This window comes from Astatotilapia calliptera, chromosome 23 (genome assembly GCF_900246225.1).
Source record: "Astatotilapia calliptera chromosome 23, fAstCal1.2, whole genome shotgun sequence".
Lineage (NCBI taxonomy): Eukaryota > Metazoa > Chordata > Actinopteri > Cichliformes > Cichlidae > Astatotilapia > Astatotilapia calliptera.
In genome coordinates, this window is record NC_039323.1 from 19,958,229 (window position 1) to 20,246,586 (window position 288,358).

The following is a 288,358-nucleotide window of genomic DNA, read 5'->3' on the forward strand; positions in this document are numbered from 1 at the left end:
ATGGAAAACAGGACTGATACACCTCCTGCTGTCAGACCTGCAGGGTTTAGGCCTGTGGTGTTCTCCTCTGTTTTATACTGAACACAAACTAGTTTTTTGGACTCGCACAAATAATTTGTGTGCCTTCTCATCTGATGCAGCACACATGATTGTTCTGTAAATAGATTTAAATGGTTATATAAAAAACGCCTGAGGCCTTGGCTGCATTTTTAGGTAAAAAGTACCATATAACTTTGTTGTTTGCAAAACTTGTGCATATTTTTTAGAAATGTACAATTTCTATTTGCATTTCAAGTTATGAAAATGATTCGTTAAACATGTTTGTGGGTTTTACAGTAAAAAATATAACTTTTTTCTACTCAGATAATTTTTTTTGTCTGAATTTAGATCAATTGTGCTAATATAGTATGCCAAAATGAAAAAATAACTCAAATTTCAAATATTTGAGGTTGTGCTGAAAATAATGATACAAAATAAGGCAAGATAAACAGTTTTTAAAGGTGAAATATAGAGGTAAAATCAAAAGTAGTCAAAAACGGCCAGTTATACCCTGGACCCCAGAGGGCTAATATTATTGTAATAAAAATGAAGTATAAAGTATAAAATGACCATAAATACGTCACTGCGATTTAGTCGGATGTTAAAAAATATAAATTTTATTTTGTACAAATAATGCACAAAGTGTATAAATAATAAAATGTCTTAAGGATATTTGGAATAGACCAGCAAGGATTTAGCATGTGCACAGTTAATAATCAGTATAGACTGCACATTTTAACGTTTTTTTGTTTGTTTGTTTGTTTGTTTGTTTATTTTGGTTTGTGTGTTTGTTTGGGTTTTTTTACCTCTTGTTGTCTCAACAGACTAAGTGGTTGTAACCTCTCGGACAGAATCTGTGACACTCTATCCTCAGTTCTCAGCTCCCACTCCTCTAGTCTGATAGAGCTGGACCTGAATAATAATGACCTGAAGGACTCGGGAGTGAAAACACTGTGTGGTGGACTAGAGAGTCCATACTGTAAACTGGAAATATTCAGGTCAGGATTCTTCAAACTTTTCATATAAAGTCCATTTAAATCATATTCAATGCTAACCTATGTGGCTAACCATGGCTAACCAGGACTATTGTTGATTTATTCTGCTATATTCTGCTATATTATTAAAACTTTATCTAATAACAGGATTTCTTTTCACACAGACTGTGTAGCGTCGATTTGTTGTTTGTAATTTGATGTAATTTATTACAGATGTTCACATTTTCCTCAGAATCAACTAGTAATTCACACCAGGCTTTTTCATTGAGAGTAATTATCTGGTCAACTTTTTAAGTAGTGCTTAAATCCCTACAAAACTAATGACACTCATATGAGCATCAGTTCTACTTTGTGTAGGGCTTGTCCTAATTCTTACTTTAATAGTTTCATTAATTGAACAAATAAACTTTTAGCTCAAAATATCTCTGTTAAAGCTAACTCTGCGCTTCAATCGATCACATATTTGTTAAATGGAGGTATTGTTTCTCGCTATTTGACTGCGTCACTGTTCTCTTATAGTATCTGTCACATGTGCTGTCTGCAGATTGTCAGGCTGCTTGATCACAGAAGAAGGTTGTACTGTTCTTATCTCAGTGCTGAACTCCAACCATTCCACCCTGAGAGAGCTCGACCTGAGCTACAATGATCCAGGAGAGGCAGGGGTGAAGCTGCTGAAACAGCTCCAACTGGACATACTCAGGTATGAAGTGGCCTTTGGCAGCCAAAGTGCCTGGCAATGGAGAAAGAGACACTCGAGGAAATAGGAGAAATTTCTTCACTCATCAAGGAGCTTTTTTTTTTTTATATATATAAATTTTTGCTCCAAGCCATATAAAAGAAAAACAAGTCTTACATTTGTGTGAATGTTAAATAAATGAACACTGGTTTGTTTGTTTGTTTGTTTGTTTGTTTTGTTTTTTTACTTTTAGTACCACACACTGCTGTGCTTGAGGCTAGAGTGGTTTATTTAATATCACATTAGGATTTTTATTTGATTGTTTTGCACAAACAAGGATTGAAAGTTCTCTGTGTAGCTTTTTTTTATAATGGCAATATTTTTTTTTTCTATTACTTTATGATTAAGTAGACCAATATCGATATAATATTTATAATTCATTTGTCACAGTGAGCCGAAGCAGACTGTTTGAATTTATGAAGAGTGGACCCAAAATGCAGACACAAAGGAACGTGGAACCAAAACCTGAGTATTAAGAAAAAGTGAGCCGTTTAATGTGGCTGATGAAGAAATGAAGAAAGTAATGCATAAGGCAAACAAAGACGAGAATAAACAATAACCTAAACCGAGGAAACTAAAGATAAACATAAAAAACAAAAACATGAAAAAAAACATGAAACTTGGCATGGATACAAAGATACCTGGAACATAGAAATATGGCACAAAAGACAAAAGATGGCCTGACACTGAACAAAGGAAGACAGAAGGCTAGTACACAATCAGATAATGGGGGGATGGGGAATAGGTGGGAACACAGCTGGAACAAATCAGACCTAACAAGACAAGGGGAAGCAAAACACAATAAAACAGGAAACGGCATGGAACGCAGACATGACAACATGGACAAGAAGACAAGAAACATGACAGACTAATAAGGAAGACATACGTGAAACATAACTAAACTTAAGGCAACCAAATGATAATCTTATTACACAACATACACTAAACAAAAATATAAACGCAACACTTTTATTTTTGCTCCCATTTTTCATGAGCTGAACTTAAAGATCTGAAACATTTTCTACATACACAAAGGACCCATTATTATCAAATATTGTTCACAAATCTGTCTAAATCTGTGTTAGTGAGAACTTCTCATTTGCAGAGATAATCCATCACACCTCACAGGTGTGGCATGTCAAGGTGCTGATTAGAAAGCATGAATATTGCACAGGTGTGCCTTAGACTGCCCACAATAAAAGGCCACTCTGAAATATGCAGGAAGTGTTGTTTTCAATAAATTGCATGATCAAAAAATTTTTTCTTCTTAACATCCAACCATGCAACATATAATTTGCATATTTTTGGTGCAGCGTGTTTTGGGGTTTGAAAATGTTGAAACGTTTCTCCCACTGAAAACGCTACATCCAGATGAACAAAATAAACTTTTGGAGGTTTTGATCAGGAACTTTTTAAATTTGGTGTTAGTCAGTATAATGAGGCTTTAATTATCTTTCCAGAGACTGATCTAACTCAGGGTCTCTCATCCAGTGTCCTGAGCTTTCAATGTAAGCTTTCACTTTCTGTCATACAGACTTCATCAGTGTCTAACAGTATGTGTATGAGAGCGATGTAATGTCCATGTGTGCGTGCTGAAAGAGACTGTGCTGGTCTGACCCCCCTCCTCCTTTCAGGGTGGAGCCTGCTGGAGGCCGATGGTTGAGACCAGGTCTGAGGAAGTGTAAGTGTGTTTTTAATGTGATTCATGAAAACATTCAACCATCTTCAAACTGTCACATCACTCATTCACATCTCTGATGTCAAGAGTCATTATCAAAGTGTCAATCAATGAACGGATGATGGATCAATAACTGCAGCTGGACTGTGTTTGTTCTCTCCATCAGATTCCTGTCAACTCACATTCGACACAAACACAGTGAACACAAAACTGAAACTGTCTGACAACAACAGGAAGGTGGCACGTGTGGAGGAGGATCAGTCATATCCTGATCATCCAGACAGATTTGACTTCCATCCTCAACTATTGTGTAGAGATGGTCTGACTGGTCGCTGTTACTGGGAGGTCGAGTGGAGAGGAAACGTTTATATATCAGTGAGTTACAGAAGAATCAGAAGGAAAGAAAATGCTAAACATTGTTTGTTTGGATGGAATGATCAGTCCTGGAGTTTGTATTGTACAGATGATGGTCCTCATTCTGTCAGGCACAACAACAGACAAACATCCATCTCCTCCTCCTCCTCCTCCTCTGTCTCTAACAGAGTAGCAGTGTATGTGGACTGTCCTTCTGGCACTCTGTCCTTCTACAGAGTCTCCTCTGAAACTCTGATCCACCTCCACACTTTCAGCACAACATTCACTGAACTGCTTTATCCTGGATTCAGAGTCTTGTTTGGGGCCTCTTTGAGTCTGTGTGGCATTTGATAAGAATCTTCACCTGTTTGAGATGCACAGAAGAAGAATTTAGAAAATACTCAGACATTCACAAGTTTAGTGAGCAGCCAGGCTTCAGCCTGATGTCTGATTGGGTGCGTAGCCTCCAGCTTACTTCCACATGGATGGCGGTCGTAGCTCAGGAGTAAGCAACATTTTATTTATATGGCACCTTTCAAGACAAGGATAACGAAGTGCTTCACAATAAAATTTAAAAAACGGAGCACTAAAAAAAAGACTTAACAAAAGCAAGTCTAAGATGATGAGTTTTTAGTTGTTTCTTAAAACAACTCACAGACGCTGTTTCTGGAAGTGTTCCTGAGCCCATGCACTGATATTTTATTGCAGCGCTAATGAAGGTAATAGCAATCTCACTGATCTGAAAATGCCACCAAAAACGCAAACTCGTGAGTTGAAGAGGAGTCGGAGGAGATCATGAAATCGCCAAATTTCATTTTGGACGAACTGAGCAAAGTGGCTAAACAGCAAGGTATGCTACATGTCCTAATAAATGAGATTAAACAACTAAAAAAACCTGATAAAGGAGAAGGACAAGAAAATAGACGGCTTGGAACAGCGGATCGAGGGCCTTGAACAATACACAAGAATGAGTATTTAATCATAAGTGGACTAGAGATGTAACACTGAACCTACACCAGATCAACAGCTGGCAGAGGTAGAGACGGTGAAGATGCCCCAGCAGAGGAGCTGCAAACACTTGAACAGCAAGTGATAAATTTCTCCAAATGAAGAATGTGAGTATTCAGAGACATCATATCACAACATGTCACATGCTCTGTATAGATAGTAAAACAAAGCCCATTTTGAAGAAGCTAAAGAGGACTGGTGTGTATTTCCAATGAACATTTAATGAAAAAAACTGCTGAAATTGCAAAACAGGCACGTAGCCTGAAAAACAAAACAAGATATAAGCACCATGACCGAGGAACTGCAAAGTAATGATAAGACTCCTAAAGAAGTGAAAGTTCTGATAATAAGAGAACTCAGCGACTTAGAACAATACAAACGATCAGGAGTCTGCTCTTTACTGGAAATGTGATGACTGGATATTATGAATAATGGATGTGGAAACATAAATGACAAGGTTGGATTATATGTTTCCATGAAGAGGAAGACTTTGATTATGAAAAGGACTATCAAGGTGGTTATAATTTCTAATAAATACATTACTTTTAATATCGCTGTGTGGTTTTCATCTGTAAAGCTGAATAAGATCAGAACAAATGTCAAAAGAACAAAAGTGAGGGCAGAGGTAAAAAATGACATGATATTTAGAATCTGCATATATGATTCCCTATATACTTTAATGTTGTTACAAGCCTGCAGTAAGAACTGCAAAAACTGTTTTAAATAGTTGTATATAGGATTATTATTATTATTATTAGGATGATTATTACTTTGACCTTCAGCTCAATCATTGACCTTGAAAAAGAGGTCAGAGGTCAAATGTTGCATGATATTGTAAATCTTTCTATGGGACTTTCTATATGGTGACATTTCACACCACACTTGTAAGAATCACAGGTTCTGAGTTATGAGGCTTTTTTGTCAATTCTCAAACAATAACTCACTAAGCTGACCATGAAGACCTCAGTGGATGTAAACCAAATTTTAATGGATTGTTAACACCACCCCAATCTCCAAAGTTTTATCAGAATTCATTCAAAACCTTTTGAGCTGTCAGTGGCCACTGGAGGGTGCTCTAACACTGCAGATAAACTGGAGGAAGACCTCGTTAGCTCATTTGGTTATAACTAGAACAGATATAACAGTTGTGTTTCATAAAGATGCTGAAAGTACACTTCACACGTCTGATGACATGAAGCTGTTTTTCAGACTTCCTTAAACTCCTCCTGAAACACGAACACACCGATATGCATATGTGTAGATTTCAGAGGGCACACGGGGGACACTCAAACATGTGCACATCCTAGTGTACATTTTAAGTAAACCACACAGAGATGTATTAAAATGAATGAATCTATGAGTGATGTGACTTGGTGACACATTTAATCAAAGTTAAATAAAATCAGCTCGTTTTCTGGCTCAGGATGAATTTGATTTTAGGTGTTTGGACCTCCTCGCTGTCAGCAGGTGTTGCTGAGTGTCTGTAAATCCTTGTTGTCTCTAAACTATGCTGCAGTTAGTGATGAGTGTGCGTTCATCCATACACACCGAGCTTCCTGCCTGTGTCAAGGAGCTGCTAATTAGCCTGTGTGTAATTTTCATTGTTGCCAATTACAGCCAGAGGGGCTCTGTGCGTGCGTGCGTGCGTGTGTGTGTGTGTGTGTGTGTGTGTGTGTGTGTGTGTGTGTGTGTGTGTGTGTGTTTACATTCAATGCTAACGAGCCGGCATGCCTTGCCAAGCGGTTGACCCACTTCCCAAAAGGAGGTCCCAAAGGACTAACACACATGCGCACACACATACACACACAAAACCACAAAGTAGTGGGCATGTCCATCAGGTCACATGATCACATCTCTCAGCCTCATCTTGAATCTTAGGGTTGAAGGACTAGTTTTGCTTAGGAAGCTGACTGAGGTGGCTTCAATGTTTCCTTTATTATCTCCCTTAGCAGAGAAAACACTGGAGCTTCTCTGAAAAGAAAGGACATAATTCCATCCCATAATTCACAGTGACACTGTCCTTTTCATTTCCTTGTGATGTAGACCATGTAAATGTGAACTATTAGTGCATTTTCCATTTCATTGCAAAACCCACTGATTTGTTTTGAAAGTTAGACTGTTAAACACTCACATTACGCTGCTGTGATAAAATCCTCTGTGATTGCATGAAAAACATACGTTTATATATGAACAGTTCCTTTAGTCAAGATTAAGAGCTATATTTGCATGATTAAAGTTCACTCCATCCATCCATCCATCCATTATCTGCTGCTTGTCCATGTCTGGGTCATGGGAGGAGCAGTCTCAGCAGAGAGACCCACACCTCTCTCTAACAACGAGGCATTCCCAAACCAGCTGAGAGGAATAATCTCTCCATCTTGTCCTGGTTCCATCCTGCAGCCTCCTCTCAGTTGGAAATGCCGAAAATACCTCACCTCGGAGGCATCTTGGTCAGGAGACGAGGCTTTACTGTCATCTCCCTGTCTGAGAAGAACGCTCATTTCTGTTTTCAGGATTATCATGACTAAATTTTTACTTTGAAGGAGCCAGGACCTTACCTGGGACCTTAAATGGGGGGGGGGGGGGGGGGGGGGGGGAATGGGTAAGTATCAGTTAGGAGCACTTAAACTTTCAAAAAAAGAGTGTCTGCACCAGTAGAGCAAGATGGACATAGTAGTATCTGTATACTGCATGCAGTGCACTACAGCAAAAAGTAAATGCCTGTGAGGCATGCAAACCAATCAGCACTCAAAGGCACCAACATAACCAACTGTAAGTGAACTAACCACAGTTTAAATGCACTTCACAAAGTCTAATTTCAAGTGAAGCCATACTTTAATACATATAGTTTATAAGATTTAAAGCTAAAGCCAAAATACCACAGCAGAACCTTAAATCACCAAAGTTTAAAAACGAGGCTCATCTCAAAGGCAAACCTCAGGACTGATTTACATTTTTTTAAAACAACAACAGAAAGATAATGTCAGCATATTTATTCACATATGTAAAACACTTCAACTACAACAAATTCATTACATGAAAAATTCATGAAATTCATTGAATATGCATTATAATATTATAATAACAATAAAAAGAAGAGCTGCTGTTTCCTAACTCCAACTGAGGTCTTTATCATGTCTTAAAATGATCACAGTGAAACTCCACTGAAGCTCCAAACATTTGGCTTTTGACACTTAAGCTTTAAAAAAGCCACATGGGGAAATGAAGTGCAGTGCAGGTTTTTGCATTTGGTTCCTTGTTCTCCACGACACTGATTTGTCAGAATAAGATTTGTTGCCTCTTTTTCCAGGTGGGCTCACTGAGCGGAATAAACTCCGTCACCTTTTCTGCTCCTCGCTGTTAATCCAATTATCTGCAAAGTGTCCGGACCACCGCCTTCCTCACCTAAGAAAGAAGCCGCGAGCAGGAAGACGCCGCGAGCAGGAAGACGCCGCTCTGTTTGCTCCAGTTTTGGTCCCACAGGAGAACACACACACATATGCACACACACAAACACATTTATCCATATGAAGTGATAATCAGCAACTGCAGACACATCAGGGTCGCTCATCAGTTCACAGCCCTCTGAACTCTTTGTTTTCTCCACTGGCCTTAGCATACATGTGTGTATGTGTGTCATATTCAAATAAAGCTTTATTGAGCCCTGAAGACGAACTCTAGTTCCTCTATTAAGAGGTCAGAACACACACTGAGCATCGTACTGGCGGACAAAGAGTCACAGTTTTTACCTTTTAAGTCTCTTATCCAGCATGTTTGACTGGGTATCAGCCCAAAGATTCAGAACCTGCTGCCACCATGAGTCAGCTTCAGATGAAGAAGAGGAAATGGATGCATGTTCTTTGCTTTTCTTTCTGAAAACTATTCATCCACTCCATTTTTCATTTATCAGGTGTATCACTAGAAACCTGAGGAAAGGCTCTGTCAAATTTAATTTGTTTGGATGAACAGTTCTCACATTTTGGCTAAAATTTGCTTGGCTTTCACAACAACATCACAAATGTGGCCTCATTAGTAGGTGCGTTCAACAAAATCTGCATTAATACTCTGATTATACATTCAGCCTTGTTGCCTTTGGACTCCTTTATTGTCTTTATCTCGCAGTCTGTGGGGGTTTGTTGGAGTTGCATGTTGGTGCAACGCCTCTGCCCTCATCTTAGTCTCTGACAACCTCATTTACAAAGCGAGGATCTTCTTGGTCCACTTGGGGGTTCACAGTGACATCAAATTCCAGGATAAATGCTCTGAGGGATCTCCTGCTCTCTTACAGTCACACTGAACACAGTGACATGTTAAATATTCCCTCATAAACATGCAGCTATAAGGACCTGCTATAAATGTCTTGTGAATTGCATCTGGATTTCTCCTCATTTACTGTAAATGTAAGCTGGAGAACATAGATTGATCGGGTGTGTAGAAACCATGAAACACAGCGGCCTTCCGTTCAGGGGCATTCCCTCCCACTGCATCATAACCAGCTTGAAGAGGCTCTGACAGACAGCAGGAGAGTCATTTCCTTCTTGGGCCTGTTTTTGGTCTGGATTTATTCACCTTTAGTCAGACCATGGTGCCATTATCAGCAGAACTATCAGCTTCTGTTTCTGACGTTGTCTTTGATAGCAAACAGGGTTTCTGTGTACCCCTAAAAAGTCTAAAAAAAGTATCTATTTTGACTTAAAAGGAGCTTTATGTTAGCCAAGAAAACTGAACTACAGTGATCATTCTGCTGACTGTGTTTCCACACAGCTCATGCTTGTACTCTATATTGGCTAAAACTGATGAAATACGCCATCATGCCGTCTCTTTCATTTACTATTTACATTTTATTTTGATTTTTAAAGAGAGTTTTATGCTAATGGACAGAATCATTAATATGAATTCTAATCGATCTCATTGAACTGAAGGAAAGTTATTTTTGTCTCTTGCTAAAATTTGGGGGTTTATTAAGAATTTCTCTTGCAATAAAACATGATGAACTTCATAAACTGTCTTTGGAAATTTTGATGTATCATATCAGTGATTACTAACTCCAAAACCCCAAAAAACTTCCCAGCTGTTAGTAAAATAACCAAAGAACCAGAGTAAATTTGGTCCATAGAGACCAAATGGAGATGTGGAGCTCAATGCTTCTTTTTTTTTTTAATTTAAAAAAAAGTGTGGAGCCAGTTCTGCCTTTGCAGCTTTTGAGAACTGGACTAGATTTCAAAATTTGAGAACTGAGTATTCAGTGAGAAAATGGATAAAAGTACTCAGCCACCAACATATTACTGCTCTGCCATGGAAAACCATGCCTGGCACACAGTTATTGTGTTAAAGTTAATGCCAGAGAAGGTTTCACACACTATGTCCCTCTGCACTTGGTGGCCCCACTTTAAATTTTGTGGTTCTTAAATTCTTCCAATTTGTAATAACACCACCAAGAGTTTACCTGGGAATATCTGGGAGGGAATAAATTTCATAAACTGACTTGTTGGAACGGAGGCATCCTAAGGTCCCACACTCAAATTCAGTGAGGTCTCTAAAACAACCCATCCTTTCACAAATGTTGTAAAGGCAACATGGCCAGGTGATTGAGTTTATATATCCGTGTCACCAAATACACCCGAATTCAGAGTTTGAGGCCAATACCTTTGTCCATAAAGTGTAATTATGGTATGGAATCAATGAAACCAGTTCTAGAATGGGCACTGGCACCACATTAAAGATTTTATATTTACATGATTTTATATCATTGGAGCTCCAGTTTATTTCTTAGGTCACCACATGTCAAATATAATCAAAATTTTAAATAATAATTATTAAAATATTTCACTCAACAAAACCACAACCATATATCTTGTGGCAGCACAGATGGTAAATGGCCTGTATTTATATAGCGCTTTACTAGTCCCTAAGGACCCCAAAGCACTTTACATATCCAGTCATCCACCCATTCACACACACATTCACACACTGGTGATGGCAAGCTACATTGTAGCCACAGCCACTCTGGGGCGCACTGACAGAGGCGAGGCTGCCGGACACTGGCGCCACCGGGCCCTCTGACCACCACCAGTAGGCAACGGGTGAAGTGTCTTGCCCAAGGACACAACGATCGAGACTGTCCAAGCCGGGGCTCGAACCGGCAACCTTCCAATTACAAGGCGAACTCCCAAATCTTGAGCCACGATCGCCCAGAGGAATAGTGGGTCATCAAGTTGTATTTTAGTCTGAACAAAATTGGACAAACTGAATGGCTACAAATGTCCTGATAGACTCAAATTTCTTTGTAGTTGCACAACTCAAACAAAACGCACAAAAGAATAAGATTTAAGACCCACAGATTTATGAAATCTATTCTGTTTGTTATCAGCCTCAGTTACATTTCCTGGATCTCAGATAAAGACATGAATAAAGGCTGGCTGTGGGCTGTCAGGTCTTGTTTGTGCGCGTGAAGGCAGCTATGTGAGCAATGACTTGGGCTTCTGTTTTTAGTGAAGGCCATAAATGCACACGTTGTCAACTTAAAATCTCAAACCTTTCTCTGCCCACTGAGGTCTGTGATTAGCCCCCAGCTGCCCTGACCTTCACTTGCTGGGACACCAATTACCTCAAATGCTCCACGCTGTAATTGAGGGGGCAACAGCTGCCTTTTAATGGCACCTTCACCTGTTTTCAGCAGGATTGGTTCTGCAGACTAGTTTCATCTGAAGCAAAGGGTACTTTCTAGCTTTTATGCTTTCTCCACACCAATGCTCGTGATTCTGAAAATTCAGTATTTTTCTCATTGGCACCAACTGGGTAAAAAAGAGTTAGACTTATAAGGTTTACTACTATCTACTACATTATGTTCATCCTAAAGTTGTCATTTGACATAATTGCTTTTGGACTCCACATTTTGAAGAGTGCCATGCTGATTCGTCCATAAAGTGTACAGATGCATCACAAAGACACATATCTCTCAATCACTCATATGTAAAATTCCTAGAACTCAACAAAACATGGCACCACGGTCTTTTTACACACAGCAATCCAAACTACTTATCGCAAAATTGCATAAAAGAAAAAGAGAGACCAACACCCCAAACATTGTTCAGAGTTTTAATTCAGACTACAGTTAGCAGAAGTCTTGCAGAAACACAGCAGAATATTCAAAAGTGAATACTTTAAGCCAGATTATTGTAATTTTATGAACTATGGAAAGAATATAATAGCATTTTATGTCTGACAATTAAAAGTCCATTCATAAGTCAAAGTGGCTTGCAAACAGTCATATCCAGGAAAAATGTAGTTTCACTATAACCTGACCAGTACTATAAAAGAAATACCAATTGTTGTGAATTGTGGAAGGACTGAGGTATAGATGCCAATTAATAAGACTGTTGGTCCTTCTGACACGTGACATAAAATTTATGCTTTTATGTGTTTTAAATTAAACAAACTATGCAAGCTATGTTTATATCAGTCACCTTGAATTAAAAGAATTAAATGCATCAAATAAAAACTGTTCTATATAGTGCTGAAATTTGAGATTGGAGACTTTTTTTCTAAATACAAATAAAATTGTTGTTTTTAAACTAGCCATATAATGCTCATGAACTCTGTCATTAAATATTTAATTTTTTTTTTTTACATGGTAACATGTTTTTAAATGTTGGTTTTCAAATTTTTAAACCAGCTTTAATCTTATCATATCCATATCCTCTCAAAGCACCACTGTGATTCTGGAGCTTCCAACAGCATCTCTTCCTGGTTTGATGAGGAGTGGGATGGAGGAGGAGGAGGATCCGCCCCTGCAGGAGCTTCACCTGTCAGATCACCATGTCGTTTAGAGGGAGGGTGGAAGAGAAGGAGTACTCCTCATCTGAATTTCAACACCAAGCTCAGCTAATCCCCAGAGGGGAGCAACATTAGCACATTTACTGGGACAGTAACCTAAGTCGACAATAATAAAGATACAGTGGTTTACATTAAAGACATTATGGCTTAAAATACAAATATGTCTGTTGATGTTTAGTTGCAGCTACTGTGGGACAAATGTTGTTTTTAATACATTGGATTTGATATCTTCACATAAAAAAAGAAAAAAATCCTGCAACATGTTAATGTTTCTTTTACTGCTAGCATGATTACATTTACTGTTTATCAATATATTCAGCTTTTCCCTCCTCCATCAGCCAGCAGGTTAAAAGCTCATATTTACACCCAATGAATACAAATCCCTAATTTCTGCATTATCGCACGTCCTATAATAGGCTACGGTGTAATTAAACTGAATTACATGTAGTCCAGATGTTGATGTCTCAGCAGCAGCAGTAGCAGCAGCAGCAGCTCAGAGGAGTTTGTTAAAGCTCCAGATCTGTCCGATTAATCACTCATTACCCGATGCACTAAAGAGTCGTCAACGTAATTAGCGAATGATTAGAGAATGATCTGGAATTGCTGGAAATCTGACTTATTAGCGTAACATTAATTGCTTTGTTTCATAAAAGCCAGCTGGCTAATTGTTCTCTGCTCCCCCGAACGCTAATTGATCCAGAATGAAGGTGTGTGTGTGTGTGTGTGTGTGTGTGTGTGTGTGTGTGTGTGTGTGTGTGTGTGTGTGTGTGTGTAGGACTATACCGTAAAAACACAAGTCATATGTATACAGAAAACACAAATTAAAGCATATATGCAGCAAGAAACACATACACCAAACTAATTCTTAATATATCCTGTACTACTAAAATATAAATGAAGGATTTTTAGATTGTTTAAATTACAGAATATGCATTTAATAAATAACAGTAATATAGGTGCATTTTTTGAAGTCCATAAATTCTCAACAAGTTGTGAGAAATGTCTTTAACGCCTGAATTTACTCAAATTCTATCCAGTCAGTTCAGTATTTCATTGATTATGATTTTATAGGAGAAACAACTAATTAAATCTAGTAGATATTCTATTATTCCTATTCATATTACTGCTACTAAAGGTTAAGCTGTTATGGAGGCCTGGTCCTGCCTCCTGTCGTCAGCTCTGGCCTTGACCCCGCCTTCCTTCTCCTGCCTGCTTGATAAGGCGACCAATCGCCTCCCTGACCTTGCCACCTGCGACCATTACATGTCTCCGCCCCCCTGTCACTCAGGTGACACCCATGAGCACATCAAACACACTGACAGCATCCCTGTGTCATTTTTAACACACAAAATCGAGGTGCTGTGGCTTTGACCTTTGACCTTTCTGAGGATCATCTGGGGGACAAAACGTTCACGTGATATTTGCTCATCTTACACAAAAAAAAAATCTATTTTTGTTTTGTTTCCTTAATGAACCTCACCAGCCCGATAACAGCTGGTCACTGTAATCAAAGAAGCAAAGAATTAACTTAATTATTTTCACTTGCAGCATATGAGACTGGTTTAGCGTGATTGAATCTTACAAAAAGAAACATAATAGTTAGAAAAAACAAAGCTTCATTTATGCAACACACAATGAGACTAAGGAAATGTGGAGCCGTCAGTTTTCTTCATACACAATACTGAGCAGTTGTTAAAATGTACCCTAATATGAGTATTTTTTTTGTTTTGCCGGTGTTCTGAGAATAAAGGTCAATCAAGAATCCCAAAACTCAATTAAAGATGATTCCTGAGCTTTAACCACATGGCTCCAAACACCCGGCACAATAAAAACTAAATCTTATAAAACTCAAACTACAACAAAGATGACAGATAAAACCTTTCTTTTTCTACTCATCATACAGCCACATGACTCCATCATGTTTCCTGTGCTTGAAGATTAAAGAGACTCGGACTCAGATTTGAAGTCTCACACCTGGAGACAGGAATCGGGGGTCTCACCGTGCGTGTCCCAATCCATCCCGCTTTGATTGGAGATGGCAGACGAGGCAGCGATCCAGAGGAGGCCCGAGTCTCTGCGCTGAATGATGATTATGTTTCAAGAGTTTCACGTGGTGAGCTAGAATTCATGTCCAGCCTTTAATAGCGCTCGTTTTCTGCCTTGTTCACTCCATTAGCGGCGAGCAGGGGACCCGAGTGCCGGGCTCGCCGCTAATTACGCCGTGAGGGATGATCGGCGAGGGCTCATTACCGGCAGTGCGGGCCGAAACATACTGTCTCTCTCCGGGCTAATGATGTTGGATCCACGGCGAAGGGAAGCTAGCGCTCACCGCTTCATCAAACATCCAGGGGTTAACGCGGCTGTTGACTTCTCTCTGTCTACCGCTGCAGCGTCTCTTCTCTGAATCCAAACCACCAACGCCACCTCATTAACAGGATATGTACACATTCAGACCATCAGTCACACGACTACAGAAGCTAAGGACGCCACACAACCCAGCAACAGGTTAATCCAAGAAACTAAACCTCTAAAACCTCTGCTGCTTCTTTCAATTTGTTGAAAATGTGATTTTCTCAAGACAAAATGCAGTGTAGGCATGAATTTACAAAATATCTACAGTAGTACAACCTAATACAAAAAAGGCAAATTCATAGAGATACCCTTAAGAACTAACTGGTCCAAAGAACTCGCTCTCCTGCAATGTAAAACAAGACAACATTATTAAATTTAAATTTTTGCATTTAACTTAATATAGTTTCATTATAGTTGTCTTATTTTAATAATTTTTACTAATATAATCGTTCTAAGTTTGAGAACACTCTCGGACAAACAAGGGCAAAGACTCAAGACATGACTCTGAACCTTCAAATCCTTAATTTGGTCACATTGTGATTGTTGTTTCCAGTATAAAGTATTAGCTAATAACATGTCATCAAGACTGCAGTGATATGTCATTTATATGTCCCAGACAGTGCACAGCTAAATACCAGTGTTCCTGTAACTGTGTACAGGACAGTGTAAGGAATGAAGAAATGCTTCACAAATAGATGCATTATGCTTATTTTATTAACACTTGACCAAATGTTAAAATAACTGTGCAGTGCATGTGATACAGAAAGACCTCATACACCATACAGTGTTGTTCAGAGTTAAGCTTGTCAAATAGTGGCAGTCATCACTGATATCACCTTTTCCTTGGATACACAAATAAATGCTGTTAACCAGCCATTAGTGCTACACACCAGTGGAGAGTAAAGGAAAGTTACATCAGCAAGGGAAAAGTTTGGAAGTTAGGAAGGATAAAATCTTCGCCAAATCACAATACGTGGATCAGTGCACCCCAGGGCAGCTGTGGCTACAATGTAGCATGCCATCGCCAGTGTGTGAATGTGTGTGTGAATGGGTGAATGACTGAATGTAGTGTGAAGCGCTTTGGGGTCCTTAGGGACTAGAAAAGCGCTATACAAATGCAGGCCATTTACCATAATAATTGGAACTGGAACTGGGAAAGGCCTGAATGGAGGCAGATGATCCACTGTGGGAACTGCAGAGGGAGTTGGCAAAAATAAGACAACACAAGAAGACTTTGTTGTCAAACCTAATTTTTTTCTATTTTGGGTGCACGTGAAGGTGAAGATTTAACAGACTCAAAGAAGAAAACACAACATGAACAATCTTTCCAGTCTGTCCTATCAGGGTCAACATGCAAGGACGACCACACTTCAGCTTCCTCACACTGGCTCTCTGCACTGATTTAGCAGTATCTAAATTGGCACATACTTATTTTCTGATATCTTAACCTTGCACACTCAGACCACAGGTCTAGTGAGGAGAAGCTTCTAGTTGTCCCAGTGTCCAGACAGAAATATCAGGAGGTCCTTTGCAGGAGCTACTCCTAAATTAAAGAAAAAAACTCTTCTTTGTGCAACAATAGATGTTTTTGGTGTTAATACCATGCAGAGTTCTGATATTATGTTCCTTTCCTTTTTAAATATGTTACTCTTTCAGTGGTACAGTGCTTCGGTCAGCATCTGTTTTCACACACTTAATTTCACTACTATCATTTGTATCTATAATCAAGAATAAAAGAACATGTGAGAGAAATATAGTCGCAAATTTCATCTTCATCACCTCTTCCTGTTCTTATTTCTGTACTGAATCTGACAGTGATGGTGCTAATGTTTTTCTTAAACGATGGACTAATCCTTTAATCTGTGCTTAGATAAAATTGTCTGTCTCCATGAGCTTCCGTGTCATTCGCTGCCTTCTGTCTTTCCCAACTCTCATTACAGGCTCTTACCTGACACAACGAAGCAGAACTAAACACTGCCTGATGCTCAGCCAGCGATCTGTCACAGCTCTTTCAGCTCGCCGCTCAGAGAAGAAAACCACAGAGACTCGAGCATGCAGCCAGTTCAACCGGAAATGTTTTACACCTAAACAATCCAACCGCTCGGAGCAGAAAATGGAGCTCTGATTTGAATTCAGCATTTGATGAAATCCAGGGAGACTTTCTAATGAGCCCAGGCTGATTTCATTCACACAGTGACCATTTCAAGCCTGACCTGCTGATGTGTACAGAAACATTTCACAAATAAAACATCAGGATTTTAATGTTTCCAGAAGACTTTTCTTATACTCAGGGGTTATAGATTTACCCGATGTATGCTTTTCTTTTCAAACCTGCTTCAAATCTAACTGCTTTTCCAAGGGAAGCTCAATTTCTCAAAAAAAAAATTTCAGAAAATCCTTTTTTAATCCCAAAGTCCATTTTTTAAACAATGTTTATGGTTGGTAGCCTGATATTTCACCAATCCACCACAGACACACCCTCCAGTGAAAACTCAAAAGCTTTGCAAATAATAGAATGATTCTCTAGGAGGAGTGTGTAAAAGTACATTACCTAAAAAATACAAAAATCGCACCTGAACTACAAGGTCAGTTCAAAATGGCAGACTTCCTGTTTGGTTTTGCATACAATTCTTTTTTACATTTGGGGATCTTACACGAGCCGCCCATTTTTGTACATGCATGAAAAGTAGTGCAAGGGCTTCTGCAGTGAAAGCTGTTCTCCTGCACCACCATTTTCGCCACATCTAATGTGAGTGCCTTATTTCATGTACTTATGACCATGACCGACACCTAAACATCAGCCTTCTGTTTCACAGCGATTCAGCACCAGAACGCGGCTTTCAGTAACAACTCGCAATTTTCACAATATAAATATAAAGAATCATGAAGAACTTTCACAACAACTGTGCACAAATGTGATAAATCTGCTACAGGAAGTAAATCAAAGTATTATCGTTGAATACTGGTGTGAAGATGTGTGAAGTCCTGAACTCTTGTCACATGTAAAGTCTGGAGCTGAACACATATGACAGAGTGCATTTGCTGTGTTTCACAAGTTCATGCAATGTCACATTTATTTCCATCCAGAATTTCATTAATATTTTTTTCCCAAGCTCTCGTACTGATGATGGGAGAAACAGAAAACTTTATATAGTCTTCTCCAACATCCCAAAGATTGTCAGTGGGGTTAAGGGCAGGGCTCTGTGGTGGCCAAATCACTTGTGAAAATTATGTCTCATGCCCGATGAATCCTTGCATTGTCATCTTGAAATTAGCCTAATCATTAGAGAAGAAAATAAATCCACTGATGGAAAAACCTGAGCATTCAGTATCTTCAGGTCCCTGCTGACCTCATTTTTATGGGCATGTAATGTTGCTGAAACTAGACTGAACCAACCGAAGTAAGCCCAGATCATAACACTGCCTCCACAGGCTTGTAGAGCAGGCACAAGGCATGCACCATTTCATCCACCTCTTTTCTTACGGTGATGCATCGCTTTGGAAAAGTGTCAACTCAGACCACATGACCTTTATCCATACAGTCCAGTCTGTACGCTCTCTGGCAAACTGAGGCATTTTTTCTAATTAGCCTCATTGATAGGTGGTTTTCTGTAGCCGTCACAGATAGTGTGTATGGAAACGTTCTTACTTCCACTATTAAACGTAGCCGTGACTTCTAATATTGATATTTATGATTTTATTTCACTAAACTTTTAAGTGTTCACAATCATTCAAGGTTTTTTTTTTTTCCACAAACACATTTTTTCTTCCAAGATGATGGTTGACAACTATCCTTTCACATTTTAATAATGCACTGAACAGTTCTCAGTCCAGTTTTAGTAGTTTCAGGACTTTGCTTGTTTTCTTTGCTTGGTAAAGGTCGACAATTCGACCTTTTTGAAACAGATTAACAGCTTTTCCATGACCGTGGTCATACAAGTTTAAGAAATCAGAAGCTCACTCATTCACTGCAAATAACCTTCCGAGAAGAAACATATCAATCACCACCATAATGATTTAATGGAAGGACTTACCTGTTTGCTTATTTTCATCTTGGCTGTGCGCTGTATGTCAATTACAACAATATAAAATTTAAAACATTGAAATTCCCCACAGACATGCCTTTCAGTGAAAAGTTAAGAGGTAATAAGACCAACTAAATACGATGATCGTCTGATGAACTTCCAGAGGGAGTTCGTCAAACGTAATGTTGTTTAAATTGTATAAGGGACACTGTTAACCCCCTTTGAACCACCCATGAGAAGGGGACGCTGTGTGAGCTAATTTCTTTATTTTCTTATGTTTTATCCATTTGTTTTTATCCTCGAGCCATCATAGTTTCTTCCTCAGTTTCTGCAATGATGATACTCATGTATATGACTGCAGGACATAAGAAATACTGGAAATAACTAAAACTACTTAAACTCAGTCTTTCTCACGATGAGGCAGAAATCCCTGAGCACAGGCTGACAGGCCCTCTGATTCATATCAGTGACCTCTCAGCATGTCTGTGTTCATCCTGATGAGACAAACGAGGACAATCCAACAAGGAGAAAACACACCACACGCAGGCGATAAAGACGTTAAACCTGCGGGGCTGTGGAGAGGCTAAAATGAGACGTTTCTTGTGAGAAAACCAAAGGAGAGGCGTTTCAGAGACAAGGCGCTCATTCATGATGAGAAGGCGCACGGCGCTCTCACCCTCGTCTTTCCCTCACAGCAGAGCAGACGGGCAGATTTGCAGCGTTCCTTCATGTCACTAATGGAAGCCGACACGGTGAACCCAGAGGAAACCAGAGGCAGCTCTAACCCAATTTTAGTCGCCGTCTCCTCGCATCCTATTTGGGTGATTGTACCAGCAGTAATTAAGGCTGTAATAATTAAATAAGTCTCTTTTAGCCCGAGTGTGGGAGAGGAGGTGAACATCTCGACAGATCTAATTAGCTCGTCTGAAGCCTCTGTTGTTTTTTTCCTTCCTTGAGCGTCTGGATGGTTTGCAGTTGCCTCCGATTCTCTGGGAGTGTATACTTACCTGTGTGTTTGTCTGGGCAGAGGTGAAAGGTCAGGCTGGGTGCCTTCACATGCTTAAAGAGGGGGGACGGCTGCTTTCTGTGGGTAATAACAGTCTTTAGAGGGTGCAAGCACACCTGCTCCGTGCTGCTGCAGTGAGGGTTAGAAAGTTGCTTAAGTTTGACTAAAAACTAAAGCCCACCAGCAGCTGTCACAGACCTCCACATGCATTTTTCTGGAGATCATCGCTCTCCTTTGAAGACGTGCTGACACGCTTATAACCCAGAAAACTAGAACAACGTGAGCTACAATATGTTCAAACATGAACATGCAAAAATCATCTGGTTACTTGAATCTGAAGTTGCTCGTGTCCACCAAAAAAATGAGACACACACTTAGCTGTCCTGTCCACAGTTACGATGCACTATTATATGTCACATATGCTGTGCAACACCTAATAGAGCAGTGTACATAATACATATATACAGACTAAAACCTTAATTTAAACAGGTAGTCTCAATGAGGGTGAGATCTTATTTTCAAGAGAGACAAAAACATATCTAAGAGAAACTCCCCCCGAAGAGCATAGCTACACTAAAACTTTGATGTTTTGTGATATTTTTGTTACAACATGATGATGGGAGCCTGTTATGGCATCATTGTGATGTCATACGGCATTGGATTGAAAAAATAAAAAGTGTGTTGTGTGCAGCTCTCTCCATGTCCTTTCATATGATATGTTACTCAGTATGATTTCTTGAAGTTTCTTTGTCATGGTTAACTTTGACCTTTGGCGCTAACAATGAAGGTTAAGGTGCTTAGCAAGCCTAGGTACACATGTCCCCCAAGGTCTAGCACCTTGCCCAGTTTTCATCAGCTCCAGCTGTTATTGGTATCTACATCACACAAAATTTGAAACTGATATCTAAAAAACTGTGGACGCTAGCAGCACTTGGGTGTTACTTACCCTCTAAATTCTTTTTTGTTTTTCATGTTATTCATAAAACAGCAAAGTGAGATGAGTTTTAAAGTTGGTCTCTATACTCTGGCATCAGCCCAGCCAGTGTAACACATAGCCAGCTAACCCTAGCTTCATTTATCTGCCAGTTTAACCACTTCTGCTCCTTGACTTGTTTTTATGAGTAGGAGATAAACACTGATGTTCTTTCAGTCATTGTTTATGGCAGGGGATGTCTAAACATTTAGTGAAGAGTTCAGCTACAAGTTAGACGTTTTTACATATTTTAGATATTTCAAAAACTTTCTAATTATCCTCAGATTTGTCTTTGTGCTATGCAGATATTTCTTAGGTTTTGCTAAGGGTTTTTTTTTTTTACAGCAGGGGGCACTGCAGCAGAGAGTGGTTTACACTTTGAACAACTGTCACTCATTTCAGGCTTTGGTTTCTCTCAAACTCCCTCAAGAAGTCATTTTGTTCATATTTTCTGCATGTCAAACAGCTCATTGTGGGTAATTAGTTTAAAACGAAGCCAGTTTGTTGCTGCCTCAGGACGAGCACTGAGGTCGAAACAAGACACCCGCTGATCTGGAAATGACTTTCTGCTCCGATTTTGTTCTTAATTTATGCTAAAAGACATTTGGCTGTTTTTATTTACTTGTTTTTTCCTGTTTAAAAGCTAAAATTCAGAATCCAAACAGCTCTTATTTACAGAGATATGTCATCACAAAGACACAAAGCTCCAAACCTTTCTAGAGTTTTTGTCACAATCACAGAGTAAAACAGAAAAATAGAGTCTAAGATCTACTTCAGCACTCCCAGACTCCCAGACCTGTATTTAACCGTCTGCGACCCCCCTGCTTGACTCCTCCGGGCTTCCATATTTAATCTGTCTGCATTTTCGGGTCCAGCTCACTCAAAGCCCCGAAGAGACAGCGAGATGTTTCCCAAACTCCCACAGCTATTACCGAACTGGAACCGCCCTCAGACAGAGGCAGGGAAGTCTGTCTATTTCTCCAAGCTCTCTGTCATCCTACAGGGGGCACTGTGGGTTAATTAGACTTCAATTGGAGCACGTTAAGTTTATTTGGTGGATTTTCTTCCATTTGTGTCAAAGTGTTTCATCATACAATTAATAAAAGTGGCTCGCTGTGTTTTCAAGTTAGAGTTCAATTCAATTTTATTCATACAGTGCAAATTACAACAACAGTTGCCTCGAGGCGCTGTATGTTGTAAGGTAAAGACCCTACAATAACAGAAAGAAAACCGAGGAAATCCCAATAATCACATGACCCCCTATGAGCAAGCGCTTTGGCGACAGTGGGAAGGAAAAACTCCCTTTTAACAAGAAGAAACAGGACTCTTCCAGACAGTGATTATGAGCTTTTAGTCATGAACATAATTATCAAAAAGATTATCAAAGACTCCTGTTGGAAATATCCCCATAAAGCCAGATATTACCACGTCGTCCCCGTATGGAAAGATACTTTTCATGTGATCGTGACGTCAGCTCTGCCACCTCTGAGATGCCTCTGATGATGATATACCAAAAACCAACAACACAACAAACTCACTCTAATCAAAGATATTTGGCCTCTCATTTGTACCACTTTTTTCAAAGACTCTTTACAAAATTAAGAAATACTTTCACCACAAGAGGGCAGCATTTTAGCTGGATCTTTAACTGTATAGTTGTCGACTCCTGTAGGAGTTATAAAAATATATTGTCTAAGTGTGATGGTAACATGAATTCTGTACGACAGTTCAGCTGACACTAGCTTGAACAATGTTGGGATTTACTGTAATTTCAATCATGGTTTTTGGATTACTGAGCTCAATTTCTAAGCTAATGTCAGCTGTTGTTGCTCACAGTTGATACTGGAAGCCAAAGACACCCCAATTTTGGTGTAAAATTCATCCTGAGTACTTCACATATAAATCAATCCACAGGTTTTCAAAGACATTAATTTGTTACAAACTATTCATATACCAGCTATAAAAAAAATCATCTAAAACAAAAAAAGTTACATAATTTTCACATAAGGATAAATTTGGTTTCAACTTCTTTTCCTGAATAATTACACAGTAAATAAAAAATAGAGGTTATTCCAAGCTGGAAGCATGCACACATCAAAGATAATACTGAGGAAGACTAAAAACGAGGTCGAGAAGATTCAGAGGGCATCATGCGAAGAGGAGTGAGTTAAGAATAATAGTGTTGAGCCAATCCACCAACAGAAACAATCAGCTGTACATCCAAGAAACACAATGTCTGTGTTTCTTCTGAGCTGCTGTTCAAATCGATCCACATGAGAACTGATGAACCAAAAGACTGACCCTCCAAGAACTCCAAATCCTGTTTGACAGCTCTGAACAGCACATCTCTTCTTCTCCTTCTAAATAAATTAATAAATTCGGAGAATTCACCAACAGATACCTGGTGGAGATGTTAAATTATCATTCAGCAGCATTTTTGGTCATTTCCTGTGATTATTTGTTGATTTCCTGTGCATCAAAGAGCTGATTTTCCCTCTGCTCTCTGAGCTCGATACGAATATTAAACAAACGATTTGTTTGGAGGTTTTCTGCAGAGTGACGATCAATACTGACCCTGCTCGCTGCCAGAAGATACTTAAGAAACTCAATCCCCATCAGACCTCCTTCTCATTGGATGAGCCGCCGTCAGGGCAGGGGCGACCTCGGCGACCAATCAATCGAGCCCCTTTCAGCTCTGATAATCAAAAATCCAATCAGTGTCCTAAATGTTAATTGATCTGGGAGTAGAGCAGCTCAGACTCGAGTTTGAATCTCATAAGAGAGATTCTGGTGCTTTTTAGAATAAAAATGAGGCTTTTTTTTCTGTCCGTTGGTGTCGATCACCCCTAAAGTTTAAGCATTTTACTCTCGTTAGCTGTGATGCAGACCACTGAGAGATTCTGGGAGTTCTCCCTTTGTAAAAGTTTTTTTTTTAAAAGGCTGAAAACAGAAACAGTTACTAATCTCATGAACCTGATCATCTAATTTTCTGTGAATGTTCTTCAGTGGGATTTCTGAGGGCAGAGAATTAAACTAAGAACCAACTATTTGTTTTTGTCTGTCCAAAATGACTGAAATTTAAATGTTGAACCCAGTAAGATCCATTATCTTGAATTACCCCATTAATGTTAACCTAATCTTTGAGTGACAGCTCAGTCATGTGGGCAATTTGAAGTTCTGTGCAAATTTACTTTCTTTACATAGTGCCAAATGAAACATCTGCTTCAAGACACTTTATATTGTAAGTTTAAGATCCTACAGAAATACAGAAAAAACCCAACAATCAGACAACCCCCGATGAGTAAGCACTTGTGGGAAGGAAAACCTCCCTTTTAACAGGAAGAAACCTCCGGCAGACCAAGGCTCAGGGACCGGCGACCATCTGCCACAACTGGTTGGGGTTGACAGGAGGAAGACAGTAAAGTGAAGTAAAGCTACATCCACACTGGAAGTGATTCATGAGGTGAGCAGGACCAAAGATCAAGTGTTCTCTACTTCCAGGTGAGTGACTGAACCATCCTATAGTAGGGTCATAATGAAATATTAAGCCTATGAATAATTGGTCGGGTTTTTCTCTTTGATACCTATTTTTGTAAGGCATCACCTAGACCAGGGGTCCCCAATCCCAGTCCACGAGGGCCGGTGTCCCTGCAGGTTTTAGATGTGTCCTTGATCCATCACAGCTGATTTAAATGGATAAATTACCTTCTCAACATGTCTTGAAGTTCTCCAGAGGCCTGGTAATGAACTAACGACTGGGGTGCGACCGTGGCTCAGGGGTTTGGGAAGCGTATCTGTAACCGGAAGGGCTCTCTGTCCTGGTCGTTGTGTCCTTGGGCAAGACACTTTACCCTACTGGTGTTGGCCAGAGGGGCTGATGGCGCGATATGGCAGCCTGGCTTCTGCCAGTCTGCCCCAGGGCAGCTGTGGCTACAACCGTAGCTGCTTCCACCAGTGTGTGAATGCGCGAATGAATGAATAGTGGCATTGTAAAGCGCTTTGGGTGCCTTGAAAAGCGCTATATAAATGCAATCCATTATTATATTATCATTATTAATCATGTGATTCAGGTGTGCTGACCCAGGATGAGATCTAAAACCTGCAGGGACACCGGCCCTCGTGGACTGGGATTGGGGACCCCTGACCTAGACAAATTAACCTTGGTGACAGGAGAAATCAGCATCCAACTCGATCTCTCGAGTATCTCTTCCACCCTAACCACTGTACCACAGCAGGCTAGAAATTGTCAGATTTGGTCATGACAAAAGCCATCCTTTAGAAAAAAGGCACTACAGACTCTAGATGATCTCAGACATTACTAAACTCCAAATTTCTGGTCCTGAAAGCTGCGTTTTGCAGACTCAGGGCTTCGCACGGCCTTCACTTCGTCTTCACTCTGCAATTCTCACTCCTGATGGCGTCTCTTTCCTCCTCCACCGTGTGAGGAAATCCGCCCTGGCATTTAGAGTCTGACGAAAAGGTTGATACGGCCACACTGCTCCACTCTGACTGAATGGTGTCGGGCAGCACTTTGGGCGGCGTCCCCCTGCACCCTTCATCTGTGCATCTGCTTCCTCCTCTGCTCTGCTCCTCATTGTAATTGCTTTTCCCGCCACATCCCCTCCACTTTACAACATGTGGCGCTAATATCAGCAACCTCTCTCAGATTGTGCCATTTAGCTTCTATTTAAATGCTGGGGGGAGGCAATGGTGGGTGCAAAGGGTGGAGGGGCTGAGGTCGGCTGTTCTTCTTCTTCTACATCAAACTGGTTTATCTCGGTAAATGCCCGCCGGCCATTCGCAGGTCTATTATCGCTGCTTGTTGCAGCAACTGATGATCCAACCAGGTAAGCAGCTCCTATTAGAGGAAGCTTCATTTACTGCAGTGCCCCCCATTCCCCCCTAAACCCCTGCCTCCTCCACCTTCAACCCCCTCCACCGCCACCACCTCCTCCTCAGGCCCATAATGGATGGTCGTGGTGCTCGACTTGCATGCAGGAGAGGTTTAATTAAATCATAGTCCAATCATAATCCATGTTGTTAATTAAACTGGATAATTTATAAGTACAAAAGAGGGTATTTATTAGCTGCTCTGCGGTGGTGGCAGAGCTGTAACGTGCACGCTCCCCGTGCACGGACACTTACACCTATGCTCCCCGGCCCCCCCTCTCCCTTCCTGCCTTCCAACCTTTTACTATTGATGCCCCCGTGTGATTGATAATGAGACAGAGACTGCTGTACTATTTGTCTAATGGCCGTGCAATTAAATTCCCTTGTAAATGACCCATGCCTCATTTCATCCTAATCTATGGAATTTTGATTGAATTTGTCAGCCCTAATTGAAAAATACTGCTATTTAATGTCTGCATTGCAGTTGCAGATCAGGCCGCCTTTAATGAGATCGTGTCCCAGTGACCCTGAGGAGGAGGAGGAGGAGGAAGGGGAGGGAAGGAGGAAGGAGGAGGAGGGGGAGTGCCCTTGACTCAGCCTAGGAGAAGAGAGGAGGGTCCACTGGGAGATCCGCAGGAGGTCAGGGGTCACCGGGATTCATAAAATGGCCCGTGTGTTCACCGGCGGCATCGACAAGCTTCGTATTAATTGATGAGGAAGCCATTACAGGATTCATTAGAAGGGAGCTTGATGCCGGCGTGCGAGCAAATATTGTGATTTAGAGCTGTGTTTTGCAGGAGATGGATCGCGGGATAATCACTCCGCCAACGACTTCAGACCTCATCAGGAGCCACGACAACACGAGCCAGAGGACGAGTCAGAAAAAAACAAACTTAAAGCAGATGGAAGAGGCGCTGATGGCAGGATTCAGAGGATTAAAACACAGAAATATGAATTCCCGTGTGCATGCATTACAGTATTTGCAGGCTTTAACATGTCTGTCATTTAAATGCTTAACAGCCTCCCACGCAGACAGCACAGAAGCATCATTAATGGATTAAACTGAATGAGAAACTTGTCTCATTAAATGTATACATTTTGTATGTATTTACTTATTTATTTTACACTGACTCTGCACCTGTGTGAATGGTCAAACTGCCAGATTTCAGGATGATAGGTGAAAGCACTAAATGAAGGCCTGCTTTAGAAGATCCTTCGATTAAATTAACACAACGTCTCATTTCACATATTTGCTTATAAGCTACTAATGTCTGTATAACCAGACTTCAGTTTTTGTAAATGAACAGCTAAACAAACAGCAAGGGCCTTGGGTAGGTTTGGTTAGACTGGTGTTAACCAGTAGGAAGCCCCCAGCTGGTCCAAACTAACTTTAAAGGGTAGATTAATATTGGCTTCATAATGCAGTGCTTTACATACATTTCCTTCACACGTGAAAGATTCCTGGTTTGAGGCCAGTAGGAGATGCAAATCCCTTTGGGGTTGCATCACGAAAAAGCATCCAGAGTAAAAATCTGCCAGATTAAAAATACAGTGAAAACCCTGGTGAATAAGGGATCAGATAGGAATCTTTAATGGGCATATTTAATGTTTCAGCCACTGATGGTGCCATATGTAAACACTGACATCAACATTTACACAAGCACCGGGGGCACGCCAGAACGCCATCTCTGAATGATAGCTGAAAAAAATCTTTGCATCACTGCTGGTACTGAGGAAACAGAAGTCTCATCTTTCCAAGCCGTTGAAGCGTTTCTCTCCTCATAAATCTGAAGTACCACTGAAATGGTGGTAAAAACTACACAATCGCACACTCCTGTCTTCAGCCTGAGAGACGCATGACCCACTGAAACAAAACCAGTGAACGTGAGGTCATGTTTTGCTGCCTGCTACCATTCACAAAGGTGACAACAGCAGGTATCAAGTGGACTTGCGCTAGCAGTGGTTCCTGAAGAATTGTGCACCTTTTGGACTCATACGCCACAAGAGAAATGTCAATTTAGTCAGTTATAACCAAGATTTTAAGGAGAATGTAAATGGACCTTGGTAAAGGTAGCTAAAGGCTTAATCTTAACCATCATTACCCACCCAAAGCTATAAATCAGTTGGCAAACCAAGAGATCATAAAACACAAGCCAAAAACAGAAAGGAGGAAAAATGTCAGTGTCAGTCTAAGTTATGGCTAATGGTTTGGGTGATTCATGTTTTTCTTACGTTTGGAAACATCTGGTTTATGGCATTTATTTTGGTGTCTGCATCATTAACATTTTGGATGATTTACTAGTGATACATTCTCTCAGATAAAGGTAAATGACAACAAACTCTCTGTTGTCTGAGCAGGAACTGACCTTTCTGATTATTAACTAATGACTGCTCAAACCAGAGGTGCCAGACAGGAGGCAGAGCAAACCTGAGTCAGTCTTCATTTAGTTTAAAGACTCACTGAAATGAAAATTGCTCACTCTGAAATGAATTCATGTTTCTTTATGCTAAATATGTGTAAAAAAAAAAAAATTGTTTCCAGGGTGCAGTAAGTAAGGACGCTGAACACTTATGAGAGATTTTGGAACCAAGTGTGAGACAAACAAAACATTAACTGTGGGGATACATTTAGAAAAACACATTCATCACTAGGAAAATCAATGCCAAGGAGCAGTGAAGCTATTTGGACCTTTCAAAGAGAGTGCTCTTTTTTTTTTCTTTTAACATTTTACCCATCAACCCAATTATTCTTCAAACTTTTTGTCTTTGATGTTGTTCTGCTTTAAAAAAAAAATCTAAATTATGTGTAACAGTGTCAATTTTAATAAACTGCCCAATAAAAATTATAACTAGAAGTGTCATAATTCAAAGTCTGACCAGATGGTGGCGGAGCTGTCTAGCTGTTCAAACACCTAAACACAATGATACAGAAATGTGTCTGTTTGTATGGACGTTTGTTTCTACACAAGTAATATAATAATATCATAACTACAATTTTAAGTACTTGTACTTAAAATTTGTAGATACAGCATTTCTTTTATTACTTTGCTGAAACTATACAAATAAATGGAAAATGTGTATGAATATAAGTCCTAAAACAGTCCTGTTTGCTCCCACCTGGTGAATCATAAAAAGCTGCTCATTTTAAAAATGAATAAATAAAGTTTAATTGAGCTTTTGTGATTTGTGTTTCTACAAAGTATTTAATCTTTTTTTTTTAAAGACCACAATAATATAAGGACAAATATACTTACAGCAGTTATCATTTATACAGGTCTTATTCACATGAGTGCTGCTACTTTACTCATACTGGGTCACTCACAGCACCACCTACGTGAGCCATGTTCCCACAGCTATGGCCTGAATAAACAAAACAAAATTAGTAGTAGTAGTGCAAAGGACTTGGTTTGTGAGTGATGAGGGTTACTCAGACCATGGCTTAGATTGGTGACATGAGTGGGCGGGTAGTGGGGTGTGGGGGAAATAGTATTTGTTAACAGTCTGAATAGTTCAGGGGAAGAAGCTGTTTGTGATGAGAGGAGAAGAAAGAAAATTAGCTTCTGCCAACACTCAGACCATTTAAAGCAGCACAGCATCAAGATTTATATTCTGTTATTTTTTATTTTACTAAGTGGTGGTGTTCCACAGAGCTCCATATACGATTCTATTTTTGTTTGTTTTTTAAATTGTACAGCCTTCTACGTGGGGGCTTTCTGTGTGAATTAAGGTAAATGTCAGTTTATATGCAGATGATACTCTGATTTATTGAAACGTGTGCAAACATGCAGGATTGTAATTTAAATCATCATCATCTGCATATAACTTGATATTCACCTAATCACCAAGTGGGAACATGGACAATTAAAAACAATTTGTATTCTATGGTTTAACTTTTAAATGAGCTGGTGTTTAAAAAATGGTTCATCCTTATCAGGGGGCTTATGTATATCTTTATTTGCAGAACTGAAAATTTAATTAAAAAGATGTGGACCTAATAGTTATTCAGTTTTCCTCAATTTTGAGTGCATCTGAAACTCTTTGGGATTATTAGCACTACACTGTATGATCAATTTTATGAATACAATGCATCATGTTAAGCTTATTTAGTCGTGAATATATGTACTGCAAATGATGAAAGTTTATGACCTCTTAAAAGATAGAATAAAAAATATTTTAGTCCTAAATATTCTTTCAGTGTGCTTTTCTGTATTAAACCTGGGTGATAAAGTGCTGGAGCATTACAATGTGATATGACAACAAGACAAACAGACAAACTTCTGATTCATAGTGTCTGGATTTAGCTGCTGAAATAACAAGACAAGACTGCCGCCATCGGGTGAAACTACAAATTACAGAATTAATTCTTAGCACGCTTTTACAGAAAACCTTTCTCTATGCCAGCAGTCTGATCTGACCCTCCACAGAAAAAAAGTAAATTCTCTGCCATCTAATGTTTAAAAACAAACATATATGATTTGGTTATGAAAGGATGGATGTCATCACAGATGTAGGTGAATGTCAGGCACCAAAGAGGCTTTTAACTCTCAGCCAGAGAAGGACAAAGAAGCTTTGACTTTAAGCCTGCTGTCCAGCCTTCAAGGAGGAACATGAAGCAGCTACAACACTCTGATGAATGTCCAAGAAAAAAAAAGAATTGAACTAAAGCATCTTTCCTCTGTGTCTACAAAAAGGCTCTAAACATCACCGTGCACATAAATCCTGCAGCTCAGGAGCTCCGATTATTTGCCGGATCACTATTACCTGGTGATTTATGCGGATTTTTAAATGATCTGTATCTGTAGCTTATTATTTACAATGATGTGTTTTCTCGGGCCTAAATGGCCCGAGGTTCCACTCAGTGTAATTGCCATTCATCCAGGATACCAAAGCCGCCCTATCGCGTCATCTCAGCCAGCCAATCATCGCGTAGAGCGCGGGGAGTGGGGAGGAGCCCTCTCGGAGAAGGCAGCGCAATTAAACTGAGGGGAGCGCAATTTAAATCCAAAACACTGCTGGACGCGCGCCGAGTGGGTGAAAAAACACACACGCTTACAGACACATACACCGAGGACACACACAAACCCACACCGTGTCAGCGGATGAGTAAGGGAGAAGAGCCCGCTGCTGTGACACCGGGTCCGGTCAAGTTGAAGTGGAGCGGCGCGGGACCCTGAGGTGCGCACTGTGCGTCAGTGCGAGCGGAAACACGCACAGTGGATTCTCTGGTTTTGTTTTTTTTGTGTGGAAACTAAAATCAGGAGGAAGAAGTGTTGCTCTCTCGGCTCCTCTTAGGGACTCTCTCTCCTCCGCCGCACTGATGGGATGCTCTTCTCTGCTGGGATTATCGCTCCTCTGAGCCTCTGTGGGCTTTCCTCACAACGGCGGTGACCCCCGCGGCTCCTCCGCCCGCAGCGACTCCTATCCGGTCTCCTCCGAGCTCCAGCGGTCGTTCATATGAGCGCAGCGTTCAGTCCGTCCTTCATGGTGATGCAGCGGCCACTCGGAAGCACCACCGCCTTCAGCATTGACTCTCTGATCGGGGGGCCACCTCAGCCCAGCCCGGGACACTTCGTCTACACCGGGTACCCGATGTTCATGCCATACCGGTCGGTGGTGCTCCAGCCGCCCCCACCGCCACCCCCGGGCCTCCAACAGGCGCTCCCCACCGGACATCACCCGCACCCCCAGATCCCGAGCCTGCAGAGCGGCTTCTGCTCCAGCCTGACGCAGGGCCTGACGCAGGGCATGGCGCTCACCTCTACCCTCATGGCCTCGCTCCCCGGCGGCTTCTCCCCGTCCCAGCAGCACCAGGAGGCAGCCAGGAAGTTCGGCTCTCAGGCACTGCATGCGGTCTTCGACAAAGCTCAGGAGCTGCGGCTGGACGCGGAGGACGGAAAGAGCTTCCTGCAGGGGAAGGAGTCTGCGGCGCTGCCGGGTTTCCACGACACGGACACGCCGGTACACGCATCCACAGGTAGGCGGGTTCCTCATCCCGTTTCCCGCTGAAAAATTCATCATTTTATCTGATTTCAGTGAAGGAAAAAAATCCTAATTTTAAAGACTTTAGTTCGTTTGATGAGATGTTATGTTGAGAAATAAATGAAGCTGAAACGCGAGAATATTTCCTCATTGTTTACAGAGTTTCACGTGTTTAAACAAAAACCGTCCAGGTTTGATCTGTTTTATTGAAGCAAGAAATTAACTAAAAAAAATCTGCTTTTTAACGACGATTTTCAAAAAGAATCTGGGACATTTAAATTTGATTTTCTTCAGTGATTTTAAACGTTTTTATTTGCGTTTTCAAAATAAATTATTCGGGAATTATTCGCAGGCCCAGCGCTCATTTTTAATTTCTGTAAATCAACATTTTAAAGCTTTAAAAGAAATACCAATAATAACAATAATTGATTAATTTTAAAAACCAAACTTCACAATTCTCATAAAAGTGGGATCCATGTGGGTCGATTTAATCTCTAATAATTATTGAAATTATTCTGATTGATTTTTGTCTTTGCCGATAAATCATCCTGATTTGAATGTTCACTGACAGGGGAAAAAAAAAATCCTGCGCCACCGCTTTTATTGCTTCCTCATATAAAACAAACACATTTGTTCCCTCTCGGGTCCCTTATTTGTGATGATCTCTGACACATTAGAGTGTCACGCTGAGGGGGAGGTGCGGGGGAAAGGCCGCGCGGAGACACTCCGCGCGTAATTACGCATGAAAATAAAAATCCTCACGGAGCGCGTTCTTTGGAGCCACACTAACCTCATGATGGATATTGACACGAGACACGACAACTGCACCCCTAACCCCACCACGCACATACCTCCACCCCCAACGCAGCCACCGCCCTCCTCACCCCTTCAGCTTCCACACGTCACAGTTTCGCATTAAAAATGTAAATCTAACCTCATATTTAATTATTCTAACAGCATCTCCTCCTAACATATCTCTCACAGAACTTTTCTTCTTAACATATTTAGAAAAATATAAAGTTTTTGGCTTTTACATGTTAATCAATTTCCCCCCAAACACGCGGAGCATTTAAAGAAATCTTAAATGCGCATTTTCGCTCATTTCTTACATGTAATAGCTGTAAATTAAACTTTGCGATTAATAAAAAGTGCAGATTGTGAGAGAAAATTATTTTATTGGGTCGCTTAATTTATTATTCAGAATGAAATAATCAGAAATCTTTTGTAAAGAAGCATCAAAACTGTGAAAATAAGAGGGGAAAACGGAAGAAGCGCGTTTAAATATTTTGGTGACTTTTTGTCACGTTTGTTTCTGCCTTAAACTGATAAAGTTTGTTGGTTTTGTCCTGGTCTCACTGGTGGTGCTGTGTGTTCCTCCTCTTCCTCACAGTCAGAGCACACAGCAAAGAAGACTCCAAGGAGGAGGAGTGCGGCCGAAAGGACGAGAGCTTCTCCATGGACAGCGACCTGGACTATAGCTCGGACGACAACCTCACCTCCATGTGCCACAAAGAGGACGGAGACGGAGGAGGGGGAGGTCTGGATGAAGGCCCGCACCTGCACGGGCCCCCCGGCGGCGGCTCCGGGACGGGAGGAGGAGGCGCGGGGGGCGGAGGCGGTGGGAAGAACCGGCGGAGGAGGACGGCGTTCACCAGCGAGCAGCTGCTGGAGCTGGAGAAGGAGTTCCACTGCAAGAAGTACCTGTCCCTCACCGAGCGCTCCCAGATCGCGCATGCGCTCAAGCTGAGCGAAGTGCAGGTGAAGATCTGGTTCCAGAACCGGCGCGCGAAGTGGAAACGCGTGAAAGCTGGAAACGTGAACAACAAGTCCGGGGAGCCGTCCCGGAACCCCAAAATAGTGGTGCCCATCCCCGTGCACGTGAGCCGCTTCGCAATAAGGAGTCAGCACCAGCAGATGGAGCAGGCCAGACCGTAGAAGAAGAAGCGGGAGGACCGAGGCCGGACTGAGAGGCCGCGAGCCGCGTTTAAGGGGGGAGGGGTTGTTTTATTGTGAAAATATCGGATTCAAGATTTTCAAAAATCGCAGAACTCATTAAAAAAAGGAAAGAAAGAAAAGAAAGAAACGTGAATGAGTTTAATGTGATGGGTTTATTATTTTTTATAGTTTCTATTTTAACAGATTTCTTTCATCGAAGCTTAGAGAAAAGAAAAAATATCAAATGAAGTGAATGAAACTGATCTGAAAATGTGACAAATTCAAACATAAAGGAGGATAATTCAAAATAATCATGTGATTATTTTTCATGAAGTAAAATCTTTAAAAATCTTCTCACTGCAGCGCTATTACTTTCGGGATATCTTTGCGATAATAATTATCTTTATTACATTTCATTTGATTTTTATAAAATAATTTTACATCATTGAATTGAGAAATCAGAAAAAATAAAAAGTAAAATCTGAAAATAATTATTATTCATCACTGTTTAAAGAGGTGCGATTCTTTTCTCTCTTTTTTTTTCTTTTTCAAACTGCGGCACCGATGCAAGAAAATTCCGCTTTTTCTGAACGGAGTTGGTTTGATCATAAAACACTGTGGACATCTCCACAAACTAGGAACCCGACTGACTGCAGAGGCTGACTCCGGACTTCTTCTTCTCTGCAGGAAGTTAAAAAATAAATAAATAAAAGAACACCTGAAGCCTGAGCGCGTGACTGAGCGGCACCAAAAACAAAAAAGAGACAGAGAGAAAATTGCGGCAGGAGGAGGAAGACTCAGACTGACGGGTTGTTTCGGCAACATGTTGATCAACCCACACCCTCTCCCCTCCTACCCCCACATGTACATACTTCCGGGACCAAGCAGAGGAGTCGTGTGTTTTGTTTGGATTGAATGAAGCTGCTAATTTATTTACACAAAACTTGTGACGAGAAACAAAAAAAAGATGAATTAAAGTGTGAATTAAAAGATGATCAGATGTTGAACAGCTGCAGTGTCTCCATTCATGCCCGGAAATCATCTTCATCTTCCTGCCACTTTAGTTAAACTAAATAAATAAAAAACACGGGCATTTTTTTTTTACCAACATCATCAATGACAGCTAGGCCGGAAGTTTGTATTTTTTTTACAAAATAAATGTCTAGATTATTATTATTTTTTATTCTGAAGGCCTTAAAGCTGATTTCAGACATGAAGGAAACGCAACAAAGCTGAAATGAGTCAGAAAAACTAGGTTAAAGATTAAATTCTAAAACGTTTTATTATATTTATTTATAATTTGCTTTAAACTGCAGTTTGAGTGCACTTTAAATTTTAATTGTTAAAAAAATGAAAACAGTATTACAATGTCGTTAAACTTTGATGTGTATTCAGCCTGTTGCGCGGACTGAATTGCGCATTCTCGTAGCATATTAACAAAGTTTCAGGCAAACGGGAGCGCGCCATGGCGTCTCCACCGAGAGCATTATCCTAAAACATCAGCGGCTAAACAAAAAAAGGAAGAGGAGAAATTCACCTGAACGTGACGTCATCCCACCAGCTGCACGTGCCTGCATGGCGGCGATGGTGGTTGAGGTGGGGGGCGGCATGAGGCCTCACGTTCTCGCCTGATATCAGAAACTGCGTCCTGATTGGCTCTGAAGTTTACCTGAAACAAAATTAAATCCTCAGAGTGAAACCCAGGAGTCAGTTTGGATGTAGATGCGCCTGTGCGCACTGACGCATGCGCTGTTTAGGCCTATTATCACATTAAAAAAATAATCTCACCCTTAAAATATTCCCCTTTTCAGAGTGGCTTGAAGAAAAGGAAACATGTGGATACAGTTGCCCGTGATGTTTTTTGATGTTGAAGCCTTTTCAGGTATTATATTGATAAAATGAAAATTTATTGCACATTTCAGACTCTTAATGAAGAAAATAACAAATGTTCTTCGGGTTGTTTTCACTTGTAAAATTACAGTAATTTAACGTTTACTTAGTCTGTTTTTATACAGAAATGCGGGAAATTTAAAGGTACATTTCCGACACTTTTACTCCTCAAAATACTGGCACCGTCACACTCTATACAAGAAAAAATGTTCTCATGTGCAGCAGCCTGAGTCAAATCCATCATCTCACCCACAATTAGCAATTTGGCCAAATCTAAATGAATGACTGCATCTTTAAATCTAGTTTCTTTCTGCTCTAACGTTAGCTTCCCGCTTAAATTCTACAGTTTCTACATGGACCCTGGTTATAAGCGAGGAAGTAAAGGCTCTGTCTTCACCCGTTGCGTAATTGTGATGATTGTCGTGATGTCAGAGCTGTGGATGAGGAATTCTGAATTAATGTGACTCTAAGTGTCAATAAAAACCAGATGTGAGCTCAGAGTAAGGCGACAGAAACCTAAATCCGGAATGGACCCTGCATAGTGTGAACAGTCAGCGCTGCCTGCGACTCTAATGACTTTTTTTCTTTTTTTGCAAATTGTAATCAACTCGAGCCGTCGCAGGCGACTGATAAATGAGACCCGGGGGATCAGCCTCAGCCCAGCTACCCCCGCCTCCCTGAATTAACACCAACTCGCCCGGCTGCAGCTCAGCTCCTGCTGATTAATTCTGACGTCAAGGAGGCCAAAACGCATCTTCTCCTTCTTCTTCTTCTGTGGTGGTCACCACAGGGAGATCACTGAGACTCCTGTAATTAAACGATTCCCAGAAGCCCTTGGAAAAGCTGACAGATTCTCTCATTCAAAACTCCCACTGAAAAAATCCCTAATTTTAAATTTTCATCAAGCAATAACTTGTTTGAGTTTGATGTAATAAAAACTTTTTAGGACCTAAAAAACAACCCCATCCCTTCTCTCATTTTAGATTTCCATCCCACAATAACCGAAAACAAACAAGTGAGTTTCTAATAATGACAAAACAACAAATATATTGATTTCTGAATCTTTAACACTCTGGAAAATGTTAACTTTAGCTTTTCGAAGCTAAAACTTTTAACATGATTGAGTCTCTCAAACTCCAGTTAAAAAAATCCCTAATTTTAAATTTAAATAATTCAAAAATTGTCAGGTTTCTTATAGAATAATAATAATAATTTTGAGTAAAAAATAAACAAAAAGAGACTTTGCTTGAGTGTCACCTGCTGATGAAGATACCATAACAATGGACGAAAGATGCTAAAAATCTAGTAGATACATATCCAACAACTGAAACATTTCTGCTTTAGTGGTGAGAAGTAAAACCTCATTTTGGTGTAAATCTAACACCGCATTCTGACCCTTCCAACTAAATGTCACAGCAGAAACTGAGGCTCATCAGATCAGGTAACATTTATTTTTATCTTCTATTGTCAAGTTTTGGTGAGCATGTGTGAATTGTGAGCTGCTTTGGTCTTCTGCTGCTTCTACATGTTGTGTGGTCAGTGATGCTTGTCTACATACTGTGGTTGCAATGAGTGATGATTTTAGTTGCTGTTGCCTTCAAAGAAGTCTGGCCATTCTCCTCTGACCTGGGAAAAGATATTTTCTCCCAAAGAACTGCCACTTACTAGACTAACCCTAACCCTCACTCTTTTGGCCCATTCTCTGCAAACCTCAGAGATGGTTGTGGGGCAAAATCTCAACCATTCTTAAACTTTGACTTGTTTCATCATTTTAATGATTTGTGGGCTAACCAGAACTAATGAACTTTGTAAAGTACCACATCAGAGTGGTTTATGTGGTTTTATGTATACTTTTACATTATGGTAATACTCGTTCGCCACCTCCTACACCACAAATAGAGAAAACTAATATAAACCAAAGTAAAATTCCCACAGGTGTGACCAGGAAATGAAAGAAAATATGAAATACATGCCTAAATATTGAAGAAATCCACTTCAAAAACACTGACCACACACACACTTCAAGTTATAATAAGAAGCATTATTCTTGTCTTTATTGAAAAGAGACACATTACAGTAGAAGACTCTGTATTAGGTAGAATTTTCATACAACGGTACTGTACATCAAACAAAAATTCAATAACAATAATAACAACAACATCAACAACAATAATAATAATTATTAGATTAACAGTGACAATAAGAACAATAATGTGTCTGGATGATAAATCAGAACAACAATAATAAAAAGTGGATGGAGAAAATTATACAAAAATGTAGGTTTAAGGGGGCCGAGTCTTCCTCGAGGGGTGCATTTATAAATAATGTAGTGGACAGCCCAGTTGGGTGGGGTTAAGGAGGCTACATGAGGTAACACAACTAGACATTGACCATATTATTTCTTCGTTCTGTTGATGTCTATGTACAAGTGTTGGCGGTGGCGAGAGCAGTGCAGACATATTAACGCAGTTATATGACATAATTTATCTACACGCAGGCGGCTTCAGCCGAAAGATCCTAGGCTAGGAAACATATTGCGCCATGCTACTGGCCACTGAGCTAACTGACCGCTAGCTGGAGCTTCACAGCATGTTTTAGCTTCAAAATATACACAAAAACAGATATTTTCTATGTTTTCTCCTCAATTATGAGACTAAGAAAATGTGAACGGAACAACAGAAACATCTGTGAAGAGTCAAGTCTTCATACTCAAGGAGATACAGCACCCCATATGCTCTGCTAGCAGAGTTTAGCTAGCTGCTCTTCACACCATGTTTCTATTATCCACATATTGTTTTCATGTTCTGCTAAACTTCTAATGGAAAGCAGATGACTGACTTAGATTGTTTACTTGGAAGCTGGGAAAATCTTTTTTAAAACAATGTTTGTCACAGTTTGCATTTTTATGGTGGGAAGTTTAGCTTATGCCCCTCTTCCCCTCACTTAGCTTAGTTCAGTTAACATATCTACAGCTTATGAGCCTCGATGTTTCGATTCTCTATTCCTATTTCACTATTTATTTGATTAATATTTAAAAGGGGAAATGCACTGTTAACCTAAAACAATGCTGGCTTGCTCACTGCTAGGTGTTAGCTTAGGTGACAGATGACTCAGCAATTTTTCGATTTTAGCTTTGAGTCTCAAACCTGAATGAGCATAAATCTGCAGCAAAGTGACAACTAATGTTCACCTCCTCTCTATTAGCTATCACCAGCTAACTGATCTCTAGTTGCATTAACAAGCGCTTGTAAACGGAAACTCTAGCGCAATGCTCTCGTTAGTTTGTTTACTACTATCTACAGTTAGCATTATTATTAATTACAATTCAAATTTTTCTGCTCACACGATTTTAAAATAAAATAAATACAATTTTATTCTAAAGAAAACAACCTGAAGCCGCCACCGCTTAGAAAAAGCCAATGTCAGTTACTGACAGAACATAAAGGAAGATGGTAGAAGAGTTGTGTTTAAGATAGATGAAATAAAGCAGTAAATTAGTGCATTTCTGTCATAAATAAATGGACGTCTTTTTTCCCTGTCCTGTTTCTGGACAGCTGTGGGATGGGTCAGATATGAAAACAAACTAAAATCATCCAATAAAAATAATAGTCTTGGTTTGTCATTTACAGGAAATAGAACGGCGTCTTGAAGATGACTGGTAAGGAAAATGGAGCGTGACACATATAGCAACAACAAAAATTAGGAACATCAAGGCAGGCGTGCAAAAACAAAAAAGGCAAAAGGAGGACAAATGTGTTCATGTTGATAGAAAAACATTTGTTTCTTGCTTTTTGATCCTTCTTCCATTTCTACAGTGTGTTTTTGTGTTTTCATGTGAATATTAAAGCGATGTTAGCATACAAAGTTAGGATGTGAGCGTGAAGGTTTTTATGAATATTGCTTGGATACACAGTCGGGTTGAGAGCTGCTACTCAACCGCTGCAGCAACATTTACATTAGAGGGCGAAACAGGAGAAAGTTGAAGATCTGAGCTGAGGAGCAGCATACTGTCTGAATCATCACATAAATGTTGAGTTTGGGAAACTAGTTCCCCAACTATCTTCACCTGAAGGCCTTCATTCTACACATTTCAACAACCAACGGAAAAATCTATATCACCAGGATTAAGAAAGGTGTTTTTAAAATGCCTGAAATCAACCTGCAACCCTATCATTTAATCCAAATGGACCTTTGTGCCAGTGGTTCCCAACATTTCTAGCTCATGGTGATTTTAAAATATAAGGGCTAGTATGAAGTAAACTTCATCTTGTCTAACAGTTAATGGCCATGCAGACCAATTGGACAAATGTAAACACATCCATAAACATTCAGGGTAGTCTTAATGTATGCTGTCCACTGTCCAGCTTGACTTTGTCCATGTGCTCATTAAATAATCAGATTTGAGCCTGACTCAAACTCAACCACATCTAGTGCTATTGTGGCCCCAAATGCCCCCAAAAGTAAACTCAACACTTTTATACTGCGTCTTAACTTAATTTTTACCACATTTGTTAAAGTCAGGGTAGACCTAAATTTGAGAAGATGTAGACGTTTTATAAGCTTCCCTTTGGGTTTGTTCTTTCTCATTAAAAAAGCAACTTGGATCTGTATTTTCTGATTTCCTTTGCTGTAAACCGTCCGTTGACCCTTTAGTCTGTAAAGATTCTCATGTTGGGAACCACAGGTTTAGACACCTGCAAAAGTTTTTCTTCCTGGTTTCTTCATGGTTCAGCACAGAGCCAAAACCATACCATAACACATTAGAATAAACCACTTCCACTCTGCAACCTCACATACTCTAAGTACTTACTGTGTTCTCTAATTTACATGATGCTTCGAATGAAAGAGAGAAAGCGACAGAGAAAGAGAGGAGGATTATTTACAACAAAGACGTTTTCAGACCAGAGAAGAAGAAAAAGAAGCCCTTCTTAGTGATTCGCTGAGCAGATCAGGGAGACTGCCTGATTGGACGGGATAGATAAAAAAGTGGCGGTGATGGCAGGGGCCACCAACCGTCTCCCCATCATTGTGTCTGGATAGATAGCAAACATTAAACCCCCCCCCCCCCCCCCCCAAAAAACCAAAACAAAAACACCTGAAGACAATAATTTCCCTTTTTTGCTCCGACAGCTGCTTCTGTATCTTTTCCATTTTTTTCCATTAATAAAATTAACTTCAGGGACAGAGTTCAGATTAAATGCTTTTTCATCAGGATGTAAACCAGGTTTGGGTTTAAGATGCTTACAGTTCACTCAGTTCAGACGATAAAACCTTCAGCATAAGAAAAGGTTTGAAATCCTACATATAGATGCTCATCAGCAGGTTAATTCCCAGCTGAGCCAGGATGTGGATGGCAAACCAAATTTATAAACCAACTTATGCCACAAACTATCGGCAACATAGAGAAAAATGTTCAACCGCTCGATCGACCACTTTGCTCTTATGGTGATTAATGAATAATGCAACGAACATGTTTCAAAAAGTGCAACTTTTACGTTGAAGCCGAATGGTCCCCATTTCCAGCTTTTGTCGCACCCTTTGCAGTTTTACTATCGCTTGGGCAAGTAATTGGTCAGTGTTTGCAGACAAGGAGCGTCTTCCAAGCAATTGCAAGAAGGTTTTCAGTACAGTACTGTACACCTCTTTGCAACCACCTAGTGACTGCCAGCAACCTCTAGCGACCAGTTGCCAACCAGTGACCAGTGGCTGCCAGAGGGCCACCAATCGATCTCTTGGTTCGATGCCTTAGGCATCCAACCAATTAAGTGAAGCCAGCAATTTTGAGCAACTTGAGTGCTGAATGTAGTCAGAAGTAAGTGAAGTGAAAACAGGTTGTTTCATCTAAAGAACTCGCTGGGAAAAAAGACAATGAGCGCTGACGATCGACAGTCCCCAGTCCCTGAGCCTGGCAAGAGCTTCTGTACACTTAATGACTTTATACACCCGATAGCTTAAAAAAAAGGAAAAACAAAAACCCTTCCCCTGTTAGCATTTTTTTACCATTGGTCCAGCAATGCACATCGAGATACAATATACACAGTCGAGAAAAATGCCTTAAATTAAAGTAGAAAAAGTGTCTAGGACATGCGATCTATCACACTTATGTTTTACCTCTAAGCTGATATTTTTTTTTAACATCAAGATTTTTTTCACATTAAAAAAAAAGAACAAAAATGTGTAAAGCCGGTTGGTTTGCAGAAAATTTTAAAAAATGACAGCTGAAAGAAGGTGAAGAGGTCGTAAAGAATCCTCGAGAGATTTGCAGTGAAGATGATGTTGATGGGTGGCTGCCTCAAAGAAGATACGAAGACTTGAGTTTCCTTCTCATTGATTTGATCTCACAGTTTCAGGTTGTGGACAGAAGATGATATGCTTTGAGTTCAGTTTGTTGTTGAGTCTGAGCGGGAACTGGCCTTTGTAGTGTGAAATCTGAGGCTGTGTGACGAGGTACAATATAACTCATTGACCTGCACAAGTCGTGTGACCATTTCCCAAAATGCTTTGATGATCGTGGGCTATGTTTCCCAACATGCTTTAGACTTCTTCTCCCAAACAGACGCCTGGCCGCAGCGTCACCACTGACCTGTGATCAGTTTACTGGTGGTTGTCAGGTGAAGTGGGCAAAGCTAAAGTAGTGGTTCCCAAAATAAAACGTTCAGGATACTCCCAAATCGAAGTTTGTTTATTTTTCTCAGAGTCATCACAGGAAACTGTCTGGTCATATGAGCGCGGCACTGCCGGCGCTGCTGCAGCTGTTGTTACGATTGGTGTTGCGGCGTGAAAGGTTGGGTGTGGCCATTAGGGGGTTGCGTTCATCTGGGCAGCCATACTGAGCCAGCGTGTCCACACACTCCTGACAGCTGGCCTGGCGAGCATATGCCATTGCACTGTTGCCATGGGCGTCCCTTGCCATCAAGTCCACACCGTACTGCAGAAAGAATCAGAGAGGGATAGTCATCAATCATCTCCTGCCTCTAAAGCCCAGAATTACTGGAATACCAGCACTGTTTTTTCTTACCCAGATAAGGAGCTGCGTGATGACCACGTTGCCCTTGTGGCTGGCCAGGTGCAGCGCGCTGCGTCCATCTCCTTCTCCGCAGGTCTCATTGACCTGCTGTCGGGACCCGTGAGCAAGCAGGAGCACGACTGCACGTAGATCCTCCTCGGCGGTTGCCCTCAGCAGCTGCTGGCCCAGTGGGAGATCAGTGCAGGGCAGCGACGCCAGAAAGAGACGCTGCTCGTACTTTGCCCGGATCCAGCGCTCACGCTCCTCCCTGATGGAGAAAAGAGAAACAGACACCTTTAAGAACTGACAGCTATCTAATGGCTGTAGCATGAAGTGTCATATTGCTGCCCGAAACATGAAGCTGTAAACAGACTTTTTTGCTTTTGATTTGGACGTAAATTTAGCTTTAATACAACAACTAAACAAGCGTTTTTTGCCCTTAAATGCCCTTAAACTCTTCCTTTGAGTGTAAAATAAGACACAGCGAGAGGCAGAGGGACAGACGTGGTGAAAGGCCAAAGGACGTGGACGCATTGTTCGCCGATCGAGTATCATTAACTGCTGATCTGTCTAATCCACAACTCTGATCGCTCTAATCTCTGCTCTAATCCCTCCGTGTAAACAGCAGCTCATTCAGCCTGCTGGGATTAGTCCAGAGAGAGGACAGAGAGGAGGGAGTGTGTGGGGGCCGAACAGCCCTAGGGGAGAGATATTGAGCTGTCCCCCCTCCTCCCTTGCCCCTCTACTCTATTCTCACCCAGTAACAACATATCCTTCAGGGGTGAGATGGGAGGTTGCAGGAAATGGAGAAAGAGTAGAGGTTAAAAACTCTTCTTACTGCCTCACTCATTTTTTACTGGCACCCAAATAATCGTTCATCTAAATTTGGCTTGACTGTTCTTTAGATTCGATTGGATTCCTTTAGATTATCGTTTGTTTAGGTAGTTTTCAATATCAACAGTGAACTGAACCACAACCATAGTAACATAGTGAAGCCTCGACTTTCTGTGGTTCGGTTTGGGTTTGCACGCTCATCGACTACCAACTTGTAACTGAGAAGTCTTTAGTCAGCAAGGTAAAGGACTGATGTGAATGCCAGCATGAGTGAAGGATGTTGCTTTATTGATAGATGATGGGGCACAAAATATGCAACCAGAGTGTCTACGAGTGATCAGCTGTCAGCTACATGCTATGGGCCTCAAACAAATCTCTTTATACATGGACAGTCATCCAATGCTTACACGTTCAAAGGCACTCTAACAAGTTCAAGGTTCAACCCTCAAGCAACCAACCAAGTTAAAATGACAGAGTATTTAAAGGAATACTTTACGCTGATTTAACCCAACTCATCTGTCACTTTGGCCTCTATGTACCTGCTTTTTGAGCAGGAACTCTTGCTGCTTTAGGTCTTTCACTTCAAAACATCACAGATTAGAAAATAGAATCACAATTTCAGTGCCCCTTCTACTTGAGTCAATGTAAAATTACTGCAGACCTCTTGTTGATCTCTTACAAATCACCATTTCTGCACACAATCATGCAAATAAAGCTGGTTTTTTTTTTGCTTTTCCATTCTTTACCCTTGGACACACAACAGTTCTTGGATCTTAACTGTGATTACGGCACTTTCTACACTTAAGTCACCTGTTAAACTCTGACTCAACCCATCGTCTCCCGATAGAAGAATCTGTGTGATTATGAAATTTGGCGTAGTGTGTGGAGTAAAGTGGGGATGCTGGGAGGCTTGATGGGAGACAAACTGTGGGAACAGTGAGTGTTAAAAGTTTAAAAAAGAAGTTTTCAGTCAGTGTGGGAACCTGCAGAATCTCATTAACTCTCTTCCTGGATACCAGTGTGAGTGTGTGTGCAGGGGTGTGGTGGCGACGGCTAGCATCACGGAATGTCCCGGGGGCTTTCCCTTCCTGCCCCAGCCCAGAGAGAGAGTAGGGAGGCTGGGCTCCAGACTACGGCCGACAGCCCCCGGACAAAGCCTGGAGGTGTCGCTGGGTGTGTGTGTCTGCCTATGTTTGTTGGTGTGTGTGCTCAGCAGGGCTCTGGCCTTCTGTCCTCCAGAGGACAGGGAGGAAATGTGAGGCCACTGGACCCAGGAAACGCATGCCTTCCCCCGCCACCGGAGTTGCTAAGGGGCTGCAGAGAGCCGATGTAAGTCAGAGAAGAAGAGGGCTCAACCCTAGGTGCTCAAAGAGACAAACTGTTCTTTTCTGACTGGCTTCAAGAAGAAGCATGGCAGATTTTGTATTATTGCCATCATATTTAAAGAAGGTCTTCACCAGTATTTTGACCCAATGGTGTCCTTAACATGTCCTGAAATGACATGTCATTTACATTCAAACACATTATATATATATCACTGTCCTGCCTTGAAATACCAGCATCACTGCTTTTTTAGATAACCTGTACCTGTTTTTTCACCAACAGAGCTTCAGTTCTGTCTTAGCACCCCCTGAGAACCAAAACAGGTTTGACAACCCAGTGAGGTGTTGGGGTAGAAAGCCCACTCTTGTCAGTGGTGCCAAATTAGGTGCCTGATATCAAAGACAGAATGTGGTCACCTCAGGCACACAGATCTGGATGTGTGTACTGTGTTTGTTTTGGTTCTGAATATAGTTGGTTGCTCGGTAGAAGCTTGAACTTTTAGAATCGATGTTTATTTTGGTACTGCTGTTGATTTTCTTTCTGTCAAAAGGGAGATATTCTTCCCACTGTCACCATATTTTTGCTAATAAGGTCATCTGATTGTTGGGGTTTTCTCTGCATTGTTGTAGGCTCCTTACTTTACAGTATGAAACACCTTGAAGCAACTGCTGGTGTGATTTTAGCACTATATAAATAAGAATTGAATTGTATCTTTCCCTATTTGTTTTTTTTGTTTTTTCTTTAGCATTCTTTTGGTTCTTCAATTTGTTTGGTGGTTTATTTATTTATGTATTTGGAATTTGTTTACTGTATGTTTGAGTGGTTATTGAGGTTTTGTTTGCTGGGTTATTGACAGTGTGTGCGGGTATTTGTTTATGGAGTGTTTAGTAGTTTGTTCACAGTATGTTTATATGAGTTTGGTTATTTGTTGAGCTTCTGTTCTGTGGTTTGTTTACTGCACATTTGATTTTGCATTTTATTCTTCCTGTTCGTTTGTGTTTTGGTTGGAGAGTTTTTAGCGTGTGAGTTTATTGACTTCTTATTTTTTGTACGAGTCGTTTTGTTTTGGTTATTGTTTAGCATATGTGTAGTTGTTTGTTTGGCTGCGTGTTTGGTGTGTGTGTGTGTCGCAGTAAACAGTGACTCTCCTTCATCACAAGCTAACGAGTCTTGAAAACACACAGCTCTGGACAGTGGAGAGGCTAATTGCACTAATTAACCACACAGAGCGTGTGTGTGTGTGTGCGTGTGTGACACTATGTGTTAACATGTGTCTGAATGTACGTGCTCATATTTTGTGTGTTAATCTGTGTGTGTGTGTGTCTCTTTTCACATCCCATTAGACAAAGAGCTGTGCCCCTGCACCAAGGCATGCTGGGTAGATAATTAAACATGAGTCCCGGTGAGATCGCTTGTGACAGGAAAACACACACACACACACACTGCAAGTATGTCAAGCAGAGCCCAGAGGGGTTATAATGTGTGTTTGTGTGTGTCAGTCAGTTAAATTAAATGATAAAAACTGCACCAGCCAGAGGAAACAAGCCTTCATGCATCTACTGTTTCTACTGTCCTCACTGCTCCGTTCACACAAACTCGAGCTCCTCCTGAATGAGCTCATGTCGGACGATTAGTAGGAACACGACTCTGACCTTCAGTTTATGCTGTTTTCACAGGATCTCATGTGGGCTGTCCCTTTGTGTGGTTCATGTTTTCACCGTTTCATTGCTGTAATGCTACTTTAATTTTTATTATGGCTTTGGGCATGGCATCACTGGTCTGTGGTTTGGTCTGCTAATTTGTTCTTAATAAAAGCCGTAGCATCTAAATTTATCCCAGACTTTATTCACCTCAGATGTCTTGTTCTAATAGAATCTGCAGGTTTTTTTCACGAGGTTTTCAAATCTTCTCACAACTAAGATTTTCAGTACAAAGCTACAAACACCAGATACAAGTTTAAAAGCTGGAATTTTCAGTGAGAACGCTCCATCAAGTTGAATTTCCAAATTGGAAAGTTGCAGAAGTCACACCAGACCTGATTTGCAATCCAGCGAGTGTAAACTGGAGTTGTTGTGCATTTGTGACTTGCTAAATAATAGCGCACAACACAGAATAGAAGAGGCTCTGTCTGTCAGCACAGTTTTAAAGTGCAGAAAAACAGGCACTGAGTTGTACTTTAGGTAGTACTGTGGAGTAAAATAAACCTTTTTTTCCTACTACTGCTATTGAAATGTGACCAGTGAGGTATGATGTCTTGACCCTCGAGTTAAAAAAAATTCATTGTGACTTGGTAACATTAACTCCTTTGACTTTTGGCTTCACTACAGCGGATCATCTGCCTCCATCTCACCCACTTTAACAACATCCATGAATCTTCTCTGAGGTCTTCCTGTTTTCCTCTGGCCTGCCAGTTTCAATTATCCACCCTCCCTCCTCTGCACATGTACAAACCAATTCAGCCTCACCTCCCTAACCTGAGCTGTCCCTCCGATGTACTCGTTTCTAACCCCGTCCATCCTGGTTACTAACAATGACAATGTTAGCACCTTCAACTCTGTCACCTCCTGCTGTCTTTTTGTTCATACCACCTTCTCCAAATCAAAATCAAGCAGGAAGTGTGTAATGTTATCTTCCTGAGTATTTGGCGTCAGTTTTAATTCCAAAATCCAAACAAACTTTATAAATCCAATGTTCTGCTGACGTTAAACATAGTTAGATATTGGTCATACTCCGGTTTGTTCTGATAGAGGATAAAAATGAAAGAATCCCTTTGGCTAAACATGACAATCACAATTACATTATTTAAATAAAACCCTTTAAGTTAGTGTTTTGGATTGTCTTGATGCTAGCAGTGAAAAACAGAAGAATAAAACAGCAGAGTCAACTTTCTTGATGGAAACTGAAAATCTGAAGTTATACGGATGATAATAAACTTTTCAAGAGGCTTTGTGTCTTAGTGTAGCTGCTGCACCCTGTTGAAACATTAGCTGAGTGGACCTGTTGATTGACAGCTCCATCAGCGGCTGTGTTGTGGTGTTGGGTCTCGGTCTCTGTTGGAGACAGTGGGGCATAGTGTGATTTTGTTTGGGGGTCACTCAGGGCGCCACACTGGGCCCACTGTGCTTCTCCGATTTCCTGTCTGTTGTTTGAGCTCTGGAGACCTCTCATTGTGTGTGTGCGTGTATCCAGTGTGTGTGTCAATGTTACCCCTGAGCGGCCGCTTTGTTCCGCTGTGTTTACATACACACCGAGTTTCCTGCCCAGCTAAAGCCAGAGGCCCGGCCGAGTGACCGACCACCGTTGGACGTCCCACCAGCTGCTCCCCCACCGCTCTGTGTGTGTGTGTTTAAGAGGGTCATCTGCCCACGACCCCACAACACAGCATTGACAGAGAGCTGAATACCAGCACACACACCCCGATAATCACACCAGGCTAATTACCATAATTACCACCAAACAAAACCTGAAGAGACCTGACACCAGAAAGAGCCCGATGGATCCTCAACAGCAGAAATGAACACTTTGAATACAGTTTGATGGAAGCAAGAGCAAAGACTTCTACTTAGTAACTCAACAATAATTTCTCAAGTTTTAGGATAAATAAAATGTATCTTATCCTTTTTTATATTTATATTTGTCAGGTATAACAAGTGGAAAATTAATCTGATGACTAATTTTATTTAGAACCTCACAAAACCAGAAATGTGGCCATTTCAACTTAAAAAAAACAACAACAACAAAAAACTTTGATACTTAAAGTCAATACTCCTTTCTAATCTGTCTCAAATTCTACCAGCAAGAAAATCACCACAAACACAGTGAGGGCTAAACTGTCGCTGTTTGCTATCTTTTCTTTCACTGTTCTATTGTTCTGGCTTCACTGAGGCCTCCCCTCTGCAAATACACTGTCTGGATGCCAGATGACTAAAATATGCCACTCAATGTTTCAGGACTCACTCACCAGCCACTTGGTTCGATACACCTGTTCATCAGTTGCTTTTAAAGCAAATATCTAAATCAGACAATCACACAGGAGCAACTCAATGTATTCAGGTAGATATGGTCGAGGGGACATGATGTTCAAACAGGGCATCAGAATGAGAAAAAGATATTATTTCCACCTTGAACACTCCTGGTTCCACCTGGTTGTTGGTCCAAACATTTAATAAACTGCTGAACTACCAGGATTTTATCACACAACCACTTCTAGGGCTCACAGAGAATGATCTGAAAACGAGAAAATACCCAGTGAGCAGCGTTTCTCTGAGAGAAGTCTGAGAATAACTCAAACTTTGAGTAACTCAAATAACCACCGAGCGCATCTCTGAAAGCAGAGCATGTCACACCCTGAAGTGGGTGGAGTACAGAAGTAGAAGACCACACCTGGGTGCCACCTTTGTCAGCTAAACAAAAAGATTGAGGTTAAAATTTAAAAACAGATTGGAAAAACACTAGCTAACCATTTAGGATGTGGTGGATCGGAGGATTCTCATCATGGATGTGCAGCCGATCAGCAGCAGCTGTGTTACGCTATCATGTCAATGTGGACCAAAACCTGTGTTTCCAGCATCTTTGTGAATCTCTACATTGCTGTAAAGCACAAAGAGTCCAACCCAGTAGGGGGTTAAACATATATCTAACAGATTTGGTAATGTCCTGTCTGAGTTTTTCATGCATGAAGTAAAAATAAAGAAAAGTTAAATGCAGATAAAAAGAGTATTCTCCAGCTCAGCTCAGCCTGCAGAGAGAAGCTGAGATGTATGAGCCACCACACTGCTGTTAAAGCCCGTCATTAATTACAGAGTGTGTGTGTGTGTGTGTGTGTGTGTGGGGTAATGAGCGGTAGGATTCGGGGGTTAAGAGTGACATGGTGTCAGTGGCTTCTCTTCTAGCCTAATTAGCCCTCTAATTAATAGATTAATAGATAGATAGAGAGCGTGGATAAGAGCATCAGCTAGCTGCCTGACCTAATGTGCATTTAAGATAAATCACCGTCAAATGGAGGGGCTTCTAACAAGGTGAGGAGCAAAATGAGCCACTAATTCTGCTTTAAATCCATGCAGAAAACATGCGTGCTTTGTTTTATCTTACAGCAGAAAAGAGAAGATGAGACGAAAGAAGAAGAGAAGAGGCTGAAATCAATTAGCCTTTCTAGCTGGTCGTTAGCTGCCGTTGGATAGGCACAGATAATTAAAGGGAGGGTGGTGGGGTGAGAAAGGTCTCTGTGTGGGGAGGGAGGGGTGAGTTGGGCTGAAGTCAGCCATGAGACTGTATTAGACAGATATGGAGGGGTTAATTCGGACAGGAGAGACAGAGATGATGCAAATGAGGAGAGAAAGAGTGGGAGAAGAGGTGGAGGAGAAATGGAGCAAACCGATGGGAAGCTGATCTCTGGGGTGAAACGCAATGCTCCAGTGATGCTGCACAGATACTGAAGGGGGGAGGAAAGGGGGAGTTTTCATAAAAAGAGGTGGAAAAGGAGAAGCAACCACAGATATAAAGGAAGAGACCCAAGGAGAGAGAGACAGCAGGAAGGTAAAAATATCAGGGGCATCTTCTCTAGTGTAAAAGAAATATCCACTGCATATTGCAATGATAGTAGTCCAGGAATGCATCAACGTTAGCTTGTCATGACCACAACTGGACAATGGAAACAAATCGGTCCAACACCATCTTGGAGGTAGATTATAAATCAGAAACAGGAGGACTCAACAAGAATAAAGTTCTGCTTAATTTGTAGCTGTTGAACAAATCAGGAATGTTAACTCGTTTCCGAACCATGTACGAAACTTTGACATGACCTTCATTTCATTATTCTCAAGAAAACACTCGTCCTATTGGGAAAGTTTCGCAAAGATACCTTTAATCCAAGGAGAAGACACTCCTTACCCTTTAATAGCATATTCAAAGCTGTGAAAGGGTAATTGTCTTGTCCTCAAATATCAGACTTCTCACAATTTTTAAAATGCAATTTCCAGAAAAAAAAAAATCGATATCTGGGTTATAACAGCACCTTTTTGGCACTGAAGTCTGGCCCATTTGGTTTAGAGACATCTAAGATCTGACGAGATCACGATGATATGGCCATGAATCACATGTGAAGATGCCTTGAATTTGTCCATACATTTATATTCAGTATTTTTGACAATTAAAGAGCCTACATGTTTTATCTGAATCAAAAGTCTGCAAACAAAGATTAAACCTCTTGATTCTTTCATAAATAAATAATATTTGGATAAGTGGTTCTTTGATCAAGATGTAACAAGCCTGCACACTGTCATATTAACAGGTATACATACTGCTATTGGCTTTTAAAATAGTTCTCCCAAGTCTCAGCTATCAGGATACCACAAAAACAAACTAAACCCCTCCCCCAAAAATAAACCCCCCACTAAGAATAGGGTCACTTTTTATTACTGACTTTGCCCTAACAGGGATGGATGCTCTATTCAATGTTGACTGCTCCTGTTGGGAATAACCTGACTTACTGTCTACATCAAACTGAAAAAGGCTTCCTCTGTGGGAATTTCAGGGCCTCCTGTCACCGGTCCAAAAGAGGAAGTGGCCTCAGCAAAGACAGTGGTGACCCTGAAGGCTTGGGCCTCGTGGCCGGGAAAGCCATTAACGTTTGCTACTAGATTAGCTGGATGCAGATGAGTGGACCTGTCTGACCACAAAAGGGCGGGGGGGGGGGGTTAACGCAGTAACAGGGTTTGGACAGGACAAAGCCAAGAGCCAGATTAATCAGTAGCTCGATTTAAAACACATCAAGGTGAGATTTTATTGTAGCACAGGAGGCAGCGGAGGGGGGGAAAAAAAAGGCAGCTAATGATTAAAACAGGGGTTTTACTGCAAATATTACCATTATGTACAAGATAAAAACAATAGCCTGATCTAAAAATACATATATTAAACATTAATAGACATTTAAACGGTGCAACAGCTCAGCTGATGCAACATTTCTGAGGCCGGTGATGTATCTGAAATCATCTGATATGGGTCTGTTTGTATGTGTCAGGCAAAGCTTAATTTTAACTTCTTTCATAAAGTAACACCAACTTGTGCTTTAAATACCTTTGTTTTAAGTGTCCTGTTACTCTGATTGGCAAATGAAAAAATATATTAAGTTTACAGATAATCAAAACTGATGCTACAGCTTCGTAAAACACGTAATTGATAAGTTACTATCAAAACATGTAGTTTCTCTAATGGCCACTAGAGGCAGGCTCCAAAAGTGAGTCCATCCGGTGTGATGAAGGTTTTAAAACAGGACTCTTTAAACCAGTAGGTCAGCGGTCCCCAACCCCTGGGCCAAATCAAATCAAATCACTTTTTATTGTCACATCACATGTGCAGGCACACTGGCACAGCACATGCGAGTGAAATTCTTGTGTGCGAGCCCCACAAGCAACAGAGATGTGCAAACACAACAACACAAACGAGCAAAATACAAGAATGGCCAACCTGAAACTAATAAATATATGTACAATATATAATAGTGTATGCATTTCTGGATGTGTATACTAAATATTTTCCTACGTGTGTGTGTGTGTGTGTGTGTGTATACACATTTTACAAATTAAATAGTAAAAAATAAAAAAAATAAAAATAATAATAATAAAATATATAAAATATACAGAGTTGAATATGTGCAAAACAAGTGGCATTTATATACAGTGTGGAGTGCATAATGTTGAAGTTCCAGTAGTGAAGCTGAGGTGTCTATGACGTGTTCAGCAGTCTGATGGCCTGATGGAAAAAGCTGTCTCTCAGTCTGCTGGTACGGGACCGGATGCTGCAGAACCTCCTTCCTGATGGAAGCAGTCTGAACAGTTTATGGCTGGGGTGACTGGAGTCCTTGATGATCCTCCCCGCTTTCCTCAGGCAGCGCTTCCTGTAGATGTCTTGGAGGGAGGGAAGCTCACCTCCAATTATCCGTTCAGAGCACCGCACTACTCGCTGGAGAGCTTTGCAGTTGTAGGCGGTGCTGTTGCCATACCAGGTGGTGATGCATCCAGTGAGGATGCTCTCAATGGCACAGTGATAGAAGGTCCTGAGGATGCGGGGGCTCATGCCGAATCTTTTCAGTCTCCTGAGAAAGAAGAGGTGCTGCTGCGCCTTCTTCACTGTTTTGTTTGTGTGTACTGACCACGTAAGATCCTCAGCCAGATGTACTCCAAGGAACCGGAAGCTGCTCACTCTCTCCACAGCAGCGCCGTTGATGGTGATGGGGGTGTGTACTTCTCTGCACCTCCGGAAGTCCACTATCAACTCCTTTGTCTTTGCGACGTTGAGGGTGAGATGGTTGTCTTGACACCAGTGGGTCAGGGCGCTGACCTCCTCCCTGTAAGCCGTCTCATCACCGTTGGTGATAAGACCCACCACTGTAGTGTCGTCCGCAAACTTCACAATGATGTTGGAGCTGTTAGTGGCTGTGCAGTCGTAGGTGTAGAGTGAGTACAGGAGAGGGCTCAGTACACACCCCTGTGGAGCACCAGTGTTCAGTGTGATGGGGGATGAGGTGATGCTGCCCAGTCTGACCACCTGGCGTCTGTCAGACAGGAAGCTAAGGATCCAGCTGCAGAGGGAGCTGCTCAGTCCTAGATCCTGCAGTTTCCTGTCCAGCTTCGAGGGAACGATGGTAGTGAATGCTGAGCTGTAATCTACAAACAGCATTCTCACATACGTGTCTCTCTTCTCCAGGTGTGACAGGGCAGTGTGTAGTGTCAGGGCTATGGCATCATCAGTGGACCTGTTGTGGCGGTATGCAAACTGTAGAGGGTCCAGTGAGTCGGGTAGTGCAGAGCAGATGAAGTCCCTGACCAGCTTCTCGAAGCATTTGCTTACGATGGGGGTCAGGGCTACAAGTCGCCAGTCGTTCAATGAGGAGATGGTGGAGGATTTGGGTACAGGGACGATGGTGGCCATTTTGAAGCAGGCTGGGACTACAGACAGAGAGAGGGAAAGGTTGAAGATGTGTGTGAACACTCCAGCCAGCTGAGCCGCGCATGACTTGAGGACGCGGCTGGGAATCCCGTCCGGACCAGTAGCTTTGCGCGCGTTCACCTTCCTGAAGCACTTCCGCACATCCTCCTCAGACACAGTGTGCGCACTAACGTCATCCGCGGTGCGCACACTGTCCGGTCTCATGGTGTTCGCTGCGTCGAATCTAGCGTAGAATACGTTTAGATCCTCACACAGAGAGGCCGTGGTCTGCGGTGTGCTGGTTTTCCCTCTAAAGTCTGGACCGGTTTGGTACCCAGCCGCGAGATTTTAGGCTCGGGATGAAATTGATGGTGTTCAGGGTTTTTATCGTTAACTCTGTTTCCCTGGGTCTTTTATTTTGAAATAAATATTTAGGCGTTACCATAGCTACACAGCAAAATCTCCAGTGTTAAATTAACACTGGAGACAGTGTCTATATGGGTCCACACCTCTGAATGTTAAATACAACACTGTTGAGTGTTAAATTACACTTTTGACAGTGTTATATGTTTAAAAGTACCTAGTCAGTTTTGAAGATTAACAATGGCTAACACTGAGCAGTGCTGATTTTCTAACACTGGAATATTTCTAACATTTTGAGTTATTTTCCAGTGTTAGAAAATCAGCACTGCTCAGTGTTAGCCATTGTTAATCTTCAAAACTGACTAGGTACTTTTAAACATATAACACTGTCAAAAGTGTTAATTCAACACTCAACAGTGTTGTATTTAACACCCAGAGGTGTGGACCCATATAGACACTCTCCAGTGTTAATTTAACACTGGAGATTTTGCTGTATACCAGCGAGCATTAAGGGGCAGAGAGGAGGATGTTACTCTCAATGTTTTTGGTGCATTTCAGGAGGACGCTGCTAATACACTTTTTTATAATACACAATTACACAGTGAATTCGCGTTTATTCTTATATTTACAAAATACGACCAAGACAAAAACTGTGGTATCGTTTTATTTTGTTGTATTTATCCGAGACACCTTAAAGGCCGGTCCATATAAATATTGTCTGACATTAAACCGGTCCGTGGCGCAAAAATGGTTGGGGACCACTGCAGTGGGTGATGTCACAGTAACTGTGTCCAATTTATATTCTTCAGATTTTAATATCTAAGGAATACGGTTGGTCATTTGTCTTTTCAATGTTCTGTTGGTGGGAATACTGATGGAAACAAGTCCAACCATTCTATTATTGAACAAGTCTGTTGTATTTTAATAGATATTTATGAAATCCAAACTCTTTAAAAATACCCTGAGAATTTAACTTCTTGGACAAACATCCAACCCTTTTCCTCACCCGAACAAAGTCCTCTTTTCTGTGCTTTGCTTTCATTTCTGAGGCATAAAACGCGTTCACTAAATGCATGAGTGAAAACCACAAACAAATCACTTCCTTCTAAAAGATGTGAACACAATGTGTGAATTAGCACAAATCACAAATAAAAGAGGACAATTTTTCTTAAGTGTATCGTCATGGCTCAGTGTTTGAAATGTTTACCAGCCGGCCGCAGCTCGCAGTGAACCCATTCAATCCAAACACATTACCGGCCGACGCGAGGAGAACTCTGTCCTCGAGTTTTTCCACCCCCTTTCTCCCTTTTCTTTATTGTATGAGCAATTTGCCGACTGAGCCAATTAGCCAAAGGGAGGAGGGGGAGCGGGGAGGAAGGGGGACTCGTACCGACGGCGCACAGATTCATTTCTGCTCCAGGAGCCAGCCCCCGCTGGCTTACGGCGAGCAGGAGCCCAGAGAATCCGGCGAGCTGAGAGGACGGACCGAGTCACGCATGTGGAGAGCGTTATTTATTTCTTCATTATTAAAATAAGGCAGGGGAGGGAGGGCAGAGGACAGCGAGGTTAATCTGATGACTCAGGCATAAAGAATGTGCATTTAGTTTGTGCTTTTAGCCCGCATTAGCATAACCTCGCCGCGATGACAAACGATGAATGGTCCGGTGATTGGCTCGTGTCAGCAGGCTTAATGTCAATAGTAAATTGGAGGGCTTGTTAGGCGAGTCGGGGGACGCGGTTACGAACAGCGGCGGGGCAGTCATGTACAAAATAATGTCTATTAGGACTAATTTAATCAAGGCCTCCCTTTTACAGATGAATTAGAATGTAGGGGCCAATTATTTTTCAACGTTTGCACTGGCCCTGCCTGTCAGGAGGCTTCCTCTCTGCGAGTGTGTGTGTGTGTGCGCGCGCGGGTGTGTGTGCGCTGTTTAAAATGCAGGCCATGGGGCCGCCTCGGATCTGCAGGGGCTGCAGATAATAACAGAGAGATGATGGTAGGCGGGATCAGCTAGTTATCCGCTGCAGATGAAACAGAGCCCGGCTCGATCTGCACAAATGGATACACGAGCACACATGTATGCAGATAATCCCACGCATGCATACGGATACAGAGTGAGTCCGGCCTCATGGGAGACACGGTGACATCTATTTCAGGCCTGACACTTCTGCCCACATGCATGTTAAATAGGGTGGCTGTAGTTCAGGTGGCAAAGCTGGGTGTTCACTAAATGCAGGGTTGGAGGTGTGATGCCTCATTCTTTAAACACATTTACTCCACTGCCTTTGGTGTCTGGACCTATTCTGCTAATTCACAGCTCTTAGACTAAAGTAGTTTTGATTTAGGGTTCAAAGTACTTCGTACAGCCCATCAGTTCATACTATTACTTACGAAGGGCAGACAAGTAAACTACCTCCCTCCAGGTATTCATACCTGAACACAGTAACAAAAAACTGCAGTAAACGAATTAAATATGATAGAAAATTTGAACTATGGGCAAATGTTTAGGGTTTGGATTGAGTTTGGTTCAGAAAATCGATGCTACATTTCAACTGAAGTCTCATATACTTTGGCCAAAAGTCCACTAACAGAGCAGGCTGTACTCGGCCCTGTTTGGAGCCCCTAAGCTCAACAGCACTCAGTCAGTCAGTCAGCAGTTTCTGTAGCAAAATGAGGCTAACATACAACAAATTAACAAAAATTTCAAACTGCCCCTATTCCTTAAAAAGAGCTGATGAATAATAGAAATATGTGATAATCTTTTGTGTTTTTATGCATGAACCGCCAACATGAATTAAAATGAGGTGGCCGCAAACACCTCTGACACCCGAGGGAGGCTAAGGACCTCCATCAGTGACTGGCTGTAATTAATAACTTCAAATCGTCCTGTATCACCATCTGATCTGCATGTGTCCATCTCAAATCATACCAGTCCAATCTGTGTTATGATCACACAGTAGAGAGGGGGAGGTGTGTGTGTGAGTGGAGGATATCAGTTTGGGTTTTATGGGATATGAAGCAGGGCTGTCCCCTCCTCCCCACCACTGGCTCTGACCCTGGGGGGCAATTATGTTGTGATGTGGCTGCCCCATTCCTCCTGGTCGCCCCATCTGGTCCCCTGAGCCCAATCCTGCTGCCTTGTCGGGCCGCCCGCTGCACCTGCACCCCGGTCCAGATTAAAAGCCCCCGGTCTAATTTTAAATCTGTTAGCGCTGGCCTTTTCTTAGGGGGGAACAAGACTAATCTGTTCCCATAAAGGGCCCTTTTTCTTTCCCCTCTCCTGGCTCCCAGCGCCGACAGACCTGCTGCTGAATTATTACTGGCCACGCATTTGTCATGCGGGCCCCGATGTTAAGTGCGTGGCGGCACCGCGATGCATGGCCCTGCGAGTTCATCCTTTTGCCGACCTCATTCATGCTCATTTTTCTACTGTCTAATTAAGGTGTGGCTCCCCAGCATCTACATACCTCTGCCTCCCCCTGTTGTTCACACTGAAAACTGATGTGACGGCTTTCAGCAGGACGTAAACTCTTTTTTAAAATCTGTTAACGAGCAGTGAATTGATAGTAATAATAAACCTGTTTGAATCCTTGATATCACCATGATTCATGATTCAGAGGCGCATATACTGCTGGTAGTATGGCTGCAGGTAACTGACTGGAAGCACTGGACAGCGTTTGGTTTATCATCTCCATCTCAGCAGAAGATCTCAGTGAAACAATGAACACAGGCTTTGAGCATACTCAGATGTGTGTGTGTGTGTGTGTACATAAACAGGGGAAGACGCTGACCCTCTGCGACAGACTACCAAAGGTCAGCAGTTGGCGTGAGAGAAGTAACGGTGGAGGGGGAGGGAGGGAGCCGCCAACCATGTTGCCAGCAATCACCTTCCCAGTCCAGTGGCCAGGAGCTTGGATTAGCGGTGCTGTCACTTGCTGTCCGCTCAGGCCTGCTAACACGCTGAGCCCGAGCAGGCCTAAGGTGCTGGTGTTGATGCGCCACTTGACACGTAATTAAAACAATGAGCCGCGGCGCCGAGAACCGGAGACTCGGGGTGTTGCGGCAGCAGTGTCGACGGAGCCTGCGAGGCCCCTGTGGGTGCTCCGGGATGGGCAGAGAGCCCAAACTTAGCAGCCCCTTCAGCGGTGGCCTCAGCTGGGCCGTGGCACCGGGCGACCACGCCAGCTGAGGTGATGACGGCTGACCGCGGGGCAGCCAGAGGTTAATGGGAACGTTTAGAGGACAACGGAGCCTTTTTGTGGTTTGTGAGCAGCAAGAAAATAAATACTTCTAACAGGATCCCTCTGGCGCAGCAGAGCTGGCACAGTTGGTGTTCATCCACACTGTACCCAACCTGCCCTGTTCCCTTCTTTGCCACTGCGAGCGACGCACGTCAACAAGTATCTCCCCTCACTGTGAAGCATTGCAGCGCTGAGCAGGCGTGGCAAGACCTTGCATTCGGCGCGATGGGCTCCAGCCCTAAAACGATTAGCAGCGACAGTACTCGCTCCTCATCCTCACCGCGACTCGCTGATGTTAATGAGACCTGGACCAGCCGTCGCTGTGGGCAGACGCGCGGGGAGGAGGACGAACCGGGGAAGATAAAGAGATGATGACAACAGCTGGAGATGGCGGGGCTCGGCCCTGTCACATATCTCATTGGATGGGGGGGCGACGCCACGGAGGTGAGGCGCGATCTCTCCGAACATAATTCCTCCCTCCGGTCCACCGGGGGAGTTGACAGAGGAGGGGAGGAGAGAAAAAAAATGGAGGAGTTTAATACTGACGGTCATACTAATGCGCCTCCTCTTCTCATCCATCCAACCTCCGCCCAGCATCACTTCTTTTTTCCCTCCAAATTTCTGCCTCCTCTTTGTTTTCTACCTATCTTCCCCTCACCTTTCGTTGTACCTCCCTCTTGTTCTGCCATTCTACACGCTTCCTCTTTCTTCTGTCCATTCCTTTCCTTTCCTCTAATTCTCACTCTTCCTCCTTCTCTCCACCCCCCCCACCAAACCTCCAAACAGGACCTAATTGGGAGGCGAGAGTGGGGGGCCAGACCTTGACAGACAGGAGGTCAGCGTAATTGCTGCTGGCCATATTTAACATTAAGATAATCAGGCCATTAATTACCCTTTGGATCATTAAATCAGCCACTTGCAAAATGAAATTTCGGCCTCTATTACTCACTTGAGAGACCACGAGGGGAGGGCATTTTTCCATCTATCAGCCACCCCTCCCAACCTCCTCTTCCCTTACTCTCCCTCCCATCCCTCCTGCTGCCTGGACAAAGCCTCTGCCGGCCTTGTCTCGTTCCTCAACCAATTCCTCTTCTTTTACACAGGTTTTAGTCACGGTTCTTGTTGAATGTGGAGAGATTTATGATTTGGATGATGTTTTCACATATTTGCAGTAATTTAGTGCACAATGCAAGAGGACGTTAAGCCACTAAATGATGTAAGTAGATGCATTTCCATACCAAAAATGGTAAATATGTCAACAGCAGAGTGGGGCTCCACAACTCCTCATCCTCATGTCGATTTTAGGTTTATTTACTTTTGAGTGTAACTCAAATCTGGCCACATTTACACTATTTTCTGAAGTTACACAGTTTAACTACAACATTTCATTAATCTGATCGACTCTTCCTTCGAAGGCTACAGGACAGGACATGTTGGTCAAGCAATGAAGTTGTTCTTCATAGCACAAATGTTAGAATTTCAGGATTTTTACATGCTTGCTCTTCTCCATGAAGTGAAGTTGTGCCAGAATCGTGTGATCTGAGAAGGCAAATATGTACCAGTTCTCAATAGCTTCTCCCCCATGTTATTGTGGACTTCTATTTAAATCTAACAGTTAAAAATTTTACCTAAATGGGTGCCCAGAGGAATAAAACAATGTTAAGTGGCTCCAGCAAGACCACCGTTTGACAAATCAAGGTAATTATCAATTTCTACTATATTTATATGCAGCTGATACTCTCTTGAAGGCTAAGAAAATTTCATTGATGGTTAGCATAGCATATGATGTTTTTAACCCCCTCCACACAAGTTTTGTGTTTTTAGTGCGACTGTATTGGTTTGTATTTATCAGCAGTTACATGCCTGTAACCCCAGCGATGGTTTGTAATTTCAGAGGAGCAGTAGGCGTTGAGTGAATGCAACCTCGGTGACACAGCTTCTACATATCATTTCATAGACCGTCACTGGCACTCCATAAAGCTGTCATAAAAGCTCCACGCCTTCCTCCCACTGTGTCTCAGGGAACGTGTGAGAGACCCCTCCATGGATAAATACTACTATGATGAGGGACAAAGGCAGCATTTTAGCACTTCAACTACATCCTGTTATACACATAAGTTTAAAAAAACCTGTGAGAAAATTTAAGAAAAATTCAGGTGTGGATTTGGAAACACAGATGCTGTTAAACAACCTTATAGTAGCCACTATCAGTGTAAAAATTTCACACAACACCCTGACTTATAATTTAGAAAAAGTGTCTTTTCATTTGCTTATTTTGTTTAGACTAATAGTACAATACAATAGGAAAATAAACAATTATTAGGTGAATGTCTTACTAGAGGGTTAATAATTAAATCTTGAGTAATTTTTGAGTGCCCAGAACAAAACAGGTTTCCAGCTTTAACATCGGGAGGGTTAAAATAGCCTTTGTGTAATCTTAGAGGTGAAATGCAGGACTAAAAAAAGCCAGTCACAGAAGGTGTAGAAGTCACAGGGTAAAAAATAGCAGTCAGAGGTGGAGAAACGATGGAAAAATCAGAGAAGGAGGAGTAAAGATAGAAAGAAAACCAGGATTTATGGAGGGGAAACGACAAACAGCGAGCCACTTAAGGAATGGACTGATAAATACTATCGACAGGACAGCGATGGGGGAGAGAGGGGAGGAGAGAGATGGAGCTGCAGTGGAGCGTCGCGGGTTAATTGAGATAATATTGACCTCCTCCTCTAATCTCTTCAGGGGGAAACATGCTTCAGATTCATAAATAAATAGGAACATGAGCAACAATAAAAGCATTAGTGCCCTGATGGAGGAGGGCTAATGGCACGTCGATATCCAAGGATCGCTCAGTGTGAGTGAGTGTGTGTGTTTTTGTGTTGTGTGTATTCAGCTAAGCAGATACAGTCGTAAAGCTGAACTCAAATATATTGACTGTAGGCATCTCCTTGTGTTTTTATGTCCAACTTTAACCTGGATTTTGATTTATTGTATACATATTTTTAAGTGCTGTATTCACTCGCATCACTTTAATTCTTACTGATATTAATTTGGCTTTAATGTAGTTATTTAAAAATTATTGTGAGTACGTTTACATTGTTTTTATACTGAAAATTTGATTTCTCATGCACACTAACCTGAGATTCAAGTCTTATTACTAGGCTGTGAAGATCTTGCATGAATATTTTTGTCTGCTTTTGTTTTTAGCAGAAAAAACCCCCAAACCATAAACTAGTTAAGCATAAATGTAATCAAGAATAAAATCCTTCAAGTTTCTCTGTTAGCTGAAAATATGAAGGACTTTGTAAATTTTGTTACTGTGATTGCATTGCAGTTTCAGCTCAATGTATGTTTAATTGATTAGGATGATGGGTCCACGATCAGGAATTTATATTTTCTCTGAAATTAATACAATTAAGTCTGACACATTTAAACCTTTGTTAAGAGGACGAGTAATAAGTGACACAAGCACTAAATCTCAAAAAAGCACAGCAGAAAGTATAGCTGTGTGTACAGTTTTCATACAGTTGTTGTGCTGCTTGAGTTGGCATGTTGAATATATTTCGGATAGCTGGACTCACTAAAGGAACACTGCTTTTAATATTCATTTGTTTACATGTATTTGTTTTGTCTCGGTGCATGTAGGGTAAAAATGTTTGTGTATATATAAGTGAGTGTGCATCAGTGTGTGTTGGAGGGGAGTAATTATAAAGTGCTTCTGTTGACTAATGAGCGTCAGGGGGGCGAGTGGAGGGGGGGAGGACGGGGAAGTCGATCTTCATGCGGATGGCAGTCAGCTCTAATTTGTTATGATGGCTGCTGGCTTCCCAGGGCTGCAGCATCCGATAATTACACAGCATGCACGCACACACACACACACACACACACACACACACACACACACACACACACAAACATGCAGGTACATGCTGATCAACACCAACGTCACGCTGAAGTTCACCGATTTGTTACTATCCCCTGTAGTCTACAAGACAGTGCACACACAGAGGTGGGCTTTTTATTGTGTGACATTTCTGTCAATATCAACACACTCAGTGTGAACCCTGCTGAGCCACACACTGAAACACTGCTCCCTGCCTGCAGCAAGCAGCACTGCACTGATATCCAACTTTCAATATACAAAAAATGAGATCTAAGATCTAGCACAACAATGACTCACTTTATAGGAAGTAAAGTTTTTGCTGAATGTCTTCTCTCTTGGAGACAGTTTTAGAAATGGCGTTCCACAAGGCTCATGTCTGGGTCCTCGTCTATTCACTATTTATTTAAAAACAGTAGTACTTCCAACCAATAAGCAACGTCAGGACTGCTGCCCTGACCTGAGAGATTATGAGAAATTATTCCCTGTAGCTTCGATGTAATCCTGTCACTTCCTGCTGCACCAGAAACAACCACAGTCATCTTTAGAATCTCGTCATTCCTTCAGACTACACTTCCAATTCAAACCTCCCAGTGGAGCCAAACTCTTTTCCTTAGATGTTTTCTACATTTCCTACCTGCTGGCGTCCGGTCCAGGTTTAAGGCGTCCCTGAGCGTTGGCCTCCCACACGCTGTTGGCCAGCTCGTTGCCAATGGCCGACATCACCTTGATGAGCTCCAGCGGCCACTCATCCAGGTCTAGAGAGCGAACCCTGGACAGGTGAGTGCCCAGGTTCCTGTGGATTCCCGAGCACTCAATGCAGATCAGGGCCCCAAGATTCAGACTTGCCCAGTCCGGGTCTGAAGGAGACAAGTTCACTCTATTAAAGACAATATACCCTTTTTGGGGAAAAAAAAAAAAAGAACTTCGGTTTAATTGTTTATGTATATAAATATGTATGTAAATATGTTATAACAAACAAAGATTATTAAAAGGGTTCCTAAAAAGTAAGAATTCTGGATAAACAACCTTTATTTTAAAGGTCAATGAGGAAGTTTATCTATTTAAGCAAGGCAAGGCAAGGCAAGTTTATTTGTATAGCACAATTCAACAACAAGGTGATTCAAAGTGCTATTTAAACTGTGTTTACAGAGGAAGATCAAGACATGAAATTTAAACAGTTGGTAAAAGCCAGCACCGGACAATCATTGCTCTTTATTTGTAGGTAGAAGGTGGCTAACAAGGCTAGAAGAATTTTAGACCTTGGTCATCATTACAGACCTTCTTGGTCTGTAATCAATAACTGAAATCCAAAAAAAATCGAATTCGGGAACAAATGGACAAAACTGGAAATGACCTCCGTCATTTTATATCTTAAGTTCTTTCTTTTGGTTTCGGTTTAAATGTGACGTGATAAAGAAAGAATGTAGGCATTACTGTATTCTTCCTTCCTATTGTCTCAAAAATGGGCAAAAAGAGCATTTGTAAGAATTATGATCTGAGAAAAGCTCACAATATTGGCCTGCTTGCTGGGAGAGATTGCATCTCTAAGGCTACGTTCACACTGCAGGCAAAAGCGCATCAAATCCGACTTTTTTGACCCTATGCGACCCATATCCGATCATGGTATGACAGTGTGAACGGCACAAATCCGATATTTTCAAATCGGATCTGGGTCACTTTCATTTGTGGTACTGAATCCGATACATATCTGATGTTTTAGAAAGCGACTGCTGTTTGAACGGTCATGTCGCATTAAATCCGTCTTTTACGTCAGTGACACAAGACAGACGCCAATTATCAGCACCGGAGAAGCGACCGAGAAGACATCGTGAACGCTTCCTGGTCATCCCGTGTAGATGTTAGTGAAAGTGTTGGGAAGACAACGTTGGAGAAACGTGAACATTTTATTTGTACTGTATAAGTACATAGTACATAGATAGTTGCAGATTCTGACAGAAATCAGCAACTATCCTTTGAAGCACCGCTCCTCTCTAAAACAGCAATAAGGATAATTATTAGGCCATATGTAAATAACAAAATAACTTTATAACTTAAAGCAAAAATGGGAAACGTAAAGTCCGAAACAAGTCTTTATATTAACGGCCATCATTCAAATAATACTGTTTGGTTTGGGTCTAAACAGAGTGTGTTGTGTGTGACGTCTTTTTTTTGCGCATGCGTGCCGCTTTGAGCGTTCACACTAGAGCACGTTTGCTGTCACATTTTATTTGTAGTGTGAACAAGCAGACAGAAAAAATTGGATTTGATCAAAAAATCGGAATTGAGCATTAAGACCTGCAGTGTGAACGTAGCCTAAGTTGGACAGTGAGAGGCTGAACATCCTGCACAACAACCTAAAGGATGGACGGAGTTTCAGGAATTGGACTTAAATTATGCAACTCCTTGAAATAACTGGACCCATTCTTGGATGGTGTCACATTTACACATAATTAATCCTTTCAGTCTAGTTTAACTCTGACCATTAAGAAGATACTCAGAAGGCATTCTTGCGTGAACCCTAAGAATCATCTTTCTTGACCTGTCTGATGGTTTATTTTTAGGAAGTAAACTGAAGGGTAATGGTTGTGTTAGTGAAGGTTTTGTTGACACTGTGGGTGGTTTGTACTCACTCGGTGTGTCGCAGTCGGCACAGCGACCGTTCCCTCGAATGCTTCGGATCGACTGCAGAGCCATCGCCTCTGTCTGGCTTGTCAGACGAGACTGAAACAAAGAAGAAGAAAAAAAACAGTTCTGACTCACGTCTTTTCTTGACTAAATGTTTACTTTACAGTTTGAGGGAGAAAAAAAATAGGATTTAAACACTGATCAACCTCTTGTGTTCTTGACAGCGCTGTCTCTCAATTAGGCTAAAAATGTTTAAAACACTGAGCATATGTGAGTCGCTGCTGTTTTGGGTTATGAGCATCAATGTCGGAGAGTGAAGGAACAACACGATACACAAATGGAATTGGTGAAGGGAGGGGGGGCGGGCGTCTTTTTTCTTCTTCTTTCTTTTTGGGTGGGAGGGCAATAAAAAGGCTGAGAGCCTCAGGCGTAAACACATCAGGCCTCGAATGAGACGCAGCCGCCTGCTGCAGGTGGAAAATGGCAATGCTGAGGCTCAATGTGAGCTACAGTAATTGCTATTTTCTAATTATGTGAGTGAACGCGCGTGTGTGTGTTTGTGTGCATTAAAGGGCGATTTCGCATGTTTGTTGGTCCTGATGTGGACAAATGTGAAAATGGTGCGATGAAGAGACTGAAAGGCTCCAGGAGAACTCGGCTCACCTTGTTCTTGCTGCTCTCGCACGACTGCAGACTCGCCAGGATCTGGCTCTCGATGACCTGAACCCAGGCATCTCGCTCCTCGTAGGAAGTGGCTTCAAAGTGCCACGTCTGCCCCGTCAGCGACACGATGGTGAACTCAAAGTTCTCCTCTTGTTCTGTCAGAGAGAGAGAGAGAGGGAGAGATGAAAACACATCCTGACCTTACTCTGACCATTTTGATTCAAAAGCTTCGTCATCAAACAGTCGCCAAGCAGAATTTAAAAATAAGAACAACGTGTGGATGCTCAGCTGAGGGCTGTAACGACCAACTCTCTCTCACGTTGTTTGACAGGACACCTGTTCCACTGACCTACATGACCCCGCCCCCTGTAGCCAGGATATCACCCAAATTAAGGGTCCCTGGACCATCCTGCCCTCTTCTCTGCAGACATGTCAGCAGGAGAGGCCAGTCATTACAATCAGGGCCAGCTGGAGGGGGGGGGGGGGGGTGCATATGGATCTGTTACACAGAACCCCCTCAGAGGTTAATGGGACAATCAGGAGCCAATTACATCAAGTATGTGCGAGCCTGTTGTGTGGATTCAGGGTCGAGGACACTTTTTAAAGCAGCACCAGCGAGGTTTGACAACATGTCTGCAGAGTCACACATCAATGGGACTGTTCACTCAAAATCACATTTTAGTAAATTCAAATAAAGTCTCCACACTGAGACAGTTCTAATGGGATTTACTGCAATAAAATGTATAAAAACCTCAAAAAATGTCACAAAATTAGAAAAGAAATTACAGCTAAACTACATAAAATACCAGAAATGAGCAGTAACCAACAGACCTCTCCAGCTGATCTTTAAAACAGTAACTGAGCTAACAGACTGAGCCACATCAATACGTATCGACTGTTAGAATAAACAGGATATTCAGACTAGATTTGAAAACCTTCACCAATTTTCACTTCCTGTTAAATAAACATGAATTAATTCTTGAGTTCAAAGACTAAAAGATCCACTTTTTAGCTCTTCAAAGCTTTTTTCAAACTTCAGATGACTCATGAGGTGAGCTTCCAGCTGCATGCTGGAGTCTTCCTCAGATCTCTTATGATGAGGTGAGTAGAAACCGTTAGAAAAGTCAGTAATGGGAGCTCGGCGTTACAGGGAGTGCAGAATTATTAGGCAAATGAGTATTTTGTCCACATCATCCTCTTCATGCATGTTGTCTTACTCCAAGCTGTATAGGCTCGAAAGCCTACTACCAATTAAGCATATTAGGTGATGTGCATCTCTGTATTGAGAAGGGGTGTGGTCTAATGACATCAACACCCTATATCAGGTGTGCATAATTATTAGGCAACATCCTTCCCTTTGGCAAAATGGGTCAAAAGAAGGACTTGACAGGCTCAGAAAAGTCAAAAATAGTGAGATATCTTGCAGAGGGATGCAGCAGTCTCAAAATTGCAAAGCTTCTGAAGCGTGATCATCGAACAATCAAGCGTTTCATTCAAAATAGTCAACAGGGTCGCAAGAAGCGTGTGGAAAAACCAAGGCGCAAAATAACTGCCCATGAACTGAGAAAAGTCAAGCGTGCAGCTGCCAAGATGCCACTTGCCACCAGTTTGGCCATATTTCAGAGCTGCAACATCACTGGAGTGCCCAAAAGCACAAGGTGTGCAATACTCAGAGACATGGCCAAGGTAAGAAAGGCTGAAAGACGACCACCACTGAACAAGACACACAAGCTGAAACGTCAAGACTGGGCCAAGAAATATCTCAAGACTGGTTTTTCTAAGGTTTTATGGACTGATGAAATGAGAGGGAGTCTTGATGGGCCAGATGGATGGGCCCGTGGCTGGATTGGTAAAGGGCAGAGAGCTCCAGTCCGACTCAGATGCCAGCAAGGTGGAGGTGGAGTACTGGTTTGGGCTGGTATCATCAAAGATGAGCTTGTGGGGCTTTTTCGGGTTGAGGATGGAGTCAAGCTCAACTCCCAGTCCTACTGCCAGTTTCTGGAAGACACCTTCTTCAAGCAGTGGTACAGGAAGAAGTCTGCATCCTTCAAGAAAAACATGATTTTCATGCAGGACGATGCTCCATCACACACGTCCAAGTACTCCACAGCGTGGCTGGCAAGAAAGGGTATAAAAGAAGAAAAACTAATGACATGGCCTCCTTGTTCACCTGATCTGAACCCCATTGAGAACCTGTGGTCCATCATCAAATGTGAGATTTACAAGGAGGGAAAACAGTACACCTCTCTGAACAGTGTCTGGGAGGCTGTGGTTGCTGCTGCACGCAATGTTGATGGTGAACAGATCAAAACACTGACAGAATCCATGGATGGCAGGCTTTTGAGTGTCCTTGCAAAGAAAGGTGGTTATATTGGTCGCTGATTTGTTTTTGTTTTGTTTTTGAATGTCAGAAATGTATATTTGTGAATGTGGAGATGTTATATTGGTTTCACTGGTAAAAATAAATTATTGAAATGGGTATATATTTGTTTTTTGTTAAGTTGCCTAATAATTATGCACAGTAATAGTCACCTGCACACACAGATATCCCCCTAAAATAGCTCAAACTAAAAACAAACTAAAAACTACTTCCACAAACATTCAGCTTTGATATTAATGAGTTTTTTGGGTTCATTGAGAACATGGTTGTTGTTCAATAATAAAATTATTCCTCAAAAATACAACTTGCCTAATAATTCTGCACTCCCTGTAAAATTTGATTGGATTTCTGAGTAAACCTCGTGGAGCTGAAAATCCTCTGTGTTTCTGTACGACTGCTTCCATGCCTCGCCACAGATGTTCACATTTGTTCGTTGACATGTCAGCCACATTTGGAAACTGTTAGGGCGCACAGACGGGATGGGAGGGGGGCTGAGTATCATCACCACAGCAGATCAGACTACAAGCAGCTTCTGTTTACAATTAACCCCGATCAGCAGGGAAGAGGAGGCGACACCGGGTAATCACTTAATCAAAGGATGGCCTCCAGCGTGCCTGATAATTCCCAGGATTCCACCATCTCTGCTGGTGTGACCCGGAAATGCTTTCCTCCATCCAAACCTGCGCGGCGTCGGGCTCAGACAAAATCTCAGCAGTGAGCTCGGTAATCACTCACAACACGGGCGAGGGTTTCTGGAAGCAGCCGTTCATGACGAGCGGCGGCAGCAGAAGAAGAAGATGATGATGATGAGGGGTTTAATCAGTCGGAGAGCGGTCACGGCCGGCCCGCCAGGGAACAACCATTTGCTCCTCCTCAACTCCAGTCATTTGGCTAATTGGGATCGTCTCAGAGCAGCAGAGCCGAAGCTCCCCTCCGGCTCTGCTCTGGATAATCAATGGCCTTGTCCGAGGAGAGGAAGGACGGAAGGTAAGGATGGAAGGAAGCGCCCCGAGGCGAACGGCGGGCTGAGGAAGCCCCGCACTTCCAGTTGAAGAGATTGAAAACACCTTTGCTCTCCAAAGTTTCTCTACTAGAGATAACCGAGGATCGTTTTCATCTGTGAGCTGCTGCAGGCAGCTGACGGCCCGAGTCGGATGAGCTCACGTTAATTAAAACTACTGTTTACAAGGGCCGGCTAACGGATCAAGGTTAAACCGATCTGTGCAGTAAACCAGCCGCTGAGCGCAGAGATTCAGAGAAACAATGATGAGACTGAACTTTTCTCATGAAAGCAGTGAAACGAGAGGGACAAACTGTAAAGGAAAATATTTAATAAAAGGTTTTCTCACAGTGGAAAAAAGCTGGACATTTTTACCAAAGTGGAGCTTCAAGCTGCTTTTTTCCAGGTGATGTTTTTGGGAAAGGATCCAGAAATAAGTTTTTAGAGGAAGCGACTGAATTAATCAACATTAACATTAATGAAGCCTAATTAAAACCTGCAGGTCCAAACTGAAAATGAGTTGAGAATAATAAAATGTTCAAAAAGCAGCTAAAGGAAAGAAAAATTCACCCCACAAATGTCTGAAAACTTGTTTGAAAAATATAAATAAAATCTGAAGAAAGCTAGACAAAAAATTCCAGTTACTTTATATTAATAACCATTAATAAACAAAATCTGTAAAATGATATACAAAGAGGAAGAAAACACTGGTCAAACTAATATTTCTAAAAAATATATTTAAAAAAACTTTTTTTAAAATACAAAAAATTGGAAAAATAAAATTTTTTAAAGAATTTAAAAACAAAATGACAGAAAAAGGTGTCAAAAAAACCCTTTTTTACTTTTCTTTAAAAGATACATTAATATAAATACATTTTATGGAAAACATTTATTTTGGTGTCTAAGAAGAAGAATTGTCCCAAAAAGCAGGAAAAAAATAGAAAAAAGGGCCCCAGATTATCACGAGAAATATTGAAGATAAAGCACTTATAATAATTTCACTTAAACTAAATTAAACCTCCAAAAACATAGAAAAACATCCAGAGTTTCACACAGTGCTCGATCCTGATTCATAGCCTGGAGCTTATTGACCTTTGATTATTAACTTGATTGCATAAAAACATGAGTTTTATTTTAGGAGCACCTGTTGCTGTCCTTCATGATTTACGGGGACACTGCGTGACTTCAGAGCGGGTGCTACCATCATCAAACTATCTTCAGACCAGAGGAAGTCGAAGCTCTGCGTATGAACGTGTGTCTGATGAAGGGCAAACTGTACATAATGCAGGGAGGGAGTGTGTTCGGAGCTCCTGGGTGAACACCGGGTGCCTCTTCGTTCTAAATGACGGCTCACCCATCAAGCACCGCCTCAGCCCTGCAGGGTCAAGAGCCAGAATCCCATCATAATTAAATTCCCATGATTCTCTGTTTTCAGGGGGAAGGGGAGGGGTGGAGGCTGCTTGACAATTATGGAAACCAACAATCCAGAAAGGCTCTGCCTCTCTGCAGCGTAAATTAAACGGTGTTTCTGGATTTAAATGCTGCATGCTGACCCAGCGCACTAAGCCCGCTAATGAATAAAATCAGGGGGGAAAAGAACCACTCCCACCACCCACTTTTACTATGAAACCCCTGCCTGGACCTCAGCAGCAACACTAATCTTAAAGCATGGTAGAAAAATTACTCTGTGGAGCTTTTTAGTCTCTTTTAGCTCATAGTTTCAGTTCTCTGAGCAGCCAACAGCTAAAAGAAACAGAGGTGGAGACCAAAAGATATTCACTGGATTATATTATGATAGAAACTAGAAATGGAAACTATATTCAATAGGTCAAATATGAAACATGGAGCTTTTAGCTGCTTTATATCCAGGGTGAGGAGCTAGAAGTAAAATGTAAGTGCAAGGACTAAAATTAATTACCTTTAACATTAATGAAGCTTAATTAATGCTGAGAATGTGCAGCTTCAATTTGCAAACGGGCCGAGGGGCAGAGGATAATAAAAGTGTTCAATGTTCACATTGTCTTCTAAAAAAGGAGAAAATATAACAAGTTTTAAAAATATAAGAAAATATCAATAAAATAATAACATTATTTTATATTAGTTTGGAATGAACTCCCTGAGAAATATTTTAGAAAATTATGAAAAAAAGCAATAGGAATAAAATGACAACATAAATTGGAAAAAGATGATAAAAATCTCTGAACTACAACTAAAATTGCTGTAAAATACAAAGAAATTGCTGTTAGTGTTAGTAAATGTTAATAAATATGTAATATTACTTAAGTGTCATAAAAATAACAAAATGTCCAAAAAATTAACACAAAAAGATGCAAGCAATACAGTGGTCCCTCGCTACAACGCGGCTCACCTTTCACGGCCTCTCTGTTTTGTTGAATTTTTTTGGTGCAATTTTGCATGCTTTTTTTTTTTTTTTTAAACAGCGCATTGTGTTCTGCGTCCTGATAGGCTGTAGACCAACGTCAATCAATCTTGTGTCGTGCCTCCTGTACAGTACAGAATGCGTTCAGCTTGTCAAATTTACATCAATCTCGATCGCTAGCAGTGTGACTCTGAAGTGCTGTACTGTGCGTTTGTAAGTTTTCTCCCCAACAAACACAAGAATTTCGACGAAACGCCATCACCTGCAGGTGCCTTTGGTTTCATTCTATAATACTGGACTTATTTTTCTACAAGTTTTAAACTTTGAGAGTGTTTAGACAACAGAGAAAAGTGTGAAAATGTTCATGCCTGACTGAGAAAAGTGTATAAAGTGTGTAGTGAGGGGTTTTACAGCCTTATACATCTATAATAATTATAAAAAATAAAGTTGGCTACTTTGCAGATTTCACTTATCGTGGGTTATTTTTTAGAACGTAACTCCCGCGATAAACGAGAGACCACTGTATGACTAGAAAGTGTAAAAAGAGACAAGTAAAGTTGATAAATCTTCACAAAAATAATGCTAAGTGTCTAAAAACAAATCAGGAACAAAATATGTCCAAAGCTGTCGCAGAACATGCAGCATGTTGCAGATAAAAGGCCAGATATTTTCCTCAGGAAGTGGAGGAGACCAAATACGGAGCTAAAAGTAAGAAAATGCCAGATTCACATACGTGATGATCGTGTTGATGAGTAACTGCTGCATGTGGAAACAATTTTTAAGAATTTACTTTCCTCAACTTTATTTCAGACTTTTTACAGTAGTAGTTCATTTCACTAAAAATAACTAAAGCTCTTTCATCGCACGTTCATGGGTAACACTGCTGTACGTGATTAAAATAAACCTCCAAGATCATACTGGATCTTCCAAGCACATTGGATTGGGTAATTTCTCATTTTTCTAACTAATTTAAGGACCATTTAGCTGTCAAAGTTACTTTAAACCCCAAACTTTGAAGGCGAAAACAATCAAGCTTATTTTTTGAAGAACTTTCTAGAAAATCGTGTCTTTGTCTTGACAGTTTAATTTGCTCATTCAGATTGGAAATGAAACAAAATGTGACTTTAAGCTATAAAAAGAGATTTTAAATCCTCTGAGGAAATCTTCAAAAAACTCCCCCAATTTCTTTTCTTGCCTTGTTCGGCCTGTGTTTTTCTTTCTCCATTCGCTGCTGCGTGTGTCTAAATGTATGCACGAGAGCACAAACACACACAAACTCGGACGCCGACCACGCCGCACTGTGCGGGTAATTACTGCCACCGCTCTCGGCTACTGTGGGTGACATTCGCGCAGAGAGAGGTGGTGCCGAGGCAATTTGTGAACTCTGACACTGGCAACCTTTAACGGCAGAAAAGAACAAACCAAATATACAGCATTTACAAGACGCAGGGAGGAATGGCGGCAGGAAGAGGGGGAGGAGGTGGGGATTGGCAGAGGGTGGGTTGGTGGGGGGGGGCAGGACATGCATACAAGCCTATCATCCATCCGGGGTGTGAGGTGTTGAGGCTCAGCGGGAGGTGTATGTGTGTTTGAGAGTGGAGGACGGGAGGTGCAATGAGAGGGGAGGCGTGAGGGAGACAAAAGGGGGCCTCGGGAAACACAAATTAAAAGCCTTAAATGTCACCGCACACAGTATTGCTTTGCGACACAGGTCATTACTCCCCATATTATTCGCAGCCTTTTACAACATTAATAACCTGGAAAATATTGCAGCCGATTGTTCAGAAGTCGCTCAGAGAAAGAAATATGTGGCTCTGTGTTTTTATTTTTTTTGCTCTTGAGCAGAAGACGGAGAGGAACCGAACCACAGCACATACTTCATGAAGGAGGAAATCACACCAGAAGATGCTCTGGAACACTATCGCACAAAACGCACATCACATTGTGGTGTATCATCACCTGTACAGCCCATGCTTCCAGGGTGGGGGTGTTTGGTTGGCTGTGTCCTCACAGGTGAGGCAGGTGGGGCAAAGAAATACAGGGGAAGGGAAAGACAGATGCTTTCTCCACTGGACCAAACACAGATGGACACACCGAGAAAGAACTGACTGGATGATTTGCAGCAAAAAGACTCTAAGAACTCTTTAGAGGTGAAACACATCCAAACTGCAGGATGAAAATATCCCTGTGTGGTTTATAAAGTTAGAGAAATATTTTTTTTCCCCATGGACAATACTGCATTACTCTCACATTGATTAAGACATATGAGGTGGTGAAAAAGATTTAAAATGGCAATTCCAACATGTTGTACATGGATATAAAGTGGACGGGAAGGTTAACTATGAGTCCAAGTCGGGCAAACATCCCAAACTGACTATGTGAGTCATAAATCCATAAAATTTACAGCAACATATTTAGTTTCTTTTAAAACTATATCAGGGTTTTTTCAGTTTTTCTTTTTTTTCAGAAGTAACCAATCCATGTTCAGTTTACAGCTCAGCTAGCAGCTCACTTTCAAGTTATGGTCCATGATGAGTGTTAAACTCTGTACTGACCTCAATTTTGGTAAAAAAGAAAAAAAGGTGTATAATTTAATATTACTATATATTATACTACTAATACTATAAATATCACTAATAACTAATTTTCCCTCTTTGATCGAAGTTGATGATTCATTAAAGAATTAGCCTTCATGTTATAAAAGTGTCTCAGTGCTTCTTGCTTAAACATGTAAGTGACTCAAACCCAGTTTCATCATCTTTTTCTGCAAATCACCAACTCATTCATTCCTGGAATCAAAAGCACAAATCTCCAGCACAGGGGACTCCAACCCTGCAGTGGTGGGAGGGTCAGGGTGGAGGTCAGTTGGGGGTCTGTCCGTCCCACCACAGCAGTTTTTTTTTTTTACCTTCTGAGTTCTGCAGACTGTTGGTGTAAATGCTGCGAAGGCTAGAGACGCGATTTAGTTTCCAAGCTTTACGTTTGGCTGCATCCCCCGACGGCAGGAAGAGAGAGAGAAAAGACGGCAGCGAGGAAGGAAACAGGAATAATGTGGGTATGAAGGAAGATCGAATGGGGACCCAAAGGAAGATTGAAGAAGGAATGAAGGAATAACAAAAGCAGGTCAAGCGGGTATGATAGAGGAATGAAGAAGAGATAACAGGCGATCCGAACAGGAACAAAGGAGACAAGGGACAAGAGAAGAGGAATGAATGAGGAATGAAACATGCAGGACCAAAGGAGAGGTGAGGCCAGATTTTAGGAATGAGACAACAAATATAAGACATAGACAGTAAAGGGGAAGAGGGAGAGAAAGAGAGAGACAGGTGTCAAAACCAGCAGTGCAGAGGATGCTATGGAGGGGGTGTGGCTCGGTGCTGAAGTGGGAGGAGCCAATAAGCACAATGAAGGGATGGAAGTCCGTGAAAGATCAACAAAGTACATCTTTAATCCACTACAAATAAAAAAATAGAACTTGGAAAAAATCTAAAGATGTCAATCAAAAAGTTTCTGCTCACATTTATCTGATAAAAAAATAACCAAACTAAAAATATTCATGACACTTTAAACCCACTGAAAGTCAAACAACAAGAGCCTCAAAAAAACCTGCTGTTGAGCTACAACTCAACACTTCCTCGAGATTTTCACATTAAAAGATAACCAAGAAAGTAAGAAAACTTATTTGCGGGCAATTTAGAGCGAAATATCAGTGTGTGATGTGTAAGGTTTGAACTTTTATTTCCTTTTTAGAATTGTGAGCTGCTGGTTGGATAGAATAAAACAAAAGTCAACTTAAACTTTGAAATTGCATTAGACAGTTTTCAGTATAATCTCTTATTTCATAGATATGATTAATTATTTTAATTAATCACCTTTAGCAGAATATAAAGGCAACATTCTTCAAAAAATATGGTCGAAACTGTGATAATGTGATTTTTTTAAGCATTAAATCAAACCTAAGTGCCAACAAATGATGGGACGATAAAAACGCTGAACTTCTGTAGCTCCTTTGTAGCTCTGATTCTTCCACAGGTTTGAGCTCTGTGACCTTTGACCTCTGCAAACTCTGTAATATTCACTCCCCCCTGGGGCTACTGCGAGCATTTGCCACCAAAGCAACATTTGCAGAGGATGAAATACAGCCGCGGCTGACACTTTAATGTTAGTCCGCTTTGTTTTCCTCGATCTGCCACAGGAGGCGAGGCGAGTGACGGATGGAATGAATCAGGGTGGTGTTAAAAAGGTCACAGGTTGGAGCCCCGAGAGCACGAGCAGAGAGGCTGAAGCAGAGACCAGAGTCATGGATCTGAGATAAAAAACAAAAGCTAAAAAATGAATCAAGAGGCAGAAGCAGCTTCATGATATAAGACACCACAAAGTGATGGGACTCAGTTAAAACTGTCACTACACTCCACCTACATGAATATCCAGCCTGTTACTCCAGTATGAGCTTTTTTTTCAAAGCAGGGGGACGTGAAGTGTTTTTCCTCTCAGTCTAACTCAGATATTATTTGCCTCTAAGTCGACTCATGGTTTAAACCATGTTGTGTAGCCTGCTGGATCATCTCCTCAGGGATCAGGGATCTAAGGAGGAACCAGCAGCAAGAGTTTCTCTGGAGCTCGCTGATATCAAAAATCGTACATTAGTGGAAGTTTGTGAAAGCTTGTTGCTTTCTTTTTCCTCATTTTCTCACTTTCTGATGTTATAATGTACACGGTATGAAGGTATGTTATGAATATAGTATAAGTATGTACAGGCTATAGCTGTAGTGAGTGTACAGGCTATGTCGATGTTTAATTTGATCTTTGAACGCTTTGAAGTTTATTTGAACAGTTTGTTACTCTTCATGTTGTATACTGGAGAAAACGTTAAAACATCAGCAGGTCTATCCAGCACTGACGATAGTCTTTGTATTTTGTGCGTCTCATTTAAAAAAATCTTGTAAATGTTTCTCACCAACCTGTCTGAAAAAGCTTAAACATAAGTAAGTAAAGTAAAATTTATTTATATAGCGCTTTTCACAGATAAAAAAAAAAAAAATCACAAAGTGCTTTACAACACAAGAACATGTTTGTGTAAACTATATAAACTTGTGTCAGAGGGAGAGAGACTAAAACAAAGTGACTGACAGGTAACTGCAGGACCACCTGGTCTTTCCTCCACAGAGGCCCTCTTTGTTTCCCTTCTGTTTGACCCTCTCTGACCCTATTTGACCTGTGACGGAGGGCGGAGCCCACCTTCCTGATTAAGCTGCGACTTTAAAGGAATTCAAGGCCTTGATGAAGCAGTCAGAGAGCGGCGTGCTGCAGGTGCACCGACCACCTGACAACAATGAGGTGAAGCTCTTCAGCTGAGACACCGTCACACACGAATGTGATCTGAGAGGCGCGCACACAACTTAAACATCAGCTGTGAGCAGCTTTCCGTGTGAGGAATCAAAGCCACCGTTTCTCAACTTAAACTTCAGGAATGTGGCCACAGATTCAGCTTCAAACTTTTGAAGCTGAACGAAAGAGACTGAGGTCAACTTTCAAAGCTCAAATGGCAGCCCGGTGTCGAGGCTGCAGATCCACTCATGCTCTCATTATGAGGATGGCCAACTGCCATGACCAGTTGGGGGTGAGGAGAAGAAGATTGGTCAAAGACATGGTGTGGAAGAGAGCCAGAGATTAATAATAACTAATAATTAAATGCTGAGAGGTGTATAAACACATATTGAGTGAAAAAGGTGACTGAAGAAGAAATACTTCACACATCATAGGAATCCCCCAGAAGCCTAGACCTATTACAGCATAATTAAGGGAGGATTCAGGGTCACCTGATCAAACCCTAACTATATGCTTTAGCAAAAAGGAAAGTTTTAAGCCTAATTTAAAAGTAGAGATAGTGTGCGTCTCCTGAATCCAAACTGGAAGCTGGTTCCAAAGAAGAGGGGCCTGAAAACTGAAGGCTCTGCCTCCCATTCTTTTCCCATTCCCCCCACACTTTTAAATACTCTAGGAACAACAAGTAGGCCTGCAATGTGAGAGTGAAGCACTCTATTGGGGTCACACAGTACTATGAAGTCATTAAGATAAGATGAGCCCTGATTATTCAAGACCTTGTGTGTGAGGAGCTTTATGTATGTAAGACATTCTTGCATTTTAACAAATTGCTGTGTGTTATCTGACTTCATGGCTAGAAGTTGGGTGTCATCTGCATAGCAGTGAAAATGTGTGCTATGCCTAAGGGAAGCATGTATAATGTAGAGAACTAACTCAAAGACCACCACAAGTAAAAATGAAGAGCTACATTTGAGCTAAAATTTTCAGAATAAAAGTTAAAACCAAAATAAGTCAAAAAATGCCTATAAACTTGACAAACCAAGGATAGAACTAACAAAACTAAGAATGTTTAAAGCTGAAGGCTAAAAGAAGTAATTCGCAATTAACCCCGGTGAAACACATTAAATTGAACTAATCAAACTAGAACGAAACCAAAAAAAACCCCACATATCCAAAAAAATTAAATAAAAAAATCAATAGATGAACAAGAACTCTACCAAAGACAATAAGCCAAAACCAAGTCTGAATCAAAAAAGCATTGTGAAGAACAAAACAAAACAAAGTACTGCTAATGAGCAAGAACGGCACAAAAGAAGTCGTAGTTTGATCCAAAAATCCAAAATATCAGAGTAGAAACACCGACGTGAACTTGGTAAGTCCTTGTCAGTACACCTATAAAACCAACAAAACCAAGACCAAGTTAAAACAGAAAACTGAAACAACTATCACAAATCCTAACCCAATAAACTATGAATGCATTAATTAAACTAAACTAGATCAAATGCTACACACTAAAAAAATGCCCTTAAAAATCAAGATAAGTGAAAATCAAAACCCATTCATGGGTTTATCCCATCCTATCCCATGGGTTTAGTCCAAATGTAAGCGTGACAGAAGTCAGAATCAATGGATGAACCAGAAGTACACCAAAGATGACACGCAAGAATACCTTTAAAAAACATCTTCATGAATCTGACAAGTCCCAGTCAATACACCAATAAAACCAAGACCTGGTCAAAACAGAAAACTGAAATGCATCAGAACGAACGGTAGTAAAACATCCTCATGAGCCATGAAGTCCAAATCCAGGTGAATACGGTGGAGCTGCAGGTCAGTGAGTCATTAAAAAGTCACGCACATTAGTCTGGCCAGAGGTCACAAAAAGCCCCATCTGAAACAAAAGATACTGGTGGGTAGAAGTATCACCATCACCACCAGGAACTTCCACTGGTGCAGCAAACTAAGGGTGAGAATCTCCGAGTGTGTGTGTTGGTGTGGTCCTACCTGGGGGAGCTCGGCCGCAGAGGGCGGTTCCCCCTCATGAATTACGCCAGGCCTCGCTCTGACATGAAGATACTTCACCCGCCCGCCCGGCGTGACAGGCGGTGAGCCAGCGGCCGGCTGAGCACGCTCAGTGCTTAATGGCTAAATTGGGAAGACTGTTACTAATCGCTTATTGAATAATGAAAGTGACACAGCTGATAAAAGATTTCAATACACTGGATTATTTATAATATTTCACTTAAGCCTCTCTGGCTGACTAATGTGGGGGCGAGATGAGGGAGTCGGGAAGCGTCTGATAACGAGTGGCGGTCAGAGGAAGTGATAATAAAACGCTTGCAGAGGGGGAAAAAAGGAGGAGGAGGAGTAAAGCATAAGGAAAACAGAGTGAAGGAGGAATGAAACAGATGAGACAAAACAACGAGGAACAAGATTAGAGGAGAAGATGGAAATGAGGACAAGAACCAGGAGGGGAGACTGAAAACGAAAAAGGAAGCATTGAGGGTGGATGTGAGGAAATAAAGGAAAATAAAGGGATGGAAATGAGCAGAGATGAAGGCAGATGCAGCGTCAATCTGTCACTCAGACAGCCACTTGTCCTGTCAGCTGCTTGATACCTCACTGATGGAGGGACGAACATTACACATCTGCTGCTGCGCCACATCTGTTCAACGAGCTACTGTGTGTGTGTGTGTGTGTGTGTGTGAGATAAAAGATCTCGATAATTATCACAAAAACATCAATAATGGTGATAAACTGAGGAGGAATTTAGGATGGAATCAGCCAATCAGGATACAGCAGCGGGCGGAGGTCATAGATGTGTGGTGCAGAAACAGAACAGAAAGAAACACACAGGTTGATGTTTAGCAGATCTTTCTAATGTATATATTTAAGTTTAATTTGTGGTTTTTATTCATGAATGAATCCATATTTTATTCTTTTTTTTCCTTTACGCCAGCCACTTTATTAATACTAAGAATTTTCTTCTGCTGTGTTTAGTGTGAAACACTTGATATGACGCTGCTAAACAAATTAATATTGGATCCAGTCTCTCAGCAGAAACGATCAGCAACAACCCATTAAACCACAATGTAAAAGGCTTACTTTAGAGTTTTCTTGCATTCAGTTTCCTTGATCAATAAAGAAGACGTATTATTGTTCTTCTTGTCATGAACATAATACTACAGTATATAATATATATATTAAGGATGGCCCAAGTTTCAGATACTGACGTATACAAAGAAAGTCTGTGAGAAAAAGAAAGTGGGCTCGTTTCAGAGTAGAATCAAACTCCAAGGCTTAAAAGTAAAGTACAAAAACCTGCAGTTCCTCTAATGTCCACTTGAGGCCGCCTCCAAAAGTGAATCAGTCTCACATTATAAGATGTCCACATGTTCACAGCAGAATTAAGCATGTTTACAGCCTGCTACAAAAATTGTTTGGGGTTCTATGGCTACATTCCTCCTTCACAATAACTGGATGGTGAATTTTTAAAATAATTTACCGGTTTTAATTGTATTAAGGCTTAAAGTTTGAAAGGTGCAATGCCACTTTGACTGACAGGTGTATAGCAACACATGTGGCTACAACTGCTGAACGGTCCCTGAATGGGACTCAAGCTAATTCAGTTGTTCTACAGACTATTATAAACAAAAGAAAAAATAACACCCCCCCCCACAATAAATCAAAAATCTTTAAACATAATAACAAATTTCAACATCGAATCTAACCCAAGTCCAAACATTCATAAGGAATTGCTCCTCTAACTGTCCAACAATGATCGCCAAATGGCGGATGTCTCCATGCACTTAAATGATGCCAACCTGTCATATAAGCATATATAGAAGCATATACAAAATTAGCCATTAGTTAGTAACCAGGTCTCTAATTGGCTTTTTGTAACTGTCTTTAAGATTTGTTCTGATCAACTTTAGCTTCATCAGGTTATCTGCAGCTGAATTATTACCAAAGACAATGTTTTTCATGTTTAATGTCTGCAGTATTAATATGAAAGCAGGTTTTTCAGCTGTTGTTGGATTCACTAATATGGAGTTACTGCTGTGCATGTACACACTCATTGATCCACAGACTTTACAGAGAAGAGGAAGACCAAACAGGGTGAAGAGATGAAGGGCTGAGAGAATGACAGGATGGAGAGATCCTTTCCTCATTGAGGAGGTCGAAAATCTCAGACAATCACATGACTGCGTTTCCCAGCCTAGGTCCCAAATAATCTACTAATGTCACTATGAACAAAGGTTCAGGGTTTTCTTATACACTCAACAAAAATATAAACGCAACACCTTTGTTACTGCTCCCATTCCCCATGGGATGGACGTAGAGACCTAAAATTCATTCCAGATACACAATATAACCATCCCTCCCAAACAGTGGTCACAAATCAGTCCAAATGTGTGGTAGTGGGCACATCTGCTATATTGAGATAATCCATCCCACCTCACAGGTGTGCCACATCAGGATGCTGATCTGACATCATGAGTAGTGCACAGGTGTACCTCAGACTGCCCACAACAAAAGGCCACCCTGGAATGTGCAGTTTTTTGCGCTATTGGGGGTCTGGGGACCCAGAACCGGTCAGTATCTGGTGTGACCACCATTTGCCTCATGCAGTGCAACACATCGTCGCATGGAGTCTATCAGATTGCCAATTGTGGCCTGTGGAATGTTGGTCCACTCCACTTCAATGGCTGTGCGAGGTTGTTGGATATTCGTGGGAACTGGTACACACTGTCGTATACACCGGTCAAGCACATCCCGAACATGCTCAATGGGTGACATGTCCGGTGAGTATGCTGGCCATGCAAGAACTGGGACATTCTCAGCTGCCATCTGCCCTGAACAATGTGAACCATGATTCATCCGTGAAGCGCACACCTCTCCAACGTGCCAGACGCCATCGAATGTGAGCATTTGCCCACACAAGTCTGTTACGGCGACGAGCTGGAGTCAGGTCAAGACCCCGATGAGGATGACGGGCATGCAGTTGAGCGTCCCTGAGACGGTTTCTGACAGTTTGTGCAGAAATTGTTTGGTTGTGCAAACCAATTGTTCCAGCAGCTGTCTGGGTGGCTGGTCTCAGACGATCTTGGAGGTGAACCTGCTGGATGTGGAGGTCCTGGGCTGGTGTGGTTACACGAGGTCTGCGGTTGTGAGGCCGGTTGGATGTGCTGCCATATTCTCTGAAACGCCTGTGGAGACGGCTTATGGTTGAGAAATGAACATTCAATGCACGGGCGACAGATCTGGTTGACATTCCTGCTGTCAGCATGCCAATTGCACGCTCCCTCATTGCTTGTGGCATCTGTGGCATTTTGCTGTGAGACAAAACTGCACATTCCAGGGTGGCCTTTTGTTGTGGGCAGTCTGAGGTACACCTGTGCACTACTCATGATGTCAGATCAGCATCCTGATGTGGCACACCTGTGAGGTGGGATGGATTATCTCAATATGGCAGATGTGCCCACTACCACACATTTGGACTGATTTGTGACCCCTGTTTGGGAGGGATGGTTATATTGTGTATCTGGAATGAATTTTAGGTCTCTACGTCCATCCCATGGGGAATGGGAGCAGTAACAAAGGTGTTGCGTTTATATTTTTGTTGAGTGTAGCATCAATACACAAACTTTACAAAGATAGTGGGATTTAAGATTTGAAAACTAGAAAATAAAGGTCGCGTCAGTTTTAAAGATGATGTTTTCATTTGTATTTTTTTAAAGAACTAGGCGGGGAAAGTGCGAGGCGAGGGGGAGGGGAGATGGCGTTACCTTCCGCAGTACCAGAGAGGCCGTCGGCTTTGAAGTTACTGGTGCTCTTCTTCCGCCGGTGCTTCTTGCGGTTGGCGTGCGGCGATGGCGGCGGCTCCATCTTTGGACTGGTGGTGCTGGAGATGCTGGGACTGGAGCAGACGGAGTCTCCCAGGCCTGTGTCTGCAAATTTAACCAAATAAAATCACAAATAGAACTCTACACTGTTGCCATACTGCTCACAAGTGATCAATGGGCTTCTCTCACTATAATACTGCAGGATCTTTACCCATCAGTAAAATAACTGTTGCTGTAGACTGATGCCAAATATAACTAAACAGAACTACTTGGGGGGTTTTGCTTTCTAAAGACCAAAGAGCTTTTTGGTGGGTGGAGGATAGGTCGAGGCACACATCTTTTTCTGCAGTGTCTTAAAAGGGGAAGTTTATGGTTGTGGAGAAAAACATTCAGAGATAATTTGAGATAGTTGTAAGTTTAATACACAAGTGGCCTTTCTTGTTTTATCTGCTGAGAACTTTGGACAGGTTTTAAGCTGGTTCTGGATTAAGTTTTTGACTAGTTTCATTTTGGTTTGACCTCAGCGTTTTTTGGTTTTTTTAAACCTTTAACATCTTCGAGGGCTTGTCACAGTTCTCTAAATTAGTCTCAGGGTCTTGGTTCCTTCATGTTACACCAGACTTATTTCTTACACTTCATAATGGGATTATTGGGACTTTCTTTTAAACTGGTTTAAAACTGCTTTCAAAATAAATTTTCCATTGGGTTAACTTAGGTTTGGGTATGATTTTAAATTTGGTTTGGTACTGGTTTGGAAGAACTTACAAGTTTTCTGATTTCGTTTTTGAGTACCCTAAAAAAGCTTTTGCGGTTGCTATTTTTAATAACTTCTGGGTTAGTTGTGAGCCTAATTTTGGACTCTGGACCTGGCTTTGTAGTTGACTTACAGGTTATGGAGGAATTGCTTCATCAGTGGGATTAAACTGGAGTCTTTTGTCTCTTCCTGTAATTTCACACTGCTGATATTGCGATCAGGATTGTGTGAAGTCCAGGCCATCAGATACAGGACTCCCTGCTCTTCATTCTGACTCTGGCTTCAGCTCTTGATCCTGCTGCACAGTTACCTTTGATACTTCACTAATGACCTTAATATGCATGGTGGCAAAACTCTTTGGCACAGAACAGAAGCTGAGTAAATCTGAGCGCAAAACCTCACACCTCGACTGCTCTATTTTATAAGCAGAACAGTAAATGTATAAATATGTATATATAATATCCGGAATCACCACTGACGGGGTCCAAATGGATTAAAGTAAACTATACTGAATCCCGTTCCGGTCGACATGCAGGCTCAGACCTGTGGGCGAGCGAGGCTATCAGCACAGTGAGTGGAGTCTCTCTCTCTCTGCCCTCCACTCTTCACGCCGGCTGCTGACAGCTGTGACTAGCGGCGGAATAAAATAACATTCAGCTTCCATCAATATCACGGCGCGGCGGCCACACTGACACGGGCGCGGTGTGTATCTGTGTGTGCAGATGGAAACACGTGTGCACACCACACACACACACACACACAAACGTATCTTGTCGAGCGCTTGCTGGCCGGCGCATCCCCGAACGGCAGACAGCCCCAAGGACGGCCATAACTTATTTTACAATCGTTTAGTCTCAGCTCAAGTGGAAAATGTGACAACTTATCTCTGCTGACAAGATGCCATCCCCGAGCGCGCAATTAACCGCCGTGGATTAACGGCCCTCCCATCTGCAAGCCGCGCTCCATCCACGTCAAACCCCACCACCGCTGCCCCCACCCCCACAACCACCTCATCCTGCTGCACTCTCTCTCAGTCCAAACTCTGATTGTTTTTCTGTGGTGTATTTTCTCTCATCAACAGTTTAAACACCAGCTGCTCAGACCACACAAACCACCACAGAAGAAGAAGCAGCTGGTCCAAAGACTACAAACTTTTCTTTGTTTTATGCTCCAGAAGGTGGCGGCAAAGCACCTGTGAGCCTAATAAACCTCAAAGAAGAAGCAGAAACTGAATTTTTTTCATGAGTTTAATCTTAATTTTAGTATTTATTTATTGCAGAATTTTATTTATTTTTGCATCTTTGCACTGTTTAATACAAATGTTTTAAGCAGTTTTGTAGTTATTATTAACTCTGACAGTTGATCTATGGAGGGCAGACCCCACCTAATAAAATATAAACAGGAGTATTTCGGAAATGATTGAATCTGCAGTATTTCCTCCTATTTATTTAACATGCTCAGTTTATTTACTTCTGTTTTTAATTTCCTGTCTGTATTTTTAAGATGTTATATTACTACTTATCTTTTCATTAGCTTATTTAATATGTAATATCTTTGTTTTTCTCATTTTTTTCTTCTCTATAATTATTTCCTATCATTTTGGCCTCGACACTGCTTGAGAACTGAGTGATGAGTTAACACATGTAAGTCTTGACTACTCGTTTGTCCCAATTATTTTTTTAGATTTCAGATATTGCTGTAAGATCTGTAACATTTCTCAGATCTCTGACAAAAGAATTCATGACTTCATCACCATTTTTAAGGTTAATTAATATCTTACTCTTGCATAAAGTACCTTTTAAGGATCCACAGGGACCTTAAAGGAGTGCCCTTACACCTATAGAAACTGTGTGTTTGTGTTGCCCCTGGGAGCCCATTGAGAGCGTTTCACAGCTTTAAACGTTATTTGAGGAAGGCTGGAGGCCCCAAAGAAGGAGCTGCCACTCAAGCTTAACATCAGGCTCATACACAGCCTGACAGCTGTCAGTCTCAGCTTCCTGCTCTGTGTGTGTGTTTGGTTAATACTGGCGCTTTAAGTCCTACACACCTATACACACACACAGACACACACACCAACATACACACACAGACAGTCCATTAGCTTGACAAACAGTTAAGGCAGTATTAGAGGTCTGGCAGCTGGATCAATGGGAGACAAATGATAGTCCCCCTCGCGTAGCTCCACGCTGGGGCCTTCAGTCCCATCTGTGTAGCTTCTCGTGTGACCTGCGGTTTAACTCAGGATCACATGACTCTGCGTGAGCGTGCCGGTCACTGACCTGTGCTGACTCCAGAGTTGGCGATGACGGTGGCCTCGGTCCACTGATCGGCGCTGGAGACGGAGTACGAGCGCTGGTGCATCCCCTCCGTGCCGCGGCTGTTGAAGGACACCAAGCTGACGCCGCTCGCCATCTGCGACACCGACGAGCTGCTAGTCACCGAGCCTGAAACACAAAGTGGAGACGTCAATGCGGCATATAAGGAAGATTCAGATACCTGCAGTGTTCACTTATCACTCATAACTTCTGTGAGAAAAGCTGCGTTAGCTTCTCTTTAAGAAACCTCCTTCCTAACAGCTCTCTTTCCTCTGATTGGACAATGACAGGAAGCCTGACGATAGCACCATACACTGAATATACAAAGATGGACATAGCTGTCCTTTGGTTTGTGGACTCCATCACTGGAGGAAGGTGAGTTTTTGGATTGAATTTGTCACGCTCCCCTCTACAGGCTGGGAGCAGTAACTACGGGCTCCATGTACAGTTAGCTCGGCATTCTGATCATTTTAACCAGCTGACTGAAGAAAACTGACACTTGAGCATGTTTCTTATGACCAGAGAATCACATTTAAAGCCCGTGCTGCTATTTAAGCTTCAAACGTCCCGAGCGTGGCACAGATCATCTGCAGACCTGCTCTTCCTTCCTTGGCGTGCACGCACACTCTCATTTACTTCACACAGAAACACGAGGGAGCCATAAAAGGCAGCCTCTCACGAGCCGGCTGCTTAAATCAAACCCTCGAGTCGGTGAGAGGCTGTGTGGTCCAGCAGCAGGGTGAGTCACCCCCACCCTCCTCCTCCTCATTCTCTCATTACAGCTCATTTCTTGGTGCTGGCTGAATGGAGCCAGGACTCTGATGGCATTAATATTCATGACAATAATTAGTACATGGAGTACAGCTCACTGAATATTCATGCTATTAGCTCGGGCCTCCTGCACGCGCGCATGTGTGTGTGTGTTTGTGTGTGAGAGAGAGATTTAAGCCTCATAAGCGCTGCTTTTATGTGTGTGTGTGTGTGTGTGACATGCAGGATTACGCTCTACCTTTTGTTTTACGACGTCTTCCTTCAGGTGATAAGACACGTTTGCTTCGAGGCTGAACTGCAGATTTTTCCCCTCCTCCTTTCAATCAATCTTTATTGACGCAGAACGAACAAAACAACGCTCGTGTTTATGATGTCAGAGCGAGAGTGGCGATTAGAAGCACAATTAGGAAACAAGTGTGTTGATGACGGGCTAATCGCTGCTGAGTGGAGGCGAGACTTCATGTTCACTCCTTTATGTTTTCATATTTCAGCTCATTTTTATTACATCATTTCAATAACGCTGATTCAGTTTTTCCGTTATTTAACACAACGCTTTTACCTCCAAACACGTTGTTGGTTTCTACGTGTGAATGCTGACAGTTACATTTAAGCCTTTCAAAGACACTTTTAGAAAATAAATGCAAATTTCTTTTTCTTTATGTTAGTTTGTCTCAATAGAAATCTCAGTTTTAATCATTCTCCCAATAACAGTAGGAGAAATGTGAAAACCTATTGTTGTTATGGTATCATTTTACAAGAAATAGAAGATTTGGATGTTTAAAATAAAATGAGACATCTAAAAGCATGAACATGGAGTTTAAACAGGTATCTTACTTAATTACAGTGATTAATAATAATTTCACAAATTAACCATTAAACCTGGATATCCACATGAAAATTGACATAAAGACTCGTTACTTTAAACTATAACAAATGGACTTCCTGATTGGATGTTTGATAGCAGGAGTGAATATTTTTGAAAACGTAAGTTGCAATAAACTAAATAGAAAACTTTTATTTAGATTTAAATGCATCCTGGTAAATTCCTTATAAGTAATTATGGCTTTTGTTTTGAAAAATTAGATACGTTAGAGCATGCACTTCTAGATGATGAATTCTGATTATTGTAAACGGGTGTTCAGCAGTAAAAAAAAAAAAGTTGAATTTCAGGTAAATCATTGCCGTCCAATCACAGAGGAGGAGGGGTGTGACAAAGATCTCCCTTATACCTATGGCTGAAAGGTTTGAAGGACTGATACAGACGCTCTCAGGTGTCAGTTTGCAGGCCTCACCTGAAGTCTGTCCGAGCTGCAGGCTGCTCATGTCCTTCGTCAGGCCGTTGGTTTTGGGGCTCGGCATGGCGGCGCAGGTGGATACGGCGCGCGGTGGCCTCTTCCCCGGGACCTTCACCGTGGTCCTGAGCAGGTCGATTTCCTTCCCGTGGACGTTCTGCATGTAGTCCTGACAAACAGAAGGCAGCATTCAAACTTTGTGTTGAAGTCCCGTAATCTTTAAACCTACATGAATCTCAAACCCATTTTTATTCGTACGAGTATTCAGACATTTTACAACCGTTTAAACCAGAGAAAGCATTTTAAAAATGTAATTACATGCAATCATTGACCAAGCAGGCCCACTGACAGCAAACAAACACATGGGACAACACTTAGAGCACAAAACACAAAGCAAGTAAAATGAAGTGTGCGTGTAAGCGATCTCATCAACACGAGTGGGATTATTTGGGATAATAAACCTCCCAAATCCGTCAAACATACAATGAAAACAAAGCAACACTAATCCCTTAAAGCGGCACTGAAGTGGCCCAACACTCGGACTCTGATTGGCTCTGCCCGTTCGCCAATGTGCCTGAAACAAGAGCGACCACTGTCAGGGGCCTCGGCAGCCCCCCTAGCGAGGAGCCCCCCTCCGGTCCAGACCGGATGGATCAGACAAGAAGTGGTGTTTAATGACGAACGAGAGGCGCTTGTTAAATCCACCCCCACCTCTCTGACGGTGGCAGAGAATCAGTGGTGACCCAAGAGAAGCACGGCACCTTGGGAGGTCGGCCTCCTCTTCAGGATCAAGGTGGTGATGAGAAACAAAGCTTGTGGATTAAAAAGAGAGTCTGATATATATATTTTTAAGACATAGAGAAGGGAAATAAGTGTTGGTTTGGAGAAGAAGGCTATTACAAGTATATATTTTTTTCTATCTGAAGAAAAAATAATTATTTCACATTCTTAACCATTACAAAGAACTATCTAATGGATCCAGATGTTCCATAGCAGGACAATGAGTCGAGAACATCCAGCCAGTGAACCTCTACAAATTTAAAAATGTGTATAAAACCAAGCCCCAACTATAAAACAGGACAAAACAAGTCTAGATCAACCCAAAGCGATTCCCAATCCAAGCTAATAAATGAGTCTAAATGTAGGTCAAAACAGCCACAAAAATGGTTCAAAGCAAACTTTATAAAACCAGTTTAAAATATGTCCAAACCAATCAAGGTCAAAACCAGACAAAAGCAAAGCAATAAAAGCCAAAACAAACTATTTAAAACTAAGATAAAACCAAAGGGAAACACCGAACCTAAAAACACTCCAAAGACGTACCCAAAGCCAAGTACAAAACCAAGTGGGAGTTTGTCTAAATAGTGTCCAAAAACATAACCCAAAATCAGTCCAACGTAACGACTGAAATCCAACCTCAGAGCAGATACCTGATCTAAGCAACATGAAGTTATTTTGATTTATCTGAAAAAAAGAAAAACTGAGCCACAACTTCCTGCATCGCCTCCTTTTCACTATTTATGAATGTCGAAAAATTGTAATAAGCCATAAGACGATAACCTGTTCCAGTGTATTCTGGCAAATACCAAACCCTCTTTCACTTTCCACTTGGATTCCTCACCTAAACTCAACCAAAGCTTGACACCAACTAATAAAGTTTCTTTTTTTTCCCCATTTTTGTCAATGTTGTGTTCATCTCTGACACACTACAGCTTTCATTAGAGCTGCGCTGCTCTATACAGTTGAAGTAATTACTGTTAAATGCAAACTGTTCGTGGCATTATTTCAGAAAGCATCCTCGGTTTGCTGTTATTGCACAGACTTGGATAATAATGCACACATTTATAACACACGCACACTCTTTCAGTGTTTCCCGCCTCCCTCTGGCAGCTCGGCTGACAAAAGGCCAATTCAAAGCCAAGTGCTCTCGACGGTGTCTTAACAAGCCACTGGAGAGCCCTCGAGCCAGGGGCCCGCTGGGTAAACCCTCCACACCCACACAAATGCGCACACACTCACATACACACCCCTCCGACAGATTGACCGAGGTAATTGAGTCTCCATTTGCATCTGAGAGCTTTCATCATCGGCCCGATCGTCCACACCACGCAGCGGCGTCCAGGACGGATGTGTGTATCGACCAAACAAACCGACAGCAGGTGGTGACGAGTGTGTGTGTGTGTGAGAGAGGACGAGAACATGTTGTCAGCTTATGAACGCGGAAGAAAGAAAGTGTATTTAAGAGTGTGTGTGTGTTTGCGTGCAGTCAGTATAAATGGACGCATTAACGGCAGCATCAGTGTGAAAAATGCAACATGAACTGAGAGCTGGATACTGCTGACGCCAAAGGAAACATGAATCCATAAAGAGCGAACTACTTCACAACACGATCGATGGGTAAACAGACGACAGCAGATAAAGGAGAAGAAGAAGAAGCTCTGCGATCAGACTGAAAATGTGGAGAAAGTGATGAAGGTGCAGAGATGACAGGTACAAAACCTAATTTAATAACAGTTACAAAGACAAGTACAAAGTTGCTCCATAACTAGCCCGAACAGGTCCAAAACCAGGTCAGAACCAAATGCACAACCCAGACTAAACATGTCCCAAACAAAGTCACAAACCAAGCCCAAAACCCAGACTAAACATGTCCAAAATCAGGTCACAAACCAAGTCTAAAAAGTAGGCTGAACAGGTCTAAAACTAGGTCCCAAACAAAATCTAAACATGTCCAAAACCAGGTCAGAAAGAAGTGCAAAGGCTAGCCTAAACACGTCCACGTTGAAACCCATGTATAAAAATCGGTGCAATACCAAGTACAAAGTCAAAAACAAAACCACCTTAAATAAGTTTAAAACTAAGCCTAGGACGTACCTGAACAAGCCCAAAACCAGGTCAGAAACCAGTGTCAAAAAACCTGAAGAGATCTATAATCCATGTTCAAACCTAAAGCCTAAACGAACTTAAACACATTACATAACAGGTTTTTATGGTTTGTGTTATAAATTATATCTGTTGATATGCAAACTGTAAATGTACATTGCTTTTAATGCAAAATTATCTCAATGGACAGAAAACTGTAGTGTCTTCAAGTTATTATCTAAAGACTAAAAACTGAACTTGCATTTAAGATTCACTGAAGTTAGAACTTTCTATTCTAATTCTAATCAATTATTACTTTTACTGCTGGATTTCGTTTTGAACATTTGGATTTGGGATGTTTAAAAATGAATGTTTTAAGACCATCTTGGTTTCTATCTTGTGTTCACTCAGCGTTGGTTAGCTCTTTGCCTTAGTTTCAGGCTTATGAACACAAAAAAAGAAAAGAAAAACTGACTTCTAATCATTCTTTCTTGCACAAGAGTTTCTAAAAAATTTCTGCTCTTAAGTGCTCTTAACAACTCTCACTGCTCAGAGTCACATCGTGACAAGAGGCGATTAATTACTCTCGCCTTTTGTTGGCCTGATCTTCTCCTCTTTAGACTTTTCTTGGCAATTAGGTGGCATCTATTGCCATCCACTTAATTAGCGGCATTAATGTGATTTCTTTGCACATAGTCGGGCAATTAGTGGTGCTGATTGAGTTTCATTCGATTAGCCTCCGCAAACACGTTAATTGACGCCGGAGCTGCAGATGCAAAGCATTCAGGAAAACCTGGCTTTTGGTGCTGGAGGGGGTTTGTGTGTGTTGATGTGTTAAGTGATGAGTTTTAACACTAATTTACTGCATCAGCTGCTCTAATGGCTGATGGACGTGTGCAGTTTGGTGAAGTGTGGATATGTCTGAGCAAATCATTTGTGATTTAATGTTTCTGCAGATAAAACCAATAGTCAATTAGTCAAGAACAGCATAACAATAATCTGCAACTTCTAAAATGCGCTAATCATTGTTCATTTAGGTCATTTTTCAACCTAAAACAAATATTTTCAGGTTCTAAGATACTTTTTTGTCTGTCGGTGGGTTAAAACAAGAAAATCCAGGCAACATGGAGGGGACCTTTCATGCTTTTCTGATCAGCTTTGCACAAAACAAGCCATCCGTTGTCAAACAAAACAATCTGAATCCTGAAGAGATCAAACATGATGTCCAAGCAACCCTGAATCAGTGAAATGAAGGCTAAAACCAGTTCAAATAAGTCCAAAAAACCATCCAAAACACATAATTACTGAGCAGAGACCAACAAGAATGAAAAGAAAGCGAGCATACTCCTAAATTACAATGTTTCTAAATCAGATGTCTATAGAGTCCTTTACTCATTTTTTCCACAGTATTTTTCACTCCCATCTCTTGTAGTGACCCCAGCACTATCAAGTGGTCAATCAACTGTTTTCCAACCGCTCCATCCACCCCAACCTTATCCTGTCACCTCCAGTGCAGTTCATACATGTATTCCTTTATTGATTCAAAGCAAAAATATCGCCGCTTCATAAGAGATACAGTGGTCCCTCGCTATAACGCGGTTCACCTTTCGCAGCATCGCTGTTTCGTGGATTTTTTTTGTGCAATTTTGCATTTTTTTCCTTTCCCTTTTTTTTTTTTTACAGCACATTGTGTCCTGATTGGCTGTAGACCATTGTCAATCAATCTCATGCCGTGTCTCCTGTACAGTACAGAATGCGTCCAGCTGGTCAAATTTCTTCGATCACTAGTAGTGTGACTCTGAAGTGCTGTACTGTATGTTTGTAAGTTTTCCCCCAACAAACACAATCATGTTGACAAAACGTTTTGCACCATCAAAAGCAACCGTGGGTGGTTTCATTCTATAATACTGAACTTATTATTCTACGAAGGTTTGAACTTTGAGTGTTTAAATAAGAGAGAAAAGTGTGAAAATATTCGTGCCTGACTGAGAAAAGTGTATAAAGTGTGTAGTGAGGAGTTTTGTAGCCTTAACACATGTATAATAATTGTAAAATAAACTTGGCTACTTCGCGGATTTCACCTTGCGCGGGCTATTTTTAGAACGTAACTCCCGCAATAAACGAGGGACCACTGTAAACAGTATTTTTAAAAAAATAATCAATAAATTTCATTTATGTTTAGTTTAGAATTTGCGATTTTTAGCTTCTAAATATGTGAAATTGGCTTCCTTTCTTTGTTATTTAAAACAGTTTCAGAAAATTCTTCCAGTTTTCGACTGATGAACAGATTAATTAAACCACTTTAAAACGCAATCTTGAACTGAAGAATGCCCACATGGAAAATACGATGTAATTAAAGAAAATTATGAATACATTTTCACAACAAGTAAGAAAGAAAACAAAGTAACCGTATTAACACTATTACACACTGAAATGCTTTTTGTGTTCATTTTTATGATCAAATTTGTGATTTTGTAAAGCATCTTTTTGCACAAAACAACTGTATGTCTACATTTTAACATAAAAGAAAAAGAAGTCAAAATAAAACAAATTGATATGCACTCGTGGCCAAAATTCTTTGAAAACAAAAAAAAAGACAAAAAAACGTTAATTACACAACAAAAATGTGGCAAAAACCTATCAGAGGCAATACATCTAATCTGACTTCAGACTGAGCAAGAGGACAGAGAGAAAACGAGCAGCAGACAGAGTGAAAGACACAAAAAAGTGTGTGTGTGTGTGTGTGTGTGTGTGTGTGTGTGTGTGTGTGTGTGTGTGTGTGTGTGAGATAATAAAGCAGCGTCGGGGGCAGGATATTGTGCCAACAGGGCAGAGAGCTGGGGCAATTAGCAGAGACATTACAGATGATATTCACATCATCAGCGCCGACGTGGGCAAACAGATGACGAGTCCTAATTAATACACAAGCCATCAACACACACACACACACACACACACACACACACACACACACACACACTCGCAGGGGAGAGATGAAGAGCAGCAGATAGATGGAGGTCAGTGCAGGCTGGCAGAGCGCTGCAGTCTAATAAGCATTCACAGTGGCTGTATGTGTTTGTGCAATTGTGTATGTGTCTTACGTGTAGGCTCGGGTGATAGGTGAGCAGACCGTTGTCACACAGCGTCACGTACTTCTTCTTCCACTCCTTGTTGAGGGATTTACCGCTCCTCTTCAGCAGCATGCCCTGCAGAAAACACACAGATAAACACACTGTCAGCACACGCCTTTCAATGCAGCTGTACACTTTGAACATAAACAGCATCATCATCTGCAAAAGAAATTTCTGAACTCCACTATGATAATCCGCAGCCTCTCCGATAAGTTCCTCGGTATGTAGATGTACTCCATCGTCGCTGTCTTGAACGGCAGCTCTGCAGCGTCGGTGAGCTCGACCAGCTCTGGTTAAAGTGGCCATCAAGCGCCCAAGCACACCGACAGAGCAAAAGTAGAACAGCTGTGGCGCACCATTATGGTCAAGTGGGAGTACATACAGGGCAGATGCCACAATCCAAACAGGCAGTGTATGCTCGCTGTTGTCACCCAAAGTGAGGCCAAAATGGTCATGCAGTGAGCTCTGGTGTCATTTTTGTAACCTGACTAAATCTGTTAATAAAATACTTTGACGACGTCGCTTCTTTTCTTCATTTCTTGACATTAAAAATTTATAATAGCTTTGTAGAGATATTATTGAAGGTAATGAATGTGTTAATGGAAAGGTTGGAACAGCTGAAGGTGAACAGTACAACCATTTTGAGAAATGAACAGATTACCAACTTATTTGATGGTTTCAATGTTAAATTTGGTGATGATACAGAAATTACTGGTTTGATCACAGGAGATTTGACTCTTTACATGGTAGTTTTCTTCAGTTAATGAAAAAAGAATCTTTGATTTCAAAGTGAGCAGGAAGACATCCCAATAGAAAGTTACTGACAGTGAAGTCTTGCTGGAAATGAATGGAAATATTTAGGGACTCATTTAGGAAAACCTAGCTTTTTCGTGCTGGGGGGGATTCGTGTGTATGCTTAAGATCCGACTGTGATCCAGTCTTTGGCAATATCAAACAAACAAAACTATAAGCACACTTTAGCCTCAAATGTCTCTGTGATTTCACATACAGAACCAAAAAGAGAGTAAAAAAAACACAACTCCATTCAAAAGTGGACAAAAAATATATGGAAATTATTGTCCACTTTTGAGTCCTAATTGTGCATTTTAAAGCCTCTCGATTCCTCGATCTTTGTGCGGCTGGAGCTAAATGACGTCCAGAATCGGCTGAGTGAAGCTAATGAGCGAAACGAGAGAAACAACATTTAAAAGATCAGAGATGAGAGGAGCTGGATGTGAATAGATGGAAGGAAATCAGCGCTCATTTAATTGTCTGACTATCTTTTTGTTCGCTCTCTCTCCTACGCACATCAGCTGCGGCTGACTGACCGTTTAGGCCAAGCGATCGCCCGCTCACCGCCCACACTTCATTAGGAGAGAGAGAGAGCAGGAAGGTCAAAGAGAAGGCGAGAGAGCGGGATCAAAATAGGAGAAAGAAGCAGAAAAAAAAGAGGAGGCAGAGGGAAGAGGGGGAGGAGGGAGGAGGGGGGATAAAACTGTCCGCTGATTAGCAATTACAGCCGCGCTGCCACGCGTGTCACTTCACTGGACCTCTACAACATTAACACTCCGACAGAGGGTATTAATAGAGTCCAGCCGTGAAGGGAGGAAGAGGGGGAGTTAGAGGAAGATGAGGAAGTGGGGAGTGAGACGGACAGGCCAGGCTGATGGACAGAAGCCTGCTCGCCGGCGCCCCGGCCGCTCAGCTTTCATTAAGGCGGTCAGTAGTGGTGGGATAGCGCGGTAGGCCCGGGGTGACCCTCGCCGCCAGTGATGGTGCATTCAGTGTAATTGGCGGTGACATAATGCCATGAAGAAACGTCTCAGAGTGACAGAAGCAGGGGAGGAAAGGACAAGATGGCGAGCTATGAAAGAAAGGAGACCAATTTTTACCCTGGAAGGTCTAAAATACATTTTCAAGAGTAATATATGAGACTGAAATTCATCTTGTAAGGATGACACCAGAGGCAAAGTAGAAAATAAAAGATTGAATAAACTAGAAATACCCCAGAAAGGCCTTTAGTTTTGTATTAATAAAATAATACACCTCTATTACAGACAGTGAAACACAGAGTAAGGTTGGGTAGGACACCGTTTTACATTTAGAGACTGTTTAAAAAAAGGATATAACCCATTGTTTTCAGAAGATCCAATCTAAATTCTCAAGGCTGGTGTTTTGTCCACAGCCTTATTGGATTTTGGGGCCAGAAGTGAACAAGTTGATAAGTGATAAGTTTAATTTGATCAGCCAACTTCAGGAAACCTGCAAAGGGGTAGGTAGATTCTACAGTTTCCTGCACCAAACCTTGAGCTAACCTTCTAACCTTCTGTTAGTGCCATTAACAACACAAGCCTTTTTGTGTGACAACAACACAGCAAGCCAAATTAGCTACAGTTCCTCTAACGTCCATTTGAGTGAGTCAGCTTCAGACTCTAAGATGACCAACTTTACAGCAGAAATAAATATGTTTATGACATCTTGACATTCTACTTTTGCATCTTTTTGGCTACAAGATACCAAAATGACAATGGACATTAAGCTAAGCTATGTCGATGTCTTATTAACAGTCTGTCTTCAGCTCAGACATCAAGTGATACTTCAAAGCTGTTACTGCTAACAATGAGAATTAACCTACATTTGTCAGGATTATGTTTCATTTAAAATCATATTTAGAGCCCAAAAACACATAATAGAGACAGATAGAAGCATGTCTTGAGTGGAACATTCCTTTAAATTGTATAATTATATCACCCTAAAACCCCCCAAAAATACAGTGATATATAATTTAGGTCATATCAGAATAGATGTTCAAATGTCCTGCTGGTATTACAGACAGTGAACTCCCCACAGACATTCGACAGCAGTGATTCCACTAATTTCAGCTCATGTCACGAGGAAGTGAAACAGAGCAGTGTGTATGCGTGTGTGTAACAACAGGGCTTCCCCACGGTGCGCTAAACACGACTTGACGAGCTTCCTGCTGCTCTGAAGTGAAAGCTGCCGGCAGCCGTGCAGCTGTCAGGCCAGCTGATCATCCATTACTGCCTGTTAGTGAGCGAGCGCCAACATGTTTCCCGGCAGAGCCAGCCAGCCAGAGAGGACGTGTGTTTACATGACGACCATCATCCAATAAGACTTCAGGTCAGATAACTGTGGTGCGGGCTTTTCAATTATAATCCATCAGATGGATCATTTAACAGATAAATCTACAGTCTCAACACTCAAGAGGGATTTTTATTGTCAAGGGACGGGTGATTGAAATTAGAGTCACTCATGTAAACTCACCTTGACAAGTAAACACTGGCGATAATCATTTGAAGCAAAGAATACTTTAAGATTGTTAAGAAAATATATTAAGATGCTGAAGGAAAGAAAAGAGGAATAAAGAACCTGTGACAGTAACCAACCAAGAAAAAAAGATAGCACTGACTAAACCTCTGAATTATTAGACACTTTAAGCCTTAAGAAGGCAGTTGGTGGAATTTGGAGTTGGTGCATGCAGCTATTTTCATACAGATGTTAGTTTTTATAAGTAGCTGTATGCTCAAAAAGCTCAGCTGTTTAGTTATTGTTTCTTCAGAACATCAAGCTTGTTGCAAAGGTCAGCGTCCTTTCCTTCAGTTCTTTATTAGAGCTCTGTTTAAAAAATAAAGGATACTATGCGCTGGATCTATTTTGTCTACACTTGTTGGAGATTTTCTGAGCGTTTGAGTCCAAAATGTGAATGTCTGGAAGCTTAAATAAGGTTTTCTTTAATGGTCTTTATATTTGATTCAGTTGAATTTTTCACTCTGAAATAAAAAGTTTTCTGTACATTAAATGGAAGGAAAACAATTTATTAAGCACATAAACTGCTCAGCTGTTTCTTATTTCACTGGCTTGAAAAGTCATGCCCTTCACCTGGATCAAGGATTCGACAGAGACCCTTTGGGCCAACGCCTCTTTAACCATCTGAGACCTGATATGTTGTTGCTAAAGATAACATGATAAAGGTGAAAACTCTATCTAGAATCTCTCCAAAAATGCTAGATCCAGATCAACTCCTAAAATTTATCACGCCTGTGGGGCCAAGTAAACCTTTGTTAAAAGGTTTTTTGTCCATAGCTTTATGAGTATCCCTGCTAACAAAAAAGGAAAGCAATAATAACTTCCACAGCGGATATGATCGTTCAAAATACCCCTGAAAAATATGGTTTAATATGGCAATTACATCTGTACAGACTGTGAAAGCAAATGTGATTAAAAAAAAAGATACATGATACAAAATACATATATTGCAGAGCAATATTTAATTTTAAAGTGTAAAAGAGCAGGAACAGAAGGATCTAATCCCGCTTTTGAATTTCTGTCCATTTAAACGGACAGAAATTCCCTACAAAGCCCCAGTTTTAGCTTTTAAAGGGTCAAAATTGTTTTCTGCCCTTCAGTCTGTTTTTATCCTTTCTGGCTTAAAGTTAGATCACTACTACCTGAAATAATCCTCTAGCTGTTCTGTATAATTAATTTTACGGATATTTTCCACTAGGGCTGGGTATCGTCACTGATTTCTAGCATCGATTCGATTCCGATTCGATTAGAATTGGGGGAATTTTGCCTCAGACAGTCAGAATATTATAATTCAGATCATGCATCAGTACATTTCCATGTTTTTATATCTACAAAAAGAAAGCTGACACTTGCGAGACTTTATCAAGGGTGTAAGCATCACAGCAGATGCCTTTGTGTCAAAGTAACTGAGGATAAAACACAGAAAAACATGAAGGTGATTTTCCTGGCCTGGGATTTCTAAAAATATTCTGCAGTAGATCAAAAACGAAAGAAAACCATGGATCAACATATGAACATTATGCTGCTGAAGTGAAGCAGAGCAAAGTCACAGAGGTTGGATTAGAGACACGGCCAAGCGTTTTGCAATTTTGCATAATTTAAAGTTTTAATTTGCTCAGTAGCCTTTTGAACAGCAGATATGAGGCTCTCTGTTCGGAAGTAAGTAAAAGGAAAAAAAACAGCAGCCGACATCACTGTAAACAACGGTAGACTTGTGCGTGACAAGCAAGTGAATAATGCAGAAAAAAGATTTTTAGACAGGAAACTGTTCTTGAAGTACACTGAGAGAGAGAGAGAGAGAGAGAGAGAGAGAGAGAAGTGTGATTTTATTGTGGTGGAAGCAAAACAGCAAAAGTCAGAGGGAGTCCATGACGATGTGTTTGTGAAGCGTAGTTTGGATCTTCTTTTGCTGCTGGTTCGGTCAATATTGTTTGGAGAGAGATAAAACCTACAGCTTCAGAATCAGCGCAAAAAGGGCGTAAACACAAAATCAGCGAGCTGTCGGCTTTCAGCCCCGACCGTGTCCGTGCCATCGGGTGAGAAAGGCGACATCTCACTGATTCTGATCCGTCGGTGGTAGGGGTGGGTTTTAATAATCGATTCATCGATTAAAAGTGATTTTGGCTTGGATAACGTGATATCGATTCATAAAAATTCTTTTTTATATAAATGTATTTTTCCTTTTGCTCACTTCCCTGTATCCCCATGTAATGTCTGTGCTATATGTGTAAGGCCCATTTCACTGCAGGGCAACCTGCATGTGACGAATAAAGCTTTGATTGATTGACTTCCGAAAAGAAAACCTAATTTCTGCCGTTCAATACTGAACAAATGTAAACTTTTTAAAATTATGCAAAATGCAAAACGCTTAGCCGTGTCTCTAATAAAACCGCTGTAGAATAGAATAGAATAGAATAGAATAGAATAGCCTTTATTGTCATTGTACAGAGTACAACGAAATTGGAGTGCCACTCCCTTGGTGCAAGTTTCAATAATAAATATAAATGTAAAATATAAAAAGTACAAAAAAACAATCGTAAGTACTCAAACAATAGTATGTACAATATATACAGGATAGCAGCATTAATATAATGACAGTGACGGTATGGAATAGGTTCAATTGTTTTTGTGCTTATTTACTACGGTGATAGCTCTGGGAAAGAAGCTATCCCTGAATCTGTTTGTCCTGGTTTTATGTGACCTGTACCGTCGGCCTGACGGTAATAGTTCAAACAGTTGGTTGCTGGGGTGAGAGTGGTCCTTGATGATATTGCCAGCTCTGCTGAGGTACCGAGAGTTTGCAGTGACCTCCAGGCTGGGCAGAGAGCAGCCAGTGGTCTTCTGGGCTGTGTTGATGACCCTCTGCAGTACTTTCCTGTCTGCAGCTGAGCACCCTGCATACCATGTTGTTATGCCGTACGTTAGGATGCTCTCTATGGTGGCTCTGTAAAATGTCACCAGCAGCCTCTCCTCCAGGTTGTTCCTCCTGAGCACTCTCAGAAAGTGGAGACGCTGCTGGGCCTTTTTAACCACCGCTGTAGTATTTGCAGTCCAGGAGAGGTCATCAGATATCTGCACGCCCAGAAACCTCATGGAGTGTACCCTCTCCACACAGCTCCCGTGAATGTAAAGTGGGGCCGGGTCTGCTCTGCCCTTCCTGAAGTCCAAGATAAGCTTCTGTAGCTTCAGAGGTAATGTTCATAAATTGATTAATGGTTTTCTTTCGTTTTTGATGTACTGCAGAATATTTTTATAAAATCCCAGGCCAGGAAAATCACCTTCATGTTTTTCTGTGTTTTATCTTCAGCTACTTTGACACAAAGGCATCTGCTGTGACGTTTACACCTTTGATAAAGTCTTGCGTGCTCAGCTTCCTTTTTATAGATACAAATTATAATTATAATATTTCTGACTGTCTGAGGGAAAATTTCCCAGATTCAAATCGAATTGAATCGAATCGAATTGAATCGAATCGATTCAGGACCTTGTGAATCGGAATAGAATCGATTCTAGAATCAGTGACGATACCCAGCCCTAGTCGGCGGGTCCGCGCTGTGTGTTTACGTCTTTGTGCAGAATACCTGCTCTCATTTACTGTTTTAGCTGTTTGGTGGTTGTTGTAAATTGTTTGAGGTTCAACCTGAAATTCTGGCGTTTCGGGCAAAATAAATTTATATTAAAAGATCGATTCAGGATTTTAAAGAATTGATATCACGTTATCCAAGCTAGAATCAATTTTAATGGATAAATCGATAATCAAAACCCACCCCTAATTTTCACAGCCTGACATCAAAAATGTATTCTGATGTGTTTTGGTTGCATAATAGAAGAAAAGAATTAAAAATCAGTGGGGAAAAAATGTTGCTTTCATCTACATTTTGTGTTAATAGACCTCTCTGCATTGAATCATATCTGTTATTAACCTCTGTCTCTCTTCCACAGCATGTCTTTCATCCTGTCTTCCTTCTCTCACCCCATCCGGTCGCAGCAGATGGCCCCGCCCCTCCCTGAGCCTGGTTCTGCTGGAGGTTTCTTCTTGTTAAAGGGGAGTTTTTCCTTCCCACTGTCGCCAAAGTCCTTGCTCATTGGGGTCATATGATTGTTGGGTTTTTCTCTGTATCTATTATTGTACGATCTACTGTACAATATAAAGCGCCTGGAGGCGACTGCTGTTGTGATTTGGCGCTGTATAAATAAAATTGAATTGAATACATTTTAAGATTTTACCTGAATCCTAAAACAAAAAGTGAAATATTTTTGCACTACAGGATCAAAAGAGAAAGTAAATTGAAACAAGACAATGGAGCATTAAGAGGTGGATGGTTGATCACCACCAAACGAAACTGAGAGATGAACCAACATCTTTCACAGACCTTCACCTAAACCCGGGTTTTGGGGAGGGAGACGTCAGTGGATTAATTTTGTCCATTCATCCTGAGGATGACAAGCGATCAGTTTGTGCGAGAGGAAGGCTAATTGAACGCCACGTTGAAATCCTCATGATGGGTAATATCTTTCATTATTCACCTCCCCGAGCTTAGTGACACACTTATTTTACCTTCAGGAGGAGGAGAGGGGGGAGCAGCTATGACAGCTCACAAGGTCTCCACATTGGAAAATAGATGTGGGGAGATAAATACATCCTCAGATATACTCTCTCCCCTCCGACTGAGGCACTTCTCCGCCCTGGTGAAGTATTGTGGGGTAGTGCTTAGGAAAAGGTCGCTAGCTCCAGGGAGCGGGAAGATGAAGTCATTTGTTAAGCAACAGAAAACGTCCGAGGGCATCAATGAGGATTCTTCTCTGGAGAACAAAACAAAGGGGCATGAAGGGTCTGTGTTGGGTTTCAGTCGGAAAGAAAGCAAACAAGGATGGATAGACAAATAGATGTAGACAGACAACCCCCCAAAAAACAAAACTCCCCGAGACACTCTCTACCTTCACTTCTTTGCCTCGGTTGAAGTATTGTGGGGTAGTGCTTAAGAAAAGGTCGCTAGCTCGGGGGAAGCCAAGAGATGAAGTCATTCGTTAGACGACGCATCGGAAAGGCTCGTACCTGAGGGTCTCTGATTAAAGACCACAGCTGTCACATGTCCGGCATGTTCGAGGACGAACATATTGCACAGAAAATGATTTCTGAGGCGTAAAGGTGTGCTCACAAGACACAACTTTTACCTCTTTGTCTGAAGCTAAAACTGAGGAACATGAACAGTAACATGAACCATAATTCCTTCTTCCATTGTGTGAGTCAAATTAGAAGGAAAACTTTTCTCCTCTTGGAGGCTGCCTGCCTATTGATACAGACTAATCTACTCTCTAATCACTCAATCACCCCCCTATTTTGCTCAGACAATGGACTCTACCGGGGCCTCCTGAAGAGTGTGACAGCGGATCTTGGAGGAGATACGGGGCAGGCAATATCACTGGACAAACCCTCCACAGAACAGGATGATCTCAAAGGAGCTAAGGCCCTTTTGTTCTTCAACGTCCCTCGAGAGCAGGAGGCTAAATTAGAGGTGTCACCCCCCGCCGACAGAGGAGTGCGAGGGGGGTGACGAGAAAGGGATCCCTTCTGTATCGTGGTGGCCATCTGATCCAGCCTGAGCAGCGTCTGCAGGTCATCTATCATCCTCTCAGACAAGAGGACAGAGTGTGAAATGTTCACTCCTCTAATCTCCAAGAAGACAAAAAGAGAAAATAAAGGAAAGGGGCCGATGCTGTCTGACTTACTCCAGGTAAATATCCTCTTTGTGGGAAGCAACTGAAAGCTCTTTGACCCCCTGCTGCAGGTCATAGTAGGTAGATCTTCTTCACAGTGGTTTAGAGTAGACTGGTGCCGTTTGTCACAGATTAGAAAACGAATCAGAAAATCCGGGTGGACTTTTCAAAGGCAGTCCAAAACTAAAGATCATGTCTTTATGGATGACTTGAAAGCGCAATCACTAGGTCCTGGAATTAGGCTCTTTTGAATGTAGGAACTTTTTTGCAGTTTTACTAATTGTTGAAGACAATGTTGCCTTTGAGTTCTTACAACTCAAATCTTTTTTCACCCTCCAAGATATGATGTGACACTGACAACTGTCACTTAAAGTGTAAACAACGACAAAACATCTAAACATCTGTGCTACCAAGATGGAAAATTAAACTGTAAGAACACAAAAAGTAATTTTGCTCTACCAACCACTGAACTTCGTGGCTCCCAATACTATAATTCCTGGAATTCCATATATCCATCGCCTTTGGTTTATCTGAACTTGGGCAGCAAGCTAATCAAAGATTTTTTAGAGATCCTTCTTTCAAGCTTCTCGCTTTCCAGTTCCTTCTGGGAAATTCCATAGCATTCCCAGACCAGAAAAGATATATAAACTCTTCAGCAGGTCGTGGGTTTACCCTGGGGTTTCTTCATATTTGGGCTTGCTTCTAAAACCACCAAAGGGAGCTATCCTAACTATAAACCTGAACTACCTTTCAACATTAACCACTGGCATTCTTATCTGGTAACTGTCTGCGGATGCTTAACCTCCAGGTATTTCCCCGAATGGCTTAGTCTGAACGTCGTCAGGGATTGGTTTTTAGAAAGTGTACAGCTAATGTGAGCATGCTAGCAGGTAGTCTTCCATTACTGTTCTCTTTGTCTCCTTCTCTCATCTTGCAATGTATTAATGTATTTCCGGTTTTCAAACTAAATATGAATCAAACATCACTCATTGATACCTGACAAAAACAAGCCCTTTTTGCTTTTTCTGACAAAAGGTTAAAAATGTGATAATAAAAGTCAAATTATTTATGATGGGTTTTGCTTGAGAATTGACCTACAGGGTGTTAAGTGCCTGCATTTAGCGTGGACAAGGTTTTTTTCTTGTGTTGAGAAAGGTTAATGTAATTATTTTTGGGCTTTTATTTGACAGTGAAAAGTGAAATAAAATAAGAAATGTGGGTGGGGAGGCTATTAATGACACCACATGGAGTTTACATCTTGTTACTTTGTTCCCACAGATTCGTCCACAGGTTGGTGTTTTTGCACTTAAAATTGATTGAATATTCATTTTTCAGCCAAGACCCTATTTATGATTATTTCTTCGCAAACTAAGGATTAAAATCAAATTAAACTGTGAGTGTTCTGGATGCAGAGTTATTAAGATTTATTTTCCATGATTAAAACAACAAATAAAGGAAACTGAACGGCCCTGGTGGAGCTCCAGTTCTTTTGATTCATTTCTTTCCATGTGGTTCTTGACCTGATCACTACAAAGGATGACAGGAATTTAAAAAAACAAGATTTGTTGCCTCGAAGTAAACAGTAAAAATCATTAAAAAACCACCACAGCAGAGGGAAAACCTCATAACTACCATCAAAACACACTGACAGCCACGCAGCAGCTTCAGGCTCCATGACAAGGTCACTGTTGATGAGGCAAGGACAGCGAAGGGCAAGCCCAGGGGAGCAAGACGCAGACCAGATCAAATAAAACACCACAGAAGAAGAGGGGGGCTGAAGAGGGGCTGATTTATCTGATAAGAGTTCTGGGTAATTAATTAGAAACTCAATTATCCAAACCTTACTTCAGCAGTCTCAATTCATTAGTGGATAAAAAACCTCGCCCCTCGCTCGGCTCGACGCTCGGTGAGAGACAGGATGTGAAGGAAACATGACTCCTCTTCCTCTGCGAGAACCCTTCAGGTCACCGCCGGGCACTTTTGTCCAGCTTTTCATCAAATAAGTGTAACAACACACCCAAACACACACACTTTCTCATACGGTGTGAAACAACAAAGCGACCACAGGGACACTTCCAGCGAGCTCAGAGCAACACCTCCGTGCCAAACAAAAACTCGGGATTGCTCCATGGAGACTGCCACGCAGCGGCGTAATGAGCACAGTCTAAAAATGCTCTTTGATTGACGCCTGTGTTCCTTGTTTTAATTATTTCTCAAACTAAAAAGGGAGAGACATCCCTCCAACACATCTTCCACCCACCGCCACCACCCCCCAAAAAATCTCATTTCCAGGGGTTAGTGTGCATGACAAAAATGTCATCATGGCCAAAATGGCTCCGAGCGGTGACAACCTTTCCCAGGGAAATGATATTTTTCCAATCCGGCGGAAGGCGGATCATGTCACCCTCGTTAAAGCCTTGATAGCAGGTCTTTAATATTCACCGTCTTAATTAGGGCTGCAGTTAATTTCATTAAATTCTTTGGCTGCTAAATGAAGCAGATTATGAGACATCTTTTATTGCAAAGCGTGAAATTACAGCCTGCCCGCTGCCAATGGCGGGGCGAAACTAATGAATTACAGGGTAAATAACACCCGAATTAACCATCCAATTTAACTCCTTACAAAGCGCCCAGCGCCGAGGGGGGACGAGTAGACTTGTCAAAACCACCCAGCCCCGTGCTCGTCTGCAACCCCGCGAGAGGCAATTACAAGCACGACACTAATCAGCTCCTCGCAGGAAGAAGGCGACAGCATCCAAAAGCCTTGAGACTTCAGACTCCAAGTGGAGCTCAGGAGGAGATGCAAAATGTTCATTTACAGGAGGAGGTCGTCTCGGTGGAGGTCAGGGAATCTATTAACAGTTCTTCTACAAAGCATCAGCGCTAAAGTAGGGATGTCGGACAGGTCAGAGATCTGTTTGGAGGTTGTAACATTTCTAGCTGCATACTTGGGGCTTAGTTTGAAGTCCTGGTTGGAGAGTTCTGAGGTCTAATATGAGTTTTACACATCTGTTTCCTCTAGGTGGGAAAACAAACAAGCCAGATATCTTAGGAAGTCTGGAAGACTCATCTGCAGATGTGCAAAAAGGTAATCTCAATCAGATAGATGAGGCAACCAACATGACAACAGAGTTACGATTAAAACTACAAAATGCAGCACAAAGGTCAAATACTGATAGACAGACTGCTGGGGAGAGGGATTTCTGTTTACAGGAAGCACATCAAGTAAATGGCAGTGAATCCGCATATTCAACTGACCGGAAGGTAGCTGGCATAAACATAAATGAACGCACAAAGAAAAATGCTATCTGTTGCTTCTAATTTTCTCTCTGAGAGATCATTTTAGATGTTAATACAGTCCACATCACAAATCTTTGTAGCTAGCAATGCAATGCAGAAAAAGAAGAAGCCCTGGGAGTTACAGTTAGTGAACATGTGGTCCTAACAGGCCGCTTTAGAGCCACTAGCAAAAGAACCATGCAAATTAACACATAGTAATTTGGGAATTCAGCTGAACAAATAATTACTTATTTATCAATTTATTATTTTTTTCAATATCTGTTCAGGCATTTTCCTTATTTTTTTTAATTTCACTTCATTTTACTTTCAGTTTGCTTTTTCTTTGCATGCCCTTATTGTTCCTTAATAACTAGATAAATGACAAAGTAAATAAATAAAGGAATATAAATAAATGTAAAGGCAAATTAAATTAGGATAATCAATTTATCAACTTTTAATTTACATTAATTATTTTGATGCATTTAATAGAGTGATTTTTTTATTATTATTTATTATTGATTATTGCACCTGCAGTCCTCCATACTTTCCTACCTGAAGTTTACATGAGTTTTTAAGCAAGGTAATTATCATACTGATGACAGAGGCCTGTGAAACTCATGAATAAAGTAAGATAAAAAGGATCCAGAGAAATATTCAAAAATCAATTAGATAAAGTTTTAAGAATTTTAAGTTTCTGTTTTGATTTTGGCAGTGTTTGTCCTCCCTATTTCTCAGGTGAGTTCAGTGAACCTTCCCAAAGTAAATAAAGGTTTACAGAAAAAAAGAGGGGAAAAAAAAAACCCAACAACGAGCACCTCTCCAGTGTGTCCGGTCCCAGAGGCTCGGCTGCTGTGTCGAAGGAAATTAATTTGTTAGATTGTTGGTTTTCAAAGCACCTCGGTCAGCCGCTTGACAGAGACATGAGCGAGCCTCTCCCTCTCTCTCCGGTAATTATCGGCTAATTAGTGGCGTGGAGCAGATGTCGGAGGAACCCTGCGCCGTCAACAGCCTCTGTAAACAAAGCTGGACGCATCCGCTCACTTCAAAAAAGAAGAAGAAGAAGAAGAAGAAAAACAAAAAAACGACCAATCGGGTATTGGTACAGCCAGCATTTCCTCTGTGGCTTCGAGTCGCAGTGGAGCATCTTCGCAGGAGGTTTCAGCTTCAACACCACATGTGTTTCCTGCTTTGGTTCATCGTGCAGGTGGCAGACGTGAATGTAATCCCTCAGAGAGTTCATTAGCATAAACATGTTCATTATTAAATCAAATATTCATTAGACAATGGTGAGCGGATGGATTGGAAAATTTCCAGGTTATAATACCACATTTGAACGCACCACTCTGGAGCTTCACTTGCATTTGCAAACATATTTAAGTGGTTTACTCCTCGGTGGTTTAAAGAAGTAAAGAAGTAGGAACAGTTTATATGTCCTCTTGTTCCGGCTTTAGACAGCAGCTCAATAACCCTTCTTGTCCTCACAAACAGCACCGCATGATAAAAGTGATGTCACTTCCGCTGGCACAAGCCGTACTTTCGTGTCATTACAGCCCGTCATGTAGCTCTCAGTTGTTGTAACCTCACACGCTTTACTGTTGCTGCCAAAGAGGTGTACGGAGATCATAAATAAATAAATAAATTGACTGATTAAAAAATAAAATAAAAGCAAAGCTGAAGTGATGCTGTCACCATCTTCCAATGTGGAAACAACAACATTATATTGTATAACAGGGACATAACACTTATGTGGCTTTGTATCACATTTAGACAGAGATCATGTTAGCAAGCAAGCTACGCTTAAGAAGCTAGCAGCTACAGTACACTTAAACATAGCAGGAAATTTGACTATCCAAGAAAAAACATGTTCAAAATGGGCAATATATTTGATTCATGGAGGGTTTGTTTAGTTTCAGGGATCAATTGCAACCCTGAGTTGTTTTTGTTTACGCTAATGCTAGCATGTCTGTTAAATGAAGCATTTTTAAGCTACGTCACATAACAACACCTCTGAGAGTATAAAACAGAAACCTAAACCTAAAGACCTCTGGTTGTATAGAAGAAAACAGCCCTCGTCTGCCTTGATCTCTGTCCTTTCCTGATCAGTTAAGGGGCTCAGTTTTTATTTTTAAGTTTTACTGAATAAAACATGATGTTCATTAATACATTTTAGTCTAAGTGTCAGAAAGGAGGATAAACTTCTAGAAAGGAAACCGAAGGTCTTAGAATTACTGTGTCCTGATTAACTGACTAATCACTGGATCAATCAGAAAAAAATGGGCCGGTTTTCTTTGTCTCATGAAACCAAACCAAGTGTCTTTACTTTTACTGACAGTCTTTGTGTCATTTTTTTACACTGAAAACCAGACAAGAAAAAGAAAAACTAGAGACAAACCTTCGCTGCTGTGAATGCTACTCATGACCAGCGTGTTTACGTGTTTGTGTGAATTTGTTTTGGCTAATAGTGTCAGAGTCGAGATCCACCCTGTTCTCATTACAGCCACAGTGACCTGGCCTCTGTCTCTGTGTGTGCGTGTATGTGTGTTGTCTTAATGAGCTCTGGACTCTCTTAACGAAGGCGTTCCCCTTTAAGAAGTGAACCGCCGTCACCTCGAGTTGTCGAGTGTCACGCTAAGAGTCGCTCTAATGAGATCAGGGCGGGCAACAAGTGGCTCAGACACACACACATTCAGGTACAACACATACACAGGTGACACTAATAAACTGGAAAGAAGAAGAAGGTGACTGGTGACAGTGCGAAGACAGCTACTACTCCAGAAATTCTACAGAAACTCTATAGAAGAAGACATTAAAGTCCCCCCCTCTTTCTGTTTGATTGACAGGGCAACAAACATAATAGAGGTTTATTCATTGAAACATTTATTATGAAGCTTCGATTTCAGATTTTCATTGTTTAGTGAGGACCTTGATGCTGCTTTTTAAGGCCAGCTGCCTTCTACCTCGACAGTACAATGTTAATCAGAGGCCAGTTTAGTGGTCATGAGATCAAGATGGGTTTTGCAGAAAGATTTCAGACTGAAAATGTCCCTGACAAATTTAATTTAAAGTAGGAAAAGTTATCACAGCCAGTGAAAGAGATGTTGTATAATTTTTACCAGCAATTTGAATGGTGTGAACTGCTTCTTTCTTAAAGATGAAGCTTAAACCTCCAAAAAAAAAAAAAAAAAAAAAAATGAAACTAAGCACCAGAAATTGCCCTTTCCCTAATGTCCACTAGGGGCTGGCTCCAAAACTGAGGCAATCACCATGTTCAAATATCTAACTCGACAGCACAAATAAACATTACAGCTTGTTACAAAAAATGTCTTGTATTCTATTCATAATGGCTGCAAAGGGGGTTAATTTTACTGTGTTTGGATTGTTGTGTGTAGTTTTGTAATAAATAGAATTACATCATCAGCATATAGTAATAGCTTATGCTCAGTCTGTACCTTTCAGGAGATTTTTAATGCAGTTATTCGTAGCATTTTAGTAAACAAGTTAATTACTAACAACTCACTAACTATCATCTGTTCCTGTGTCTATATAGTTTATGAATAGAGCTCGCTAATCAGGCATCAACATGGTCATAGTCATAATTGAGGTTTTATAAAGCAATGGGTGAATCCACACCTCTGGGTTATTAAGATAAAAGCTACTGTTTTGTTTTTTTTAATTTAGAAATGTTTTATTTTATTTTTTTTGTCATGAAAATTTGTAGAGTCAGCAAGGCGCCTTCTATGGGTAAAGATGCCAAATTTGAATAGTGGCTTCTACTAGTTACACACAATTTGCCAATTTTTGCACATTTCAGGTCAATAGATGGTAGTTTAATTTAATTTTGTTTTATTTTTAATTTCAGTGCAGTTTAATTTAATGTAGCCTGTTTATTTTCTCTTTTTATGAGCTTTTTTTAATACTGAACATTTCAAGGTGCAAGCAAATAAAATAAGTTTAGTAAAACACCTGGATGAGAAAATAATGGGTTCGTGCTTCGAGACTAAAAGGTGAGGGAGAGAGTCTCATTAAAAACAAGTGTGAGTACGATGCTAATGACACACACACACACACACACACACACACACACACACACACACACACACACACACACACAGATGCAGACACACATACAGAGAGTAAAATGGAGTGCAAATGGAGCGATAATGGGGAAAAGGTAGTTGAACCTTGAATGTGAAAAGCAGCCTCTTTCCTAACACACACACTGTGCATTTAAAACACACGCGGTGTAATGAGGCAGCAGGTCAGCGGTGTGTTGAGCCAGTGTCGACACTGAGGAGCAGGCAGGAGACGAGGCGAGAGCGGCCACAGGGAACCATCAAATCAATTAACGTCCACTTCCAAAAAATACAACAGGAGGAAGCTCTGCGCTCAGCCTCGCAGCGCCTCCTCCTCCTCTTCTCACTCTGCTCTGGAGGAGGCGGAGTCTGCGTCCAGCTTTATTAGCATGAATTTGGATAACGAACAGTGGTCCTCTGACTGTGAGGTTAGGATGTGAGGCGAACAGAAACATTTTTCACCTGATGAAATCTGTAGTTTCATGTGTTCACTACATGTTAATATTTCTGGATCGACATCAAGCATCCAGAAGAAATGAAATAATCTCAAAAAATCTCAATATTCAGATTTTAAATTTCTCTAATGCTTCGAGAGTTATTTTAGTTATTATTATTATTTATTTAAAATAAAAGGGTGCTGGCGACACCTTTTTATTTTTTTATTTCACCAAAAATTATACATTTATACATTTTCTCGCTGACACTTCAATTTTAATTTGAGTAAATTATCTTTTTTTCATGTTTTTGTTCCATAAATTTTTTTAATTTTGAACTGAATTGGAATTAAGTCAAGAGAATATAATTGTTTCCTAAATTTTTAAGATGCTTAAAAAAAGTTGACATAGTGAGAAAATCTCATTTGTTGTTAATCTTTGAGTTTTTGTTTTTTTAATTGAGTTTTTCCCTCACAGTATATAGCCACTATTATGTTTTAAACCAGTTATATGATCCTCTGATAGCACACACATAGTTAGTACTGTTATGATCTCAGATAATTACTGTAGAATAACGTCTTAGTGAGGATACTGGAAACACAACAGCTGATTGACATTAAAATACTGAAAAACCAGAGATAAGTAAAATAAATTTAATTTGGAATGAAGTAACCAGTGATTTAGCAGAAGTCATAATTCCCACATGACCTGAACACAGCATAGACTAAAGCAGCAGAATAATCTGTGTGAACGTAATGAGGTGCTCGTTTAAAAATGAAACCTGGCACGTTTCAGCTGAGCTCCATTTTCAGATGATTAACAACATAATGTAACGTCTTTCTGGCGCTCAAACAGCCCGCTGAGATCCACCGCTGCATTACCACCACAGAAGAAGAAAAAGAATAAGACGACGAAAATGCAATTGAAGCCACTGGGAGCTGAAGAGGGATTTTCACACGTTCTGCTGCAATTACTGTCGACGCCGCTGTGCGATCACAGCGGGCTCGTTTCTTAAACGCCGACCCCGAACACAAACAGCAGCCCCTCTCTCGCTCTCTCCTGTCGAGGCGGCGCCTAATCAGAGATGCGATTTGTTCATTAGGAGAGTACAAACGAGGCCGCGGCAGCGACTCGAGAGGCCACGATTAGAGCTCGCTAATTGCCTGATTTGCTCGTCAGGAGACCCCCTCCTCACTCTCTGCTGCTCCACACAAGGGGAGCTTGTTTGCAACAAATTAAGAGCCACTTCAGGTGCTCTCCTCGCTGTCGCAGCAGGGACGTTTCGCAGTGGAGACGGTCGCCTCTTTCCTCTCCTTCTTTCATTCCTTTAAAACGGCGCGATCAAGCAGCTCAGGAAGGAGAAGAAGTCCAGAGAAAAGGAAGCGGCTTTGAAGGGAGAAGAGAAGCGGGAGATGAATGGATGAACAGAGGGAGGGGAGGAAGAAACAGGAGTGACGGCGAATCCGTCCCTCTCCTTCTCCTAATGATCTGGTTGGAGGACCCAGGAGAGCCCCTCACTCTAATTGATGTCAAGTGTGTGATTTCACTGTTAATCAAGGCCGAAGCTTCAAACACACAGAGCGAGCGAGCAGAGTAGACAGGAAGTCTCACCTGTTTGATGGGGATGGCTCGCCCGCTGCCGATGCTGTCGGCTCGAGCCTCCAGGCCCTTCTTGTCCTTGTCCGCCTCGTTCGCCTTTCTCGACTGTGGAGAAGACCAGATAAGAAGAGTTAGTATCAACACATCAGGCAAAAACCACAACATATCAGTTTAGTAAAAGTCAACAGCTACTGCAGACATGTCTGATATGTAGAGTGATTAAATCATCTTTAGTCAAGAAAACTCTAAAAAATCCTGGAAGAGTTCAAAGAGAAGGGACTAACTGATGATTCAGTTACTAAAAATATACTGATTCCAGTTGACTGATTATTCATTTAACATGTCATCAAACAACAAAGGCCAACTTGGGCTTAGACATAAAAGTACCAAAAGCTGCTACTCGATGTCCACTAGAAGCTGGCTCAAAAAGCCAGTCAGTCCCCATAGACTCACATATTAAAATGCCCAACTTTACACCCAAAATATATGATGGCTGTAAAAGCCAGCTACAGAAACTGTTTTGATCTCAAAAAATATATTTCCCCCATCATACAGGATAGGGGGTGAATTTCTTTACAACTTACCTGTTTAAATTGTATTAAGTTGAATTAAAGTGTTTTTTATTAGGTGCAGCTGTAGCTGCAAAGCTTTACCTCAGATAGCTGGAGTCCCTGAAACTGGACTGTGTTTGAACTGATTGAAATTTTATAATAAACAGCATCACATCATCAGCATACAGTGACAGTTTACTTTCAGTCTGTGACTTTGCTCTTTCAGTTCGTGCTCAGTAAAATGTGGAAGATATTCACACCAGCTATTTTCCAACAGCTGATGAATCTCATGTGCTCAAACTGGAAGCTCTGAAAGATTTTACAGTAGGAAAGAAAAAAAGAATGAAAGAGCGACTTTTTTACACGACTTTAGGGAGTTTTAAAACATGTAAACATGATCATTTATAAGGTCAAGAGGACGTAAAGTTCTTTCTCAATACCACAGACAAAGAAAAAGAAAAGCCATTTGTGCATCAAGCCATCAAGTCACCACGCAAAGCAGTTTGGTTAATCTACAGGTGCTTCCAAGCCTCACGGGTTTATCATGAAAATGTAACAATCAAATGCTTGGGAGGAACAAGAGAGTAGACACACGCACACGTTTCACATTTGATGTCAGAGAAAATAATACTCTTTTGTGACTTTTATACTTTATAGCAGAAGTCATAAAACAACTTTGGATGCAGTCTATGATAATCTTATGCTATATAAAACTAAAACAATTTAGCTTTAACAAAAGACTATGACTAAAACTAACACTAAATTAGCTGTTACAGTTAACATTGCAAAACTGAAACGGGCAGCAAACTGCAATCGTGCTTTATTAAAACTATTTCTGGGACTCCCATATAGCGAAAAATCAGGTATTTCAAAACTGTTCTTGGATTTAAAATCAGGCGTAATAATGAGAACATTGAGTGGGAACGTTTGAACCTGGACAGATTCCTAATATTTAGTCTCTTTTTATAAATTTACACGCAAAAGCTTTGTGATAGATTAGAAATGATGTCCATAACTACAAAACCGGAAGTCTGGTGCAATATTTTTTTCCGTGGCTTCTGTGGGCTGCGTGTTTGATGGCGACTCACGGTGAAGAGGTTGGAGCGGCGTTTAGACTGCTTGCGGACGGGTGTTGGCGTGTTGGTGGTCTGCGGGACGTCGATACGGAGCTCCTTCTGGCTGGTGCTCGGTGTTGACGGCACAGATGACGAGTAGTCGCTCAAACTGCCGCCACCATTACTCGTCTGAAAGGACGGAGGAGCAGAAAAGCAGGAAAAGATCAAAGGAGAGAGAAGGAAGCAGAGTCATATTGTTTTAGGGTGAAATCTGAGAGTGTTTTGAAAATGGGGGGTCATGGCTAAGGTGCAGTTTCCTGGAGTACTTGACAGTAATCAGACAGAGCTGAGAAAGCACAGAGGGCCGTCTGTAAGGACAGCGGAGAGATAAACGCCACTCTCTTGGGGGACGCGGGAGCTGAGCGATGGCTTTTTAATGAGAAATCGATGCAGGACTGAAGGATGAGGATCGAAGTGTTTAACGGCCTGAAGCTCGAGCTGCACACAGTGTGGTTCAGGCAGATGTTGGAGCAGTTTGTTTGTTGTTCATGTTCTCCAGGAATGTGTTTGATTTTTGATATAGGCGTCTTTGCTAAAAGCTATGAACACTGAGTGCAAATGTCTCTTTATTTCAGAAAAATCTGATTGGTTTAATTGATCATTTAGACTAAAGGTCCACTGAGGATTTTTTTTCCAGAGCTTTCAGCTTCATCTCACCATGCTTCAGCAGAGATAGGCTGTGATTTACTGCCAAGACCAAGATTTTATTGCCCTTAGTATCTAGTTAAATCAATTCATTCACAACAACAGTCTCCTCAAGCCAGAGGAAACCCCAACAGTTAATGGCCCACTTTCAGCAAAAACTTAGTGACGGTGGAAAGGAAAAACTCCATTTTAACAAGAAGAAACCTCCAGCAGAACCAGGCTCGGGTATCTGTTGCGACAGGTTGGGGATGAGAAGAGGGCTCTAACTAAAAAGCCCATTTAGCAGCTGTTCATATCGTCACATGACCTTCATCAGCTCAGACACAGTTCACCAGGTCAGCTAACTCATTCAAACTCTATGGGCTGGTATGGTAACACCTAATATTACAAATTAACCATCACAAGAAGGATTCATCAGCTCCATTATACTAACTTCTGTATAATGTAATTAGTGCAATGGCACAAAGTGAAGGTGTTCAACTACAATCAAAGAGGCTAGCTGACAACATGTGACATGGTGCCTCTTTAGCTGACTGATGAACCAGCAGTGCTATGTAATGACTGTAAACCAATGTAATGCAAATGTGACTCTGTGTGACCTCTGACCTGGCTGATGTGGACGGCTGACACTTGTGTGGCGCAGACAGACGAGTGACTCGGGGAGTTGGGGAGTGACTTGCAAGGCCCGATGGACAACTGCTGTTTCTTCCTGGTGGCCACGATCTTCTGGGCAACTGCAACACACAAAACACACACAAATCAGACCAAAGTACACCGAAACACTCAGTGAGGTCCAACAACCAGTGAGGTGACTACAAAAAGAAAATATCAGTGCTCAAAGAGGAACATGGTGTCCCCCTTTTAGGTTTTAAAAACCAGCACCACCTACTGCCTGCTGTCATCATCACATCCTCGGGGTGAAGTGTGTTCATGTCTGGCATCATGTAAAAAAGAAAAAAGCGTCTGTGTCTGGTTTTATTGAGCTGTAACCAGCCCCTCTCTCAGTTTGGTGGTTTTATTAAAGTGTATATAAAGCTCAGAGGAGCCGTTTTACAGTCTAAAAGCAGCTAAGGGTTTAACCCAGGAGCCACAAACAAGGCAGTGAAAGTCACCATTTACATTTTCACTTTAATTTAGAAGAAAAAAAAAAAAGGGGGGGGGGAATCACCTTTTGTCCATTAAAACCCAGAATACGTCTGAAACAAACGTGTCTGTTTGAATTCCTAATTCTTCTGTCATTGTTTTAAATTAGGCATCTTCCACATTATAACCACATGGAGTCTCTTAACATCATTTCTACTGATGTTTTTATGATCCTCAGTACAACTCAAGTCAGGTTGAGGCAGGGAAGATCCAAGCATTCTCTCCTCTGATTGGCTGCTCATAATGGCTGGGGGAGGAGGGTTCTTCATTGACTGACGAGGACCTTTTAGGATATTAATGGGAGAATAATGACTGCTCGGCACTGTTGAGAGTGGTGGAGGGCTTCAATGTCAGATTTATGATTTAAAATCATACAGTGGTCAGACTAAACCGCACTCTTTCACTTATAATGTTGAACGTCTTCACCAACATCAGCTGGTGTCCTGAGCACCACCCTGAGGGGACAAAGTACTGCTACATTATGACAAAAGTTTACCTCTCTTCAATCCAATGAAGTGTTTTTAGCTCAAGAATCAGCAGAAGTTTGATTTACACCACTAAAAGTAAGTTTTTGGAAGGCTAGCAATTTTCAATTTAAACGGTTGTTTTATTTGTTGCAATCTGGTGGTTTTATAGAAGGTGATATAAGTTCAAACACCTACTGAAAGGGGCTAACTGGTGGCAGGCAAAGTATAGCTTATATATAGTCCTAGAGACCGGTAGCTGCTTCCATGTGAACAACTAGTTGCTAAGTTGGCAATTGATTGTTGGCTGTTGCCGGGTGAAATCAGTTTCAAAGAGAGTGCTGCACAAAAAACCTGATTGCGATTGGTTTGGTCACCCGTAGATGCAATTGCAATGCCAGCAAACTCTAGCAACTACTTGCCAACCTGTTGGGGACTGCACAATTTTTTCTAGCCGCCCATGGTCGCCATGGAGCTATTAACTGGTCTCTAGGCTTGTGTGTCTGAGGCTGTATGTGGCTACAGCTGGTTTAGCCCTCAGCAGTATATTTCTCACGTTCTCTTCCTGTTTTTCTAATATGCAGGCTGACAGTAGCAATCTAATGTTGACATATATAATTAGCTCCCAAAATCAATGAAAACGTTAAACATTAAGTTGGAATAAACATAGGATAGCGTAGTACTTATATTATTATATTTCAAAATTTCAGAGATTTCCCCCTAAATATCGTCTATTTGTATCACGTCTTTTTGTTTTTCTAGTATTAATTAAATCTTTCGAAATTTCTTCTGTTTTCTGACAACAGTCCTTTACAACTCCTGGAGGAAAACCTGGTCCTTTCAAACTGAAAACAACAGTAAAGGTCTTTGGTTGAATGGTGTTCACACAGCGCGCTCAGTCAGTCAGTCTCACCAGCCTCCGTAAATAATTACACTAAAATCTGGTCCCAGCAGGTCAGCACCAAAGCTCGGAGCGATCAAACTGTTGTGTCTGTCTGATGATGTGCTGGTGGAGCCGAGTGTTGGACAGGAGACAGGAGAGAGTTAAGACTTTAGTGACTCCATTATCTCTGTTCCAATAAACACTGGCTTGTTTCATGCTCTCGCAGATGAAGCCATTGTTTTAATTGGGCTCGTTAAAGGCCCCGGCTTCGTTAATGAGGACCCAGTCGTAAACATTTACCTCCAGGTGACACGGGGCCGAGCCAAGGGCAGCAAAGAGAGAGAAGAAACTCGGAGGTGTTTAAAAGAAGCCTCTGCGGCACGATGGAGCCATTCAGAACAAAAACAGACGATGAAAGGGAGCGAGTCTGATCAAAAATCGCTGCTTTTAGCTCCACGGGATCAACGTTAATGCTGAGACGGTGATTAGCTTGTTTGATGAAGCTTGGACACATTTGGTCTGACACTGATTGCGGGATTTTTCTACTGAATTCGCACCAACAGTTTCTCCTTGATAAGAACACTTTTGTAATTGTCCTCTGCAAAATTTAACAAACTTTCACCACCAGGGGGCACCCATTTACCAGTGTGTGTATCTTGCATAATAAAGGTTACATATCGTATCAGTTGTTATCTTGTGGTGCAGACTGGAATTACAACAAAGTACAGTCTACATCACATCTGTCATACTCAACGCTTGGGGGCCAAATCCAGCCATGTGGCAGATTTAATCCAGCCTAATGATCAATTTAGGTTTTAAAAAATTGCAGAGTTGCCATTTTTATATTTTATGTCGATTCATGTCATACTAGAGGCCTCATCTGTATGTTGCATGTAGACTACAAAAGGTCAAGATCCTTTTATCTTTGCTATTGTATTGAAAATACCCACAGTAATCTGATTTTCATTTTCATGCCTTTAAGAAAAAGAAAATTAAAGATTGATTATGTTGGCAGTAGATTATTGTTTGATTAAATTGTTTAATGGATAAACGACTGTTCGTTTACTGAGGCCCTTTTGGGATATGCAACATCATCCAGGACAGTGGGGATGGACTTGTAGACTCCTGGATGGATGGACGGATCTCCTGCCTTTCAAGTGTGTCCCTTTGTAAAAATGAGCTGGACAGCCCTGGTCTAGCTCAGCTTCAGTTTATCTGATTTTGATCAGTTTCTGGAACGTGTGAAATGATTTTGAAGTTCTCAAATCATCTCATATCACCAGAGATTTTCACTGTTGTCTTTATGTGAATGACTCTTCTTCTTCTTCTTCACCAACACATTTTTGTTTTCTTCTGGTTTCGTATCAGCTGCACAATGAAAACAACATCAACGTGCTAACTAACACTGCAAAATCAGTGGACGAATACTAGCTCTGTTCTCCAGTGGAGTTTGTGCTGACATAAAGGAAGGATAAACACTTTTTTAGCATCCGTTCTAACAAATTTAAACATTTGCACTTCCTTGCTACATAATATTTATAATGGCAAAACACTCATTAGTAATTCCTACTACTTATTTCAGTTATTATTGGTATACAGGGACACGTTCCTGGATGTGGTTTCACTTTTGATAGGCTCATGGCGGCTAAAGATCGTCCAATATTCATGTTCATCTAATTAATAAATCCATCCCAACAGATTTTTTTTTTTGACAAGGGTAAAGTAAATAGATCATTCAAGTGTTGGATCATTTAACATCTTTAAATTTCTTGTTTTGTTTGAGCAACAGTCCAAAAACGAAACATCTCCAGCTTTTACTAACACCATTTTTTGGAGTTTTCACTGGTAACGATGTACTGATAGTGACCAGTGGTCAGTTAATGTAGCTCCAGTTAGACTTTTGGCCCTGATCAGAACAAAGTTTGAATCCCAGAGTGAGAAAGTCACAGAGGACTGAGCCTCTCACATGCATGTCAGCGTGTCTGTCCTGCACCTGGCAGGCTGTATATTACTTTAAGTGTTAAGAACAGTTATGATAAGGCTGCGCTAAATATTTAAACTGCACGGTTAATGCAATTTAACTTTATCCATCAATCTCAGTTCTGCTCTGAGAAGCTGCCATTTCTTCTAATGGAAACGTCTCCCCTTTGATCAGATTTATGACGGGGCTGCACCGCCAGCTCACACATAAAGATGAAGGGGAGGGGGGCGGAGCTGACTGCAGCGTTTCACTCTTTACATGTTAAAGTCAAACACCGCAGCTGCTGCAGGTGTGCTATCTGAACGTGTGGTGCTTCAAGGTCACATTAAAAAAAGAAAAAAGAAAATGCTGAGCCAAATGTCACGAAACTTGTTGGAACGGTGGATCATGGTTGGAGGAAAAAGCCAGGAAATTCTAGTATGAATCCAGATCAGTTTTCCTAAAGTATCAAAACAGGAAATTGACTTTGGTTTGATGTTTGTCAAATGACAAAATTATCTGTTCATGTTTATGTGTTTGTTAGAAGTAAAGCTTTATTCAGGAGTACTTTAACTATTTAAGAACAGCCAAAGGAAGAAACCATTAATGTTCAAATCCAGATGACTTGAGCTCGGGTGGGAGACTTTTTTAATGCTGTTTTTGCAAAGGTTTAAATCCATTTGTTTCAAAGGCACCGTGGACACGCGTGTAAATGTAATTTTTGGTTTACTCTCTACTTTTATAAACCCTGAATTTTCAAATCTGATGTGCAGCACGTCTGCTGTTGTTTGGATGACAGGAGCTGCATAAAGGTCCAGTGTAAGATAAGCTACTCTAGTATAACCCAAAAATAAAAACTGTGCAGTCGGCTCTTTGCAGATTAGTGTGTTTGTGGTGTCAGTGTGTGAATATTTACACACTGGATGTGATTTTTATATCGCAGGAATGTTTCTGAGTGACTGTTTGACAGAGCGTGTGTGGTCATTAAAGCTCGTTAGTGAGCGCTAACGAAGCATCCTCAGTCTGCACTCTGACATGGACCAAAAAGAAGAAGAAGGAGAAGAGGAGGAGGAGGACCCGCGCGTGTGTGTGTGTGTGTGTGTGTTGGGGTTCACGTCGGTGTAATTAGGCTAATTAAATTAGTGCGCTGATGGACGAGGGAGTGCAGGGCTGTCACCCTTGTGCTCCTCCCCCCTCGATCCCTCGCACAGAGGTCACCCCCCCTTGCCCCGCCCCTCTCTGACTGGACCAGGCTTCACTTCCCATTACAGCAAATTACATGTTAAACATGTTAAACACACACACATGCATATACACACACACTGAAGCCCAGCAGAAAACAAAGACGACTACAGATCACAGCACAGTTGATTCAACATCATTTCAACTCAGATTTGCGCTAAAATTTAACAGTTTTAATTAAAAAAATGCTAAAAATTTTAACCAATTTTATTTTTTTTATTAACAGCATCATTTACAAAATCTTATTATATTTAGGAATAGTTTCATCATGCTAGAAAAAACTTGGAGTTTAAAATGGTTTCTTATATGATTAATGTCCAAATGGTTTTGTGTAATTTTTAGAGCTAAAATGCAGAAGCATAAACAGGTTCCAGCAAAGGTGTGAATGTAATTCTGCATTTTATGAAAGTTAAGTAATTCTGGTTAAAAGACGACATGCAGTTTAAACACAAAGGTTTTTAATCTTTTGGCAGGTTTTTCTAGTACTGACTGGTCCAATGTTTCAATATAACCAAACTCAGGAGGTGAAACATCTGAACTAGAGAAGCTGAAATGTCAAAAACTGACAGGTTCTCTCTCAGATGTGAATACTGTTTGGTTTTTAATGAGGGTAAATCAATTTTAGTAGAACAAAATAACCTCTTTAAACATACAAACATAGGTTTGCAGCATTTATGAGAAACATTTTAGCTACTTCCTGACATTACTTAGACACTTTGGTCCAATTTTTTAATAAAACCACATCAGGGAACCTAAATGTTTAACTTGAATGTGAAACTTTTGCTACAAAATTGTTAGAATTGATTTTTTTAAATAAAAATATAAAAGCTGTCAAACTGTTAAAAGTAACTTTTTTCAGCTAAAATGCCCAAAATGAACCAGCTACAGTTCACATGTGATTATTATTGGATCTGTTGGATCATTAACTAATTAGATTCTTACAAGTATCCATATATAATCATACACGATGATATTCTTATGTGTTAAAATTTCAGGTTCATCAAAGCTTCGGTGGGTTGAAATAAAGTAAAATGATGGTTTAACGGCATAAAATACAGAATGAAACCTTCCTCCTCCTCTTCCTCACCCCTCCCTAGCTCAAAAAACGTCATTACAACAAGCGGGCCAATTATGTTTAATGCTAAGTGTTGTGGTCATTCATGCAACTTCCTCATCTCGGTGCCGCCGCTGCGACTCATCAAAGCCTCTATTACATTTAACACACACACACACACACACACACACACACACACACACACACACACACACACACACACACAAATCAAGTCAAATCAGTGCCAATCAGCATTTCTGCACTGCAAGCTTCTGCCTGTCGCCATGAGGCCCCAGCTGACTACTAGGCCGAATATGAGCATTGGGTAATTAAAGCCCCGCCCCCATCTCGACCACTGGGCCAACCGGCCGCGATTGATGGCGTCTGAAAGTGCAGCGAAGGTCACTAAAGCACAATCGATACGCTCAGAAACATCAGCTCCATCATAAAGTGTGACCTCACCCTCCATCGACATGCGTGCAAAATGTCATTTAAATCAGAGAACAAGAAGAAAGTTTGCAGAATCGATCAATAAATAAATGCATCGATCAGCCTCCAATAACAGCTATTACACTGCTGTTTTAAATCAATCAATCAATAACAGATATTTCACAAAAGTAAGAATACGGTGAAGAAAAGTGTATGTAGAGCACAAACATCTCCCACCAAAGTCCATTCAAAACCTTCAGCATTTAAGAAAATCTGCTACGTAGGGTTTTTTTTATTTAAGGTTTTTAATATAATATATAATGTAAAGTATTTTTCCTGTGTGATTGATTTTTAAATAATGTGTAAATAATTTTGAAGTATTATTTTTGTATAAATGAAACTTCCTGGTGATAAGATGACGTCTCAACTGGTTTAAGTTAACAACAAATAAAATAAAACAAATAAACAAATAAAATAAAAAACTATACAAATTTAATGCAAGTAGGTTTCAGACATTATTTGTTCACCAACTTCCTGTTTGTGTGCAGGCTTTTATTTTGTAAACAGGTGAACCAACAGGTGATACTGGGAATCAGCTTGACGGCAGCACGATTGTAGCTCACACAATAAGATAAACATTTACATACACACCATAACGTATAGACAGGGGTGTGTCCAAAGACAAGCCAAAAGGTGCCCCTACCCCATATAAACCCATGATAACAACAACGATAATAATAATAATAATAATAATAATGTTAGAAATAATAGTAATGATAAAGTCCCCATTGCTGTTTCACGCTCGTGTGTCTTCTTCTCTGTCTCTAAATGGTAAATTATACTTATGTTGTGCTTTTCTACTCCTACTACAAGCGTCATTCACACACACACAAACACACACACATTTATATGAGCGCCTTTTTCTTCCCATAAACACGTTTAACATAACATCCACACATTGACACACATCGGGGCTACTCAGGGTTCAGCATCTTGCTCAACAGCCAGGAATCAAACCACCAACCTTCTTAGCTGACAACCCCACTTGAGCCATCTGTCACACATCTGACCGACACACTGCAGTTAAAGCGGACTCAAATTTAAACCCACAAACACACACACACACACACAGTAAAAATATAAATACCCACTAACACAAACACACGCACGTACTCAGAGCTGCAGGCTGCTGCATCGTTCTGCTGGGTGATTAGAAAACTGATTAATTTGGGATAATGACGAGAAGAATACAAGGAGACAGTGTCTCACACACGCACACACACACAGACACACACACAGAGTGGAATAATTAAGAGGATAATAAGGCAGCGTTTAGTGTGGAAAGCTTCCTCCTGGGCCGACCGCACACACACACACACACACACACACACACACACACACACACTGCAGCTCTTCTTCTCTTACAATTAAAAGTCTGCAGTGTTTCGCTCCTCTGAGGATTCGACTGTTTCCTGTGCTCGACACAGCGAGCCTCTGCTGCTGCTGCTGCACTGCCCCCTGCAGGACACACTCAGCAATGACTGCCCACAGATGATGGATGAAGACTTGTGTCTGTTCCTTCTCTGGACATGCTGTCTCATCACACACAGACACACACACTTTACAGGGACTTCATCCGCCACAGAAAGTAGTCCCCATAGATGAACTGCACTGAGCGTTAAACTATTTCAACCCGATTTGAAGAAGAAGCCGATGATACTTTCTTATATCCTTTACAACATTTTTGTCTGTTTTGAGTTTATTAAAAATAAATGCAAAAGCATGAAATTAAGAGATGTAAGAAATACTCTTAGTTCCCCTGAAATGAGGCGACGCTGCACAGAGGGGATCACCTGCCTCTTTTTCAGCTTAACTTCTGTTTCCGTACAGAAAAGTTTATATATGAGCCAAAGATCTGCGGGAGATATGAAACAAGCAGGTTAAGAGGTGATCATGTCACCTGATGTGATGACTACAAGCTAAAATTTACATATGAAATGCCCTTAAATCAGGGGTGGGAAACTCCAGGCCTCGAGGGCCGGTGTCCCTACAGGTTTTAGATGTATCCTTGAACCAACACAGCTGATTTAAATGGCTAAATGAGCTCCTGCAGTTCTCCAGAGGCCTGGTAACGAACTAATCATGTGATTCAGGTGTGTTGACCCAAGGTGAGATCTAAAACCTGCAGGACACTGGCCCTTGGGGCCTGGAATTGCCCACCCCTGCCTTAAATCATTAGCAGGGCTTTTATTGTTAAAATCTGCATCCAGGATCAAAACAAAGCAATCAAACGCCTTATTTCGTCACATTCATTCCACCTCAAACCATCGTCAGGTTAGCTCTGGATTCAGCCTCATATCACAGCATGGTTGGTCACCTGTGGGCGGGTCAACACTGAAGAGAACATCTCTGAAATCCAGAATCAGGAGTTTGAAAATGAAGTGTTTAACATCTGGGCTCCATCTCAGTACATGAAGTTTTCTGCACTAACATGCAGTCTATCTACCTCACCTTGACATATTTTTATTTCTGTGACTTTGATTGCTAAATGTCTGCTTCAGGCTTTGGTTAAGCTGTGAATCATTAAACAATCGTAAAGCGGACGACAGATTTCCCAGCTCTTCGTCGTCATCAGTCAGAGAGCAAACCTGTAACCCTGTAAACCGAGCCTGAGCGGCAGAATCTGATCAGACCCACTCAAAGTGAAACTCAGGTGGACGCGAAAGAAGCCAGAGGCCGTCAGAGTCGCTGCTAATTAACCGCTGAGTCCGTGTCATCCATTTCTCTCTCTAATTACAGCCGTTAACCCCGCGCCTGCCGACCGGTCGCCCGCCCGCCGCTTCATTAACGTCTCTGCTGCCTCTCTTCTTATTAATGTGCTCTCAGAGTGTGAAAAATGAGCCGCAGGGTTTACCATTTGCAATAAGAGAGAGAGAAAAAAAACTTTTCTCCTGAAACCTTTCTGCCGCTTTTTTGTTTGCTCCTGTTGATGATTCAGCTTCACAGATTTGTGTCTTTCTGTCCTAAAACTGTTGCATTCAGAGCGATCAAACATTTGAAAATGCTCCTGTTGAATGTCTGAAAGAGGTTCAGCACTGCAGTCACACAGCACAAAGCAGGATGGGTAAAAGAGTAGCAGCTAAAGGCCTTCATCACTCATTGGTGATGTCAGAAAGCCAAACAAACGATCATCTGGGTGATTCAGTCCAATCAACCAAAGACTTCTCAGTCTTAGGCAGGCCTAAGATTTCTGTTTGGTAAAGGTCCACTCTACTACTGCTGCTGCTGGGACGTAACACAAGCAGTGGTGAAACATAACTGGGTACGCATACACATGTTGTAGGGCCAAGTTCACAGTTTGGTAAATCTTTGTTGGTGCAGCAGAAATAAATTATGACGTCTTTAGACACTTTCACACATGAACTGGTGGTTTCCAGAAATCCTGTCTCGATGCATCCTCACACTGGAAATAGAAATGAACGTGTTACATGTGGAGAGCGTGCAGGAGGCAGGACAAAAAGCTGAAACCACAGGTGCAGGTGGTTTTTCAAAAACAGCCCTCTTGGCTCCTGCCTGGAACGTCCATTATCAAATGATGTAAGACAACTTCACAAACCCAGAACTGAAACTCAGTAATGAGATGATCATAAGTCTGGACCTCCATAGCGAGGAAGTCTCGTGCCAGGTGGCTTGAGGTGAATTCATGAACCCAGACGTGAAGCACGGCAGAGGTGATCGCTGCCGTGCTTCACGTCTGGGTTCATAAGGCTTCAGTCCAAGGAAGTCCCAAACCATATCAAACATCCAGCAAAAATCAACTCGGGAAGAATTCATGGACACAAAAATTAAATGTGGATGAAGGAGCATCACAAATTTGGGCTTTCAGATCCAATGAATCACCAAGAAATTGCCTCAGACAAAATCACAAACACAAAGAAAATCACGGTCAGGACTCGCATCACAGTTTGGGCCCAGAAAGTCTAATACTCAACCAAACATGTAGCACCAAACGACTTAAGATGGTGGAGGTGGCATCGTAAGTTTGGGCCTTCAGACGCAATGAACCTATGAACCAATACGTGAAGAATGGCCGAGGCAACACTGTAAACTGGGGGCTTCAAACCAAGGAAGACGCCAAACATCAGGGGATATACTTCACAAACCTAAAGCTCAGTTACATTGAGGTTTGAGGCGTCTAATTGGGACTTAACTAAAGATATGTCACTTTTTATGGCTTCTTCCCAGTAACTACACCACAGAATGACTTTGAACAGGGGAAATCCACCCTCAGAAATCACAGGTTGCTCTTGTTCAGTAAAGGTTGTTAAACTGTTTGTCAGTTACGTACCTAAACACACTGTGTCTTTGTGTCACTGTGACTTAGACACAGATCAGATCACATATTTATTCACTCATTTAATGCAGATGTGCATGCAGTGTGTGGGTCAGTCAGGACCTTGACGGCTCCGGACACTCTCCTGCTCCTCCTCTTTGTCCTTCCTCCCGCTGTAATGTCTGATTCTTTTATTAATCCCGTTGGGGAATTGTCTCTTTTTGTAGCCCCCCACCTTTCTCCCCCCGCTATGATGAAACTTAATTGCTGTTCGGTTTGAGCTAAATAGCTGAGCGGGTCCATTTAAGTCTTAATTGATGTGTGATTAAGAGCGTTCGAATGGCTCCGGCCGGGACGTTGGAGGAGGAGGAGGGAGTGTGCCGGGGAGGAATGTCACCTTCCCAGAGGACTGGACTCTGGTTTCCCGGTCGTGTTGGACACTTTTCCCTGACAGATGGCTGCTTACCATCCTGGAAGACTCGCTCCACGTTGAGGCCGTAGGTGGCGCAGGTTTCATAGTAGGTGCATCGTTTGAGGTCGTTGGAGAGCTTCCTGGCCCGGGTATCGTCGATCACCCTCGGGTTGGTCGAGCTGATGGCGTCTGAGAGGGAAATGACAAAGAAAGAGCTTGAGTCTAACTTTAAATCCACATTTTACAGTAAAAGAAAGAAACTCAAAGGCACCAATCTATTTTTATTCAGGCGTTTACCCTAATGTAGGTATATAAGGTGTCATAAATATAATAAAAGCCGTAAGACTGACTCAGTCATGTATTTTATTAGATTTCTGGCCTGTAGAATCAGAAGGAACGCCTCCACATCAGCGCTGTGGCTCATGAAGGTGAAAAGAAACAAGAGCCCAGACTTTAACTAGGAAAACTTCAGCAGTACTCTGGCCCCATCTGCTGGTTATGAGAGTAATAAGCACGTTTGGATTAAGCTACTTCCAAGTGCAACAAAATAGGTAGTAACAACAGCTCTAGAGAGGACCGGCTCATGCAAAAATCTGCCAAATAACATCTATTAGTAATATTTGTAATTATTTATACGAGAGTATTTCACTTTAAGGAATGAACGCCTCCATGAACAACACTAGAATTACTTTAAAATGACTCAGATGTCACTGGAGGTGACATGAAGAACCTGTCCTGTGTTTAAAGACGTTTCCTCCTGTTTTAATGTTTGAGGGACCACATGTGTCAAAGTAATTGCTCCTGTTATCACTGTACCTGCCTCTGTTTTATTTAACCTATCTGCTAAAGAATGTAGAACCAACTCTTAGATGTGCTGGCTGTTAAACTCAACATGGGTTCATGTTGGTTTTTTCAGGTGAACACCAGGAAAAAAGGATGACAGAGGCAGGCAGATGTTATACAGGTAACTTTAACTGCGGCTGGAAATGAATATCAGAATGTGGAAGCGGCGTCCTGAGATGATTTCAGTGATTACACAAACACTGGGTCTTTATTGTTGCTCGTTTGTGGAGAATATTTGTGCTCTCTGGTGTTTCTCTCCGCCTGCAGCTTACAGGGACAAACTCAGTGAGACTGTAAATACATTCATACATACAAGATTTCAGCTCAGTAACAGCACAGCAGGACTCTGCTTCAAGAGTCAAGAGTCGTCAACACAGCTAGGCTTTCATTGTTTTTTGGCTGACTCAACAAAACCTAAAACCCCAGCAGGAGATAACAGGTATCATGCTGGTGGTTTTCATCTTTCTTTGCTACCTGCTTCAGGCTCTCTTCCTCAGAAAATCATCCCTATGAGTGCCCCTACACCAATCAGACATGTTAAAACTAGAGATGGACCGATCCGATATTACGTATCGTATCGGTCTGATACTGACCTAAATTACTGGATCAGATATCGGAGAGAAATAAAAAATGTAATCCGATCCAAAGTATCACAAAATCACCTCACAAAACACGCTACTTGGCATAACCCAGCTCAGCGCATCGGAGCAGTATGTGTCACGTGATAGAGCGGCTGTTGTCTGCGAGACCTGTCGGTGGTCTGTTGGAGCATTTGGAGCCTCGCTACATGCTTCCTAACCGCGGCATTTCATCTCAGCGAAAACTATCCCAGAGAAGTAAAACAAGTGGGAAGCGATTTGTCTCGTACTTCAGTTAGAATTAAAAAGTAGACACAAAGCTGGAGTTATTCTGTCTTTGCTGCGCAGTTGCATCCACTTCTCTCATTCACTCCCCCTCCCTCTCCTGTTATTACTTCAAACATGAAACTGATCAATGATCAGCTGATCAGCTTTTCTGTCGCAAGTCCCGTCTTTCTTGTTTGTTTATCGCCCACTTTGCGCTAGAAAGAGGACACCAGCGGATAAACAACAGCAGCACGTTTAAGCTTGATGAGCTGTTGTTAGAATGTATTTAATGCTACTTTCTAGTTTCAGCTGATGTTTGCTGGAGCCACAGCTGTAAAAGCTGCTGGTCATGATATGTGTTTGTATATGTGGTGAGAGGGAAACATGAAGATGAAACCAGGAGATGTCCTTACTGAATCATCAGAGCTGAACAGGTGATGGAGAAACAGGTTTACCTTTTAGGTGACATGAATGAGTTGAAGGGAAGTTATGAACTGTTTCTGAGAGACAAATAACACCAGGATCCTTTTTCTATGCAGCTGACAGCTGGTAACTGTGCAGGGGCGGCTCTAGCAAAGTTTTGTCGGGGGCCAGGTAGGGCATTAACAGGGAAAGGGGGGCACAAAGAAATATTTTTCTTTGTTATGTCATTTAAAAACTTTGAATAAATAATTATCTGAATCTTACAACAAAAGTGGTCATCTGATTAAATGTATAGAAATCCATTATTGCATATAGTAACTAATAAGTCTAATATACACCCTAGTAAGCTATAGTATTTTTTCCTTTGGGAAGACACCATCTGTGTAGTCTGTAATTCTGTTGAAGAAAGATGTTGAATCTATTTAATTATTGTAGAAAAATAATTGATTTCTGTGCATTTGTTTTACACATGCATTAAATTAAAGGTGATTATTAAGGGCGGACGTTGGTTCCCTAATATTTTTGCTGGGAGTTGGCAACCCTATTAGTTAGGTAGGTAAGTACTCTATAAAAAGCCAGAATAGGGAGGTTGGTGTAGGTTTGAATTTATTAGATTGATCAGTGTTGCTGAACTATAAAATGTTTTGGGTGCAGTGTATTTTTTGCATACAGGTATAACAGAATAGCTTCAGTCTCTTGTTTTTTAAAACTTGAGTATAAACTTATACAAAATGCAGCAAGATATTTATAAAAAAAAAACAGTTTTATTCATTACAAAATGCGCTATATCGGATTCATAACGGTATCGGCAGATATCCAAATTTATGATATCGGAATCGGTATCGTGCCATCTCTAGTTAAAACACATTCTTCCAGCAGAGAACTTATCAAGTTTATTAAAATCATGCTGTAAATAAAAATGTGCTGCTTCCAGATTATTTTAAACCCAAACATAAAATCACCAGGTCAGGAGCAGCATCAGTTACCATGGTGAGCTTTGACTCAACTGTTTATTAATCAGATCATTACTTTATTGGATTAACTGATCCATTAAGAGTAAAACAAATGAAAATGCTGCCTTAAAATGTCCAAACAGAGGAATAACTTTCAGTTCAGACTGATAATAAAGACAAAACTGTAACGACAAAGAATTATTCATGTCCTTTGATGCGCGGATTGGCCAGCGTTCAGCCTAAACACTCTACAAATCTACTGATGTTTTCCTGCTGTGTCTTCTCAGTTTTATGGTTCCTATATCTGGATCTATGTAGAATAACGGCAGTTTGCAGGGCAGACATTTTTTCTAATACTTTTATGAGTGCATAAAATACAAATAAAGAAAAGGAGGAATAAACTTAAAATTAACACCAGCCACAAAATGCTAATCAGAGGCAATGAAGTCAAGTTTACAGCTGCAATTAGGATTGTGCACCACTAGGTGGTAGCAAAGCTCTAGAAAAGCAGACTGTTCAGAGAGAAAGAGAGAGCTTCCTGCTAGGGACTAAAAATAAACCCCTTCAAGTAGAGTTTTAAACAATACAAAGATTTGGTGTCTATACAGAGGCTAGTGTGTGTGTGTGTGTGTGTGTGTGTGTGTGTGTGTGTGTGTGTGTAGTACCTTGTGTGCCGACAAGCACCAGCGGCAGGTCAGCGGTGTTCCTGTAGTTGGCGAGGCGGCTGAAGTAGTGATAAACAGTCTGAAAGCTGATCTCGTCCTCCAGACTGAAGACAAAGATGACTGCGTCCACCCATAACGCAAACTGCGCACACACACACACACACATACACACACAAACAAGGTTGTAAATCCAAACTTTATTTAAAGCATAAAATCATTATTTCTCACAAATATCAGCCTAACAAAAATGCCGGGCTCTCTGGGCTCACAGTGTTCTCACAGTCCAGTCAGAAGGAGGTGCAGTACCCACCTGTGCTTCCGGGGGGCCTCCTTCATCTCTGATGAGCAGCAGGTGACTCTGACCGTCCACTACAATCTCCTTCTTAAAGCGCCCGCCTGCAGAAAAGACACACAGGTTACTAACAGCGATGCCAGCGGTGGGAGGAGGTCTGATCTACAGGGAGGTGGAGCCGATCATCGATTGATCCGGCTGATCGAGTGTGAGATGATGAACGCTACACAGGAGGGAGGTGATTGGACAGGAAAGTAAACTAATACATATGGGGGGGATGACGGAGATAACCAGCAGCTGAAAGAGAAAAACACAAAACGGGGTAAGCCATCTTTTATGTACAGTCTGTGGCTGTGACCACATTTAAGCAATACGGAAGCCTCTCAGTGCCTTACACTGCTCTAAAAACCAGCTTCAAACAGGGTCAAAAATCCAGGGGGGGCAGAAGGAGGAGCTTCCTGCTCCCACCTGATGTTCTGCTGTAACAGGTGCCTGCAGATGACTGAGGACCTGGAACATCTCATCAGGAGCACTGATGATCCGACAGCTTCTGCCTCTTTCTACCGTGAACTCGTGCATTTTGTTGTGCTCTGACCGTTCATCTCCGAGCTTGCTGTTGCTTTAAGAAACTCCACTCTGACACAAATATAAACAGCAGTGTGGCAAGTCACTGTGGGAACGAGCGTCTCTTCCTCAGCATTTACAGGAAGTCACCGGTGTTATTTCGGGCTCTCTCTCTCTCTCTCTCAGCTGGATCAGCTGATCTTGGGATGGCGTGGCCGAGCTAGCGCAGCTGCAGTAATAACACAGTAGATGTTTAGAGAGCGGCGAGCACAGGAAGTGGACATGTTTCCATCACTTGCCCTTTTCTTTACCCTGACGTTAAATATTTGCGTCAAGAGGAGCTGATTTTTGTGAGAGGGGCTGCCTTTCACAATAAAAGCCCTCAAAGCTTCTGAGGAGTGCATCAGCACAACTTATGACAGTGGATGTCGATCTTTTATTTACAGTGTGTGTGTCTGTGGTCATTCTGCGATGAGTCCAGCTTGATAAACTGATTAATACCTTTAACATGTAACTAATGTCTTCACTGATCAATACAGCCATCTAGTCATCTTACTTCTGCACCATTATAGGAACAAACGTACGAAACAGGATCATAAACACAGCTGATTGATCCCCACATGCAATTAAAGTCTCCAGTGTTACGATTTTCTCTTTAATCGGTTAATAGAATCACTTATTGATTCTTTAAAGACAAATAAAAAGTCATAAGTTCATCCTTTGGAGTTTAAACAGGCAGAAAAAGGAAAGTGAACACGGATTTATTACTAAACATGAAAAATGGTTCACTAGTGATCTGAAATTCATCTAAGATCGTTCACCTTTTTTGATCAAGATGGAAGAAAATCAGTGAAGCAGGTGAACATGATGAGGATGGAGACGAGAAAAAATATGATTAGATAATGAGGGGGCGGAGCTACACATTCAGTCGCAGCAGCCAATCGAGTTCAGCTTCAGGTTCAGCAGCTGGAAGCATTAAATAATCCAGATGTTTCAAATCTGACTTGATGAAATTATTTGTACAAACATGTAAAAAAACAAAAAACAAAAATGAAAGATGAAGCAGTTAAATCCCTGGAGACGTGCAGCGTGATGTTTGGCAGTTGTTTGATGACGCGGAGATGAGACGCGGTGCTGAACCCGAGCTGATCTCAACGTGCTGCTGTCTGAACCAATGAGGCGATGGATCGAAGGATAGAGGGATGGACAGGTGAAGGAGAGAGGAAGGATAGTTACCTGCATCCACGTCAGCTATTGTACAAGATCAGCCCCGAAGGAAGAAAGAGAGGAAACAAAAAGCAAAACAACAGCCACAGTTAATGCATGCACAGTCCAATCAGGAGACAGCGAGGAAGGTGTTTGAGAGAGGTTCAAAGAGAGGACACGAGAGAGAAGAAGAAGTAGAAAGAGCAGTAAAGAACAGTACACAGTTTCATTTGCAGTCAGCTGGAGGTCAAAGCAGTGAATAAACAAACACGTAAACACGAGAAAAGCTCTGAGAGGAAGAGGAGGACAGAGGTGAGAGGAAGGATGGACCGCTTTCCTTCATGAGTTTGGGTTCATTTATGTCACTGTCACCACCTCGTTACTGCAGATTTATACAAAGACGCTGAGTCATTAGACATTGCTGAGGTCACATTAATCACTTTCAGCAAACTTGGAGCTGAACGAAGACGTTTGGATTTCTTTGCCATTCTGTAACATGCTGAACGTGTTTTCTCTGTATGAGTAATGATGTGGAAGAGCCAGCGGAGTACAAAGCTTTAACATGCTGCCCCGCCCCAGCATTACACTAAAGATACCTAATGGCAGCAGGAAATCAACCTTAGACTGTTTTCATTATCAACTATGTTTTGGGACCATTTCAGAGTTTTTTCTTTATGTTTTTTCCTAAATGTTTTGCATCTGGACTGTTTCAGATTTACAGTTTACTTAGTTTTCAGTTGTTTGAACTCGACTGTATTTAGAAAGTTTGACTTTCTGAGTTGTGGTTTTGGTGAGTAGATTTTTATTTATTTATGTTTTTAAAAAAAAAAAAAAAAGCTTTTTCTGGCTTGACTTTAAGCTGCTGTTAGACTCATTTAAAAACCGACTTCATTCTACATTTTGATTATGGACTATTCAGGGACATGGTTTGGAAGATTTTGGACTTTAGTCCTCTGATTTGGGTCTGTGTTTGAACTGTTTTAGACTTACTGGGGACTTAGTTTTGTGCTGTTTGAGTTATTTGGAACTTGATTTAAGACTTTGATTTTGGACTGTGGGTTGAAATTATTATTAAAATTAGTTTGAGGCCCTTTAAAACTTGCACTTGGATTTGAAATTTTCTGGGAGGTGGCTTTGCAGCATTTGAACTTGATTTGTGACTTACAATCATCTGGTTTTGAATTGTTTTAGACTTACTGGAGATTTAGATTTGGGCTGTTTCAGTTACTACGGGACTTTATTCAAGACTTTGATTTTGGACTCTTTAAGAACTTGATTGGAATCATTTTGGACTGTTTTACATTGACTTTGACTTCGTTTTGTTGTAAATTTTGGACATTTTTCAGTTTGGGATTCTGATTTAGTGATCTGGTTTTTGGACTTACTTTTGTGGTGTTTAACCTTGGGACTTGATTCAAGACTGATTTTTAACTCTTTAGGGGTTTGGATGATTCTGAACTGGGTTTTGGTTTGACTTAAACTTAATTCGGGACTTAGTAAGTTTTGGATTCAATTTTGGAATAAGTTTAGGACTTCTTGTAAATTTTTTAGGTTCAGATTTGGAAATTTTGGGAGGTGATTTAATCTTTGCCTTGTGTGGTGGCCACCATACTCACCTGTCACTGCTTAGATTCCAGTCGGAGACACTAATCCCGTTTGAGATTGCGTCAGGAAAGTTGCCCAGCATAACAATCTGCCAAATTAAACATGCAGAGCGACCCACTGTGGTGACCCCTTGTGGCAAGAGAAAAGTTTTTATGGGCAGGATTAAATCTGAGGTTTTTAAATACACGTGTGTCTTCTATGACTCCTTGATGCTGAGACTCTGTTGACTTCTTGTAGCCGCAGATTGTTTTTCGTGACTGGATGTTCAGAGCTGTACTCCTGCTCCTTCTGGTACGATCACTGAAGAATAAATAATAATGAACTAAACTTTTGGGGTGTCACCTTCTTTTCTGACAAATCGCAGACTGAACCAAAGCTTGCCTCTCCACATGTCTGTGTAAACCTGACAAAAATAATAATAGAGTAATAAAATAAAACTTAATGACTGTTCTGGAAAGATTGGACTGGAGACTTTGTTGATGCCTCCCAGCGTTTCTTTTTCCGTTAAAGCCACGAGAACAATAGAATCTGTGAATGATGTTTGGCTGCTTGTGAGAGCGGCAGCTCCTCAAACCACAGTCAGCAGCATTAGTTTGGTGGCTGTGGGTGATTTCCCAACCATAGCTCCCCTCTCTCTCCCTGTTGTAATGGATCCCATGTGCTGCTGTACAAACAGTCTCAGTCGGACTTTTTCTCAAACTATCAGTGCTGCTTCTGCAGGATTTCACTCTCTGCAAAGTGTCAGAGTCTTTAGAAATAGAAATAAATCTGGGCATTTCTGACAGTCCTTAAACGCACCACAGAGGTAAATCTGGGCAACCTGCATGTTTTTGAGTCAGCGATGAAGCTTTTTTTCCCTCTGCAGCAGCGAGGCTCCAGCCTGCAGCCTCAGAATAGTTCTGGTCGGTGGCTTCATGGCGCTGCGGTCGCCTCGCCGCTCGCAAGCCACCAACTCCGCTCCCAATCAATCGCCATGGGAATCCAGGCAGCCGGCGTATTTTTAGATTCGAGGAATTTCAAAACAGCTTTCCCCCTTGGGCTGCTTTTATTTCTCTGTGGTTATGCAACGATTTCAGAAAAGCTTTTTATCTCCTTTTTTTAATTTAATTGGACTTGAATCGCCGCTTCCTCGACGGGCAGTGGTGCCAAGTAATTCGATAAGAGATAAGGGGGAGCCGTTGTTTGAATGTGGTATGTGGACCTGCTCGAAAAGCCGTGTCGTGTTGCTTTTGGCAGCGCTGCAGTGTAATTAAAGCGGGAGGCCGCCGGGCATTTAGCAGCACGACACTGAGGAGAACGTCACCACCGTGGAAGACTTTCTCATGTTTTAGCGTGAAGTTATCTGCTCTGGGATTCCCCATCGCCACCAACTCTCTTCCCAGCTGTCTTTGCTCTGCTTGTAGTTTTTTTCTTTTTTGTGCTTTAATGTAGTCCCTGGGGTCCCCTCTTATCAGCTGACCTTTGATCGACCTCTCTGCAGGCGTATTAAATTAAAAAAAATAAACCTCCTCCTCTTCCTGCCTCCCACACTTCGAAGTCTCTCCGCAGAGGGACCAGCAGCTAAAATTGGTCTGCGGGATGATTTCGGGGTGGGTCCCCACATAACAACATAACAAAAGCAGCAAAGGTTTCTTCTCAAATAAACCATGTTTGATGGTTTTCAAGGCTTTAAATACACAAAGAGGTCGGCAGGGGGTAATTAGCTGCAGCTCCACAGCGGACCCTCAAAAGTAGCCAAAGTACTTCTTTGACTCTGTTCCGTCTGAAGACTTCTGGCTGCAGCATTTTTAATTAGACTGAAAAATTCAAAACGTTCTGCAGAGGTTTTAAAGTAACGGAGTTTCATCTGGTCAGCCAACTTAAAGCTTTTAATGTGAAAGGACAGCAAAAAGAAGGGTATTGAGCACTAACGCAACTAAAACCAAAAACAAGGAAATAGTGAAGAAAATAAAACTTTCTTTAAAAATATGTTAACGTTACTGAGCATAGACACGAGTTTTGAAAATATTTATTGAAATATATTAGACTGATTTTTACTGCTTTTAGACTTTGTTTTGGGGTGTTCGGGACTTATTTTGGGTTCATTAAATTGGACCATGTAAGAACTGATTTCAGACGGAGTTTGGTCATCATTTTAGACGTTTTTAGAGTAATTTGATATTGATATTTGATATACAAATTGATGTCAACGAATTTGGGCCTAATTGTAGACTTGTGTTTGGATTGTGGTTCTGACCTGATTTTTGCCATTTTTTGTTAATTTTGGAAAATGGTTTTGGACTAAAATGTACAGTGAAAAGATTAAGAACAAAAAACCCAAAAAACATTTACAACAATAAAACGTTCAGGCAATCATGGTAAGTAAAAGCAACAAAGAAGAAATTAAACAATAAAAGATCTTGTTTTAAATTCTTTTGTGTTTGTTTGGGGACTTTATGGACCTGGTCTGGGTTATTTAGAGTTTATTTTGGACTTTAATTTATATATTTACTAGTTTTAGACTGTTTTCAGACTTGATTTGAAGCTGTTATAAACTTTTGATTTTGATTTAACTATTGGATTTTCATCCTTTGCATATTCTTCTTTTAGCTCTTTTAAAAACTTTTTAAAAACTTGGTGTCAGGCTTCATAAATATATATTTTTAGTTATGCACGAAGGACCAAAACTGCCAAAATTAAAAAAGAAATAAAAAACACTGATGATAAAAATAAATAACTTGCAAAATAAATATAAAGATGAGTAAACATAAAAGCAGCTGCAAGATGAATTTAAAAGTTCTAAACGTAATGACGTACTTATGTATAAATAAAGACAGATAAATTTAAAAAAAAAAGGAAAACAGAAAAAAATAATACATAAGAAAAAAAACCATTTATGTCTCATGTGAAAGACGGCAATCATTTTTAATATTTTTATAGGTGCATTTAATGGCATAATTTGTGTTATTGGCTTGCTTATTTTGGCAAGTTTGGTCCTCCATACATGCCATTGATTTCTTTATACAGGCAGAGGTATCGCCCCTGTTAGTTATCAGAAAGATGCAGTTTTTTTGTTGTTTTTTTCTGAGGGAATAAAGAAGCTTTTTTGCTTCAACTAAACAACTCGAGCTTAAAGCTCCTCACCAGTGGTTTGAACTGTGAGTTCGGTGCACCACCTCTCTGGACAGTAGAAGGATGAATGAATGAAAAGTAAAAGCGCTGCAGCGTCTGTCGGTGTGATTGATAAAGGAAAGTGAGCAGAAAGTGCCTTGGCTGTGCGTGCAGGATCCCTGAGAGGAAACAGCTCATGTGCTGAAATATTAAAGCGGGTTTCGTAAAGTGGGTCTGTGCCTGAGGACCCTGCCGTCCTGTACAGTAACAGTGTGTGTGTGGGCAGCTTTAATATTACATGAGGAATATGGCCGTCCCTGCAGGGCGTGTGAGTTGAGACACCGGAGGAAAGTAGGGCTTCATCTTTTCTCTGAGACAAAAAGTCATCTTTAAAGTTTCATAAGTGATTCTGGGTCAGCCAGCAGAGAAGTTTAACCTTTTGGGTGTTCACTGTTTCTCAGATATTAAGCAACTGAGCGCGATGTTATGCTTAAATCACTTCTTCTTCACTTTTTAAATCCACGCTCACGCCCCAAAGAGGTCAAATTTGTTGGTTTTTCAGTAAGCAGAACAAATATCTAATAAAAGTTTGACTTTTTAATGTCACTTTCTGCTGTTTTCATCTCACTCAGTATTCATTTTCAGTCACTCATTGCTTATATTGATATATTTTCCCTCTAACAGGCTGACAGATCGGCATTAAACCAGCAGATCTGATCATTTAAAGCCTCCTGCGGTGATTCAGCTCCATCTCAAACTCTACAAATGTTTATTTGAACCCAAAAAAACCCACTTCAGCTTTCTCCCAAAAGTGGAGTGAAATCTCTTTTTAATGCAACTTGGAAAGCTTCTGAGCCTGACTGAGGAGCTTTTTTCGCTCTGCTGGTTAGGCTTGTGCTGTAAGGAGGTCGTTAAATGACGTTTAATCCGCTCATTATTTTCTCCTCTGTGTTTTAGACTGATTCAGTCTGAGAAGGCGGACGACTGCTCTGCCATTTTATTAGAAGAAGAAGAAGAAGAAGAAGAAGAAATAGCTGGTCCAGCCAAACAAAGACAGACATGCTATGATGTTCTTACCCTCTGGTGACTCCTCCTGGACATACGTTCCTGTCAGGTATCTGTGGACCAGCGCTGACTTACCACTGGCCAGATTACCCACAATGCCCTGAGGGGGAGACAGAAGGGAAGTTAGCATCTCCTAAAACATTCAGCAGACTGTAATCACTCCATCAACAGGAACTCATACTGGTTTTAAAAGTTTTCTAGTGTTGCTGGTGAAGATGATATAATTCAAGCACATGGAGCTGTTACTGCTTCTGTGAGTGGACAAACAAATGCTTCAGCAGAAATGAAATATGAATCATAGTTACTCGCAATTTTTTATTTGTTAGGCCCATAATAATCTCAACTTAAATTTTAGTTAAATGAAAATATTGATATTTTACTCTTAAAATATTTATACATTATGTGAATATTTAACTTTTATCTTGAAATTTTAATATTGTGCTATAAAAGCTTTTTTTTTTAGTCCCCAAGTTATATCATAATTTTGACATTTTAGACATAAAATGTAATATTTTACTTTTATCTCTGAGCTTAATATTTTGGTCTTATAGTTTTTATACTTAACGTAAATATTTGACTTTATTTTAACATTTTGCTTTTAAAGTTTGCTTCTCATGGTTGTGATGTATTGTTTTAATTTTGATGTTATAATCTCACAACTTTGACATTTTACTTTCATAATTTTGACATGACCTCATAGTTAATCTCATCTAATCATTTTTACTTTTGAATTACATTTTCAACATGTTTTTAAACTTTTATCTCAAAACATTTAACTTATGAAATTTTAATCTCACAATTTTAACATCCATCATTTATTTTATTTTATTTTATTTAATCTTCAAAGTTAAAATGATCAAAATTGTACATCTGTTTGGTTATCTTCGTGTATTCACTTCTTGTAGTGTCCTAAAGCCTGCAAGTCAGGAATCGTGAGACAGAAGTCCAGGTTGGGTTTTTAGAAGTAACTAAATCTTCAAAATAAAATACTTAGAGCACCTTTACATTGAGTTGCTCCCCTGAACAGCAGCCAATCTCGACATTTAAAAAATAAATCTCTTTAATGTTTCTGTTTGTTGTTTGTTTGTTGGGATTTTTGTTAAGTTTTGGCAGGAAATGATCTCCATAGTGGTATGCCATCCCGCTGAAGCTTGACTCTTGGACAGGTGACCCCCTCCCCTTTAACGCTCTGAACTCACCACTTTGAGCTCGGGCACCGTCCGACTCAGCGTCCACTCCTGACTGTTTACAAACGCATCTGGAAGACACAAAGAAAGGAAAAACACACATTATTAACCTGTGAGGAACATGTGATGCCTTCAGGGAAAAAATGGAATTAAAAATGCCTGATGGAGTAACGAGGCAGCCAATCAGCTCCTCCTCAGTGGTGTCAAGGGTGACAAAGAGGAAGAAGAGGCTTGTTAAGGGTGACAAAGAGGAAGAAGAGGCTTGTTAAAGCTGACAGACGACCAACACCAGGCCAAAAGTCACAGCAGACTGAACACGATAACAGGACACGATCAGAAATACCGTCATGGTACAGAAGAACCATGAAGAACCACAGCTGAGAAAATACAAAGGTTAAAAGCAACCAAAAAATAACACTATATAAAAACGTACAAGTCCATTAAGAGGGAGATCAACTTACATTAATCGATATGTTCTTTAAGCACTTTAATCTTAGAATCAATCAATCAAATGTTAGAATCAGGAAATAAAGACAAAATCAGTAGATGAGAAAATATTTGTATTCTAAATTCTTCTAAAGGTTCCCCACAAATTAACTCCTGCAACCATCTGAGGTGCCGAGTGTCAGAGGTCATGGGAAATGAGGAGGGCGGAGGCCAAATGATGTCAAACCACACACACACACTTGCACTGTGTGTGCGTGTGTGCGTGTGTGTGTGTGTGTTATTGGAGTGCAATAATGTTGGTATTATCAGGGAGGTCGTTTCCACTCACACTGCAGAGACGGCTCTCTAACAAAAACACTCTGTGGTTTTAAAGACACACACACACTTCAAACAGGACAAAACACCAGCAGTGAGAAAACACAGGCCCGTGGACCAAATCTGGGCCCTCCTACTGAAAGAATGTGGCCTCTTACAGAGAGCTGGGTTTGTTTGTTTTCTACAGTCAGCTAAAAACCGTACAGTAAAGGTACTCTAACACACCTTTAAAGTATTCAATATGGAGCTGTAGTTCTTTAAGTTCTGTTATCAAGTAAATAGAAAATGTTTCAAAGCCTCAAACAAACTTTACTGGATAAGATACAACAAATAAAATCAAAATATTTAAAGTCACATTTCAACTCATATTGAAATCACAAAATTGGGACATTTTAATTTCATCTATATTGAAACTTAGTCATAATTAGCATTTCAATCTAAAAATATTTCTATTTATACAACTTAATTTCAATACTTTGACATTAACATGTCTGTGGTCACATATGGGGAATCTCTTCAGTCTGCATAGAGATGTGCGACCTTTAACCTCTGAGTTTATCATTAAAGAAGCTGTATTTCAGTAACTGCTGATGAACGCCTTTCATAAAAAAGAAAACGTGAGGCGTCCAGATGTTTTCTGTAGCCGTCATCCCACCGCAGGCTCCTTTAAAACTGCTGGACTCTGAGACACCTCGGGCTTGCCGTTAAGTAGGCCAGTGGGCCAGAGCCACTTAGAGCCTCCAGCCCCTCTTTACTAATTCATCTGCAGCAATCTGTGTCAGCCTGCAGACCCTCAGACTACACAGTACTGACAGGAAGTGCTAAAAGCCCCATGAAACACTGGTTTTCTAACGCATTGATACCTGAGACTCACACTGACAGTTTTCGTGCAGAGTGTGCGACTGACAGAAAACTAATAAATATCTCAATAAATTTATTTTCTTTTGATTCAGCTGGTTTCTGATGTTTTAATGTAGTTTCTTTTTTACATTTTTGTCTCAATTCTGAATTTTAACCTCCTAGGACCTGGCATCCTCCTAGGCCACCTGGCATCCTCCTAGGGCCTTCAAATCCAGAGACAAAGAGGAGTTGAAAAGGGTGCAGAGAGAGCTGAGGGGACTGATAAGGAATGGGAAGGAGAGCTACAGGCAGAAGATGGAGAACCAGCTTCAACAAAACAACGTTGGTGAAGTCTGGAGAGGCCTCAGAACCATCTCGGGCCACAAACAGCAGAACTCTCTGCCTGGGAGGGATGTGAGATGGGCAAATGAACTGAATCATTTCTTCAACAGATTTGATTCAGCCATGAGGCAGTCTGCAACATCGGCTGCAGACTCACCCACCCCCACTGCTGCTGTTCCACCTCAGACACTTCACACCTCCTCTATTCACCCTGCTCACTCCCCCCCCACCCCCAACTGCAGCATCCAATACACACTCAACACAAGGCTCCAGCCTGTCTCTCTCAACCACCCAGGTTAGGAGGGAACTGAGGAGGATTAATGGCAAGAAGGCAGCGGGTCCAGATGGCATCAGCTCGAGGGTCGTCAGGTCCTGCGCGGACCAACTGTGTGGGGTGATGGAGCACCTCTTCAACCTGAGCCTGAGGTTGGGAAGAGTCCCACAGCTCTGGAAAACCTCCTGTGTTGTACCAGTGCCAAAGACTTCACGCCCCAAGGACCTCAACAGCTACAGGCCGGTGGCTCTGACATCCCACCTGATGAAGACCCTGGAGCGGTTGGTCCTGGCTCAGCTTCGGCGCCTAATAAGCTCATCACTGGACCCACTTCAGTTTGCCTACCAGCCTGGCATTGGAGCGGATGATGCCGTCATTCACCTCCTACATCGTTCCCTCGCTCACCTGGAGACCGCTGGAAGCACTGTGAGAATCATGTTCTTTGATTTCTCCAGTGCCTTCAACACCATTCTTCCCTCGGTTCTAAAGGACAAGCTGGTGAACTCTGGAGTGGACCATCACCTCACTACCTGGATCCTGGACTACCTCACCGACCGACCACAGTATGTGAGGACTCAGGGCTGTGTGTCGGACAGGGTCGTCTGCAGTACGGGGGCCCCACAGGGAACGGTTCTGGCTCCGTTCCTCTTCACCATCTACACTGCAGACTTCTCCCACAATTCCACCCAGTGCTTCCTGCAGAAGTTCTCTGATGACTCTGCAATAGTCGGCCTCATCACTGATGGGGACGACAAGGAGTACAGAGGTCTGACCCAAGACTTTGTGGACTGGTGCCAGCAGAACTACCTCCAGATCAACGCCAGTAAAACCAAGGAACTGGTGGTAGACTTCCGCAGGCACAAGCATTCTCCACTGCAACCACTGAACATCCAAGGTATGGACATTGAGGCTGTGGACAGCTACAGGTACCTTGGTGTTCATCTGAACAATAGACTGGACTGGACTCATAACTCAGACGCCCTCTACAGGAAAGGGCAGAGCAGGCTGTACCTGCTGCGGAGACTCAGGTCGTTTGGGCCCACTCCTGAAGACCTTCTATGACTCTGTTGTGGCTTCTGCTATCTTTTATGGTGTGGTCTGCTGGGGGCGGCAGCATCTCTGCTGGGGACAGGAAGAGACTGAACAGGGTGATCCGAAGGGCCAGCTCTGTTCTAGGATGCCCTCTGGACCCAGTGGAGGTGGTGAGTGACAGGAGAACGGCGGCTAAGCTGTCATCCCTGTTGGACAACATCTCCCACCCCATGCAGCAGACTGTGACAGCACTGAGCAGCTCCTTCAGTGGGAGACTGCGGCACCCACGGTGTGGGACGGAGAGATTTCGCAGGTCTTTCCTCCCCACTGCTGTCAGACTCCATAATAAAGACTAACTGATCCTTTCTGTCATCGTTGTATTTTTACTCAGTTGTATATAGTATTTGTATTTGTATTCTATTTTTATCTTATTGTATATTTATTTTATTTTATTCTACTGTATATAGTATTTTATTCTATTCTGTACAGTTGTGTACTGTATTTATTATTATTGTATTCTAATTTTTGCCTCATAACTTTTGCACTGTCCACTTCCTGCTGTGACAAAACAAATTTCCCACGTGTGGGACTAATAAAGGTTATCTTATCTTATCTTATCTTATCCACATATGTGGACAGCACGTTTTCGGTTGTCTAGACCAAAATACTTAATTTTTCTCTACAAGGGCCTGATGTCCACTAACGAGGACATTATACTGCCACTGTTCTAACGAAATTTAAAACTAATGTCCTCATATGTGGATCTCATTTTTCTCAGAAACAAAAATTAGGCAACAAGCAAAAATCTGGTAATTCTTTGTTTTTACATTCATCAGGTCCCAATCAGCCCAAATAGCAAAGAAAAATTAAAAATGCATGCCATGATAGAGTTCGGGTGTTAGGAGGTTAATCTCCTCATTTTAGCTTAAAAACCACTGACTTTCCACCACACAGCATCCTGACTGCTCCTCTTTCCTCCCTTTAATGAGCCCAAACTGCTGCTGCCAACATCTCATCTGTCTGGAAACCATCCAGAGAGGAGCGTCTCGATTGGTTGGCGGGCACACAGAGGGGGACATTGTTCACCCACTCAACAAATGGCGGCCTGTGTCGGGGCCAACCCCTCCCTCCCTGCCAGACAGGATGTTGACCCAGCTGCTTCCTGTTTTCCATCACAGCCCTCCAGTTCCCCTCTGCTGGTTCCCAGTATGATGCACCAGCAAAGCGAGGAGATGGTTAGCGGCTGACGAAGCATCAGCTGGTGGTTGAACTGGGAGGTGAGGCCGGGTTTAAAGGAAGAAATACGACAGCTTCAGGCTGCACTGATCTACCTTTGGAGCTGATTTGGGACTTTTTTTTATGCCTGAGAAGACCACTGACTAACATCTGCACAGTGATGATGCTTTGTCGTGTTTTGTGATGACCGCCCTTAGCTACGATCTGGTATTTTTAGTCTACTTCCAGGCTGCCGAGGGGTCATCACAGAAACAGAAACACAAATGTCGACTGAAAGAATCTGTGCTGCAAGAAGAGGGAAAGTCCAGATGAGATGAAGCGAAAGCATCTGGGAGCGCGTGGGAGGAACACCTGAACTCAATCAATCCGTCAACGTGTCGTATTTACGAGGCTGAGAGGAAGAGGGAGACAGAGGGCCTGTGGGTGGATGATACGACTCCATCACGGCCTGACTACATGAAGGCGGAATCTCTAAAATTAGGTCATGAGTTAGAAACCCAACACACCTCCTTTCCTCCACTACAGCTTCACGCTCAATAAAAGCAAACATCCACTAAGTGATTTATTGTTTACCCACTTAAAGGCAGAGTGAAAGGTTTATACCACCACAGGACACTTTTTTTGTTCTTTTTCTGATGTAGCAAGTCGAAATTCTTGATTTCCAAGACTCTCAAACATTCTGAGATTAGAAAGTTAAAATGATCAGATGAAGGTAGAATCATGAGGTAAAGTAAAAAATCTGAGATTAAATTGTCAAAATTATGAGATGGGTTCATCACTTATTCTGATTACTGATTACAAAGTACTCCAGATTATGGAGTATGAAAGACTTCACTCATTTCAAGACCACACTTTAAAAAGGAAAGCCTTTTAACATGTAATGGTAATGTAATGATGGTAATAGGCCTGGGCTATATCATACCGTTCACGGTAATACTGGTGTAATGTTGGAGAAACAATAAGAAAATGAAATATCGCGATAGAATATGGGTAAAGCGCGCATGCACAGTGCCTTTGTTTTCCTAGGCACATGGCGGCGACGCAGAATGAGAAGGGCGAAAGCGGATCGTTGAATGAAACAGATGAACCAGAATTGGTTTGTGAAAATGCTGCAACTTCAGTGGTGCGGAACTGGTTTAGCTTTCATCCATCAGAAAAACAACAAAGCACTATTTTTGGTAGCGCATGCTAGCGGGCCGTCGTTATTACCGTGCTTTTTGGAAAATACGGCACACTTAAAATCAATCCTTTGATTTTTCTGAAAATCGACAGTGTCCCTTATAATCCCGTGTGCCTTATGTATGAAGTCTGGTTGTGTTTACTGACCTCAAAACGATTTTATGTCGTACACGGCGCTCGAAAATCTGTCAGATGTTTTAGTACAACTTTGCTAAGCTACGAAGCCGCACCGCTTGATGGCTTGTCAGAGCATTACGGCTATCGTAGGCAGGAGCCTCGCAGAGTGATCCGTACTGTGCTTCAACATAATATTACCGTATTGTGTGTGTATAACCTCTTTTTAAGTTTTGTGGATAATATACATGGTTATGCTGAGGATATGTCGGACAATTTCCACTGGAAATGCCTTTTGGTTAAACTGTCACATCAGTTATATCGTTATCGCAAATTTTCATATCGTGATAAATATTTTTGGTCATATCGCCCTGCTCTAGATAGTAATAATATGATGTAATAATGGTTAAGTTTTAAAAGCGTGTGTTTTGACCTTGTAAAAACACTAAGATTGGATTATGTGGAAATGCAACACAGGCAGACTTTGCTTTATTTTAAAGTGTCATGGCTGTTTTTTGTTAATAGGATAAAATAGCACAAAGGAAGAGAAAGAAAGGGTGGACCAGATGACAAGGGGGAAATGATTAAATGCTAAATGTGCTGCATGTTTTAACCTAATCACATTTGAAGGATGATTAGAAAAACATGTTATTCTTCCACCTGAAACAAACGGAGGAGAAAAGAAGAGGACAACAGGTGAGATACGAAGGGGAAAAGACAGCAGATGGAGTGAAACAGATGGACGAAGACCATGGGAAAAGGAAATGGAGAGCTCCTCTGCTTCGTCATCACTCAGGGAGGAAAAACTTGGAAATGAGAGCGAGCGTCATGGGACTAAAACTCTCCTCCATCACTCCATCCCTCTGTGCAGAGAAAGAAAGGAAGGAGGCCTTCAAAGTGAGGCATCAGGACTCCTGGCTCTCTCCAGAATAATCTCCTTCATTAATTCTCTTTCATTTCACTCGTTTGTCTCTATTTTTATGCTCCGCTCTCCCTCAGAAAGATGGGGAACATGTATGAGACGACACATCTTTGTTTCTCTTTATAAAGAGGAATTGTTTAACTTCAACATTTACCTTCAGTTCCGACCTTCAACATGAAGAAGCCAAGGTTGTTTAGCTTTCTGGTGATACACTTTCAACACAAAACTCTCAAGAAGCCACGTCTCTTCAATAATTCAAACATCTGAACCCTATTTGAACAACCCTAAATATCAGAGTTTTAAGGAATAAAGCAAGAAAAATTATCTCTAAGAGGTGGCTGTACCTCAGGAACTCTAGAACTAAACCAGAACCAAAGATTTTAGATCCTGAATACAAAGAACTAAAGAGCTTTAAGCTATAATAAATACAAGCTACAGTCCCTTAAACATAAAATTTGCAGACTCCAACAGCTTTCACCTGAAAGAAACTAAACGAAACCATGAAACTGAATCCAAGATCTTTCCCTGGATTCAGATTGATGAAATGATTGGATTGAGTAACGGATTATTTCCTTCTTACTCTAGATTGTATTTAACATCAAACTAAACACGCTGCAGACTTTCGTTTATGTCCATCCTACCAGTTAGTTTTAAAGTAATCTCTGTGAGGCTGATGTTTGAATTCCTATGTAAAGGTCAAGGTGTTTGTAGTTCTAGTATTAAATCACATTTTGAGCATGATTGGGTTACATGCAGGCTAAAATGAGCTAGCCTAAAATCTTTAATCTAGATTTTCGAATAATCTGGACTGGCAAACATTTTCCCTGTAAATTTACGAGGAAAGAAATATGAGAATAAAGCAATAAATTAACAAAAATGAACCTTCAGAAACTGTTTATTACAACTGTATGACTGCAAACTTTTATGAAGTAGAAATAAAATCAAACATTATTTGAATAAAATGGTAAATCTATGAGGAAAAGCTCAAATATTTACAAGAATAAACTCCCAGATTCAGTTGCAAAGAAAAAGTTCTCACCACTTTACAAGATTATAAACTTAAAGATTTTTCCCAATTCTTGATTTTCTAAAGAAAATTTCTGAAAATTAGGTGTACATTTACAAGATTAAACTCACAAATGTACAAAATAAAATTTGTGCTGGTACTGATCCTGAATGTGGCAGTGATTTAGGAGCTACCTTTTAATTCCAAAAAGCTTATGTAAGGACTAGTTTAAACTAAGTTATAAACAGTTGCTAAAACCAGGTCCCGAACCTTAACCTAATGAATAAAAAAATCTTAAAGCTGACTCCACTCTAACTTTATGGACTTTAAAGGCATTTTAACCTGATCCAGAACTCTTTTAATCAATGAAAAATGCAAACCTGAAGGCAAAAAGCAAACAAACTGCTAAACTCAGCCTCGGTTCCTAAATATTCACTCAAACTGAGAGACATATTTGTGCTTTTCAAAGGCCACACCACGTCAGTGTGTTTAGATGAAGGCAGCTGGAAGACAGAAACATGGCGACAAAGACACAACAGCAGAAAACAAGATAACAAAGACAGGTCTCTAAGATCTGAAAACCTGCTCCAACAAGGTCTCCGAGTCGCAGCCGAGGTCAAACTGAGAGTTTCAGACATGCACAGCGAAAAATACGAAAAGGGAAATGTAGAGTTTTAAAAAAAGACAAAATGAGGCAAATAAAAGCAGCTGGGCTTTATTTAATATTTAGACGTTTCGTCTTGGATTTTAACACCAACAGAAGTGCTACGATTACAGCTCAACTTTATCCACAGAGACAGAGATTTTGTGCTTAAATGAACTCTAACAGGACAAACTGAGATCAGCCTGTTGTCAAAACATTGCGATTCCAGACTGAGGCTGACATGGACGAGTTACCTGGAACACAACTGAAACTGAGCGCGCTCCAAATGTCTATAAAAAGGCAGAGATCTGCTCAGAAGGGACAACAAAGCAAGACAGTCGGGTATAAATGAGGTGCGCCTCGGATGGTAATCCATCTGGAATTGATGTTGGCTTCAGTCAACTAAACATTCAGAAGTTTGGACTCAATAAACCAGCAACACAAAAAGAGCCTGGGCCTCTACAAAGACTAAAACCAGCTCTCTGCTGGAGCACTGTACCGTTTTCCAGAAGCAGGTAATACTAATAAATATTACTTCATCATAAATCACAGCGCTGACAGTCTGTCTTTGTTTTGTTCCAGAAACTCTTTGAGGACCTTCTTTTAACCCTGATCTCTTCCTTTTATTAGTTTGTGGAGAACATCAGCCAAAGATTTGGGGATTGGAGCCAGAAATATGCAGGCCAATGAGCTTCAACCAGCAGATTAATTAGTAATTATTAGCTGCAGCTTAACTAAAGTGCTTAACTATATCTATAAAGTTTCAACGAATAGTGAAAACAATCATTTTTAAAACTTCTCATATATCAAGCAGGCTGAAAACTACAAACAGAACCCCAGGTCAAGGTGCCAATACCTGCAGTTTCTCTGATGTCCATTTGAGGTTGACTCTAAAAGTGAGTCAATCCCCACAGACTCCAGTGTTAAAAATATCCAATTATAGAAAAGCAGAAATAAACATGTTGCTGTGTGACTAATTGTACTAAAAGACTGTTTAAGTAGCCTGTGCTCCACTTTTGAAGAGTGAAATTTCAGTATAGCAGAGTATTTATTTATGCTATTGTATAAGGAGGCTAAATAACAAAAATATGCAAGTGATTCAATCAATTTTACATAATTAAGACAAAATCATTTCCTTTCAGTAAATTTCTTTTGTTTTAGGGTCTAAAAGTTCTAAAACTTAACCTTAAATGCAAAACATCCAACGACTAAACCGAACCATGGATTTGGTGACTTCTGAGACTCCTACTTTACACTCTGTGTTGTTTGCTTTCATCTCAAACTAAATCAGCTTACATGATTTAGAAAAACAAGACAGCTGCTGCAGCACAGCTGGAAGCAGGCCAGAGGGATGGAGGGTTAGAGGATGGATGGACAGACGGAGACATGAGAAGAGAGTGTAAATGAAGAGGCAGATGATGTAACAACAGGAAAAATGCAGTGACTGATGTAGAGGAGGGCACAGAGGTTAGGGAGGGGAGGCCGCTTCAAACAGATGAAGAATGCAAGAAGATGAGGGAGCATCGAAGAGGACGGATAAAAGAGCAAAGAGGCAATAAACAGCAGCTGGCAACCGGCCAACACACTTCTCTCTAACACACACACACACACACACACACACACAGAACTGCTCTGTGTGTTGTGTTTCAACACGCGATGCTGCTACTTCAGGCCTGTCGTGTGCCGCCGCCGCCACAATGATGACGTTTTTGTTGTTACACAGATGCAGCTTGTTTCCTCATCAAGAATCAGAGGTGAAAAAAAAAAACCAAACAAAAAATCCCCCAAAACAAATACTAAGTCAGACAATATGGAAACCCATCAGTGCCAATCATATAACAAAAGAAGGTTAAAAAAAAAAAAAAAAAAGTACTCATACTGAGTCAACATTTTTATGTTTGAAATGATCATATTTCTTAATGATCCACTTTTTTTCCATTTGAAATTATACATTTGAAATTTATTTGGCTGTTGGGATGACTGTTTTCCCTTATTTATACCCTACTTTGTATTTTTTTTTTTATAACTGACACTTTATTTGCAGATGATACTTACAAATCTGGAGTTTTAACATCATAATTTGTATTCTCTATGCTCTTTACCTAACAACCTATCAAATCACAAAAACCATATGTAACAAGTTGATGCAATACCCAAGTACCAAATCAGATATCCCAACATCTAGTGCAATATAAATAAAACTCTATTACACTGAACAATTTTAATGACAAAAATGTTACATTTGTCATTTTTTTTGTTTGTTGTAGGAACTGATTTCTCTACTGATTTCCAACTAAAAGATGTGTGTACTGACATTATTTATTTTATTTTACTTTTCACTTTTTCTCATAAATGTCCTGCCTTTAGATGAAAGTGTATAAATAGACTTAGAGAATGAGGTAAAACATTATCTCATTTTTCATTGTGTCTCACTATAATTTTCCCTTTATTTTACTTAACGCAATTTTTCCTTTATGTCACATTAAATGTTTTTGCTCCTAATGCTGACAGTGAAATATGAAATGAAAAGTAAAACTATGATCTTAAACTATTATGGACCACTTTATCTCATTGTTATGGTTTCTTTTGTTTCTTTTGGCAGGCCTGAGCTTCCATGATTCACTGTCTTTAAGACAAAGGACTTGGCTTGCTGGTTATTTGTTAATTTGCATTTCTGTTAAATTGGCTGCTGCCCGACTTTGTGTTTATCATATAAATGTGAAACCAAACAGTCCAGCATGATGTCAGGACTGTAAAGAGCAGGAAGCAGCGGCCGGCGAAACAGCTGGTCATAAAATCAGACTTCATCGTCTCTGCCAGCAGCCAGACTCGGACTCGACCTCTAAATGACCGTCCGCCACTCGCTACCCGCACAAACTGGTCAGCCAAAACCTGGCCTCAGTTGGCTGGTAACTGCTGGTAATTACAGCGCACTGATGCCAAACACCCACCGACACCCGGCGGCTTTTGGCCCGGATCGATGCTGGCACCAAATTGCTGCAGCTGTGACACTTGAACACTCAAATTCTCTTTAAATAAGCTGTTTCTTCATCACATGTAGATTAGTTTGTTTCCATCAGAGACGATCAAGGTCAAGACCCAACATGTGTGAGGGCACATCGCCCGCAGGCTACTGAGCACGCCCAGCAGACCTTAGTTCAGGTTCAGAAGCAAATGAGACGTCAGTCAGCCTGGACTAGGTTTTAACAGGAAATCAAACCATTAAAGGTGGAGCACAGCAAAGTTCAACCCAATTTTCTTGGTTTTGGCTGCTGTTAGTATACAGCAGTATAATCAATGGTTTTAAATCATATTTCTCTGGTGGTTTATTATAAGAAAAAACTCACTAGATAAATACTAATATTTTTAAAGTATAATATGGTTTCCCCACCCAAAAAAAGTAAAAACATTTATGAGTAAATGCCTAAAAAATTCTTTAAAACAAAGAAAAATCTGTTTCAAAACATTTTAAATTTCATGCCCTCCAGGTTATAAAACTATTAGAACTACAACACTGATTTAATTCTTTCATCTCTGGAGGTGTTGTTCAATTCATTTCAGCTGAATGATTCAGAGAAGCTCAGACACTGAAGAAAATGTTTAAAAAGTAAGATTGTCAAACATTCTCTGAGCTCTGCAAGCCACTTTGCAACCCACCTGTCTGATGTTTTTATAGAGGTTTATTTGCTTTCTTTATTATAGTCCACATGCTACGCTAGCCACAGTAAATACAGCTAATCCACCAAAATCAGGCTTTGCACATTTACTTCGGTGTGCTTGTCAGCCCACAGTGACCAGTAAAGCCAGTTCGGTGCTGGCTTTTTGTATGTTGTAACCTGGTTTCACTGAGTAATCTCAAACCAATATCATGGTGACATCACAAGAAGCTCAAGCTTCATGTCAAACTAGTGGCGTGTGCCCTGAAGCATGCTTGGAATGTGAGCGTGCGAGGAAGCCGTCCAGAAAGTAGCTTCTGATGGCAAAAAGGTGACATTGCTGTACTGTTCTTGCACGCTTCGCCGCACCTCATCATGCCTCAGTTACAAAATACAAACGCTCCTGCATGATGATATCTCACAAACGGGAATGCAACATGTTGTCAAGCCACCAAACAACCAACGTCAAAACACCGGCGTACACCGATTACTCTGATTCACGCTGTCGATAAGACCTGACGTATTCACAGTCAAATACACAACAGCCTCATTATTATTGTTTCTGTTACAAACTCAAAGGTCTTTTTATGCTTTAGAACAGGGGTGTCAAACTCAAATATACAGTGGGCCAAAATTCAAAACTGGAACAAAGTCGCGGGCTAACATTAATATTTATTGAAAAAAATCTTCCTCCAGATATAACAAGGAACCTTTTCTTACAGACTCAAATAAGTTTTGCTGAAAAACTGAATATGGAATAAGCAACGCTTAATACTGAACGATATATAACTTATATAAACATATATAACTTAATATTGCACACTTTCCCTCGGCTTAACCACCTCACCTCTGTGTGATACGGCACGTCTCCGTATTCCGAACCACACTCCTCAAGAAAAGATTTGAATTGGCGGTGATTCAGACCTTTGGCTCTTATAAAGTTAACTACTCGTGTTACTGCGGTCATAACATGTTCCATCTTTAGGGCTTTGCTACAAAGTGATTCTTGATGTATGATGCAGTGATAAACAGTCAGCTCACCTGCACAGTTCTCCGCTCGCATCTTCTCCCGTACCCTGCCCACCAGTCCGCTCCTTTGACCACACATCGCTGGTGCACCATCTGTCGTTAACCCCACAAGTTTTTCCCATGGCAACTTCATTTCAGTTAGACATTTGGAAACCTCTTTCAAATATTTCCTTCCCTGTGGTTGTTCCATGCATTGATTTTAATCCTAAAAGTTCTTCCGTAACACAGAGAGTTGAGTCCATACCACGGATGAAGACTGAAAGCTGGGCAGTATCAGAGGCGTCGCTGCTCTCATCCACAGCGAGGGAGAATGCAACGAAACTGTTTCCCTTCTCCATCAGCTGGTTATTTAGATTGTTGGCAAGTTCACGTGTGATCAGCTACTGTGTTTCTGCTCAGGCTAACATTTGAAAATGCTTGCTTTTTCTCTGGGCACACAACGTCGCAAACTTTCATCATACAACTTTTCACAAACTCCCTCACTGAAGGGCCGGGCTGATTTTGCGATCTCTGCTGCCACAACAAAACTAGCCTTTACAGCAGCCTCACTTTGCGATATGGCTTTTTTGGACATAGTCTGTTGTGAAACAAAACTTCTTTTCATCTCTTCTGCTTTCCGGCGCCTTTGAGTCATGTCCAGGTCCTTGTACTTCTCTTGGTGTTTCGTTTCATAGTGTCGTCTAATGTTGTACTCCTTGGTTAAAGCCACATGAGCTCGACATACAAGACAAACAGGTCTGTCTTTTACATAGGTAAACAGATATTCTGTCTCCCACCTGTCCAGAAAGCTCCTGTTTTCGTTCTTTCTTTTCGCCATTTTGGGAGAGGTAGCGCGGCAGTATTCGCGCGGTTGCTATGACTACAGTCAACAGAGGAGAGGGCGTTAATGGGTCCTGTCCTGACTGACGCGCCAAAACGCCAACAGAGCATTCTGGGAGTTGTAGTATTAGCAGTACATGCGCTGCATAAGACCGGCGGGCCAGCTCTAATAGTAATTTGGTATGGCCCCGCGGGCCAAATGTAATTAGGCCGCGGGCCAAATGTGGCCCGCGGGCCAGAGTTTGACACCTATGCTTTAGAAAAAAATGACTGCAGTTAGGTTTTTTAAGTACAGAGTAAAAAGATGCCTAGACAAAAAACAGATAAATTACACCATATGAAATGTTTTCATTTAGAAAGCATATGCAAATGCCTACGTTTGCTTGTGATTTCTAATTAGGAGTCTATCATTTTTACTTTGGAAAGTTGGGTCCTCCATATACTGTTTTTTTTAACTGGTTGTACAGGTTCAGCATTTCAGTCGTTTCTCTGATGAAGTCTGGCATGTTTGTTTGTTCAGCTGCTGCTTGTTTGCTTATTTGTTCTGACTGTGGAGTGAAACAAAACAAATATGGTTTAAATTGGTTTTAATAATTGATTATTTGGTTGATAAACTGATTAGCTTTGCATTCTTTTTTTTTTAAATTAACTTCTACATAAGTATAAGAAAAAGCAGCCAATCTAAGAGCCTGATTACAGACGACTGAAAACTGATTTTCACTTCCAGACTGTGAAGACGCCAGCTTTATTAAACCAAACCATTCACACACAAAAAGAAAAAAACAGACAGACTTATTTTTTATTTGCCTTTTCACAAAATGGAGAAAAAACGTCTCGTTAATAAGGAATAGCTGTGACTGAACCCAGGTTTAACCTGCTGATCATGCGTCACTCCTCCTTATTGACATTTCAGGCATGTAAATCTAGCTTCACTGGAGATTTTTCATGGAGTCACATTCCTGAGCTGTCAAACACCACACGTGATGTCTTTGACGGCAGCGGTGTTAGTTATAGTTTTAACGTCAGCTGGGAAACACCCCGAGGTCAGCTCAGAATCCACTTACACAATAAAAACTTCACAAACATGTCATCAATACCCAGGTAATCGCTCCTCTGTACGGAGGGTCTAAGCTGCCAAAATGCTGTGTGTGTGTGTGTGTGTGTGTGTGGGGGGGGGGGGGGGGTATAAGAGATAAAGCATTATATTACAAGCATTAGGAGGGGGCATCGATTCAAAGTGTGTACTTTCAGTTACAGCTATAGCTTATAGGTGAACTATATGAATACATGGAACATTTTATAAAGTTAATAAATATATTTATGTCACTTTTTTGGTGCATTTAATGGCACTTCATGCTAAAGCATGTAATTAAGTAAATAAGTAAAGAGAAAATAAAGAAAAAATAATAATACAGAGCTGTTATAATTTTGGGCATATATTTCTTTTAATTTCACCATTCCTTTATTTTACTTTGATTCTGGCTGTGTTGGCCCTCCATACCACGCTCCTTCAGGTGGAAACGTTGCGTCTGCTGTAGTCTTAGGTCTCTCGTTTGTTTGACTTGGCGTCCACCACAAGCCCACCAGCACTCGTAAACAAAACTCGTGTGTGGTTTGTTTACTCGACAGGACGCTGACACGCTTTCATCACACAATATTTCCTCCTTCTGTGGAGTTTTTACCAGCTTCATGTCAGATCAGAGTGAAGATTAAAAACCAGAAGTTTTTTTTTTCTATACTTATCAGATTATTCTGTGTGAAAACTGATATTTCTGTTTATGTGTGGCTTGCTTGCTTGATTTTCGCATTAGAATGAGACTCCTAAACTGAGACTTCTTCTAAGCCACACTGAAAACGGGTGAAGCAGCCATGAATAGATGATCTTTGCTGCAAATACACTAATGACACCATTGTCTTAACATGCACACACCGCGGGGATCATGGGTGGAGCGCTGTTTGTAGCCTGAGGGCAGGGTGTACATGTCTATAGGAGTGTGTATGTGTGTGTGTGTTGGGGGTTAAACCGTCGTCTGACTGTGACAAATCAGAGTAGCGCCGGCTCATCAGTCACACACAACATCAGATTATCGCAGTGTTCGCCCTTCATGCCATTTGTCTTCTCCTCCTCCTGCTGCTGTCTGCACCATCATCTTTGTCTTTCTGACTTCATCTGGAGTTCGGCCGTCAGATTCAACAAAGAACTGCAGCCAAAAATTTAAATGTTTGGACTACACAAAGCCTAAAATGAGCTCTCTGTTGTAGCACTGCCCTGTTTAAACCCAATAAATCTAAATACATCATAAATTACAGCACCGGCTCCATTATTTTTTTCTTGCCCAGATTGTTCTATATACACAGTTGTGTCCCAGAAGCCCTTTTTTTGTATTTTAGCTTTGGTTTGACATGACTTTAGGGAAAGATGGTGGGAAAATCTAGCCATAAATAAAAACCAAACAACCACAAAACTAAACTCAGAATGGGTTTTTAACCAACTTATGGATTAATTAAGAAAACAACCAGAAGACTCACTGATAATTATTAGCTCAACAGAGTTCAATTTTTCTGGTGTCAGGGAAATACTGTTTTAAAATCAGGTATCCAGAGAGGCAGTTGAATGAAAGGAAGGACTCAGGCTACCTGGTTAGCAGCGACTGGGCTGTCACTATAAGAGCAAGAAGATCAATAACAGGTAAGTTCATTTCCTTGGACAGGGTGAAATAAAGTCTATGTTTACAGCTACTTGCCTTGTTCAGTTTTTCTATGGGATCAATCACAATCCCGGGTGAACCCCCAATTAATGTAACACCCTTGGTCTGCAGAGGTGAAGAGAAGCATTCAAGTAGCACTTGAGTTTATCTACTTAATTTTTTCTGCTTCCCAGATAAACCCCTAATTAATGGTAAATGACAATGGACAACTTATTTTTAAATGCCTTTCTACTCTACCTGAGCACTTAAAGTGCTTTATACAATATGCCTCATTCATATAATTTTTTTTTTCCTATGCTTAAATGTTTTCTATCCAACATTCACGAATATTCACACTCATCAGAGAACAACCTGGGGTTTAGTATCTTGCCCAAGGTATATTTGGTATTCTGACTGCAGCAGTAATAAGGGATTGAACCACCAACCTTCTGATGAGTAAACGACCTTCTCTACCTCCTGAGTTACACCCGCCCTAAATATGTACCACCCCAGCTTTGCAGGGGTGAAGAGAAGCAAGATAACCAGATTTATCAAGCTCATTTTCTGCTCAATAAAAAGCAAAACTACAAAACAAAACTTCCCATAGAGCAAAAAAAAAAAAGAAAGCTAAATTAAAGAAATAAGGCTCACTAAATGTAACAAACTTAGAGTGAACACAGATGGATATCATGTTATTACAATCTGGTTAAAACCAAAACGGTTTTAAGTAATTAAGATGTGGTTAATTCCACTAACAGACCTTCCAAGAAGTCTGTGGGCAGCTTATCCAAAAAAATGGTCACAAAACCCCAACAATATCACAGACACCAAAACGCTAATACCGAGGCTTTGCAAACCAATAGGTTGCATCACAGTGGCTACTTCCATTTTTATACACAGGTCTGTGGCATTTCCTGATTTTTATTTGTTTTATTTGATAATAAACCTTTTAGAAAGTAGCTTTAAACCAAGCAGGAAAATACTTTCCACTGTTTTCCAGCATTGTTACAGAGACCAAACAATTAATCCAGGAACTATAACTAGCAGTAAATACTCCTTATTTGCAGGAGACCCACTAAACGCCTGTTTCTTGTGACAAATGAAGCCACATGTGGAAGAAATTACGTTAAAAAAGAGAACTATTTACAGCCCCTTTAACGTCTCTAAAAACTGGCTTTATGAGCCTTTAAAGTAGCTGGGAAATAAGGGGCTGCAAGGTTAGATATATTCAAATTATGTCAAGAAAAAGCAATATTTTGGAAATATTTCTAGTGTTTTGTTGGCTGTATTTTAACTCAATTGTTGGTTTAAATGCTGTTTTTAATATCTTTTCTGATATTTGCTGCTGTGCGTTAAATTTAAACCTTTAAAGTTGTGCTAAAGCTCCTGTGTGTATAAAGTTTGGATTGATATCTACTGATGGATTCCTGCACGTGCTTCTGTTTCCGTTTGTTTTTCCAGCTGTGATGAGCTACATTATTCAAAAGTGTCAGAGTAGTAAAGGTGCTTTTCAATTTGAACCCTCACTCGCAAGTTTGGTGAGGACAGCTGTGTGTTTGCATGTGTCACCGCTAATTAAACCTGTCTGACAGGTAAGGACACACCTGCTCACACGCAGACACACACACACATTTGTTTCTGTCCTTTGATGAACAACTACATTTATTTTCCAAAACAAACAGTTATTCCTCGTGTTTGCAGGACGTATCCACCCTTAAAGGGACACGCCACTGAATTTTCTAATAAAAACCGAGCAGATTCAGATAAATTCTTCTTCGTTAGTCAGCAGAGTCGACAGCTTTCATAAGAGGTGCTTTAGGGTTTCCACATTTTTCATTTGAGCTCAAAATCCCCCGAGTTTGACTGCTCAGGTTTCAGGCCTGCAGGCTGCTGCCGCCATCCCAAAGAGATCATTAGAGGGGGGAAGGATGTAGGGAGGGGAGGAGCGTGGGAGCAGGGAAGATAGAGGGAGGTGGGAGAGGAAGCAAAGAAAGGATGAGAAGGTGGTGATGAAGGAACAGGAGGGATGTAGGAAGAAGAGAGGTAACAGAGTCTTTGCCATAAGTATACGCGGAGCAGTTGCGGTCATCCCCAAAGCCTGTTCTGAGCTGGATAAAACCCCAGGATGGTGGTGAGGAAGGAAAGGAGGAAGGATAGGAGGTGTACCCACACTGGATCCTGAGCCAGTAAATCAGAGTTTCACAGGAAAAGCCATCCATACTGGAGGATACCTAAATATATAACACACAGAAGCATTCCCTGCAAACACATTACATCACTTGGTCATAAATTGCTAAGTTGCAGAATCACCCGCTTGTGGCACTGTGACAACATCGCTGTGTGGTCACAAAATGACCACAGTTATTTTGTGGCTTATATTTTTGGGCTTGGTTTTAGACTGGGTTTGAACTGGTTTTAGACTGGTTTCTGACATGGTTTTGAACTCTTTTAAAAAAAAAAAAGTGGTTTAAACTGTTTCCTGGGCTTGGTTTGCACCAGTTTAGCCTGGCTTCTGATGTTTTGTGAAGTTCTTTTAATCTGGTTTTGTTCTGTTTTCTGACTTGATTTGCACTGGTTTTGGTTGGTTGGTTAGTTTGGTGTCTGACAAGTGGCTCCATAGTGTAGTGGTTTACACATTCACCTAACAAGCGAAAGATCCTCCTGTTTGAATCCAGGAGAAGACAAAAATGCCTCTGCGCACTCCTAAAAACAGTTGAGGAATATTTAGGAATTGCCGAATAAAACATGTGGAGTTACCCGTTGTGAAGTTGTTTTAGCCTGACTCCTGATCTTATTCTAAAGTTGTTTTAAACTGGTTACAGACTGGTTTTGTTCCGATTTTTGACGTTATTTTGTTTTGGGGCAACTGCTTTTTGAGTGTTTTCTGAATTCTGCAATTGCTTGGTCTAAGACTGCTTTTTTGGACTTGACTTTAGGCTGGCATCTCACATTGTTTTGTTTTTACTTTAACTTTGGTCTTCTGTCTCTACATGTAATCCAGTCTGACTGAATGATGTTGAGATCAGGAGCTTTTACATTGTTTACAGAAAAAAATGATTACAATAAAGAAAACAGTTCTCCTGAGATCCAAAGCAGGATAAAAATAGATAAGCAATATCCAGAGGATGTGATGAAGGAAAAGGAGGAAAGATAGGGGGAAATGAAGGAGAAAACAACTTTAAAGCGCCACTGAAAACGATAAAGTCTGATACAAACACGCACACACACACACACAGACACACAGAGAGAGAGAGAGAGAGAGAGAGAGAGAGAGAGAGAGAGAGAGAGAGAGAGAGAGAGAGAGAGAGAGAGAGAGCGAACGTGTGTGTGCGTTTAACCTTCATACCTGAGATTAATGACTGTGGGGTTTTTATTAAAAAAACAAATCTCCTGGTATTGTGAGTATTTCCTCCAGATGTGTGTGTTAATCTCTCTCTCTCTCTCCCTCTCTCACACAGACACGATCTGATTAAAGCTGCCTGAGGGAAAACCAGGAAGTGGCGGCAGGAAGACGATGGCAGGCGACCAACCGTGGACGAGTCGAGACAAAGAGGCCGTGTTGTGATTGGACAGAGCTGATGAGATTGTAAACAAAGACAAGTTAAGCTTCCAGGCGTCGTCGAGCCAAATGTTTGAGGGGAAACCTGAAACTGTTTGATCAGACGTGGTTGAACAGACCAGGGGTGTTTCAATATGTCGACGTGTCGCTTTATGGCCGACCTATGAACGTTTTAGATGCTGACACTTAAATCACTTCAGCCCCTTTCAGTACGTTATCTGGAACTGATCCTGATTGGAGGAAGTGATCTGAGCTCGAAGCATCTGTAACTCTTCACTAAAACTTCCAACTTTCTTCAGTAATCCTACAAAACTTCAGCAACACTTGCAGTTCCTTCACTGCTAACAACTAAACGCAGCTTTAAGATGCTCTTCAACTCCTTTCAAATTTTATTAATATAGAAATCAGTCCTAAAACTCTTTCATCACATTCATTTGACCTGCCACTTCAACTTCCTTTAGCAATGATCTTCCTCTCAAACAACACTTTGCTAGTCTCATATATATACGGGGACCAGCATTGGCTCCAGACTCAGAAGCTTCAGAGATTCAGTAGTTTGCAGTATTTGCCTTTATTTATCTGAAAAAGTCTCATGTTCCTTAAGTACATCTACCCTGTTGAACTTATTATGGGAAATAAATATTTAAATAAAAACAAGCTGCTGATTATTTCACATTTTACTTGTGAGAAACGGCACATTTAAATCTTACAAATATAGTTATTTGGCTTATATCGTGATAGATATCGTTATCGCCTGAAATGAAAAAAAAAAAACATATCGTGATATGAAAAAATCTCATATCGCCCAGCTCTACTATATGGGAACTTTTATAGCAAGACATCTGTTGTTCTGCCTTGCTTAAGGACACTTCTTCGGTCTCTGACATATGTAAAATCATCCTTTTGGTGCCAAGAATTGAATCAGCAACTACAGCAGGACAATATGACCAAAAATATTTATCACGATATACATTGGAAATTGGCGATATAACTGACGATATAATTGACACTAGACAAAATACTTTACAACTCCACAACTTTATTAGTGCAAAAAACCCAAAACATTAATCTATTTTCACTTAAACAAGCAGCTGTTTTTTATGTGCATTAAAGTTATATAAAAAATTTACAGTGCAAATGCAAATTCCTTGCTGACAGTTTAACCAAAAGGCATTTCCAGTGGAAATTGTCCGACATATCCTCAGCATAACCATGTAGAATATCCACAAAACTTAAAAAGAGGTTATACACACACAATACGGTAATACTATGTCGAAGCGCAGTACGTATCACTCCGCCAGGCGCCTGCCTACGATAGCCGTAATGCTCCGACAAGCCATCAAGCAGTCCGGGTTCGTAGCTTAACAAAGTCGTACTGAAACATTTGACAGATTTTTGAGCGCTGTGTACGACATAAAATCGTTTTGAGGTCAGTAAACACAACCAGAATTCATACATAAGACACACGGGATTATGAGGGGCACTGTCGATTTTCAGAAAAATCAAAGGATTGATTTTAAGTGTGCCGTATTTTCCAAAAAACACGGTAATAACGACGGCCCACTAACATGCTCTACCAAAAACAGTGCTTTGTTGTGTACCTGACGGACGAAAGCTAAACCAGTTTCACACCACTGAAGTTGCAGCATTTTTACAAACCAATTCTGGTTCATCTGTTTCATTCAACGATCCACTTTCGCCCTTCTCTTTCTCCGTCGCCACCATGCTTTTTCCGTCATGTGCGTATGAAAACAAAGGCACTGCGCATGCGTGTTTTACCCAGATTCTATCGCAATATTTCATTTTCTTATCATTGCCCAACATTATACCGGTATTACCGTGAACGGTATGATATGGCCCAGCCCTACCAGCAACCTCTATGATTGAAGTGCAGTCATGACCAGGCAGTTTTCCATCTTTACAGCTCAGCAGCTCAACGCTTTTACTGCAAACGGTTTAAGTTCTACATTTCTATTCACTTCATGAGAGCAACGGGGGTTAGATGGAGCTGACCTCCAACCCCGATGGCCTTCTGGTGCGAGTAGTATTCATGTCAGCACCCAGGTCTCATGTCGCACACATTTTCGAGTTGAATAGAGAAGCACACACGTGCATTTAGAGGGTAGAAAAGGCGGAGGTCAGCACACGATGAGCTTTAGCAGGACGGGAAAACCTGAGAGGACGGAGCGGGAACAGAGGCCGGGTCTGGTTTTATAAAACGCCCACATGCTTTCTGTCACATGCTGACGCTGACAAAACTTCTACAAATGTACAAAAACATGCAAGACGCAAAGCAAACGGCAGTCCCAACTTTGCTGCTGAATGATTTACATGATCGTGCACGGGGGGAAGAAATGTCGTTGGCTTCTCCCTGCAGAGACAAAACCGGTTAAAGTCCTGAAAATAATAAAGCCAGCATTCAGGAATGACTGGTATCATGAATCATTGAAGGAGAATGTAAGCATGTAAGGAGCCCAGTTAACCTGCAGCTGTGTTAACTCTGAAACTCAGTGTTTTCTCTCTATGTTCAGATAAACGCTGAAAATATATTCCATTAGTATAGGGAGCTTAGCTCGAGTACAAAGCTTCAGTTTACCCACTGATCTAAACTTCTACGCTCACCGATGGCCACGAGCTGTCAAGAGAGTCCGAAAGTGTGAGATCGAGGACACAAGGGATGAGATTCGCACGTTGAGCACTGCTGTGCAGCTGATGGTTGGAGTCTAGTGCACGTTCAGCATTTTTTCGATTTCCATTATTTGTATATCAACAAATCGTTAGTTGAGAAAAGTTTAATTTGGGAACCTCCCAACATTCTGGTTGTCTCTACAAGTCGCCGAATTTTACCAACAGTCCAAAATTTGTGGGTGCTACATCACTGAGACACCAGCACTGATGAAGTTCACTCCAGACGAGGCTTCAACAAAATCCACATTTTAGAAAAGACCCAGAGCAACTCTTTGATTTCTGGAAACAGCACTGGGTCTATTTTTGACATAAGCTAACCTCAAAATAACCCGGTGCCTGAAGCCTGGAGTACAGTCTGATGCGGACACAGCCACAAACAGCTAGAGACTCGATGACCGAGTACTCGTTCCCGGTGTGTTCCCAGGGAGAGGCTGAGGAGCTCGGAGAAGCTCAGGATGCCAAGGGATGATAGCAAAGGTGTGATCTGATCCTTCGGTCCAGATCGATGCTAAAATATCCTCAAATTGCTGCTGAAATAACTAGAAGTCATCCTGCTGCCTCAAACCTTCTCGCTCAGTGATCACTTTACATGGAAATGCGTTTGTGTTGCCCCGGCTGGGAAAATCCGATTATTCAAACATTAAAATGTAAATCAGTTTAAGAGTATATTGTGCTGTTACACTGCAGTGTATTCAACATTTTACACCAATAAAAGCTTAAAGTTTCATATCTAAGAAACAGAATCAGATCTTTCACCTTATCCTATTGTGTGTCTGCAGCTGAATCTGTGTGATGATGTGTCACTGCTTTAGTTTTGTTTAATAATTTGTAAAAAGACGAGAAAGAAAACTGAGTCCGCCTAGGGCACCGCTGCTGCACTGCTTTAAATACACTGAATGTGCCTTCATCAGCACTGTAAAGCAGGAAATATGCTGACATACGAGCAGTTTGTCCTCCAACATCATCATTATCATCTACACTTACAGCCCGGCCCCCTCCGCTGACCTCAGACTTGTCAAAGCTGCTCAGTTCTGTGTACCAATGCTGCATTGGGGGTGTTATTAGTGGGTTTGAGATGGCGGGGATGGGGAGGGGACGGGGGGGTCTGCAGATCCATCGCAGAGAAGCTGGGTTTAAAACACAGAGGTTTCCACTCGGGGCACAGAAACCTGCAGAGCCTCGGACAACAGAGAGCTTTGTGTGTTACCACTCGCTCAGCTGTTCCCCCAGGCCACAGGAGGGCAAAGAGGAAGTTGCCACGGCGATAGCGGAGCTGCTGGCACGGGGACCCAACGGCAAGGCTTTGGAGTGAAACGAGTCTCAGAGATGCAGCGCCTGCAGGTGTGTTTCTTTCTGACAGGGCAGCTGTGTTCACGCCTGAGAAATGGAGACGCAGAGCGAGCTAATCATCGGCATCGCTCCTGCAGGAGCACAGTGACACTGTGAAGGGTCTCGTCTGACCTGCGCTCAAAGGAGACAGCAGGGAAATTATGCAAAACTGTCCAACGGACTCTTTGTGGTCTGATCACATGCTTACGAACCTTTGCATGTGAGTCACAGACACACAGATGTTCACCTGCTGCACTTCCTTCACTGTTAGAGCAAAGATACTCGGACAACCCGGACCCTCAGCTTAGACACCATGAAGGAGTTCACTGGCTCTTAAGCCTCCAAATGTGAACATTTCACCCTCTAAACTGGAAGAACTTCAGTTCATTGATAAAAAGTGTTGCTCATGCAAACAAATAAGGGGAAAAGGTGTTTTAGTTGCTCTGTTCTCACTTCCACGTCCTCTGAATACCTCCTTAAAATACAGTGTGTAAACACAGCCTGGTGCACAGAAATTTCACAGATTTGGTCTGTTGGTCTTGGCTGTGTCAGTCATGACTTCTCAGCTGCACCGAAGTCCACAAAATTCTTTCTTTTTTGCAGGATCTTTTTACAGCTGATGGTTTATTTATGGCAGATTTTTAAATAAGACGTGTCGAGCAATTTCATTTTGGTTAAAAGGTTAAATCTGATCTCTGCACGTCACACAGAAGGTTTGTGCAAGTTGGAAAGCTTGTGGCTATAAAACAAAATGTGCCTCTAGCTCCTGCTGGTGGGCCCTGGGATTCAGGTGTGACAGAAAAAGAAACTTCTGTGTATAAATTTAGACTTCATGCTTTAAACCTGGAAAATCTTCCATTTCTAGTAGATATGAGCCCAGACTGATGGAAATTGCTGATAAAAGAGGGGAGGGGTGTCACGTCCAGGAATATAAGTATAAATCTTGGGATCTTGTGCTGACAAACATTTGTACCACTCCTAGTTTCTCTGAACTTTCACAACAGAGGTTTGCGTTCCAGTTTATACTTGTTACTGGGAGAAACACAAGGTTGAAATCAACTGAAATGATTTGAAACAATGAAACGTCAGTAATTACAAGTACAAATGTGGCTTCTCTCCAATCTGACCTTCAGCTGCCCAGATTATGTCCAAAATAAGTTCTTGCAACGTCTCGTTGGACAAAGGCATTATTTAAAGGAGAGAAGCCTCCAGCAGCTGTTTTCAGGGCTGACTGATGACAGTTATAAAGCTTTCTGGTGCTATAAATGCAGTTTTTATGTCTCAGTGACCACTGAAATGAATTCATTTAGATCAGACAGGATATGGAAGTATCATATGTTGGTTGATTTTAATATAAATGTCAGTTTGGACCTCAAAAATCTGAAGATGTCCAACATGAAACCTTGGAAATCACCAAGAGACCCACTGTGGAGAATTATTACATAAATATAAGTAAATTAATTATTTAAAAAGCAACTTTACACAGTGAGAGTGAGCTGTGAGGCGGAGCTGCGTCATCGGTGAGCCGATCAACGGTGAAATAAAGTCCTAATCGATGAACAGAGTCCATTAATAGACTCAATATCAATAAGCAGTGCTCGTCAGACTCACTGTCACCGGCTTAACACAAACACACACTGACCCAAATATCAGCCTTTTAATCAGTCCAACACAACCATCCCCCATCACACACACACACACACACACACACACACACACACACACACACACACACACACACAGTGCTGGTTGGCTGGCAGCACGCCGGCCGCTCTCATCCTCATCTCAAATCAAATAAAGCCGCCGTCATACCGCCGGCTACAAACTGCTGCACACACACTCTGAAACACACTCATGGTCAGGAGTTCATTTAATCAGAGCAACGATGCTGCGTCTGTGCATTTAGGCCCCAAAACAGAAACAAACACGTCTGAGAGGCTGTAAAAGGCTCCGAGTGTTCTTTCATTAACAAAAGCTGCTCATTAATTAAGGGGAGTAGCAGTTTGATCTTACACACTACAGTAGCTTCAGTTTACCTGAATAATCTTTACATAAGGACTGGAAAGACGTAACTCGAGCCTATTAACACACCACATGTTTGTCTAGCAGTCGAGGATTACAGCAGGTATTAAATGGCTGAAGTGCATCAGTATTCTCATTGTAATGAAATGCTCTCTACAGTGAGACAGCTCTTTAACTGAAGCGCTGTCAGAGCAAACATAATACCTTCACCCCCATCAGCCAGACTACAGGCGGAGGCTGCAGAATAAAGACAGAAGTGTGGGCGGGAAGGAACTTCACCTGGAAACAAGCAGCCTTAAACTGCGCTCCAGCCTTCATCTAACGCTCACTCTGACACACTTTGACACGTTCTTACACTCAGATTTTTCCCACTGCCTCCTCACGTCCTCCTCCTTCACCTCTATCTCCTCAAAAAAAAAAAAGCATAAGGTTACATTTCCCCCCAAAATATCCTCTTGATGGGACTGCAAATAGGTTATGATGAAAGCGCTGCCTTTTCCGAACCTTCACAGAGACACTTTTACAGCCCGGACCTCAGAAAGGACACCAGGATGTAGGCATTGGTCTCTGGTGAGAGTTATTGTGTTTTGAACACGCACATCAGCCACCCTGACCTGCTCCTACCAACTCTGAGTAGTTTTTCATTCATTTAAAAAGGTGTGGAAGGGTTCGCCATTGGTGACTAAACTCAAGTAATCTAGGCCAAGGTCACGCCGTTTGGATGTACAGGAATGCAGACTCTAGGAGACGCAGTCATGATCTTGTTCATGTTTTCATCATCAGTGACTACATATATGTCCACAAAATATTTAGACTCATAATGTGTTTAGAGAAAATGCGTCTTAACTGTTCCTATACTCCTGACACATTCGGGATCACTACAGGTTTTCGCTTAGGCAGCAGTTGTCCTTTCTTTAGGCGCCTTCCCAGCTTTGACAGAAGTCCAGCTGGGATAACCACATTTACTCAGGGCCTTCTTGATGTAATCTTCTGCTTCCCTGACCGCTCTGTCTGTGGGGATGGTGTTCGCACTATGTTGTAGCGTCCTGATGACACCCAGTTTGTGCTTCAGTGGATGATGAGAGTCAAACCTTAAATCTGTATGCATTGGCTTACAGTACACATGAACTTTTAGATGTTCCCATTACTGATGGAAATCTCACAGTCTAAGGTTTTTGCTTAGGCAGCACTTGTCCTTCTCTCCTGGATCTGTCACAAAAATGAAAAGCCAAAGGATGAAACACACAAATAACCATCAGCAATCATCCACAGCAACAATCAGTGAAATCCACGTGTAGGAGTCACTCTGTACAGAGGCCAAAACACTCTGCCAAAAAAGCCACGTTTCCATCTTTATGTGTGAATCTGCTTCCCTCTCGACATCCACTTGTCTGTCTACAAAATGACTCATCTTTAGGCTTTTCTTATTTTTAGCTACTGAAAACTACACACAATCAGGCAACAATCAGATACAGACACTAAACTTTAAACTGACGTGAGGATTCAGACTGCAGAATAAAAATCTGTTTGCTTATTAATGTTTGACAAGAATCCTTTCAGAAACCACAACAACATTTTTGGGTGTGTTCTGACAGGAAGATAGAAGACTAATGAAAATGAACCCAAACGGTTTTATTTACTTTCTTCATTTTAGTGCCAAGACTAAAAAAATGTCCCAATTTAACTCAAGACAAAAAGCATTGGAGGGAGAGGTGAAGTAAAGAACTGGTCTGAGTCACAGACCAGTCTGTAAACTGATTCCAGGTTTATTAGCATCTTTAGCTCATCAGTTCGGCTGCTCTGCTCCCTTTGTTCTCTAAAGAACGGAGGAGGAGGTGTTTGTTTCAGCGTGGTTACATCAGGCGTTACCGCCGTCCCGGATGCATCTCAACTTTGGCTCGCTCTGCTGCTGATGCTGCGTATCAGAGGGGTGATTCAGAGCATAACAGCGAGCGTCCTCGGATGGATTTGAGCCTTATGTAAGAGCTGTAAGCTGCAGGGAGGGGAAGGGTGGGACTCCAACCGGCACGCCAACGTCACTGGGCCAGTCGTGGACTACAGGACACAAACAAGCTAAGCTCAGTCAGCCAGTAACTGATATGAAGAAGCCTGAGGAGTGTGCAGTCTAACACAAAATGATCATCTATTAAAATACAAGAGAGCCAAAATATTAGGAACACACCAAGCACCACGACCTTTGGATTTTGGTCCATTTGAAAACCATTACTGATCTTTTATTAACCACTTAGACTCTAGACGTTTATTATATTGACCATTAAAGTGACGAAGGCCACATTAAATTTAGTAAGAAATAAATCGAGATTTTATAAAGACTGCAGTGTGACCGGGCCCAGGACCATTTGAGGCTTTATATGCTTAAGTTAGGGATGCAAAGCTCCAACTTTTTCCATCTCTAACACCTCAGCTTTTGGTATCTGCTGATCCCATGCCGATAATAAGTTAATAGGTCATATTGCTCAGTGAGGAAAAGACCAGGCTGATATTGATCCAGGCAAACGTGGTGAACATCAGCAGGACCTTCAGGTCACGTCTGGTTTAAACTAACACAATCAATGACAAATCAGCTGTCAGCTCTGTGATCAATGGTTTTCATTGCACACAGGTGGACCGTGCTGCTTCACGGCTCTGTTCACAGAGGCCACAAAGCCTCGCCACATGGGCCAACTTGGCTCTGAAGAGGAAGTGAGGAGGAGGACAAGCAGGACCCCTGAACAACCTCCAGCACTGAGGCGACACAGCAGCCAGCTAATACGCTGCCAGCGAGGAGGGAGCGGCAGAAGGCCAAGGCGTCGCTGCTCTAACACTGAAGGTTAGCAGTGAAAACAGTGTTACAACATCGACGCGTCTCCGAGCTCTTTAATGAGCGAACAGCTCCGTCACATGCTTATGCAGTTATTTAAAAACACTGCAGAGAAAAGAGGGAAGAGCTTGTCTCTGCAGCTGTGAAACACAGAGAGTCCTGTCTGTTAAATGCAGTTTTCCTCACAGACTCTGGTGCGAGTGCTGTTAAAAATAAAGAAGGCTGATGGTTTCCAGGCCGCGGCCTGAAGTCACACTCGGGTCCGGTTATTTTAACACACCACACTCCGCCGGCCTGACCCGCCTGCAGTAATGATACAGCCAGAGTCCCCGCCGGAGACCCAGAACCAGGACAGCATCTGGCCCACTTCTGCTTCCTCGGCTCTGCAGAACAAACTCAAATTAAACCTGCTCTGTGTAGCTGTATCATGGACTATAATGCTCTTTACTGGACCTAAGTGAGAAGAAACTGAGCCAGCTTTAAAGACTGAATGGCCTGCGAACTGACCTCAGCATGGACAAATGGAGTAAATGGAGCTTTCAGGATCAAATCTAACATCTTCTTTCTGTCTGGAGTTCACTAAACTCATCAAGGAGAGGAACACAAGGAAGGAAGCAAGGAAAGAAAATAAAGCAAGGACACAATAAATAGAAGAAAGGAAAGAGGAGCAGATGAAGGAAATTAGGCAGTGAGAAAGAAACAAGCAGACCAGAGGATGGAGAAAAAAAGGACCTGAAAAAAAGTTGAGGAAAGAAATTAAAAGAAAAAAGGAAAAACTGGGCAAACGAAGAAAGAAAGCTAGGTGGGAAAAGGAGTCAAGCAAAGACAAATGGAGGGATAAAGGAATGAAAAACATAAGGCAAAAAGAGAAGGAAATAAGGACCCAATGAAGGGAAGATTGATAAAAAGGAAACAAGAAATAAGAGTTAAGGAAAGGAAGAAAAAAGAAAAAGATTCAAGGAGGAGTTAAGGAAACAAGAAGGAATTAAATTAGGAGCACACAAGACTAGCATGCAAGGACAGAAGGAAACAAGGAAGGATGGAAAGGTGAAGGAATGAAGAAAGAAAAGAAGGATGAAATGAAGGGATGAAGGAGGAGAAAATTTAGCAAGGAAAAAAGGAAACAAGAAAAGAAAACGAGGTAAGGAAAAGTAAGAAAGGAGAAGAAGTGGAGTTACAGAAAGAGAAGAAATGTAGAACAAACGAGGCAAAGTTAGGATAGCGAACAGGTGACACTTTAAGGAAGGAAACAGAAAATGATGTCAAATAAAGAGAAGGAGACGAGCAAGGAAAAAAATAAAAATAAAAGGAGAAATGAGGAGAAGGAAGTAAGGAAGGAGAAGAGTCATCTCTCCATCATCCCTCCATCTCTGCTCCCTGCTGCAGCATTTCCTCTAATAGGATTTTCTCCCTATTATACCCATTGTAGTGAGTGTGTGTGTGTGTGTGTGTGTGTGTGTGTGTGTGTGTGTGTGTGTGTGTGTGTGTGTGTGTGTGTGAGGTTTATGTATGGAGGCAAAGCAGAGAGGAGGATCAAAGCTATAACTGAGAAACAGCTCGACTCATCTGGAGGAGCTTCAGCTGCTGAAGAATCACGAGTGTGTGTGTGTGTGTGTGTGTGTGTGTGTGTGTGTGTGTGTGTGTGTGTGTGTGTGTGTGTGTGTGTGTGTGTGTGTGTGTGTGTGTGTGTGTTGGGAAGATAAAGAAAAAAGCAGATAAATTGATGCAAACGTAGACGCAGTAATTGGCATCCAAGACTGAGTGTGTGCATTTTTACAGCCCATATTACTTCTGCATGGCTGCGGATGTAGGTCAAACACACACACATACGCACGCACACACACACACATTCCCCTACATTTACTCCCAACAGACACACACACCAGTCGAGTCCATTAAGACAGCGAGGTCAGGGGCCGTCTTTATCAGACAACAATCCCTGGCCTCGGACAGAAAAAAAAAAAAAGTTCCCCTCTGTACACTGATGAGTAGGTGCTCTGAAATCACCCAATCAGGACGCAGCAGCAGGATGAGGTAAGCGCATACAGGTGTTGAGTCAAATGACAAGAAAAAACTGATCGACTAGAGAGATTAGAGTGGCACGTCAGAGCAAGACGAGGAAGCTGTCGCTCACAGCGTCCAAACACATTATTTCCTAACTATTAAACACTAATTACAGTTATTATTCTTATTAAAATGATTACTACGGAGAACATGGAATCTTAAAAAAAGGTAACATGAGCTTGTGAAGTCGACATTTCACCACATTTCATACCTCAAACAGACCGAAACATGGACTAAAAGAGCGCAGAGCCCAACAACATTTTCTAAATCATTTACAGCACTTCTGGTTATTATGATTAGTGTGGAGCTAATGAAGCCAAACACCCAACGAGAAGCATGTATGTCGATGCTAGAAGCTCATTTAGACCTAAGAGTCTAGCCAAATTACACACACACACACACACACACACACACACACACACACAGAAAAATATTTAGTATACACATCCAGAAATGCATATACTATTATATATTGTACATATATTTATTAGTTTCAGATGTAGCCATTCTTGTATTTTGCTTGTTTACATTATTGTATTTTGCACAACTCTGTTGCTTGTGAAGCTTGCACACAAGAATTTCACTCACATGTGCTGTACCAATGTACCTGCACATGTGATGTGACAATAAAAGTGATTTGATTTGATTTGAAATTAAACAACACAGATTATTTTCTTTAAATGCGCCGTTCCTGGTTATTATTATTCTTAGTATCATCATCATCCAGCCACTCCCTGAGGCTGCTTCTGCTGGGGGTTTCTTCCTGTTAAAAGGGAGTTTTTTCCTTCCTACAGTTGCCAAAGCACTTACTCACAAGTGGTTATGTGATTGTTGGAGTTTTCTCCGTTATTATTGAATGGTCTTTACCTACAATATAAAGCGCCTTGAGGCAACTGTTGTTGTGATTTGGTGTTATATAAATAAAATTAATTTGTTAATATTACTGTGTAGCACGGCATGCTAAACAACCAATATGAGCACCAAAGCGCGGCGGTGTTTCTGATAGGAACACTGAGCCCTTTTTTTTTTAAACTTCAAAACTGACAGAACGCTGGCCTGAAAGCCGCGTGCAGCATGTTAAACACAAGCCGTAAGAGTGTGTGCGCTCTGCGGTGAGGAGCCGTTGTTAAAATGCGCCGCAGCATTTTAAACGCGATGCTTTGTGCCTTCAAACTAGGAGTTAAAAGCCTGGCTTGCCTTCGTCTTGCGGAGGCGTAAACCTTTGAACGCGCTGCCAGAAGAGAGAATCGAGTCATTCAAAAACCAAAAGAAACAGAAGTTGAACGTTGAACTTCAAAATAAAGGCCTCCCTGCTGAGGTTTTCTTGGTCAGTGTGAACATGAAAGAGAAAAAGTAACAAAGTAAGAAATCAGGCTGACAGATATTTTCTTGATTAATCTGCAAAATGTGAGGGAACAATGAGAAAAGCAGCATTTAATTGTTCTGCTGCCTTTAGTTATTTTAATTTGAAAGGTTTTCCCACACTGCTGAAGGTGTGAACAGCCACACTTCAGCCTCCAGTTTCAGGACTTCTCTCAGGACAAACAGGTCGTCTGCAGAAACAACAGCTTACCTGCCAGACGTCGTCATCTAGCAGCTCGCTGGGTTGGGGGGGTTAACGCCTCAGGAATCTCAAACATGTGAAGCCATGCCCTGCACCACCACAACCATCCACCCACCCCCACCTCCTCTGTGTGATCAGACTCTAAACCTGTTAGTCCACCTCTGAGAGACCTGCAGAACCCAACGCCTGTGGAAAGGTCACAGAGACCCTAAGAACAGGACAAAACAGAGCTCCTTCAGAATAAAAGCCTCTAAACAAACCTTGCATCAGCCGAGACAGCTACAAATGATTTCTGCTTTATGTGTTTGTTTCTGTGTTTAGTCTTTGTGGTCCTGCACGGACTCATTTATGGAGCCTTTAAGGTTCCTCTGCAGAGGACAGAGGCTGATGGAGAAAACATCCAGCTGTGAGAACAACAACTAATGCACTTCCTCTCATCTGTCATGTTTTCCACTCGTCCCCTCTCCATGGAAAGAGGATGCTGCAGATAAAAGTCAAACTGCTCCCTGTTCCTACTTCCTGTCTGACATTTTTAACCCTTCATTGGCTTCTGTCTCACCATGCTTTGGATGGAGGTGATGGCGCTCTGCCTCGTGTTGAATTTGCTGAGCTCCGAGTAATGAAAGACAAACAGCAGCAGAGTCTCAACCAAACACCACCCTGCTGTTTAAAACAAACACACACTTCACACTCAAACATCCACACACTCAAACCCTTGTGGTCACGTGTTTACCGTCAGCGCTGCCTCCGTTCATGCTCTCCGTGCTGGACTGCGACAGCGCCGTCCTACGGCTGCGGCGCAGCGACCTGTTGGTGCTAGGGCTCCCCACCGGCGTGGACGTGGAAGCACCGTCCCTCCTGGAGAAGATCCCGCTGAAGAAGCGAACCAGGCGCCGCTCGCTGGAGCGTCCCCCACCTCCCCGCAGCAGGAAGCCTCCACCTGCTGCCCCGGCAGCGTCCTTCTCTTCCGCCAGCCGGAGCAGGTCGCTGTTGTCCAGTGTGCGGTTCTTGCTGCCTTGCGCCCTCTCCCAGCGGCTCAGCTCGGACATGGAGTCTGTCTTGTTGAGGACGGCGCCGACCTCCAGTGTCCTGCTCTTCTCTCTGGTGGGGTCGAGGAGGCGGGCTGTGGGGAGCGGCGCAGCCGGCTCGTCATTCTTTGCGGCGTCCTGGCCAATGCAGCCGGAGCTGCTGTGGTGTTTGTCTTTGGAGAGCGCCCGCAGGCGAAGCAGCTCACCACCGCTCCAGTGCCTGAAGCTGAAGCTGCGGCGCAGCAGACCGGGTGGGCGCTTCAGAGGAGGTGGAGTCTCCGGGGGGCCTTCTGTGGACGGCGCCCCGTTACTTTTAGAGTGGGCCAGCTTCCCGACGCTGCTCACGGGCTCCGAGCTCTGCTCCTCCACGCTCTTCGCCTTCAGGAGCTTCTTCTTCTTCTCGCCAACACCACCGTTCTCCACCAGCGCCTGTGGTGCTTCCTCCACCTCCCGCTCGCCGCCGTCCTCCTGCCCGGGCTCCGCCAGCGGACTGGTGGCCTTGGCGCCCCGCTGCAGCAGCTGCTTCCGGCAGATCTTCAGCCTGCCGAGCTCCAGCTGGCCCGTGCTGAACGTCCTAAAGTTCCGCATGTAGCCGTGGGAAGAGGAGAAATCCTCCGACTCGTCCTCCACCTCCTTCAGCTGCTCCAGCAGACCTCCCCGCTGCACCTCTGCCGACCCCTCACGCCTGAAGGCGCCCACCTTTGGGTTCTCTGCCCGCCGGGGCACCGAGTCCTCATCCTCTAAGCTCTCCCTCTTCACCAGCGTGAGTGAGATCCGGTACACAGTCTTTCTCTGAGGAGCTCCTCTCTCCATCCTCTCAGAGCTGCTACTGTCCAGCAGGTACATCGCCTCCTTCAAAGCTCATGTGAGAAACTGTGAACTGCTCCTTTAATTTAAAATATTCGGATTCAAAGAGAAACTGTGAACTGCTCCTTTAGTTTTATCCTCTGAGCACTAACCTCTGCAGGCTGCTGATGGGTCTGCGGGTAAATCCAGTAAACTAACATGCATTAACTCCATAAACCAGCTCCAAACCCAGGCTTTCCTCTTCATCCAGATGTGTAAACAGCGGTTTGGAACGCAGGAGACACTCGGGGTTCATCCCAGCGGGATTCACGACACACAGGCGCGTCCTCCGCGGCTCCCACGGGGCTCGCAGCTGAGCTCCTCCCGGTGTCTTAGGCGTCCTGCCCGGTCAGAGGAGGTCCTCACTCCGCGCTGAGTCCCGGCTCCAGCTCCGGTGTATTTACAAACCAAGCCGGGCGGGGAGACGCTGTTCGAGTCCCGGACCGTCTCCCATTGTGTGCGCACATCCCCCGCAGCGCCGCGCAGCAGCCAGCCGGGCCTCTCGCTCCTCAAACCCGCTTCACTTGTGCTCCAAATGCCGCTGAATTTCCAGCTGAAGATCCGGACCTCCGCTCACACTTTAACCCGCCGACAGTAAACACCGGACCGGACAGCCACCGCACCGTCCTCCGCTGCACTCTGAGCGATCTCCGCTCCACACACACAGACACACACTGAACACCGGCCAGCGGCAGCAGCAAAGGATGATGGGGAAACACGGTGCGGAGACCTCACAGGAGCCGGAGTGTTAAACCACGTGTTTATTATTTACTCTTACAGCAGAGCCTGGGCTATTTTAGAAGCTCTGTTAGCGGCACCAACACTGAGAAGGACACTTTTCTCCTCACTATGGCTAAAATATATGGAGGCCTGAAGCTGCCAAAATAAAAACAAACCAAAAAATTGAATTAAATTAAATTCCAATTTAAAGAAAAACTAAGTGCAAACAGTTTATTTATTCACTCATTCAAACACATTTAAGGAGGACTGAAAATCCCAAATTAGAAAGAAAGAATGAAGTAATAAAATATATATATGCAACAGCTTATTCATAAAAAATATACTAATTGACATTTTAGGTGTTAATTCACTTATTCACTATTTTACTTTTGTGTTTATTTTATTGGTTTGTCCATTGAAGCTTGTTTATCTCTATTTTTGTAATACAATTCTTTTGTCCTGCAATATGAAAAACAAACAGGATGGCATTAAGATTTTCTTATGGAGGACCAAAAGTACTAAAATAAAAAAAAATAAATGTGTTAATGAATATATAAATAACAAATATAAATGCAACAACAACAAAAAATTAAAAAACATTCATGGCTATTAATTAATTTATCAAATTTCACATAAATGAATGCTTCCGATTTGGTTTGTTCCTGTATGCGTTTCATTTTAAATAATACCTGCATTTATTTACCTTCCTGTTTAAATTTAGATTTTCTTCCCTTTTTTCTTTTATTTACATAACCTTTTGAAGTACAGCCCCCTTTTTGCAACAATGAATAATGAATTAGAATACGCACACGCACACATATACATACATATACATATACACATATATACTTGCAATTATTTTGTTTTTTAATTATCTATTATCTATTATTTATTATTATTTTGATAATTTTTTTCCCTTTTCTGGCAGTTTCAGTCTTCCAACTTTGGACACTGAAGCATGGATTTTATATTCTGGAGCAGGTTTCTCCCTTCAGCAGGCTGGAAACTTTCCTAAAATAAATGCGGAGGACCTGATGACCCTAAGCTGTGGCTTTACTTCCTGCTCTGATCTACATGTAAGTCAGCTGGGCAGTAGCGGGGTCACGCGAGAGCAAACTCCAGCTCTGGTTTTACCGTCTGCACCGCCTCCTCTAAAGCAGGGGTGGAGCCTCCTCTTTCTCCTCTCTGTCTGTCAAGCTCTTTGAAGCCTCCCGGGCAGCCATGGAGGCAAAAGCTGCACCCACAGGGGCACAAAATCAAATTTGAGGTGGAAGAAGCAGCAGAAAGAGGAGCTGAGGAGCTTCTGATGGTGGAATACACACAAACATTTAAGTGATGTTTAACTGAACCTGAGTGTGCACTGATTTAATCCCAAACAGTAAGCAAGAAACATAAAAATAAAGACGCAGAAACTGAAAAGTCTGAAAGAGGTCTCCATCTCCAGAGGAACCACTAGATTCCAACATAGATCTGAGTTTCTCCCTCCTGTTTTACAGTCCCTGAAACACCGGGCTCATGCTGATGATCGCAGTAATAACACACTAAGGAGTTCCGCCTTAGTGAAGTTGAGGAAGTGATTCTGCCTTTAGGCTGGATATCTCCCAACCTATGAAGTTATGAGGACACGAAAAAGATGGAAAAGTGGCTTCCTTAGATCTGCACACTGGAACAATATGAAGCTGCGGGCTTCTGGGCTGTTAAAGAGCAGATTGAAAGAATAAATCCACCTTAAAAACATTGTTTAGCTTCAGGTACCTCACAGCAAAGATTACACATATGCTGTGTTTAGGGGGGTCCTCTTGTGTTTAGACCCAGTGTCACTATGAGCATGTGCAGCTTCATCACCGCTCCAACTTTGAAATATTTAAGGTGGAAGTGAGAAGTGGGTCTGCGGTTGCTGTTTGTCACGTGACCTGCGCCTCTTTGATCAGTTTCTAAATTAAAGCGAAATCCTGAGTGGAAACTTGTTCTCTCAGCGCTTTCTTTCATCACGACTTCTCATCTCTGAAGTGCCTCCCTTCATCTCCGAGGAGGAGGAGTGCGGGGGAGGATTAACTCACCCTCCTCTTCCTCACCGTCAGGCCTCGGCCTCTGACGCCGGGTGGATGATTAGTGGGATTAATCGAGATTAGACGAGCAGCTGAGGGCAACTTTCTCCTTCCACTTTTCGATTGGGAAGCACATAAAGGTAGTTAATGTGCTCCCCCCCCCCAACGAGACACCGAACATCAAACGCACCTCCACCTGACGACAGAAGTACGGAGAGGGTCGCTGCCGCTCAAGCACAGGTGGAAACAGCTGGACGGAGATGGGTAAAGGCTGCCGTTGTCACACGAAGCTGGAAACATTGTGCATCAAGGTGAGGAGGGGGATGGTGGAAGCAAACTCCATGCCGAGATGGCAAATTACACGCCAACGCACGCTGCCCCTCCGTGACATCAAACACACCTCGCAGCCTTTCATCCCGCAGCAGCCTCGGACTCAGACGTGAGATAACTCGAGTGATGTCACAGCCACCAATGCAGCTCCTGACTCCGGCGGCGGAGTCTGTCACGGCAGGTGGAGACATGAAAACCGTCCTCTGCATGTTTGTCAGCGAGTCCTCGTGTTTCTGAAGGTTTGGTTCTCAAACCGGAAAAAAAAAACAGCGACTTGTCCTGAGGGACAGTCTGTGTCCTGGAGTCTGTGTACAGCTCAGCTCAACACCTGCAATCAATTTATTCGTCCAATCGGGCAACCATGAGGTCAGACCTTGGTCTGGACATGAGAGCTTCAGTTCATGGAAACAAAACGTCACGTTTTTTGGGTCCATGAGCACAAATGTGTAAGTAGTGTATTTCAACAGTAAGTATATTAGTGTAGTAATCTGTTGTGGTGAAGATGGAGCTGAATCTGTCGACTTATTGGTCGATCTACAGTCCTTCCCTCACCCATCAGGTCGAGGATACAAGCAGCAGAATTGAGCTTCTCCATTTAGACTGATGCTCCACAACCTTAATCCACATATTCAGATATTTTGTGCGCAGAATAGAACGTCTTTGGAGGGGTCCTCATGGCAACCAATCTTTAAAAGACATGGCAACCGATGCATTTTAACCCAAACCTAACTCACCGGTTTTTCTTCCATAATATATAATTTTCTAACCCTAGAACACTAACGTGAGTTTCTAAGACTTTAATGAGGAAGAAAATCAAGTCCAGAAACTAATGCAGCTTTCAAATTAATAGGTTTTAAAGGCTTTAGGTTGCTGGCTCACTAACTGGTACAAACACAGTGAGGCGCTCTCCCTGTGAGGGCGCCCTCCCTCTTAAAAGGTAAAATCTGCAGCAGAAAGCAAACAAAGACTGAAATTATTGGGGGGGGGGAGAGTGTCTTTTTCTACCCTCTGCAGGTAAAAGAGTGCTCAAGGGCACTTTGATGGTGGGTGCTTTTGGTCAGGAAAATGACAAGGTCTCGTCAAAGTCAGCGCTGTGTTAATTCCAATCGATCAGCTCGATCAGAAACAGATCAGAGCTGTCTGCGGTAAGAGGCTGCTTTATCTCGACGTCCTCCAAAATGAGCTGTTAGCTTTTTGTGTGTGTGTGAGGATTTGTTTTCTCTTTCCTCTCGTTAATCATCTCGTGACCTCCCAGATTTATCTGGTGACCCCGTGTGGGGTCCTGACCTCTGACAGATACCAGTGAGAGGGATTTATAGCCGGCGCACTTTGAGGAAGGTTATTTCTCATTTTCCTGTGAGTTTAAGCTTCCTGGTGCAGGCTGTTTGCAGTAAAGTTGGAATCTAAGTGTCCGCAGAGGTCTGCAGAGCTTTAACCTGTCCTTTAAGCTTTAATCTGGCTCTCTGGGGACCCCGCCGCCGCCACTGCCCTTATCGGGCCCTGCAGCACCCAACCCCGGCAAGAGCGTGGACAAACACCGCCACATCAGAGAGGGTCACTGCGGCGAGGTTTATAGAAGGAGACACAAAGCAGCTGGATATTTGAAATGGTGATCTGCGAGCACAGCGGGATTAACCGGGGGTCAACTGCAGCCGGCAGGTGGAGACTGAAAACCGATGGAGGAAAAGATGGAGACATGGCTGTTAAATGGGATTACCAAGAAGTGTCTGGAAACAGCTCTGCTGCTGCATTTAAGGCAAAGGAAAAGCCTTAAAATAACATTTGAAGCCTTGAATGAATAGAAATCACCTCTTCAGAAACACGTTACTGCTCCTAAGACACTATACACGCGTCTTTTTCCTCGGTTTTCAACAGATCTTAAATTCACATCTTCCTTATGGTTTGGGAGCAACATTGGGGAAACAAGCCTCTTTCTTCTTTTTCTTTTTCTTTTTCTTTTTTTGTCTCTTTCTTCAAGGCAAATTTCACTTTATCTTCTTTATTTTAGTGGCTTAGAAACAGGATGACAGCTATAGGTTATCTTTAATATAGACTCAACACATGTTTAGTTTTCTCTGAGGCCTTTGGAGATACAGTGAGTGCCGATGTAACCCGTCCAACCTCGCTCTCTAAAAAGGGATTTTGAGCAACTGCCCTCATGATTATTGGGATTATTGGGAAAATACTCCTCACTGATATCCTGCAACTATTTACAGTTTAATAAAGGCCAAAGCTAAACCCTGCCGGAGTCCTTTCAAGATATATTAGTTTTAGATTTACTTACATTTAGATGTTTCAATTCTAAATGCATGCAGACGCCCTTTAACAGAGACGATTAAGCAACACTGAAAAGGTTTGAATTAATCTTTCTGTGGATCATATTTCCAGCTCTTGATCCTGAAATGACATAAACACCCACACATGCAAAATCAGGCCATTTATTTTATGGGTTTTACATAAACACACTAGAGTCTAGTGTGAAGAAGTCTTAATAATATACTTTATAACTAATAGCAGTCATTTGAATCTACTATGAATAGACTCTGATCTGTTTACAGGCCAGTCACTTCAGTCACTTTGGGTCTCAGCGAGCATTACACGAGTACAGATGCATAAATCTATATAAAGTTATAAAACAAGGCTCATTTTAAAGCACTGATACTGATCAATACATCAGGAACAGGCGAGCTCAGAGGTAAACTAAGAGAGAGAGAGGTGGTGTGTATCTGCTGACTGACCATCCCAGCATCCATCTGCTGTGTCGGCACGCTCTGGCTGCCTCACATGAAATATGTATGCAGCTCTGCAGACACTGCCAAAGCGTGTCTGACATGCCGCACCACCACGAGGGAGAAACACACACCTCTGTATCTGGAGTCGAGTCTGCCGTTTCTGGGATTAACTGCTCGGCCCTTAAAACGTGTTAAAATGACCAAAACAGCCGGAGACGTTTACTCGATACGCAACGCTAGACAGATCTCATCAAACTGCAAATATATGTTGAACTGTGGTGGAGGATTTCAGCTTGACGAATTATTTTAAACTGTCAGAGAAGAGCCGATGAAGCAGAGGCGGCGTATAAAAACGGTTTACCGTGAATAAAAATCAATAACATAGCTGTTTAAATTAAACCTGCATTCAATCAGTTTTAATATTTCCATCATTCTATTTTTGTCTCCAAGGAAACATCTCGCATTCATAAAAGGCTGATGAACATCTTTGAACACTCACAACTAATATTCAGAGCTGCTCGGCCCGCCCCCAAAGTTCCTGTACGTAGAATTTAATTTACACCGGGGTGCCTTCAGCCCCCCAAAACCTACAGAGTGAAAATGTAAACAAAAATGGGCACAGTGTCAAAAGTTTTCAACAATAACTCTTGAGTATTCTTTATAACAATAATAATAATAATAACTAGGAGTTTGTAGGTACACATAGGTTCCAGTCGGATAGAAACCTGTTAAAGTTACAGTCTGTAGACGATCGTTTGCAGTTCTGTTTTCTTACTCTTCCTGTTGCTGTGGGACAAAACATCCCCAAAAACATTAAATTTAGACTGTACACCATAGCTTTTCCCATCTCAGTAGAAGACTGTAAGCCTGCTGTTTACCTCAGCTGTCAATACTGGGTGAAGAGCCTCCACCTGTATTTAGTCTGAAAGACGGAGTACAACTTTGTAACAGAAGTCTGACACAGGTCAATTAGTCAGAGAAGATCATCTGACTAATGACAGCCATTAGTCAAATCACCATTAGTCACGTTAGTGAGGACATCCTGAACTTTTCTGTCAGTAAGGCAGCTGTTGTTACCACTGAGTACAGTACAGTACATTTATGAGTACAGTATCCTTTTTTCTTCCTGTTAAATAACCTTAAAATATATTTGACTATACCTTTAACGCAAACAATCAGGTCTGCAATGATGGGGAAAATCACTGGTGTATTTGTATTTGTGTGAAAAAGCCAGTAAAAGAACATTAGTTTTACACTTCCTGACAACAGGTTAAAGACGAGCTCCTGTGACAATCATGTTTAGCAAACACCCAGCGGGGAGCACTCTAATCAAACATGACACACACACACACACACACACACACACGCTCATCTTCCTCATCCTGCAGGAGTTCAGGGTTTTTCTTCTGCATCAAAGACTTAGGGAGCAGTGGGAGGTACAACACCCTCCCTTCCACCTACTGCCTCACGTTCTCCCTCAACCCCTGGAGACGGGGGAAAATGGGTCAGTTAGCAGAGGGGGGCGGAGGAGGAGGGAGAGAAAGGGGGGAGCAGGCAGGGAGTGTCCCCCTCTGGTAGGAGGAAGGAAGAGGAAAAGGAGGTGCTGCACATCTGCACACTCATAAACATGCTTCACTTAAAGAAGCCAACTCAGCTTCAACAGCTAAAATCTAATGACTCAACAGCACAGAGGTCAAAGGTCAAACAGCAAATAAAGGAGACATTGTCCTGTTTTAGGCTACAGAGGCGACCAACAACTAAACGCAGCGTTACTTCTCTTACCTGTGATTGGAGGAGGTGGACAGGTGAGCCAACATCAGGAGGACATGAGGAGAGAGAAGAGAAACAGTCACAACATGCTTCAGTAAAAAGGGATAAACTGCATTAGTCACACAAATTACAATGATGTTTTGCACATGTGGAGACATCTGGAGAAATAAATCAGGTCAGCGTGTTGTGTTGCAGATTTCAGTTTTCTTTCATTAAGTTTGAATGTTAATAATAACAATATGTTTGAATAATAAGAACAACTGTGGAGGTACATACACAAGTTCACACAAATAACACACGAGAATTTTTTTTTTAAAAATTACACTATTCATACCTACCAGACTTCATTCACAAAAACTGATTTTTCCTCACAGAAAACAGGAGCTGCTGTGTGATTTTTGTTTTTGACCCCTTTATTCAGATCCAAACTAACTCTTTATAACCCCAAGTTCATACAATTTAACCAACTAAACAATCAAGGCAAAAGTAGGCAAACAAATTCTGTTGTGAGGCAAAATTCCTGTTTTTGTGAATGGAGTCTGGTGGAGAGGAGCGGCTTCACTTTCTTGTCAGAAAGAGCAAAGAAATTGGTGAAACTGATCAAAACAGAACATCCACTTAAGCCATGTTGATTTTTTTTATTGATGCCAGACCTGTGCTCCTTGGAGGCTTACTCTAGTGCCACCTACTGCACATAACACACAGACAGTGGCTCAGATTCTGATACAACCTCACTACAAAGAAACGGGGGCGTCCCCAGCTGTCAGGAAACAGTTTTGACTCTGAAACAAAATGATTCTGAACACTAAATGCTTTTAAATATGATGTATGACATTATCAGGCACTCGTGTGTAGACCCTGCCCTCTCGGCTTTAATGATGTGTGGGGATTTCCTTTCTTTGGTTCCCACATCATTAGGAAACCAAACACACATAAACTCCCATCGCACAGGTGACCTTGAACAGATTTATGCAAATCAAAAATGGAGATGAGTGAATGTGGAGATAAGGAGAGGGAAGAGAAACCTGCCCCACCCCACGCTCCAGACGCCCAGTCTGTTGCCATGGAGATGCAAATGGAGGGGCAATGAGAGGGGATGGGAGGGGGCCGGGCGATGCACGGCTGGCTTGGCACCTGAAGGGTGTGTGTGTGTGTGTGTGTTTGCTCACTGAGCATGTGCAGACACATAGGGCAGCTTCTCTCCAACAGACATGAGGATCATGTGGTTACCAACCTCAAACCATTAAAAAGCTACGGTGGTCTTTGACATCGAATCATATACACGAGCATTCATCCCTGTGCTTTTACTCATAAACGCTTTCTCATTAAAAAGACAAAAACTGCAGTTCCTCTAATGTCCACTAGAGGCTGGCTCCAATGGTGAGTGTGTCCATCAAACTTTCAAATTTTCCCCTTCATAACAACTATATAGTGAGTGAAGGTTTTTATTACTGTATTAAGGTTAACAGTTTCTATTATTAAGGGCATGGCCTCCTTGACTTACAGAAATAGACCTGGACCACGTTTGAACCGATTTGTGGGATTTGGTAATAAGCTGAATCATGTCATCAGCGTAACGTCAAAGTGTATGTTTGGTCTGTCCCTTCTGGAGCACTTTTGAATCCAGTTGTCTGACAAGTAATTTGGCTTATTGTGCGGTTAATTATACTAACAGACAGTCCAATAAGTCTGTGCTCCGGATGCAGCATCCTAAATAGACTAGTTTAAGTTACGTGACAATTCAGTCCTACACATATATGATCACTTGTGGCTCCACAAAGGAGAAATGGTGGTGGCTATAAAGCTACAGAAGGTTCAAAACTGGACTTAACAATATGTTTGGTGAAGTCCATGTTAAGCTCCAACTTTGGTGGGATACAAAGACGACAATAAGGAACATTATAATAACAGAAAGTAGTGCTGTAAAATGAATTAATCTGAATTTACAAAATGGGGTGAAATTGACTACTTAATCACTTTTAAGTTAAAAGATCACCTTTTTTTGTTTTGACAAGAGGCTATAGAACAACGACAGACCAATACTTTGGTTTAATAGTATTTTAAAGCTTAAAAAATAAGTCAAAATTTAAAAAAAGAAGAAAAACTGGCTTAATTATGGTTTGTTTTTGAGGGATTTTCCAACTTCTTATAAACAAAACAGCAAAATGAACATTAAAGAGACGGAAAACGATGAGAAAAATGCATCCGATATGACCAGCAGATGTTTAAGGAAAAACAAAACAATAAACAGCATAAAACTGGCAGCGAAACGGGATGCTGCTGCAGCACAGATGGAGCCCAGCTGATTAAGAATTCGTGAATATCTGAAAACAACTAAAAATCACAACTGAAACACACACCTTCAAGTGTGTGTAAGTGTGAGGGAGTGATCGGGGGCTGCAAACAGCTGATGTCCAATAATCCCACGAGAGGTTTGAGTGCACACAAGCTACTGCACATAATGTGTTTTAATCTGGTTACAATAGCTGCTCGACCAGACACTGGGCTGAAGTTATGCTGCATTACAACGAGGCCGGTGATTGGTTCATGGCCAGGAAGCAAAGAGTAGGAGGAGGAGGAGGCAGACCAGGAAAGGGGGTGAGGAGGAGGAGGAGGAGAAGGGGGCAGCTGGGGGTGAAGTGATAACAGCACTAATCCCAGATAAAGAGAAGAGGAGCAGGTGGAAACTGGCATAAGAAGTGGAAAATATCTTCAGCTATTAAGAAAAGCTGTAACCACTATTTATTGATGATCCGTTGGTCCACAACAATAACTCAAAATGACAAAAAAGAACCAAAGTGATGTCCTCTGAATCATTTAATCTTAGATTAAAGACATGAATGACAAATGAATACAAAAACCAATAAAATATAATAAAATATCACCAGATGTCTCTACATGAAATGCTCAGTCCTGCTAATTGACAATCTTGCAATTATTTTGATATTCTTTTTTTTAAGTTAAAATGTGAAAAAGTTCCCAAAGAATAAGATCTGGTGGTTTCTTTCTTTATGTTGAGGTTTGGGATGGGAATGAAGAACTGGTTTGAGTTAAGAGCCTGCAGAAATCCATGTCCGATCCATCAAAAGTGTTTTCTTTTTATCAATGATGACATATTTACATGAACATCAAAACATTTCAGACAGAAAAATATAATTATTTTGGGGGGAAAGCTTAAATATCATAAAAGAAATGCCCTCACTTTTCACGAGGTAAAGGTTTAAATATTTTGACTTGAAAATGTTGAAATGTTAAAAAAGGAAAAATTTAAAGTGGGAAGTCCAATATTTGAAATGTAAGTTAAAGGTTTTGAGACTGAAAGTAACGCTACAATTAGAAAGCTGAACTATTTAAACAGTGAAAAAGGTGTTTCTGTTGATTGTTGCCCCTTTCAAACACTTAACGACATTTAACTCCTGATTGATCTGATAAGTTACATAAGAGAAGAGATCATTTCTTCATCACGCTGCGAGTGTGTGCTGCAGAAATTCAGCAGAGACTCTGGAGACGTGCTCGCGATTCTCTGAGAAAATGTCACACAGGAAGTGTGTGCGTGTGAGTGTGTGCTGTGCATCATGAGGCACATACATAACATGCACACATGCACATACATATGTAATAAATGCCCTAGAGGCATCATTAGAAAGTAGAGAGGGGGATCCATTAATTATTCAGAGCCTGTGAATAGTCCCGTGTGTGTGTGTGTGTGTGTGTGTGTGTGTGTGTGTGTGTGTGTGTGTGTGTGTGTGTGTGTGTGTGTGTGTGTGTGTGTGTGTGTGTGTTAGTGACAGGGATCACAGGCAGCTAATTGGTTCCCACCAATCACAGAGCACCGTGCATCAGAAAACTGTGATCCCGTCAGATTAACAGCAGCAGCAGAACAGTTGATTAATTCAGCAACTTTTAGGGCAACATTTCTGCCTGGTGACAACATTTTTACATAATTAGACAGTCAGATAGTTTCCCTGCAGACATCAAATACACACAGGGCTCTTCACAGTTAGTATTTTTTACTCTTGTGTGGAAAGAGTTACAAAAATACATACACATGAAATACTAATAAGTACACAGGGATAATTTACAAAAGCCAGTGAACTATGTTGCAAATTTAAAGAATCTAGTCTCTTTAATGGGATCTTCCTCAACCTTTCCACCAAATTTCACAAAATTCTGCTCAGAAGTGTCAAAAGATCACAACACCAAGTATTCATACATGAATTTACCCTATTTTCCCTGAAAAGTTGATGCATGAGCATTATAAGAAAACTACTAGAAAAATATTACAGGATTATTTAATGCACATTTTAACTTATTTTTCTTTAAACTTTAGGATCCCCAAAGCTCGGTGTAGATTCCACTTGGAGTGAAAATGTAAAACCAACTTCATAAAAGCAACGACTGAACAAAGACAACTATTAATTAGGGACTGGTTTGTTTCTCCAGCTGAACATTAAAACCAACAGGTCCTTGACAGCATGTGTTCTGGGTAGGCTAACCCACTGGAACTTTGCATTCAAACATAGACATTTTCAGAGGTCTGGACCATTGTTTAGGACTGCAGTGAACTGATTCCCATTCAATGTTTGAAAAACTGTCTGTACAAAATTTACCATGCTTCATAAGCACTGCACTCACATTTGGTACATCTGGTCTAAGCATCCAGGCCACTGTATTTTCAGATTTGCACTGCAATGTCTGACAAAGTAACAGGGAAAGTCCTACTTCCCTTTTATTTAAAAGCAACAAATGCCCTTTTGCCCATAAGTCTTTGGTACAGGAACCCTGACACAATTAAACATTAATATAAGCAAAAACAATTCATCAAACTTTTGTCTTTACAGGTTTTCAGATATGAAATGTTTACATTTTTATTAGTTTTACACAAAAGAAATTGAGAATTAAAGCATTTTGGATTTGGGACAAAACAAGACATCTGATCAGGTCTTTCTGGATTATTGTTTTTTGTTTATAGAGCCCAACATTAATTGATTAGCCAATCAAAATAACCCTTAGATCTTTATTAAAGTATCCCTGTAGGAAAATATCCCAACTCTGTTAAGTACAGCAAAACTAAAACGTGCTTTCTTTGAGTACAGTGACATATTTTTCAGTAATAAATTACTTTAAATACCAGAAATATAAGATTACTTGAGGACTTGAACCTTTGATTTCTGGGTGTCTGTTAAACTCTCAGTATCTACACACTCTGTGCCCACACACATCGACCCAAACACACACACACACACACAGAAAATTCCCAGCATTCCTCCCATACCGAACGCACCGCAGCTCACTGCTGCCACCTGCTGTCCAGCTTTCAGCTGACTGATCTTTCATCAGAGTGTTTATCTGCACAGCTCTCAGGTCACTCTGCCAAGGTCCATTCAAAAAGTGGTTGATTTATGTAAACAGAGGTTGCTGAGCTGTTTTAATGTCTTTATCATTTTATTGAGCCATAAAGCTCCACTTTCTGCTCCTGTGTCAGATTCTGCTCTAATAAACTCAGCCAGCGTGTCAATAAAACTCTGTCGTGACTCGGCGGTCACTTACTGAAACTTGTTGTGGTGAAACATTGCGGTTGTCACGGCAATTGTAGTTTATTATCATGGTAACAGACACCACTTCCCTGAATGAAGCACAGAGAGGAAGTGAGGAAATCTCGACTTCCTTTGATTCTCTGCCGAACTTCATTCACGACATGTGACAAGCTGATTCCTGGTGGTCTTGCCGCTGGACGATGCATGACAGATGATGGTGTGTCAGATGTTTAAGCCCAGCTCTCAGGCTCTTCGGGTCTTACAGTTCACCCATAAAAGAATATGAGGCGGTACCTTAATGAAGTAACATTTGTAGTTCATCAGAGCTGAAAAACCAGGATGAGACATATTTCTTATGTTTTTGCATTACAGCTAATCACCCGTTACCCGTAAATGTTTGTGTCTGTTGCCTGGTTTCAAATGTTATTTTCAGGAAGTGATCCCTCCTGAAAACCTCCCTTAACCTTTAAGTGACCGAGCCGCTGTGGTATTTTTTAATCGTAAACATGAATTTTTCATGAAAGCTACTTCTCCTGCTGCGTTTCATCAGTTTTACAGGAACTGGTCGATTGGTGTGTTGAAGAGAATAGAAAGTAGTGTGCTGTAATCACATAGTTTTTAACACTACAGGCTTGGTGTTGACTTCAAGGTGTAGGCAATATATGTAGTTTCAGACACTTCAGTAATCTAAATAATTTGGATGCTTCAGCACAAAGTATGTGAAAGATCAAACATCTACACATCAGATTTAACCTGAAACAGCAGCTAGAAAGAAGGAAAAAAAGATCAAAAACTGTTTGACTGTCAGGACTTAATTGTAAATTCGTGTCGATCGGTTTCTTAGTTACACCATCAACTCGTTAATCCAATTATGCCATCAGCCAATTACATGGCAGCAACTCAATATATTTGAGCATGTAGACAATCAAGGCGAACTGCTAAAGTTCTAACTGAGCATCGAAACTATAAAGAAAGGTGATTTAAGCGACTCTGAAAGTGGCACGGTTGAAATTGCTGATCTGATGGGATTTTCCCACACCACCATCTCAGTGTTGTGACAGTTCTCTGAGTGAAAATGGCTCGTTGATCCCAGATAATAGTCAGGTAACTCTTTGTTACAATACCGTATGCAGAAGAGCCATCTAACCTTGAAGCAGACGAGCTACAGCAGCAGAAGACCACAGTGTGCGCCACTCCTTTTAAAGGAAACTGAGGCTACAATTCACAGACTCACCAACATTGGGCGTTGTTTAACCTCAGCCTGCGTGAGTATTGTGCCTGACGATGTCCATTCGTTCATGCTCACAGTATCCATCTGCTTATAGCTTCTTCCAGCTTGACAGCACACCTAAGCCTCTCAAACTGGTTTCTTGAACTTGACAATTAGTTGTCTGTATTTAAATCTCAATCCAGCAGAGCACCTTTGGGATGTGCAGCAGCTGTGCGACACTATGCCATGAAGTATTAAAGCAGGTCTAAAGGCAAAAGAGGCCCACCTTGGTGTAGTAGCATGTGTACCTAATAAAGTGGCTGGTGTGAATAAGTCATATATATGGCTAGCTTTCTTTTCTTTTTCGAACTTTTCTCCTTCTTGTGATTTATTTGAAAAACAAAGAAAAGAAAAGAAAGCAATTCTCGGGCGTGCTCAGTGAGCTCTCCTCATCTAACATTCGGCCGTGTCCTTTTTGGAAACTCTTCATCATCATTCAGTCGTTCAGTGAGTGTATTTGTGTTAATATCATGCTCGTGTTTTGCAAGAAGTAACAGACAGGGACTGTGTAAATAAAAGTCATTTTGTTCACATCATCTTTTTTTTTTTTTACTTGTTTTTGCATGAAAACTTTCCTTAATGTCATCAGAACATTTAAGAACAACTGCACAGATAAAGGATACTCTGTAAGTATGACAAAAAAAATTCCTATATAAAATATACTGAACCAACTTCATCACTTTATCTCCAACATTGCTTGGTTGTTATATTTCTCTGCCCTCGGCTTTGCTGTGTGTGCGGCTCCTCTTTCAGGCCTCTCAGACCTTCTTTTCATCATCAGAGACGCTCTGAGAACCTCTCACATCAGACCGCCTCCAGCTCCAGCTTTCTTTTCTAACTTCTTTCCCTTTTCTTGTGACTTACTTAAAAATAAATTAAGCAAATCCCGGGCATGCTCAGTAAGGGCTCTCCTCCTCAAAAACGCAGCCGTGCCCTCTTTGGAAACTCTTTATCGTCTTTCAGGGCCGACAAAAGCTGTGAGTGAAGGTGAGAAAAACACGAGCCGACAGCCGTGACACCAAAGAAATCCACAGAAGAAGACAGAGCCTGAAATCTGCTTGTGAGGAAGAAGACGTGAGCTTTTTCACCAACAGGGGGCGCTGCTACACTGTGAAAACACTACACTGTGTATCCTGTAGTTTAAATATGATTAAAGCCGTTTTTTCTCACAAGAAGGATGAAATTATTGTGAAATATGAAAAAAAAAACCACATCTTAAAGTCTCGAAATAAGGAAATAGGTAAAGAAGTGAGATTAGGGCATTAATAGTCACAATAACTCAATTTATTAAAAATACTGGCTGTAAAAAACCTCCACAAGAATCACATTCAATAAGGACTTTGCTTAAATAACACCAGATTTTGGATTGAAAGGGATTAAAAATATGAAACTAAATAAGTCAAATATGAAAAATAGGATGTTTAGCAGCCCAAAACCTACACCCAGACAGAAAATGTGGATATTTTAAATCTATTTACAGGAAATTTTACACTATTTCAGGGTGAAAACACCACAAAAATGCAGATAAACTGTCAATATCGGCGGTAAACCATAAAATGTCTACTCAATACTGTAATCAATGATTTTAAGGTGAAACCGCACGGTCAAGCATGACACTTTTTTTCCCATAAGACAAAGCTGTAAGGTGAAAATTGGATGCTGTGGCCTGCAGAGGGCGCTGTGGCTCCGCTCTGATTTACTGGGTCAGGCTCCTCTGTGCTGGTTAATCATTAAAAGCGTGTGGTGGGAAAGAAGATGTAGGAATATTTATCCTGCACTGGGTCAAAGTGTCCTCCAGCACTCAGCACCAGCATGTGTCTCATTAAACAGGCACTGACGGTTTCACGAGGCTGTAAAGCTTTAAAATGTGCCCGCTTTATGTGCCTGTTAACACCAGCTGACCTCCTACAGCTCCCAGAATTCCACTCAACAGCTCAATGAATGCTGTAGTCTAGTTACAGCATCTTCTCTTAGACCATGGAGGCTTTTGAGCTGGATTTTGTTTGAAATTGGCCCACTTATTGAATCATGCATGAACAAAGGAGAAACTGACAGGTACAATTATCTACAAACCTCCCATAACCTCCTACATGTCCCAGAATTCCACAGAATGACCTAAATAATAGTATGTGTAACAATGACATCATTTCAAAGGGTAAAATGAAGAGTAGTTGTATCAGTGAGTTAAAACAGCAGATTTCCAATGGAGGTTTTGAATGGGATTTTGTGTGAAATCAATTCATTCATCATCTGTCCTAAACCATGTATGAATTCAATTTAAAGTTAGCTATATAGTGCCAATTCACAGCAACAGACACCTCACAAAGGAGAAAAACAATGAGGTGTATCATTCCTTTGCATCGCCTAGTGAATGCCTACAACTCCCAGAATTCCCTTTATTAACCCAAAAGAATAGTGTGCTCTCCTCTTCCAAAATGAACAACATTTGTATTTGTTTGTAAAACCAGCAGATTACCAATGGAGGTTTTGAACTATCCAAGGCATGACTGCATAATACTGAATCAAGTATGAACAATCCTATCATTGTGCCAAATCACTTGGTCACTGCCTACAACTCCCAGAATTCCACAGAACAACCCAAAGATTACTCTAACCTATTTACATAATTTTGTAGTCCAAACTGGGCAACAGTTCCATATGGCAGTCCAAAGGACCGATGGTGTTGGTGGAGGTGTTAAAATAGATTTTGTATGATCACCCCATCAAGCAGAACTCAGCAGATATATTTACCTTCAAACCTTTCATCTGGTGACCTCCTACATCTCCCAGAAGTCCACTCAACAACTCAAAGAATATATAGTTGTAGATATCCCGTCATTTTGTAGTCCAAACTAAGCAATACTTCCTATGTGTTAAATGACAGATTTCTAGTAAAACCAGCCCACTCATTACAATAACCGAATCAATTCCATTGAATGACTTCAAATAATAGTATGTTTATCTATGACATCATCTCACAGGCCAAACTGGACAGTATTTGTATCTGCGAGTTAAAACTGTAGATTTCCAGTGGAGGTTTTGAATGGGATTTTGGTGTGACTTAGGACAGGTCCACAACAGTCCAAACCTGATTATAGCCTTATTATTTAGTTCAACAGGATAATGTGAATCAATCAGAGCGAGTCATCTATACCCAAAGAGTGTTCTTTTTTTAAGGTGGAATTTTTTTTTTTCACACACACACACACACACACACACACACACACACACACACACACACACACACACACACACACACACACACACACACACACACACACACACACACACACAGAGAAAGGAATAAGTGCAAATGCAGAGCGACAGATACAGAATCACAGTAACAGCCTTGAGCCAAACACACAAACACACACACAATGAAACAAATAGAAAGACTCAAACATGAAAGGCCAACCTCACACGCACACTCTCATGAATCACAAATGCACACCTGTTTCTGCTCGTCCACTCGATACCTGAGCAAACAGGTGATCAGAAAGCATTTACAGTTTTCCCTAGAAATTTTTAGCCTTAACTCAGAGCAGACTCGCGTTTTTATTCACAAGTTTACAACTATAAAAAAAATTATTTTTTTTCATAGAAAATATTACTTTTTTGTAATTTATGACATTAATTTTGTTGAATATTCAAATTTATTCTAATAAATTTACAACTCTAATCTCAGAGAATCGTGAGGATGCTTTCCCCCCCAAAATGAGGCCTTAATATTCAAGTGTTTTTCTGTTAAATTTACAACTTTAATCTCATAAACACATGATTTATTCCCACAGGTTTTCTCTGTGCTCTGTATTTATTGTCATTTTAATTCTGCCTCAGTACGCCACTGTAGCACCCATTCCAGACGACCTGTTGCTCCCTCACAGGTTCAAAGTGTCATCCGTCGTGGTGGAAATATTGGTCACCGAGTCATAAAAATCCACAAAGCGCTGCCCCCAAAAAACAAGTCGATAACAGAGTAATCCTGGTCCCTGTCTAAGGATATTCTGGAAGCTTACGCCCTTTTCATTAATTATGAATTCCGTATTTTGGAATGTTATTGGGAACATTCAGATGCCGGAGGGCTCCTCTGACTCTGAGATCAACATTCAGTCTTTTCTTCGTTCGTGGTGTGAAAAGGTTTTTGGAAAGATTCTTGCAGCTCTGCTCATCATTCCTGAAATGACTCCGCAGAGAAGAATCGAGGGTCTGTTTGGCTCAAACGTTCGAGGCAAACAAACTCAACTGGCTGATGTCTGCCGAGGTCAAAAGTCACTCTCGCTCTCTGCAGTGTTATGAAACTATAATGATGAAAAGTTTTCAGCCTAAAGCAGCAATGAACTCTGCGTGCTAGTTATAATTACTGCTAATTTTGACAGATAAATCTGTAAGGTTACATTTAGATATTTTTAAACATATTTAATGCATAAAACTGAACTTTCAGTGACATTTAAGCTCATATCAGCACAGAGGCTCACATTTTTAGGGATGATAGTGAGGGGTCACTGGTGATAAAACCTTCATGTAGAAGTATGTGCTCCTATATTCTTACATGTACAAGGGTGAAACCCTGAGGGCGACTTAGAAGGCAACTACGCCAATTTTCTCAGATATAGCACCACTAGTACTACTCCTACGTCTAGTAAGAAAGCACCTTGAGAGCTCAAACTGAGTAGACAAGAACTATAAGTACCAAACCATTGACCATCCAAGAAGAGACAAGCAGTTTCATATAAGAGTCAATCATAGAGGAAATAATCTACAGCGGGACTTCTTACTATAAGTAGTCGTTTTCTACTTGTAGTAAGAAAGTACTTTGAGTGCTCAAACTGAGTAGAAAAGCACTGTATAAGTTACTAAACCATTGACCATCTATTGACTTTTCCACTAGCACCTATTCGACTTGACTCGACTCACTTTTTAGGTTTTCTATTACGTGGTACCAGACATCATTAGGCCCTACTCGCATGGAGTTCCAAGCAAGCAAGTTGCGCCAAAAACGTGACATCAACAGACTGGAGAAATCTGACTGGGCAGGGAGTGATGTCACTGGATGAGTCATGAGAGCGACTCCTTCACAAGAATCAAACCCGCCATTTTTGAAATCCCACAATGAGGAAAATGACTGCACACACAAACCAACACTGTGGTCAAACGACATGGTCGTTTCTGTGATAGGTACAGCATTGCCTCGATGTCCTCCATTGTTGTGTTGTTTTTGTGTCCTATAACAATCACACCCACGTTGAGATGGTACAGAAGCAAAACCAAGTAGATGCTGGTAGAAACGAGGCGTAAGAAGAGACGAGCAGGGATGAGGCTGTCCGGGGATTAGAAAGTGGGCATGTACTTCTCTCAGCTTTGGTGTAAGTGACTGAAGCGACTACCTTTACCCTGGCCTGTTAGTGTGGGCCCAGTTTGATGTTTTCTGACAGTTTCTTGTTTGTTTTTTTCTCTATAGTCTCCAACTATTAGAGATTAATCCACCCATTGGTTTATATGGTACTATAATTATTCTGTATTGTGAAACGGTAAACTCGCCCAGCAGGTCAGTGTGGGATTCCTTTATGTTGGTCATATTGTTTCTGCAGTTCAAACAGAACCAGCAGCTGGATAAGCATTTCCTGTCTGCGGTTGTTTCCGTGGGTTTTTTATCACGTCTGTTGCTGTTAAATCAGCTGTTTAGTTTGGCTTCTCCCATCAGAAAGTCGGAGCTGCGAACTGAGTTTCCTTCCAGCGCTCGCTGGCAGGTGGATGTTCCTCTAAGGCAGCTGCTGTTTTCTGATCAAAACATCTGTCCCTGAATATTTTATGGACTCGCTCTGACAGACTCTACTCTTCTCACAATGCCTCGAGTCCTATGGAGTCTGTGTAGCCGTCTTCAGTTGCTGGTTTTCTTCCTCTCGAGTCAACTTTGGAATTCGGGGCTTCCCACACAAGCTGCCTTTCACACAAGGCCTATTTTCTCCCAGAATGCCTTGTTGTTTCACGTCCTCCTCATCCCCTCTTTATGTCAGACCTCTGCTCCTCTTCAGCAGAGGCAAACATCGGGAAGCTTTCAGCTTTCTGTCACAGAAATCTTTCTGAGTTTCAGGCGATGGCTGATTCGTTCCCACGCTCACACAAACACCATTCGTCAATATTTAATTCCTGACTCTAAACGATTATGAAGAAAATGTTTTTTACAGCCTTTCATAGCCACTTAAAAGAAGCTAAACCTGACAAGGAGGAAACCAGAAAACAGCAGAGGAACTTAAAAGAGACAAAGAAACAAGGAGAGGAAACTACAAAGGAGAGAGGAATCAAGAAAATAAAATAAGAATATAAGGATATAAGAAGACGAAACAAACAGAGGAAAAAATGAAGGAAATAAAGAAAAGAAATGAAATAGAGTAAGAAGAGAAATGAAGGAGAGGAAAGTGAGGAAAGAAAAAACAAAGGAAACAAAGTGAGGAGAAGAAACAGCAAAGGACGCAAGGAGAAGAACTAAAATGAAAGGAAACAATTTAAACGACAAGGAGAGAAGAGGAAACAACAAAAGAAACAAAATGAGGAGAGGAAACAACATAGGAAACAAGAACAGGAAAAGGAAATAATAAAGGAAAGAAGATGAGTAGAAAGTCAGGGATAGGAAATGACAAGTAAAAACAAATAGGAAAGGAAATAAGGAAAGCAATTAACTAAGGATCCATGGAGAGGAAACGACAAAGGAAAAAGGAGAGGAAATGGACACAGAAAGAAAGCAGAGGAACAACTTAGGATACAGTAAAAGGAAATGACAAAGGAAATAAAGGAATGAAGTAAGGGACACAAGAAAAGGTGAGGACACAAACAAGAGTAAAAAACAAAGAAACAAAAGAAGAGGAGAGAAAGTAAATTAAGGGAATGAGGAAAGGATATATCTATGGAGACATGAAGAAGAAACAACAAAGGAAATATGGCAAGGTGTTTCTTTTACTTCCTGTCAGATGAAGGAGATGAAAAGTCAGGTTGAATTCAGATTTCCTGCAGTCGTTTGATCTCATAAATCTTTTTTCTTCTTTTGGTTCCTGTGCAGAAACATTTTTGGGGGGGCGGTGTGACGCAGCGGGAATTTCTGCTGAAAAACTGCTTCATCCATAAAAGACTGACAGAGAGCCAGAGGCTGAGTCATCATAAAATCACAGAGGAGAGCGATGAAGAGCAAGGACAGGAAATCATGAAGCATCCTTTCAGTATCTTCAAATGTTTCCTCAAGGACAGAGGAGGCTCCTGGAGGAGCTCAGAGAGGAAACAGCTCTTATGGAGTGACACAGCTCCATGTCATCAATAACACCACAAAACCACAAAACAAGACGTGTTCTACTGACAGCTTTAACTCCTCATCCTCACATTTCTTTGCCACAACCCTACACTGTCTCCAAGATGAAGGAAACAGGAGATGAGGAAATAAGGGCAGAGGAAAGGAGAAAGGAAACAAATAAGGAAAGCAAGGAGAAGGAACAAGGAGAGAAAACAAGAGAACACAAAAAGGGGACACAAAAGAGAGCAAATAACAAAGGATGCCAAAAAGAAAGAAAAAGGAGGAAAAGACAAGAATATTCCTAAATATTTGTCAAGAATATGAGGAAATAGGGAAGAGGAAACAGCAAAGAGAACAAGGAGAAAAAATATCGAGGAAATATTAAGACGACAAGAAGAGGTGTAATAATGAAGGGAAGGGGAAAGAGGAAATAAAGGAAACAAGCTGAGGAAGAGAATGAAGGAAATAAGGGCACAAGAAAAAGAAACAAGAAAACAAATGAAAAAGGATAGAAAAGGAAATAAAAAAATATGAAGGAAACAACTAAAGGAAATAAAGAAAAATATGAATATAAAAGGAAATAATTAATGAAAGGAGGAGAGGAAACAAAGGAAACAAGGAGAGGGATAAGGGAGAGGAAATATTGGAGGAAAAATTGGAGGAAATGGCAAAATGAAGAGAAACGATTAGAGGAAGCAATGAAGGACACAAGGAGAGACAAGGGAAGGGGAGGAAGTAAAGACGAGTGCATCGGTGCTCTGATGGCTGAAGAAACTCTCTCTCTCTGCTCATTGAAGCTCAGCTGCCCTGCAGCTCTCAGGATGACTCACACTTTGTCAAACCTTCAGCTGCAGGCATTATGATCACTGCAAGTTATTTTTATCCAGAGACGCCACACACATCATCCAAACAGCAACACAGACCAAGGGTGAAAGTGTCAGAGGTCAGCAATACATTTTGCAGTGCCTCAAACTGAGTTTTGAGGGGTTTAAAGTCATCCATATGCCTCACTTTGGTCTTTTTTGGTCTCTGCCTCTGTCCAAACCTCGATCAATGACTGCATGTAAACCAGCTTACAGCATTAACAGCCTCAGTGAGCCAGAAGCTCTGTGACACTGCCAAAAACCGAGGCCCTGCGGTGCTGCAGGGGTCAGAGCTCTTGTCCAGCTACAGCAGAAGCACATTCATAATCCCTCACTTAAAATGAAACTATTCATGTGGCTCGCATGCTGAATGTGATGAGAAGTCTGCAGTTTCAAACGGGCATGCAACTGCAGCATCAGGGCCAAGAACGACTGTGAGACCTACCATCTCTCCATCTTCATGTATGTGGAAACAACAAAGCAAAATCTGCTCACTTACAGCACTTAAGGCATATTTAGCTTCTTGAATAAATAAAGCTGCAGCCTAAGGTTACGTAAAGCTAATTAAACTGTGTTGTCACAATGAATTAGACCATGATACAGTGGCATTTAAAAGTGCTGCAGGATGCTGACACCATATTCTGGGTTAGGAGTCCAGAATATGCCCACACATGCTGCTTTACATCCCGAATGCTCTCATAAAAAACAAGGTTATTGTGGTGGGTAAACAGCTGACCCAGGTTTATAACATCCATCTGCAAATATGACAGACATTGGCATCAAGTATGAAAAATTGGAATACAGTATGTTCAAAACCTCACAGTTGGATACTATATTCTGCAGTGTTGCAATTAATGAAATTATAGCTTACTGGAAAGTATAAGGCTAATAATAAAAACAGAAACCTTAATAAATACACAATTTCCAAATAGTATTGTTTACCTGAGTTTTAGCATCACATTCTGAGCCCAATATGAACTACTGTCCTGATTCTGCAATGACTTTGGCTCTCAACGATGGATAAGAACAGTAACACTGTGCTGGGTTTTTTTGTGGATTTCTTTAAAAAAAACTTTAAATACATTGGTTTTAATTCAAACGTTATCAGTGAATTATTCATTCAAATACTTAACTGATAACTACTCGTCTTCTACAAGGTTCTGTTTTAGGACATTTCTTTTTACCATTTATATTAATTACACTGTTTCATTATAAACTACTTGTTACATACGTTTATATGCAGATCGTGGGTGGGCAAGTCCTGCAGGTTTTAGATATCACCCTGGGTCAACACACCTGAATCAAATGATTAGTTCCTTACCAGGCCTCTAGTGAACTTCAAGACATGTTGAGGAAGAAATTTAACCATTTAAATCAGCTGTGAAGGGATAAAGGACACATCTAGAACCTGCAGGACACCAGCTCTCGAGGCCTGGAGTTGCCTACCCCTGATGTAGATGATACACTACTATACTGTGCTGAAGAGTCTCATCTACTAGTCATGTAAAACCTGGAACATTTGATTCAAACTTGTACTCGATCTAAGTTTAACCTGTTTTAGGGCAACAGACAATCACATAATTTAAACATTTCTGCTGTTTATGGACCAAATATGATGATTTAGAGTATACCTCCAAATATTGATGGATGACAATCGTCAAAATTCAGATATTTTGAACAGTGCAATAGCAACTGATTTGTGAAGGTTTTCTTGCTGAAACAAACAAACTAAAAGAGATATTTTTGGTGCTAATCCATAAATCCATGATTTCCGCTGGTTTTTTTTTAAATTGATTTTAACCTACATGCTAGTCAATTAAAAAAACGACAACAACAACAACATGGCTGTGGCAATCTATAAATATTCTTCTTCTGAAACAATGATAAAAGTTGATTTACTTCTACAGAAATGTCAAAAATGTCTCTTTTTTATTATTATGAAAGAGATTCTTTTGGTTGCTGTTCTAAGTGATTTACATCTCATATCCTTGATTAACTGTTTTGATTTAAAGTTTGTTTTGGTTTTGCGAGTTCTCTTGCTTCATATCTTTACTTTGATTCCCTTTAAACTATTACGCACCACTGTTACTGACTATACAGATTTAAATACAATACAATGAAAACAATGTACCTGTCTGTGTCTACATGAATAAGTGCAGTCGTAAGTACTGGTACAAGAGGAACAACAGTTTCCTGATGAGATTGTTATTGATCAGTGATGGCACATATGCTTCCTCAGCAGCACAGGGAGGTCAGAGGTCAGTGACAGGATATCTTCAGCTGATGGCATGTTTACTCTCACAGGCTTTTAGGGTAAAAGAGTAGAACCAGCACTGAAAAGGCAAACTCGGCACACAGGAAGTACCAAACTGGATCCACCTGTTCTATGAAGGTTTTACGATCCACTCAGCCTCTCAGAGCAGAGAAGCCAATCCTGCCAGATGGTGACCTCGCACAAAGGCAGCGTGCTCTGAAGACACTGAGGGAACGATTGATTTTTCTGGATGAAGGACAGATGGGGAAGACTCTGTAAAATCACTTTCTGTTCTTTGTGTCAGGTTTACATCCCTTTGAAGGACACCATAACCCACCCTTAGAAAAGATGATTCAGGCATTCTCAGCTTCAAAGTCACCACTGTGCTGCAGGTCTGATCATCATGCTGACTATATCCTATTTTTACATAATATGAGCAATCAGAGGGGACTGTAAAACCTATTGTGCTGTCTGAGCTAATCTTCTGCGTGCATTGTTCTGCCATTTTTCCTAACAAAAGCAATCAGAAAACAGAACCCTCGTTCAATGCACATATGGTAATGAAGCTTTGCAGAGTCGATGGCAATCCCATTTTATAGTGACAGTTTTAGTAAAAATTTCTAGAAATTGAAAGCAGAACGCTCGATTTTTTCATTAACTGACTAAGAATGCAGTAGAGATGAAGTCTTAAGGTCAATACGCTCCCATCCAAATAAATCCTCATTCGCTGGCTGAGTCAGCGAGTCAAGGTCAAAACCATTTCCACAGCTTTCAACTCCTTCAACTTAACTACAACAGCTATGTGTCTAGCTGTTATTAGCGATAGAGTGGACTCCAAACTAATTAATGCCATGTCAAAGACTTGTTGTTGTGGCTGAATTTGGTTTGAACAGATAGCCAAGAAGTCAAGCCTAAATGTTACAGCGGGCTATATAAAAGACACCACGTCACCAAGATGTCAACCATTGGTTTTAAAATGTCCATTTTTGAAACCTTGAGCTTTGGTCACCATCAGCTTAACATTTTCAAACCAGACATAACAAGTCTGGACTAACAAAATGAAAATCAACTTTAGCCAAAAAGACTTGAAACTTGAAACTGAGAGTGTTTACTGTGCGATCAAGTCCAAATTAGTATTATTTCCTTATACACTTCAGTATAATCAGATGAGGTCACTTTACAAACAAACATTAACCCTGCCAGCCACTGGAAGGTACATCCATACTTTATATTGGCCTGAGATAATACCCAGCTTTTTAAATCAACAATAAAAAGCCAGATTTAGAGAAATGTAAACATAGTATTCTTATTTTTAACGTTTCTTTTTAGATATTAAAAACATCAACAGGTTTTGACTTAGCTTGATGTCTAAAACATATTACATAATTTTCATTTATGTAATATTGCAAAAATGTCATGAAATACTTTATTTGGGCTCCAGTTTATACATTTTTAAGCAAAACTAGTAGAAAATATTGGAATTTAATAAAAAAAATGGGTACATTAAGATAAATATGATGCTATTCAAATAAAGGTAATTAGGAAGGTCTTATCAGCACTTCTTGGATACCTTCAGCCTTCATGGGGACAGTACAAGGGTCTAATTAGGCTGGATGATGGCAGTGGTGGAGGAGTCAGATTAATTAGGCAATAAATCATTTATCGGTGAACATGGCAAGGCCCCGAGGGTCTCCCAAGCATCTGCTGCATGCTTCAGAATCATGCAGGACCAAAAAAAAAAAAAAAATCAAAGCCTCACGCCGACACTCCGTCTCCAGAGCGCTGCGCCTTACCAGAAGAGATCGATGTAGCAGGAAGTGACATCACCCACCCCTGGGAATTGGGTAGAGATGGATTGCTGTGTCCGCTCATCCACATCTTCCTCGTCTACTTGCTCTGATTCGCTCGGTAACTCAATATTCTCCGATTTTAATGAGCTTTACTGAGTTTTTTTTTCTCGCAGGGAGCAGTTTATAATGTTAAGAGTCTCATTTTAAAGTCACTGCTTCATGCCAACAAGGCATAAAAATGTGCAGAGCATTGTTAAGCAGAGGACAGGAAGCCCATGAACAGGCAGCCTATTTTTATACCTGGCCTCGGCTCGGCCATTGTTTTGGTCAGGTCAGTGTCTGTAGCTTCCTTCATAGTATAGAGGCCCGCTGCAGCTGGACGCCACAGCTGCACAGACACAAGTTGCTGCTTCCGCATCATAGACGTACAGAAAGCTAGACGGTTATTGTTCACACCGCACAAAGACAAACACTAACTCTGCCAGCCACAGATTCAGTGTTCGACCTACTTTCCTGCATTCGTCAGTAACCAGTTATTAAACAAACAATATAGACTTGAGACAGCGTTGTAACCACAAAGGAACTCATTAAGAATCCATAAAATGACAAGTCAAGGACAGATTCACCACCAAAGACGGCCCCAAGGCAATCAACGTTAATTAACTAACTTTATATCTGGGAATAAATATGGATTCAGAGTAGCATCACAACCAAAAACACACTTAAACAATAAATGTGCAACAACAAGTTGGATTATTCTCTAAAGAAGGCCCAGAGTAAAAAGATGTTAACACTGATTTTACTTTAATATTTCCACAGGTAACTAAAAACTAACCTCGACTGACTTTAACAGAACTTTCCCAAACATGATCCATGACCTCATCCCCGATTCTAAGTAGTTTGTGCATTACTTTTGGTTTTTTTGTTGCTTTTGTGGCTTTTAATTCAGGTGGTTTTAATTATATTCAGAGCAACAAGTCTGACTCGCCCTAACCAGTAGAAATCTTGTTACAAGTCTCTAAGCTTTCCTTCAAAAAGAAAAACTTCATCAGATTTTAGGACACTTCTGAACTTACTGTGTGATCACATTTTTTCTAGACTAAATCTTTATAACCTAGGAGACTGTTAGTGTTGCTTTAAGAACTTTTAGGCCAAGATTTTATTTTCCAGATGTTAAAAGTGAACCTACAGTCTTTCTAATGGCCAGCACGGGGTTACTCAGCATCTTACTTCAACTCTTACCTTAATAAGCACTTTACTGGTGAGTTTACGGTTTCAGTTGCTAGTTTTCATCCCCAACCGGCCACAGCAGACGGCCGCCCCTCCCTGAGCCTGGTTCTGCTGGAGGTTTCTTCCTGTTAAAAGGTAGTTTTTTTCTTCCCACTGTCGCCAAAGTGCTTGCTCATATAGGCTCAGATGATTGTTGGGATTTCCCCTGATTTCTTTCTTGAGGAAACTGTTGTTGCAAATTAGCACTATATAAATAAAATTGCACTGACTTGAATTTTTAGTCTTCCTGAACAATATCTGATGTGTATTATGTAATTTCTTGTCCTGCGAGAGTCAAAAAAGACAAAAAGCATTTAACTATGGCTCTTTAGCTCTAAATTTCAAAACACCAAAATGGCACCGACCAAGGACACGGTGATTACATCCATCTTTTATTCCTTCATTCAATTTCTTCATTCAGTTCCTTTCAATTTCCTGGTTTTGTTCAATTAAAACAAAAACACTGTATTGTTTATCAAATTAAATTATTACAATGACAAGATTTATTATCCATGTAAAAGTCACATTGAGATTAAAAATCTATTTTCCATGAGAGACATGGCTCAAAGTTGATGGTACCTTCACAAACGACATATTTCTGCTGCTACTAATACCAAAAGCATACATTTCCAGTTGTAAAAGTATTGCTTAGCCAGCATACATTTGTTTGTAGGCCTTCAAAATAAAATGGTAAATGGCCTGTATTTGTATAGCGCTTTACTAGTTCCTAAGGACCCCAAAGCGCTTTACACAACCAGTCATCCACCCATTCACACACACATTCACACACTGGTGATGGCAAGCTACATTGTAGCCACAGCCACCCTGGGGCGCACTGACAGAGGTAAGGCTGCTGGACACAGGCGCCACCGGGCCCTCTGACCACCACCAGTAGGCAACGGGTGAAGTGTCTTGCCCAAGGACACAACGACAGAGACTTTCCAAGCTGGGGCTCGAACCGGTAACCTTCCGATTACAAGGCGAACTCCCAACTCTTGAGCCACGATCGCCCCCAAAATAAACAATCAGTGCCAGTGTAAAATCAGTGTTTGGTTTCACACATGAAATCCATCTTTAGGACATTGTGGTGACATTTAAGACCTATTGGAGGATATGAGCGATTTCAGATGTCATCGTATCAGTCTGAGCCAATGGTTTCATGCAGGAACTTCCTGTCTGATTTGTGGTGAGTTTGGATCATAATGAGGAAGCTCCGTGAGACGAGCCGTAAACCTTGTCTCTTTTTTTTTTTTATGAACTGTTAGAGAAGTGAGCAGTTCCTCATGGGAATGATGGGGATGAAAAAAAAACTCAGACTGAGGCTCCGGTTTTATGGTGATGGTAACAGAAGCTGCTTTTAGTTCAGCAGGATAAATCAATCAAATCATCTTCTCCTGCACTCATCTAACTGATTTCAGAGTTTCTCTTTTATTTTTATTTCTGCAGAAAGAAATTCCTGCCTTACCTTTTGCCCAGCAAATAGGTTTCAAAGGAGTTCAAATAGGCCTTAAAATGATAGATCGGATGCAGGTGAGAAGGGAATTAGAAGAAGCAGCTACAAATTTGAAGCATTCATCTGTTCATGAAAGAAAAACACTCATGCATTTGCCTCTCACCTGCAAATTTTTCAGTCTCTTATTCAGACAGCCTGCCTGACTTAATGATAGATATCTAACACACTTTCTCTGTGAATCACCTAGTTCATGAACCCAAAGATCCTAAGCAACCAATCAGAATACATGGCACACCTTCTGTGGTTCCCTGAAGATGTGCCAACAAGCAACTCCAAGTGTGCATTGGGATTTCATGGCTACCGTAAATGAACATTACAATATAAAACGACACAAAACGTTATTAATGACTTGGTGACTTGTTCATGAAGCTTGTTTAAACAGTTGATGGCAGGAATTATGAGAACCAAACACATTTGAGGCAGATTGTCAGCAAATAGGACAACAAGCAGGACAAAGCCTGGACTTGATTGCATCATCTGATGGGAGGAGATGAAATCAAACATCCCTTCTAGAACAAACCAGAGGCAGCGAGGCCCTTTTGTTGAACTGTGTGAGGTGTCAGCGTAGCTCTGAATGCCATAAATGGGCTGCCCAAAGTGTGACAGCTAAATGAGAAAAGAAATGGGGACACTTCACAAGGCATGACGGCTATTTTGTTCATGTCCCTTAATAAAAAAGGTTGGGCCTGCTCTCTGGTGAGTCTTTAATGCTTCTGAACATGACGTTTGATTACCATGAAAAGAAAATCTTCCTCTAGTACCTGTTCAAACTGACCTGTGAGGGTCACACAGAGATTAGGCACGGTTTCATTAGCACAACTCCCGAGGGAGGAAAGGAGCAGGATGGACAAGTCAGACACCTTTCTACAACCTAATGCAGGTCAGACGGAGAGCTCCTTCTCCTCCGGTTACAATTTGTGTCCGAGTCATCAGTGCAACACATGCAAATTTCCAAACCCTCTGAGCAGTGCAGAGATGAGTGGGTTTGTGTTGAACTCATTGTTATGCAGCTCTGCAGGCACAGATCATCTCCCAACCACAGAAAAAGCAGCTCTGCACAGATAAACGCATCCAAATCTCAACTTTAATGTCTGAACACGGAGGATTTCTCCAGGCGGTGACACCCGGCCTCTGATGTTTGCTCGCTCAGTGACTGAGCCGTGACTCAGAGCGACCTCTGACCTCACACTGAGCAGAGCAGGAAGCATTTTTGGAGGACAAAATGTAAAGAAAAAAAAAAACTCTGAGGGAGGGGTAATGGATTTTTTTTTAAAGAAAAAAAAGACGAAAGGCATTGGGAGATATAGATCAGCCTATCACAGAGGAGATGCTGAACCAAATTTAGCAGCAAAGCCCCGAGCTCTGCATTATTCAGACACAATGACCCATTAAAACTGTTTCTGTGAGTGAAGAGGAGGGAGACCGACTGACAGAGGAGCACAGATACTAGTATATGCTATTAGATAAATTGCTATAAAGGTAAACACTCCATAGGCACACCTGTAAGACTCTGCGTGCAGCTGATTTATGTGCAGAAAACTGACAGAAAAACCTGTTTATCATCATCCTAGAGAAAGAAATTAATAACCTTTTTATATGCTTAAAGGCTGTAAACAGAAAACTTCAGAAACAGCAATGTGCTGCAGCTCTGCTTGATTTAACCCTTCATCCCCTGCACTGTTTGGTCTGGAAAAAAGGGGGGTCAGAGGGGGAAAGTCTGTGGACGGAGGCTCTGATTCGACCAAGCAGAAGGATTAATAGGACACAAGCAGTGGCGTCTCGGTGGGGGGTCCCCATGAGACGACACAGATTAGACAAAGAGAAGGGACAACGAGCCGACAGTGATCAGCCAAAACATCTCCAATAGGTAACAAACAAACAATCACCAGGTTTGAAAAGCTCTGCACAGACAAAAACGTGGAACCAATGAGTCACAGCTCGGCCTCATCTCAAATTTTAACAGATATCTGCACATTTTTAGCATCTATGAAGGGTCGTACTCAGATTTCCACCTGAAAACATCAAGTAGCCAGCCACGGCTCGGCGTGTTCGCTGTGCTTTGTGGCTGAGCAGAGAGGCTGTGATTAAAGGCAGAGAGAAGGTCAAGACTCAAAAGTGATGAAGGGACTCACAGAGAAGAGTCTGTCCCTGAACCCTCATCTCTCTGCTTCCTGTTTCTTTCTGTGTGTTCCCCGCGAGCCCATCTGAAAAGAATCAACTCGAGTGTTTTCACTGTAAAGAAGCAGCTCAGTGTTTTGAAGGGGAAATCCTCCTGTGCAGTTTCATGTTTGTCAGAAAGCTCCCACACCCACAGTCACCACCACAGATTTAATGTGCCATTAAAGTTCTCCTATATCAGATATGAACAATCAGCAGCTTGCACGCCACAGGGTTACATGTTTTTATTAGTGCACCAAACATATGAAAATAAAAATAAATCAATAAATAAAATACAATAAACACCATGTTAAAATGGCTCCACAGTGTAAAACAGGACGTAGTAAAAACCAGCACAGCAAACGTCAGATAACATTAAAGTGTTTCAGCATTACAAGCAGAGCGTTAGGTCTTATTTCTGAGTGTGTGTTTAAATATACAGACATTTTCCTTCATGTTTTATGCCTGTGATGAACTTTGAACCTTTACGCTACAGTCACACAATCTCGCTGACTTTGACATGGTTGCTCGAAGATGAGGACGTGGTCTGCAACCATTTGCAGTCAGCTGGCATCTTCAGAACAACTCTGGTAAAACAGCAACAACACAAAGTCTATCTGCAATCAGTCTGTAACTAAATGAGGTCAGGTTGGCAATTACATGCAATCTGTTTGTGTCAACTTTGACAAATCATTGAAAACTGCAAATCTATTGTCATCTGCATACACAGAAATTCACACTGACTGCTTATATTCAGAATCCAGCCAATCTGAAAGAGAAGTTCAGATTCCTACACAAATAATCATGCAGTCACAGCGGGACAACAATTTAACTGAAAAAAATGACACAACTAGCCGGCAAACAGTAGAGCTGAGACCTCTGTTGCAGACAAATTATGATCATCACTGCAAATTGACTCAGACTGACCACATCATATTGGCAATCTGTCTGCTTTTATCAATTAGACGGCAGTTATTTGCACACATTTGCCAATCTGTCTGAGAGTGATTCAATCTGAATCTAGCTGCAGTTGTCTAGAGACCGGTTGGCTCACTTGAGGCACAATCGCCTTGCTATCCGGTTGTTCAGTCTGACGTCACTAGCCGTGTCTGGACCTAAACTCCGCTGCAGGTCCATATATCAAACGATCACTATGGCATTACTGAGAGTTGAAAAACTGTCTAAAGTCTTTCATCTTTAATAAAATGATCAGCGTTCTGCTCTACCAGGAGTAACAATTCAGTTTAACATCCAGGCATCCATGAAAACGGAATTTATGACATTTAACGGAGTTAGAAGTTAGCAGGGAGTTAGCTCGCTAGCTTCTATCTAAATACAATATAGCATGTCCTGACTGCGGGGTTTTGGAAACAAATTCAAACGTACAGCTCTGTTATCACTTCCAGCATAAATGAAGACAGAAAACTAAACAGCAGTGACGTTTGTAGGGTTACTGAAGTTGGGCTAGCTGGTATATAATGATGTGCTACGTGACCGCTAGCGACACAGCTATGTTAGCATAACATAAACAAGCTAACTTTTTTTCCCCACTCGATAAAAGTTAACGTGAGTGTTCTCGGTGGTCAGGAACAAATGTAATCGCATGGCAGGATGCTGTAAAAGGACTTCAGCCAGGAGAACAACTGAGATAATCCATCCACAATACGAGGTTAGTCATTCATATACTGCTGCATGGGCTGGGCTGTAGTTACATCCTAAGGTTTTAAAAACTGATCTTAAATAAATGATTAGCGGTAATAAAAGCCGAGGGAGGTCAACAGGGATCACTGACTGTTTTAGGAGCTTTTTGAGATCAAATAGAAGAAAATACATAACATTAAACATGTTAAAAACACAAAAGCCATATTAAACGCAGACTACTTTAGACCCGGAAGTAGGATTCGTCGCGTCATCACTGAACAACCGGATTAGAAGTGGTTGAGGGTGGTGCACACTCAACCTCTGGGCAACCAGTTGGTCAGTGCAGCTACTTTCAATCTGTCACTAGATGCAAAAAACAAAAAATGAATGCAATCACCATGACAGCACAGGTTTTTCCTAGTTGCAAGGAGGTAGCCGTCCTGTTTTCACTCTAGCTCTAACATGTGATGTTGACCTTTATAGATAAAACAGACTTGACACTTTTAGGTTAAAATAAACTGCTAAGGTGAGAGAACAGATGTTTCTCTGCTGGACAGATGTGTTGGGTTGTACAGAGTTTTTGCATAAGTTATGAAAGGATTCTAATTTGTTATTATAAAAAGCCACAACACTGAAATGTAAAACTTTTCTTTTTGTTATCATCTGGGTTTTTTTAGGCTTGAACAGTCATAATCTGCTCGCCTGGGCAACCTTAAGTACAAAGCTGGAATCAGATAGTCAGCGTAGCTTAGCATAAAGACTGGGAGTGATGGTAAGCAGCTAGCCTGGGAATTCTGGGATTAACTCATCCATCTTTCTGGTTTGGGATTTTCTCTCCCTGGGTGTAGCCAGTTTTATTCTGGGGCCATATGCAAGCAAGAGAGAGTCATCTTTAGCAGTCTACATTTACACATGTACAGACAGCTAGCATTTAAGTGCTGTAATACAGGAAGATTCTGAACTAACTGTTTTATATGTCATTGTTCTATTACAGTAAAAACAAGCATTATACAAATCAGATCTATTAGAATACAGAGCAAGCACAATTTTAATGAAACCTTCATAATGAAGTTTATGTCTAATAAACAGTCAATATTGGCCTGAAGTTGCAAAACAGATCTAAGATAATATCAGGAAGGTTTTTCTCTGATTTCTCTGGAGGTTTCCTTTAAAAGTGTGAGTCAAACTGAAGCTAAGAATGTGTGTCTCATGTGTTTGTGTTCAGATCTGACTGATTTATAACTGCACAAACCTCTAATTTGACTTTCCTTTTTATAGAGCAAATGTTCAATCAAATATTCTCAAACTTTATCTTTAAGTCGGTTCTCCTGAATCTAAATCTGTCCTGTTGTATAATAAAAGGCTGTAGCTCCTCGGGGCTCTCTCATTACACGACTTAGAGCCTCTCCTGCCTTTAAAACACAACAACAGTGGCGGACAATCGTACAGCTGACGTAAAGCACCGCTGCATTCGAGTGCAGTCATGTGTTTGGATATCACACACACTGAGGGATGGATGATAAGCACATCACCCTAATGGGGCCCTGCAGGCAGGCAGGCAGAACGACAGTGGGGGTATTTTTAGCATCGCTAACAGGTGACCCTCCCTCAGCTGAGCCCAATTACAGCAAACGAGGAGAGACGCCACCGTCTGGATGTTTAACCTGTTACTGTCCAACAGTTTTTATTGGATTTTCATCTAAATGGAAACACTTGGAACAGAAAAACTGGCCTTTTTAGACCCCATCTGCATTTGAGCCGCAATAACTTGAACATGATTTACAGCAGACCGGTGAATAATCTCCACGCATGTTTTCCATCCTGTTGTCCAAAGCTGTGCAAAGTTTCAGACATCAACAGCCAACTTTACATGAGACAGACAGGCATGAGTACAGCCAGCACAAATAATTAAGTCTTCAAACATGAAGGAGATGAAGTGGGATGAATAAACAAACAATGATAAAGATGTGAGAACCTAAATCATCAGAATAAGCGAGTGTCTCAGGCAGAATATTTTCAGCCTTAAATTCAATCAGTGAGACCATCTGCTGAAGATTTACTTCAAACTGAGGAGGGGGAAGCTGCACAATTTAACGCCTTTTCTCTAAATTCAGCGTGAGCATTCAGGGCAGACAGAAGGAACAAATCTTGACACAGAAGAAAATAACTTCCCACACTTTTCTGACAGATGGAGGTCAGGAAAATGTGGAGACATGGTAACAATGGCCCTATAAATAAGAATAATACAAGCCGAGCACACGATGTGCAGCAGCAGGTAAGTGCTTTAAGGTCTGTGATGAATCTTAGTGCTGCAAATTTAGTGATGTCATCATATAAACTTTACGCTAACGTCACCATAATCCAGAGAAAAGCAGCTTCCATTTAACTGTGATACTGAAAAGCAAACTGAAACACTGTGAAGGCTATAAAACCTCCACAGTAAAAAAAACAACAAAAAAAACAAGGGAATCCCCCGTGTACGCATTCAAACAGCTCGGCTAAATCCAGCCGAACTACCCACAATTCCTGCAGGGGGAATCATCGGCTGTAATGACACTGAAGTTTTCATAACCCCAAAACTGAACCATTTATTCTTCATAAAGACATTAAAAATGACTCGAAACAGGATGAAATTACATCTTCAAAGCCAGATTAATCAGCTGCAACACGAGCTTCCCTCGTAATTTATCTTGTTTATCTTTGCAGAGGCTTCAAATCAGAGCAGGCCAGCTACAGGGAGGTCTGGACTCAGCTGGACTGGCAGCTCATTTGAACTGGTATTTATCTTCCTAATGCGTGTTAATCCATCTGTGACAGTAGGATGCAGATCACGGCACGGCTCTGACATTTTCTCCCGAGTCGATATCCCCCCCTCCACTCCCCGCCTCCCTGAGATGCTTCCTCTGCAGACCGATCAATAAGAGCATCCTCTGGGCTTAATGACCATGAGGACCTGCTCGGGGATCCTGGTTAACTTGTTTATCTTAAAACACAGCGCGAATCAGTGCGGGATAAATATTTGTGTTTGTTCCAGCATTTCAGTGTCAACTGCCTATTTATACCTGGCTTCATTTAAAGATAAAGTCGATATAGCACAGATCACGACAATGGTCCCTGTTTTTGGAAATCAGGTCAGCAAAAGTGAGAGGAAATAATTTTAAATGACTTATTGCAGCTTTCCTGTTGCACATTTGGTGAAACTGGCCCCTAAAAAACAACATCTTCAAGACAAAATGTTCAAAAGAGTTAAAGTTATCAAAAAGATAAAGTTAACAGGCACATTTTCTGATGTTTATTGGCATACTCTTATGCTACACAGGTGAATTCAGGAAGCCTTGCCATCAACTAAATCCATGTTAGATTATCAGGACTTTAAATACACACAAAATAATGTGAAATTGGTTTTGTATTTGGATATCGTTAGCTTTAAGTCAGCAAACAGGCCACTGGAGTTCTAACATAGCATTTACTCCCCAAATTAGGTGTGGAACAAAAAAAGGACATCCCCCAAAAGAGGGTGGAGCCTAAACAAATTATTCTCTATAAAAACTTAAAAAGTTAAAAAGAAAAATAGGATACAGGCGAAACAAATCTCCAGAGAAAAGGAAAAATGAGGTTGGGGTATCCCTAAATAAAAGCACTTTGGTGAAAGAAGCAGAAGTTTTATTATTTTGCTTTTATTTTGGTGTAGGAAACTTCTATATTCTGTGGTAAGCCTACCCATATGGAAAAGAAATAGTAAAAACATATATGATTTACTCATGAAAGTGGCCACTTTCTCATTACTTTCATATATTGTTTTAGGAAGTATCCAAAACATACAAGTTTCATTATATAATTTTTCAAGGGATCTTATATGTGTTTTCACTCTTGTGTGCTTTTCATACAAGTTTCACACAAGACAGATACAAACTTTATAAGATTTATATATATCTTTTCCATATGGGTAGTGTTGAACAACCATATTTGGGTGGGTTTAAAAGCTGAACAGCTAAAAAGGAAGTGTACTAAAGTTAGTTGAGGTCATAAAAGGAAAAAAAAAAAAAAAAACACCATAAAGTGGGACCTAGAAAAGCAAAACACCCTAACCCAAAATAAGGTGGTATACCCTAAACAAAGCCAAAACTGAGTGGAGTGAAAAAACAAAACAAAAAAGAAAACAAAAAAAGAAAACAAGCAACATCCAAAGGAAGGCGGGTCCCTAATGGACCAGGGGGAAACAAAGTAACAAAACAAATTAATAAATCTGTGAATCTTGTCACTAATAAAAACTATACTGTAGACAAAGAATTAGAAAATTAGAGGAATCCAGAAATAAGATGTTTACTAAAAGAAGGAAATTTATATAACTACGTCTTTAAAAAAACAAACAAACAACAACAACCATTTTAATGGTATGGTTGGGTAACTGACACTGTGCATTAAAACTGAAACTATCTGAACAGGTATGTTTTTCAGGAAAGAGTACTATATTTGAGGTGGATGACCTGCTTTGGAGAGTGGGAGTAAGAGCCAGTATGAGTGGGACTGCACAGTAATGTTGGAGCTGGTTTTGGCTGCATTGAGATAAAACCACAGCTAAACTGCAGAACCAAAGCAGGACAATGTTAGACATCTGCTGTTCTACAGTCAAATAAATCTTTTACATGATGTCCAGTTTTATTTATCTGGCCGGGAGTTTAAATCTGCAGTTCCACCTGTCAGAGTCTGAATCTGCAGCTTTTTTGCTGTTATTGTTTTTACATAACACAGTACAGATGTCTGTGTGATTGTTGGAGGAGGGTGGGCAAAGCTTCTATCCTCAGGTTGGATTGAGTTTGATCTCAGCAGACGGAGGCTCGAGAGTAAAAATAAACCCCCACAACTGTTGAGATAATCCTTTATGATCGCTCCACGTATGAAAGGGGGTGATCAAACCTTTAAAAGTCTTTCCTCAGGTGTCGTATCGATCACTTTAAATGCTCCCAGTGGCTGCACATTATCAGTTTGTGCTGCCTGAGTGCCCGCCCACCTCCACTGAGAGCGCTTACTCCACTCCACTGATGATGACTCACCTCAAGCATTAATCGTAATGAAAAGCAGGAAAACAAATGAATGTTCGTAAAAAAAAAAAGAAACAAGAACATAATGTCAGCAGTTGGCCCTAATCTGGTGGAGTCAGCAGGGGTGGAGGCGGAGCTATGAGGGGGGGACAAAAGGTGCACAGATATGAGGCGTAATATCTCAGGACAGACTTCAGCGGCGGTCAGCGGGCGCAGTTATGCAATGGCTAAAAGCCTCGTTTAAAAGCATCCCGTGACTCCTTATTACAGTTATTAGCGGCCGTCAATCAGCCACAGTGTTACATCACAATCACACTCTGAGATCGACCATCTGCCAGAGTAACGCTCACTGAGCCTTACAGAAAAGTGCTACCGTCAACAAACAACGAAACAACCGACGCACATACCCTCACTTTGAAGATTACTTTACAATCAGTCACGTAACAGATCATTTCACTAGAAAATGTAAGAAAACACAGAACAGAAGTTTGATATAGCATTAATCATCAAATCTTTACAGGACAGACTCTAAAAACTTCTCAATTTTATCTTAAAAACAACTACTTAATCATCTAAATGGTTCCCTGTTAAAATTCAGGAAATAAACTAATTATATAATTATAAATCAAATAACTGCTGTATTTCTGCCATCAGTATCATACAAAAATATCTTAGTAAGTAGTCTGAAGGTGAAGATCCATCATTTAATTTTTTATGAGCATATGGTGGCTTAAAACAGCCCTGTATTATTGTCAAGTGTTCTTGTATGTATTTAAGGTGTTGCTTCACCTTGTTTTTAATCCAAGAATAAGAATAAAAAGGGCGAAATTCTTCAAAAAGGAGGAGTAGCCCAAAAAGAATGTGTGGTCATAAAAGAAAAAAAAAACATCGTAAGAAAGTGGGACACCAGGAAAACAGAAGAAGCCAAAAAATAAGAGGTCCAATTGTAATATAAGAAGAAATAGACCCAAAATTGGGCGGGATCAAGAAAAAGGTCAACCCCCTAAAGAAGGCGGGACCATAAACATCCTTAAATAAGGCAGGGTTGCAAAAATGACTTCTTTGTATTTAAAAGGGGTGGGGTTCTTTAAAACCTACCAATGAAGAAGCAGATCAAAAACATAACATGGAGAGAAAAACTTTTGACCTTTTTTTACTCAAATATCATCAATTATTTGATTTTCATAATGATTAACCATTAATATTCTGCCAGCAAACTAATTTATCAACTACTAGTTGCACTGGTTGTCATTATCATCAACCAAAAGCACTCTATAACACAGGCGGTTAAATCATTTTCCAAATGGTCCCTATAAGAAGCTGGGACTGGTGTGGCCCTCTACAATAGTTCCAGCTTCTCACATGGCCCCTTTGACAAAATGAATTGCCCAGTCATTGTCTAAAAGGTGATCTGAAGTTGTATTTATATAATTTTTCTTTCTACAACAGTTTGAGATAAATAAGGATTATTTTGGACTAGGGCTGCTCGATTATGGCAAAAATGATAATCACGATTATTTTCACTGAAATTGAGATCTCGATTATTTGACGATATTTATTTAACTCTTTAAGACCTACTATAGAACCAAGTCCGCCAGAGCTTATATTATTTTTTTACATGTTGTAGTGCCATTTGTGGGTGCATTTGAATTTGCTATGCAACTGTTATAGCCCATATTTTAATAATATGTATGCATTAAGTCCATAGTAACTACATTAATTGCAAAAAAAGTGCAATAAACTACAAAAAAATTGAAAATCGTTTTTGTTTTTTTTACATATATTTCTACTTGGAGAAATTTAAGAGGCTTATCCCTCAAAACTTTAAATACAAAAAAGTTGCAAAAAATAGTTTACAACAACAGGAAATTTATTTTGAGTGTCTTCATAGTTTTATTTTGGAGATACACCAATTTTTATATACTGCAGGAAAAACGAAAAAACAATCCTATGATGCAAATTAGCAAAGAAAACAGCAGGTGCATCAAAATAAACTATTTCCAGCAGTGCAATTTGAGTTCTAAGCATCCCAGAAACTATTCAGAAAAGTCAAACATGACCAGTATAGGCTTTTAAGGCCTACAAGTAAAAAAAACTACATTTCCGCGAAAATGACGTCACTTCCAGTTTTGGCCAGGAAATGGCGGACATGCGATAGTTAGCGGTGACGTCTGTTTCACTGTGGGAAATGTTAGGAACAGCTGATCGGATCGGTAAAGCGTGTTTCTGGAATATTATGTTTTTGTTCCTGCAAGCGCTTTTTATGCAATTTTTGCAAAGCTTTATGTGGAAGGAAACCGTGACCGAGGACAAGCTGGTGGCATAAGATGTAAGTACAACTCCTCCGGTTTCGTATGCAAAACAAATTATTGCGCTAGCTTACATGGTTCAGGTTCTACAGGGATTTAAAAATAGTTACACAAAACGGAGCGTGCTGCTCTGACCGGCTTTAAAGGGTTAACAATAACAATGTATTGAATAATGACTTTAAAAAATAATATAAAATAGTGCGCAACACCACTGAAGTTTTTTTTTTTTACCTCTCTTTTCAACCAACGGCAGTCACTCTCCTCTCCAAATAACTTCTGCTTAGCTTTCCGAGCTTCCCTCGGGTCCTCTTAATCAGCGGTCTCCAACCTTTTTTGCGCCACGAACCGGTTTATGCCCAACAATATTTTCATGGACCGGCCTTTAAGGTGTCGCGGATAAATGAGGGAGGGGCTAATAATCGGCTCAGTCATTTTTAATGATCGTTGAAAGCCCAGATCGTAATCGTGATTAAAATTCGATTAATTGAGCAGCCCTATTTTGGACTGTAAATCATGCCAAGTGAAGCTAATAGAGTCCAAAGGGAATCTATTCTGCTAATTTTGAAGTGTTGCAGTGTTTCCCATGCAAAGGTCTAAATATATTTTACAAATTAGCTTTATTTTTTCATCTATCAAAGAGAATAAGGAAACTTATTCAACTAGTGTACAGGCCCTTTGCTCTTATTTTGAAAGGCTGAACCCTTTCCATCTCTGACAAATTTGCTGTTATTTTAAGCTAACACTGGGGAGGATTTTTTTTTTCTTTTTTTGGTTGGGGGGGGGGGGGGGGGGGCTGTCTAAACCCTCTTTGAGGGGCACCAAAAAATTTCCACATGCAGTAAAGAAAAGAAAAAAAAAAAACCCTGAAAGTGTCTCTCAGACTTTGTGCTGATATTTGGAACTTTTCCAGCTACTCTGCCGCTTTGATTTCCTGCTGCAGTCTGTTTTATAGCTTTAAACCATGATTTATTTACATTACAGAACATGTGATTCACATTTCTTTCTTCATCTCCCTCTGGTTTTAGCATACAGTGTCCTTCCTGGCATATTACTGTTCTGCCATTTTAGCCTAAAGTGATTTTAATGTTTTAATAAAAGGTCAAATTAAGCTAAACTATAAACTATAAGCTAAACTATTAACTATATAAACTAAACCATATAAACTATGCTAAAAGCTAAACTGTAGGAAAATGTTCTCAGCTTGATGACAGACAAAGACCAAAATGACCATCATCATCTGCAGCCATCCTGGCAGCAGGTGACTAAAAACAATGCTTAGGTTCAGGTTGGTGTCAGTTTCACCCCCTGGCAGCCCTGCGAGATTTCTTTTAACTGAGTCCCAAACCCTGCTTGCCTCTTTATCTCCGCTCGTCCCTGAGCGGGATGGGCGTTGCGTCACAGTCAGTCCTAATGGCTGAAACATGAGAATGAGTGCTGCGTGGGCACAATCATAATAACTGAAGAGAGAAAACACAGAGCAAACACACCGTGGTGAGGCTAACTGGGTCACACGGTGCGTTCGCTGACCACAGGCTGGTGGAGTGAGACAAAAGCCCGAGGCAGAAAGTAGACGCTGGTGTTACTGGAGAAGCACTCGGACAAAGGAGCAGGAGTGATTAAATAAAAGGCTTGTTGCACTCCACCACGCAACTGTTCAGCTCACCTCCGACAGGTAAATTCCACAATATATGAATCACTGTTTGAATCTGATGCAGGACTTTAACCTGCACAGTTTCACATAAACACTCAAAGATTACAAAGAAGTCTTTATTCTCTTCTTTGTTGTAGTTTCTGTGTCTCTCTGCTCTTAATTAGCTCTTTTACAGCCTTTAAGTGGGACTCTGTAGCCTCTGATGCTGGTTAACCTCCACTCCACGCTGGCTCTCCTGCTGTGGGAGGATGAAGTGAAGGATGTTCACAGCGTGGGTTTGGTTTCATTTCATGCATCCACAGCTGTGAGGCCAAACACAGAGAAAGTGGGTCAGTGTCACCTGGCTGGCAGGGCATTGCCCATCCGTCCTCGCACACGCCTCAAATGCAAATGAGCCCCCACAGAGGCGTGCAGTCAGAGCGCCGTAACTGGGCCGAGTCACAGCCCACGGGAGCGGTGAGGACGGCAGCCTCCGGAGCCGAGAGCTTATGTAACCCGACGTGAATCTGAGCGACACGTCCAGATGTGCACCGAGAGGCAGAGACAGAGGATGACAGTGCTGCCGCTGCTGTTTTGGGTTATTTCCAGCATGAGTCACCATGTGAATTCAGGCAAAATGGAAGTGAACAGAGCAGGAGCGAGTCAGTGCTTGGACTACTCAGTTGACAGCTGCGAGGCCACTGAATGCCTCCACCCTCAGCCCTGTGCTGCCGACTGTAAGGACTGCAGCTGGTCCAGATGTCAAATGATTCAATTAAGACTCAAATCTGACTCAAAATCCTCTAAAAACACACCAAACCCCATTCATTTTACGCCAAATTTAACAAAAACAACTATACTCAGGAAGAAATAAGGTATAATTACGACACTTTTATTTCAACAACAATACTAATTTGACTTGCTGAACTATTAGCATCCCTAAACCACCCATGCTGTTGACTATAAAGACCACAGCAGATGTTAAATGATTCAATTCAGACTCAAATCTGACTCAAAATCCTCCAAAATACACAAGAAATGCAAAAACTAAACCCCATTTATTTTAGGCCAGGTTTATGAGAAATAACAAGCCTAAGAAAGAAATAAGACACAATTACTGCACTTTTCTGTAAGTGACAATATTGATTTGACACTCTGAACTATTACCAGCACAGCTGGACTGTAACGTCAATCATTCTGTTAGAAAACTCATCAATGGTAAGCTTTCAAAACACAATGAAACCTAGAGAAGTTCAACATATTCTTTATTTCAAATTTTGTCACATTTTCTGCTGGAGAACATCTCACATTCAGTGGTTCAGATCAAACTACTAGAACATTACAGATCAGGATTACACGAAGAAGTATTTTTGAAGCCTCAACAGATAGACAGCGTGCCAAGAAAAAGTATTTTTACCCCCTCTGAGTATTCTATATATACAGATATCAGTGACTGTGGGAAAGGACAGATTTTTGTGGTGCAGGAAATAATATTCTTTAGTAAGAGTAATACCTGACTGGGTTTTGGATGCATACACATTAACAGTCTATTTGGAGAGCAAAACAGATGAAGTAGTCCCAAAAGTGGGCAGGGTCAAGAAAAAAGGGAAACCCCCAAAAGAAGGTGGGGCTTAAAATCAAGACTGGCAAAGAAATAAAGCCCAAAATAAGGTAAGGTTACAAAAAATAAAAATCCCATAAAGCTAAAAAGTGAGTAGGCCAAAAGTTAAATGGATCATAAACGATAAATGCAAAAACATGTCATAAGAAGTCAGGGCCCTAGAAAAGCAAAACAGACCACAAAACAAAGCAATGTACTGAGACAAAATTCAGGTGGGTCGACAAAGACAAAAAAAGCATAAAACCTACCCGGTCCTATGTGAAAACATAGTTGCCCTCCATGTTATAATTAATTAACAGTCACATTTTTAAACAGCTCAATTTCAAGTTCAATTTCACCAGCCTGACTACCGTCAGAGCGGTTGAATCAATAAATCATTAAAATAGAACCTGACAAAGTTCAGTACGCTTAAAGGTCTCAAAACGCAACACATGACACCAGAAACTACTGAGAAACAAATCGGAATAGATCAGAATTATCCTCACTGCGCATGTATGTTGTATCAGCCATACATTCACACGCTGTAATTCTGCCTTTAAGGCAGCTAACGAAAGAGGTATATCCAACACAAATATTTTCATTTTAAGGCAAAAACATGAAAGACGGAGAGACTGAAATTTGGGCCGCACATGTAAATGTACGTGATCATCAGATTGCCTTATTGACCATCATCACAAATAGTGAATTTTAATTAGATGAATAAATTTTGAACGCATTTTAAACATGGCTGCTGTTTCTTGAGCTCTTTGCTGTGTTCATTAGAAGAACAAGCAGCAGTAACTGTCTGAGAGGAAAATGCGGAAGGTTTTCTGCTGCTTCTAATGTCCCTGTCAGTGATTATTTTACCCATAAATCACCTGAAACCACAGCACAGCTATTATCTTTAAATGTCATGAGTGATGTAATCCCTTTACTCTGCCAAGATCCTTTAAAATCACACTGAAAAACACTTAACCAGCTGTAAATCCTCTTTTTCAATTATTTACCTTTTTTTTTTACATCATTAGTTGCTTTCTGCTTAATGTATGTCATTACAGATTGTGTTGGTGTTGTTCCCTCGTCATCATAAATAATGTTGTTCCAGGTTCAACATTGCAAGTGACCTTCTCAATCACCTTCTCTTGACGTCATCCGCGACCTCGAAAAAAAACAAACGCCTTCAAAAAATCTACTTCACTTGCGAGAAGAGAAACCACCTCTGCAAGGACGATATGTATAATGCTTACCGTTTATTAAAGAAAAGTATCCTGAAATGCAAAGAACTGAAGTTCCTGGATGGGCGGACAGAAGCGGTTTCTCTTCTCGCAAGTGAAGTAGATTTTTTTAAGACGGTATTTTTCAAAGGCACAAAAGGGGGACGTCACAACAATGTGATTGGTCACTTGCAATGTTGAACCTGGAACAACATTATTTATGATGACGAGGGAACAACACCAACACGAGGATATCAGATCATCCATTGCTACTAGTGTTGCAATTTGTTTTTGTTGTTATTTTATTTAGTGTGTCAGATCGTATCATCTTATTTGCAATAGCAGATTCCATCGTTATTCTTTCTTTCACATTTCATCAGTTTGTTTTCATTGAAATGACAGTAGCTTCATATCGTCATCCTCAGCATCATTTCCTTCATCATGTGGCCCAAAGGAGCAAGCAGAAACTCCACTTCTCAGGTCTGAAAGAGTTTCACTTCCAGCTGTAACATCTCTGAATTCCAGCTGCTTCTCTCTGATCAGATCGTTTCTGTTTCAATGTAATATCTGCTTATGTTTGAGCTGGATTTACAGGATTTCTGCACCAATGTGTGGTTAATTCACTGGATTAACCACCAAACAGCAGCCATCTGGCTCTCACTGCCTCTTGTGTTTAAAGGAGAAAGGATCATGTCAGATCGTTGCTGCTTCCCCATCAATATCAATCAATAAATCAATGCTGAGACACTTGTACTTATGGAGGCTGAAACAGCTGTTCAGCACAGGGTCTTCTGCTAATCTGACAGAGGGATTAAGTTATGAAGCCGTTATGTAAAAGTGTAATCCCGGTGATGTTGTGAATTACGAGGAATAAATCTGTTCCCAAACTACCCGATCCATCGAGAACGCCTCGAAGGTTATCACTTTCTTTGATCACTGCTAGCAAGTTTATTTATCACCTGAGTCAGGTTTGTGTTGAGACTCTGATAATAACACTAAAAACACAAAGAAGATGTAAACAAAAGGCTTTGTTATCAATAACGTCTTTTCGATAACTAGTTCAGTCGGGACAAAACCCACTGAATCACTGGCAAAAGCCTAAGGTACAAAACCCACCAAATCACTTTAATTTTCTCCATTCAATTGATCATTTACATTTTAGCAGCCTCTAAACTAATGTAACTCTAATGTAACTCCACCCCCAAATTCATAAAGTCTCTCCCCCAATTTTCCTCTTCTTCTTAGTATTTTCTACTTTTAAAGGGTGAAAATGTCCACATTTGGACACTGAAGGGATTCATGGTCGAGGGAATCACTAACGTTTGATTTTCAAGTATGTATGTAAATTTTGACTTACTTAAGTAACTTGAAATTTCAACATAAGTAATTCAAAACTTTAAGATTAAACCCAGAAATGTTATGATAAAAGTCCAACATTTTGAGATAACTCTAAATCCTAGCTTAGAAGTAACCCCTAATTTTTAGATATTTAACTTAAAACCTTAAGAGAATAACTCACAATGTTGAGATGCTCAGTTTTTAATTCTAAATTTTGATATTACAACTTAAAATTTTGTGATAACTCAAACTTTGTTGAAAAAAACATTTTGTAATAATAACTAAATTTCAATTTACTTGAAAGTAACTTGGGATTTTGAGATATCTCAGACAAAAATGGAAAGATAAAAAACCTGAGGTTTTGAGACAATAAATACAAAATTTGAAAACAACTTCTATCAATATCTGTTTCTACACTCATTGTGTATGAGTGCTTAATGTTTGTTGTATATTTGCTGCTATGACAACTCAATTTCCCTCTGGGATTAATAAAATTTCTCTGATTCTGAACTTAAAGTGTTTCAATAATCATTCTGAATTTGGAGATAAAACCCAAAATTTTGAGATAATAACGTTCCAATTTTTTATTCCACGTTAACTTACTTAGGATTTTGTGATAACAGCTCAAAAATTTGAGTTACCTCCCTGGCCATTTTCCCTATTTTTAGTGGCAGAAACAAACTTTCGCTGTTTAAAATAAAACAGTTTGGACTGGTTTTAGACCTCAGTTTTCTTGGTTGCCACGGTGACACATCCCCTCCACTTAAGAATCTACACAAAATATGTTGGATGTTGTACAATATACATCCAACAGTAAAAAAAAACAAACTAGATTTGTTGTTAGTGAAGACCAAACACTAGCAACAAAACGCCACCGGCAATTCAATCCACACCCACAGGTGTCACTATTAACAAGGTTTTCTAGAACCATACAGGATCTTCTTTAAAGAGTGCTACTCTGTGTTCATGAGGACTCTTTAATGAGTGTCTCACGGTGTGATAACTGCTTTGTTTTTCCCTTGAAATACGGGGGACTCAAACATGACAGCTTTCACAGCCTGAACACGATTTCCCGAGAAGAGAAAAAGACTGTGGGAACATTAAATAAACTTTCCCACCAACAATTCAGGCGGATTGTGCAACATCTAACAGACCATCTCCGGGCTGGAAATGTAGTCTGCTGTCACCCATCTTTCACCAACCCACCCACATACTACCAGCATCCATCCATCCTCCTCCTCCATCCCCCGGGTCCTGTCCTACCTTCAATGGCGATGACATGCTCCCGGATCTGGTTCTGTAGCAGCGGCTCCTCCACCCGCTCCAGCAGCTCGTAGATAGAGTAGATGTTGGGGTGCACGGACTCGAACCTCTGGATCTCATTTCGGATAGCGGCCGAGTTGGCAAGGTGTTGCTGGTAGTTCATGGCTGAAGCAGCAGAAGAAGAAGAAGGTGAAATCTGTGACCTCCAGCAGCCTTAGAGCACACTCATACTCCAGCTGTTTACCTCCAGATGTGCGGGGAATTTAAATCACAGTGTGGGTGCAAGGTTTATGCCAGCAGCGAGGGGTGGAACTCTTCTACATGCCTGGAGAAATTCATGGAAGTGCTGCTTCCAGAGCAGCTTCCAGAGGAAGAGACACACTGCTCCTACTGTCCGGTGAAGGCAGCCGTTTCTCGGGGTGTCCCGCTTCCAGATTCCGTTGCGGTGACAGATGTGCGGCAGGCTGAGCGCCGCTTCCCCATATCCCCCCGCAGTCCGTGCGGGATTAAAGCGACACTCGCCCCGGTGTTGCTGGATTAAACTTTAAAAAAGGATTATTAATCAGAGAGGAGCAGGAGGATAAAAAAAAAAAAGAAAACGGCCTTGATGCTAGGTGGCTAGGCTAGCCGGCTAAAGCTAACTAGCTTCCAAGCTTTAGAGAGCGGGAGGTAAGGAAAAAGTAACCGTTTTCCAGGTGTGAAAGTGGGCTTTATTCACCAACTCAGAGGGGGGTCAGAGGCCGTGAGAGGAGTTTTCAGAAGCGGGCAAGATCAGAGCAGGTACCCGGCTGGTAAACAGTTAGGTGGGGGTAGTTAGGATGCCTGCTCCGGTCCGTCTGTTGTTTATGTCTTGGCTGAATAACGTCCACCTGTCCGGATTAAACCCCCAACAGCTGGACTCCACAGGAGCTCGCGCGCCTCTAAAGTTAATCCAGGTGTGTGAACAGCAGGTATCTCTCAAGTAAGTCCCGCACGCGGCGCCCAAACACTCAGCCGTGCCCCCCTGTCCGTGCGGCGGTGAGGTCCATCCCGTATAGACTGGAGCTGCGGTATCCCGGCCGGAGAGCTTCCTCCCGGAGAGTCAGGCTGTACACGCAGCGCAGCAGAGTTCCGGTGATGCTTTCAAAATAAAACGCGACACTTTTAAAAAACGTTTTACAGTTTTTTCTCTTATAAAACAGGCAGAAACCGTATATTAGTGTAAAAGGTGTAGCTGAGGGGTTTTCAGTCATTAATTTCTGTTCCTTATTGTTCTTTAATTTAATTTTAATTTAATTTAAGTTATCTGTCATTTGTTTATGACTATTATTTTTATTGTAAAAACTGTAAATAATAACCAAATATAATAATCATTATTTAATTTTTTAAAAAGCTATAACAATACAGTCCGAAGATGACACTTTTTTCTCATAAACACTTTAGTTTGTTCCATTAAATTAATTATTTTCTTGTATTTCAATTTTGTTTGTTTTTTCTCCTTTCTGTAAAGCATGACAAAAATTACGTTTTTCTTATTCATCAGTGACCCCGAGACACCAGCCAGAGTTTACTTAATGGAATATAATTTCAATTTTTTTAAATATTGATTTCTATCATTTTTGCTTTTTTCATTCTTCTATTTTATTTTTCTCAAAACACCGAAACAGATATTTTAAAAAAAAGTTTAGAAAATCTTCTGTTAAAATTGTCAGTCGTCAATTTTATCTTTTATGGTAAGCACATTGAGTTTACATGTAATTAAATGTGCCATATAGATATAACTGACATTTTGTAGTCACATATTGGATCTAATATTACTTCTTGTAGAAAAGGCTATTCTATAAGTGAGTCTTACCAGTCAGCTGACATCTGGGGAATATCTGCAGGCAGTTATTTGGGTAGTCCTCTTTGTATCATTGCACATGGAGCTGTAACTTTGACTTGAACAGTCACAAAATCTGTTTCAAAAGTTTGGTGACTTTGGTTGGCTCTTTGGAGGGAGGGCAACAACTGCCATCTTTGATTTGGGGTGGTTGTCCTCCTTACATCAGACTTGATGATTCTGAAACACCTTCAGGACTTCCCCAGCTTTCAAACATGCTTTAACAGTTCAATCACATGTTATACAAACCAGGGTTTCCCAAACTTTTACAAAGTTTGCAGAATCTATTCACATTTCATTTACAGGGATTTCAGCTCAGTCACATGTGTTTATTGAAGGTTTATTGTTTCTCACCAAAAGGAAAAAAAAAACAAAAATAACGATTACAGAGCTGTTGCTTTATGACCCCTCTTATTGTCTGTGAGTCTAACAGCTGCTTTCCCAACAAATACATTCATTCTTTTATCAGAAAACAAGAAAAAAAATTACCAAAACATTAAAGTTATGTCAGTCCAAATCTCAACTGTAGGACAAATTAAAGAGATAAACCGGCATATTTGAAACATTGTTTTTTTGTTTTTGTTTTGCTTATTTACAAAAAAATTTATAGCTCATAAAGAAAACTCATTACACAAAGTGAAATATTTAAAAATGGTTAAAATTTCTGCCCATCACCGACATCAAACTGAGACATTAAAATTATTATTTGCATTTCCTTCAGTTGAAGTTTCCTTAGTCTTTAGTGCACTGAGTTTGATATTACCGATTACCTTTAGACAATAATAATAATAATAAAAAAGACAAACCTTTTTTGTTACACTTTTATTTTGAACTTCGAACCTTATTTGTTCCGGTTTTCTATTACTCAGCTGCCGCGTGCTTCACGCATTGAGGAAGGTAGTTGATGCGTGGAGGCTGCGCAACAAGAGCCACTCCTTCAAAATAAAAGTGTCACCAGTACCCCTCCATGAAGCTCGAGCTGCGCATGCCAGAGTTTATTCTTCACATCTCCAGGAACAGATCTGCTTCTAAGTTTGTCAGGAGAAGGTCTCCATCCTGTGCCGCTGCATTCAAGCACCTCAAAGAGCGTCTGAAAGAGGAGCTCTATTGCGTGGACGCTGTCACTCTCTCGCCATCCAGCAGTAAATAGTGCACAATGCCGCTCTTCTTCTGTCCGCCGCTCGCTGCCTTGATGCAGCACTCGTGCCCGCCGACCATGAAGTGCGTCTCTGTGCCGTCGTCTACAAACTCTCCCTGAGGACAGGGCATGAGAAACAATGGAGGCTTTTATTTTGTCAGCATTCATAGCTTTAAAAACGCGCTAGGAGTTTTATTTTGAAAAATCAGAAGATTATCACAACAACATAAAGAAAAACAATAACTTTATTGCTTTTTTGGTCTCCTACTTTGAAAATTAAATAAATAGTGCTCTCATTGGCTAATGAGCTGTGATGGTGAGTGAGCGATAACATCACCTCCAAACAGCTTCAGGAAAGTATTTGCTGGGGTCATAAGTAAAGGGAACCCAGGGCTGTTTTCTCATAAACTTCTACAGGATCACAAATCTCTTTAAAATGCATTTTATTTTGAAAAGCACCCGCTCTTTTTCGATTTAATGTTTCTGAGAAGTTGATACAGGAACACGTTCACTTCTTCTTTTAGCCACACTGCTAACCAACTCATCATGGCGTCCACAAATATACACCTGTTTCAACTGAAGCACATGCATCTGGCAGCAGGTATTGCTCCTACACATGTAGATATTGTTCAGCATTAGTGGGGCCCTCACAGATCACTAAGTTACCCCTGCCATGTATACTAATGTTCCCTCCCTGGTTTTCTTTGTAGCCTCAAACCTGACAGCACAGTTTCCCACTCCTTTATTGAAACCAGCAGTTACATCATACGTTACGTTTATTTTCAGGATAGTGTGTCTCAGAGTATTCACCAGTGGCGCTCACCGTGGTTTCCATCTTCTGCCCGTTGCACCAAACATCCATGGTGTCCTTTTCTGTGAGAAAGAACAAACATAGATGGTTAGTTTGTTTAAGCAACACCAGTGGCTGGTCTTCCTCTTTGAAATAACACACAGCTGATCAATGTCTGAGATCAGGTTACGAAGCAGCTGGCACAGATATGTAAAAGGCTCCCCATGATTCCTGCAGAAACTGTGGTCCCAGCAGTGTTTCTCAGCAGTTTGGTCATTTTCCTTTAAATTTGGTAATTTTTTGCTATTTTTGGTGTTTTGGTGGTAATTTGACATCTAATCTTGGAGATTTTGGGCCTCTTGAGTCTTTTTGCATTTCAGTTTTGTTTTAATCAAATGTTCTTGTGTAATTTTGATAGTTTTGCTTTTTTCTTTTTTTTTTTTTTAAACCTTCTGCTGCTTGTGGTCATTTTCCACAAGTTTCATTTTAGCCATTTTGGATTGCACTTTATTTCATTGTGTCTTCTCAAGGTCAGTTTGTGCTGTACTATGTTGATCCTTTTGTGTCTCATTTTCACAGCTGTTTTAGGTATTTGACATTTAGTTTGGGTTGTTCTGCATCATTTCTGACAGACTGGCATCTTTTTTGGTGTCCTTCTGCTCATGATGCATTTCCATTTGTGTTCGATTTTAGTAATTTTAAATCATAAATGGTTGATTTTGATCATTCCTTTGGTCATTTTGGGGTTCATTTTCTATTTTTCTTTGGTCGGTTTTTGTGTGTTTAATAATTTATTGTACTTTTCTGTATCATTTAGTTTAACGTATTTCCCTTTGAATGCAATCCATCTCATTTCCATGTTTGGTGGACCTAAGTTACCATCAGGTTCTCTGTTTCTGTTCGCGGTCTTCTTTAATCCACCGTTACGTTTTGGTAGTCTAACTAGGTTGATGCTGGTTGCTTCCTTTCCAAAGATAGCTACACTGACCTCACCCTGAGCAGATTAGACTGCCCGTCCTCACCTACATTTCCTCCTGCAAACACCGGACTACAGCTTGCAGCTGCAGGTAAAAACCTGAGAGGGTGAGCTCACCGAGGACGACCCTGTAGTCCTCTTCGCCCACTTTGAGCAGCCAGGTCTTGGTGGTCTTGGCTCTGTTGTCGATGAACTTCTGCAGACTTTTCCCAGCGATGTTCAGCGAGTACTCGTATGCAAAACCGCTCACGGCCTCGATGTTGATGGTGGCTTTGGTGTTCGCACCTCCCACCATGAAGGTTTCCTTTCCAACCAGCTTGAACATCCAGTCTTTTCTGATGACTTCCTGTTAAGGAGACATGGCTGCTTTCAATAAACACCTGCTGCACTGCTTTCATACACTCACTTTTTTTGGACAGGTTAATACAGACAAAATGATCATGGAAGTATGGATTCACTGAAGTATTAAGGGTATTACCACAGTGACACAAAAAACAAGTACTACATGCATCAGCATGAAATGTGCTTAAAGTACTAAAAGTACTGATTCAGATAAGATTGGCTTATCAGCTGGAGGCCTTAAACAATTCTTTGGAGTCATTATTTTAACAAGCATTTGAAATACTAATTAAATTATGCTGATGTGCTGTTGAAAAAGCTTTCTCTGTAGATTAAACTCATGCCTCACTTCTTCAAATGACGCGATAACATCAGGATTTGGAAGATTCAGATCTCGTTGCTTTTTATGCACCTTTGGAGGTGGACTGGATCATGTATAGAACCAGTTCAGTCCCCACAGGTTGCATGTTTGATGGCTATGTGTTAAAAGAAGATTTTGACCTTTGTTTGGTCCAGTTACAGTTAACCACGTGACGTATATACTACTGACAACTGTTAATCTATAATAACTGGTACTTTCAGTATCTTTTGTAGCCAGTTTAGTCAAATGTTAAATCATTTTAAAGTATTTTAAACTGTAGTATTTCCAGCTTCATTAAATAACTGTATTAAATACTTGTTTAAAACATATTATTTTTTACATTTAAAATCAGCATGGGCTTTAAAATGATTTTAGATTAAGCTGGTAGTTCTCAAATCAATCACCATGAGGTGACAAAATGCACAAACTGGCTTACAACCTAGGGGAAAAATTTGGTCAGGGGCCAAAACACACTGGGAACCCCCCACTATGCTCTCCCAGAAAGAAGCAGGACCTCACCTTTCCATTGACAAAAACAATCCTTTTTCCAGTGGTGGTGCCATGAGCGAACTCGATCCTATAAACGCCGTCGCTCAACGCCACCTCCCACACGGCCACCACATCTCCGCCTAACATCTCTGCCTGACCTCGGGATCTGGTCCTGGATGTCCAGAAACAGTCAAAAAGTCAGCTGGAAAACCATCTGTGGGAGTGAGGACCGTCCGTCCCGCACAGCTCTGCCTCGGTGTCGGCTCAGCAGTAGGTGAATTACTGTAAGAGGATTATGGATGTGAGCTCACTATATAGTGCCACAGACAATTAGGACAGGCTCTGGTTTTATCTCAGGCTGGCTTGAGGCAGCAGAAATGTTAGCTGGGGCTTTAAAAGTTCAACAATTGTTTCCTGAAGCTGGCACTTTTAGAAATCCAGCCAATATTCACCTTTAAGAAGCTTGAGTTTGTAATGAGGCATTGAAACGGTTGCCATTAATTTGTCTGTCATTTAACTGATTAATCCAACAAGCCCTCAAACCTGAATAAGCCTATACTAGATTACTGGCTACCCTCTACTTAGGAGTTATCAGTCAATTTTGGGGTGGGCTGCATCTTTACACGGACCTCACCTGTAGAACCTCTTTCAGAGTTGTTTCCTCTGAGTACAGCAAGCACCATGTTTATTATGACTCAGTGGGAACTGATATAAAGATGTATTTTGACTGCAGGACCACGTTACCTGTAGATGAACTTGATATGTTCTGACTGTTGGAATAGTTCCTAGGCATCAGAGAACCTTAAAGAAAGTGCAGGAACTTTTCCTACAAACTGGAAACCTTTGGAACAGCTTGGATTGTTATGATTATATGAACCTACCCCAGCAATTAGGAGCCTTTCGAGGAACTCAGTATGTTTGGACTGTAGTACCTTTTTCTGAAGTTCAAAACTTGGTTTGTTTTGATTGTAGAAACCTACCCCTGGAACTAGGAACCATTAGATGAAAACAGTATGTTAGGACTGTAGGACCTTTTGCTAGGAACTAGAAACCTTTAGAGGAACTTGGTATGTTTTGATTTTAGGAACCTACCCCAGTAACTAGAAACCTTTAGAGGAACCATTTCATTCATTTATCTATTTTTAAATTGTCATAGACAGAGAGGATATCCCTAACGAACATACCGGGTCATATTTAAGATATAAACAGCATGTTCAGCAAAATGTTTTAGCTCTCTTATCAACTCCAAACTCCTCCCTTCTCTGGTTTCAGCATTTTTTTTTTCATTCTTTCATTCCATCTTTTCATCTTTTCATTATTAGATTCTCTTCCCAAGTCACATTTCACAGGGATTTACATCACACGGTGTTTGAAATCTTTTGAGCTGCCCAGATTCTGCAATTGTATCTGTATTGATTACATGTTTAGACTTTCTCTGTATCTGCAGCTCAGACTCCAGTCTCAGCGTTTTAAAGCAGAAAGCAGCTCTGCCGGCTCGTCCTGGCGCTGACTCACACAAAGCTTCTATTGTGTCTTTGTTTTCTGGATCTTTGCGCTTTAATGTGTCTCATATCTGAGCCGCAGCCAAAAACACGCTACTGTGAAACTCAGTCACACAGAGGGGAAGGAAGTGATTAAAAACCGATGCATGTGCGAGGACGCCTGTCAGTCACAGCTCTGATTTATTTCACCTCTCTCTCTTATAGCGCAGGCTGTTTGATGCTCTTTAAAATTTCTGTTCTTATCTTGTGTTTAACTTAATTTAAAGACAAGACATGAGGAAAAAAAGAAATGATGACAAAGCACAAAGAAAAACAAAAAAGAAAAGGATGACTTTTGCTCAGATTTAACCCAAAACATTGCCTAGATCTTATCTTTCTATCTAATCTAACCCTGTAAGTGACTCAGAGATGTTTCTGATTGCTTTAAAAAAATCTGCATGACATATGACAGAGCTATTGAAACAGGGATTCTTTTTTTTTTCTATTATGCAACTTTTTTCTTTACATTTAAAATGACTTAAATTAAGTAATTCATTTAATTCAAATCTGTGGATAATATCAAGGTTTTCGTTACTTTTCACCTTCTTAACCCAGATTTAAATGTTTTGTGGCTTTGAGCTGTCAAATTAACCTGTCAGATACATGTTATTAACCCTTTATAATGATAAGAGTGCATACGACAGGATAAACTGAGGGTTTTCTGTTTTTTTTGGCGATGTTTGATGTATGCAGCCTGAATGAGGAAGCTTCTTAACATAATCTGAAAAGTTTCCTGATGTGTTTATGAAGCCTGGTGGAGCAGAATCTGCAACCTGAGCTGCACGAAATGAGCAGAAACAACAAGACAAATGTTAAATAAACCCCAAAGAAAACAAAAGCGGTCAGGGAGCAGAGTGACTAATAATGATGATGAGGAGGAGGAGGAGGAGAGTTTCAGGTTGGACGAGTTCGGCCTTCATTGTTGTTGTGCAGCTTTAGTCGGCGTGTGATAAGAGCAGAGATCCAAACTCTTCTGTCAGCTATTGTCTTCACCTCATTGCACATCACAACAAGTTCATTTTGTTGGTTATTTAAGAGTTAAGGTAAAAGAGTTTTAAATTAAGATGAATCTTCAACCAAAAACACCACAAAGAAGGAAACAAGGATCAATCCCACGGTGGCAAAAAGTACTTTCACTTTTACAAAACGCAAACTAGAGACACGCTGCTGTCAAAGTACCCAGCTTTTAGACCGAGCCACGATTTTGAGTTGTTACAGCGAGCCGACAGGAAACAGGTCTGACAGCTGGATTTCACCTGTCAGGTGTCACACGTTTACTTTAAAGGTAAAAAATCTCATCACAATCGTATTTTACCTAAATTCCTTCATTCATGCGGTGCTAAACATGTTGAAATCGTAACACATCTAAACATGTTTTACGATTGTAACAACTCTTTGTGACTTCAAAGACAAAAAAAACCCCTCACTTTAAGCTTTAACTTGGATTTATTTTGGTCATTTAAGACGAAAAATGTTAAAAGCAGAGACTTTTAAACCTGCTTTTATTTATTTTCAGAAGAAGTGTTACGTCCCAGCTTAAACGCCCCAACATAAGGTGAAGAAACGTTGGTTTGATTTTGAAGGATTTAACTGCCTTAGCAAAAGATAAAAGACCACATGACGAGATCCACACTTTGTCAAGTGTAAAGTAGGTGTTGGAGAGGAGCATAAAGAAATGGGTCCTAAAGAAATGACGGAAAAGCCACTCTTGAGTCATACGGCTCTTCTGCACCTGAAAGAGCAACAGGGACAACATGTTGTAACCCTGGAAAGAAGCCTAAGACTCCGAAGCAGGTCATGCTTGAGCATGTCTGAGGGGCACACAGCAAAACCAAGAGTCTCAAACTTCACTAAACATACATGAGGCTCATACAATAGTAACAGTGGTCACCCATTGTCCTGTACCGCAACAAGTCACCATATCAACAAAATTCAGTGACGCAAATGTCCTAGTGGCCAACCACAAAATGTGGAACCATGCCCATTCAATGATCTTCACAAGTGTGACTCAGCGCACACAAAGCACAGTTACTGCCATCACCCAGGCAGCAAGTGGACCAGGAGCAGCATCAGGAGTCGCCAACCTCTCCTAAACACTAAAGATTGTGGTACAAAAACACCCACCTCACTACAAAGCTGTAACTAAAGCCCACTTTAGTTCGGCTGAACGTCTCCCTGATGAAACCACAAGACCATAACTATCAAATGATCTCAAACCACTCTCAGAATTTCCAACAAAATTCAGTATCAGTGGTTTAACTTTGAGCAAATCTCAACCTAAGACACCTAAAAACAATTAAACTAACTTCACTTACCCAGCCCTCAGTGGTGTACCAGGCTTAAAAACTGAACTTGTGAGCTGTAGTTTATTGTGAAACTCTGAAGTTTACCTCCACCCAAGATAGCCAAACGCAATAAACTAAAACAACAACACAAAAAACACAAACAACTGCTTCAGTGGAGATCAAATGAACCTCAAATAAACTTCTCACCAGGAGAGTCCAAAACAACCCGGACGAGCCCCCAGTTATGTTATAACCTCGATCAAAAGCACCATCAAAAATTTAAGACTGATACCAAAGTTTACAGAGATGTTGGTTTAATTCTGAACTATAACCTCAGTAAAAATGACAACCTAGAGAGTCTGAAGGCAACAAACAGTCAGGACAAGGGGGGAAAAGATCTGGGTTTAAGCATCTTTAACAAATGTAAACAAAACTTATTTGTTCAAATTCAGTTAAATAAATGTGATAAATGTAATGTTATTTAAACCACATTTATTCCTGATTTTTCCTTCTTCTGAAAACGGAATATCTTTTCTGTATTAGGAATCATCCTCTGATTTCATGTAGTCTTTGCTCAAATGAAGCAAAAATATTGAAATACACAAATTCTTTAAAAATAATTTTATTGCTTATTTTCCTTAATTAAAAGGAATATCTAATTAATTTGCACTGGATTTTAAGAGCCATCTTCTGATTTCATGATTTGAAGAATTTACAGAGAAATAATCTTCATTAATGTCCACTTCACTGTTCTTCAAAGAGGCTGGTGTTCTCTGCTGTTTCTAAATGCATCAGTCAGATGTAAAAAAGGGGGAAAATAAGAAGCCTGCACTAAGTGCATGTGACTTTTATGAGTTTAAAAGGTCTGAGCGAGGCTCAGTCAGATCATAAAGTGACTGAAAATCACCAAAATTGTTTATAATTTTAACCTGCTAAAGATTTGAGGACAGAAACGTGGTGACTAAAGGCAGCACTTTAAATAAATGCCTGGGCAGTCACAATATGTCTATTTGCTTTCAACACAAAACAAACACGATTTTTATCCTGAAACCAGAAATCAATCACCAGAAAATCTTTAATATCATGAGGTAGATGGTTGCTGCTTTCTTTTCTTTCACTTTAAGAGCAAACGGATGTTTAAAGCTGATTTCTGAGCCTTTGCCCACTTTTATTTTCAACACGTGAGACTCCAGTTAGAATGAAGATGATGGTTTTTTTTTCTTTTTCGCTTCAGATTGTTGTGGTGATCAAAAAATGACGTCAGGGTGCCATCTAGTGGCCGAACATTGAAAATACAGAAGCTAACTGGCTCTCTCACCTCAAGACAAGATAAGAGAATAGAAAAAGAATAAAGGTAAGAATAGGATAAGATAAAATAGAAAAACATACAATACAACAAGAATAAAATACTATATACAATACAATAAAGTACTATACAAAAAAGAACAAATACTGTACAAAACAGAATGAAATGCTTTGTTATAGTAGGAAAAATTGCACTTGGTAATATTGCACATCAGTGAGGCAGTTACAATTGTGTATGGGATGTGTGTGTCTGTCTGCATGTTTGTGGTCATCTGCTGAGACCATATTGTGGAGTCTGACAGCAGTTGGAAGAAAGACCTGCGAAATCTCTCCGTCCCACATCGTGGGTGCCGCAGCCACTGAAGGAGCTGCTCAGTGCTGTCAGTCTCCTGCATGGGGTGGGAGATGTTGTCCAACAGGGATGACAGCTTAGCCACCGTTCTCCTGTCACTCACCACCTCCACTGGGTCCAGAGGGCATCCTAGAACAGAGCTGGCCCTCCGGATCAGCCTGTTCAGTCTCTTCCTGTCCCCGGCGGAGATGCTGCCGCGCCAGCAGACCACACCGTAAAAGATGGCTGAGGCCACCAGAGAGTCATAGAAGGTCTTAAGGAGTGGGCCCTCCACTCCAAAAAACCTGAGTTTCCACAGCAGGTACAGCCTGCTCTGCCCTTTTCTGTAGAGAACATCTGAATTGTGAGAATTTTTACCAGTGACACCAATATAACATCTCCACATTCACAAATATACATTTCTGACATTCAAAAACAAAACAAAAACAAATCAGCGACCAATATAGCCACCTTTCTTTGCAAGGACACTCAAAAGCCTGCCATCCATGGATTCTGTCAGTGTTTTGATCTGTTCACCATCAACATTGCGTGCAGCAGCAACCACAGCCTCCCAGACACTGTTCAGAGAGGTGTACTGTTTTCCCTCCTTGTAAATCTCACATTTGATGATGGACCACAGGTTCTCAATGGGGTTCAGATCAGGTGAACAAGGAGGCCATGTCATTAGTTTTTCTTCTTTTATACCCTTTCTTGCCAGCCACGCTGTGGAGTACTTGGACGTGTGTGATGGAGCATTGTCCTGCATGAAAATCATGTTTTTCTTGAAGGATGCAGACTTCTTCCTGTACCACTGCTTGAAGAAGGTGTCTTCCAGAAACTGGCAGTAGGACTGGGAGTTGAGCTTGACTCCATCCTCCACCCGAAAAGGCCCCACAAGCTCATCTTTGATGATACCAGCCCAAACCAGTACTCCACCTCCACCTTGCTGGCGTCTGAGTCGGACTGGAGCTCTTTGCCCTTTACCAATCCAGCCACGGGCCCATCCATCTGGCCCATCAAGACTCACTCTCATTTCATCAGTCCATAAAACCTTAGAAAAACCAGTCTTGAGATATTTCTTGGCCCAGTCTTGACGTTTCAGCTTGTGTGTCTTGTTCAGTGGTGGTCGTCTTTCAGCCTTTCTTACCTTGGCCATGTCTCTGAGTATTGCACACCTTGTGCTTTTGGGCACTCCAGTGATGTTGCAGCTCTGAAATATGGCCAAACTGGTGGCAAGTGGCATCTTGGCAGCTGCACGCTTGACTTTTCTCAGTTCATGGGCAGTTATTTTGCGCCTTGGTTTTTCCACCCGCTTCTTGCGACCCTGTTGACTATTTTGAATGAAACGCTTGATTGGTCGATGATCACGCTTCAGAAGCTTTGCAATTTTGAGACTGCTGCATCCCTCTGCAAGATATCTCACTATTTTTGACTTTTCTGAGCCTGTCAAGTCCTTCTTTTGACCCATTTTGCCAAAGGGAAGGACGTTGCCTAATAATTATGCACACCTGATATAGGGTGTTGATGTCATTAGACCACACCCCTTCTCATTACAGAGATGCACATCACCTAATATGCTTAATTGGTAGTAGGCTTTCGAGCCTATACAGCTTGGAGTAAGACAACATGCATGAAGAGGATGATGTGGACAAAATACTCATTTGCCTAATAATTCTGCACTCCCTGTATGCGGTGCGCATAGATGCACACCTTTCAGCATTGATGGTGCCTTTCCAGATGTGCAACCTGCCAGTTCCATAAGCACTGATGCACCTTCATAGAGAGATGTAGGCTTTGAACTAAGCGTTAATAACAAGCCTAATGATGCTATCCTCTTCAGTCCAAAGTGTGTCTAAACATTCGATTTGTTTTCTTTGTTCTAATGTGAACAACATATGGGTTTGTGAGCTTTCTAGATCCTTTCATTCTGTTTATACATTCATTTTACACGGTCACAGTTCAGTTTCCCTCAACTCAAGCACTTCAGAACATTATGGAGAATGTAAAAGTCAGTAGTGAGGGCCGTGCAACCTTTCTCCGTCATGTCTTCCTCTTCTTTCACTGCACTCACTGTTACCAACAGTTGGGTGTCACTGCTTCAGCCTTGATCACATTAACCACACACTGCCTAGATTATCTTAAAAACTCAACATCACAGCTTGTCTCTTGTGTTTTCAGGTCCAAATGATCCTTCAGTTTCCAAAATCAAACAAACACTTAGAGGCAAAACCTGTCCGGACTCATTCAGCTCGAATGAAATGATCGATGTGGTCATTCTGCCCGGTGTTACAATAAAGTTTAACATCAAGGTATCCATGAAAAAGATGATTTAGGAGGTCTAGCTGATTAAGATGACAACGTTTCTATTTATTCTCTATTGAACCATTTCTTTAAAAAAACAAACAAAGTTGTACACTTCTGCTTTCATTTTGGACAGAAACAGACTGAAAACTAAGTATCAGTGACTTTTGACAGATGACAGTGTGCTAGATGTGGAGCTGTGATTATGCTAATCTCTTTTTTAATAAAGCAAACACTGTAAATTTGATTATTCATTTTATTATCACATTAAGAAGAGTTTATCTACAAGCCGACAGCAACAAACACATTCCAGCTTTAATTGAGCTAAATGTGTAATTAATTAGAGTATATGCAGATGATGCAAAGATTTAAAGGGCTGATTCCCTTTGAAACTTTGATTATAAATTATGACTTTATTCATAAAGGAAGTGAAAGCTTATTACAAAAGGAGTGTCTGGAAGTGGTATAATCAGATATGAGGAATGTCTGATACTGTAATACTGAAAACAGACATACAAAAGAGCTAAATAACGAGAAAAATTAGGTTTTAAAACAAGTGGGAGCACAGACACCAGTTTAAGTAACAAAATTCAGATTTGAGAGAAAGAAAAACACTCTGAAGTGTACGAACCTGTTTGTTCTCCACATAAAAAGACTGTGTGCTTCCTGTGAACTCCAGTTTTACAAACAATTGACGGACCTGCTTCTGTTATTGAAAAAAAAAAAAAAAAAAAAAACTTGTGGTCTTCTACATGTGCCATATGTTTGTGGACACAGCTGGCAGTGAGGAGAGTTAAAGTAATCTGATTGTTGTGTAGATAAAGCACGATTTCAATCTGCCCCACAGCCCTCAGATGCTGACATGAGCAGCACGTTAATACCAGACATATAGCAGACGTGTCCACATACTTTGGGCCATTCACAGCTGTGCACAAAGAGTGAGTAGTATCATGTGGAGAACAAGCAGACGCCAAAGAAGAAGAGAAACAAGAGTGTTGTGCTCTGTGTTTGGCAAGTGAGGAGTGAACGTATCGAGTGCATTTGCAGCTGCTCATCTGAAGCTGCTTCAGTCTCTCTCAGAGAAGTTTTCCTTTTCTTTGGTTTTTGGCACACGGTCGCGTTGCCGCTGAGCTCAGAGTACGCAGCAGTGCTTCTTCTTCTTCTTGCCACTCGGCCAATTTTTGTCTTTACTCTCAGACATTTTCTTCTTGCGGACCTCCCTCATGAGGTCAAAGAACACCTGCAGACAGATTACATGGATTAACTGTTGGTCAGAGCCTTGTCTCAAAGGTCAGAGCTCTTTGTTTTGTTTCTTTTGTTCTCTACCTTGTCCACATTGGCTCTCGTCTTGGCTGAGGTCTCCACGTATTGGACGCCCCACTCGCTTGCCTTTGCCGTGGCCTCTTCAGCAGAAACCTGCCGCCGATCCTCCAGATCTGACTTGTTCCCCACCAGAAGGAGAGGGATGGCCTCCTCTTCTTTCACCCGCAGGATCTGCTCCCTGAAAATACAAGAGAGATTTTCAAAGTACAGGTCACTCTACATTAATGGTCCTCAAAGTTTCTTTGAGACAAGACTATTAAACATTGATGCCCTCATTAGTCTGTTAAAGTAAATATTCTCATTTTATCAGTGGTAGAAAATGAAGCTGCAGTTCTTAGAATGTCAACAAGAGGCTGGGTCCAACAGTGAGTCAATCTCCACTACAGATGTGCAGTAACGCACTACAAGTAACACGTTACTTAATCTAATTACTTTTTTCAAGTAACGAGTAATGTAAAAGCTTACTATTGCAAAAAGTAATTAGATTACTGTTACTTTCCTGTAAGCATGCTGCGTTACTGCGTTACTAAACTGTTGTGATTTTGTTTGTGAGAGTGTCTCATGACAATGACGTAAGCGCGTGCAACGCCCATGGCAGTGAAAAATCAAACTTCAAATCTGAGCAAGCATGTAGCAAGCCGCCACGGGAATGTGAAAATCACAAACCCCCAGATCCCCCTGCTGTCATGACCGCTGCGGCACCAGGCAACACTCCACCCTCCCCACTCCTGCTAAACAGGTGACAATAGATTTAAGAGCGACGGGGCTTAGTATCGCTGAATCTTTCATTTTATTTATTTTTTGCTGTGTTTTACATGCATCTATTTGAAAGAGTGTAAAAACAAAACATTATTTTATTTTATATGCTGGAATATGCAGAAAATGATTTTAAATGTTAAACAAATGTTTAACATTTAAAAGTCAAACACAGTTGCACATAATTTAATTTTTGCTTGAAGCAATGTGTATAAAGTTAAAAGAAGTTTTAAAGAGAGGCTTTTTCATTTGATTACATTTTATATGATAGATTATGCAGAAAAAGTAGAATTGGGCTGAAAGGTCTGTTGCTTTATTACGTATTCAGGTTGTGTATGAAAAGTAACTAAGTAACTCATTACTTTTGAAAATAAGTAATCAGTAAAGTTACGGGATTACTGTTTTGGAGACGTAATAAGTAATTAGTAACTAGTTATTTTTTTTCAAGTAACTTGACCAACACTGATCTCCACAGATTCCCACGTCAAAATGTCTGAATTTACAACAGAAATAAACATGTTTACAGCACTCTCCAAAAAAAAAAAAAAAGCAAGCAAACACTTTTTGTTCTCTAATTTTCCGTCACAACAGCTGTACAGCAGTGATTTCCTCTTTTTTATGACTCACCTGTTTAAACTTGGATCACGACTTAAAGTTTGCCTTTCTAGTTTTTACTGAAAGCTGTCAGCAGTTCTTTACTGTAGCTGCTAGCTGTGTGCTGCGCTTGATCTAAAGTCCAGCCTTTATGGGAGGGAATGGGAGGAATCTGTTGACTTAAAAGCGACCTGTGTGTGGTTCTTTTGAGTTTAACAGCTCAGTTTTCGTGTCAACATGTAAATGTGATTTTTCCCCAGGGCTGAATTTTTAAAAATGTTTTAAACACAGTCATTTTCACTGCCTGGTTGTATATTACTGTGGAGATTTTACTCCACATAAGTCGATTAAAATGTACCTCTGCTTGTTAAGAAGACTCAGACACTGACCTGAACTCCGACGTTGCTGTGAATGACTCGTGCTCTGTGATGGAGAAGACGAGCAGGAAGCCCTCGCCACTGCGGAAATAGTTATCCCTGATGGCTGCGTAGTCTTCTTGACCCGCCGTGTCCAAAATGTCAATCTGCACGTCCTCGCCGTCCAGCACCACCTTCTTCCTGTAGCTGTCGGCTTTGGTGGGCTCGTAGTCCTCCACGAACTGCGAGCAAAAACAAGAGTCACGTGACTGGGGAGAAGAAACAGCACAGAGGGAAGGGCTGATGGAAAATGTAGTTCTCGAGTCTCACCTCGTCATACATGAACTGCAGGGTTAGGGCTGACTTCCCTACACCGCCGCTGCCCACCATGATCACCTTGTGGAGAACCAGAGAGCTCTGGTTTTTGTTCTTACCAGAGGCCATGACTCTGGTCTAGGTCAGGTGGCTCACAGCTCTGCTCTCGAGTTCTGACGACCTGTAGAGACCAGCAGAGGTCAGCAGGAAAGGACATGAAAAGACTCACACATTCATTTTGGGACTTACAAAAAACCCCACGTTTGGTTTGGCACAGATTTTTATGCTGGATGCCCTTCCTGACACAACCGTCACAGCGCTTTGCGTCTCCTCCTGAACTTGAATTGGGGATCTCTCATGTGTCAGGCAAACTTGTTAACCACGACACTATAAGCCACTATATGATGTGCACCTTCCTAGATATGCAACTACACGCTGACACAGATATAAATGCAATGATGATGTTGGTCACTTGCGCAGGCAGCGTCACAGAATCTACATAGGTTCAATGCAGAAGTATAATTAAGGTGTGACGCAGTCTTGAGATTCCTTACCAGGTGATTCAACTACCACTCACTCCTTAGCAACTCATATGATGACAACAGGATGGGTCAACAACTCATAGGACAACCTGTGACTCCACTGTAGGGTGAACACCTGGAACTACCAATCAGCTTTTAGAGCAGATGAAACCTCTCAATGAGATGAAAACCATGTTCAAGAACCTTAAAAACAAAGAAGCCAAGTTCTCTTCAGCACAAATGCCTAAGACTACCAGGAACCTGCTATTTCTAAGACCTGGACACGCTGCTTGAATAATTATTTTGGCAAATATTGGGATCATGATTTATCAGGAAAGCATTGGCAAAAAGTCAAAAGAAAAGTATATTTTTAATAAAGGGGATTTCCTGGAATCTTCAAATAAAATTCAGATAAAAAAATAAAGAAATTAATCACTGTGAAGTTGTGATTTCAACCTATTAAGGATGGGGAATTAATGAAATGCGTAAAGTCAAAAATGGCAAAAATGAAGCATTATTGCTTTAATTACAGTCCTGCTCTACATGTGAAGGTTTAAGGCTTCTCCACTGTGACCTGCAGACTGTACTGTTATTATACATTTACGTTTTGAGGTTTTCCCTTTAAATGCAGGTTGTTACGCAGTGGTTTCACTGGTCTAGCCCACTTTAGGTCAAATTGGGCTGTTTGTGGACCAGGATCTATGGTTAATTTGCCGCCTCTGCTCTAGAGGATTCAGAAAAATTCAAACACACAGCTGAGTTTTTATGCTTTCCTCTGAGATCCAAAGAAACTGGTACAGAGTGACGCCGTTTTTCTGTTTCATATCCTCAGAGACGGACAGTCTGTGGTTTAAGTCAGCAGTTTGAAGGCTTTACATGTACATGCATATGCTTATGCTCTGTTGGTTTTATAAAGAGGTTAATGCTTTTATTTTGAAAATTAAAGTCTGGGTGCTTCTGTGTATGCTTAGACACATATGTGATAAACGTACTTCGATCACTATGTGAGCTGAAGCTGCATTTGCACCTAATTTAGTGAAGACTACAGATTTGGTGTGGCGGGGCGGTAATATTTGAATATTTTGTCATTTAGCTTGTTGTGATTATGGAGCTACGTCTCCTAACAAAGGTTCTTCTAAAAATAAGAACCTTACTGTGAGTAACGAGATTTTTTTCAGGTGCCAAACAAATGAGCAGACAGAGGAAACAACAGGATGCTTTCCATTCTTCAGCTGATTGAGATAATCACATATTTATCTTTCTGAGAGATCTTGGCCTTGCTGCGTTCCTCTTGTGCTTCAGTTTACGTTCGCGGCCCTGACACAAAGACGATATGGTTTGGTAGCAATGAAGACGTTTCAAGAACTCCTCAATAAGAAAAATCTCCTGGTTTGTTCGTGCTACAGTTTTCACAGACAGTTTGAACATCGAGGTCCTCGTCTTCGCTCCCCTGCGTTTTGATTATGAACTCACCAATCAGACTTTTTCCACTTGCAATTGGATGGAGTTAACTTGGCTGTGAATATCAACTGTAGGTTACTGACAATGTAAAGATGTATTTGCCTCATTTACTGTCCCCTGGCTGATTCCAGCTCAGTGTGAGAGTCTTCACTGCCGTTATTTACAGTGTTTGTTAAGTTCCATTCACACAAAAAGCAACATTGTGCTTCGCTTTGAAGGGGAGTATGTTGTTTTCGGCATATAGCCAAAAACAACATACTCATGGGTTAGTTTTAAGAAATAAAAAATAAAAATCGTTCAGCCCTCATGTTGCTAGATGATATTTCAGGCTTCTCACAAGGCAATCAGTGGTCTCCTTCGCCTTTACTGGTAGCGGCTTGAGTGGACGTGGCTTAACATCGAACAAACGTTCTACTAGACCAGGAATCTCAAACTCATTTTTACAGTAGCCCTTAAGTGTGCCAGCTCAGTGAAACTCGCCTTTTTTGTCAGTTTAAATAAGCTGAAGCACACATGTAATCCCAGAGATATCTTAATGTAAGAAACAAGAAGTGCAATTTCATCAACATGTCTCAGTTTTTCTACATAAAGAAGTGTTGGAATAAATCTGAAATTCTGACATTTAACTGCTCATTTGTAACTTATTTACTCTGGTGGCACATGAATGGCTACAAGGAGGTCTTTATCAGCGGGAAAAGCTGTAAAACCTGTGAAAATACAGGTACAAGTCCAACATTTATGCCCTTCTTCACTTGTTCCAAAAGCTGTTCAGTGGGGCCGATTAGAGCCTTTGCCAGGCCGATTCTAGCCCTCAGTGCCTGATGTTTGACACCCCTATACAAAGCTCTAGTTCTTACAAAGTCTCTGCTGTTAGCGTGCTTCACACTGTGATAGCTTTGTGGTGTTGTAAACACAGAAAAATTGCAGAACTGAACTCAACAGATCGACTGATTGTCACCGATATGCGATCCAAGTTTCTGATTCAGGATTGGACAAATAAGTGATCAACATTTGTAATCACTGACAACGTTACATCAGCTCTAACATCAGACAGAAAGTAGAGCCCCCTTAAGCACACTGAGGGGTAAAAATCCAGCCCTGAAAGTGTCTGCACTGCTGGAAAGTACTAGGAGGAGAGCAGGGCCAGTTCCTTAGAAGCTCATGGGGAAAGTTCCTGCCGTGGAAAAGGGTCGTTAGCTTCAGGTGTGAGTGATACAGGTCTGTACACCCTGCATGAGTGATAAGTATGGGAGGTATGTGGAAAAACCCTCTCGTCAGTGACCTTTCCAGTTGCTCGACATGCGGGCAGAGATAAGCTGGAGCTGTAAATAAGCTCCGAAATTAGCCATAGATTAATAACACGGTTGGCTGAGCTCAAAGAGGAACTATATGTGCTCCTATCAACACTCAACTTCAGCTTCCTCTCTGTCCTAAACAGCTGGAAACGAGTCTCAACAAGACACTAAACAGACACTGCTCTTCCCGGTTTCTGCCCCCGTCCCTCAAACGTCATCTCTGATTGGCCTCGGGCGCGGACAGGCCTGTTGTCATTGGTCGGTCGCGCTGCCACTCAAAGCTGCCCGTAAAGCAGCGACAGATAACGATTTCTGTTCCTCCACAGGGGGAAACTGAGCGAGAATCCGCCGTTAAAACGCTGCCCGCGAGGCAGAGGCGGACCGTGCCGGGGTGAACAGCACGGTCGGACTCCACTCACTCACCTGCTGAGGTGTTTTCCTGCCGTTCACTCAGAAATCCGCTTCACGCACAACTTTTACAAGTTCTCCAGCAGACTGTGCGCCCCACCTTGTACACGGACTCGGCGAAGATCGTCTGTGTTCGCGAGGACGACCCACTCTTTCAGCTAATCGCAGGCGGCCGCTCAGCGCACGCGCAAATGTTACCAGGGCGACTGATGTACCACTTTACCCGCTAAACAAACACCAACACATGTTATTAAGCATCTTTGAAGGTTATACGATTTAAATAAAGTCCACAAAATGTCTGGCCCTGTTATTTCTAGCAGAGAAACCCGGAAACAGACAGACACCTCCTACCTTTACCTTTACCGTCTTGTCCTCTACAGGATGTGACGTCACGGAATTCCCTGTCTTTATTGTTACTGAAAGAAAACAAATATTCATTCAGTAATATTTTTATAGGCCACTTTGACACTTCACTTTATTTACTACTATATATATATATAGGTGTTTTACTCTGATTTATTTTTACATACAAATTTTGAAGCGCTAAATATGGGAATTAAATTAAAGCTCTTCCATAAATCTGCTTTAGATCCTTTTATTATTTAGTTTTTGTGTTTGTTATTACTTAAATGTCATATATCATATTTAACTTTTTTCAGTCTTTTTTTGTGATTTACGTCTTTGCATTTGAGCTACTTTACATTTTTATCTTTATTTTTTCTTTAAATTTCATTAATTTTGTTCTACATACAGCTGACTAAAATTTGTGACCTTTGAACTTGAATAGATGGGAAACAGAAATTTAAAAAGGCAAATAAATATGATGACTGTTTTGTTCCCTTCTTAGATCACTGCAGTGAAGTAACTGTGATCCATACAGGAGGGGAACAAATGATGAAATTAGAATAATTTTAAAAATAGAAAAATAAATAAATAAATAAATAAAAATAATCTAGTAATTATGAAGCTGGATAACCTCACACTTTTTTCTTTTGGGACCATGATGTCCATAACGCATGAAAAGAAGCTGCTTTCTTTCAGTTCCCTTCACCTCTGATGACTTTATATTTTATATTTTTCAAAAAAAAAAAAAAAAAAAAAAAAAAAAAAAGGGAAAGAATGAATCGGTTCTTAAATATCAGTCTCCCAACACCCCCAGACAAACTGATGTGAAGGTCTTTACAGCAGTGTTGAGTTTGTTTCTAAACCAAAAAAAGAAGAACAATGAGCAGCCCAGACAGGACTAACAATTCTGACTATTCTGTAAACTAAGAGGACTGTGGCCTGCTTTGCTTCAGGATTTTAGTTTATGCTTATGATACCATCAGACGTCTTCTGCAGAGGAAAAACAGCAAAACAGGAACACAGATTTAAAATCAGTGATCCCGGTTTAAAGTAAAAAAAGTTCAGTTTCTGAATTTCTCCTAGTGTGTGCCATGACCCTCTGCTGGACTGTGAAGGTACTGCAATGATCAATTATTGTAAGTAGAAAGCTACTTTCAGCTGCTCCCTGATTCACAAGGGCCGAAATAGGTTTTATGTCGGATGGTCTTCCTGTTTCAGCCCCTTCCAGCGGATTTATGTCTCCTCCCGGCACTGAATCACTACACTATGAGGCCAAAAAATGTAAATCTTAATTCTAACAATATGTTACAAAATAAAACCAACAGGAATATAACGTTTTAAAAGTCACCTCTTTAAAACTTTTATATGATTTAATGCTGCAGCATGAACTTATAGGATCAGATGCAGTTTTATAGGCTGAGCCAAATGATCACCCATCAATCTTCAGGACCAAAGCAGAATGCGGTTGGTTTAATTCTTATGAGACTCTGTAGGACAAAGTACTTTGGAAGGATTATTGAAACACATTTTTTCTCTAAAAAATTTCTTTGTTTCTTGGATTAGCTTGGAGACCTGTCCAGGGTGCTCCATCTTCAGACAGTAACAGCTGAGTTAGACTCCGTTTGGAAAGTAAAGCTGCAGACAAACAATTAGAAAAGCAAAATGAAAACAAAGGAAACAGCTAGATTTTCTCCTGTGTGATGATCTGAGGTTTGGCCAATGTTTGATTTTCTTTTTTTTTTTTTTTTTTTGCCTGTCCCATTTGGTTCTTTAGCCATCAGAATTGTTGTCTGAAGACCAACAAGGATACCCAATGGATTTACTTTGCCAAATGGATCTTCGTGGCATTGCCGTATTGGTCCATTTGGTCGATCTTTGTTTTTATTATTTATTATATTTTATTTTCAGATGTTACAGATGGGACAGACATGAGTGAGGGCAATGTTTGATTTTCACATGTCAAACTGGGCTTCAGTCTAAAGTCTGGTAAGTTTGGCGACTTTAGAAGAACCAAAAGCACAATGAGGAGATCTTTGACTTTCAGTGGAGCAAATTTTCAATCAGTCTGTGAACAAAGAGAATAATTTCCTTCACAGCCTCATCAATTTTATGTTGACTGTTTAACTTTTGTCCCCTTTTCACTTGGATAGATCCCACTTTTTAGGTTTCTGCTGCAAAATTTCAAAATCATACATTTACTTACCTGGAAAGCATGAACATTTTCTTGGGGTGCAAAACTATAGAATTATTGAAAGATTTTATACATGATGTAGTTTCAGTGTTTGGAACAAAGATGGCGCCATTTCATTACTTTCCTCACGCATGACAAGGAGGAGCGGAGATCAATGACTAAAGTGCCAACCTTTATTGAACTGGTGCTATATGGAGCTCCAAAGTTAAGTAAAACCTGTTTTTAACCTTTTATTTTATCATATTTAGGATATATAAAATAGAATACATTTAAGAGTTCGTATTAATTAGAAATTATGATTCATGTGGTCATTAACTGTGAGGATAAAAAGGGAAAAGCAGATTGTGTCTGCTCTTCAGGTTGTTTTGCCTTGTGATAATCACCAGCTGAAAGGTCAAAGGTCACTGAGCCCAGCCTCTCTGCCTATCTCGCTAGTGCTGGCTGTAAAGGGGTGTGACGAGCTCATTTGGTTCTCAGTTTTACTAACAAATGTTGTTGTCCGGACTTCCTGCCGTGTCATTAGGACGAGCTGTTGCGGATCATGTTCCATTTGACTACAAAGAGCGAGGCTCTCCGATTATTTGAATGTTCTTTTAGGGCTTATCGAAATGAGCTTGGCTGAAAATGTAACGCTGTGGTTTGAGCTCCCATGGTGCTTCAGGGCGTTTACGTCAAAGTTTATCCACTTGCAATAACCCCAGGTGTTTATTTTAATACATGTGGCAACATTTGTTTGAATTTCCAAAAGTATGTGGTCACATCTTAGTTTGAAACAATAACACATGAAGAATAAAACCAGCCTTTTTCTATACAGCTGAGAGGAAATATCAGGGTAAGTCAACATTTTTCCATCTATGTTGTTTTTTGCCTGCTGGTCACTGACTCAACTTGAAAATCAACCGTTTTAAAGAAGCTAAAGGACACAAAACAACAAAGTGTCTACAAAATCACTTTTATGGACCATTAACGTTTAATAAGTTTCTACAGGATGAAGGCTGTAAAGAAAAGCTTTGATGTACATTAAAAGGTAATCCAGGCTTTATATTATAGCTACAACATATGGTACAACTGAAATGGTGGTATTTCCATACTTTGGGTCACATTTTTCTATCCAGTTGTAAGGTAATGTTATATAAACTGATTACCATATACATATCTGTGTTATGTTGTCTTTCTGAAGGCTGAGCATTGATTCAAGTTCAGCTTATAACAAACGTCCTTTGGAAAAAGCCAGATTTAAGGATCTTAAAGGATATAAAACAAAAGCAAAGACTATAAATTTCCTTTTATGCACCAGAAAAACTTTAAAAGTTAGTATGAGAGTATTAAACACAGGCTTCTGCCACTCTTATTAAGATTACAGTTTAATCCAGACTTTATGTTTTGCTGGGTCTTGATGTTTTATGTGATTTTTCCTTGTTTTTCCTCTTCCTTGTACTCATCAGACTGCAAACACCCTCCCCAAAGTTAAAGTGTTTTCCCTGTTTTATTTATTTTAAAGTGTGCTCCTGGATGATTAAACCAAACTGTAGTCGTGTTTTAGCGGAATCTTCTGTGATGTGACGTCTTAAAAGTCCACGTGAGCTGAAGCACTGCAGGATACAGGATACATAGACAAATAAACAAAAGCGTTACAAGTGGTATTAGAAGAGAGAAAAGGGTAACACCGAAGTCCACTGAATGTTCTTACTGTCCACACAACAAGTATTTTACATGTAAACACTTTCATTTTGAGTATTTCCTTTTTTTTTACATTACAGAATAAATATTGCAGCTTTTACTCAATCAGTCGTACTGTACATCGAAACTCTACATGAGCATGAAAAAAAAGTTGTGTTTTATCTCTAAATTTAGCAGTGGAATGTTTTCAGAACTGAAATAATATGACTACATGCAATAAATAACATTTGATTACAATGGCGATCGTGGCTCAAGAGTTGGGAGTTCGCCTTGTAACTGGCTTGGACAGTCTCAGTCGTTGTGTCCTTGGGCAACACACTTCACCTGTTGCCTACTGGTGGTGGTCAGAGGGCCCGGTGGCGCCAGCGTCTGGCAGCCTCGCCTCTGTCAGTGCGCCCCAGGGTTGCTGTGGCTACAACGTAGCTTGCCATCACCATGTGTGTGTGAATGGGTGGATGACTGAATGTGTAAAGCGCTTTGGGGTCCATAGGGAAAGTGCTATACAAATACAGGCCATTTACCATTTAAAGTACTCAAGAGGTGGTAATCAATAACGAGAAAATTCTCCAAGTAAATAGATAATTTTTAAGAAATCCAGCTAAATAATCAACTTGAACATTTATGTTTAAAGTAGTAAATAAATTAGATGAACTCAAGCAGATCAAATACAATTTGTGATGATCATTGAAAATAAATCACTCAAAAAGAGAGAAAGTGACACATGGCGACTGAAACGAAGTACAAAGAAAATAAAAGTTTTGACTATTTAATCCAAATAACTACTTATTTACTAACATGGTCCCTTCTTTAATTAAATTAGGGCATTTAACTTAATTCATTTTGATCTCCAGTTCCTGAAGTTCACTTTCTTATTAATTTATATGTACTTTTTATCTGCATACACAGTTTTAAATACTTGAGAAATGGCAAAGACCACCAATGTGCAACATTATAACCTTAATTTATTTCAGGTATATTGTGTTTGGACTTTTAGAAGTGTGGCTGTGTAAAGATTTAGATATAATAAGGACACCAATCCTCCTGCAGTCCCATTCAGTGTAATAAAAACATGTTCCTACAAATGTGCGGTGTATGGGTCACTGAAGCAGCCCTCACTGTGCTGTATGGGCCACGTGAAGGTGACAAAATACAGATTTTTTAAACACATAATGTAAATATTAAAAATGTTCTAAAATAGAATAGAAATAATCGATGTTTATAAACATAAAACTGAGTGTAGCTGAGTTTTTTTTTTGCTCTACTGTAACTTGATGTGATATCTCCTCATTAAGCAAATTTACTGTAACTCACCTTTTGTAAGGTGCAATAAGTTTATTATACATCATTTACATTTTTGTTACATTTACATCAAATAAAGTGAGCAGCATAAATTTCAGCTGCTTTTTTTTTTTTTAGTTTTTGGCATGTGTAGAGCACATTTCTTCAGAATTCTGCACAATTCAGCCCTTCCCACAGCTGTTTTGGGTAATCAGATTACTTCAGCAACAGAGGAGTCCTGTGGTTTTCTGTGGGCGGAGGAGGGCAGAGGGGTGGTGTAAACCTGTAAACAGCTCGGGTTTTTAGAGTCTGCCTCCCTTTAGGGCTAATTTCCCCACAGGGAGTTTTTCAGCAGTGAGCACCCCTGGCGCTTCTCTGACTCCTCGCTAGCCCCGCCCACACTATCCCCCATCCCAACCCCCTCTCCTGTATATAAGAAGTTTTGGGAGACTGCAAGCTCACACGGCAGAATGGAAACGCTGCTCGGTGCGCTCACAGGCACGCCTCCCTCTCATCTTCCTCCTCTTCCTTTTAATCTTCTTAATTGCGCGTCGGCACTCCGGCAGCAGCAGCACAGCGGGGGTCACGAGCAGGGCTGCTTGTAGACAGTGAGGATGATGATGATGGTGATGCTCACAGACTGAACTTTGAAGATGCTCGTGGAGGACTCTGCGCGTCTTCTCCGCTCTCTGTGGAATACGTGGAACCTCCTGCGGGGCCGATGCTGATTACCGTGATGCTTTTCGGGTGAAGCTCCAAAAAAACAAACAAACAAACAAACAAACAAAAAAACTGCACCAAACAAACGGATTATCGAGAACTGAGCTCCGCACTGCTGACAGGCTGCTGGTAGCGATGTGATAGAAAGGTCTCCTGCGCACACACCTCCCAGTGATCAGAGCCGTGCGGGCTGCCGTTACGCGCGGAGGCTGCTCTGCGCTTAAGGAGCGCGTTTCAGTCTCCGTGTTTGAACTTTATGATCTGAACTGTGACAAAAAAAAGAGGGAGAAAAGTTTTTTCTGCTCCTCCTCAGACAGAAAATGAGTAGCTGTCTTCTCAGACTGGCACTCCTCGTGGCTTGCGTCCTCTCCATCCGCTGCACCGCTGCGCCCGGTACCGAGGCGGAGGCGCGCACGGCGTCCCGGGACACCTGCGCGTCCTGCGGCGGCGGCGCTCTGCCGGAGGAGCCGGAGTCCGGGCGGCTCGACGGGGACTTCTTAGAGGCGGTGAAGAGGCACATCTTAAGCAGGCTGCAGATGCGGGAGAGGCCCAACATCACGCACCCGGTCCCCAAGGCGGCCATGGTGACAGCCCTGCGGAAGCTGCACGCCGGGAAGCTGCGAGAGGACGGGAGGGTGGAGATCCCCAACCTGGACGGGCATCCGATGAGCAACGAGGTGCTGGAGGAGAGCTCGGAGATCATCAGCTTCGCGGAGAAAGGTGAGGAGTCACTCACGCCTCACTGTTCTCATCATAAAGTCGTTTCTTTTTTAAATTTTTATTGAAACTAATTAAAACCAATCAGATCACCTGTTTTATTTAGGTATGAAAAAAGAGAACACATTGATTTTTCTCTCCGAGGTGGATCTGTGCTTTTGTTTCTATGCAGAAAATAAGTTCAAGGTGAAAGTCTTTTTTTTTTTTTTTTAAAAGATAACCCTAAAACTAAAATATTTCCCTATAAAAACTAAGTCTTTATGGACTTTTTAAAAGTATGCAGGTGTGAAAACAGCAGAAATTTATCAACAAAAAGCACTAAGTTTTAAAAACCTTTAAAAAATAGATTTTGATAAATCTTTATGGCTGCAGGTTTGTATAAAGCAGGCAGGACACTTGTTCTCCTAAAATTCAGGATGTGAGCTGATATTTGATGTATGCAGAAAGGATCAGGAGACACACACACACACTGAACTTCCTCCAACTCTGCTGCTCTGTGTGTGTGTTTAAAGTGTGCGTGTGTCTTTATATACTGACTGAGTGAGAAACAACCCAGAGAACATGCTGATGTTGAACAGATGTTGGTGCTAGGACCTGAAAACCCCGCCAAAATAAAAGCAGAGGGGCCAGCTGTAGCTGTAGCTGCTACCTGAAGTTGTTCTGTGAATCGAGAAGCTTGATTTCTTTCTAGAATCAACCCCTGGGGATAGTTTGGGACTGTTTTTGACCCCAGTTAAGCTGTCATCACATGTTGGCTGTTTCCACTGTAGACAGTCTCAAAGTAAACCAAAAGAAATGCTGGTTTTGCCAGATCTAAAAACTCATTTCATGCATTTTCTGCACACTTTAAGTAAAGTTTTGTGATTCTTTGGGCAGATACATTACAAATCAGGCACATTTTGAATGGAGTTTGGTGGCTGTTGCATTCATGTGAGTGACAGAAAGTGGGGACAATCCAAATGTGAGTGCTGTGTTCACTTCCCTGTAAAAAATAAACCAGTGTAAACTCTGCTCGGTGTCGGCGGAGGTTTCACTCCCCGCTGAGAGGCTTTTATGCTCTCAGATGTTTCTCTCTGTGGCCGCTGTGTTGCAGACCTTCCACCTCGGCATCACCCACTTGCCAGTTGGCTGGCGTTGAGCGGCGCTGAGCGGCTGCCAGTGGGGACATGGCACGGCGTCAAGGCCCACAGGAACAGTTTTGCTTTATTTGAAAGGAGCAGGGCTGAAAATGATCAACGACACCACCTGCTTCGCCCACGTGTGTCTCTCAGCACGCTCGCTGTCGCTTCTCCAAAACATCTGCTTTCTACATCAACAAATCACCACTCAGAGTGTCTCTGTGTTTGTGTGCATGTGTGTGCATGTGTGTGTATTGATTATATCATGTGTTTGAGTGTCATTTATCCCTGCCTGTTTTGGAGGATTTGAGCTTTTGTCCAGCTTTTCTGTGAGTGCCTGCATGCACATGTGTCTGCATCCAGGATACTGTGTGTTTATGTGTGTGTGTGTGTGACACAGCAGGCCTGTGTTGAATCAGTCTTCTCAGTATAAGGTCAGAGCTTTTGTGCTGGTTGTCGTGCAGCCTGAATGCAGATTGACGGGCTGAATCCTGCAGCCTGGCACCCCATTAAAACTCATTCCGTGTGTGTGTGTGTGTGATCTAACTGCAGCCTCTAAAAACACAGGGAGCATGGTGTTGGTTTGTTAGCTGCTGCGTCACAGTGACACACAGTTTGGGTTCTGACTTTCAGGCTAACTTTCTGTGAGTGTGGCGATGCCTTCACTTGCTGCTGTATTTATAAGCTCACTAGTGACATTTGGGTCACTCCCAGAAACAAAGGGTCCTGTAAAAATCAGTAGCTGCCCCTGTAGGTGCACCAATGTACCTCTTAAGCTTGACGGTTGGATCTCAGGGCAACTTTGTAGTACAGATTTGCACCTCTTTATATCCACCAGGTCACTGGGGTAAAGGTTAACATTCACCCAAATAAAAAAAGCATTTAACAGAAAAACACCAAAAGACTTTGTTTGAAGTTCAACATCTTCTACTTTATGAATGTTTTAAAGTTTTTCTTCTGCATGTGTATAAAATAAAAAACAAACTCAGCCCCTACTCTTGCAACCTAGTCACTGCTAACCTCTTAACATCCAACTAGACGAGGGGTGGGCGACTTTAGAAGCTCATATTGACTTAGTAAAGCAAAAGACCAAACAGTTGTTCACTGCACAAGCAAATAACGCTAACAAAAACATTCTCCAAAATGCTGCATGAGCATTTAAATTATCTCACATATTGCCATTTGGATGAAATGCGTGACTGAACAGGTTAGTGATAAAACAGGCTGAACTGGAATCAAGTCCTTTTTTCCTCCCCTCACCTCCACCTGGTTGTGGCAGACGGCTGCCCCTCCCTGAGCCTGGAAACCCCGTAAAAGGGGAGTTTTTTTCTTCCCACTGTCACCAAGTGTTTCTTCTCTGTGGGTCGTCACATTGCTGGGGTTTCTCTACAATACTGTAGAGCCTTTACCTTACAATATAAAGTGCCTTAAAGGGACTGCTGCTGCGATTTGGTTTGAACTAAACTGAAGTAAATGGCAGTTTAGAGTCTCTGCGGTCATTTACTTTAAGATTGTTTGGCACAATGCTGTCTGTGGTTGGTTTTTCATGGGTTGTTTTCAGGACATTGTTGGTAGATTTAGATGGTCTGTGGGCCGGTTCTAGTCCTCAGGCTGGTGGCAGACATAGAGTTGCATTTCTAACCACATGCTACAAAATACAAGACGTTACCTTCCCATCTACTCAATTCAATTCTGACACATTTAGCACCAAAAAGTCTTGCCTGATGGTCATTTCAGTACATTATGAGGACCTTTTGATCATATCAAATGATCTCCATAAAATAGCAATGTGTAAAATAGTGTTTATTTGACAGTTTTCCCCCTCAAACATGAATAAAATTGCTGTACTGGATGGTTCATTTTTTCCCATTTTTACATATTTAGAGTAAAACATTTTGTAATCAACGTTCAACATCTTATTTAGTGTAATTTGTTAAAGCACAGGATGCAAACTTCATGTTGCTGAAACACACGAGTTTCCAGAAAAAGCACAAGCTCAAAATTTCTACGTCAGGATCTGGATCTTTTAGTATTATTATATAATAAATCACAAAGGGTCATTCATTGTTTTAAAAAAAGGAGAAGTAACTGAGTTTTAACAGATCTCTGTTGTTTGACCACTTTGACGGCAAGAATAGGATTTGCTTATCTTCCTCTTTTCATTTTGGCGCCACTGATCTCATAACCACAAGCGGGTCAGCATTTCTTGTAGCCACAGATTTCAAATGAAAGACCATTCAGAAAATGTCCAGTGTCAGCAAATGTTTGACAGGAAAACAGCAGATAAGTGAATTCAAATGAAAGTGGTTACATGCCGTCACGTCGGCTTATTTTAGCTTGAAGTTTTAGTTACTGCATTAGAAATTCTTTTTGCAAATTTGCACAGTTGGGCCACTGCCACATCACAGCATGCTTTATTCATCTGTCTCTTAATCCTGACTAAACATTTGTGGCTCTGACCACGGAGAAAGTAAGATAAATAAATGATAAATATGTGCCAGATGTAACACCGAGCCAGTTGCTGTCTTTCTTTTCCAGCGCATGATGAGCAGTTTATTAAAATAAGCCTGTTTGGACACTTTCAAAGCATTTACCATCAAGCCGAGCTTGGTATTGATACCAGAGTCCTTTAATCTCTGGGTTTATCTTGTCCAGAAGAATCCACGACTTCCTTGGTCCCATCAAAGACAACGCAGCTGGCTCATCTAACAATGCTTGTAGATCTCATCCCCAAACCAACGCCAGTCCGTTCAGACCCCTCCTGCCACTGAGTGCTTGTTTATATCTGCATCACAGGCATTTTAGCTGTCGCTTTGATCTCTACAGTTTAGAATAAGTGAACAAGCCGAGGGTTTTAGCATCTTGATAGAATATGTGGTGACAGACGAACATAAACCACCTGTGAAATCTGCGCCTGGAGCTCAACTTAACCTTTGTTATCCTTTTGTAGAAACTTTACTTTATCATCCTTGATTTTTATGGTGACAGCAGCGGTCTAATCTGCGGGCAGTGTTTGATGTAACAGCCAAGTTGCTGACTCAGAGATGTCCTTGTCTCAAGATGGATGAGGCGAAGCTTGTAGAGTTAGAACGTCTTTCACACTGTTTCAGATTTATGTTTTGTGTACTCACAAGCCTTGTATCCAGTTCAGGGAAGCTTTCATGGTATTTGGTTGGTCTTCTCCTTTTTTTTTTTATGGTTAAAGCTCTCGAGGTTCATTCACTGAAGTCTGTGGCCTCCTAAATGCTGTCAGTCTCAATTCATCCTGGTCAGCTGCACTCAGTTCAGTTCAGGAGGTTCAGACCTGATTAATGGCACTAAGCGTCTTCATCTGACATCCGTCAATCAGCTTCTCATTGGGGCATTTAAAATAAAAGCAAAGTTGCAAGTTCTAGGTTTGAAACAGCCACTGAAAGCTCCAGAAGCATCTCAAGATAAATGACCCCAAAATGTAAAACGCAGTAGATTGATTAGACCGTTTCTTCTAGTCATGAGAGTGTGGAGTACTGTTTCACTCCACCATCAATTACTCAAGAGTACTTAAAGGATATTTACATGTCTCTGCTCCAGATCAAAACTTTAATCCCACAAGAGAAATAAATGAGATGGATTGCAATCCATACAAAGCAGCCCAGACCAAACAATCCTGGCATTTTGTTGTAGTTTAAGTACTTGGAATACTTCTAAGACCAACATGGTGGTATTAATCTGTCTAGAGGTATCATTGGGTTTGAGGGGATTTGAGGATTTGTATTTTTCAGTCACAGTTCTTTAAAAGAGCTAATAGTCCTTAAACCTGTGTCCATGTGCAGTGTCTGCACAGTCTCTGAGAAAAAGCTAACGCCATGGAGATAGTCTTTCTTGTGTCTCCTGAGGCTTCATAGACCTGTATTGCTCTGTCAGGCCTCATTGTAAGGACAGTCAGGCTTTGTATGATTTTATTTTCTAAATTAGTAACATATGATTTTATTTTCAGCCTTTGCTTTTGTGAGGTGCGTTTTTAGGTGCCAAACTAACTTATCCCTCTCCTTTCTATATCTAGATCTTTCCAGTCACTTGTTTCTCTTTTCTGAAATGAGCAGCTTCTGTCATCTTCAGGACTGCTTCAGAAGTTTATCAGAAGTTATCTGCCTATACAGCTTACTAGGGCTAATCTTGGAAAAACCCAGAACCTGTTCTCGTGCTTCTTTATTGATATATACTGAAGTGTCAAAACTGATCATTAAGGGTACAAGGGAGGTCATCAGATGTTGCCTTTATGGGGAGAAAGAGTTATATCTTAATATAAACATTTACCCATGAGCTGGTTGTCACTGCCCTTTACTTTCAATCGTCAGTGGTCTTTCCAGATGGCGTATTCTGAACAGTTACTTGACATCATTGTTAATACCTCTGATGTGTTTTTGCTCCTTAGATGATATGGTGACATCCCAGTCCAGCCTGTTTTTCCTGATCTCCAGCGAGGGGAACCAGAACCTGTATGTGACGCAAGCCACCCTATGGCTCTACTTTAAGGTGCTGCCGGCACCTTTGGAGGTGCGTGCCAGGCGTAAGGTTACGGTGAAGGTGTACTACCAGGAGCCCGGCCTTGGCAGCAAATGGAACCTGGTGGAAAAACGAGTGGAGCTAAAACGCAGTGGCTGGCACACCTTTATGCTGACTGATGCTGTCCGGTTGGTGTTCGAGAAAGGTGACAGGCGACAGAACCTGGATATCCGCTGTGAGGGCTGCGAGGCAGAGGGTGTCTTGCCCATTTTGCTCAATGTCCATGATGAGTCCCACCGACCTTTCCTGGTGGTACAGGCGAGGCAGGCTGACAGCAAACACCGGATCCGGAAGCGAGGACTGGAGTGTGATGGCAGCAGCAACCTGTGCTGCCGGCAGCAGTTCTACATAGACTTCCGACTCATCGGTTGGAGCGACTGGATCATTGCACCGTCAGGCTACTACGGGAACTACTGTGAGGGGAATTGTCCGGCTTACATGGCCGGTGTCCCCGGTTCAGCTTCATCCTTTCACACAGCAGTGGTGAACCAGTACCGCTTGCGGGGGATGAGTCCGGGCTCCATGAATTCCTGCTGCATCCCCACAAAGCTCAGTACCATGTCCATGCTCTACTTTGACGACGAATACAACATCGTCAAGCGTGACGTTCCAAACATGATCGTGGACGAGTGTGGCTGTGCTTGAGTATGTTTTTCCTGTTTACTTAAAGTGGAACTGAAGAACTAAACAGATTCACAATATTACAAAAAAATTAAATATTAAAATATTTATGGACGACGGAGAAAACATGTGCACGCACAACCTCATCCACACATATCTACACACCCTCATATATGCCTGCACAAAAACTTGTATATATATTTATGTTTGTTGATATATTCATAATATGAGTTTGAAGACTTAGTCTCCTGCAGACAGAAATGAAGAGTTCTCTTCCAAATCTTTAAAAATCCACTTGGAAAACAATCAATATCTGAAGTTCTTCATTAATTATCTCTAAGATAATGAGGATCTGGTTTGTTAAATTGTGTAAGACTTACTTAACCTACTAGCCTTTACAAAGCAGCATCATCTGATGTAATTTTCTGCTATCACTCAAGTTGTTAGTATAGGCGCCACTTGAAACTCTTCATGAGTAGAACATAAACCCAACCTTGAATGTTAAAATGCTGTCTCCAGAGGAGGTAAAAGGAGCTTTACATGAGTAACAATGAAGGTTGGGGGGGTGATTCTGCTATGCCTCTTTCAAGAGTACTTTGGACAAACACTGAAAATGTCTTCACACCACTCAAGCTACACCAACATACAGCACTTCTGGCTTGGATCGTACAGCACTTCTGGCCTTAACAAAGTTTGTTCCATAATAAGACCTGCAAATTCCAGAAACAGATTTTTGAAATGAATGGAAACATATTCTATATTCCAGCAAACCCCAGTAAACAAGGTTTTTATTACTCCAAAACCATTCAATAATTATCCAAAATACAGGTAGAACTTTGTGAGATGTCACAACTGAAATTCAATGGAATATCTGCTTAGAGGCCATGTTTCTGATATGCATTTCTTCACAGTTTTCCATTAACTTTAGTGCTGATCAAACATTTTGATTTGAAAATTGTTTTACCCAGTAGAATCTGTAGATAAAAAAGAAATGGGTTAGTAGCTTGTCCAATTAATGTTTATACTTAATTAGCACTTAAGTAACACTCAAAGTGTCATAAGTTTATGCAAACTTAATTTTTGACCTCTTCTAAAGACTTTGGATGAGTCAATCAAACGCCTTCCCTTTCTTTTTGGGTTTTGTACCTCTGAACTTAAAAAATACATCCTGTAGTTGAAATCTTCATCACCAGTAGAATCTGTACATCATAAACTAGCAGCTCAACCAAATTCTACCCTTCTTTTGGGGAATATGTACCGTTAAAAGTAATAAACCCCATCTTTCAGGAATCCACCTTAATTTCTCATCAAAGTATGTGTCACATTTTGCTCCAATAAAAATATTTGTATCTGAGAGTAGGGCAATAGCTCATCCAGTCAATATATAATGAGCACCCATTTACCAACTAAAGTTCCACAAATTCTATGATATAATATTTGGTTTTCCCAGAGGTTTTGGCTCAGTCAACCAAGCTTCTATGCTCCCTTCTTAAAATCTGTACTACTGAAAGTAATAAACCCATCTTTAAGGAGACTATCTTACTTTTGCACTCAGGAATGTTCCCTCAAACTATTGCCCCCAGAGAAATCTGTAGATCAGAACGTCAGTAACTATGAGCTTTGATTTACCATCCGAAGTTTCAGAAATTCCACGTTAGTTTGTTTTGAGACCTATTCAAGATATTCCTGTTAGGGTGAAAACTTCGACCCTTTCTTCTTGGTCTTTGTATCACTGAAGTAAAAGAAAATCCTTTTAGTTGACGAACCAACCTGCTCATTAAGGTGCCAGTCAAACAAATATTCCTTTTCAGCATATCAGGAATGACCTCACAAGCAAGATATTTCCTTCACTTTCCTGCAGCTTCTCCTTGAAATGGAAGGTTTGACCCCTTCCTTATCAAAATACATTTAATGTAACTCTTATTTCCGTCAGTGAAAGTGAAAAGTTGCCATATTGCTCAGTTAAGAGAAGGTGCAACTTTGCACTTCCTGACGCACACTTTGATAGCACTTGCAGATTGAAATGCCTTTAATGAGCCCTACGTGGCACATCTACGCCCACAGTCCTTCTAAAATAAATAAGTGCCGCATGAGCTATGCAATGTATAGTATTTACCCATATATCAGACAAGATGAACTTAAGCTCTAGTGACAAACTATCACCAATACTTGAAGTAAGTGTGGCAGGCAGTGGTGTGTTGGGCTTCAGGTGGGAGGCTCTGATGAAAAAACATTCCTTCTCTTTTAAGAAGGAAACACTATTTATTTTTCTTTGATTTATGGTTAAAGAAGCAACAACAACAACAACAAAAGCAGGGCAACAGTTTGACTTATTCAGTATCCTCAAACCTAAAAATGCACACACCAAATCTCTGTGTATTTGTTTGTTTGGAAACTCCTTCAACATGACCGGGAGTTGAGCAACCAAACTTTGTACACTGATATAGCTTAGATGCCTGAAGGCCCATATATGTATATATATTATGTTGCCTAGCAACTACCTATCAACATGTGAAAATGCCCAATTTTTAGAATATATGCACAAATAAATGCTTTTAAAAGCATTGCATATTTTTATTTCTCAACATTAACATAATTTGTAGCCACAAAACTTCAACATTTTAATGACTCTATCACGCTGCCTGGCAACCACCTACCTAAAATGACATTTACATAGCAGCGAAGGACCTGAGTGTTACAGAGTACCCACAAAAATAGGCTAATTACTGTACGTTAATACATTTTCTCAGAGTGATGAAGTGTATCACTTTGCCAACAGCAAGAACAGACCAAACAATAGCATGGGCACTAGTCAGCTGTTGCTGACTGCTTTGTGGTGTGTGTATCTAGTAAAAACCAATGTTTGGAATTTTATTTAAATAAATGTATTTACTCTTGCAATTTTTTGAGATTTGGTTGGCTAAATATTGAATATGTTGCACAGTAAAATTGAACCAACACAGCAGCTTAAGCTAATATATCTTCAAGTCCAAAGGTTCTTACGATGGAGAAAACTGTCCAAGGACCCCCTGGTACTCCTTCCACCAATATAACTTTTTAGAGTTTGGTGTCAATTGATGTATTGGTGTTGGTTCAAAAATAATATTGGAAGGGAGTAATCTTGCTGTATTGACATAAAAGGTCCACTTCTGCATAGATGCACGTTTTACTGATACAGCACACTGTTTACTTTGCATGTAAAATATGAATCAGTGGTTCCAAACAGCACCAACATTCGTTCTACAACTGCACATATAATGTACAAGTTTGTTTCAATGTCATCCGTACATTGCTATACCAGCTCAATCCAATAATCTATTGGAGTTTTTTCTTCTCTTTCATCTAAAAAGGTTTTACTGCCATTAGAAAAATAATCATCTGAAATGTAAAAAGAGGCTAACTGGGGCTAACTTTGACCCAAATGCGATGCACGAATAGTGATTTTTAAATAAATGCATCCCAGCGGAATTCCCATCGCGGCCTGTTTGGCACCATAACACACTTTGAGACACACTTTCAGGCCTCAGTCACTTTGATATTTTCAGGTTAAACGCTTCAGCGACCTGTTATTTCACAACCTCGTTACACATTTTTCTCTTATTCGCTGGGTAAAGAGAAATACCTGAGACTTGATACTGCTCATTATCTCGTGTTTTCTCCAGCCTCCTGCCCGATGCCCAACCCTAGGCTCACTTGCCACTGTAATCTTTTGCTTATTCTTCAAAGCGAATGGTTCTTAGAGTATTTGCACTGAGGAGTTGCGTGACTAGTCATAAAAAAATGAATAGAAACTGCCATTGAAAAAATAAAAGTTATTTTTATAGAAGCAAAATTGAATTCTGTTCAAATGTATTATACCTAATCATGGAACCAAAGAGGCCAAGAGGTTTAGCTATTGAAAGATGGCAATGTTGTCATGTTTTGTTTGTAAATGATGTTGTGACAGTTAAGAGGCCTAAACACTGTATCAGGGTATAGTATCAGTCCATAATCTGCTTAATCCTTTTTCTATTTTGTACCTAGACATGGAATATTTCATATTTTTTCATGAGATGACTTAAATATTCCTAGTTTCCTCGTTTTGTTAGCATCCTTCCATTTAGAGTAAAGCCCACACCATCCAGTCTCTGTACAGTCGATGTAACATATGAATATGCTTTTGAAATATTTTGTTCTTTGTTATTGTTGAAAAATAAAGTTCTTATTACAGATTGTTTGGGTTTGTTGTTGTGAGCACTTCCAGGTATTTAACATTGACGGCTGACGTGACATCTTCTTCTGAAAAACCTCAAGGTGCGGTTAATTTGGATGGTTGCCATGTTTGCCCCTATGGAATGACACGTCTGCCTTCCATGATGTGGGTGGTGCCCCTAAATATCTCACAAAAATTCCCATACTTGTTATTATAAGGAGAGATGATGATGCCTGAGGGTTTTTCCCAGCTGACTGCCAATCATCTCATGTAATACTTGATAAATATTAAACCGTTGTTGGGCACAAGGTGAAACTGTTCTTACCGAAATATTTAGCCATTGCATTACCCAGACCTGTATGAGAGAGTTTCAGCTATTTGTTGGAGTAATGTGCCAAACTTCCTTATATAATGATCTATAATGGATAGATGTAATTAAATTAATTTAAAAAATAGGAAAAAACTGGGCTATGATTTAGAGTAAGTTTTCTCTTAGTATTTTATATTGAGTTACACTTACATTTTTTATTTAAAAAACACATAGTAATTTTTATAAAATGTAGTAGGATATTAAGATTATTCAATTTAAAGCTACAAATTATTAATCCCCACCTACTTTAACACAGTTATGGATTCTAACATTGAGTCAGCATCATGTTTTCTTGGTCACCAGTTTTGATATTTTACATGCTGCTAGCAGTATGTTTTGACATGAAACTTTTGACTAAAATGAGAACAAAAACATCCAATATCCAGACATGCAATAGTGTATTAATATTTATAAGTATATAAGGCTCAAAAACAAATACATTATTACGCTTAATTAAAAAAACAACAAAGAAATACAAACTTCCTAAATTGATTTTAACACTTCCTAAAGCTAGAAAGCCTCAGTCACACAGCCCTAAAGACGTGGTAAAGTCTAAATGTTTATGAGTGGTTGCTGAAATCAGTTACAAAGAGGTACACAGTGCTGAATCAAAAATCTACTTGTGATTCTTTTAGTTTAGTTTATTGTGGCCTACTCTGTTCGGTATGGAAGATGCTGACTTTTCAGCAATTAGTTGATATTTTAAAGTTATAAACAGTTTGCAAGTACTTAGACTTTGAAACGTGTTGTTGCAGTCTCTGTTTCTAGGTTGCAATGCATTTAATGTTTTAGTACCTCTCAGAGAGTTGATGAGTTACTGTAGAGTAGTTAGGGTCTCAACTGATAGTTACCATGAGATCACTGACTGGTCTCTGGGTCATGTGACTGAATGTTTTATGCACTTGGCTAAGTTATTTATTGCAAGTAAAACCCCCCCAAAACAAAACAGCCTCCAAAATCTTGCCGCAGATAATGGCATTGGCTTACCCCATGTTATAATTTTCTTTCCAAACAGGTAAACTTTGTTTTAAGGCATTTGTTAGCTAATCCTATCTGTTATATGTTAGCCAGAGATGGGCAGTAACGCGTTACTGTAATCTGATTACTTTTTTCAAGTAACGAGTAAAGTAAGGGATTACTATTGCAAAATCGGTAATTAGATTACCGTTACTTTCCTGTAGGAATGCTGCGTTACTGCGTTACTAAAACTGTGATTTTTTTGCGAGAATGTCTTATGACAGTGACGTAAGCGAGTGCGCCGTTGGTGACAACAGCTGTGTGCAGATCAACAATGGATCACATATCGATTGTGGGAGAGAGTATGAGCGTGCAGCGTTTAAAGTGTGGAAGTACTGACCTTACTTTGAGTTTGATTCCATAAAAAGTGACAAAAACATTAGCGTCCATCGTGCGTGGGAAGAAAACTTTTTACAGCGAAAAAAACCCCTAAACTTCCAAGCAAGCACCGAGTGCGCAACGACGTAATGGGAAACTCACAGAGAAACTCGCGGATTCTTCAACTGACCGCGGCACACCTGCACCAGGGTAAACCTCCGCCAACCCTACTCCTGCTTTACAGGTGAAAATAGAGCAACAGGACCGCTGAGTCTTTGACTTTATTTATTTTCTGCTGTGTTTTACTTGCATCTATTTGAAAGAGTGAGTGTAAACACAAAAAATATTTTATTTTATGTGCTGGAATGTGCAGAAAATAGTTTTAAATGTTAAACTAATTTATTCAAGTCAGAGAATGTTGCATATAATTAAATTTTTGCTTGATGCATAAAGTTTAAAGATTAAAACTGATAAAACAAGTTAAAAAAAGAGACTTTTCCATTTGATTACATTTGGTATGATGGATTATGCAGGAAAAAGTAGAATTGGGCTGAAAGATCTATCGCTTTATCACCTCTTCAGGTTGTAAATCGTGTTTTTAAAAAGTAACTAAATAACTAAGTAATTAATTACTTTTGAAAATAAGTAATCAGTAAAGTAACGGGATTACTTTTTTGGGGAAGTAATCAGTAATTAGTTACTGATTACTTTTTTCAAGTAACTTGACCAACACTGATGTTAGCATCACTGACTTTGCTAGCTAAACTTATCAGTTAGCAACCCAGCGAGTAGTCCATTTAGGCTGAAACCAGCACAAACATCCATGTCAAAAGTAGGAAACTAACATTTTCTTACCTGGAAATAATAAATGAAGGCACTTTAAAGTCTTTGTGCTCTTAATAGTTATTCTGCCTGTCGTTTTTTTCTTTTGTTCCATCTCTGCAATCTATTCTTGTGTGGACCCCTCTTTAGATACTGGTTTTAGTGAACTAGCTAACACTTGCACTGAGAGCCTAGCTAGCATTGTTCTTGGCACCTCTATAATTTATTGGAATGCAAAAAATAAGCTTAAGGCATAATTTATATACCTGATAAACTAAGACCTTACTTCTGAACAAGATGAAGTAGCATCCGCCTGGACCTCAAAGCCACCACACTGTCTCTAAATTGGATAGACTAGTTTTTGGAGCCAGCCTCAAGTGGATGCTCTTGGAACTGCAGCTTTTTAAACCTTTTGTGTGTGTGTGTGTGTGTGTGTGTGTGTGTGTGTGTGTGTGTGTTTCACCACTAGGACCAACACAGTATATACAGTGCTGGTTGTCCTTGAAAATTCTCTCTAGCACTGGGAGTAAGAACAGACCAGAGCTCTCTGCACTCACCCAGGCGTACAATGGCTCCAAACAACCCTAATTATATCGAAGCAAATCTCAGCAGGACTTCAGGGGTTAAGTGTTTGACCTTTAGGGTCACATACTACATGACTGGGAGGAGGTACACAATCACCTACTGCTGGTGTTGGGTTGACGGTAAAAACATGATCTTATGCACTTTCTGTGCCTCCGAAGGCACTTGCATAAAGAAGAGGTAAACATCAGGAAGAATAAGAACCACATAGAGGTAAACAGTGTGACATGCAGGTATCAATCATGGTATAACTACCCCTAAAAATAATCTGCTAAGTGTCAGCTGAAGATGCTTAAATGAGAAATGTTTTTGTTAAGTGGTGTCAAATGATATGTTTCAGTGGGAACACAGTTGACTCTTGCTTTGACAGGTGATGAACTGACGAGTAGACTCTGATATTATCTACCACCGCTACAGCCATGAGAAAAGGGAGACAAGAACAAAAACGGAAAGGCGTGAGGCAAAGAAAACCAGAAAGTCAGGGACATGCCTGTCAGAGGCTTCAAACTGAAACTCTGGGAAACAGAGTAATGAGTCAGATAATGTCGGATTGTCACTCACTGTCTCTCCTATTAATGATTATCTGCATTTCTCTGATGGATATCACCGTAAACTCAACATGTTTTGGCTCTACACTTAGGACGTAAAGAAAATGTGAACATTTAATCCAATGTAGAAGGTAATAAAGCCAAACATTGATCAATAATGACAATAACTGTTATGACAAACACTTCACTTACATCAGTATGAGCAGCTGTTTTTGTACCACGGATATTAAGGATTGTATGACCTGAAATTGCAAAGCATTTAATGACTAAAATATATCATGACAGTGCTAAAGTTTGCCTCGCTAGGCCTGAAAAGGATGTAAGTGGCCTCAATGACGAGATTTGTGTCCCAACAACAGCGACTCAGACCTTGTAGGGCTAACAGTTTGATTACCGAAGTTTAAATATTTTAACACTTTTATTCCCTACACATCACAAACTTAAACATTTTTTTATTTGGCGTTGTAAAAATAAAATGTGAATTAACTACCCAACAAGGTAATTTTTGGATGCATACTTCTGAGTATGCCTGGAGGCCCCATCTAGTGGTCCGTAGAGGAAATGCAGCTGGAAGCACCAAGCGGTTCAGTTGAGGTTGTAGTTTCATGAAAAACATTTAAAGCCTTCTTCATAATCAAAACAGCCACAAAGTCCAGAGATTCTTCAGACTAGGAGGGGATTACGAGGCATTTATGGGATGTTTTTAGCGCCACGGTAGCGGGCGTGTGGAGGAATTAAGCCGAGTCAATTATAGAGTAAAGTTTGTGGCCTAGTCAGGTGACACGCAAGAGCTGTTTTATCATGTTGCGCAGCATTAGCTGGTCTGCCACAAAACACAGGAATGTTAATGAACGGAGCTCCGGGGCACGCTGCACGGCGCACACTAACCTCAGGTAAATAAGTTGCCGTAACGTTTGGCAGGTCTGACAGGTGAGGAGCTTTGATACCCACAACCAGCGCTGAGTGTGTTTTTTTTCCTGCTGATTTATGATGAATGAGGTGCAGATGTAATTTGTTTTGGGAGAGGGAGAGGTCATGAATCATCAGTCATACATTTACAGTATGTGACATGTTGGTATTACCTGTTGCCTTGAGAAACGGCTATAAAAAGGGAGCTCACGTGTCTTCAAACTGTAACTCCAACATCTCAGATCAGGTCTTCATTGCATGCGTTTAGCAGAAATGGCTGAACATGAAAGAAATAAAAATGAAAAACATAAGAAAAACACATTCTGTGCCATGTGAACAGTCAAATGATCAAAGAGCTGGTAGAGTGGCATATAGACAGTATACCCAAATATTAAGTTATAATGCCATTTAATGGACCTCAGCCAACTCCCGTTACATAACCTGGCATAAAACAAACTTTTGCAAAGAAGAAATGAGCACCAAAGGCCTCAGTCACGCAGGAACCTCCTGGCAGCCTCCAGTTGGTAAGTACAAATGTGCATTTCTCAGCTGGTTGGTGTAAACTTGCTTTGATTGTTAGCAGATTTTCACAATCACCTGTAGTTTGCATGAAGTACACTAACTTGTCAACAAGCTAGTGTATTTTAGACAACCAGCTGCCGAGCAGTAGTGAAACTTTAAACTCAAGAATATTTATTTTCAAAATAAAATATAGTTTTTTTTAAATGACTTTTCACACAGTTTGACTACCACATGGTGAGAAATTGATGACTGTTTACAGACAATTCGGCATCTTCTGTGCAAACTACAGCTGACCGAAGAAACCTGCAGTTGAAACGACATTTTTTGTGTGACACCAAATATACCTTTGCGAACAATTTTACCTAGTGACTGCCAGCAAATTCCAGGAACCGGTCAAGAAACATATATTTTATCCTGGTGGCCGGGGGCTAGCTAACAGCTGTCTAGGCCATTGTCTTTGGGTTGGATAAAGCAGCAGAAAACTAAGGACTTAACTATCTGCTTGGCTTCTTTTTTCAGTAATGTGGACTTGGATGTATTTTTACTGGGCAGTTTAGTCTAAGGTGCTTTGTGAGGCAGTGGAAAAAAAATTTCAGTGACCTAAAACTGCTTAGAAAACCTTTGGCCGGGGCACAACAATGCTTTACTGTCAGCTGCATGCTGAATAGATGAGTCCTCTCGGTCCATTTTGGGTTGATGTTCCATCAGAATATTGATGGGGTTTTCCATCAGAAAGAAATTCTGGGGGAAGCTGATGCACTCTCACAGGAAACTGCGGTGTTTCAAGGCCATGCGCAGGTAGATGATATCAAAAAGTCATTTTCATGCATTGAGTAGATTTCAAGATGTGGAAAAAGCAGGGGTTTCAATTTATTTTCCAATAAGACTGCATGGGAAAGAAGCATTCCTAGAAGTTAATCTCTAAAAGACTTACCGTTAGTTTGTTCCTGTTTAGTAAATCACTTTGTTTCTTCCTCAGGTGTCAAAAACTTGCTGTGGTTTAAAGGATTTGAGCCCTGGTGTGCGGTGTTTCCTGAACAAAGTGTTTGTATTCACAGGCACTTGGTTGGTTAAAAGTGCCACAGGGTAATAACAGAGACAAACATCCCACGCTGAGCTCAGAACGGAGGCTTCATTAACATGGGTGTGGAGATCTTAGTACACCAATCTGTTATTACCTTTTCTTTGGAAGTGTTATTTATTAACATGACTCCAGACTATGTGGTGACAGACAGATTTTTATTGCATGCATAATGTTCTTCGTATTGGATATGTATGAATACCTGCATGGATACTAGTGGAGAGTATAAACGCTGATTATTATTTCATATTTCATGTAAAATTAAGGCTTTATGGCCTTTTGTATTTGGTCTTTACACCCCTTTGGGACACGGTCTGGGTATCCTTAGGGACACTATATACTACTTCACGTGTGGTACAATAGTTCAGGGCGCACTCTGCCATTTGCTCTATGACATATATATGCCCAAGCAGTTAAGATGTTTGTGCCATTTTTGTCTAAACTGAGCTGTTCTTACATTCTTTTTCTCTTATGACTAAACTACAAAATGTAAAAATGTTTTAAACTTTGGCCATTTTATTCAGAAAACAAACAAGTACCATTAGAAAAATCATGTTTGAACTCTGTATTAAAAAGTTTTGTCTGTGAGCCAATAAGTGCTTGAAATCAAACCTCAGAAGGTCAGGTGAGGGAGAAAAGCACCAGACAAAGGCAAAGCAAAAAACAACAAAAAAAAGCAGCGCAAAGAGAGAGGAATAGGAAACTGTTTAAGAGTTTGATTTGTTATGTGGTGGTATGCCAAAAATGTTTTATTAATTTACTTTATAGCTTAATTATTATTTTTTACATTAACGTGAGAACTGTTAAAACTTTGATGTTTTTATGCAACATGGTTGCGAAAGGCACCGGGTCTCACCAGCGCAGCCAAACGAAATAACAGAATAAAAGTTTTAGATCCATCAGAACCTGAAATAAAATATATCAGGAGGACGAAAAACTACTTCTACCAGTACAGCAAATATGACTATAACACAGTAATTCAAAATTTGCTGTGAATCACTAACAAGTCAAGTCAAGTCATCTTTATTTATATAGCACATTTAAAAGACATCAAGTGTCGGCCAAAGTGCTGAACAGAGGGATAATATAATAAAAGAATTAAAATAGAAAGAAAACATTTTAAAAAGAATTGTAAGACATGTAAGAGTATATAGCATATAATGTACATGCAAATATGCACATACATCTATAAAACTGTACACATTCACACACAAGCACACATATGTGTGAAAATATGGAGCAGGCCGTGTTTCCAGCTTCCTAACTATAAATTTAAAATATTGTTGCATGTAAACTTTGTAAACAAAAAACAAAAAAAAAAACTGAGAACAAAAAGCTGAGACTCATTCTCAAACATAAAAAGACACAGAGACGAGGACGACGAATCAGAACGTTTCATCTGCACTTCGTTCAGAAAAACAAAACAAAACAAAAAGTGTAGTTACTCACATCAGTATCATCTCAACATAGTAGGCTACAAAGTGTGAGCAGTTTTATCTGGACACATATGGAAGATAAAGCCAGACACTATACCCAAGAAGAACAAGAACAACTTGCATGCCGAAACCTTCTGTTTGGTCAGTGTCCGTATTTTCTCTATTGCATTTAGTCAATCTAGACCAGGGCTGCCCAATCCCGGTCCTCGAGAGCAACTATCCTGCAGCTTTTAGATGCATCCCTACTCCAACACAGCTGAATCAAATGGTTTGATTACCTCTTCAGCATGCCATCATGTTTGGCAAAGGCCTGATAACAAGCCATTCATTTGATTCAGGTGTGTGGGAACAAGGATGCATCTAAAAGCTGCAGGACGGTAGCTCTCGAGGACCGGGATTGGGCACCCCTGATCTAGACCCAAGAGGGCTGAGAAAATGCACTAAATCTGTGACATCTACATCCATCTCACCCAAATGGAGGGTAAGATGGATGTAGATGTGAAGGGTAGTTTCACTTTCACAACAAACTGTTTTTACACACACATTTCCATGTCATAGAATGCATTGCATTGAATTTAATTATACCTGTGGACACTGATACATCACTGTTTTCCTGGTTTAAAACTAATCACAGTTTAATTGTTTTTAATCCTTAAAGAATCTGTGGCTGTTTTCACATTTTTGCAGTTTGAACCTTACAATGTGTTACAGAGTTTTTTTTTAATACTTGTTCAACAAAAATTACAAATGCAATAGGATTTTGATATTATAGATGTTTTTATAGATGAACAGCAGATGCCTGCCCCTCCTGGAACCTGATTCTGCCAGAAGTTTCTTCTTGTTAAAAGGGAGTTTTTCCTTCCTAGTCTTGCCAAGTGGTTACTTGTAGGGGATCATCTGATTGTTAGGTTTTTTCTTTATTACTGTAGGGCAGGGGTCAGCAACCCTAGCCACGAAGGGTTAACTGATGGCACGGCCATAGCTGGACTGGCCATCGGGCATACCGGGCATTTGCTCGGTGGCCCGATGATTTTTTTTTTTGTAACGGTATAAACAATGAAAGGTGGTGTATTGGCCAGATGCTGGCCGGTGTGTAAAAATATCTCAATTGTTTGGTGGTGGCATCGCGGAGCTTCCACAGATTCAGTAAAATTAACAAGTGGTGGAGGCCAGCAGGTGGATGAAGGAGATCGGAGGCAGGACGAGGAGAGACCCGAGGCGGCCGCTGGTCTGAGTGTCAGGTGAACTGAACTTCAGGTAAGAAGTTATGACCTGCAGTCTATCTGGGTCAGATATAAACCAAGTTTAGGTGGAGTTTATTTTCAGTGTGCTGACTTTTTACAGTCAGTTACAACAATTCGTACTGCATGCTAGCTAGCATGACGGAGTTTCTATACAGCTGGGTGGGTGCTATGATGTTACTGATGTTGAACTTTATTTAATTCATAAGGTTAGTTAGTAGAGTTGCCAACCGTCCCGTAAAAAGACGGAATCCTCCCGCATTCAGAGAATATTACGCGTTTCGTGTTGAGCTGAGAGGGGACGCAGTTTGTCCTGGACTTCAGCTAGAATGAAAAAAGACACAAAGCTGGAGTTATTCTTTGTCTTTGCTGCACAGCTGCCTCTTCTTCTCTCATTCTCCCCCTCCCTCTCCTGTTGCTAATTTAATCATGAAACTGATCAATGATCAGCTGATCGTCTCTCTTGTTTATTTATCGCTCACTTTGCGCCAGAAAGAGGAAACCGCCGGATGTCGCGCTAAACAACAGCAGCACGTTTAAGCTTGATCAGCTGTTGTTAGAATTTATTTAATATTAATTTCTAGTATCAGCTGATGTTTGCTGGAGCCACAGCTGTAAAGCTGCTGGTCATGATGTCAGTTTGGTTATTTGTTGAGAGGGAAACATGAAGATGAAACCAGGAGATGTCCTTACTGAATCATCAGAGCTGAACAGGTGATGGAGAAACAGGTTTACCTTTTAGGTGACATGAATGAGTTGAAGGGAAGTTATAAACTGTTTCTGAGAGACAAATAACACCAGGATCCTTTTCTATGCAGCTGACAGCTGGTAACTGTGCAGGGGCGGGTCTAGCAAAGTTTTGCCAGGGGGGCCAGGTAGGGCATTAACAGGGAAAAGGGGGGCACAAAGAAATACTTTTCTTTGTTCTTCTCATTTAAAATGTCTGGCTGTTATTAAATAATTATCTGAAGCTTACAACCAAAGTTTTTATCTGATGTAAAATGTATAGAAATCATACATATACCAACAAGACTGTACATCACTGTCACAACAGCATTTGTTTTCATTCAAAGGCTTTATGGTTTTAATACCTGGTGGGCCGGTCTCTATAGTCACAATGCCCGGGCTGTTTTTTTGTCCCAGTCCAGCCCTGGGAACGACACGCAGTGAATTAATCTGAGAAGGTGCATTAAAAAAATAAATGGCCGTGCCAGCGGTGCACATCGCAAATCAGCTCGCATAGACACATTAGTTGTGCTGCTTCTTAATGACTGTATCTTAGCTAACAACCCCAACTACCAGATTCAACTTGTAATTGGCTAAAAATAACTTAGCCTGCTGTTATGCTGTTATGGATAAAAAGTGTCTTTTTTTGTTTCAAAATAGCTGATAACTATTCGCTGATAGCTGCCAACATCTGCCAACATCTGCCAACATCTGCAAACAAATATAAATCTATAAAGTGGTTCTATATATTGTGTAACTGTTAATATAGAGCATTATTAAATTTATTGCTAATGCAATCATATCGCACACTGACCTCTGAGGAAATTTTAAATGGCACTCGCCTTCAGAAAGGTTGCCTACCCCTGCTGTAGGGTGCCTTACTGTCACCTTACTATATAAAGTTGGGTCAGTGATTGGTTGTTTTGTTGGGTGGCTCAATCTTTGAATTAACAGTTGGGTGATTTGATAGCTGGTTGGTTGCTGGCGGTCCAACTGATTGGTCCATACCAAAACAGTTTGGCATCTGCTGGTTAGTTAGATAAACTCGTGAAGACTTTAAAGACACTCAGAGGATGATGCACTCTTAAAATAAGCTCACCATCTAATTGCAGGACTTTACCTTGTAAATTAGTATTTTTCCATTGCAGTGTTGCTAAATTTAGACCAAATATTTGGGTTGTTTTTCCACTGCTGGTTTGTTGTAATGTGGGTGAAAAACAGCTCGCTGAGCCACTAAACAGAAACACAAACACATTAAAGTGCCTCTCAACATTTCAGACAAGCGGAAACTTTCTCCATCGAGGCCCTTTATGGTGACCTTCAGTGAGTGGGAGGGAGAAATGATAAGACAGCAGGTCTGAATGAGACGCTGTGATAGAGAGAGCTGCAGGGGAAGAGAAGATGAGGGTCTCACTGTGAAGGGCGTCGCTGCTGCTCGCTCTCAGGAGTTTATGGTGGAGAATGACTGGAATGTTCCACTGCACTTATCAAAAATATGCACCATACATCTTCAGGTTTTCTTTCACCCGGGGCTTCAGCAGCTTCCTCAGCTTATCAGCTGTCTGTGGTTTCTTTAACACGCTGTAAAATTAAAGTGGAGGTTGGAGCCAACAACTCACCGCTGATATAAGCAGTCCTCGAGGGGATGGTACAATGATTGATGGAGCTAAGACTCATCAGAAATGAGGGGCAGTAACACTTTCACATGCTGATACCTCTACAGGTGAAATAGCTTTTTGAGTGCTTTTAAACCGAGTGATCGTTTTATGACATGGAGCTCCAGGTGAAATGAGAACTCGTGATGGCAACCACCGAAATAAACAAAGTGAGACTCTCACTGCAAGGAAGGATATATCTGCTAGAAACATGCAAATAAGGGCCTCTACCAGCCATATCTTTGGGATTGATAAAAGCTGACGAAAAACATTTAAATTGCAAACGACATTCAAAACAGTTTAGCTTATATCTTAATTTAATTTTCAATACAACTATTGTGATTTTTACTCAATTTCCTATACCTTTTACAGCATTTATCTGTGACTTGTGGCATAATTGGCTTTCCATAAACTGCACTGAGTGAAAAATGACAGCACATTTAATAAAATGATGCCTCAGACAAAACACAGGCCCCCCTAATGCCCTAACAAACGAGCAAAACACGATGGAAAAACACAACAGAAAGAAACTTAATCAAATTTGGAGAAAAGGAATGTTTTCAGGGTTTAATTTAGATGTAGCGAGGACTATGAAGCCCACAAATAACAACTGAATTTAAGAAAGGAAATGAAAACATAAAACAAGAAGTATAAATCAACATGAAAAGAAACCAAATTAAAAGCACAACTGGCTTTTGTTTGGCCTAAAATCCTCAGCCGGCATGCTAATCGGGTCATTTAAAGGTTCACCCGAGTGTTGCATCCTCTTTGGGAAGGATTCAGGTGCGACTTCACACGTCTGAGTGTGCTCTGTGGACTGTGACTCGTGGCCGGTGGCTGGTTTCTGACTCACGCCTCAGGCATTCCACTTCAGCCACAGCGTCTCAGGTCTCTGAGACCCTGAACACTCATGGATGCTTTCGTGACTCATAGGCTGCATGTGGTAAAAGAAACCACAATCACAACAACCACAGCAGCTCCTCCCTGATTAGTCAAGAGGGCACACAGGACTCCTGCTGACCCCTAACAAGGTGTAACGGCAATTATCACAAACAGATGGGTAAACAAAGTCGTTTTAAACCTAAACTGGCACCAAAGCCACAAAGTCTTAAACATATTCAGTTTTATCATTCCTGCTGTGGGCATGTGTTATTTACCTTCTCCACATAAGACTGAAAATATATAAATTCAAATGATTGATTTCAAACAAAGGATTATAAAAAATTTAAATACTTATGGTGTTTTTTTTCTGAACATTTTCGGCTTTGTAGGTCTACCCTGTCCACAAATTTTGACCTACATGTAACATATGGGAAAGAGCAATTTTTTTCAGTTTTAAAAATATATTTAGTTCCATCTAGCCAACCACTTTCAGATCATCCTCAAACACTTCCAGGCATTCCCAAGCTGAGTGACATGATCTCTTCAGTGTGTCCTGGGGTCTGCTCACAAAACACCTCACCTATCACAGAAGCGGCTCATCCCCTGGGCTTGTCCTCCTGTGAAGGACAATCGATAATTTGGGTAATTTTAGGTCTTATATATGCATCAGAAAGGTTATGTATATATATATATATATATATATATATATATATATATATATATATATATATATATATATATATATACGTGTGTGTGTATAACTATGCAGCTAAGTGCAAAACAATATCAGCTCCTCTAAGTCAGACACCTTGGATTTTAGATTGAAAATTGTGGAGTTGCTGCCCTACGTTGAGGAGTTCAGGAATCAAGGAGTTTTGTTTATGAACGAGATGAGAGTGGAGCTGGAGGTTGACAGATGGACTGGTGCAGTGTTTTCCAACATGTGGACGCTGAACTGGTCCAGGTTGGGATGAAGACAGAGCTGAATGCGAAAAGTAAATCTTTTGATTTACTGGTCCCACCCTCACAAATACCTGATGAGCTATGCCACCGCAACCCGTTCTCACTCCCAACCAAAGTCAGTGAGAACAATGCAATGGTTGCTAACGTGAATCATCCAATATGAACTCAGACGTCGTCAGTCGCGTTCCAGTTGGTCAAAGAGAGATAAACACGGTAAATAATGAAGGCTTCAGGAAAATGGTTGACTTACTGGACAAAAGATGTTATCACCTTGTGCAGTTATTTTTTTCAAGTCAGCAAAACTCACAAAGACTAATAAAATAGTATTTTTGTACCAACAAGATGATTCTCAATGAGCTATTAGCTGAAAACTTGGCATATCTCAGCATGGTGTGCAGTGTGTAGTTAAAAAATTTGAGGAAGGTGGACTAGTCGAGGACAAAGAAGTTTCATCCCTAAAAAACTACCTACAGCATAAGAGCAGTATCTGTCCTTAAGATATACACAGGTTCTGCTTTCTTAGTGTTTTTTATTTTTGTGTCTCAGAAGAAGATTTGGTTTGAGGAGCAAACAGGCGATCTTTGTCATGTTTCTTTTCCACCTGATTTGTTTTCCCAGGACTCCTTCCATTTCCATCACTGACACTCTTTCCAAGCTGGACTATAAGCTTAGCACATACAGTCCTTGACAGAAAAGGTTATGTGACCGCGATAATGGCATTTCAAGGTTTATTTTGCTCTGACAGCTGCATTGAAATGTTAATGAGGCGTGAAGAAAGTGTCTTCACTTCCTGAAGGCATTTTTCCAGTGAAGCAGTTGAGATTTTAGCGGGAACTCATGGTTAATCAATTAAACCCCCATTTACAGTACAGCTTACCCCCCCCCCCCCCCCCCCCCCCTCGGCACAAACATATCCTCCAACCACACACACCCATATTTTGTTTTCAAGTTCCTTTGCAGTTTATTCCACACCTCAAACCTTTTGTAGACAATTAAACAAATAAAAGTTAACTGCAATAAATTAAAGGTTGCAATTAAATAAACCTCTTTTAAATAACAGAAAAACAAACCATCTTTATGGTGTAATTGTTAAACCTTATTAACCTGTTCATTATGCTAGCAGTGTCCAAGCGTTCTTTTTTAATTTTTTTTAATTCATACCGCGCCCCCCCCTGCAGTGGCACTGCACTGGCACTCTACTGATCAACTCCTGATGAGTTTATGGTCTCAGTCAGTAGTTTCTTTGTAGGAGAATAAAGCAGATAAACGACTTATTGCAGGACATGAACCAATGAAAGTGCAGTAAATGCAAAGGCTGAGCACAGACACCCTTCAGAGGAAACAATCAGTGAAAATGTGTTTCCTAATAAAGGTGACTGGGATCATTCTCAAAGGATGAAGAGGTTGGTCATTTAAGAGGAATTCAGAGTAGAGTGATCACATTGCAAACAGCCAGTTGAATATTAAATGAAATTGAAATTTTTAAATCAGTATGGCTCAGAATATGACCAGGATGCCTCCTAGATGAGGTGTTTTGAGCATGCCCTACTGGGAGAAGGCCCAGAAGACAACAGAAGCTTTGGCTCTTGGCTAGCTTGATGTGCCCCCACCAATAAAAGTTGGAGGAAGTCGTGGAGAGAGGGAGGTCTGGACATCTCTGCTTAAACTGCTGACTCTATGATAAGGACCTGGATAAGTGTCTGAAAGTGGATGGACGGATGGAGTGCCCTTGATTTTACAGTCAGCTAAAACGGGCACAAACATGAGCATGAATTAATTGAACAGCTATTTGTTTAAAACAACAACAACCCAAAAACAGTGATTTTCTGTTTGTCTGGAGTGGTGGGGGGTGTAGTTAAATTCTGTCAAATTTGTAATAACAATAATGAAGATAAAGTTTATTTGTATAACAGTTATCAAAAGCAACGTTACAAAAGTGTTTCATTTGTGTCATTGTAAAGTCATACAATGTATATTGAAAAAATAATGTTTGAAAGAGCTCAAACAAAGAAAGTGCTTATGTCCCCAATGCCTAATACATTGCTTTAAAATTTGGAGATGATCCAGTGAATCTGAAGGTTTTTCCTTATTCATGTGACCCTGACCTTTGACCTATGACCTTGATGCATTACATAATAAAGTGGTGTATTTTATTATAATTACGCATTTGACTGGAGCAGAATTTGCTGAAATCTTTGGCTTTTATAAGTTGTAAAATATTGAAATTTTAACATACAGTATGAAGTTTATGGCATCATTGTAAAGTTATATAAGTCACATTAGGAAAATTACAAGTGTGTTGTACAGCTCTCTCCATGCCCTTTCCAATGATCTATTACTTCATATGATTTCTTACATTTTATTTCAAGGTCAACTTTGACCTTGAGTGCTAACAATGAAGGTCAACCAATCTTTAGTGTTGATTTAAAAGAGGAAATAAATGAGTTGAGCTGGGAAGGTCATTCCACAAACTGATGCCTTTTTGCCTTTATGTGTGAGGCAGGAACAGCTAACAGGTTTCTGCCCTCAGGATTCTCGCTCCAGTCGCTACGGGAACAGCAGTGAAAGGCTTTAAAGATAATAAGTAAAATCTTAAAGGTAAGTGCAGCGCTATTAAGGCAGGAGAAATATGCTCAATTTTCTTGGTCTGGCCGTTGCCTTTTGCAACACCTGAAGTCGATTTACTGTTTTCTGATTGATAGTTGTTAAAAAGATCGTTACAGTAAACTAATCAAGAGGAAATGAGACCATGAATGATGGTGGGAGTGTCACTAAAACTCTGATTATATCATTGTGCTATTCCTTTGGTGGCAGCAGCACAGCTGCCTCACCTTGTTAGAGTCAAACAGCCACCTCAAAATCTGCACTGAAGTTTCCAAAACTTCTGATTAATCAAAACTGAAAGTGCTGCATCACTAAACGCCACATTTTTTGATTGGGAACATTCAGACACTCTTTGGGCCCCATACTCTGAGGAAGCCGATGTGATGGAGCTAATGCCTGGGAAAGGGCCGCTTTGATCAGCTGATTCAGCTTCCATTGAGGAGAAATTGAGCGACGGCGTCCTTTCACGGGAGTTTAAGCACGCTGCTTCTCATTGATGTAATTCATGTTGTACTTTATTTTATGCCGGTGGCTTGCTGGGGTGCGGTAACATTATGCTCCCTAAATGCTCCAGATGGTTGGTTAAGCCGGAGCTGCTGCTGGATCACTGCGTCCGACTAACCCGCACGGTGCAAGCATCCTCCCTCCCATCATGTATATTCATGGGCTACAGAAAAAGAAGAAGAAGCAGGCTGTGGAGAGAAAACGGGCCGGGCCTCATTAGAATATTCATACCACAGAGAGCAGGTTCACCAGAATGACGTGCCGGCCTTATGACTATTCATGAGATGGCTCTAATCTAATGGTCACGAAGGGTTTCCAGCCCCCACCTCCAGTAATGAGAGCCTCATTCATAAGTGTACAGTGAGCAAGCTGCCATTTTTGTTGCCTGATTAAGCCTGATGCTTATCCCTGTTTCTAGGTCAGGGAGAGGCATACCAAAAGCATTAGAGCATCAAGAATCAGGCGGATGGTTCAGTTAAGAAAACACGCCGGGGCTTTATTTAAGCCGAGCAGCTTCCTGCAAATGCAAGCTTCCAGGATTCATACCTGTTTGTTTTCAGGGTTAAAACACACACACACACACACACACACACACACACACACACACACACACACACACACACACACACACACACACACACACACACACACACACACACACACACACTGCCCCTCTCTCTTTTTCTTTTTTGGCATTTTCATTGTTGCACCCAGCACCGGAGAAAGTAGGACAGAGCAAGTTGCAAAAGGCACGATGGGGGACAGTTTGCTTTTCTTGGTAACTCCCAATTAGGCATTGTTCTCACTCCAAATGTTTCGTTTGAATAATTGACAGTAATTTAACTAAAAAAAAGAAAGAAAGAAAAGTTACATCCATTATCTAAATCAGGCCTCGCGTCTCTCCCGAGCTCTCCCTCGGTGCCCTCGACTGATATTTTTGTAAACATAGTGTCCAGTTAAAGGGTCTCTGAGTTAAAGGGTCAAAGGCGTTACGACAGCGGCTTTTGCCTTGATTTACTTTTTCTTGTTCCTTGTTCCTCCTCCTTCTCTCTAAGGGTGCTGGGTCCCTGTGCTGCCGCTCGCGCTCTCTAGGGTGCATACTTGTGGGGCACATATATTCTCTCTCATTAGTTCTGCAGCTTTGGGGCCCTCGGGGTACTCCTGTGCACATGTGCTAGGAGTGCGGTTCCCACTGTGCTCCGCGGCTCTGATTGAGTCCCTGATTGCCTCCACATTAAGGGGGCTGCAATTCTTGTGTCGTGCCCGGCCTGATGAATTGGCGGTGCAGGGAGGGGAGGCAAGGCGGAGGTGGGGGTCGCGGCACACTGAGCTGTTGTTGTCGCCCTCGCCGGCCGCTGTTCGCCAACCCCCCGAGTGACTGAAGGAATTTTTCTGTCCAGCACCTGATGGGAGAACATCACGAGATCGTGATCAGCGCTGATCAGCAGCCAGACCGAAGAGGCGGATATGTGCTGGTGCTTTTGGCAGCTTTTGAGCTTTATTTCTTCAGTTAACCATCTATTCCTTTTTTCTAACCATCCTCAAAGGTAACTTAATAAATCAGTGCAAAATCTTAGCCTATGTGCTCTGAATGCTGTCCAATATTTTCAAATTTGGTCCTTTTAAACTTATTTTTCCACCACACCTTCGTGAATAGAATTGAAGAAATATCAGCTCTAAATCCACTCCAAGTGTCACAATTCAAAGCCAACTGTGAGGATCAGTATCATGAGTATGAATAAATGTGAGGAGCAGAAGCATCCTGGATGTTTGATGTGTTTTCTGATACTTCACTGAAGAAAACTGCACTTTTTGGGTAAGCTTTAAAGGGTCATATCACTGTGTGGGATAGATGGCTCTTCAAAGCAAGTTACCGTATCTGAAAAGTGTCCTTTTTGATTCGAGGCTCATCTTCTAGCTGCAAATCCTTCAGAAATGTTAATAATTGTCTCCATCGTATGCCAAAGAGCCCGTCCAATCAAAAGATCATTAATAAAGTGTAGAATATGACACTGATTATTCTTGCCAAGCACCAGATGTCCACAGACTGTTTTTTCTGGCCTAAATCTGGTGGGTCTGAAAACAGACATCCCTCTTAAAGGCCATGACTTTCCAATGTCCCTTTACGTCTAAATTTGCCTGAAAATTGAGAGGAAAGAGTGTGGTTTCAGGCAGACATTAAACTTAATTTGAACCACAAATTCATCCACAGAGAAGTTTTTTTGATCAGAGCTCCAAAAGACATCCAAACAGTTCATTTTTGGTGGAATAAATTTGGTTTAAAGGTGAAATTTTAGACATTGTTTGACATTTTAGTTGGTTTGTAGATGCATGCAAGCCTGTCTTTGTGCTTTTGTATGTAACTATGGGTAAATATATATGACCTCATACAAGCTGTGGGCAGGACGGGGTTCTAAGTAAGCGTGGGAAGCAGACAATACTAAATATGCCAAGACAATTGTTATTAGACATCAATAAAGTGATTAAATACAAGAATTAAACCCCAGGGTCAATAAAATGATGTCAAACACCAAACTGAGTGCAGGTTGGACTTGAACTGAAAGTTTAAAGCTACTTTCAGCCACAGCAGGCTGCTTGATTTGCAAGAGTTTTTTTTCCGACCAGACGGCCGTTGTGACGCAATCCCAAAGGGTCGTTTGCTTGTTTGGTGATTGTATCAACCAGGATGGATCCACTAAAAAAGACACTTTAAAGGCTTGAAATTAAGATCCAAAGCTAAGCCTAGCTTTATCATTCACAAAACAGACTGTATGAGGACAACCTATCTGGGTACATGAGGCATGTTACTCTTAATCGCAATAACAGATATTATTAATGTGGGAGTTGTGCAGATTAATGGCCAGGGCAGATGGAGGATAAGGAGTGGATGGTAAATGCTGCAGGGATGAGTAACAATAATTAGGAAAAAATACTTAGAATGAACCTCATGAATGTCAGCACCATCACAAGCAGATGTGGTTGAGTAGTAGGTATGTTCAGAGCCAACATGCTGTCAGTTAAGAAGCTGGTTTAAATCTCAGGACTGGGATTTGTTTCACGTTTAATACCATTATTTTAGTTCTGTTTTGAGGAAAAGTAAGTAAACAACAAGTGTAGTGTTAACTTTTGATTATACATGACATAACCTTTATGATCACATGATGAGTGCAAAGATCTGTGTGGATGTTTGCACACCTGCCTTTTGTTGTGTCAGAATTTATAATACACCAACTATGAACCCTAGGTGGTGAACTTCAGGCAGACTTCAGGAACCACTGAGTCTTCATCCGTTAGTGTCCACATGTATAGATGATATCTATGTTGGGTTACCGGTAACCCCTCTTAACCCTGCACCGTTACGTTCTACACCTTCCATGCCAACCAGAGTCATTGCGGGCTGCGTTGACCTGACGTGTAGTTACATTTCCTGCCAGATTACTTTGTCGGGTTAAGATGGGTTTCTGGTTACGTCGGAAGTTGATGTAGATTTCCTGCAGAAGCACTAGCTGGGCTTTAATTTCCAGCTGCTGCTCCTTCTGCAAAACGCTTTGCAACCTACCCCACATTCTTTCATTTCTTGCTGTTTCTGACTCAATGTTGTATTTGTTAGCACAGATGTCACTGTTTTTCATCATGTTTCGACTGCGTTAATGAACAAAGTTTATACCAAAGTGAAGATAGGAGTTCCTGTAAAGTACTGCATCACGTAGCTGCTGTAGCGGGCTACATGCTTTCTAGAGACACAGATCGCTGTTTTGGCTTTGACCTTTGACTCAGGAAATGTTAATTCAACATGGAGAACATGACTCCTGAGAATAGCAGTCTCTTTTGCAAGAGTGTCCTGGCTGAAACAGACAATTAGTCCACCCACAAATACACACTAAGATAAGTATACACCAATGGCAGCTGGTCCACTGAGGTAGAGTAGGTTACTCCTCGTCTAATTTTTGAGAGACACAAAAGGAGTTTAAAATATAGGAAACAATGCTGCTGTTTAAGTTTACTCTGTCCATAACAAAGTGGACAGAAGCAGGCAAATAATGTAAAATAACACCACATGGTGAGTTCATTTTTCTTCGAACTGGTTCATGTTTGAGTCAGGAGCTGCTACTGAAACAAAACCTCCAAAATGATGAACTTCAAAGGTAAGAAAACTTTTAAAAATCAGATTAAATCAGTGTCACAGTCATTTTAGGCCAAACAGTGGCAGTAATGTTCATGGATAGCATTTGCAGCCTGAAGTAAATTTGTCCAGATCACCCACACTCACCAAGTGAGACCAGCTCTCTCATATTTAAGTGATTAGAGTGCCTTTGTTTCAATTCCAGTCTGAGTTTTAGCCGCAGACAGAAGGAAAAGAGGTAGAGCTACCAGAGGTAACTGAATGTGCAAAAACACTGAGATACTTGAGCTCACGCCCTCACTGACCCCCTGAAGCCGAAGACTCTGGAGTTCAAGGTGAGTCTTTGGCCCACCTGCTGGCTTCCCTCGCCGCTCTGAGTCCCGCTTGTTTCTCGTCAGTCCTCCTCCTGTCAGCCTGTCAAACCGGGGAAACATAACTCTGCCGCTGCTCCGTGCACACCATGTACTTTCTGCATTTTTAATCATTGCTTTGCTCATTTTGCCAAGCTCCTCTTTGTTTTTCTGCCCAACACCTGATGTGGATTTGGGCCCACTTCACCTACCTCACATCATGGGTCAGCAGCAGCCCATCCTGCTGGAGGTCGAGGCCTCCCAGCCGGCTAATCTCCTGGTATGAGTGACTTCATCAGTTAAGAAGGCGCTCGCCAAAAGAATGTACAACTCATGTAATTAAGAGGCTTAGATGAATTTGTGCGGGAGTACAAAACGCCATTATCGTCTTAACGGGGATTTTGGTGCAGAATTATTTTCCTCACGGCCGCACACTTGGAAGATTATTTTTCTGAATAGCCGTGAGGCCGCGCGGTGGATGTGTGAGCTCACCTCGGAGCTCTGGGCAGTAAGAACAAGAGCTGAAAGATTAATGAGCACAGTTGTTTTTCCAGGAATCACAAGAGTCGTGATGTTTAGATGTGCAAAATACATGAAGCGGACTGGCTGCGCCGCTCGTGGTCGAGTTTACCCAAAACTCAGAGATTATGTCCTTACAATGAAATAACAGCTGCAGAGGTTTGGAGGTTTGAATCAACAAGACCGAATACTTACCAGGAGCTGGTTATTAGCACATACTGGAAAGATCAGTGAGGCTGCAGCTCTGATTGGACAGAAAACACTCCCAACGACGATTTAAGATAATTAACTGAGACTTAAATGTCCTTAATTAGACTTTTATCAGATTCTGGTCTTGATTTCACTGAAAAAAAACTGAACTGGGGTTGAATTTATTTATAATTTACCTTTTTGAACTGCATTTTCATTATTAGGGGTGTGGCCTGTGACTGGTGTGCAATTAAGCTAAGATTTGAATTATATGTTTTGCATATAACAAACACAATCTGCAAAATAAACTTTAGGTTTTCCTGGTTCCTACATCTGGGAGTTAGTGCAATCTGTTGCACAACATAATGAACCAATTGTCTTTTTTCTGACATTTTCACATTACACCCAAATTTCCCCTTGTATGACAATTAAAGGATTATTCTATTCTATTCTTATTCTATAAAAAATGTCCACTGTGGCTACCTGGTTAATAAAATGGTAAAACTGGATTTAGCTGTGTCACACAAGAAAATAATATAAGTTTACATGAGGAGATGTCGATGATGGGAAGCTGGTTTTGGTTCTAAATCCTGAAATTGTTGTTTACTTCAAGCATGACATGCACATATCGTCCAAATTATGATGTAGCACGTTAGCTTTTCCTGTGATATCAGTTTTTAAACGGTAGGTGTTTAATGCTTGTTCAGTTTTTATCTCCAAAGGAGATAAAATGTTAATATTGATATTTCTACTGCCTTTGCACACTGGACTGTGACAAGATTTACACAATCTGCAGCCATTTTTCCACAAATCGACACCATCTAGTTTTCCCCCCAGATTTTTTGGATGAGTCATGTATTTCTTACAATTTCTTTATAAATATATGGTTTGTAATTACTGAGGAAATGTTATTTAGAGGATATGTGTAACATTTTCTTTATGCCAATATGCTGTTTGTGAAGAAGAAGAAATTGTTGTGTTTACAACTTCTGTGTAACTTTTTTCTATGATAAGTTGTGTTCTAGGGTTGTGGGAAAAGTTTTGTGCTGCATGATGCAGACTGTAAATGACATAAACCACATTAATATGTATAAATGAGAAACTAAATGTTTAACTCTGTTATAAATGTCAGGTTTAACATACATGATTTTAGAAGAACAAACAAAAAGGATAGTGATAGAACTTTAACTTATTACCGTGTTCTTGTTTTCAGTGTTACAGGTTTTAAACAGCCAAATTGTTACTGTTCTACTTAAGATTTATGTGCATATGAAAAAGCCTTACAGGGTAAAGTGAAACAGCTGGTAATTGTAACACTTTTCTTTAGTGTCCTTAACAGGAAATAAATTCAGTGCTAATCTTCAAAGCTGCCTATATTACACAAAATTTTACACCCTGTTTTTATTTTTTCCGCAGGATTGCAGGTTGCAGACAGAATTTTGTGGTGATACTGCACAGTTTTTGGCTGTTTGTGGCTTACCTGCTGGGTAAAGGAAATTAACTTTAAGAAAATTAGCTAAAGAGATAATTATTTCATCATAGAGTGCTGGCGATTTTCATAGTGAGCAGTGCCAAAATAGCTTCCCTCAGTACAGCTGTCAGTTTCACATCCTGATGATGACATGACAGGTTTATGGCTTCATGAAACCCACAAAACAAAGTTCAGAGCAGGATCTAACTTACATAATCAGAGTGACAAAGCAAAAACCGCACGATGCAGGGCTCCGTCGACGTATTTGCATAAAGAATCATCGCCAAAAAAGCATCCGAGCCAACTTGCAAGCGAACTAAATTAACCTCTCTTTGTTTCGGGGGTATTTTTGATTACTGGCTGACCTGATAATAGCACGTGTGAACATGTGTGAAAATAAAGACACATACACAGAGTCGCCGTATTCTCCAAGAGAGGTGGCAACCATTCAAGAAGGCAGCTATTAAGAGAGCTTACTCCTTTCTGAATGTGAAACGTCGCTCAATGAGTGACATCACTCGCAGCTTGTGTTCATACAAATCTCCAGATCTCACTGGAGGCAGCTTGAACAAATATTGGCAGCGAGGACGGAGCTTTAACTCGCAGCTTTCCTCACACACACACACACACACACACACACACACACACACACACACACACACACACACACACACACACACACACACCCTGTTTGGCTCCAATCACCATCACAGCCGAACACGCAGCCATAATTTATGGTAATATATGGTCGGGGTGTATATTTACTTTAAAGGCAGCCTGATAAGGATCATGTGGCATGTTTCTGGTGAGCGTTGGGGAACACAATTGGGAGATTTGTTGCGGGGCTCTGGAGGCCCCCGCTGACCCCCCGTGGGGCCTGAACACTGAGGCAGTGTCTCCGCCTCAGGCTCCGTCCATCACTCAAAGGCCGTCCATCAGAGCACCGAGTCCCCCGGGTGAACGAATGAATGAAAGACTGAATGAACGACTGAATGAACGAGAGGGTTCATCCTCACACGTGATCCGTCAGCTTCTCTCAGCTGTTTGAGATCTGAACTCGGGCGAATTCTTTTGCTTTTTATTCAGCAACTCATTTATCCGTCTTGGTGCGAGTAAAACTCTCAAAGCGATGGTCCGGTTTTCGGGTACAGGAGATTGATTGGCCTTTTCATGGAGGTGCTGGCAGGCCTGAAGTTTTCGTTGGCCTGTTGTGAGCCTTTGCAGTCGCGGGCTCCTGTCAAAAGGTCCATTTTTAAGCTGCAGCAGGTTTGTTTTAATATTACCAGAGCAGTTTTCCTCCTGTTATGACAGCTGGAGAGGACTGCAGGGTAATAAAGCAGACAGATGAAACTGAATCGATCAACATTTCCGTAGGTAGAGCTGTGTTATCTGGATGAAACTCTGCACAGAAGAGGTGTGATTGCTTGTGCAGACGTCCTCAATGATTGCCTCCAAAGCTTTAAAAACACTCCGTGAAAGCAATCAATATGAACTTTTTTCCTCTCCTGCCACCTGTTGCCTTTTTACCACATTAAATGTGACATACAAAGACGAACTCAGGCTCAGACGAGGTTCAGGCTGGAAAAGTGGAAAAAATGGAAGACTCTTTTACTGTCTTTAGTTCTTTAAATAACCCCAGTTTGTGCCACCACATGTGGAGACTCCCTCCTGTTTTCATTCAGGTATGATTTATTTTTTTCACAGAAAAGTGATCTGCGTGTGGAGACCTGAGCATGTCAGCCCATCAGCCAGAGACGAGCCCAGATTACCGATTAGCACAGAGGAGCTTTGTCACGTCTTCAGAGGAATCCCAACATCTGAACACCACCAACTTTCTTATGCCTACGGTGTTGTTTTAGCAGCTAGCGAACTATCAATCACTAAACATCAAATGAAGTCATGTCAGGAGGCCTGGCTTGAGCATGACTTTTTCTTACAACTTACACGGAAACTGTAAAAGTACAACTGAGTAATATTTAAACATAGTACAACTGATTTACCTGGAATCTTCTGCCATCATGAGAAAACGCCAACCAAAGCAGTCAGTTAAATTATACAGAAACTACCAAATGTTCTAAAACTTGGTGTCACAGTGGAGCAGAACCGATGTAAGAACCCAATAAATTCTGGATATAAAATCCAGCCAATTGTGATATAACTCAGGCTGTCTGCAATATCAGATAAATTTGCGCAGGTTTCGAAATAATCGCAAATAATCTTATTTATTAATTCTAAGGTCAAATGGTGGAGAGTCCCAGATATAAGCCTAGTGGGAGTAACCCCCCACAGAGGGACAAAAGGACCCCCTGATGATCCTCTAATCGCCTGAGCCAAGGTGTGAAATTGGGTGTGGGTCCCAATCAGCCAGAGTTTCGGGTGAGTTCATTGTGAAACCTGGCCCCACCTTATCATGCGAATTCCTGAGGTCAGATGGCCCAGGATGTGAGTAGGCGTTAAGGCGTCTGGGGAGGGAACTCAAAACTGGATTATAGATGGCAGAGAGTTGGTGTCGTAAACCCCCGCCTCTGTTCAAAGATGGTCGCTCACAGTGGACATAGATGGCTTCTTTCACTCCTCTTTCAAACCACCTGTCCTCTCTGTCCAAAATGTGAACATTGGCATCCTCGAAAGACTGTCCTTTATCCTTAAGATGCAGATGGACTGCTGAGTCTTGTCCTGTGGAGGTGGCTCTTCTGTGTTGTGCCATGCGCTTGTGAAGTGGCTGTTTGGTCTCTCCAATGTAGAGGTCTGGGCATTCCTCGCTGCACTGTACAGCATACACCACATTGTTAAGTTTGTGTTTTGGCGTTTTGTCTTTCGGGTGAACCAGTTTTTGTCTGAGCGTGTTGCTGGGTCTGAAATACACTGGGATGTCATGCTTGGAGAAAACTCTCCTGAGTGGAGAAATTTCAGAATTTCTATTTCTGGTCTGTGAATTTCTGGCTGGTCTCTTAATTGAACTAGTTGTGATTTTGAATTTTGCAGTTTGTAGATGGCAGCTGATTTGTAGTTTTTGCCAGTTTATCATCTGTTAAATGTAAGTGCCAACTGGACCTCATTCAATATCAAACTAATATTAGACTGACTTTATATTTATTGATTTAATTTTTTGATGCACCACAGTTGTGCTGACGATGGTATCTGATTGTGAGTGGTCCCCGTCTTTAAAGCCACAATTACAAACGCAACAAGATTTGTTCACTGGACATTTTTTCGATGATTTTGTTTGCGGCTGAGTCTTCAACCAATGATGTCCCTAGTGTGACTCTAATATTATTCCAATTGCAGGTAAATGTGCAGTTTTGCCCCTCCATTCACTCATACCAGGGAATGATGTATTTACCAACACCAACCATGTGACACAAAAATGTGTTGTATTTCAGCCAAAACACGTTTTCTAAAGTTCAGAAGACAATAGTATGTGTACAATATATGAAATCTAGGGCTTGCATCAAAAATCTTACACCTAGGGCCTTCCAGTACAGAATTATCACAGGTTTGCTCAGATTCACGCTCTACTAGATTTGGGAAGGAGATTGGCAGTAGCAGGCTCTGTAAGAACAACACACAGGACCACAGATTTGTGAAACAGAAAATTAGCTTTATGCAAATATCTTGTTCAGTTCCATTTGCGTTTTTGTTGAATTTGGAATACCTTAAAGCAGGGGTCACGAACTCCAGGCCTCGAGGGGCGGTGTCCTGCAGGTTTTAGATATCACCCTGGGTCAACACACCTGAATCAAATGATTAGTGCTTTGCCAGGCCTCTGGAGAACCTCAAGACATGTTGATGAAGTAACTTAACCATTTAAATTAGCTTTGTTGGAACAAAGACACATCTTAAATCTGCAAATATACCACAAAAATAATTTAAACAACAAAAATGGATACAATACAATTTTTCAACACCCCCAAAGAAAAGGAAAAACAAGGAAATGTGGTACCACTTCACTATTTACTGGTTGTCAACCTCCAGTTTCCTTATGATGTCAGTTTATCTTGGTCCAAGAACAAAGAACGAAATTAGTCTCAGGTGGAGAAAAGTAGCAAAGAAAATAATAAGGTGGCTCTCAGGTGGAATCCCTTTTGTTTTTCGTCTTCCACCCTACCAGTATGGCAAACATCCACATGTCGATGTCCTGACACGCAGAAAACATCCACAACAGCAATGGCATCCTGGACCACGATGAGGCAGTTCCTCACACAGCACAGACAGAATTGTCTCTCAAAAAACAGTCTGCATGTTTTAATGCTTTGTATCTTGTTCTATGTAATCTCAAAAAGCCCCTAAAAACAGTCAGTGATCACTGTCGGCCTCTCTCGGGTTTTAGTACCACAAATCATTTTAAAGCTCAGTTTTTAAAACCTTACGATGTAACTACAGCCCAGCCCATGCAGCAGTATATTAATGACTAACCTTATATTGTGGATTATCTCAGTTGTTCTCCCGACTGAAGTTCGGTCCGTTTAGAGCATCCTGCCATGCAATTGCATTTGTCCCGAACCTTTGGGGACCCTCATGATAACTTTTATTGAGTGGAATAAAATTAGCGTTCATCCTCCAGCTTCACTGTTTATATTATGCTAACATAGCTGTGTCGCTAGCGATCACGTAGCACATCATTATATACCAGCTAGTCCAACTTCATTAACCCTACAAATGTCACTGTTGCACACAGCAACGCTAATCATTTTATTACAGATCAAAGGATTTAGACAGTTTTTAACTCTCAGTGATGCTGCAGTGATCGTGTGACTTAGGGACCTGCAGCGAGTTTGGGCCCAGACATGGCTAATGACGTCAGACTTAAAGATGGATAGTTCAAAAAGTTCGAGGACTCCGACTCCTTTGAGTTATGTACTTGTTTGTGGTTCATCGCTAACAGCAGCTCTCCTACAAATGTTCATGGAGCTCTCTTTTTCTGTTAACTGGAAAAAACAAAAGAAAACGTGTTTCACGCCAGCATGGAGTTTTTTCCTTGCTGTGTTCTTTCCTCTGCACCACACCTTCACACCCACTGGAGCTGCAGGTGATGCATTCAGGGCAAGCCCGGAAATGAAATTACCAGAGGAGAAAGCTACCATATGGGAAAACTACGATGCATTCAAGGAAACCCGTATTTCTGAGTGCTATAAATTCAATCAGGGTTACATATGGATGCCTTATTACACACGTAGAGATGCATGTGGTGTTGGGATGCATCTATTCAGTTAAATTTATTTTTTATTGACTATATTTACCACCAATCCACTACAACAGTCACCCCAAGAGACTTTATATTGTAAGGTAAAGTAGCTGCTATATTAAAAAAGCCCACCTGCCCCCAATCATTGACAAATCCATACCTCATCTCTTGATATTATATGTTTGATAAGAAGTTAAGAGAGACATTTGTCTTTACAAAACCTGTAGGATATAAAAGATTGGAAACAGTTAGAAACACCACAGAGCTGACTCTGATCAAGACAAAAGAGAACCCAACAAGAGGCTGAGAGCTTCCTAAACCTCAAGTGCAAACACTTTGGACAAGATGTCAAGCTGTGGAAATAAATCACCATCAGAGGTGACTCTCCCAATCACATTGCAGGAGCGGGCCTCTCCTCTGCAGCCTTCTAATCAAGCCTGAGAGCAGGGACAGAAACCAGCTGCACCGCTAATATGAAAGGGAGCGTTTCATGAGAAAACAGGTGAGACGCCTCTCTGCCGTCTTTGATGACTACAATACAAATGTCTTTTCCCCCCGTGGTGACTCTGAGCTTGCAGCCTTGCATCAGGATAAGCAGCAGCAGCTCTGGGGTCACATGTACAGTAGTTGAGATGTTTCAGGATGCTGGAACATTCCCATATCTCAGAATAACAAGAACAAGATGTCCTCCGGGGGGATCGCCAGTAAAAAGGCAAATGGAGGGAGCGGGTGGGGAGGGCACGGTGCGAGATTGAGTTGGAAAGGCGAGGGGGAGAATTGGAATGGCAGTGGGCCGGGTTCCTAATGCACACAACGAAGGCCAAAGTTTAGAGCCGCTCTGTGCCGGGAATACCAAGCGCCTGGCCCCCTGCTCGGCGGACAATGAGCCAATGGGCGTGCTATGGCAGCTTAATTCTCAAAGAGCGAGAGGCGAGCGCTGCCCATCTCTTTCAGCGCTGAGCAACAGAACCAAGTGGCATAAAGACATACTGTGGACGTGGCAGAAACTGAGCCATCCGTGCTTTCACGCAAACCTTCTTCAAGATCTGAAGTCAGGGAATTAAACCGCTACCAACTCTCAAACGTCTTCCAAGCCCAGGCACAATTTATGGCGAGGTGGGAAATCACCACCAGCCAGCACTTCAAT

The 288,358-nt window shown here is 41.1% G+C and overlaps 6 protein-coding genes, 2 long non-coding RNA genes and 1 pseudogene across 21 annotated transcripts in view; 5 read left to right on the top strand and 4 right to left on the bottom strand.

Moving 5' to 3' along the window:
* LOC113015761 (protein NLRC3-like) overlaps window positions 1-3,428 on the top strand; it is a 12,141-nt gene extending 8,713 nt beyond the window's left edge. For 3 of the 5 annotated variants that reach the window (XM_026158002.1, XM_026158006.1, XM_026158007.1), the window contains 2 exons: window positions 864-1,037; window positions 1,579-1,839. In XM_026158002.1, the coding sequence (XP_026013787.1) occupies window positions 864-1,037; window positions 1,579-1,798 (394 nt within the window). In that variant the 3' untranslated portion in view covers window positions 1,799-1,839. The other 2 variants (XM_026158005.1, XM_026158004.1) reach the window with 2 other exon arrangements.
* An 11,337-nt stretch (window positions 3,429-14,765) lies between these two features.
* On the top strand, window positions 14,766-17,265 carry LOC113016654 (uncharacterized). The gene is made up of 2 exons (XR_003271283.1): window positions 14,766-15,151; window positions 16,939-17,265. It is a non-coding gene; the product is annotated as an uncharacterized LOC113016654 (long non-coding RNA).
* A 13,612-nt stretch (window positions 17,266-30,877) lies between these two features.
* On the top strand, window positions 30,878-34,018 carry gbx2 (gastrulation brain homeobox 2). The gene is made up of 2 exons (XM_026159274.1): window positions 30,878-31,866; window positions 33,262-34,018. The coding sequence occupies exons 1-2, from the start codon at window positions 31,347-31,349 to the stop codon at window positions 33,804-33,806; spliced, it is 1,065 nt and encodes a 354-aa protein (XP_026015059.1). The 5' UTR covers window positions 30,878-31,346; the 3' UTR covers window positions 33,807-34,018.
* A 3,726-nt stretch (window positions 34,019-37,744) lies between these two features.
* LOC113016047 (uncharacterized) lies at window positions 37,745-45,432 on the top strand. The gene is made up of 3 exons (XR_003271192.1): window positions 37,745-39,354; window positions 44,300-44,472; window positions 44,556-45,432. It is a non-coding gene; the product is annotated as an uncharacterized LOC113016047 (long non-coding RNA).
* On the bottom strand, window positions 42,361-222,165 carry agap1 (ArfGAP with GTPase domain, ankyrin repeat and PH domain 1). 9 transcript variants are annotated; one of them, XM_026158520.1, is made up of 21 exons: window positions 221,286-222,165; window positions 221,042-221,206; window positions 139,023-139,081; window positions 137,836-137,923; window positions 132,094-132,108; window positions 130,312-130,397; window positions 130,002-130,143; window positions 126,327-126,461; window positions 114,959-115,086; window positions 113,681-113,836; window positions 112,054-112,146; window positions 93,582-93,686; window positions 87,619-87,787; window positions 85,520-85,684; window positions 82,430-82,591; window positions 74,224-74,301; window positions 65,556-65,710; window positions 64,898-64,988; window positions 62,902-63,124; window positions 42,715-42,970; window positions 42,361-42,624 (listed from the first exon to the last, which is right to left on the bottom strand). In XM_026158520.1, exons 2-21 carry the CDS (start codon window positions 221,202-221,204, stop codon window positions 42,415-42,417), a joined length of 2,679 nt encoding a protein of 892 aa, XP_026014305.1. In that variant the 5' UTR covers window positions 221,205-221,206; window positions 221,286-222,165; the 3' UTR covers window positions 42,361-42,414. The 9 variants fall into 9 exon arrangements, with proteins under 9 accessions (XP_026014305.1, XP_026014300.1, XP_026014299.1 ...); XM_026158515.1 differs by lacking the exons at window positions 221,042-221,206; window positions 221,286-222,165 and adding an exon at window positions 172,332-174,337 and having other exon boundaries at window positions 82,442-82,591; XM_026158514.1 differs by lacking the exons at window positions 221,042-221,206; window positions 221,286-222,165 and adding an exon at window positions 172,332-174,337.
* Window positions 151,674-153,038, bottom strand: LOC113016046 (general transcription factor II-I repeat domain-containing protein 2-like; annotated as a pseudogene).
* Window positions 222,166-223,217: 1,052 nt separating the features above from the next.
* LOC113015501 (fas apoptotic inhibitory molecule 1-like) lies at window positions 223,218-227,264 on the bottom strand. Its single transcript, XM_026157486.1, has 4 exons — window positions 227,026-227,264; window positions 225,924-226,152; window positions 224,864-224,913; window positions 223,218-224,156 (listed from the first exon to the last, which is right to left on the bottom strand). Exons 1-4 carry the CDS (start codon window positions 227,140-227,142, stop codon window positions 224,007-224,009), a joined length of 546 nt encoding a protein of 181 aa, XP_026013271.1. The 5' UTR covers window positions 227,143-227,264; the 3' UTR covers window positions 223,218-224,006.
* Window positions 227,265-234,996: 7,732 nt separating this feature from the next.
* LOC113016604 (ras-related protein ralB-A-like) lies at window positions 234,997-242,188 on the bottom strand. Of its 2 annotated transcripts, none has more exons than XM_026159539.1 (5): window positions 242,139-242,188; window positions 238,118-238,283; window positions 237,821-238,029; window positions 236,085-236,259; window positions 234,997-235,998 (listed from the first exon to the last, which is right to left on the bottom strand). In XM_026159539.1, the coding sequence occupies exons 2-5, from the start codon at window positions 238,229-238,231 to the stop codon at window positions 235,891-235,893; spliced, it is 606 nt and encodes a 201-aa protein (XP_026015324.1). In that variant the 5' UTR covers window positions 238,232-238,283; window positions 242,139-242,188; the 3' UTR covers window positions 234,997-235,890. The 2 variants fall into 2 exon arrangements, with proteins under 2 accessions (XP_026015324.1, XP_026015323.1); XM_026159538.1 differs by lacking the exon at window positions 242,139-242,188 and adding an exon at window positions 241,803-242,109.
* A 5,567-nt stretch (window positions 242,189-247,755) lies between these two features.
* LOC113016719 (inhibin beta B chain) lies at window positions 247,756-257,518 on the top strand. Its single transcript, XM_026159775.1, has 2 exons — window positions 247,756-248,721; window positions 254,251-257,518. Exons 1-2 carry the CDS (start codon window positions 248,322-248,324, stop codon window positions 255,024-255,026), a joined length of 1,176 nt encoding a protein of 391 aa, XP_026015560.1. The 5' UTR covers window positions 247,756-248,321; the 3' UTR covers window positions 255,027-257,518.
* The last annotated feature ends 30,840 nt before the right edge of the window (window positions 257,519-288,358 follow it).

What these genes read in the sequence shown, in the direction of transcription:
- gbx2 (XM_026159274.1), top strand. Translation starts at nt 31,347, where the DNA reads ATGAGCGCAGCGTTCAGTCCGTCCTTCATGGTGATGCAGCGGCCACTC. An exon ending in GCCGGTACACGCATCCACAG is followed by an intron (nt 31,867 to 33,261) that starts GTAGGCGGGTTC and finishes TCTTCCTCACAG; the next exon opens with TCAGAGCACACAGCAAAGAA.
- agap1 (XM_026158514.1), bottom strand. Translation starts at nt 173,472, where the DNA reads ATGTACCTGCTGGACAGTAGCAGCTCTGAGAGGATGGAGAGAGGAGCT. An exon ending in GCGAGAGCAGCAAGAACAAG is followed by an intron (nt 64,989 to 65,555) that starts GTGAGCCGAGTT and finishes TCTTTGTTTCAG; the next exon opens with TCTCGTCTGACAAGCCAGAC. An exon ending in TGCCGACTGCGACACACCGA is followed by an intron (nt 63,125 to 64,897) that starts GTGAGTACAAAC and finishes TGTCTCCTTCAG; the next exon opens with ACCCGGACTGGGCAAGTCTG.
- LOC113015501 (XM_026157486.1), bottom strand. Translation starts at nt 227,142, where the DNA reads ATGTTAGGCGGAGATGTGGTGGCCGTGTGGGAGGTGGCGTTGAGCGAC. An exon ending in TTGTTTTTGTCAATGGAAAG is followed by an intron (nt 226,153 to 227,025) that starts GTGAGGTCCTGC and finishes TCTCCTTAACAG; the next exon opens with GAAGTCATCAGAAAAGACTG. An exon ending in GGACTACAGGGTCGTCCTCG is followed by an intron (nt 224,914 to 225,923) that starts GTGAGCTCACCC and finishes TCTTTCTCACAG; the next exon opens with AAAAGGACACCATGGATGTT.
- LOC113016604 (XM_026159539.1), bottom strand. Translation starts at nt 238,231, where the DNA reads ATGGCCTCTGGTAAGAACAAAAACCAGAGCTCTCTGGTTCTCCACAAG. An exon ending in TGCAGTTCATGTATGACGAG is followed by an intron (nt 238,030 to 238,117) that starts GTGAGACTCGAG and finishes TTTTGCTCGCAG; the next exon opens with TTCGTGGAGGACTACGAGCC. An exon ending in ACAGCAACGTCGGAGTTCAG is followed by an intron (nt 236,260 to 237,820) that starts GTCAGTGTCTGA and finishes TTGTATTTTCAG; the next exon opens with GGAGCAGATCCTGCGGGTGA.
- LOC113016719 (XM_026159775.1), top strand. Translation starts at nt 248,322, where the DNA reads ATGAGTAGCTGTCTTCTCAGACTGGCACTCCTCGTGGCTTGCGTCCTC. An exon ending in CATCAGCTTCGCGGAGAAAG is followed by an intron (nt 248,722 to 254,250) that starts GTGAGGAGTCAC and finishes TTTGCTCCTTAG; the next exon opens with ATGATATGGTGACATCCCAG.